Source organism: Candoia aspera, chromosome 16 (genome assembly GCF_035149785.1).
Source record: "Candoia aspera isolate rCanAsp1 chromosome 16, rCanAsp1.hap2, whole genome shotgun sequence".
NCBI classification, from domain to species: Eukaryota; Metazoa; Chordata; class Lepidosauria; order Squamata; family Boidae; genus Candoia; species Candoia aspera.
The window spans coordinates 6,746,061-6,989,853 of NC_086168.1; the positions used below are offsets into that span (position 1 = coordinate 6,746,061).

The 243,793-nt window shown below is 44.1% G+C and overlaps 2 protein-coding genes across 4 annotated transcripts; both read left to right on the forward strand.

Annotated features, from left to right (window-relative positions):
• Nucleotides 1-9,956: 9,956 nt before the first annotated feature.
• Nucleotides 9,957-73,909, forward strand: MVB12B (multivesicular body subunit 12B). 2 transcript variants are annotated; one of them, XM_063316103.1, is made up of 10 exons: nt 9,957-10,038; nt 16,691-16,813; nt 24,135-24,242; nt 26,604-26,700; nt 28,312-28,441; nt 28,894-29,016; nt 36,184-36,281; nt 60,937-60,992; nt 63,772-63,831; nt 69,334-73,909. In XM_063316103.1, exons 2-10 carry the CDS (start codon nt 16,703-16,705, stop codon nt 69,418-69,420), a joined length of 870 nt encoding a protein of 289 aa, XP_063172173.1. In that variant the 5' UTR covers nt 9,957-10,038; nt 16,691-16,702; the 3' UTR covers nt 69,421-73,909. The 2 variants fall into 2 exon arrangements, with proteins under 2 accessions (XP_063172173.1, XP_063172172.1); XM_063316102.1 differs by lacking the exon at nt 9,957-10,038 and adding an exon at nt 10,182-10,257.
• Nucleotides 73,910-118,714: 44,805 nt separating this feature from the next.
• On the forward strand, nt 118,715-243,195 carry LMX1B (LIM homeobox transcription factor 1 beta). Of its 2 annotated transcripts, none has more exons than XM_063316100.1 (8): nt 118,715-118,853; nt 121,244-121,430; nt 232,885-233,117; nt 235,011-235,189; nt 236,070-236,147; nt 236,245-236,311; nt 238,350-238,511; nt 242,307-243,195. In XM_063316100.1, the coding sequence occupies exons 1-8, from the start codon at nt 118,715-118,717 to the stop codon at nt 242,462-242,464; spliced, it is 1,203 nt and encodes a 400-aa protein (XP_063172170.1). In that variant the 3' UTR covers nt 242,465-243,195. The 2 variants fall into 2 exon arrangements, with proteins under 2 accessions (XP_063172170.1, XP_063172171.1); XM_063316101.1 differs by having other exon boundaries at nt 238,350-238,490.
• The last annotated feature ends 598 nt before the right edge of the window (nt 243,196-243,793 follow it).

The following is a 243,793-nucleotide window of genomic DNA, read 5'->3' on the forward strand; positions in this document are numbered from 1 at the left end:
ATAATATTGAGCCTATTGCACCACTCTGGCTCCAAAATTCAGAAAGAACTTTGGATTCAGAGGTCAGGAGCAGAAGACAGTACAGTATACGCAAAGCAGAAGCATGATAGAATATTTTTGCCTCTGTGCAAGACTCCATGGCTTTATTGCCTCCTCTAACCTGAAGAGACTGGTAGGGAATTAAGTGTGTTGTAGTCCAGCCCATCTGAAAGCTGCAAGGAGAAGATTCCTGCTGCAGTTTTGTGTTCAGATGCTGTGATGCGTCTATACCTACAAAGATCAAAATCTTGCAGGTGATGACCTCCCCTGAAACACTCTATGGAACTGAAAATTGACCTTTGAAGAAGCAGGACAGGAAGAGTATTGATGCTTTTGAAGTTTCGTGTTGGAGAAGACGCCTGAAAACCCCTTGGACAGCCAAGAAAACAAACTGATGGATCGTTGAACACATCAACACAGAGTTCTCACTCAAGACACAAATGACCAGGCTCAAATGGTTATATTCTGGACTTATAGAGCAGTCCATAATGCTGGAAAGGTAGAAGGAAATAGAAAAAGAGGACAGACAGCAGCAAGGAGGATGGGCTCAATGACAGCAGTGATGGGTGCACCATTGGAAGAGCTGAAGGACCAAGTTGAAAACAGACCATCTGGGAGAAGGTCTATCTATACGGTCACCACAAGCAACACTGACATGATGGCCCACAGTCAATCAATAGATCATATCCTTTTGTTCCTCCCTTTCTTCCCCTGCCTTTGCTTTATTTCCAGACCGATGGTGATGAAGGCTCCAGCTGCCAGTGCCTTGCTGCCCTTGTGCAGTTGCCTGCCAGTTGTGTGCTGCCGATTGCAACGAATGCCACCATCTGCTGTGCCACGTGGACATCATCATCTTTCCTTAATTACATTAGCCGTGCAATCAGTTACTGCATTACAAGGCCGGCGATGAGCTTTTAAATCTTGGTGGAAATCATAAATAATTGCAGTAAGTGCCAGGCGCCAGATGTGTGCGCCAACTCTGCTCATGTTAGATAAATAGTAACCTTACGACGCAGCGCAATAGTAACCTTACAATGCAGACCATGTGTACGGCCTCTTCTGAATTTGGTTGTCTTTCCCCCATTTCCCACTTCTGCTCTGAAGGGAAAAGGAGGCTAGATCTGGGAAGAGAATTCAAGATCAGCTTGGTGTCTGTTAAAACTGGAGGTGCCAGCTCTAAAATATGTTCCTTGTTTGGTATCAGCCGGCACCAGGCTGCAAAGGAAACGGGGAGCTCAGCATTTCTTTGTGTTAAAGTTGGCACCCTTTCCAGATTCTTGGGAATGGCAGAGCAGGCATGAAAACAGAGGTGTCCGGACTCAAAGCCATTGCTCACAAAGGAGGAGGGGAATCAAAATTGGCAATTAAATTCTAATTGATAGCCCAGCAGCAGTTAATGAACAGGCCTCTGTCATTAATCCAAGCTGCAAGGAGAGATTTTATGAACCAAACCCATATTCTCTTTTGTGGCTTTCTCATTATTACAGAATCATAGACTTGGACAGGCCCGTTTGGCCATCAAGTCCAAAGTGCTGCTGTTTTATTTAGGATGAGATTTCAGGCAATCTGGCCGTACTCTGTGGCTCTGTTCCCACAACACATTTTACCCAGCCAGCTACTAACCAGTCAAATCTGGTGTTGGCAGATGAAGTAAGTCAACTATCACCATTTGGGGAAAACAGAGTCCCATTTTCCCCAGGAAGTGCCTAATACATTGTGAATTCTTACACCAGGAGATATGGGCAAAACTTTGCAGCAGCTCTTTTCCCACTGATCAGCTATGAAATAAAAGGCGTGACTTGGCTGCTGCAGCCAAGCAATGTTTGGGAGAAATGATCTTCAATGAATGAATGAATGAATGAATGAATGAATGAATGAATGAATGAATAAAAGGTTTGAGAATAAGATTTATCCAAGCTCTGAACGCCTCTTCTAACTCCACTTCTGGGTTGGACTGAAGACTTTTATGTGCCCTTTTTTATTAGCAGATAAAGTTTCAAAATTTGTTTTCACAGCTTGTAAACACTCGTGTGTAGCTGACAGCCAAATGGTGCAGGCAGGTTTGTATACGTTTTTTTATCTTGGAGGCCTTGTTTTATTTCATATGTCCTGCTTGGTGGCTTTACACTGTAGGTTTTGCCTAGTAAGATTTATTTATCTATTTATCTATCTATTTATTTATTTATCTATCAAATTTGTCACCATCCATCTCCTCCCACTAGAGGGACTCTGGGTGCTTTACAACAATGATATTTAGTCTGGGTCGCTGGCCTGCCATAAAGAATGTGATTTGGAAAAAAGGTTTCATCTTTGGCATGAAAGCTACTGACAAAATCAGTAGCTGTTGTGCTGGAATGAAAAAAAAAAGGGGATTCAGTTTGCACCCCACCTTTCTACTCAAGCCAACATCAACCCCAGATACTTTTGCTGGTCACAAAAGAGGGGCCATTTGGGGAAGGAGTATTATGCAGAGCTGTTTCTACACTGATGGTCTCTAGGCAGGTAAAAAGAGGAATTCTGAATTCTCACCCAGCTAGGATGACCTTGTGTGAAAATCTGCTGTAATATTTTCCTTTAGGTATCCTTAAGCTTCATCTCTGTTTCTTTTCTTCAATCACAACATGTTCTACTCCAAAAGGAGAAGATGAGTGGAATGCATGGATCCTGGCTTTAAATGGCAAGGATCAGTTGGGGGAAAGCTTATTTTTAGATCTTGTTTCTGATTTACTCACATGTAATATGGGGCAAAGCCCTTCAGAAGAGCTGCATCCATCAACTTGGTCTTGATCTTATTCCCAAGACCAGGCTACATCCTACTGTAGGCATTAGATTTCGAGCATCTTATTTCTGTAACTCCCCCAGGGTGGACTCTTACCTTTGTACACAGAAAGGGACTATGCAGAAATTTTGCATGAAAAAATGGGATGTTGTTGAAAGGCAAACATAATTAGGTGGACCACCTGGAGAAGGAAGAAGGAAGTATTAGTTTTCGATTCTATTGGCAAACCAAATTAAAGATGAGGATGTACTCACAGCCATCTTACAATATCTCAGGCTGCCTCTGTAGAAAGAGGCTTCTGTTTATCTATCTCATTCTCAGGGTGCTTGAGAATTTCTTTCAAATTTCTTTGGTGTTCTGAAGCTTATGTTGTTGATTCAGAAGGGTCCAGAGTAGTGCTGCAGGGCCCCCCACCTCATTCACTTTCTTCCTGGCTGCCTTTACTTCTGGAGCTGTTAAAACAACAACAACTGGGATTCCTTCTTGCTGTCTTCCCTTAGAATTTTATGAAAAAATCAGGCTTTTCTAGGAGGATCTTGTAAAGAGCACGTGCCAGTAATTTGTTTGTTTGTTTATTTGACATCTCTTTATATTTAAGTACAGTGCAAGACCAGCCCAGAAATTGTGAGGGAATATCTTTAGATTTGTGGAACAGGCTAAATTCCATATAATTATGGGGAACAGTAGAAATTAGTCAGATTATGGTAATGACAAACTACTACACAATAAGGAGCTGTCCATTCCTGAAGGCTAGCTGTCTGACGATGTCAAAATCCGGTTTCCAATCTTTCTAAAGTTTTCGTCCCTTGTGCAATAGGCTTCTGTTTTTCAACCTTATTCTCAGGGTGCTTGAGAACACCTTTGAAATTTCTCTTTTGACCTGTCTTTGTGATTGGAGATACCTATTTGATTGTTTTTCTCTTCTTTCATATTAAAGCAGCCTTTCTCAACCTTTTGACCCTGGAGGTACCCTTGAAATATTTTCCAGGCTGGGGGAACCCCTGCACATTCAGACTCAAATATAGGCCAGAAGTTGCAAAATTGTTATGTTCGTTTCAAGTGCAGGTCTGTATATATGCATTAACAGTGTTCTTAAACTGAAAGTAAGGAATTAAACTTACTTCTTTGATGTGAAGTTGCCTGAATCTGAAATAATTTCTAAAATAAATCGTGATCTCCCAGGGTACCCCTAGTGACCTATCTCCCAGGGAACCTGAGGGTGCCACAGAACCCTGGCTGAGAAATCCTGGATTAAAGATAAGAATTTGAAAATCTTGCGGGAGTCAAGGTAATCTGGGGTTTTAGGTTGTTGACTCTTGATTTCACCAAGTGGAATGATCCTGACAGTAATGTCAGCATTCATCTAAAATTTTTCCCCCATTCCTCACCCACAAGTCTAAGGAAGAAAAGGATCTGAAAGAGAGCAGTATTTTTTTTTTCCTGTTTCTCACTTCCTCAAGATCCTCTGTGTTACAAATTGTACTCCTTGTAAGTAAATTGTAACAGATGTAGATAAAAAGAGCTAGCAGGCAGGTTGTGTCCTACTCCTGATGGAAACCTGAAATGCAGCTGTAAGATTTACAGGTAGTCCTCAACTTACGACCATTCATTTAGCGACCATTTGACGTAACAGCGGTGCTGAAAAAAGTGACAGGTGACTTACACTTATGGTCATCGCAGCATCCCTGCAGTCATGTGATCAAAATTCAGGCGCTTGGCAACTGGCATGTACTTATGACGGTTGCAGTGCCCTGGGGTCACATGATCGCCATTTGTGATCTTCCCAGCCAGCTTCTGACAAACAAAGTCGGGGGGGGGAGCCAGATTCGCTTAATGACGGTGGTGCTTTGCTTAATGACCATGGCCTGGGGAGCAATTTAGATTTGGGCAAGGCAGCAATTTTCTAACCTGCCCAAATTCTATCTTTTTGTTTTGTCAAGGCAGCGTGAAGATTTTCCTTTGATGGTTTAATTGACACAGTGCCCTATTCCTAATGAGGGAAACGTGCTGCCATTTGTTGGTTAAAAGGAATGTTTCCTTTCTCTCACCATCCCACAGATAAATGAAACCTTGTCCAACAGTTTCCCCATTACTATGTCAGATCAAGGAACTGTGAGTGTGTGCATTTGTGTGTGTTTAAATCCTTTTTTTGGTCCACATCATTATCACCAAAGTGGAACGTTCTGAATATTCCTGAAATCAGTGAAGCAAGCGAGAAGAAGATGAAGGAAAGGTCAATTTGATGTCCACCCTTACTCATGATTTTTTAAAAATCTCTCTTGAGTTGGGCTCAACTTCTGGCGATGTCCTGAACATGCCTGGATTGTCCTCTTGGCAACACTACAGAAGCAACATGCTATTTTCTCTGTCCAGGATGTTTCCAAATGTTGCCATCTAGCCTACAGTGATGGTGTTTTCCTAGTGGTCTCCCATCCAAATATGAACCAGGTCCGACTCTGCTACAGTCAGCCAGGTGCTGCCTGTTGAGTTGGGAGAACTAAACACTCCCTTGGATCAAGCTCAGCTCCTGAGGACTTACAGGGTTCATGGCGTCCTCTTGACCACGATAAGCAGCTGGTTTACCCTTGCTTTCTCCTGGCATCCCTGTCGACTTAGAAGGAAAACTGGCCAACTAGGGCTTATTCAAAAGACATGGTTAAGCAAAATATGTGAGCTTGCTGCATTCACACATTCAGCTAAGCCACAATGGGGCTGCTTTGTTGTTAGTTTAGCACTGTGAGTTTATTTATTTTACTCATTTATTTAAAACATTCACTCAACTTAAAGCAACTCTGGGTGGCTCGCAACCAATAAACCAATATAAAACAGTATAAAACCAACAGCCATAGGACTAAAAACAGAAAAACCTGAAACACCCGCATAAACCTCGTTGTGTGCTGCAAACCAGAATTTATACTTTAATCCAATGTCTATAAATCCACTGTGGTTTGTGTAAGCCCAGCTAACTATTTTCTTCAATAAGCTATAGTTTAGTGAGATGCACAAATTCTGACTCTGGCTGGATTCACAGATTTTGCTAAGCCACCATTTATTTATTCTTGGTTTAACAAGCTGTGTCCCACTGAATTTTGGGTTAGGGTGATGAGCTGATGTCAGGATGGATTCTGCCACTGATGATTATTTTTCTTTTAAAATGATTATGGATGGTTTGTATATGTTTGTATATTGGTTTTTTAACTTGTTTTCATTCGATTGTTGTTTTTATCTGTTGTGACCCGCCCAGGTTTGGTTTGCACATGTAGCTTAAGCATAAGTCTATTTTTAGGTCTACATATCAAAGGAATAAGCGTTGAAAAGCATCTGTTGATTTGGTTGTTTCTGATGTCAGATTGAGAGAATTGATGGAGCATACAAGGAGATGACATGACATGGTCTGCATGTAGGACAGCCTATTTTGGCAATGCCAAGAGTGGATCCTGGGGGAGAAGGTGGTTATGGAACACAAGAAAAGTGTGGGGGAAAAAAAGAACTAGGCTGAAAGTAGAATGACTGCACAAAGAAAAAATACAAGTGCTCTATTGAAAAATAATATAAGGTATCTTAATCTCCTAGTGGAATCACTAGAAAGGGGATGAAAGAGGATTTGTACACTGTTGGGGACAGAGAAAAGAATTGTGTTAGAAAGTGCCGGAGAAGTGTGTGGAGTTACACTAATGGGAAGTGTCCTAACAGCCAGGAACCACGCTGAGACAAGGAACAGGTCTCTAGTGTTTTATTGCTGCTACATAACAGGAAAGTCCTAACAAACTGAAGCAGCGTGGGAAAAACCCAGACATATCAACCCCAAAGGTTAAGGCGGGCCTGATCTGTGTCTCTTTGAATGGCTGCCCAATTCCTCAGTGCTATGCATGCGCTTTACAGCCTGGATGGGAGCCCCCTGCTCGCCATCCTTACTCATGACAGTATTTTTATGGATGATAAAAAAAGGGGGTATTCTAGGATGGAATTTGGACCAAATCACCCCCATTGTCCTAACAGCCAGGAACCACGCTGAGACGAGGAGTAGTTCTCTAGTGTTTATTACTGCTACATAAACAGAATCCTAACAAACTGAAGAAGCGTGGGAAAAATCCAGACAGATAAACCCCAAAGGCTAAGGTGGGCCCGATCTGTGTCTCTTTGAATGGCTACCTAATTCCTCAGTGCTACGCATGCGCTTTACAGCCTGGATGGGAGCCCCCCGCTCGCCATCCTTACTCATGACAGGAAGCGTGAGAAATGATTTGGGATGGAACTGGATGGATGGAAGGGATTGTTCTAAAGATTTGCCTGGGAACGATACCGCGATGTGTAGGTATTGAAACGAAGTGGTGACCAGGGAAAAGTGGGTGGAAATTAAGTCATATATTTATTTATGTTATTTTCATCCCGCCTTTATTATTTTTATAAATAACTCAAGGTGGAGAACATACCTCATACTCCTTCCTCCTCCTCTTTTCCCCACAACAACCACCCTGTGAGGTGGGTTGGGCTGCTGCAAAAATGTTTAAAAAGGTACACTGGCAGGAACAAATGGTGTAACTGGAGAAAGTTAAAATATGGATGTGGTTTGCTCTTGAAGGGGTTATGATGATTCGTTGAATTTATATGTACAGACGGCATCTGTGCCTGATCCTTGGAAATGTATGTTTTTCTTGGCCCTACTGTTTATACAAAGGGAAAAGGAGTAGAAATGAATAAAAGCATTCAATGGGCTGGTTTGTTAAGTGCTTGGGAAGATGTTTAACAGAAGACTGATTGAAAGGATGCGAAGAAGAGACAGTGAGCACAATCTTAAAAACTCTATGCAGCCAGGTATGTGGACTAAATTGTTGCTCTGCAGTTGGTCATGGAAAAATGCATGACAGGGTGGCAGATAAGATATAACAGAAATTAAGTCACGGTAAGAATGACTGGAATGCTTAGCGAATCATTCACAGGACAAGGAGATGGGATGTCCTCTTGATGTTTTAACTAGCCCAACGTGTAAGGAATGTTTGTGGTGGACACAAAGCTGTGTTGGCAGGAGATGGGAATGGGCCTGTGTGCAGTGATGCTGTGATGTTGGCAGAGAATCTGAGAGATTTGCAGTGAACGTTAGACAGACAGTATAATGCAACAAGGAATACATGGTGTATATACAGTAGCAGAAAATGAATATATCCATGGTAAAATAGTTGTATTTGGCAGGAAAAAAATGGAATGGTTACAAGTTATGCATAGATGGTGAAAAAACTGCGACCAACAGATTAATTTGTGTACCTTGGTTAGAGTATTTACCAGGGATGGGAAAATAGCAGAAATGTTACGACATGAAGATGCTGTTGGAAAGACAGCAGACTCGGTCAGTTGTGAGGAATGAATGTTTGTTGAAGAATGTAAAATGGCTGTAAATGTATGCTTCTACCCACATCCTTATGGAAATTCAGAATTCAATATGCCGGGAATAAGCAAAATTAAGCTGAATGCAAGGGGAGTGAAGTTCTTAAGAAGTGTGTGTGGTCACGGAAAGAGAGAGAGAAGGGGTCAAGAATGAGCTGGGGAATCGGTGAAGGGGGACTGAATATGAAAATATGCAATAGTAGGAAAGAAGTAGCGAAGATCGATGCTTTTGAACTGTGGTGGTGGAGGAAAATTCTGAGAGTGCCTTGGACTGCAAGAAGATCAAACCAGTCCATCCTCCAGGAAATAAAGCCAGACTGCTCACTTGAGGGAATGATATTAAAGGCAAAACTGAAATACTTTGGCCACATAATGAGAAGACAGGACACCCTGGAGAAGATGCTGATGCTAGGGAGAGTGGAGGGCAAAAGGAAGAGGGGCCGACCAAGGGCAAGATGGATGGATGATATTCTAGAGGTGACGGACTCGTCCCTGGGGGAGCTGGGGGTGTTGACGACCGACAGGAAGCTCTGGCGTGGGCTGGTCCATGAAGTCACGAAGAGTCGGAAGCGACTAAACGAATAAACAACAACAAGGAAAGAAGTCCTTTGAAGCAGTTTGGTCAGGTCAAGAGAATAAATGAGGATGGGACTCCCTGTATATGAAGGGAGAGTGGATGAAATGAATGAGAGGAGGGGAAAGACAGATAAAGATCTGGCTAAACGGAACTAACTAACTAACTTCAAAAGGAGGAAGAAATTTAAAAAGGCAGCATTTGCAGTTTTATAAGCCCACCGTTAGCAAAGGTAGAGAAATGAAGAGATACTGAATGGCCCAGTATAAACTGCATTAATTTATGTCTTCTTTATCTCATTTCCTTTAATTTCTTTGAGTTATTGTTTCACTATTTTTATGCACCCTGGATACTCCAAGGGGGAATAGCAAGATGTAGATAGATAGAAAGGATGGGTAGAGAGACAGACAGACAGACAGACAGGGTGGGTGGTAGGTGTGTAAATAGGTAGAGATAAATAGGAAGGATGGGTGGTAGATAGGTAGGGATAGATAGACAGAAAGGATAGGTAGTAGGTAGAGAAGGGAGGGAGGGAGGGACGGATAGACAGGCATATAGATACCACCTTGAGGCTTCAGTGTACAAAGGCCAAATAATAAAACTCCTTGCAAAGGGTGTGTGTATGTGAGAGAGATGCGGGGCTTCTGAAGAGGGAAAGAGAGGGGCCGCCCCAAGTCGATCACGAGCCGCCACTCGGGGATCAAAGCCTGGCGGAAAGGCAGGCGTAGGTTGGCGCGCGCGCCCCGGGCTCCGCACACCAAGCCCCACGCTCGGCAGGAGGGCAGCGCTTGGGGCTCCCTTGCGCGCTTCCGTCCCCCCCCGACCCCCACCGCCGCTCTCTCGCCCGGGGCCCGGCGGATGGGCCCGGGGGGTCGCCTTCCCTCGCGCAGCCCGCCCAGCCGCGGGTCGGCGGTGGGTTCTCGGCGCGCTTTGGAGCCGGGCGCCCTGGGCGCGCGGGAGGGCCAGCTAGGCCGGGGGCGCCCGCCGGAGCAGCTGCAGCCGCAGCCTCGTCGGCCGGCCGCGCTCCTTCTGCCTGGGGCCGGTGGGCGGCGAGGGGGAGGCCAAACAAGCCAGCGGCAGTGCGGGCTGCGGGAGGCAGGGGGCTCTGTGCTAACGCCGCGGCGGCGTCGGCTCGTCGGAGGCGGTGTCAGCTCGCCTCGGCCGCCGCTTTCCTCCGCCCTCGCTCGCCGGCGGCCTCTGCTGCTGACGGGCTGCTCCGCTGGGGATCTGCCTGGGGCTGGCGGGCCTCGGTCTTGCGCGCCCGGTAAGGATCGTCGCCTCCTGCGGGCCCCGCCAGGCCGCCGCCTTCTCCTCCTCCTCTTCCTCCTCCCCACCCGCCGCCGCTTCTTCTCTCCTCTTCCTCCTCCTCCTCTTCCTCCTCCTCCTGCCTCCGCTCCGGTCCCCGCCCCGCCGGGCGATGAAAAGCTGCTTCTGCCTGAAACGGGGGAGCCGCGACCAGCCGCCGCCAGCGCCCCGGGCAACAGTTAAGTGTCTCCCCCCAAGGCCTGGCTGCCCCCCGTTGCTCCCCCATCCCGGACTGGGCCCTGCGCCCTCTCCTCCCCGCGCCCCTCGTTCTCCCTTCCCTTCCACCAGACGCCCCTTCTTGGGCGCATTGCGGGAGCCCCCCTCTTCCCCCGACTCAACCCGGGGAGGAAGCGCGGCGGCCTGCAACAATGTACCCTCCGCTGCGCTCGGGCTTGCGCGGGGTGGGGGTGGGGGGCAACCTCTCCGCTTCTCTCCCCTTTCATTAAAGAGGGTCTCCCTCGTTCAGGGTCTGGAGAGCGGCCTGGGGGTGGGGGCGGGGGGAGATCCTGCCAAGATTCAGAACAACGGGCTGGCTTTGTCTCCTGCCCAAATCTCCCCCCACCCCGCCGCGCCGCCTTTTCAGTACAAGGCGAGAAAATATCTCCCAGCCAATCAACGACCACAACCCGGGGAGGCGCGCCTGCCCTTTGAATCACACAGCTCCAATCCGCGAGCTTCCTGGCGCTGTTTTGGGTTTCTGGGCCCCGTTGTTGGGGGAATGTGCGAAAGCCCCTTCTGTCTAGGGTCAGGCCACGGAGGTCAGCGCTGCCCGCTTTGTGCACTAGGCCCTGTCAAAGGCAGTGCGGCTGGGGGAGTTCAGTTGGACAGCTGGGCCTCTTATATGCTGAGCACCCTGTTCCCCCCAGAGTTGGGTGCCTTCCTGTTCGAACCTCCCTGGCAGCATTTCTCAACCTTGGCAGCTTGATGTGTGGACTTCAACTCCCATGGCCGGCTGGGGAATTCTGGGAGTTGAAGTCCACACATCTAAAAGCTGCCAAGGTTGAGAAACGCTGCTCCCTGGTAGTGTCTCTCTGCTTCCTTTGTTCCCACCCTGCCTGTCTGCACCGCTGGGTTTGAGTCCCTGTGCCAGTGGGATGGGACTGCCAGTTCAACAAAGCGGGTGTCCCCATGGGTTGAACAAGGGAGAGAGTTTAAATGCAAAAAAGTCAGCTTTTTCCCACCCCATCCCCTTGAAATTGCATTGCAGAGCTACAGTGTTGCACTTGGAGATCTGAAAACGTTTGTTTATCAACACACTCCTTCAGCAACAGCAACGGAGTATCTGTATTCGTTGTGTTTATTTTCTAAAAAGGCTAGAAGCGAGCTCTTCGCCAAAAACAGCTGAAGCAAAGCCAGGGAGGGCTGTACGGTAGTGCACCACTTACAGTTTGGTTATAAGTTGGCCATATATAAATCCTGGAAATAAATACGATGGTGGTAATTTGGTACTGGCCTCGTTCGGTCAACCTGCTAAGCCGTAATGTGGTTTCCTTGTTTGTGACAGAGGATGCTGTCTTTATAAACGGTAACATAGTATGTAGCAATGGAATGTAAACATTACAGAATCCCACTGTACCAAGTTGCGATGTATACATTTCAGCCAGTTATGTATGCAGTAAAAGAACGTTAAGCAAACTTGATGTCGACCCACTGGGTTATGTCTTGACCTCCAGCATATCTCAAAGCCACCTTTGACCTAGGTTTTAATGTAGCTGATTTTTTGGGGTGGGAGGGCTCAGCCTCTTGCGTGAGCTAAGTCGTCATACTTTTGTCCACTGTCATTTATGACTCTCCGTGATGTGAGAATCTAGCCAGCTGTGGCTCACTGAACAAGCCATGTTTCCCAGGCTTAATGCACAGTGGCTGAACCTCATCAAGGCACTGACTCGTGAAGAAAAGGAGAGGAGCTTGCCTTCCTTGGCAGAATCAGCACAATGACAACAGGCAGGGAGGAAAGCTGCAAAGCCTTTTGAGAGGGACGACAGAACAGTGCGCAGTCTTTTCAGTCTGGTGTAGCTCCACTTAAGCTTTCCCACCAGATGCAGGGGGCTTTGCTTTGCATTATCATAGCAATATTAAATATCCCGGCTGAGCTCCTTGATAGGTTTACAGTTGGACCTCTGAGGTCTTGACTGTATACAGAATATTTTGGGGATTCCTCCCCTCCTGCATACTTTGCAGATATGGAGAGTGTCAGGATTGGGATAACTTTGGGGAGGAAGCCCCAAGGCAAAATGCAGCCTTCTCCCATGGCAGGAAAAATAGCCCAAAGGAGTTGCAAAAAGTGGTCAAACTTGGCTGTGGTTTTTGTGGATGGCATCCTCAAAGGCCTGGGGCGTGAGACCCCCTTTCTAGGAATGCATGCATGCATTTTTGAGCATTTTTTTTTTTAACACAGAGGAGTTGGAGTAAGGTATGGGGAGCATGTATATACAGGCAGAGTTTGGCGTGAAATGCAGAATTAGTAGCTCGGTGAAGGCATAAGTATTTTAAACAGTCGAGGATCCTGAAACCACATTTCCTTCCTTCCTGCAGAAGGCTTAATGGGAGAGTTTGAAGCTGCTGTTTGTGTACCGCTGCTAAATGACATCTTTCCTGTTTGCTAACAATGCTGGTCCTGGGTGGGAAAGAAATGATTACTGTTCTCCCCACCCATCCCCTTCCCAGTCTAGGCCTCTTCAACCACTTAGCCTTCCACCTGGACCAGAATTAATTCAATTATAACTCTCGAAGATGGGCCATCTGGAAGCTCTTGATGGTTCTTTAGTTTTAGGCCTCACTTGATCCCCTGTTTTTCACATTTGGGTTCATCCTTCTGCAGTTGGACGGCTGTTTGCTTTTCCTGCTTGTTCCTCCTTGGTATTCCAGCCACACATTCTGAATGTGGGTCCCTGGATGTTATAGATCTTAGCTCCCATTATTTTGATCCAGCTGAGGCTGATAGGAGTTGGAGTCCTTACTGGAGGAAATCTCTTTTCACACCCCTCTGAAAACGTTGTGTGGCTTTCCTTTCTGCCTGTTGTCAGTGTGCTGATTCTGCCAAGGAAGGCAAGTTTTGCTCATTTTCTTTATGAGTACAGTAAGTGTCCAAAGGTACTGTGGCAGTCCATTGATGTGGCTCACAGGGGCCTCATGGCAGATGCAATCGTCAGTATTATGGGTGGCTGGATGTTCAGTGTTTGCACGATCATCTTAAGAAATTAAAAATCGCTTGCAATCCAGAGAGGGAAGGAGAAAGACTTTAAGAGGCCACGGAGATTGAACACAAACTGGGTTCCTGCAGCACGCGGGGTCAGAATGCAGTTTATACAGCATCCAAGGCGAACTCTGGCCAAAGCAGATTTTCTGAAAATAAGTTGCGGGGCATTGGCATCGGCAGATGTCTTAGTCTGAAAGCACGTCGTGCGTACAGAAGCGTGATTTTACACAGGCATCTGCGATAGCGTGCTTCAATAAAAGCAGGTGAAAACGGAGTGGTGAAGCTTTGGGGTCAGACGTGGGGAGACTGCTGAATCACAACAGAAGTTACACCTGCAGGATCAGAGCATTGTGACCATCCCATTCTCACACACAGGAGATTGAGGGTGGTAGGGATACCCATGCGTGAAACAGCCTTGGAGCAAATCCAGAGTTGGATGTTGAATACCTTCTCCCTGTCCATCAGAAGAGATGGTTTGTATTTTGGGCCACTTCAAGAATTCAAAGCAAGGTTGCTGGCACCAGGAAGGGGGGGGAGGGGGGACTTGTTTATCGTTCCTCTGATCTCCCCTGCCCCCCCATTATTCATCCCAATAGGCCAGCCTCTATTCATATCTTGTTTCTGCTCCTTCATCAGCCTTCTTTATAAAACAGGCCTTTGTGAGTCCTGCCATAAAGTCCGAGTTGATGTGAGTTTCCTGTGTGCACACACACACACACATGCACACATGCCTGCTCTGGGTCACCCCCCCCCCCCCCAGGAAAGCTTTTGTGCTTTTCCAGCTGAGAAAAGGTCTTGCTCTCTCTGCCATCCAGAACCCAAAGATAAGTGGGGCTTGGCAGTTTTTAGCCTTTCTCTCTGGGTGTGTAAAAAAAAAAATCACTTTCTGCCAAAGTACACCAGGGAATCCTCTCTCTCTCTCTCTCTCTCACACACACACACACACACACACAACTTAAGTCATTTGGGAGAATGTGGAAGGCAGCTTTCCCATTAGGTAACTCTGAACTGCCACTTCATAGGACGCTTCACAAGTGTGAAATACCATTTTAAACCTCATCTTGCTTTGAAGTGCAATGGTGATTTTTTAAAACTTGAAACCTACTTTAATAATAATAATAATAATAATAATAATAAATAAATAAATAAATAAATAAAAAACACATGTCTAACCTCTACCAGTTCTATGAGGATGATACTGGTGGGCTGTAGTGGGAGGGGAGAATCTCTGCAAATTCTGGGGCAATTGTTCTTTTTATTTTATTTAGTTGATTTTTTGTTTCTTTAATGCTTAGCTGAAAGGGTGGCCTGGTGGCTTAGAAATACAAGCAGCGGTACATGTTCTTTTTATTTGAGTCCATTTTTAAAAAGAAATTAGTTGAAACAGTTCTCTGGGTGGCTTAGGATGATAAGCACCGATGCAATCTTTCCCCTTGAATGTACACTTTAAAAAGCATGGCATGCAAGGAGAATGGGATGGGGAGGGAGGAGGAAAAAAACAGCAAGCACGGGCATCAGTTCTTCAAGCTTCAGTCCTTATCCTAGTGGCTGCTGGCAAAATCACTTTTGGGGAGATCTCAAAGCAGATGAGATTTCAGCAGAAGGGATAGGGTAGGTGCACTTTTCTTCTGAAGCTTTGCAGAAATGGGTCTCTGCATTAAAATATCAGGGAGCTGAAAGGCTGCCCAGATGCTTGGGAATCCTTTCAGTTCTGCTTTGGGGTTTTATTTTGTTCCCTTTGGGCTGTTAGCAATGGGGGAAGTCAGCAGGATTCCCATAGAGATGATGCCCTGTGCAGTCTATTGCCCTGCAAGGAAGCCTTTCCAAACGATTCTTAAAATGTTTTGCAAAGCAGAGACCAAAGGGATTTTCGGCATCTGCCATGCAGTAGAATTATGAGTGCATACTCCCCCCCCCCACTTCCTTCTTCTTTGCACACTTTAGAAAGGAACTTTGCACAAGGAATTGAAGGGAAATCAAGAGGGCCACTGAAAGAAACCATTCTTCTTCTTTTGCTACTGTGATGGGGTTGATCCTCCCCTTTTCTTTTGGAAATATCACAGCTGGGTCTTCTGGGGAAAAAAAATCACTGGCTATTTCTGGAGATTAGGGACCTGGTGGTGGGGGCATTCCAGGACCATGCACATGGCAGAAGGCAAAGCCAGCTTCCTTTTGTTTTTTCAGCAAGCCAGAGAATCATGGTTGTCCTTTGCGGGGATGCTGTGTGGATGCAAGGGGGAGTTGGGGAACAGGAAAGCATAGTCAGATCCCTCTCACAGTTGGGAAACTGGAAAGGAAGGAGCGCCAAGCCAGCTTTCCTTTCTCTGCAGTCTTCAAGAAAAGGGTGGCTTTGTTGCTCTGGATGAGAGGCCAGAGGCTGAGAAAATAAGAGGCATTGTCATCCAGGTAGCACACAGAGGAGGTATAATGGTACGTGGGAATGACTCTGGGAGACAGGAGGAAGAGCCACAGACTAAGCAGCAGTCAGATAAGTGGCAGATGAGCCCACAGAAGGAAAAGAGACGTGGGAAGCATCTCAGAAGGGACCCTCCCTAGTTTCTTGGGCTGTAAAGGTGAGGGGGAGAGATGTCCTTTCAGACTTGCAAGGTTCTGTTAATATCACCTTACAATAAAGTTAGAGCTGGTACTTCTGGGTGTGATTATTGTCTGGACTACCCTGCAAGGCTGACAGGAGGAAAAATAACATCTGCCTCTTTTAAAGCAGGGCTGGAGAGTGCTGGTGGGGGCAGAAGTGGGGTTCCCTCTCTGCTCAGAATTCAAGAATGAAATTCTGTGAATTTGAATCTGTGATCGTTTCCCCCGTAGATGCAATTCTTTGGGTTCCGACAAGAGCAGCCCCATCCCAACTAAATTGACCCATGACACCAAATCCCCCCCACCCCCGAGCCATCCATGGCTCTCTCAACCATCACGTGGCTTGGTTGCTTTGAGATCTGGATCAGCCACTGTGGTTTGCAAGCTGAAAGATGGTTGAGCAAGTAAAGGCAGCTAGCCTTTTTTTTTTTTTTTTGAACCTTGGTCTCCTGGGCCTAGGGACTAGAAACTTGGAAAAGACCAAAAATGAATGGAGGTGTTTCTTTCTGGAGGCCTTCCAGAGATAGGGCAGGTGTGAGCTGGGGTGCCATGGCTACATTGTCCTGAACAGCCTTTCACCCCTGAACTGTCTGTGTTCTCTGATATAATGCTTCCTGCTGAAACTTAGCCCTTATCTGATCAAAACTGCAGACTTCTCAGAATAGCAAGCCGGAACAAGTGACGCCTTATCAGCAGCAGAACATGTGGCAGGGTAAGGCCCAGCCCATATGTTGGTTCAGGCAGGTTTTTGTGAAGTTGCCAATCACTGGCTGGTGGGTTGCCTTATGTCTGCCTCTGATCCCTTGTCGTATTTCAGGATCAGTCCACAATGCCAGAGGTTAGAGAGCTCAGCGATGCTTTGCCCAATGTGCCCATGGACCCCATCACCGGTGTCGGCGTGGTCGCCTCTCGGAACCGAGCCCCTACCAATTACAACGTCGTAAGTATGAAGTCAACCCAGCCGTTGCCTGAATTCCTGCCTTGTTTCCTTTCTGCATTTTGAAACGTCCCTTTGTGTTTGTACAAGGTGAGCAAATTGCTTTCCCCTGGCACCGAGTGTGCGGTGCGGGTTTATTCTTAAAAAGGGCATGGAAGTCTGTGGAGCTGAATTCATCTGAGGCCCTAAACCTGGTTAGCTGAGCATCATAGCTGTGTTCACATGACATACGATGCCTGAGCAAATCAGCCATAATCTGATTCCATTGGATAGACTGTTCACCTACGCTAAAGTGGGGGTTGGGCCCCCCAAACAGGTAAAGACACGAATCACCTGTTTTAGCCCAGTGTGAGAACGCAGCCTAGCTGTTCCCCAACTGCTGTGCAGAAATTCATCCAAAATGTGTGTCGAATCTGTACCCAACTTTCTCTGCCTTGTACCTTCAGCCGTATTTAGCAATCGTTCTGGTAATTCCACACCAGTTGCTGCTTAGTTCTTTTTCCCTGCAGCAATTTTAAAATTAAACGCTACAATAAAAAAGGGGGATAGAATTTAAAAACAGTGCATGCGTTGCTGAGTTCAATAAGAAGTAAGTTGCACGATGGATTGAGCGGCATATGTAACAGCACATGAACGCCGATGTCAGCTGATCCTTTTCAAGCCCTCATGAGGACTAGCGGCTTAAAGAAAATCTAATTTATGTTTATGGCAACGTACTTCGACGGAGCTGTATTTTGTTTTCAATACTATCCCCGCTTTTTGCCACGGACTGTTTTCCAGCCTTGGGTGCCTCTATATATCTCGCTTAAATGTTTGTTTGTTCTTGCAACCCGTCACTCTGCAGTCAGCCCTATTGCTGAATTTGTGCCCTGAGCCTGAGCTGCATACCATGCAAAATATGCTCCAGGGGGCTTCTTGGGGGTTGCTGCTGTGATCTTACTCAAGCTGATGGTCATAGGTGCCGATAGCAATCTGCATCTCCGGCTGCAGCTTCTTAGCCAAACCAGCACCCTCTAGCCATGGTATTGTTTGGAGAGCTTGGGATTCTTTTTAGAGGAAGCAAAACCCCTAAAATGAGGAGAGGTTCAAAGAACTCATTGGAATTTCAGTGCCAGGGGGTAGAAGAAGACAGGATGGAAAAAAGAAAAAGGACTTTGCAGATCAGATGCCTGGAATCTCAGACAGGAGCCTTCTGTTCGAGGCTACTGTACTTCCTCATTCTTGTCGGTGGCTGATAAGGGGCCTCTGAGTTGGGCACTTCACGTTCCAGGCGCAAGTCTTTCTTTCTTTTTGTTTTCTTTTTTGTAAAAGGAGAACCAGAAACGGGCTGTTTAACTGCAGGGTAGCAAGAAGGAAGGGAAGAACTTGATCTATCAGGGTGTGTGGGTAAAAGGTGGACGTTGATGTTGCTGAACCGGATAGTGAAAGTGGTGGAAATCTCAGCTCTTAATCCCAGTTTGCTGGAAAGTCTTCTTGGGCCTCTAGAGATGTCTAAATAGTTATCTAGGTTTCTGGATGGGGGCTATAGAAGTTGAGTTCTACAGCCCCCTGCCTCCCCCCCCTCACAACCCACCCAACTCCTTGTAACTCCACTCTGAGCTGATCCAGTTAGGATATTTGCTTTCCCTTGGCATGTTAATGTAAACATTTTTTTTAATCCATTCAGTTGTGTCCGATTCTCGGAGACTGCCTGGAAAAGTTTTCCTGGCAAGGGTTTTCAGAAGTGGTTTGCCATTGCCTCCTTCCTAGGGCTGAGAGAGAGTGGCTGGCCCACAGTTGACCAGCTGGTTTTGTGCCTAAGGAGGGACTAGAACTCACCGTCTCCCAGTTTCTAGCCTGGTGCCTGAACCACTACACCAAACTGGCTCTCGATGTAAAATAATAATAATAATAATAATAATAATAATAATAATAATAATAATAATAATAATAATTTATATTGATAACTTTATTACATTTATATTCATTGGCTTATTAAATTTATATTAATTAATTTTTTAAATTTAATACACTGCCCAACTCCCAGTGTGACCTTTTTCATATGGTCAAATATTCCCAGGTTTGGAACTGGGCAATATGATTTGGGCAAGACTGGTTGGCTGACTGGAATCAAAGGGGCCAAGTTGCTAGAGCTCAGGGCTCCAACAAGAACCTTTCAAGGGCAAGGAGGATGGAAATGCCAGAGTCAAGCTGAGGATTTTTACCTGATAAGGGAGGATTGGTTGGTGCTTCCCCAACTCACCCACCGCTGTTCTAATGAGCACACGTTGAACCCTTTGCAAAAAGTTGGTAGATTTACCCAGCTGGCACAGGTTGGAGTGGTATATCTGAGCATAGACATAGCATGCCCATTTTTATTTTTACTTTCATTTTTTTTTCTGCATTGGGGCTGGGGTTAATTAACTGTGCCTTTGGCATTAAGCGGGGAAAGAGACTGAGAGCATTCTTGGATGCAAATAAGGACAGACGTATTTGAACATGTGCAGGCTGGTGGCTCAGAATTTCACACTTTTCCAGTTAGGACTGGAAGCAGACTTCGGAACAACAAGGAGGAGTATGTGCATTTTTTGAGGTTTTAGGATTATGTGGAAGGCTGTTGCTTTCAGGCCCTGATTTCTGATGTTCCAGAAAAGAGAGCCAGTTTGGTCTAGTGGTTAAGGCAATGGACTAGAAACCAGGAGCCTGTGAGTTCTAGTCCTGCCTTAGGCATGAAAGCCGGATGGGTGACCTTGGGCCAGTCCCTCTCTCCCAGCCCAACCCACCTCACAGGGATGTTGTGGGGAAAAGAGGAGGAGGAAGGAGTAGTAGGTATGTTTGCTGCCTTGAGTTATTTATAAAAATAATAAAGGCGGGATTTAAAAAAATCTAAATAGATGGGGGTGGGTGAGATGGATGGATGGATGATGGATGGATGGATGGTTGGTTGGTTGGATGGATGATAGGTAGGTGAGATGGATGGATGGATGATGGATGGATGGATGGTTGGTTGGATGGATGATAGGTAGGTGAGATGGATGGATGGATGATGGATGGATGGATGGCTGATAGGTAGGTAGGTTGGTAGGTGAGATGGATGACGGATGGATGGGCAGGCCACCTATTTCAGCAGGAACTAATGAAAAAGGTCAACAGAATTCATATGAACCCATCCAGTTTGTTTGCTTCATCCCTGACCACGCCATTTCTCTCCCACTAAGCCTTCTTCAGCCTCTGGGCCACCTGGCCACTTTTAGAAAAGCTCTTGGTATTTTCTTCCTGCGTCATTGTGGTGGTTTGCTAGAAAGCTAAATTCTCCGGGCTGTTTTTGTTGAACCACTGGGTGGCTGCTCAGGGTTTTGCAGAGCAGGGATGTTGGCCCGTGTGTGATGAAATGCACACTCAGCATCAGGTCTGGAACTCAGCTGGCTGAACCTGCAAGAGGTGGCTGCTCGTACAGCGTAGGGGATAAGTTGTTGGTGTAAAACAGGAGAAAAAGGATCAGGTTTATCAGCCATGGCACTCTTCTAGATGACTTTGGTCCAGTCCTCTCAGCTCAGCCTACCTCATAGGACAGTGAGGCCCCATTTAAGCCATGAAGGGAGGCCCCATTTAAGCCATCTTCAGCTGCTAGTGCAGTGTTTCTCAACCTCAGCAACTTGAAGATGTGTGGACTTCAACTCCCAGAATTCCCCAGCCAGCCTGGGGAATTCTAGGAGCTTTGTAGCCAGCATGCTGGGGGACTCTGGGAGTTGAAGTCCACACATCTTCAAGTTGCTGAGGTTGAGCAATGCTGTGCTAGAGGAAGGACAAGATAGCAAATCTTCTGTTTATTAGTTCACATAGATAAAAGTGCAACACGTGTTAACAATTCAGCCCACATCTTTCCTCTTTGCTTAATCTGCTAGGGAACAGATGTATTCAGTTCAAAGCCTAAAGGGGATCGCTTTTTTCCCGAACTCAAAAATGCTGCATTCTGTAATGGAAGGAAGGCAAAAACGATACATGAAGGAATTACTTGGCTCTGGAAGGCCAGCCCTGCTGCTTCTTCGGTTGCAAGTTTAAACTATTTTCCACTGTTTGTTGTTGGTGTTGTTAGTAGATTATCTCATGGTGGATTTCCCAGGCTTTGAGTCTGGCACTTTCTCTCTTCTGGCACACCCTCTCTCCCCAAGAAGGCTTTTGCATTGCCGACATTCCACTCACGCACACATTTTGTGGCAAACGTTTTTTTGTCAGGGTGGTTGGGGCGGGGAGGAAATTACCCTCCAATGAAATCACTGCTTGGAACTTTCTTCTTTTCACCTTTTTTTGTTTTTGTGTTTTTAAATGGAATGCTGGGTTTATTTGCTTACAATTATAAACAAAATCACAAAACAGTGATGCTTAAACGGACCCGTCTTTCTAAAACCACAAAACAGCATAAAATCTTACACCGCTGGCCCTCACTTAATGACCACAATTGGGACCGGAATTTCAGTTGCTAAGTGAAGTGGTTGTTAGGTGAATCCAATCAGATTTTACAACTTTTTTTGTGGCGGTCATTAAGCGAATCACGGGCATTTAAGTGAACCACATGGTTCTTAAGCAAATCATGTGGTTCCCCATTGGTTTTGCTTGCCAGAAGCCAGCCGGGAAGGTCGAAAATGGTGATCACGTAACCACATGACGCTGCAATGGTCATAAATGCGAACCGGTTGCCAAGCGCCCAAATCGTGATCATGTGACTATGAGGATGCTGCAGTGGCTGCAAGTGTGAGGACTGGTTGCAAGTCAGTTTTTTCAGCCCTGTCTTAAGTCCAAACCATCACTAAACGAATGATCATTAAGCGAGGACTACCTGTAACATGGGGTTTAATCTTTTTCATTGTTCTCCTCTTACCTTAACATGGGGGAAACATTATAAAGGAAAATAAAATTCATTGGCAAGAACGGATTTTATAGCTCTGGGAAGAGGGAGAGAGAAATAGTAGGAAACTAACTCGGGTGTGTGCTAACTCAGTCTGTTATGGATCTGTTGGGATGTAGCACCTATGTTGGGTAGGGATGATGGGAGTTGTGGTCCAGTACCTCTAGCAGGTACCTGGTGAGGAAAGGTTGGTCTGTACGACCTGTCGGGTGATGTCCAAGATTGGGGTATTTTTGTGGAGATAGTAGGAATTAGTACTCTGAAATGGGGGAAATGTTTAGATGTCAAGTGAGATCTTAAACCAGGGGTGGGGTGAGGGTGGGGACACCACTCAGTGCTAGGATTTTAGGCTCAGCTTTCCAAGGGGATGAGTGAGTGAGTGGGTAAGCAAGCAAGACATTCCTTGAAGGAACATTGCCGGCCCATCCAATCATTTCAAATAACGAGCCATGTTTTGAATAGGCCCAATTCCCCGGTACATCATGCGTGGGGATGGGCCTATTCAAAACATGGTTCATTATTTGAAATGATTGGATGGGCCGGCAATGTTCCTTCAAGCGGGTAAAACCCAGTTATGATGTAATTGCAAGATTATTTCAGTATCCTGTCTTGGTTGCTGGCTGCAGTGGACAAGGGAAAAAGAGGAATCATCATCAGATTCTGCTGCTGCAGGGTTTCAAAAAAGCGATGGGTGTGAATGTGTGACTGCGTTGCCCAACCTGCTAGGCTAGGCCCAAACAAAGGGTTTTCAGACTTTTCTGAGACAATCACAAGCCAGACAGCAAGTCCCAAGAGAGGTGGACATCCACAAATAGGAATTGCACTTCCATTGCAATACTGCCCCATCAGCTGTTCTGAGTGGGTAAGAAAGGTGGTACAAGAGGTCCTGCTTCAAATCTCTCAAAGAGAAGTCTCAACTGCTTTTCTTACAGGGCCAAATTTCATTTGCTGTCTTGCTGGAACAATTTTCTCCTGCTGAACTGAGGCTGTCCTGTCTCTAGCAAAGTCCTGATTGGATTAGCTGCTCTGGGTTCAAGAAGTTACAAGGATCCCGGTTGGATGAACCAGCCAGTCGATCCCATTGTGTTTGTGAACTCCTGTTCAGGGTTAGGTGTGTCACGCAAGCCCAGAATGTGTGTAAGGGAGAGGGAGAGGCAAGTAAGGAGAGACATGTAAAATGTCTTGCTGAAAGTAAGACTTTAGGCATCCTGAAAGCATATGCAAGTAATTAGAATGGGCTCTGAGCCCAAAATTCTGCACTGATCATTCCAGTAATGGCATGCCTTTCCTGAAAGCATTTGGATTCAAAGGAGAACAAAGTGCAAACGGAAATGATCGAGTCGCCTAAACATGCCTGTGGCTTTTCCAATGATTTTATGCATTGTGGAAGTTTGGAGATGGCCCTGCCGTGGTTGAACCAAGCGATGGACTCAATTTGGGGAGGTGTTGTGATCTCCTTGCGCATACCTGTCCACTCACCAACAGTTGTGTTGAAAGCACCCATTGCAGATCTTTGCTGTGAAGTAGCCCTTTGCTTGACTGTCTCCTTGGACTGCAGGTCCGTTTGTGTTATTTTAAATATGGGTTTGGCCTCCCTCACACCCAAGCTTGGGATCTCCACTTTGGATTGAGACTCTATTTCTTTACAGCATCTGTAGACTGGTTTGATACAACCCCTCAAGGTCACTTAGATACAGTGAAAGGGGAGGGAGCAGAATGTTCTATCACAGGAAGGCTTGGATAAGTACAAGATAGTCTTTTGGGCTTTCTGAAAAAGTGATGGTGGTAGGACTAGACTTGCTGGCTGGGAAATTCCGGGAGTTGAAGTCCACACATCTTCCAGTGCCCAAGGTTGAGATACACTGGACTAGACGATCCCCAGACAAGGTATTCTTTGTGGAAGCCACTCCAGAAAAGCCCCCGTCTCTTGGCATGACCATCACACTATACAAGGTCAGGTTCTATTTCAGTCATCTTGGGCATCTTATGGGCATCTTCTTGCATAGATGGTAGTGGCTGAGCCTCTTTCTTGCTCTGCACTGGGATGAAGCCACTACACTTGGATGCTCATGTTCTTGCGAGGTGGTTCCTATCACTGGTCTAAGACGTAGCAATGGTCTTCTTCAGTGCTCCCGTGTTCCACGTTTGTGACTCTCCCCCTTGTCTCAAAACCTTCTTGCAAACTGTGATCTGAGCTTGTGCTGTCTTTGATTTCATTGCAAGGGTTCTCTTTAATCATCTGACTCTCTGGGGGCATGATTATTAGGGCTAGCCTCCTTTGATCCCTCTCTCTAGGGCAGAGAAGCTTAATGAGATGACGAGAAGGCCTCCGATCCATGTTAATTAGGATAAGAGCTAAAGGTATCTCCACATAAGCTTTAACACGACTGACCTAGCTTCTACCCTTTCTCTTGTTCTTCCATTTCACCTTTTTCCCAGGTTGCACAGACAGCAGATGGCTTAGATGCTGACCTCTGGAAGGATGGCCTGTTCAAATCCAAGGTCACACGATACTTATGCTTCACACGGACTTTTTCCAAAGAGAACGTAAGTGGCTTACTTTTCTGGCCAGAATGCTTTCTTAACATCCAAACTTGGGGCAAGAGGTATTACAGTTGTCATCCGGGCCCCTGTAGAAAATAAATAAGGAAGTAATTACCACAGCCATGCATGTCTTTGCCAAGTTTCCTTTCCTGATGCCCTGGGGCTGACATTTACTTACCATAGGACAGCAGACAAGCCTGTTCGCTAGTCAGGGTGGTGTACCCATGAAGGTGTTGAACTAGGACCAAGGTTGGAGTTGTAGTTCCCCCTTGGTGATGAAGCTCTCAGTCCAACTACTTTATGGGGTTGTGGTTGTGGGGGAAAAATGGAGGGAGAGGGTGTTTTGTGCATCAAGTGTTAGCGCAGCTGGTTTTTAGAGAGCCGGTTTGGGTTAGTGATTAAGGCCCTGGATTAGAAGCCAGGAGACCGTGAGTTCTAGTCTTGCTGTAAGCGCAAAAGCCAGCTGGTGATCTTGGGCTGGTCCCTCTCTCTCAGCCCAAGGGCCCGTGTGGCATAGTGCTGAAGTTGCTGGACTAGGAACAGGAAGACCAAGTTCTAGTCCCTCTTCAGCCATGGAAACTCCCTGGGGGATGTAGGGCTAGTCCTTCCTTCTCAGCTCTAGAAAGCCCTTCCCAAAAATGTTGTCAAGGAAGCCGTACGGTCTTGTCCATGAGTTGCCAGATGTCACGTCTAACAAAGGCAGGCAGACACAAGTTGGTTGGTTCCTGGTCAGATTTGCTCCCCATTATCCAAAATCTCTTTTGTCTCCTGTGCTGAGATTCTTGGGAGAAACTGCATCTTGATGGAGAACAGGGTGCAAAATCCATTTCTTCCCTTCCTTCTTCCTCTCCTTCCATCTCCCAAAGTCAAAAATATTTCCAGAAGGCTTAGGTTGACACAGGACGATGGGCCTCCACTTGTACAGCTGTCAAAGCAAGGGAGATCCCAGATACTGTTTCCTATGAAATGCGAACATAAAAGCTTTCTTTTTGTACATTGTTTCATCTCCAGCCCCTAATTAATAAGGAACGACATTTGCTTGGATTCCAAGCATGGTTCCCTGTTCCAGCTGGCTTGGAGGAGCGACTCTTCTTTCATTTTGCTCTGTTTTCTGGACTTTTTGGGGCCAAGTTTCAAATATGCACATGCAGCTGATTAGCCAAATGCATATGACTCTTCTGCCAGATAAAGATCTTCCCTGTCTGTGTATATTTTTCTGCTCCTTTTTACGGCTGTGTTTTCATCAAACTGAGGCTGTTTCCATGCTTTGCAATTTTGGGAAGAGGCGCCAGCGTGGCTCTGGAAAGATGGTGTTTCCCAGTGCTCTTCCTGAAGATGTAAGAAAAGCGCTAGGGAAGGAACAATCCAAACTTGATTCCCATTGACTGGAGGACTAACCTGGTCCTTGAGATAGATGTCGGTCCCCTCCCTTGTTTAGAGCTTTGAGGAAGCCAGTCCCACCTTAGAAGAACTGCTGTAGACCCACATCTCCATTGTTCCAAAATTGAGAAGGCTTTTGGAGAACTGAGCTGCCAATGTCCACATGATGGCTAGATGGCCACTAAGAAATACAGAAAATTCACTCTGTGGGGCATTTGGCAGTCCTCCAGATCTACCTAGATCTGATAGCCATCTTTTCAGCATCATTCATTTTATTTCCTGTTTCGTTGGGTTCTTGATGTTCTCTGAGTTGTCTTGTAGACATCCCAGTACCAGGCTAAGTAACATCATCAGTGCCTGGGACAGTGAACTTCATAATGTTGATGTTGCCTAGTCTAGTAATGAAATGTCTGCAAGACAGCTCGGAGAACACACCAAGAACCCAACAGTTCAACCCTCAGACAGACAGAGAGACAGACAGCATGCTCTACAATTGGAGTTTTTCTTTTCTTTTTTTCAGTTGGGTAATCAAATCTGTTTAGTTTTACTAAATTTAATGGCTGCTGCTAGTGCTTTTGTAGAAGGGCATGTGCCACTGTCCAATTTGGCACCATGTCATCGGCACCCCCAAAATAAGGGCCTTTTAAGCAAATTTTGAGTTGCAGAATGTGCTGCCTGATGTCATGATTGTGATGTTTCAGATCATGCTAGTCTTTTTGCCAATAGGCCAAATAATTATTTTATCCAAGGTTTAATCTTCCAGAACCATGTGTCTTGATCCAGCACCCCAACCTGAGCTGAAGCTCAGATGAACAGGGGTTGTTTATGGGTTGTGTTTGTACAATAAGCTTGTTGAATGGATGAATTGAGTAACCAGATTAATGGTCTTGTGGGAATGTAGTTTCTGTACATTGGGGTGGGTTAGTTTTTGCCGAGTTCCTCACTATTTGTTAGTCATTTGGTGTTCTGTCTTTCTTCCAACAGAGTCACTTAGGAAATGTCTTGGTTGACATGAAACTCATAGACATAAAGGATACTTTGCCTGTTGGCTTCATTCCAATCCAGGAAACTATGGATACACGTAAGTGACGTTGGCAGCCTTCACTGTGACCAGATCCTCTCTAGATTCAGTCAGGGAGAGAATTTGATGGCATTCCAGCTATGGATTGAGTTGAATTTTATCTCCATCCCTACCGTTGGGTTGCAGTTTGAGATCAGCATGTCAAAATGCAGACTAGACAAGAGAAGGGGAGGGAGGAGGTTAAAAAGTGAGGTTCTGGGGGGTGGGTAATGCTAAAAAATGCTAAACTATAGAAACACCTTGGTCAACATCTAGCCATCAGGATCTAGTGCCTTCTGAGAAGTTTTGGACTGCAGTTCCCATCACACATAGTAAAGGACCATCCTAGCTGGAACCAGTGTGAGCTGTTGTCCAAACTAGTTGGATCCCCAAATGACATACTCCTCCCTGGCTCCCCAAGGAAGCATTTTTCTTTAGGGTGGACACAGTACACAAAGTACACAATTGGCATTTCCCTTCTGCAAAAGTTAAAGCAATTTTTAAAAGACCAGATATTCATGTCTCTGCAGGATCAAGGCACCAGGCTATAAATCAGGAGACTGAGAGTTCTAGTCCCACCTTAGGCATGAAATCCAGCTGGGTGACTTTGGGCCAGTCACTTTTTCTCAGCCCAAGAGCCAATCAGGCGTAGTAGGAGAGTTCTAGTCCCACCTTAAGCATGAAAGCCGGCTGGGTGACCTTGGGCCAGTCCCTCTCCCTCAGCCCAACCCACCTCACAGGGTTGCTGTTGTGGGGAAAACAGGAGGATGAAGGAGTATTAGGTATGTTCCCCACCTTGAGTTATTTGTAAAAATAATAAAGGTGGGATAGAAAATCTAAAAAAAAAAAAGGGAGTTCATTACAGGGGCAAAGATTACTGCAGACGCTGACTGAAGCCAGGAAATCAGAAGAGGTTTAATTCTTGGGAGGAGAGCAGTGACAAATCTCGATAAAATAGTTAAGAGCAGAGACATCACACTGGCAACAAAGGTCTGCATAGTTAAAGCAATGGTGTTCCCCGTAGTAACATATGGCTGTGAGAGCTGGACCATAAGGAAGGCTGAGCGAAGGAAGATCGATGCTTTTGGACTGTGGTGTTGGAGGAAAATTCTGAGAGTGCCTTGGACTGCAAGAAGATCAAACCAGTCTGTACTCCAGGAAATAAAGCCAGACTGCTCACTTGAGGGAATGATATTAAAGGCCAAACTGAAATACTTTGGCCACATAATGAGAAGACAGGACACCCTGGAGAAGATGCTGATGCTGGGGAGAGTGGAGGGCAAAAGGAAGAGGGGCCGACCAAGGGCAAGATGGATGGATGACCTTCTAGAGGTGACGGACTCATCCCTGGGGGAGCTGGGGGTGTTGACGACTGACAGGAAGCTCTGGCGTGGGCTGGTCCACGAAGTCACGAGTCGGAAGCGACTGAATGAATAAACAACAAACAAACAACAAACGGCTTGGTTGGAGTTTTGGAGATGGAAAGGCCCATGGGGATGGGAAGGAGAAACTGGAAAAAATATTTCTTAATTTTCTCTTCCTTTGTGTGTATGCGTGTTTCTCCTCTCCTCTAGGCTTTCAACTTCTTGTAAACAGAAGCGTAAGCTTTTAAACGCACACTGTGTTTTTCAGAAGAAACTGCTTTCCGGAAAAAGAGGTTGTGCATTAAATTTATTCCACGGGATTCTACGGAGGCCGCCATCTGTGATATCCGCATCCTGGGCCGAGGCAAACAGACTCCTCCGCAGTATACCTACATTGGGTATGGAGGTGTTTCATTTTTCCCTGAAATCAGGACTTTTCTAATTGTAGAAAAAATAGATAATAGAAAAAAGAGAGCTTTTCTTTTTGTTACCATGAGTAAAAGCTAATTTTGTAATACTGTGGTACTTAATATTTGCTGCAACGAAAATCAGAAGCAACTTCTTTCTTTTCCTTCTATTTGCAGTTTTTGTCTTTTTCTTTCTTTTCTCTTTTTTCCCTTTCTTCTCTTTATATGAGTTCTGGTTCGTTATTACCTTTCATTCAAAACTCTTTAATAAAAAATTATACCCAAAAAAATGAAATCAGGACTTTTCACTCAGCTTTTTTAGACAAGGCCAGGATTCCCCCTCCTGGGGGACCTCTGCCTCATTTCTAAACCAGTCCTAGGGGTCTTTGTGGTGTGTTCTACCAACTCAATGAATCTCACAGTTTTCTCTCTTTGCTGAAAAGGGAATTGAACAACATGGGTATCTGGTATCGGATGGGGAAGGTCCCTCGAAATCACGAATCATCTCAGCCTACCACGCCTTCTCCACAGGCACCAGCCACAACACCAGCTGCTAACCTTCCCAGGTGAGATGTTGGCTTTTCCTTGCCAGTAATAGTTTCCAGTTGAACCCGAGTCACCAGTCTCTTCAAGCAGGGAAAGTCTCAGCAGCCTTGGCAGCTGCCTGAACTGAAAAAGGTTTTTCTGAAGCATAATTCCTTGAGATGAAAGTGGAAGGAATGCAAGAATTCCAGTTAGTGAGCTCACTTTGATTTGCAACCGATATATCTCTGTGTACTTTAGAGCAGAGACTTTTTAAATCTTTCTCAAGAAGCTGCGTTATATCAGCAAGGATGTAGTTCTGTTCCCTGGAAGAAGGAAGCTCGCAGGTGATGGTTTCCATAACAAGGGCTCGAATCTTTTTCAGCCTGAGCACCAATTCTTGCAAGATGCACCAAAATAGTAGGGACCACCACCAGGAAGAGCTGATGTCTTTCATAATTGCCAATTCTCACAAGATTCCAGCAGCCTTGTACCTGAGATCTTTCGTGATCTCACCTGGTGGGGATGATGCGATCCCAGGAAGTTGCAGCATTCTCACCTGACATATTTCATGCAAGGACGCTGATAATCTCACAATGATTCCCTGCAAAATCAGCTTTTTTCTTTTTTTAATTACTTTTTCTGTTTTGGGTTGACTCCCGGTGAGCTCCCCTTTTTCTTAGCAGTCAGGAAACTGTTCAAAAGTAGCGGACTGACATGCTTGCATTCGTATGTTGGGCACGTTTAACTTTTTCTATATAGTGCTGAAAGTGCAGACAGGCAGATATGAAATAAGAACCCAGAAGGGTCCAACACTTGCAGGATAGGGGTAATACATCTGTTCTGGCCCACAGCAGATTCCAAGGACTTCTTGAAGGTCATGTAGCAAGAGTCCAGGCCAGATTAAACCAAAAGAAGAAAAAAAATGCGCCTGGTGCTAGATCTGACTTGGCGCCAGGCCTTATTTCTCCAGGAGCCCAGCAACTGTGGAGTTCTTGGTGCTCTCTGAGCTTGGTTGTTGGGTTGCATGATGTTACCCAGTTGGGTAATGAAGTGTCTGCAAGCCAACAACCACGCTCAGAGGGTACCAAGAACTCTACTGTTCAACCTTGACCTACAGAGAGTCTCTTCTGTTGGAAGCCCAGCAACTGTTTGGCTGCTGTCTATGGCCACCTTGAAGTTTCTGGAGCAAAGCGAGTTCCTGAGTTCAAAAACATCCAGTTTCAAGATCCCGCCACAAACATCTCACAGTCTTGTTCTGCATCTAGCCTAGTCATCATCCATCTGTGTCTGGACACATGTTCCTTTCTCAGCCCCAGTAGCAGGCGTGAAATTATGCTTAATTTTTTTGTGGGGGGGGGTATGGGCGGTATCAACCAATGACAGGCACATTGGAAAATGGAAGAGAGGAGATATGTTGTCCTACGTAACATGGAGGGAAATTTTCAGGCTCTGTTATTGTGGCAGCTTCTCCTCCTCCTCCCCTCCATCTCCTCCCCCTCTCCTTCCCCCTGACTCCATTACTGTGGCAGCTTCTTCCTCCTCCTCCCCCTCCTCCCCCACCCCCACCCCTGCCTCCACCCTCAGCTTCATTCTTCAACTCTTAAGCAGGAGAGGTGATGGTGAGTGATTTATTGATAGGGGAAGAGAAGAAGTTGGGCTCGCTCTGACATTTGTATTCAGATCACATTGAATTGTAGATGAGCAGTGGAACCAAAAGGTTTGGCAGCTTCCATTTTGTCTAGAAGTAACAAGAAAGTGTATTAGATCATTCATGTTTGTCATCTGTTTACCCTGGTCTCCGAGGCTATTTTTTCCAGTTTAAGGAGGGAGGAGAGAGGAGGAATACGTGTGTGTGTGTGTGTGTGTGTATTTCCCTTCCTTCTCTTAGATAAACCCCCTTCCCTTCCTGTCATTTTAATGCTGACGGGCAAGGGGACACATTGCTTGCTTTCTGCAGTGCTGGTGAGGAGAATTAATTGGCATTTGCTCACATTAATGAGCTCTCCTTGCCCCCCCCACCCTCATATTCCGGCATTAGAGATTCTCTCAAAGTCCTGGTAATTAATTGTTAATATCTTTCACTGGTAACTTTTCATACTAGCCTGAGTAACACAGTAGGGAACAGCGCGCCGCCGACCTGCCGCGCATTCAAATTGGCACGGGGCACTTGGTGATTCCTTTGCCCACCCCCGTCAGGCAGCGTACGGCGGGTGGAGTTGCGAATGTGTCATGCGTTGCTGGTGCATTCGGCAAGTGTGTCAAAACACAACTTCAATTAATTTCCCCTAATTATGGCTCCAGAGAGACTGGCAGTTTATTGTTCCTCATTAAAAGACATTGCCTTCCTTTTTCCTTTTTTTTTTTAATGTCCGCTTTTTTTTTTTTTGCTGCCTCTCCCCCAAATCCCCCATCCTCTTACGGATTACCGTGCCACAAATGCAGCAAGAAATCGAGAAATTTCTAAGAGGAGAAGTGAAGGAAGGGAGGAGACTTGGGGCTGGGCTTGGCTGATGATATGTCCAAGGGAGGGTTAAAAATAGCCAGCAAGGATGAAAAAAGTTTTGGAACTTTGTGTGTGTGCACATGTGTATGTATATGTGTGTGTACCGTTCACCCTAACCTTTGGTTTTTACAAAATTAAAACAATGAGTATTCAAACCACACGCTCCTGATCTTTTCAGAGTCGACTGGCCTTAAAAATCCAATAAATAAACAAATAATCATCCACTGGTCACCTGCTAGTAATACACCAATATCCTACTAGTGGCAAGATACTACCACTAAGCCATTGTTGCTAACCTTATTTATTTATTTATTATTCAAATTTAATTGCCGTCCATCTCCCCCAAAATATACAACTATTGTGCTGATAACGATAGCAGTAGAGCCATACAGGGAAAAAAAAATCCATGAGAATGAAAGGAGTATCTCTGATCCCTAAAATTCCTGCCACTAACTATGTGGTACAACTAATGTACTAATTGGACTGCAAGAAGATCCAACCAGTCCATCCTCCAGGAAATGAAGCCAGACTGCTCACTTGAGGGAACGATATTAAAGGCAAAACTGAAATACTTTGGCCACATAATGAGGAGACAGGACACCCTGGAGAAGGTGCTGATGCTGGGGAGAGTGGAGGGCAAAAGGAAGAGGGGCCGACCAAGGGCAAGGTGGATGGGTGACATTCTAGAGGTGACGGACTCGTCCCTGGGGGAGCTAGGGGTGTTGACGACCAACAGGAAGCTCTGGCGTGGGCTGGTCCACGAAGTCACGAAGAGTCGGAAGCGACTGAACGAATAAACAACAAAATGTACTAATCCTAATACAATTAATAATCTTCAACCAGATAAAAGCAAAATATTCAAAGTTTATGGATGCTTCAAAAGTAGCTATACATGTTGAAACTGAATAAAGTTCTTAATAATATTAAAAAAATAAGTGAGTTGGAATAAAACTCCCCCTGGTGTTGGAAATTCCTGTTAATATACTGATGGAACGAACAACAGATTACTCCTAGAGTACTAATTTAGTAAGCAATTCGGTAAGAATAAAGTATTAGTTATGTTCGCCACCTTGAGCTATATATATAGAGAGAGAGATGCTGATGCTGCTGTCCATTCAATTGTGTCTGATTCTCAGCAACTCTACGAGCCAGCCCTCTCCACTTTTTCTGATCTTGTATAGCTTCTTTTAGTTGTCTAATGCTCTGGCTGGTGTCAACTTTGATGGTGTCTAGCCAGTGTTTTTTGTATGTATGTATGTATGTATGTATGTATGTATGGATGGATGGATGGATGGATGGATGGATAGATCGATAGATACAAATGTAAATACAAGGTGGGACGAAACTATCATCATAATAAATCACCTAATTAAAAAATGCTTTCACGTGTCTAAAGATAGGGTGATGACACAGCGAACTCTCTTTGGTGCTGAAAAATTGATTTTAAAATGGTGTTACTAATAGTATACTACTACTACTGATGATGATGATAGAAAACCAGCAATTGAGAGCAGAGAGTTCAGAAGATTTTAAAGGACCTGAATATAATGAAAAGCTGAAAAAAAATCAACAGGGTTTTGCTTGGCAGTTTCAGGCAAACAATGTGTTTTCAGATTTAACAGACTCCAAGTGGTCTGTTAAATCAAGGTTTGGCTGTGTTACACATTCTACCATTACGTTGACTGTCATCAACCCAAGATTTAGGTGGTTTTCCCTAGCTTGGACTTGAATTCCCATGCAGTTGAGCAGGACTCAGGATCTTGACTTGTAAAACGATGCAGTTCATAGGTTTACTTGTCTTCATCTGCCCATTTTACTCCTCCACTTAAGTAGAGGACAGTTTCTGGTTCTGCATGGGTTGGAAATAACTCTTCCTCAGGATAGTGTTGCTAACCTTTTCACACCGCGCTGCATCAGAATTAGTCATAATGGGAGGCTGTTTAGTGACAGCTGAATTGGGGGAAATTTCTGGTTTCCAGTGGTGCCCTCCCCCCTCCAGCCCTTACACCAGCCCCTCCCTTACCCAGCTCTCTTTTTTGATATATAATTTGATGAAGAACTTCACCCTAATTACATATTCAAATGCAACGCCTGTGTCAATATGGCTCCCTGCTGCTTGAAATCATGATTAATTATATTCCGAACACCAGCAGCCTCCGTTCATCTTGGCTCTGTTACTGTTTCCCAATTGTTCCTGCATTTTGCTTTGTATTTTTCTCTCTTCCCCCTTCCCCACTTTTGTTCAGGGGCTGTTTTGTTTTGTTTTTTAATGCGCATGTGTGAATATGAGTTTCAGAATTGAAACTAGTAATTGATTTGCCATATGCTGCCAAGCTGTTTTTGTTTAACAGTATGCGTTTAGGAACTTGAAGTTATATTATTCCTTGCCTTCCCAATAAATTAGGTTGTTTTGGGTTCCTTAGTGGCACATTTATGTACATGTAAGTGTAACGGGGGGAGTTTAAAGTTTCCTTTTTAGAGTCTAAAATGACTATAAAATGTGGCTTTTTTATGTCCTATCAGGAAACCTAGTTCTAGTTTTGGCTGTCAGGGACAATGAGTTTAGTATCCATATCTGGCTGAATTGCTTACAATTGTATAAAGTCAATTCATGCCAGCAATTAGGGCAGACTAAATTTATGATAAAGTCAAATCATCTACTTGTTAAGCTCTTGATAACCATACAGGAATCACTTCGCCACTGCTATGCTTCACGCCAGGACGTGACCCGGGCATGCGCACCATGGACACACCCTGGGAAGGCACGTGGTAGAGGGAGGAGCAAAGGGAGGGGCGACAACTACTCCGGCGGGAATTTTGAAAAAAAAAAAAAAAAAAGTGCCGTTTTGACAGCTCCACCGGAAAAAAAAAACAAAAAAAAAACCCAGAAAACTGGGGGGGAGCACTATTCGGACAGGGGGCAGTATGTCATGAGTGCCGTTGAGCTGAAGTCATCAGCGCAATGGCACACATGACAATAGCAAGGAAACAGGGGAAGGGGCTCAAGATAAGTAGCCATCAACTCACAACGACTAACGGCCAACAGACAATAGCTAAACGGATCATGGAGCACACCCAAGCCATCAGCGCCAATACAACGGGGATCGCCCAGCTGACGGCCATCACCGGATGAATAGAAAACCCGATGATGGGCGATCCCGGAATGCCAGCGGGGCCTCGCAACCCCTCACCCACCGGCAGGGCAACGTATTGGACAAAGGGGGGTGACGTGACCGCGAGTGAGGGGGCGCTGACCGGCGCAGGGTATTTAAACCCCGCACCGGCGCGCTCCTGTCACTCTCAGCTTTTTTCTTCCGACGCTGTAACTGCGCTGTGAATAAACCAGAGCCTGATCCACCGAACCAGTGTCTGAGCCTTATTCAGAGGCAGGCAGCGCATGACACCATACAGGAATCACTTCGCCACTGCTATGCTTCAAAAGCGGTCCCAATCCAAATACTAAACAGATTGGACTCTGATTAGTTTTTGAGGGATCGGCCAAGATCAACTGTACATTGACGTTTGCCGTGGCAAGCACGGTGGGCCTGGGAAAAAGAAATTTTGGGTGCAAATCGATACAACGATGCAAAAGATATTGCAGATAAAACCAGAAGGGTTTTGTGGAGATGGAGTCAGCAAAGAAATACGGGAAATTGATATTGTGGAATTGTGTAAATTAATTCTGTAAATTAATATTGGCAACTGTGGCAAGATGATTGTATGAATAAGATGGAAGAATAATGAAAGTAAAAGATTGGATTATAAAGTTGACAGAGCTTGTGGAAATGGCAAAGCTGACCGACTTGGTCAGGGAAAGAATGATAATGACTTTTTTGAAAGATTGGAAACCTTATATGGACTTTTTGTTAAAAGAAGAAAAGACTGGAAGATTTATAGATTTGGGAATTAAGAAGGGTTGAAGAGGGAGGGGAAAGAATAAGATGACAACTACTTGATGGAATGAAGGGTGGAAGCCAGAATTCTATATTTCCTTTATTTTTTCACTTTTCTTTTTTTCTTTTCTTTTTTTCCTCTTATCTTTCTTTTAATTCTTTATACTTTTATTGTATTCAAAAATCCTAATAAACAATCCATCCATCCATCCATGCATACACCTGCCATGGCAGAAATGGCTGTGTAGTTTTCTTGGCACAGATATTTTGCACATGCCTCCTGATCATCAAGAGATCTTTCCTTTAAAATGATGTTGAAAAAGTTAAATGCTGCAGCTTGGTTGTTTTCTCTGAAATCTGAGAAGCTGTGGCTTTGAGAAACTCTTCCCTCCGTGGCTGATTCCAGGCAACAGCCACACGATTCTGGTGGTGGTCCAAAGCTTTCCAAAGAAAATCTTCTGGAATACTTCTGATTTTGAAGACTTTATTCTGAAAAGATTTTGGATGGTCCCATTAGCCTAGCCTGGGGGGGAAAAATAGAATGATCCGATGTCCCCTAGAATAGGACCAAGTCCTCCAGCCTGGATGGATCTGTTTACAAAACTTGGCCTAAATTCAGAAAATTAATGGATTCTGATGGATCTCTCCAAGAAGAGTGTTCCATCAAGAGAAGGCCAGCTCCTATATGCCCACCATGGGCAAGAAGATCTTTTGAAACCAATCTCAGGCATGAGAATCCCTGTCTCCCTAATTTTGGGCTGAACATCGTCATTCTTGAAGTTTAAGTGTGCTCTTTTGCCTCTTCTCTCTAGGCATATATCATTGACACTTCCTGCCAGCTTCCGAGGGAAAGGACATGGCACTCGGCCAGATTTTGAATATCAGCATTCCAATTTATATGCCATTTCAGGTAAGGGACAGATTTTTTTGCGTAGTAGAGATGTTCTTGGTCTGCTTTTTCACTTTGGGCCAGGAACAACTGAGCTTTCTTTTAACAACAATTCCATGAATTCTGCTGGGACAAAGGAGGAAAACAAACAAAAAATAGTCTTTTGGCCTGCCTGCCTGCCTCCCTTTTATTTATTTATTGTGAGTGACAAATCTAACCAAGGGACATGGTGTTAACTTGTATACCTTAATGTTAGGGTTATTTGAACAGTAATCCCTTCGCTAAGACTGTTGTTGGTTTCTGAGTTGATGGAGTATAGAATTGTGGCGTAGCAGTTGTGGATTCTTCTCCTTGCTCTTGGGAAAGGCTCATGGGTTTAAAAATGTGAAAAACGGAAATTTTGCCCTGTGAACTATAGGTTGGGAGAAAGATGGAAGACAGTTGCCACTTGTTTCTCTTTCTCATTACAACTTCTGTTGAGAGGGAATCTGACAATGTAGAAGAAGGTTATCATTTCCTTTGCTGGATCAGCCCATGAACAATTGAGTCCAGCTTTTTATGTTCAGTTGCATGCCGTAGAAAGCCTGCAAGTCAACATGTAGGACAGCTACATTATAGGATGGGGTTCAAGAATGGGGATAATACCATCTAACACTTCTCTTCCTTCCCCCCACCAATTTAATCCACATTGTGTTTCTCTACTCTGAAAACATGGGACTATCTTAGAACATACAGTACAAGACCCCTCTCTTTCTCCACCTCTTTGATAGCCATGTGAAGTTGGGGGTGGTGGCAGCCTTGTTTCATGTATATCCCAGTTATGTCATATTCAGTGGTAGACTGTCACTAAACAAAGTAATTCTGCTTAGCTGTGTGGCTGTTAGTATATCTCCTTCCTAGAGTTGCATGCATGCATGCATGCATGCATATGTGTGTGTGTGTGTGTGTGCGCGCGCTAAATAGTCTTCCTGTATCATTAACAACATGTCATGGCCATAATCCTGAATCTACATCATGAAGCTCTCCATCATGATGTCACCCAACTGAGTGATGGGTATTGTCTTTTCTGTTTGTTTGAAATATTTATATCAAGTTCATCAGACAATGCTTCGTTCGGCAACAAAAGTGCATCTTCAATACAATATACTCTTCAATGATTATAAAATAATATATTATATACATAAGTGTATTCAACAAGTGCCTGTCTGGCTGCTTTGGTGAGAAATGCAAAGACCCTTCTGTTGGCCAACTTGAACCAGAGGCCATGAAGTTCTAGTCTCCTGGAGGTAACTACTCCATCAGTAACCCTTCCCACTTGGCTGGAAGGAGAGGTGAGAAACCAAGACTCCTTCCATTGGCTTAGCCAGGATTCGCATTCTTTGCCATCTTGCTCAGAATTAGAAATGCACCTACTTTTTCTTGTTCTTTTCCCCTCTTGAGTTAAAATTGTAAAATTGACATGATGTTGCTTTAAGTGATGAACCATCTTGTAGGCCTTGGTGGAAAGATGGCACGTCCACATTGTAAAAGTCAGTTATGTCCATGTGGTCATGGCTCAGTAGAAACCCTGAGCCATATGTTACTGTACTGCTCCCTATATAAGGGCTCTAGAGAGACCCTTATATCTCCAATTTAGAAGAAATTTCCAGGTAGGGAGTGTCATTTCTATGTAATGCCACTTCTCTCGGATTTTCAAGGACTTGAAAATATCTGCCCAAGTTGCCCAGTCCTGTGCTAGCATCTGCATGATACACTACACCATTACTTAGGTTCAGAATTTCTTAAAATAGTATTTTATTTCAATTCATTTTAGTAGTTCTTAATTTTAGTTCCTATCATACTTACTCCTTTTCTGTTTCTCTGTTTTTCTGTTTGTGGATATACGATACTAGATATCTTGATATCTAGTAATAACATACATACATACATATGTTATTACTAGATACCTTGATTGTATCTTGCCTTAGGGCTGTAATAAACTTGATTTGATTTGATTTGATCTGATTTGATAAAGATGTGTGGTGCTTGTGTGGGCTCATGTTCTTGGCCAATTACATTCTAACTGGTTCTTCTCAACCTCACTCCACCTCAGGTAGGGTTCTTGGTCACACCAAGTTTGAGAGGACATTGAGAGAGTAGGGCAGAGCTATCGAGAAGAACCTTTGATCCTCTGACCTGGTGATCTTCGAATTAATGAGAAAGAACTGGTTAATCCACACATTTCATGACGTCTTGTGAAGCGTGGTGTGGGATCAGCGGGTTAGACCCACAAGGGAGAAGATCTGAGAGGGAGAATGTGTCAGAGGGCAGGGCAGGGCAGAGACAATTTTTACCCGAGGATAACAGACCTAAAGCACGGAAGGAGAGCAGGCTGCTGCATGAAGTTGAAGGAGGAGTAGGTTATTTATAATAAAGGAAGTCGGAGGGAGGAATAAGTCATTTTAAGGGGGCATAAATTTTTGACGATGGTGCATAAACAGCCATCAGTCGTTTCAAATCTCCTCCGTCTGTCCCTGCCAATAACTGGGGATGGTGCCGAAATAAAGGAGAATCTAATCAGGGAGAGGGAGGGGAAGGGATGGGGAAGATCTGGGGAATTGATCGGGGAGGAAGCTGGTATCTCGGATCCTGGTGTAAAAGGTTGGTGGCTGACAGGTGGCGAGGTTCTTCCACTGTATAAAGCCATGTGCAGGCTGTCAGAGCCACACAGTCTGGCTCATTGCAATTGATGAATTGCCTGTTTTCTTGATTAAACCTTCCATCACTTAAGGAACAATAGATGTCAAGATTGTGTGTGTGTGTGTGTGTGTCTGCTTTACGTTTTTGCAGATGTTGGGCGCAGCGCGCAGCATGTATTATTAAAACAAATGTGGCATTTATAGCATCTTTATTTCCTTCGCAGGAGAAATGACCCTTAAATTTTGCCCTAATAACAGGATGGGACAGAGCTGGCCCTTTCATCAGTATAATTGGTAGATTAATCAACTTAAACTTGAGTTGATTAATCCAAGAATTGTGATTTTTTTTTAAAAAAAATGTGTGTGTATATATATATATATATATATATATATATATATATATATATATTGCTTGGGGGGTGTTAATTATCTTTTGTCTTTGATACTTTCCATGATTTTCTCAAGGTGCAATAATACACACATATAAATATATATATATATATATTTCCCCGTTTTTTTTCTGGCACTTGTTACATGCTATCTTGCCCTTGTGTTAGTGTCCCAAACACATCTGGAGGTTTTGGAAATATGGAGATTGCTTTAAATTTGATGAATTAATTGTTGCTTAATTGCTGCTTGCTCCTTTGTGATTGTTTCTTTTATTGCTGTTTTACTAGCTTCGTTGTGAGCCTCCTAGTATTGTTGCATATAAGATAGGCAGCCATATAAGTTTTATAGATAAAATAAAATCATACGGTGAATTAACTGAAATGTTTCCCATTGCCCAATGGTCTTACTGGATTATAATATTAAACTTTCCATGATCCTAGAGCCCTCCGATTATCTCTTTGTGTCAATTCCTTCATTATCAACTTCAAGGCTTAGAATTCTCACCAATGGTTCTGTTGGTCAGAAAATTCTGAGAGCTGAGCTTCATATATCTTCTAAAACAGTTGGTGGGAGTGTGATTGTGTGTTGCCAGCCCCACAGGTAAGGAGATCTCACTGGGTTAAGGTATGATTAGTTTAGAATAAGGTAGACTCAGTTACAAATATTGGCAGCATGAGAGGAATAGGGGCCGGGATGCAGTGGCGCTGCGGGTTAAACCACTGAGCTGCCGAGCTTGCCGATCGGAAGGTCGGCGGTTCGAATCCGCATGACGGGGTGAGCTCCTGTGGCTAGTCCCAGCTCCTGCCAGCCTAGCAGTTTGAAAACATGCCAATGTGAGTAGATTAATAGGTACCGCTTCAGCGGGCAGGTAATGGCGTTCCGTTTAGTCATGCCGGCCACATGACCATGGAGGAAGTGTCTTTGGACAAACGCCGGCTCTTTGGCTTTGAAACGGAGATGAGCACCGCCCCCTAGAGTCGGACACGACTGGACTTAATGTCAAGGGAAACCTACCTACCTAAGCATACCAAAACAAAAAACAAAACTGCACCAACTTTTTGTCCTTAAGTGTGCGGGAGGAAGAATTTTATCATTTATTAGGCACAGACTAAGGGACGCGGTGGCGCTGCGGGTTAAACCGCTGAGCTGCTGAGCTTGCCGATCGGAAGGTCGGCGGTTCGAATCCGCGTGACGGGGTGAGCTCCCGTGGCTAGTCCCAGCTCCTGCCAACCTAGCAGTTCGAAAACGTGCCAATGTGAGTAGATTAATAGGTACCGCTTCAGCGGGCAGGTAACGGCGTTCCGTGTAGTCATGCCGGCCACATGACCATGGAGGAAGTGTCTTTGGAGAAACGTCGGCTCTTCGGCTTTGAAAAGGAGATGAGTTCCGCCCCCTAGAGTCGGACACGGCTGGACTTAATGTCAAGGGAAACCCTACCTAAGAGGAATAGGGATGGTTGAATTCGGACCACACCTTGCATGACAGAGTAAAGCTTCTTAAACTTCATCCCTAGCATTGGAACCTGGTCTGTTCTCAAAGCTTCAGCCCTTCCAGAATCCTACATTGTGGTCTAAATATTTGAATTCTATAGATCTTCCTCACCATTCAAGAATACTAGAACAATATTTCTTTTTTAAAAACTGTCTTTAAAAAACTTTTGTTTTTAATAATGGAGGTTTTTTCAAAAGAGCATTATACCCATTGAACTGGAAATAAAAAAATGGGATGTGCTGGTTGAAAGAGAACAGATTTCTTATCTGTGAGATTGATGGAGACAGAATTGTGTTCTCTCCATTCCTATTTATTATGAAAGGGGGATGGAGGACATCATAATGCGATTTATTATTATCAACAATAATTTATAAGCATGCTACATAATGGCCAAGATTTATTAAGAGTTAAATCAATGAAATTCCAGTTTATTTCACTGGGCAGGAATCTAGGCATGCGGTACCTTTTCCCTTTGATATCAGTAGGATGTAGAAAATGTCTAAATTCTTGAAACATGTTTAAGTTTACTTCTTCCTGCAATGTTTCTTTCACTGGGTCTTGCATTGTTATGCTACGAAATTCCAGACCTTACCCTTTATAGAAATGCCAGTTTGAGGAGTGCAGATATTCCATCAAAAGTTTGTGCTAAATGGATGAGCTTTTTAATATCTTGGCAGCTTTCTGGTGAAGTTAATAAACAGCATGTTCCAAGACAATATGTTAATGGCTCCCAGAGGGAGAAAAGTTGGTTTTGCTTCCAAAAAAGCAAAACAAAAGAGAAAATGCTCTGGCTTGAAATGCAAAACCTGCCTTGGCTGCAAGATGTTTCATCTCTGCACAAAAGATTTCGGTAAGTGTTACGGACAAACTGTATGTTACCAGGGCTTAGTCGAAACTATTCTTCGTTGCAAGTCGTTTTGGCAGTGCTGTCAAATTCATCTTTTCTTCTCCTCTTGTTGGCTTGGTCCTTTCCTTCATTGCTTGCCCCTCAAATTCCCCATGCAATTCAAATTTTAAATCATATGGGGAATCCACATTGTGCATAATCAACCTTTCTCCCCAACATATGATCCTCTTAAAAGACTCATAGGATCCCTGATTGGATGGATTCTTCTACTGCTAATTCAAGAAGGGAGCTGAGGTGGGTTGTAATTATAGTCATGGAGGGAAACTTCTGTCCACCAATATTGCAATGCTGACTGCGGTATTCAGGTCAGGAAAATTTACTGTCCTGATGTTGCATCTGTAGCAGCCATTGTAAAAACCGGCATAATAAAACTGTAGCAAGAGTTGGATTGTATCAGATAAGCAAGTTGAGGCTTGCATGTGATTTCCACAGCTTTTTTTTCTGATGAAAAGAAAGGGTGTCCCCATACATACTTACCGAGTTTTTGATGATTGACCAACCACATCAGCTGTCACATTGACCAACCACATCAGCTGTCACATTGACCAACCACATCAGCTGTCACATTGACCAACCACATCAAATTTGATAGGTACATATGGTGACACCCTTAATTGATACGGGTTATATTTTCTGGGTTTCTCAGTGCCAAAATTAGGAGCAAATAGAGTTTTTTTTAAAAAAAAATCTGAGGTGAGTCTGTTAGAAGTTTCATGATGATGGTGGGTGTGGATGGAATTAGCGGTGGTCACGCCTAGTGACAGGAGTTTGGTTTCTCTCTCCTCCCCATTTGGTTCTCTCTCCTCCTGTGTACAGTAAGATGCTCTTCAAGGATCAGACTGTTCTGGCCAAAGATCTGAATCTATAGGTTACAAGGCAGAGAGGGTGGCCTGTTCTCCATTCCAGATTCCCTTCTTTTTCCTCCTCTCCTTCTGCTTCATCCACTTCACTCCTCCTCCTCCCATTTTTCCTATGGCCATCCTTCAGTTGCCCCCCTGGTTCAGAATATATTTTGAGAGCCAACGTGCTGATGTAGAATGTTGGACTGCTACCAGACAGACCCAGCTTCATATTCCCATTCATCCATTAAGCTCTTGGGATGACTGGCTGTCATTGGTTGTGCCCACATCATGTGATTTAACTTGCTTATTAGATTTACTTATTTTGTGGATTTGTGCAGTTCTTTGCTCCATCACTCATCGAGTCAGCTGGGTTCACACGCCATGCTAAGCCACAAAAAGTTCACCACGCCAAGCTTAGCTGCTGAACTCCTCTCTGACCTGGCTAAGGATACAGCACAGACACAGCCAGTGAGTGTGTTCAGCTGTCACTTTGAGCGATCATGTGTTTGGGTTCAGTTGGGTTCAGTTTAGCACATCGTGAAAATCCAGCTGCTTGTAAACCATAACTTAGTGTGATATGTAAACCCAGCCAATTGTGGCTCATGAAGGAAACCCTGTTTATACCCAGAAGGGGGTTATGTGCACTAAATATGGTTGCAGACCTGATTCCCAGGTGGCTCAGTACCAGATCCTGATTTAGCATCTACCAGACATGGGTAGAACCTGGACAAAGGTTCCTTCCCTGGTGTCCCTCATCTACCAGTCACATGTCCCCAGAGGAGCTTTGCACTTCAGAAAGGAGAGGAACAGAAAGTCAAAGTTAATATGTAAGCTGCCTTGCCTATGAAGAACGCGAGGCCCCCATAGATTAACGCAGCAAAGAAAGAATCTGTCAGTTTGCTGGAAAGGAGCTAATTATTCTGGAGATTTGTCTCACTGTTGTCTATAAGACAATGAGCAATGCCAGGCTGAGCTCTTTTGTTAGCTACATGAGTTGCTTCTTGTTCCTTTCCCTTCTCTCGTCTTGCATGCCACCTTCTGATGTTTTATGGCATTAAGAACTTAGCTCTGTGCTGACAGCGTGGCATTCTCCGGAGGCCGTGGCAGTCTCACTCTTCCAGATCATCAAACTGCAAAATCAGAAGGGGTCTGTGAGGTCAGGTAGCCCAGCCCCCTCTTCAGTTCAGGAGCTGTGGACTTCAACTCTTCCTTGACCAATGCTGGTTGGAGATGCTGGAACTTCAGCAGCACCAAGCTGTGATTGTACAGCAAGCTTAACCAAGAAGGTTACAAGCTTGGCATTTGCATTCACCCTGTGTGGAAAACTTAGTTCATGTCAATCTTGGTTCCCACAGCCACATGACCCCCGACTTAGTTGCTCTGTGCAAACCTGGTCAGTTTGGTCAGATCAAGGTTCAGTGTATTCTCCAAACCCAGACAAAGGGTTAGTTCCTTAACCATGTAAAGAGTGAACACAACAAACCAGTATGGCCCTGAATAAGTGCCTATTGTTGACAAAAAGTACAGGTAATCCTCAACTTATGACCATTTGTTGAATGACCGTTCGAAGTTACTACGGTGTGGAAAAATTGACTTGTGACCAGTCCTCACGCTTACGACATTGCATTGTAGTGTCCCCCAAAACAGATGTAATGAAATAAATAAATTAATAAGAGTTATCTCTGGAGGATAGCAAATTGCCAATTTATGAATGTAAATGGTGTTATACCATTTTTGAATTTTGGGGTCAAACCAAGAGGGGGGTTAAGTGTGTTGTGTGAACACAATCCCAGTCTTGTGCTATGCTTTCTTGACCAATGGCTGATGAATTCCTGTAATGAGAATTCAGTCAGGTATCACCTCTTCCTTGTTGAGTGAACCCCAGATCCTAGTTGGTAATGTTTGGGCTGTGGAGTTTGTTCAACAAATGGTGATAAAAATAAACCATGAGTTAGGTCTTCATAGACTCCCAAGCTGTTATGATGTAATCAGAGGTAGCTGGCATTTTCATACGCCTTTATTTCATAATGAAAATGTGTGTGTGTGTGTGTGTGTGTGCAAATCAAACTCTGGAAAATAGTTTCCAAGCCAAAAATTAATCAAAAAGTAGGGTCCAAATTCCAAGATAGCAATTGGCATGGAAAATTCAACATCCAACTGATGTGTTGTGTAATAGCTTTTTCCAACCCCTGAGTCTATAGAAATACTTTGGCATTGATTAATGAGCTAAGGTAGCACTCTGAAGGGGGGGGGGATCACTTCCCTTGAAAAGAGGGAATGCCAAAATTCCCTATTCTCTTTCCACCCCTACTATGTAATTTTTTTTTCTCTTGTGTTTGCCTCCCCCACCCCCCACCCAAAAGCCATATGCTTCCTGCCAGGATATTATGTGGACTTCAATTGCCTTTGTTTTTTTTTTAAATAAATCTTTTATCTGCCTTCGATGAGGAAAGACAATTTAATCAAAGCTTAGTCATTTCTTTTCTCCCCAAAACTATTGTTTTGATTCATGATTCCCCCCCTTCCCCCACACACCATTCACCTTTCAAAGATAATTAAATAGTTCACATGGCACAGTAAACTACCTTTATTAACATCAGTAATTTTGGAGCTGAGGAGGAACACTATTGTTTTAACTTGCTGCAAAATAATTCCCTTTAGCATCAACGTGAAACATAGTGTCTGCCTCTTATTATACAGTAATGTTGCAATATTCAGGTGTTGGATTCCTTGCTTTCCCACATCCCTGCAGTTTTGTAATCCCATTCTACCCACATTTGAGAGCTGTGGGGTAATTTTCATGACGTCAAGCAAAAAACCGAGGTCTTTATTGACCTCAGGAGCCCATAGTGTTGATTGGTGATGTCTTCTCCTAGCAGAAGTCTTTTCAGTGGTCCAGTATCAGGGAAACACTGGAGGTAGACCGGAAAGGGGAGGCTGATTAAAGACTTCAAAATTTCTATTTAACAAAAATCAGAACAGAACAGAGAGCAGTGGGGAAAACTAGGACTTTTTAGAGAACCTGCTAAAAATTCTCTGAACCTTTGAGATTCTTCTGGATGGTATTCTTACCCTTCCCCACCCGCTTTAAACTTTCTCGTTCCTGCCATCTGTGATGGTAGAGTTCTTTACAGCAGCTGAATGTCTCAAGGCCACTTCCAACATCTCTCTGGAGCACCTCTATTGCAAACAACTAATATTGTTGATGTGGGGGAAAGCAAAGTGGATTCAGGAAAATGCCAGTTCAACCTTTTTCAAGCCAGATTGAGCTGCAGAGATTTTTCACAAGGAAGGCTGGGTACCTTAATTTGCTTTCCTAAATATCCCCTACCCACTTCTTCTCTGGCTGTATTGAGTTCTGCACCCGTGGCCATCAGTAACCCTGCCTCTATCAAGCCTTCTGTTTCTCCTGTCCTTCTAGCAAGGCCTGGTTGAGATTTGAAGATGGAAAGGGCTGGGCATGAAAATGTCATGGGCCCTTTTATGTAACTGGTGTACTCACAGAACGTGGGGAAGCTAGGATGAGTTTTCTTTCTGGATGCCTCATCCACGTGGGGAGTAAAATCTGGAAATCTGGTTTTCAGGTAAGAGCTAAGTAAGGAGAGCTTTTTGAGAAGGTAACCCAGTTCCTTCGACTCTGTGGGGCCTCTTGTTTATTACAGTTGCTATCTAATGTAGATATTTCATTTTAGGTACCTACACCTGACTCAGGAGCTCTAAGGGTCAGTTCCATGTTTTGAACGAAGAGATAGGATGTTTTATATGGAGCCTAAGAGTGAAAAAAAAAACAGCAACCAAAAATGCTGCACCGTTTGTTTGTGTAGGAGAAGGAAATGTTGCAACCTAACTAACCCATTCTGGAGCAGGATGCTTCATTCCTCCCCCACCCCCAATTCCATGCTCGGTTAATTATACCCGCTGGTGTGAATATCATGTCACCGAGGCAGCAGTCTTATTAAGAACGTGGCTTTGCTTCTACTCAGCTTGCTGTTTTCTTCCTCTTTTCTTTTATAAATAGGATGCTCCTGTGCCAGTTGGATATTTAAACGGTTATTAACAGTATGACAATTAACAGATTGCTGGGACAGGTTTCTTTTCGAAAGAAAGAAGGGGGGGGTGAGTGCACAACCTCCTTCAAAATGGAGTACAGTTTGCAGAAGTATTGCAATGCCATAATGGCAATGAATTTTGATTTCCCGGAACTGATATTAGACTCCTTATTAAACTATGTACATCTGCTTTTAATTTAGTCCAAATAATTAGAAAATGCAATGAAGCTTTCCAATTAAAACAGGGGCTTTATGCTGTTTAATAATACCCCCATAATATTATAGCTTATGAAATGACAGGTGAGTTGTGTGAATGGATGAATAAAACATAAATGCAGCAATAAGGACAGGAAAAACGGAGACAGTTGCTGGGGATTTTAAATGCTCAATGTAATTTGCATATATTAATCTCTTTTTCTCAGCCTTATCGTGCATTCTTCGGTATCTGAAGTTAAAACAGCGTTGACAGGCAAGAGCACATGTAGTTTTTTTGAGGATTTATTACTTGTATAATTTCTGATCTTTAATAAGCAGATATGACTGATCCTCATAGTTCTATAGAAATCGTTTAATTGTTCCAGATGGCATGTACTGATTATGCAAAATTACTTTTCACACAATTCCCCCCCCCCTCTTTTTTTTCAAGGCTTGTATATGATGTGCGTGATGGAGTTCAGAGTAAAATTAAAACAATTTTTATAGTGCCTTATTGCGCTGTTTTATGGTGTGTTAAAACACACACGTGTGCACACACACACGGTGAAGCTGAATTTAATCTATTCCATTACATTGACCAGCATTTAGCATAGCATAACGGAGAACTTGTATTTTCTTTCTTTCCTGTTTTTTCCTCCTTATATGAAGGTTTTGTTCATTACAGTGTCGCTAATACTTTAAAAAAAAAGGAGAAGGAGAGGAGGAGGAGGGATGATGATGATGAAGAAGAAGAAGAAGAAGAGAAGAGAGGGAGGAGGAGAAGGAGAAGAGAAGGAGAAGGAGGGATGATGATGATGATGGGGAAGAAGGAGAAGAGAAGAGGGGGAGGGGGAGAAGGAGAGGAGAAGGAGGGATGATGATGATGATGAAGAAGGAGAAGAGAAGAGGGGGAGGGGGAGAAGGAGAGGAGAAGGAGGGATGATGATGATGATGGAGAAGAAGGAGAAGGAGACGAAGAAAAAAAACCCTGGAGATTTGAAGGATTCTGCAACTGCTGAAAAACCTAGGGTGCCTAATTTGTACACTGAGTTAAAAAAAATGCAGAGGAAATATTCACACATCTTGAGCTGATACTGCTTGTGCAGCAAATGAAAACAAAGCTGCTGGTGATAGTTTTCCCCTTGTCAAGAAGGATTTTCTTTTAATGACTGGAGAGAGGCGTGAAGTTGTGTTTTAATGCGGCTTTATGTTTTTAGATCAGGAGTTCAGGCTGTTGACAGGTACAGCCCTTCTGCTGGGTTCCTGTGGAGTGGATATCTGGTCGCTCTGTTTTTGTAACCGAAAAGGCATTTTTGTATAGGCTAGTGGTTAGTTACCGGAGCTATCCAAAGTGCCATGTCTGCCAAGTGCCATGTTGCCCAGATGTGTCTGATTCAACCACTTGACCACTAATACAAGGATCTGGGATCTAATTATTCTCTAACCCTGGAGGCAGAGCATTAAATCCTTGCTATGTGGATCAGAGATAGGAAGGAGGAGGATATTGGCCAAGTGTTCAAGTTGGTTCAGGCTGCATTCCTAACTCTTGATTGTAATCGCTCTACCCTGCGTTGGTCTCCTAGTCCCCTGTACGGCTGTTCCTACTTTTAATCATTTGCAGGCTACAGAAAACTTACTTTGAAATCAAGCGTGGAGTGGTTTCTCTGACTCACCATCTTTGTTAGTGGTGTCTGGATAGCTTTGCAAATCAAGCTGTGGAGCAGCATAATGTCAGGGCTGTGATGATACACGGTAGGATGTTTCCACAGAGGCTTGGAAGGCTTCCCTGCCGGTTGAATATATCTTTAGCCTTCCAATGCTAATTGAATTGGGAAGAGATAAAAGTTCAGGACTAAAGGAGGTAAGGGATGAAGACCCATCGCAGTGGCAGAAGCACATGGAATTGCATGTGGGAAAGGTGAGCTGATGCAAACTGATCTTTTAGAGGACCTTGCCAAGTGCTGCCTGCTTAAGACTAGAAATCGCCCTCGCTGTCTTGGCTAAGTGACTTTCCCCTTCCCTGCCCCTCAGAGATACCATGCTTTCAGCTGGAGTCTTCCTATGAAAAGGCATGTGGTTTACTTTACTAAGCCCTGTCCCACCACCTTTGCCACTTCCCTTAAGTTCTGCCTTTCGTGTAACACTGATTCTGGTCCCCAGCAATGGGCTGGATTCAGCTGGAATCATGCTTAGAGCGAGCCCATGACAAACCTGTCTGATGGCTTTCTTTGACTCTCTAATATTCTAGGAACGGGACTAACTCAGACTTCAACCTGTGGTCTGGAAGGGGACATCCGTCCTGCCTTCCCATTTCAGAAATTTGCAAGGGTTCAGCATTTTCTAACACGGTTTCTGCTATTTATGCTGGGCCTCTGCTTCCATCGATCTCAGGGTAATGGCGCTTGAGGTCCACCATCCAACGAATGCCAGATTCAGGAAGGCTGCTCTGGATTTTATGATCAATGGAGCTTTGCTAATTTTTGGAACAACCTGTCTACTCTTTGTAGTTGTCCGTTGCCCTGAAAATGTTTGCGCTGGGCCTGCTCCTGTAAGACTGACCTGTTGTATTCATGCAGTAGGACCAGGTCCATTTATGTGTTTTAGCCATAGATCAAATACAACAAACCACAAAACGTATAATAAAACTAAGTAGTGAAAAGGGTAAAATATGTGGCGAATAGCCTTATCACGTGGAAAATAAATCCATCCCCAAATTCTCCTTACGTAGACCATGATTGATCAATATTTAGCAACCTTTTTAAAGAGCTCCTTAGGAAGCTAGGTTGACTTGACAAGATAGCTTGTGTGGAGAAGATCCACCTGATACAGCTCCTAATTTCTGAGAAAGAGTGGTTGGCCCGAGGTCATCCAGTGATGATCATGATGGAGGGCAGATCTGAATTTGGAACTTACTTTATTAGCGAAGACTATTGTGCCGTTTTTGGGATTGTGGGGAAAAATGCATAGAATCCAGTCTTGTTAAATGAACCTGTTTTAGTCTGGCCATTGTTCCCCCCTTAGGCAAAGTTCTTAGCTGCTGCTGGATCTTTTATTCCACATCCTTTGGTTCTGGAGATCTTTTGAAACACTCCGTTGGCCTATTAGCCGTAAACTATATCAGGGTTCCTTCTTCAGTAACAGGACATTTCTTCCCTCTGGGCTCACGTTTAATCTGTGAATTTGGGGAGAGAGGGATGAAAGACCCTTCCTCTTCCAGTCTTCTCTCCCCACCCCATTTGCCAGTAACTAGCTGATAAGTGTTGCATTGTCATTGAGAGAGTAATGATTTGCTGATTAGCATAATTAATGACAAATGCGGATGTGGAGCTGGTGGATTGGTTTAGGAAATGATGAATGCATCATGGCCTGACTTGATTCCTGCCAGGAGGACCTTACCTCCTTGTCTGGCCTTCTGTTACTGCACAGGAAGCCCCCATTAGTCAGCGGGCATGGATGCCAACTGAAATCTGCTATCATTGCCAGCACAATGAAAGTACAGCCCCCAATAATGCAGATGGCAGGTGATGCTTTTTGAAGACCACCGGATAGTTGCTGCCATTGGTGGTGGTGGCTTCTGTGTTTTTCTCAAAAGAACTATGGTCTGCTTAGTCCTAGTTGGGCCAGGAGTAAGTAGAATGATGGACAAGGTCTGGGGAAGCAGTCAGAAGCAGCAAAGAACAAAGAATAGAGGAATTGATGTGTTAGAATAAAAGCACTTTGGAGAACATCAAGAGAGAGCAGGAATTTGGATCCATGACTATTTTAGCACCTGAGTATTTTTCAGTACCTTGGAGAGCTCTCAGGCAGAGAGTGGTCCTGTTCATACAATGTGCTCAACATGCAGGTTCATAAAACATGCTTGAACCTTCCCACCTGCACAAATTTCCTGTTTCACTAACCTGAAGGGGGTTAGACTTTGGAGTTAAACAAGCTCCCCTCCACAGCAAAGTTCAGCTTTTCTAGAAACCCTAGCTGGTCATTTCCATGTCTGTTGTCTCTGATGTGACCATGCAGTAGAATAGAAGAGGGGGCAGAAAAGGGATGGGGGGTGGGGAATGATTAAAAAGACAGGAAGCAGGGAGGGAAGGGACAGCCTCCCAACCGTCTATGTGCCAGCCAAGAGATTTTATGAACAGGATGCTATATAACAGATATAGCTTTCCTGTGCCGTGTACTGCCAGTAGACACAAAGGAGGGTCTGTGGATGGGAAAAGAGGATTTTTGCCATACAGATACAGCTGTGGTATCTCTGTGCATGGAGCTTAGAAGCCTCTCATGCCTTGGAGAGCTCCCAATCACCCACCCCCAGACTCACAGGCTAATAGGTGGAGGCTCTTATAAGATGAAAGAACAGAGTGTGGTCAAAGGTAGAAAGTGGGAGGAGTAAAATGCCTTTTTCATAAACTTTGTCCACCTCCCTTCTCACAACACGTTTAACTAGATCAGTTGCGGCTCTATTAACTCAACGTGCAAAGCTTGATTAGGGTTCAGCTGGGTTGTGTGAATGCAGTCACTGGGCACCTAAGAAAGGCCAGGCAGAAAAACTGTGCCAGGAGCTTGGGAATGTGACGGGTAAGCCTGCCTAGTTTGACACATGAGTAATCACTACAGAAGAGAGCAGAGTGAGTGGGACAGCAGCTGTTGGAAATGGAAATCAGTCTGTCTGTCTGTCTGTCTGTCTGTCTGTCTGTCTATCTATCTATCTATCTATCTATCTATCTATCTATCTATCTATCTATTTTTCGAATTTCTATTACCGCCCATCTCCCCCCAAAGAGGTTGCAAAGTGGGTCTCCTGACATGATCACAGTCTTCTCTAGCCTTCTATTAGCTTTTGACTGCAACTCCCATCATCCCAGTTGCTTATCATCCTGTCTGGGACTAGTGAGAATTGCAGTCAGGAGCACCAGGCTGGGGCTTATGGCACCAAGATGTCATGGTTCTTGCAGTCGGGAGTAAATCCCGTTAAACTTAACCATCTTTTCAGGGAAGAGGAAAATAAACAGGCCGGGTGAGTGAGATACGCCACCCTACGCTCTTCGTTAGAAGGGCAAGGGGGTTAAAAAAAACCCTAATAATTTGATGTTGAAAAGTGGGGTGCTGCTCACTTGTTACCGCTGAGATCTTCAGTTAATTGAGACTAAATGGCTTGGGATGCATGCATTCATTTGGAACAGCAGCCGTTCACGAGCCCTGTTATTGCCACTCTTTCTCTGTAAGCAATGTTTCAGAAACCAAACCAAACACCAGACCATGAGCCAGCCTCCTTTCCCTTTTAGTGAAGAGGGTGAATAGCCTTAATTTTGCACTAGCAAAAGAAGGGGCTAATAATTACACAGTTAATTGGCATCTGGAAAACGAGGAGGCTCTTAATTATAAAGTGCTATTTCCCTAATAGCTACAAGAGTTGGGCATTTGATCTATATGGAAATTGCTGGCTATTATTAGCTAATTAGCAATTACGTTGATGGGGGCATCTTGTTTTGGGGGAATTTGCATGGGCAAATAAAACATACCTCATGGAAAATACACTGCTGTCCCAATGATTCTCAGCGCTTTCTTTTTCTGCCTTCCTCTTCTCTTCCCTATTTAAAAATAAATATTCACATACCACATTTAAAAGGATGTCCCCCCCCCCCATATGGCTTAAAAACACATTTTAAATCAAACTAAAAGCAACCTGGTTAGAGTTTAGGTGGTTTTAGATTAGGAAGATTTTAAAATAAAGAATTGGGTGAGGGTGATTTAGCCTTACCCCGAAAATTACGTAACAATACACGTAGTCCTCAATTTACAGCCATTCGTTTAACGGTAGTTCAAAGTTATGACAGCTTCGGGAAAAGTGCTTTGTGACCTGTACTTGAACTTATGACTGTTGTACCACCCCTGTGGTCACATGATTGCAGTTTGGGTGCTTGGCAACCAGCTCACATTTACGACCAGTTGCAGCGTCCTGTAGTCATATGACTGCAATTTGCGACCTTTGCTGGTTTCTGGCAAAAAAGCCCATTAGAGAAGCTGGATTCGCTTAACGACTATGGTGATTTGCTTAATAACCTGTGATTCGCTTAACAACTGTAGTAAAACTGATTGTAAAATTGGGTCCAGTCAAAAGGTGACTCGACTTACAACCGCAGCGACTTACGACGGAGATTCCGGTCCCAGTTGTCATAATTCGAGGACTACCTGTAAGGTTTCAAAGGAGGGTTAGAAACCACAGAACAGAAATTTGGAAGGTTGCCCAACTCTGTTTTAGAGGTTGTACAAAGTCCTATTTTGGTTTGCAGCAAAGGGGCATCCAGGGATAGAAAGGGTTCTGCTGTTTCTCTTCCAATAGATCTTTTGCTTGCTGCACCGGGCTGTGTGGGTGTTTCTTCATGGCAAATATTTGCCCTCTTCCACACCTTTCGCTCACATTCGTCTTTGCTCTCTCCCAAGATATCCACGCGTTCCTCTCCTTCAGCTTCTCCTGGTGGTTGGTCTGTGTGTGTTTATCAACATAAGGGCTCATCCGAGCTGCGTGAAGAATGACCGTCTGGATTTGAAGATTCCCAGGGCCAGGTTGACTTCGGCTAATCTGGTTGGAGCAGGCTGCCAAGGCAGGCTCCGTTGGTACACAGCAGATGGCAAGGGGCCCAGCCACAAAATAAACGGCAGTATATCTTTGCCATGTCTTCCAACAATCCATCAAAGAGCTCTCTCAGGCTTGGGAATTAAATCTTTGCTGCTCGCTTTTGCTACACTTTTATTTTCCCACCACCAGGTCATTATGTTTAGTCATCCCAAATTCCTACTAAAATGATGATAGTTTATGGCAGAGAGAGGAAGAGACAGAAGGATACGATAAGGGAAGAAGGGAATAGATCAAGCTTCCCTCACAGGTTCCTGTTGGAGGGCAACTTCCATAAGCTGCGGCCAGGATGGCTAAGGATTGTGGAGCTTGGAGTCCAATGCATTTGGAGAGTAATTGTTTTTTTTAAGGTATTTTTGCTTCTGCAAACTTGGGGCTTGGTCAAACTGGATTTTGCGGCCATCAGAGATGGGAATGGCCATCACTTGCATTGGTTTCAAAAAGGGATAGAGTCTTGGAGGACCTGGCTCTCCATGGCTACTGCTGCAGTAGTATATTACCTCTAGAATCCCACATAGCATTCCTTAAATACCAGCTGCTCAGGAACAATCTTGCAGATTGGCAGTCTTCCTGTCCACCTGTACATGATTCATGGATATAGCTGGTTCATCACCACCGCATACATAGAAGGCTGAACCAGATGGCTCCTTGGACCTGTCTACCTTCAGGGATCTTTTGGGATTCAAGTGGCTTCCCTGAAGGTGGTGATGGTGATCTTCTTTCTCATTTCCCAGCACCTTGCTTCTCAACTCCTGAGTTGGCTGTAAAATAGGAGGGAGAAGCAACTTCCATGTCAGAAGCACCTACCAAGGCACTTCTGTACTGAAAGGATTTGCTGGTGACATCACCGTTGCCCAGGGGACACCTGAGGGGGCTCTTTTCATGTCCCTCTTTTCATATTTTCCCACCAAAGTGGGACCTACTTGCATTTGCATGCTTTCAAACTGCTAGGTTAGCAGGAGCTGGGACAAGTTGATGGGAGCTCACTCCATTACACAGATCACGCTCTCAGGTTTCGAGCTGCCGACCTTAACGGTCCTCTGACTCATTGTCTTAACCACTGAGCCACCGCGGCCCCAGCAATCTGCTGGATCAGAAGAAATATTCCCTTAGAGGCATGTTGAGGGACTCCTCATATTGTCTGAGCCTGCAAGTGGGGTGATGCGAAGGAGTAAAACCAAGATCTGAACCAAAATCTGCAACCTACCAAGGCCCCTGAACCCAAATTAGTCTCTCCATTTCCTTGCTCAGATATCTATAGACAGCAGCTCACCAGTTATTTCCACACAGTACTTGTCTTTTTAGATGGGGAAATGAGAAGTAACTAACCACAAAAATAGACTCTTGCAGACCTCCACTTTGCTAACTGTATATTCTCACTGTAAGCATAACCCTAACACACATCATCAGAAATTAAGATGGTTGATATATCAATGTCATGAATAGTCAGTGTTTATTGTACTCCAGAGAGCCAGTTTGGTGCAGTGGTTAGGGCACCGGGCTAGAAACCGGGAGACCGTGAGTTCTAGTCCCGCCTTAGGCACAAAGCCAGCTGGGTGACCTTGGGCCAGTCATTCTGTCTCAACCCTAGGAAGCAGGCAGTGGCAAACCACTTCTGAAAACCTTGCCAAGAAAACCGCAGGGACTTGTCCAGGCAGTTTCCAAGAATTGGACACGATTGAATGGATTTTTAAAAAATTATACCCCTGTATAAAGGTTGTTTGTACCCTCCTTAAGTGGGCAGAACATCGTGGTCTGTCCCCTGCACACTTTAATAAGCTTGGCTCAGGCAGATCATGTGGTCCCCCCTTGTCAATTGGGTCGTGGGGAATTTCCCCCTTCAGATGGCAAGGCAAAGCAGCTCCCCAAATGGGTTCCGTGGTCCTGTTGGACCCTCTTTTTCTTTTAAAAATTGGCAGGACATCTTGCCCCTCTTGATTGGGAGGCCTAGTCTGCAAGAACAAGGGAAACCACAAAAAAGACATTTGTTTCCCATCCTTGAGGGCAGGGGGGGGGGAAAAAAACTTGCTTGGTTTCCTGGCCCAGATGTACGGTTTCTTCCTAATGTTGCCCTGAAGTCTCCCCGTGAAGTGCTGCCTCTGAGCGCCGATGTGGCCCTGCCAGAAGCTTAACTATAGCAACACTGGCATTTTTCATTTCCCTGACATTCCGATTAATAAAGCAATGATCCAAATGCGGCTTTGCCGAGTCTCTCTCCTCCATGCTTCCATCAGTCACGACGAGATAATTTCACACAGGATCGTTTTTAAATTAAACGACGATAAAGACGCGCGGGGATGTTTCGGTGTTTGCCAGTTCATGGGAAGTCTGTCAAGTCATTAATATGTCGTGACAAACCACTTGACAGGGACAGGAGTAATTAATTACTTGCCTAAATAATGGCTTGGCCAGGTTCTCCAGGTCTTGGCCTTCAGAGTTCTTGACGGAGGATGTTTAAAACAAACAAACAAACAAAAACAAAAACAGGATGGGAAAGAGCTGAGATTTGGCGCACTGGCCCCAAGTTATGATCTGGCATCAGAATTTTGCTCAATCATTGGGTTCATTGTGAATTATGGGAATTGTGATGCAGCCAATCTGGAGCGAAGGATGCTAGAAGGACGATGGATCGAGAACAGCTAAGGACTTTGTGTCCACCTTTGAGCCTGCAAGGGGCTTGATAGTGACCAGAGAGGACAAGGCCAAAATTTTCAGCCCTTTTAGAGGAATGTTTTTTTTGGGGGGGGGATGAGAGTAAAACCTTCCTTTTGCTTGATTTCTGTCCCCCAGCCCCCCCAGAAAGGATTATTCTGGCTTTGTCTAGCTGCATGAGTGATGGTTAGCCAAGACTGCCTTTAAGGAGGAATCTTTTTCCTTTCAATGGCACCAGACCTGTTGATCAGGATGAGGTGCCATGGTGAGGATTTCACCCAGAGGCTCAGGAGAGGCATTTTTCAGCTCCCTGAAAGCTGGCAGCAACTGTGTGGCAGGAACCCTGATGCTTCTTGACAGCCATATTTAAAATCTCTCTCTCTGTGCTCATTTGTTCAGTTGGAGGACTTGTCTTGAGCATGTCATGCTCTTTGCAATAGAAAGTTCTTTCTTTCTCTTACTGGCGTTGATTGGAAGACACCACCTGATATTTCAGTGAGTCAGAAAGAACAATAGGGCATGTTTCCCTAAGCACCGGGAGATGCTTTGTGAAGGGAGAGAATAACAGTAATTAGTACTTAGATTTCCACTTGTTTCTGACGCCCATTGTTTCATTCCTTAAAGGAAACAAGTAGTTATTATTCCGGGAGAATGTTTTTCTGCTCCATTTCAAATGCTCGGTCCTCCTGCAACTCGTTTCTATTTAGCCGACACCTCTGAGAGAATCCATCAGTGTGGTTAAATTTAGGACCCTATTCAGTAGCATTTGCTACGAAGAGAGCTGCCTGGAGAAAGTTGAGAAGCCCCTTCGGTTGTTGTGAGCTTAATGCAGGGGATCTGGCACCCAAGGAAGAAGGCTGTGCTCATCACCTATGCTGTTTTGCAGAGAAAGGTTGGCAAGGGAAGATTAAAGCTGGGTTCACACAACATGGTGGACCGCCAAGTCATCGTTGACTCTAAGCAACCACACAGATGGATCTTCTCCGAGATGATCTCTCCCCAACCTGGTCCTTCAGGTCTTCCAATGGTGCACTCATTGCCACTGTAACTGAATCCATCCACCTTGCTGCTGGTCCTCCTCCTCTTCTTTTTCCTTCCACCTTTCCCAGAATTAGAGCCTTCTCCTGAGAGTTAGGTCTTTGTACAACATGCTGAACCTAAATTAAACAAATCGTGTTATGGCGGAGTGTATTATAAATCAGCAATTGTGGCTTCTCATCCATGGTTTATAGCTGGATATGCCATGCAAAGAGCTTACTGCGGTGCATTCTATAAATACTGGTTAAACACGGCAAAGCTGATGTGGGCCTGCTGAGCATTTGTGTCAGGTTTGGTCCAGCCGTTCTAATAGTTGAAGAGTGTTCTGCATGTGGGCAGAAGCTGCTTCTGGCTTGTGGAATTGCTAGAGGAGATCTCGAAGCAAAGCAACTTCACCTCTTCAAAGAAGTGGGGAGGTGTGTGGCTTCGTAAAGCAGCAAACCTGTGTTGAAACAAAGGACCCCTTTGCAGCTTTGCATGCTCCTAATTCCTTAGAAGGTCCTGTGAACCAGGCCTAAAACATGAAAAGGCCAGAACTAAAAGATCAGACGTATCACCATGGTCTCGAGTGGTCCTGCAAGACAGCTTGGTGTCATGGCTCTGTTTCCTCAAATAGAGGAGAAGTAGGCAACAAAATTTGCTGAACTACAGTTCCCAGTAGCCCCAGCAATTATGATCAAGGATGAGGAATGCTGGGGGTCATCATCTGGCAACATCTGGAGTATCAATACCAGCCCTTTTCCAGAGACATTGTGTTTCTAGGATCTGACTACTTGGCTGACCTTAACAATATATCTTCTACCTGGTCACAGAGTTGGTTGGTATTGATTTTGACTTCAATCTAATTAGATGCGGTGTTTGCCTCACTTGTGGGTCTGATCCTCCAAGGACCAAGGTTGACTTATGGGGATATAAGCTCAACAAAAGGTTGAGCAGTTACCAAAAGGTACTGGCCTGTTGGTTGAGATTTGAGAAGCCGAAGAGCACTTGGAGAACAATTCAGCTGGATGTCTGTTCCGTGGAATGAGGAGCATGGCCATGATTGTCCTAGTAACTGAAATACCATCCTCCCACGGTGGAGAACAACTCCACATTTCCCACTTATGGCCCATGGTGCTAAGGAAAGGAGGGCACTGGAAATCCACAGCCCGAATCTAACTTTGGAGCAGAATGTGATGATGACATGTCCTGACATGCTGCTTACGTTGAGGGCACCTCTCTACCTTTTCCACTGAACTGAATCTGTCCATCCTTCCCTGCCTGATCTTCCTTTCTCCTGCCCACCCGCTTGGATGCTCCCCCACAAACTGGTTTTATAAATAATCTCGTGACAACAGCCCTTGATGGGGCCGAATCGTGCAGCCCGCGTGTTCACGTCTCATTGGCAGTGTGGCATTAATAACAGACTCCATTGTGCAGCTCTGCCATTTTTTAAGTGCAATCATTCTGAGAAAAGGGCATCTCCTTAATTACAGGTCTGCTTAATTACAGCTCTGTGGAAGCTCATTTGCTTGGAGGAGCCCACATGGCAGCTCTGAGGCATTTGGACAGATTGTTCCTTTTTCAGCTGCCTTGGTGGTTCCCCATTTTTGAGGACCAAGCTATTCCTTGCAGGAGCTTAGGACTTCATGACATAGCCCTTTCTCCATTTGATCTTCCTTAGAGCCCTGTTGAGTAGACAAGGCTGAGACCCAAGGAGAAAAAGTCATATAAAGATTTACAGGTAGTCCTCGCTTAACGACCACAATTGAGACCAGAATTTCAGTTGCTAAGTGAAGCGGTCATTAAGTGAATCCAACCTGATTTTACCACCTTTCTTTTTTGCAGCGGTCATTAAGTGAATCAACCACATGATTTGCTTAATGACCATGTGGTTCACTTAATCCCCACAGTGATTTGCTTAATGACCACTGCAAAAACAAGTTAGTAAAATCAGGTCAGATTTGCTTAATGACCTCTTCACTTAGCAACCAAAATTCCAGACTCAATTGCAGTCATTAAGCGAGGACTACCTGTACATATAACTCGAGGCAGTGAACATGCCTAATACTCCTGCCTGTTTTCCCCACAACAACCACCCTGTAAGGTGCCTTATTTGCTCCCATATTTTCCCTTGGAAATCCTGCTCCTTGTCGTCAGCCTAATGTCAGGGCGTTCTGGAGGATGGATTTAGAAATCATGCACAGCCCACAAGCTGCCCTCTCCTGTTTCAGATTTTTGCGCCAACTTTTATTGGCCAAGAAGTGTTCTCCTTGAATGCCCTACATAACCAAAAAAATTGGTGCAACTCTTTGATCCTTTGGGCTGTTCGTCTCGACCCCCTTTCCCATTTCTGGGAAGCCAGAATTACACACAACATTCAAATGTAGGCCGTGTCTTTCCTTCAAGGCTTTATATCCTTTTATTTTCTGTCCTTTTCTGATGCCTGCGTTGTCTTTTTCACAGGACTTGTGCATTGGACTGGTACCTCCCCAGGATAATTTATTGGGGTTCTGAGATTTCATTTCTGATCAGTTGCTTTTAGTGACAGGAGGCACAGGCTTAATGGATTTAGGGGTTTGAAGGCAATGGTATATAGGGGGAGGGTCCAGATTTTTGTGGGGAGTGGAAAAGGTTGATGTTTCATTTATTAATATTAGCTGCCGCCTCCTCCCCTCCCCCTCCTCTTCTTCCCCCTCCCCCTTCGTCTCCTCCCCCTCCTCCTCCCCTCCTTCTCCTTCTCCCCTCCTCCTCCTCCCCTCCTCCTCCTCCCCTCCTTCTCCTCCTCCCCTCCTCCCCTCCTTCTCCTCCTCCCCTCCTTCTCCTCCTCCCCTCCTCCTCCTCCCCTCCTTCTCCTCCTCCCCTCCTCCTCCTCCCCTCCTCCTCCTCCCCTCCTCCTCCTCCCCTCCTTCTCCTCCTCCCCTCCTTCTCCTCCTCCCCTCCTCCTCCTCCCCTCTTCCTCCTCCCCTCCTCCTCCTCCCCTCCTCCTCCTCCCCTCCTCCTCCTCCTTAGTCGCTGGCCAGCAAATCAAAAAGTCAACATCATAAAAGAATAAAAAACATGGGAAGCTATGACACAGGGAAGAATAGACATTACCTAGAAAGAACAATAAAACACCTTAAAGTCTGAAATAATATCTAAGACGTCAACAGGAACGCCTGTGACATCTGCCGCAGTACAATAAGCATGGATAGCAGGATCCTAAACGTAAAATAAAAACAAAATAACTATGCTAATTAACAAAAGTACCTTAAGAGTAAAATACGAGAATTCTCCTACTGAGTGAATCCATAATGGATGAGCTTGTGTATATGCAAGTGTGTATCGGTAAAACTTTACATCCGTCTGTGAGAAATAAGATATGACGGGGATGAGACCGAGAAACAGCGTAGGAAACATATTGAGAGCAAAGTAAAGTTCTGCATTAATAAAACTGTACTGGATTTATAGTCTCCTTTTCTGTTGGAAGAGAATACGCAGCCTACAAAACAACGTGCTCAAAGACAAATCCAAAGTCCCAAAAAGGAAAATCCATTAAAACGTGAATCGAATTATAAAATGCCTGCTTTTAAACTGAACTAAACCTGGTTTGGGTGTACAGTACAGTGCCGCTGTCCTTTGCTCTCATTTTTAAATGAGAGGAAATGGAAATTGGGCCCTGTAGGGAGGGCCAAAAAAATGAGGCGTGGTGGGTAGACTTCTGCCCAGCTGTGCAGCAAAGAAGACATGTGCATGGTTTGTATCATAATGCTTCTCTTTGGGGACCGAAGACCTGAGAAGCCATCACCTTGTCCCACCCTCCATTCTTTGTTATTTCTTTCTAGCAATGGAAGGCGTGCCGTTTATGATCTCAGAGAAGTTTGCCTGTGCTTCTGAAGGGGTGAGCTTCCCATATTTATTTGTTTATCTGTGTAGTGACCTCTGGAGTTACATACTTGACTCCTGGCAGTTAACCCTTGAGGAACATCGAACACTCCAGAGTCCATAGTCGCAAGAATGGTCTGATCCGTTGCATCGAGTCTCTGTCGCCTCCCATGCCCTCCGAAAGCTCTCCAGAAAATTTCACCTTGAAATTTTGGAAAGCCATTAAGTCCAACATCTTGGATGGGTCAGTTTGACTTGCCTTGGCTGCCATTTTTTAATCTCCATACCATCCTCATCCGCCTCGTTGCTTCCCCATCCACGGGAAAGCTGGGGTTTACTCACTGTTCTCTCTAATACAAAGGTTCCAGATATCAGGATGTGGTATAATAGTTTACTATATCTCCATCTTCAAAAGCACTTCAACTTGGGGTCCCCTGCCTTTTGCATGCCTCCCTGCAGCATCACCTTTGCCCCCGTTCCTGGGAGCTGCTTAGCTCTTGAAAAATGCTGGCCATCCCATGCGCCCAGCGCAAAGTAACTTGAGCTGACCCAACTCTGCTCCGTTGCTGTGGCAACACCAGCTGGCTACAGCTGCTAGGAAGAGGGAAGAGCCTCCCCAGCCCTGCTTACCAATTTCACTCTTGGAAATGCAGAATTCGCTATGGCCAAATGAGACAGCAGATGGACCTCTGTTGGAATCCAGGCAGAAGAAGAGAACGCTGGAACCCTTTTCCATCTTTCCTACATTCCCCAGCAACATTATTATTGGGTGCAACAATATACTTTGCAAATTAGGGGAGGCGGCAGCCCAGGATGCCTCAATTTGCCCGGGGTTCAATCTTTGCAATGCAAGAACATGCAGTTTGAGCTGCAGGCCATCACACAGGTCTCCTGAAGCTTCAACAAAAAACCCCAAGGTCCTTCAAAAGTTGTGCGATTGATCATGGCAGAAGAGGAATGTTACGAAATATGGGGCATCACTCTATTCTGCCCATTGTGATCTTGCCTTGCTCTTAAAATTGATCCCATTGAGTTTTCCTCTTGCCCCATTTTAGTCATCTAGCCCCATCTGCTTTGGCGCGTGCAACATCTCAAAGGCCAGAAACATTTGCACCCTCTTGTCGAAAACAAGCCTGCTTAAACTTCAGTGAAGTACCAGAGATCTCAGTATGGTTTATTGCATCTAGAAATAGGACAATGAAACAGTTTTAAACTGTTTTTAAAAACCCTAGAAGGAGCTTGACAAAAAAAGAAAGATGCTCACCGATAAGGAGAGAGAAATTGGCAGAAGCTTTCCTTCTTAACGTGCAGGGTCTTTCTGGTGGCAAAGAAGACTGGCCATGGACGGTTGTGGCATCTCATTTCCAAAATAATGTATGAGCATGAGGGGCGTTCATTTTTGTTTCTTTCCTTTTGTCTTATCCCTTCTTATTGTTGGATTATTTTTAGAACGTAACAGATCCATCTCAAAAAATGACTGCCCCAAAGAGCTTTTTTTTTTTGTAATAGATGGCCTTTCCTAAAACATCCATCTTAACAGTCATTTAGTTCATCTATAGCCTTGTTTATGTACAGATGCATTTTGTACTTCCCAGGAGTTTCCAAGATGAGGGAACTTAGTTTATGCAGGTAGTCCTCGACTTATGACTGCAATTGGGACTGAAGTTTCCGTAGCTAAGCGAGGTGGTGGTTAAGTTAGTCACACCTGATTTTATGACCTTTATTGCTGCAGTCGTTAAGTGAATCACATGGTCATTAAGCAAATCCGGCTTCCCCAATTGCTTGTTGGAAGGTGGCTGGGAAGGTCACAAATGGCAATCACATGACCCTGGGACGCTGCAACCATTGTAAATATATGCCGGGTGCCAAGTTTCTTAATTTTGATCACATGACCGAAGTGACATTGTGATGGTCGTAAGTGCAAGGACTGGTCATAACTTGGAATGGTCGCTAAACAAATGGTCGTAAGTCGAAGACTACCTGTACAAGTTTTTCCTCCATCTTGTCACAACCTTCCCATGGATTCATTTTCAGCCAGGTGGGAACTGCCATCCCAACACATTTAGAAGGCACCAGCCTTGTAGGGAGAATCAGAACCAGACCGTAACAGTTGGTAGTGGAAGGATGGGTGGAGTTGTGCTTCTTCTGTGGCTCTTTGACTGTGGCCAAGAAGTCAGGATTCTTCCACTAGTGGGTGAAAGTACTTGGTTGTCCTTGTTGGGACTGGGAAGCTAAGCAGGTTTAGGCCTGATTAGTGCCTGGATGGGGTACTTCCAGAAAAGGGTGCAGACTAGATTGGGAAATTGGAAAATATCCAGGAAGAAGGCATAGGCCAGCAACTTCTGTATTGCTGCCAAGAAATCTCCATGGAGAGGCCCATGGTGCCATCATGAGCTCCTTCAGCTCATTCTCTTAATCCACCCCGAGGTTCTTTCGGTGAGTCACTCACTCTGGGACCATAAGCACGCCAAAGTTTGAGTTAAGCAGCCCTTCTTGACTTATTTAATGTCAGCTGATCATCTGGATTTTTGGTGGGTGGTAGTTGCTCCCCTCCTTGTTCAGCAGAGCCCTCGTCCTATTTCCAAGCAGTCATTGAAGCCCTCGTCCTGTTTCCAACAGATCGCTTGGTCATTCCATGCCATACCGCCTCCTGGTATTGGACTACAGTTCCCATAATCTTGCTGACTTGGGGGAGGGAAGATGGGAGCATTAGTCCAGCCCAAGATCCCAAATGGGGAAAGGCTGGATTAAATCCTTAAGATCTGAACGGCATATTTCTGTCTTCCCCTGTTTAGATGCAGCCTGTTGACCTCCTGGGTATCACAATTAAATCTTTGGCTGAAATTGAAAAAGAGGTGAGTCTTTTTGGTGTGCTTTGTTTTTGCAGTTGGAGAAGAGTCCTCCCCCACCCCCGCGATCAACATTGCTTCTGTATTCCCCATCTATTAATCTATTATTATTATTACTAACATTCTACATCTTGTCCCCACTTTTACAAGCAGACTTGCGTTACGGGTAGGTTGCAGATTAGCATGTGTTTGAATAATGTGATATTCGATTTAGTGTGAATTGTAAATTGATACTGAATGCAACCCAAAATTCAGTTAATGTAAGGCCAGCACATGCACAATTGAGGTTTTAGACGCTGCTAATCTTCAAGCGTGCAAAATAGGGAAAATGAAGGAAAACAGTACAAGTTTAAAGAAGAGGCTTGTAATTACATTAGAGCAAAAATTTGACGTAATTGGATGAGATGGTCATAGCAATGCTAAAATAGGATGAGATGTTGGAATGCCTGAATCTACAGTAGAATTTTTTTGTTTTTATTTTGCTTTCTATAACTACTCCATGACTTTGTGAACCAGAAATTTCAAGTATAAGGATATTCTTTTTATCCTTTACTGTAATACAGCTAGTCCTCGCTTAATGACCACAACTGGGACCGGAATTTTGGTCGCTAAGCCGTGTGGTCATTAAATGAATGTGACCCGATTTTACAACCATTTTTGTGGCAGTCGTTAAGCAAACCACATGGTTGTTAAGCAAACCAAGCAGTTCCCCATTGATTTTGCTTGCCAGAAGCCGTCTGGGAAGGTCAAAAATGGTGATCATATGACTGCGGGACAGTGCAACGGTCATAAGTGCGAGGACCAGCCATAAAAATCTTGGATGAAAGAGCAGAATTGGGCAGAAAAGAGCCTGAATTAATTTGATTCAGATCTTCTAGGATGCTGTGCTGTGTTTCCACAATCCCTTCCTCCTTTGCTTTTCTCCCTTTTAGCAGCCAACCCTCTAGAGCGTAGTCATACGTAATGGTCTTTAAGTGAAACATATTTGCTAACTGGCAACATTTCAGAGTTGTTGTTTTTTTTTCTCTCTCTCTCTCTCCATATCTTTGAGTTGAGAGTTTGGGCTATCTCCCCCCACCCCCATTCCCGCCTTCCCCAATGACTGAAGAGATCAGTCTTGATTATAATTGCTCTTACCCACGCATATCTAATTTGTGTCTTTTTAAGTGTTAATTAGTAAACAGTTTGAGCTGACATCTTTATGCCTTGGCATGTTTGAAAAATAGCTCTTGGGATTTCTTTTGCTCTGGGCATTTGCCACGGCTTTGTGATGTTGGCATCAAATTAACTGAGACGTGGGTGCTCTGTAGATTTTTAAAAGGTCTTGCAAAGGCTTTCTTTCCTTGACAAACACTCCGGATTTTTATTTCTTTGGGAGAAGGGGCCGAGTGATGGGTGCCCATGTATTCCTCCCTCTACAGTATCTTTGCTAAGCATTTTGCAGTAAGAGCATCCCCGTTCCCCAGTTCAACTTAGCAGCAAGCCACCCCAGGTCTGGATGAAGCTTAAAAGATCGCATCTCTTCTCTTTTGCTGCCCTCTACCTTGATTTCTTTTCAGGAATAACCAGGTATGAGTCATAATTTTCTTAGGGGGCGGGTGGAATAAGAATCCTTACAAGTCATTTATGATCACACAGTGCCATCTAGTAGCCTTATCCGTGATTGCATCTGGAGGAGAGAAGAAATAACCGGGTGGGGAAAAAACAGTCTGCTTTTTTCTTTTTCCCAACTTTTTTTTAATTTCATCAAAGAGGGAAGAGTGCTTCTGGACAAGAACAAATCTTGTGGATGGGGTGCAGTTATGAGCCAGAATGTCCTATCTTTCATTGCACAATCCTCTTCCCAACCCTCTGGGTCTCCCTGTCTCCTGGTGGAGTTCCCACAATAGTGAAGGTGGTTTCCAAGGATCGAAAAATACATAATCTCCCTCACACACACACACCCCTAGAATATTAAGAATATTAAGTTATCCTCCCTATACTCTGCTAGTTTTTCTAAGCAGTCCCAACCAACACGCTTAGCAGCTGTGTGCTCCACAAGATGACCAGGCAGCTTAAATGCTCAGGTTGCAAGCGGGCAAAAAAGTTTTTTCTCTGAGAGGCAGTTTCCTTGCATTGGGAATGTGGGCATGGCTCAGCCCCACTGGATGGAGCAACTGCACAAGCCCCTTTTCCAAATGCCTGGGTCCATTTGGGGCTTTAAAAGCAATCAGATGTGGAAGAGGTGTGCTCCTTGCCCTGGAGAGCTGACAGGTCAAAGATTTGGTGATGGGGGAGGGAGGAGTGGGGCTCCCCATGTGATATAAGAGTAGGTTATTTTCTAGATGGAGTGCAAGTACAGAGTTCTGTCAGTCCTTGAAGAAGATAGGCAGGATGCTTAAGGGGACTGGAGAAGAGAAGCCGTTGGCTGTTGGCTGTTTTGAAAAGAGAAAGAGGGAAGGGAAGGGAAGGGAGGGCAAGAGAGGGAAGGGAGGGAAAAGAGAGGGAAGGGAAGGGAAGGAAGGGCAAGAGAGGGAATGGAGGGCAAGAGAGGGAAGGGAAGGGATGAGGGAAGGGAGGGCAAGAGAGGGAAGGGAGGGAAAAGAGAGGGAAGGGAAGGAAGGGCAAGAGAGGGAAGGGAAGGGATGAGAGAAGGGAGGGCAAGAGAGGGAAGGGAGGGAAAAGAGAGGGAAGGGAAGGAAGGGCAAGAGAGGGAAGGGAAGGGATGAGAGAAGGGAGGGCAAGAGAGGGAAGGGAGGGAAAAGAGAGGAGAGAAGATAGAAATAGGAAGAGAGGGGGGAGAAGGAAAGGGCAAGGGGAAGGGAAGAGAATCATTCTGTAATTAAGGATTTTGGAGGTATAGTAGCGTTTTTACTGTACCTCTGAGTAAATCAGAGACAGAATATAACAGCCCGCTACTCCACCCCGATGGTTAAGATATTAAGTTACAGGGGAAAAAAAAATAATCAGTGCTAGAATAGGTAACCTCAGTCAATCATTTCATCCTTTTGGGGCGATAGCTCTGAGACTTCAAATTATATTTATTGCATCCCCCAGAAAAGTCTTAGGAAAAAGTTTGTTTGGGGGAACCCACCTTGGCCAAATAAACCTGGTTTTCCCCTATCTATACTGACACTTAAACAAAGATGTTCCTGATACAGCCCCTGAACTTTGAACCTCCAAGAACTTGTTTTGATCCTAAAGGTGGTGGAGCTCCTGATTTCATTCCAGGAAAGACTGACATACATGAAGGCCAGACGTTCTGCCTACAAGATGAGTAAAACTGGAGATGTTCCTGCCTGAAACCCAAAGGGTTAATGAGAGGTCTTTTGTGCCAGTGGACACCTTAGTCTTCTCCATTTACAGCTCGTCCTCACTTAACAACCATTTGTTGAGTGATGGTTCAGACTTACAACAGTGTTGAAAAAAATGACCCACAACCAGTTCTCTCACTTAAGACCATCGTAGCATCCCTGCAGTCACGTGATCGTGATTTGGTCACTTGGCCACCAGTTTGCATTTATGACCGTCACAGTGTCCTGTGGTCACGTGATCGCCATTTTCGACGTTCCCAGCTGGCTTCTGGCAAGCAAAATCAATGGGGAACCACATGATTTGCTTAAGGACCATGTGGTTCACTTAACACCCGCGGGGATTTGCTTAGCAACTGCCGTAAAAGTCGTAAAATTGGGTCAGATTCATTTAATGACTGTTTTGCTTAGCAACCGAAACTTCCGGTCCCAATCGTGGTCATTAAGTGAGGACTACCTGTAATGCCATCCCATTGTACGGAGATGGATGCCTCACCCACTCATGGAGGGTGCCGGATTGGAGAAGCTACAGCAAGTAGCTGGCATCCATGATGGGTTAAGATTTGTGGTTGAAATAAAGTTTTGGAAAGAATAAAGCAGCTTAAAATATAAATGCAATTCTGAGTTATGTACCTCAAATGTGGAATTATCAGTATATGAAGAACAGGGGATCTATTAAGTATGGGAATTAGCAAAAAAACCCCAACACTTTTCATGATGCAAAGGCCCAGGTTTACCATCTTGGGCTGAGGATACATATTTACTCACTGCTTGCGAACTCTTTATTGCTATAATGGAAGCGGTAACCAATGTTAGACTGCATACTCAGTGTTTAATGCTGTGTTTACACATTGAACTGCTTTGTATGTATGTGGTGCGTTTGTCCTTTTTCTTTTCATTTCTCTGTTCGTCCTGTGCGGGAATGTTATTTTTGATTTCAGGACATTGCTGCAGTTTGGCCACGAGGTGGCAGCATTGCCATGTATATTTTGCACTGCCTTTTCACCTTTAATGAAAAAAGTTTGACAGGTGTGCAAATTGTGTCCCAGCCCCCATTCTTCCCTTCCCATGACACAGTGGGGATTTTACCTGATTGATTGATTGATTGATTGATTATGTGCCATCGAGCTGGAATTGGGCTGTAGATTATTGTGTTTATGTGCCATCAAGTTGGTGCCAACTCTTAGCAACCACATAGATGGATTTTCTCCATGATCCCCATGATGATCCTTAACCTTCAGGGCTTCCAACAATGCACCCATCACTGCTATAACTGAGTCCCTCCATCTTGCTGCTGGTCACCCTCTTCTTCTCTTTCCTCCCAGCTTTCCCAGCATTATAGGCTTCTCTGGGGATTGTATGACTTCCTAGATAGAAATGGATGGATGGATGGACGGACGGACGGAGTGTCAGAGTCAGCATCAGGTCTTAGCAACCACCTTCTCCAGGATCTCCAGGAGGATCTGTCCTCAGCCTGGTCCTTCAGGTCTTCCAACGTTACACCCATCACCACTATAACTGAGTGCATCCCCCTTGCTGCTGGTCACCCTCATCTTCTCTTTCCTTCTACCTTTCCCAGCATTATGGACTTCTGTAGGAATTGTATGGCTTGTCCAGATAGACATCGATGGATTGATTGATTGATTGTGTGCCATCAAGTCAAAGTCAGCTCTTAGCAACCACGTAGCTAGACCTTCTCCAGCAGGATCTCTCCTTAGCCTGGTCCTTCAGCTTTTCCAATGGTCCACCCATCACCACTGTAACTGAGTCCCTCCACCTTGCTGCTGGTCATCCTCTTCTGCTCTTTCCTTCCACCTTTCCCAACATTATGGGCTTCTCTGGGGATTATATGACTTTCCTAGATAGAAATTGATGGATGGATGGACGGACAGACTGATTGTGTGCCATCAAGTCAGAGTGAGCTCTTAGCAACCACGTAGCTAGACCTTCTCCAGGAGGGTCTGTCCTCAGCCTGGTCCTTCAGCTCTTCCAATGGTCCACCCATCACCACTGTAACTGAGTCCCTCCACCTTGCTGCTGGTCATCCTCTTCTGCTCTTTCCTTCCACCTTTCCCAGCACCAGAGTCTTCTCCAGAGAGCTGGGTCTTCACCTAATGTGTCCGAAGTAGGATCATTTGAGCCAGGTCATTTGAGAATGCTGATTGGTTTGTTTTCTTGGCTGTCCAATTGTTCACCTCTTGCTTTTTGTCTCCTGCAGTACGACTACAGCTTCCGGACGGAGCAGAGCGCTGCGGCCAGACTCCCTCCCAGCCCCACCAGATGCCAGCAGTATCCGCCCTCCTGAAACCTCTCAACTCTGCGGAGTATTACGCACACATACTACTGAGAAGCGAAAGGATTCTCCTCCTCGCTCTGTACCCTTTTCCCCAACCCCTCCTGCCCCCGACGAGCAGTATTAACGGAGGCCCTTCCAACAGAAGGGACCTGGAGCATTGGTTTATGTTCTTCCTCTCTCCCTTGGCCCCCGCCCCTTGTACAAAATTACTGGATAGTATTTCTTTTCCTCTTTTTTATACCACCTTGTCCTTGCTGGTTTGCAAGTTCTGACGAGCCCCCTCGTGACTGAAGAGACGCAGGCCTCCGTGGAGACTTCTGTCTGTCTACGTTTATTTATTGTGGTTTTTGTGGGTGTGGTTTGCATTCCTGATCGTTGGTTCCTTCTGAGGAGCTTCTCCGATGCAGCTGAAGTGTCTTCTACTAAACTGTCTAACAAAAACAAGAATGTGCTCCCTGGGTGGATGGAAATCCCAGCAGTGCCCAGCTCATTGGCACCGACGTGTTTTGGAGACGAGCTTCAGGGTGTCATCTTACATGGTCTGGTAGACTCCACGGTTAGATCTATCTCTAAACCAGAAGCATATCATCATTAGCTGTTACCTCCACAGCTGGCCAGCTTTCTCTGGTGTTCCCCAGCTGGCCAGAGGCAATCAAGGTCCATCCTGTACCTCATAACTGGTGTCAATTTTATTCAGCACTGGCTTTTAAAGGAGTGGGAATTCTTGGTGTTGCTTTCACCATCAAACTCACACCATCCTTTGTGGGTTGAACCAGCTTAAAGTGTACTGCCTGAACTGGACTTCTTTTTTTGGAATTCTCTTCTCCGAATCACTTGCCCAAGGTGACTATCAAAGTGATCTTACTCCAAAATGGGCAACTCCATTTCTGAGCCTTTTTTTAAAAAAATGACTTATTTCTTACCTTCCCCCCCCCCTTTTTTGCAAACGAGTTTTGTCCAGATACTTGTCTGGAAGGTCTAGAAATCTCCAGTGGCTCTCTCTACAAGCTTTGTGCATCCTGAATTATTTCTTCTGTTATAAATGTTTGAATTTAGCAACCGAAGGACCTCCCGATGTAGCTGGGCTGCTGAAGGTGAAACTGATCATTATGTTTTCTTCTGGAGATCTTGGAAGACACCAAGACATTGATTCATAATGAAGCCAGATCAAATATAATGTAAGCTCCAGTCCATGAGTAATGGCTCCAAAATATACACCCCGGTGCAACTTGTTACTGAAACTTAAGTTATTTTGGGAAACCTGTGTGAACTCCTGTGCTGCTTTTTTTTTTGTGATTTAGTGCCAGAGAACAAACACTACATTGCAGAGATGGAAGGAGGACATATCTGTCCCTCCCCATCTTTCATTAACTTCCTTTCTTTTTGATAAAAAAAACAGGTGGAAAGGTTCCAGCATGTTACGTGTAAATAAGTACTGGTTTGTCTAACTGTATTAAAACGCAGTTGCTGTGGTTGTAAACCTCAACTGCTCCTGGGGTTATTTTAACTTTTTCTGTAGTAGTTTATTCCTAGCAAAGAGGGCTGTTTTATATTGCATAAAGGGATGGGTCTTCTCTCTCCTGCCCCAGCAGTTTACAAATCGCATTGTTCAGGAAAGGCAGATCTGGGTTTTCGGAGGACCGATTTGACGATGGCTCTGCAGCACGATCCAACCAAGCTGTTCAACCCTCCTACCTTCCTTTTAGCAAGCAAGATCCATGTCTTGATTTTTTTACCACTTCTTTGGGTTTTGCCAAACTTTTTTGATGCTCAGAGTCCATTGCCAACAACCAATCTGCCTTTCTCTGCCCTCCCAAGCAGAGGACCTTTGTGGAGGAATTAAGGGCCACAACAGAGAAGTCCCTGGATTAGGCAGTTCCTAAAGGTGTTTTGGAAATCAACCCTGCATATGGTAAACTAGGACAATGCTTTCATCAGGGGTATGTCTCGAAGTGAGGTGTTAGGGAAACATCTCAAGCAGGGCAGATGGATCTAGGATGAAGGCATCATGGAAGATGTTTTTCAGTTAACCAAGTACAAAGGGAGTTAACACAACAACCAGGGTGTGTGAATTGAACCCGGCTGAGGAATTCGACTGAGTTTGGAAAGCCAGGTCAAATGACATTGCTTTGGAAAGCTGCTGTTCTTGATTTATGATTTAGATTGGTAAGCTGGCATACCTTTGGACCATCCAGATTGAGATGGATCCTCGAAGGTTGGTGGAATCCATTCAGTACAGCAGAGCTTTTTATCCCCTAATGAGGACTTCTTTCAGGTTAACCTTTGCTTCCTTCTGTGGCATTCAAAACTGCAATGTGGGGCCCACTTTGGGAGGCATTCTCCACCTGTGAGAACCTGTCTTTGGAGAGATGCAGATCGTATGCCGCTGCTGCAGTGTTACCTCCTCAACCACTGTGTGGAAAAGAGATCCCAGCCTGGTTGGACTTGTTTTTGCTGAATTACTCTGCCTTGCTAGATGGTTTCCTACCCAGGCCAGAAGGTAGCAAAGAGATTTCCCTGCCTCAAATTTTGGGGAAGTCCTGCTGGTTAAATCTCAATGAGCTAATTTAGATGAATTAAATTCTGTGACCTTGTGTTCAAAGCACCATCCCTGGTTCTTAGAACGCTGAAAGATAAAAAGGGCAGGAGGCAACCATCAGCTATTGTGTGGCCCTCAACTCCCAAGAGGAGAAAGGAAGCTAAGTGGCATGATTGCCAATGGTTGCTTCCTGCAAGAGAAAGAATTAAACACAACCGGGCCAATGCACCGGGGCAGAATATAATCCGGGGCATAAAATGAACCAAAGTGGCACTTTCTACCTTTCAGTGTTCTAAGAACCAAGGATGGTGCTTTGAAGTCAAGGTTGCAGATTGCACCAGAGTTGCACCTCAGGCAGCAGGGAGGCCTTGTTTGCAATTGATATCTTGCAACATTCTGGTGCAAATTTGGGGTTCTTCTTCCCACTTATCTGGTGAGAAGACAGTGACAGAATCCTGATGTATGTTCTGTCAAGTTCTAAAGTCATATTGGCTTTCCTCCAACTATTCCTGGGCACTGCTTCTCTCCTCCTACCCACCCAATGGATAGAATGCAATTTAACTTTTCTACAGAGGAATGTTTGAGTACATGATGCACCAGGGTTACCGTTGCAACCACTTTTTAAAAAAATATACAGACTCTGTCACAGGATTCTCAGAGGACTTTCTTGGTGTTACTTAATTTTTCTGTGACACTAGCCTTTTTACGTGGTATTTTGCCTCTCTCCAGTATTGACTGAATAGTATTTATTTCCATATTTGGATGCATACATGTAATTTAGGATGCTTCTATTTTATGCCGGTCTTAAGTCCTTGACATTGCTTCTTTCCTTTTTCCATATTTTCCCCCTTTGGGTCATGCATCTGTGATGCTCTCAGTGTATCACTTCAAGTTAGAGGTTTGTAGAATCAAACAAAACTGAAGCCAACTTCAAAAAATAAAAAAACGTTCTGCTCGTCCCACTTCGTACGAAGGGGAAGGTGATGGTTGTAAACAGCTGCCCAACTAAACTGGGCAAGGTTTTCTTCTGAGCTCATAGAAAAAGAGAAGTGGAATTTGAGAACTCATCCTTGTTCTCCCAATACTGAAAAGTTCATTCATAAAGGAGCCTACGTCTTTTTTTCCCCCCCTGAATGGCAGGTTGGTCCTCCCGCAACAAATATCAGTACTTTCTATTCTTATGGCCCACGTTGACTTTCATGCTCTGTCTCTCCATGTTGAGCCAACTCTCCTTATCCTTAGCCATTGACTAGAGATGAGGGGACACGAAGAAGTTGAAGGCCACCAATGGGTGGGAAGAAACAGGCAGGTTCCCTTCTACCTCCACCCAGTAAAGGCAGCTGGTGTAACTTAGTTTGTGCAATCCAACACTGAAGAGCTTTTTTCAAGCAGGGTAACCCATCTTTCATGGATAGCACTTTGTCCAGGACAAAGCAGTGGTGTGTATCTCATCACAGGTAACAATGTGGATTTTTTTGTCTAGTCCACACAAGCTGGCTTCCCATCATATCAATGGGTGCGATTGACTGCCTTGTATACTGTATTGTTCCAGTCACTGCCGCTAGGGGGAGACAAAGGATTTGTGGATTTTTCCTGGAAATCTAATTGCGGATTTCATTGGTTGTGAGTCTGAAGTTGCACAAATGAAAAGAGGTGCATTATTTTCTGTTCCCCCCCCCCAAAAAAAAATCAGAACAAAAATGCTGTTATGATTGGCAGTTGGTGGGGAAATCTGTGGGATTCTCAGAAATGGGATTGGGGTGCTTAGAGTGTGGTTTATAGGACTACACACAAACGCAAATTTAGGGCAGCCGATTGGTTCAAAATAGGTTAAATTTGTGGAGTATTTGTGTGTGTGAAGTGGATTAAATATTTGTTGTGTGAAATTACATTTTGAAAGAGGTGGCCAATCATCTTTTTGAGGTTAAATTGGCCCTGTAGGTCTTGGCTTTAAAAGAATAATAAATGTGGGGTTCCTTTGAGGTGAAGGAAGACAACATCAATGCAACATCCTGCAAAATGCATGGATTAAAACTTCCCATTTTGACCTATTCGATTCAAGAGGACAAAAAAAAAAATCGTTAAGCAGCTGGGCATTTTTTATTGTGTTTGTGTGTGTGTAGGTGTGAGTGATTTTTTTTCTTAAAGATGAAAATGGATTAAACATGTTCATTAATCCTATTAATACTACCCTTTCATATTTATTTTAAATTGCCTACTTTGTATTTTACAAAGGGAAGCTCCTGTCTGAGAATTTAGTCTGTATTCTTAATATAATTTGTTAAATAAAAAATTTAACCAGTTCCTTTTATTCTTTTCTTGAAAGGCAGTAGATAACATTTTTGCTCCCATCTCATTAGGAAGGAGAGTGTGTTGAATGTGTTGATGAAAACATTACATATTACAGGACTCTTGACACTTTAGCTGCTCCCTATGTGTGTCTGGACTGAGACGTCTTCTAACCCAGCAGCATTCTTCCTGAGATGCTGGCTTGTTCCTTTTGGTGGCCTCTGTTGACATGAGATTCTCCATCTATATCAGCCTTTCTCAGCCTTTTGACCCTGGAGGAACCCCTGCGCATTCAGGCTCCAGTATAGGCCAGAAGTTACAAAATTATTGTATTGGTTTCATGGGCAGGCCTGTATCTATGCATCAACAGTGTTCTTAAACTAAAAACAAAGAATGAAACCTCTCTCTTTAATGTGGAGTTGCCCAAATTTGAAATAATTTTTTAAACAAATCGTGATCTCCCAGGGAACCCCTAGTGACCTCTTGCAGAACCCTAGGGTGCCACAGAACTTTGGTTGAGAAACCCTGGTCTACATTCTCTGCTGCTCTGATGGCCATACTGTGAACATCTTCCAAATTGGAACCCATTCTCCAGTTCCTACTTTTTGGAGCTCATGGAAAATGTATACACAGTAGTCAATATCATTGTTTGGAAAGCCAGTTCCTCTAGCATCTAAAGAACCTTCCCCTGCTTTCTTTTCATCTCTGCCCATCATCTTGTTCCTTCTCCTCTTCACTTCCAGGTTTTTTCAGGCTGAAGGAGATTAATCCTTGTGGTTGTGACACTCTGTCCATTTGTATCCTCCAAAGGAACTTCTTGTCTCAAGAAGGGAGGGAAGGAGCTTGTAGGCATGCAAGTGTTCTGGGACTGGGCAGTGCCTGGTTCAACAGGTGAATAGGAAAAGGGGTGTCCTTCAAATGGGATGGTTTATGTGCATTTTGCAATTCAGGGCCTGGCTGAAAAGGCATACCTATATATTGCTTCTTTAAAAAAGGCAACTGTCCACTTCCAAACAAGAGGGCTGTTCAATTACCCCCACAAACATTAAGCAAAAAAAGGGGGAGATAGAGATGGAAATAATTGTGGGGGCAATTAAACCAGGTCCTGAATTACAAAAGGCATATAAATTGCACAGTTTGAGGGACACCCCTGTTGCTATTCACCTCCACTATTAGTCCAAGAAGGGGCAATTTGGATATTTCCCTTTTAAAAAATGGAGAATCAAGCAAATCCTTGAGCAAAAAGGCTAGCTGGCTGGTTTTCTGTTCTGGAAAATATTTTCTCTGATTTGCTGAATCAGTAGCTATCTCAACCTCACTGACCTAGCGAATCTGGCCTGTTTAGTGCCAGCATTGGCTTTCCAATGAGTACAGGGCCATTGGTGGTGGTGGTGGTGGCCTCAATGACATTCCTACATTCAACTCCAGATACTAAGGAGATAATAGATAAAGGTGACCACTCTTTGGTCTCGTTCCCAAAGACAGCTTCTCTTATCTCCTTTTGAAGAGAGTTCCAGATGTTTCCAGTTTTGTTCCCACTTCGTTGAAAGTTGTGAAAACTTTGGGCAACCACAAGGGAAAAAATGGCAACTGTTGCTTTGGAGTTGAGCAAGGGGGTTTTCTGATCACCCTCCCCTCACTCCCAAGAGGATTTTACAAATCTTACAAATGTGACAATATTAATTCAATTTACAAGCGCCTATGTTTGGTCGCCCGCCCAAGGAAACATCCATGATGATCAGGTTGAGAGGTTTCACAATTGGCTCTCTTGCCAATGCAAAGAAATTCTTCTTGGTGATGGCAAATTCATCTGCTTCTAATATTTATAAAGCATTTGTAAAGGCCATGAATGTTCGGAACGGTGAATAAAACCAGCTGGTTTCTCTGCACTTGAGGAGCTGAATTTGGCTTAGCTTAGGTTTCTCTGTATTTTCTTTTTTTAATATATTTTTTTCACAACTAGGGGGATAGATTGTGGGTGTGTGTGTGAAATAATCACACTTGGAGGCTTACAAAGGGAAGGAAAACTAGGAGGCATTGTCAGGGAACTCATTTCTCACCTTGCACCAGGAAAGAGAATCTCTGCCACCTTCAACACATTTACTGACAATTCCGCATGTTGTCCTAATACAAGGCATGACATGTTACAAGGCAAAAACAAGGCTTGTTTTGAAGTTCCCACCCCGCTTGGAAGAGGACAAGCTGATGTCAGCTGTCTAGATGCTACAGCTAACATAATCCATCTTGACATTTGAATTACAGTTTGGAAGAGTTTGGTGGTGTTGAGTTGTTGCTTTCCCCCCCCCCCTTTTAATTTACATGATGGGTTTCTTCAGAAGCGGAAAAAGGCACCGTTTGGGAAGCTCAGTGGGGCAAATGAAATAGCCAATACATCTAGGGAGGGAGAAAAGAATCTAATCCTACGTAATTCCCTTGAAAAAAAATAAAACCTTTAACCAAAACAAAATCCAACAGTAATCCAGGAGGATCCTCTGTGGGTGTCAGTGGGAGTTTATTTTCACTCTCACTGTTTCCAGCTGGAAGAAGCAAATAATTTCGGGGAGGGATGGGTGGGATTAAACGGGAGAGACCTTCAAGTTATTTAAATTAGCAAAAAAAATCCTTCAACAGTTGTCTGCAAGAAGAATTCTGCCTCGGTCCTCCTGTTTCCAACCTTTGAAGGAGGAATTCATGTAAGCAGAATGGCACCATCCATACAGGAAAGGGTATGACCTGCACACAGATGGGAAGCTTGAAAATTTGCCATATTCCCCCCCCCCAAATTGGTGGGGGGCTCTGGGGGCCCCCAAGAAAGGATCCTAGAAGGCATGAGACTAGAAAGAAAAAAGGAGAAAAGAGATTCAAGAGATCCCATGCTGCAATGCTTTGCAGCTGTCAGCCAAATTGGCTTTGCAGCTTCGTTGCGGAGTTGAAAGGGGAATTGCCCACCAACATCTACATGCACACCACACTTCTAAAATAAGTCTTTTGAATTTTTGGGATAGTTCTCTCTCCCTCTCTCTCTCTCTCTCTGTGTATGTATGTGTGTGATGTACACAACTAAGTTCTTGGCCAAAGCTTGAGGTTTCCCTTGGCAGTTCGACATCTTTCAGCACAGCCGTGGAATCCCTTCTCTGTATAATGCTGCAGCTGATTTATTTCAGCAAGGACGTATTTACAACAAGCCAATAAAAGTTGTGGTTACATTGGGCAGGGAGGTAGGAAGACAAGCCAGGAGAAATGGATCCTGAAAAAAATGAAATGTGTCTAACATTTGAGACTTCAGTGGCCGAGGTCTCCAAGTCCTTGGAGGAAGGCTGTTTACTTACGTCGCTGTAAAATTGTGGTCTTAGATGAAGTGGAGAAGAAGGCATAAGCGTACGAACAATTCTTGCAGATCTGGAGTCTGAGCCTTGCAAAGGTTTTCAGTCTTTTGTCAAAGACTCTGAAAGATCCGTGGGCAAGCTAGCTGGCATGCTCAGGGCTGTCCCTTTTTCCACCATCAGTGCAGAAATCCAGCTTCAACCAACCACATTGGCTCCTTGGTCCACAGAGCCTTCCTCTTATCAGCGCTGGCCCGGAGGGGTCTCCAGGCAAGAATTTGCCCAGGAGAAGCTGGAATCTGAACCTGGCATTTTCTGCAGGCAATTTTTTTTTTCTGGGATGGAAGAATACTCAAAAGTGCCCAGAACAGGCTGGGTTGTGTTTGAAACACTTACCCTCTTCTAATTTGTGTGTTTTATGTTTATGTCGTTTTGGAAGAAGGTGTCTCTATCAACCTCAGGATTCCCTCAATCCTGTTACAGCATTGAAAGTTAATATAGATGCCACCCTGGAGGAAAGTTACTTTTTCAGGGTTCCTGGGTATAAACAGAAATGATTTGAAATAAATCACAAGCGATTGAAGATCTGGTTTTATTTGCTTCAGCTGCAGAGAACCAAACCCCACTGGAATGCATACACAGTTTTGAAAGGATCTAGAGGTACAGGGATTGCAATGAATCAAAGCCAGACTGATAGTTGAGAAGTAGGATAGGAAGCAGAGTTTAGAATTTAAAAGAGGGATTCTACCAACTAGGTTTTTGAGAGATGATATTTTAGGGCAATCAAAGCATCAAGAGAAAGCTGGGCCAATTTTGGCCAAATTAGAAGCAGGTTAGGATATCGGCTTTTAAGCAGATCTTTTCTCCGGTTTATATTAATCTAGTCAAGCAATCAAAAAGGCTTAGTTCAAAATCTGGTAGTCACAATATACATGTCAGGGAACAAACCAAAATTCCCTGAAAAGGTGATTTTCAAAGCCGTTTGGGCCCAACTTTGCAAATTGCAGATTTAATTATGATGTCTGCTCTTCTGCTTCCCCTTTCTAATCTTTTGGCCAAATCCCTCAAGTCATATGCAGCCAGTTAAGATAATGAGACGAAGGTGGAATTAGGTGTGACTTGATTTTTCAAGAGAAGGATGGTCCTCTGTTCCCCCACAGCCCGCCTCTCAACTGCTACCACCTTTCTTTTCATGAAGTTGGTTATCCTCCCCCCTGCCCAAATACCTTAAGGGGTAGACTAAGGCTCTCTTCTCTATAAAGATCAAAGGTCTCTGGCCTTTTCCAAGATTCTTTCAGAATTCGTTTCCTAATTATCTCTCCCGTTCTCAGTTGTGTTTCATTATCTGGATGGAGTTGCCTTTGTACAAAATGACTGTGTAATTCACCACCTCTTTCTCTCCTTCAAATGGCTTTTTAAAAATTTCACATCCCTTTCATTCTTTGTACATTTTCCTTCCATATTAGATTATTCTTTCAGTTATACTGCAAGCCTTCCTTCTTGGTCTAAAATTGTGTTTTCAAATGGCCAATAGTCACTGGAAATCTGGACAGAGATGTTGTAATTGAAGCTTCTGATTCAATCGGGTGCTAATTATTCAATAATTCACAGTTGGCCGCAGATGACCAGTTAGTCTTAATGTTTATTTAGGAGTAGGGGACCACAGTCACTGTTGTTGTTTTATATTTTTGGATAAAACTGACATGACTGAGGAACTTATTTGTATAGATGGCGACCACTTCCAGGAGCACCCTAGCAGAACTCAAAAAGAGGAGCAAAGCATTTAGAAATCTCCATCTCTTAGACTATTTAGGATGTGTTTGTGCATAATGGTAACAAAATCAACTCGTGTTTTGAGTTGGCACAAGACATTGGACTGTAAAGTAAAAGATTGTCTCATCCCACCTCATCCATAAGAACTTAACCCAGGGTTGAAACTAGTCATAATTAATATGATCTCTGAATGCAGCCACTTGGTTTTCACCAGACGTGCTTAAGTCTGTTTGGCCAACTCGTCTTAAAGTTTTGTTTCTCTGGAGTGAAATTACAGGTAAGTTTTTCAACCATGTTTCCATTAAGATTTGATAAAACCAACTCAGGTGCCCAAACCAGATTATTCCATGGGTGGTCAAAGATGTGTTTAATTAAATACTGCTTAATTAAATACTGTAATTAATTTTGGGGGGGTGGGGGGATGCAAAAAATGTGAGAGTGATCTAGAATCTAGAAAACTGAAGCAATGGTCTTTTGCTGGCTTTCTTGTTCAAAAATTATCTTGCGTCACTGGATTTCCCACTGGATAAGTTTGTTTATTTATTTATTATGCAAATTTCTATTGCCCATCTCCCCCCAAAGTTCCTTGCTACCATTTACTCTAAACCATTATTTCGCCTGGAATAGTTAAGATTTGAATAATTTTCTATTTTGTCATTCTTTGGCTTGCCATGAAGCGTCTCTTGATTTTAGCTTCAGTAGAAGACTTCTATTTTTTTAAAAAATAACAATAATAAAGTCCTGACACTGTTTATATCTCTTTTATTGATTTATATTTTTAAAATCGGGGTTTTCCTTCTTATCTAGTAGGTTATATAGGATTGCTCATGAAAACTTCTTTGCCAAATGTACAACCAAGTGCATGTGATTTTGCATAGCCCCAAACCTATTAAAAACAGGTGGGGAGAAGGGAAGAGAAAAAACCCTCAGTATGAAACAATGTATTGCATTAACTTTTTAACTTATTTTTGAAATCTTTTTCTTTCCTTCTAGAGAATGCTTTGGACTTATTTAAGTCTTCAGGTGGTCCACCAGAAGAATGAGGTTGCCATCCTATATACACTGACTTGGAAATAAGCTGCACATGAATATGTCTTTCTTTTTGTTGGGGAGGGGGGTATCTTCAAAGCCTTTTCCTATAAAAGCCATTTAAGAGGAAGGAAGGGAGGGAGGGAGGGAGGGAGGGAGGGAGGAAGGATGGAAGGGATTATGAGAGTGAATGAGGAAGGAAGGAAGGAAGGAAGGAAGGAAGGAAGGAAGGAAGGAAGGAAGGAAGGAAGGAAGGAAGGAAGGAAGGAAGGAAGGGATTATGGGAGTGAATGAGAAGGAAGGAAGGAAGGGTTAATGTATTAGTCAACTAACTTGCCTCCAGCTTAACTTATATTTTATAAAAACAGTAATTGGAAAGCAGAAATATGTATCAAGGGGCTTACCTTGAAAGTTCAGCTAAATAATGCATCTCAGCAAAGCAGAATGTTGCCAGCTTGGAAAGTAATGCTGGGATTTGTTGAGGCACTAGACAGGTACCCCCCCCCCTTTTTTTTTTTATTTTGAAGGTCCTCCCTTTCCTTAACAAGGAACATTTATGATCTCTCTTGACCAGGAAAGATAAACAAACAAACCACCTGCCTGCTATTAAAAAGGGAAGAACCTATTCCACCGGTTTGGCCCGGAGGCAAGAAAACCTTCACCCTGGACAGACACCATTTCTTTAGATGTTTCCTCCAGAAGATAAAATCCTGCAGCAGGACATTAACAAGTTGTAAAGTGATAAAAGTGGTTGTATCATGGCGGTTGGGCTGTTTGATTTTTTTAAGAAAAAAGCTTGGTGCACATGGTGATATGCAAATGCTCTGGTTTATTTTGAAGTGGGATAAGGGTTTAAGAATATTTATCTGGATTGCTTTTAGGGCTTGGCTGATTCCATTTATCTTTTAATGATTTGGATTAAGATTATTAAGGTATAATAATAAAAAATAATAAATGTCTATTTGGATGGGTTGGGGCTTAATATGATTAAGATTATTAAAATTGTATTATCAACTAGAATGGCAGACAATGTATATGTTTTTCATTTTGATCTTTATTACAGTAGACAGGAATGTATAGAATAGTAGTAGGAAGGCAATAATTAAATGTCTTGGGGGAAGTTGATTAGGAGGTTTATATATATATTTTCTTTTAATATAAGGGGAGGGAGTAACTGTATTTAGTGATTTTTATGATGTGCCAATGGAGTGATTTATAGAAATAATGTGATTTTGGTTTAATATAGAGTAAGGGATTGATTCTTCAGCAAAGGATCGTTAGCTTGTCGTGGTGCTGGAGCTTGAGCACGTCAATGATGCCATGAGCTAAACCGTGAAGGGCCACCCAAGACGGGAAGGTCATGACAGAGAGGTCAGACTAAATGCGATCCCTGGGGAAGGTAAGGGCAACCCACCCCAGTATCCTTGCCGTGAAAACTAAATGGATCAGTACAACCAGAGATATGTCGGTATACCATCGGAAGATGAGACCCCCAGGTCAGAAGATGGTCAAAATGCTACTGGGGAGGAACAGAGGATGAGTTCAACTAGCCCCAGATGCGATGACGCAGCTAGCTCAAAGCCAAAAGGATGGCTAGCGGCCGACGGTGCTGGTGGTGAATGGCGAATCCGATGTTCTAAGGATCAACACACCATCGGAACCTGGAATGTAAGATCTATGACCCAGGGCAAATTGGATGTGGTTATTGGTGAGATGTCCAGATTAAAGATAGACATTTTGGGTGTCAGTGAACTGAAATGGCCTGGAATGGGCCACTTCACATCAAATGACCACCAGATCTACTACTGTGGACAAGAGGACCACAGAAGAAATGGAGTAGTCTTCATAATTAATAGTAAAGTGGCTAAAGCAGTGCTTGGATACAATCCAAAAAACGATAGAATGATCTCAATTCAAATTCAGGGCAAGCCATCTAATATCACAGTGATAGAAATATACGCCCCAACCACAGATGCTGAAGAAGCTGAAGTAGAGCAGTTCTATGAGGATCTGCAGCACCTCCTGGACAACACGCCTAAAAGAGATGTTATTTTCATCACAGGAGACTGGAATGCTAAGGTGGGCAGTCAAATGACACCTGGAATTACAGGTAAGCATGGCCTGGGAGAACAAAACGAAGCAGGACATAGGCTGATAGAATTTTGCCAAGACAACTCACTCTGCATAACAAACACTCTCTTCCAACAACCTAAGAGATGGCTTTATATATGGACTTCACCAGATGGACAACACTGAAATCAGATTGACTACATTCTTGCAGCCAAAGGTGGCGGACATCTATACAGTCGGTAAAAACAAGACCTGGAGCTGACTGTAGTTCTGATCACGAACTTCTTATTGGACAATTTAGGATCAGACTAAAGAGATTAGGGAAGACCCACAGATCAGCTAGATATGAGCTCACTAATATTCCTAAGGAATATGCAGTGGAGGTGAAGAATTGATTTAAGGGACTGGACTTAGTAGATAGGGTCCCGGAAGAACTATGGACAGACGTTCGCAACATTGTTCAGGAGGCGGCAACAAAATACATGCCAAAGAAAGAGAAAACCAAGAAGGCAAAATGGCTGTCTGCTGAGACACTAGAAGTAGCCCAAGAAAGAAGGAAAGCAAAAGGCAACAGTGATAGGGGGAGATATGCCCAATTAAATGCAAAATTCCAGAGGTTAGCCAGAAGAGATAAGGAATTATTTTTAAACAAGCAATGCGCAGAAGTGGAAGAAGGCAATAGAATAGGAAGGACAAGAGACCTCTTCCAGAAAATTAGAAACATTGGAGGTAAATTCCAGGCAAAAATGGGTATGATCAAAAACAAAGATGGCAAGGACCTAACAGAAGAAGAAGAGATCAAGAAAAGGTGGCAAGAATATACAGAAGACCTGTATAGGAAGGATAACAATATCGGGGATAGCTTTGACGGTGTGGTCAGGGAGCTAGAGCCAGACATCCTGAAGAGTGAGGTTGAATGGGCCTTAAGAAGTATTGCCAATAACAAGGCAGCAGGAGACGACGGCATCCCAGCTGAACTGTTCAAAATCTTGCGAGATGATGCTGTCAAGGTAATGCATGCTATATGCCAGCAAATTTGGAAAACACAAGAATGGCCATCAGACTGGAAAAAATCAACTTATATCCCCATACCAAAAAAGGGGAACACTAAAGAATGTTCAAACTATCAAACAGTGGCACTCATTTCACATGCCAGTAAGGTAATGCTCAAGATCCTGCAAGGTAGACTTCAGCAATTCATGGAGCGAGAATTGCCAGATGCACAAGCTGGGTTTAGAAAAGGCAGAGGAACTAGGGACCAAATTGCCAATATCCGCTGGATAATGGAAAAAGCCGGGGAGTTTCAGAAAAACATCTATTTCTGTTTTATTGACTATTCTAAAGCCTTTGACTGTGTGGACCATAACAAATTGTGGCAAGTTCTTAGCGGTATGGGGATACCAAGTCATCTTGTATGCCTCCTGAAGAATCTGTATAACGACCAAGTAGCAACAGTAAGAACAGACCATGGAACAACGGACTGGTTTAAGATTGGGAGAGGAGTACGGCAGGGCTGTATACTCTCACCCTACCTATTCAACTTGTACGCAGAACACATCATGAGACAAGCTGGGCTTGAGGAATCCAAGGCTGGAGTTAAAATCTCTGGAAGAAACATTAACAATCTCAGATATGCAGACGATACCACTTTGATGGCTGAAAGTGAAGAGGAACTGAGGAGCCTTATGATGAAGGTGAAAGAAGAAAGTGCAAAAGCTGGCTTGCAGCTAAACCTCAAAAAAACCACGATTATGGCAACCAGCTTGATTGATAACTGGCAAATAGAGGGAGAAAATGTCGAAGCAGTGACAGACTTTGTATTTCTAGGTGCGAAGATTACTGCAGATGCTGACTGCAGTCAGGAAATCAGAAGACGCTTAATCCTTGGGAGAAGAGCAATGACAAATCTCGATAAAATAGTTCAGAGCAGAGACATCACACTGACAACAAAGGTCCGCATAGTTAAAGCAATGGTGTTCCCTGTAGTTACATATGGCTGCAAGAGCTGGACCATAAGGAAGGCTGAGTGCAGGAAGATCGATGCTTTTGGACTGTGGTGTTGGAGGAAAATTCTGAGAGTGCCTTGGACTGCCAGAAGATCCAACCAGTCCATACTCCAGGAAAGAAAGCCAGACTGCTCACTTGAGGGAATGATACTAAAGGCAAAACTGAAGTACTTTGGCCACGTAATGAGAAGACAGGACACCCTGGAGAAGATGCTGATGCTGGGGAGAGTGGAAGGCAAAAAGAAGAGGGGCCAACCAAGGGCAAGGTGGACGGATGATATTCTAGAGGTGACGGACTCGTCCCTGGGGGAGCTGGGTGTGGTGATGACCGACAGGAAGCTCTGGCGTGGGCTGGTCCATGAAGTCACGAAGAGTCGGAAGCGACTGAACGAATAAACAAGGGATTGATTATGGAAAATTGTTGTATATCCTTGCTGTTAAAAGTCGGAAGTCACCTCCTTTTGTAATTTTGAAAATTTTTTCTCTTGTGTTTCTACATTTTTTAGTTTTTTCTCTTTTTTTCCTTTGTAGTTTTTTTTGTTTTTCTGTAGTTTTTATCTTTGCTTGAAACTTAATAAAATTCTTATTAAAAAAAAAGAGCAGTTGTATCAAGGGGAGCGGGGGGAGGCACCCGCGAAAGGAAAAATCTATCTGGAATCTCCTTCTCAACCTAATGAGGTTGTTTAAATCATTTATTAGGCTCAGAGGTTTCGGACTGACAATCTGTGCCTCCCATCCACCCCCCACCCCACCCCGTCACGCTTTCCAAATGAGTGTGAGGGTGATTTGAAGCTTTGTTGAACATATGGCATCAGAGTTACAAACAGAACTCATTAATTATGTAATTGGGAAGAAATCAGGAAGCAGATTATTTTAATCTTTTGTGGGGAGTGGGGTGGAATGGGATAGGGAAGAGGGAAAGTCAATGTTATTCTTCCCAGTTTGTCAATTTCTCCATTCTTTCCAAGATGTGGTATCGTGGTTCACAGGACTGGAGATGATTGGCAGGGGCGGTGGGAGGCAGAAGGCCGCGATGCATAAAAGCTTTTAAATGCTTTCCTTTGCTCTCACACCATATTAACAGTGGTTGTCTGTGCTTAATTACAGGAGATGAAAGCGCAGAAGCCCCACGCTTGTCCTTAAGAATGTGGCTTTCTAATTGAATTATATGAAGCTTTCGAAGCCGGGGGAAGCCTATTTCAGAAACTTCATCCACGCTTAACGGGCTAGTTAAACGGCCCAGTTGGACGGGGGAGCACAGGTGGGCTGCTTTAATAACTTGATTTAAGCCACTTCCCCCCTCCTTGATTGTGCCCAAGTCATCTAATCATTCATTAAGGGGAATGGCAAAGCCTGCTTTTCTTCTAATGACACTGTCCAGACTTGAAACCTGCCCCAACAATATGATCCAGCTGCCTTTGTGAGTACAGATTGCTTTGTTCCTTTCCTCACCTCCCCCCTATCCTGAATGTATCATGATTATTAGTTTTGGGGAAGTAGGACATCTCTTATTTTCCCATTTGTGGTCTACTTGTTTGAGTATGTCAAAAATCTGTTCCTACTTTTCCAAAGAGGAGCAAGGCATCCAAGCCTCACCCTTTGGATGAAAGAGGGCGAAGGCATCCAAGCATCACCTGGACCAGAGGACCATGGCATCCAAGAAGCATCCCCAGGTAAAGATCAACCGTATGTCCTTTGACTTGGATATCATTCCGAAGATGTTGCAATCAGCTTATCTTCCTCTGTCTCCCAAATCTCCTAAAAGCATAAGAGAAGTGATGTCTTTCAGTTGCAAAGAACCCACAATGGACCCAAATGACTCCAAGCCAGCTTTGCTCCATCTTTGTTGACCATGCCAACTGCAAAATGGGCATATATTGAATGAAGGATTCCCAAGTCGTCATCATCATCATCATCGTCGTCATCAATGCAGTTGCAGGTGTATTGTTCCCCAGATTTGGGGCGAAGATGCTTGGGCTTGACCAGAAAAAGATGGGCCTGGATGTGGACCAGAACAAACCAGTCCAATTACAAGAGAGAGGTTCTTGATTCAATGGTACTAAAAACTTCCCAGATGTATCAGTGGTTCAGCTCTGCCTTGAGTGTGAAATCCAGCAGAGACTGGAGGACCAAGAATTGTGGTTGCTATCAAAAGAATTTTTCTTCATTGGCAGGCTACCTGTGGCCCTTCGATTGTAAACAGGGTTGGCTTAATTTCAACTCCCTTATGCTGGATATCTGACCAAACCTTGCTGTTTCTTCTCTGCAACCTGTTGCTAGAGAGAAAAATAGGGGAAGAAGATACTCCAGGTCTATTTTTTCCTCCAGTTTTCCACCTGTTCTCCAAGAACTCTACTAATTGATGCTACTTCCCAGCATTTGCCATCTGAAGACTCCACCTAATTCTACCGGCTTTGATTCTGACCCAGAAGCTGTGGTTATCTGTGCTGCCTTGAGTAACCCAGCAGCAGAATCCAAGGGAGGAAAGGGACACAATCTATTCCCATCTTACATATGTATTTAGTTATTTCATGACTTATGGATTGCCCCCTTCAATATAAACTTTGAAACAACTTTTTAGATCATTCTAACGCTTCCAGGAGCTTCAGTCATGCTAATGCTGGGGAAGGTTCCACACCAGGCCAAGAGAGCGTAGGATCTTCTCATGTACTCTTTCACAAGTGGTTATTGTGAACAAGGCTATTCTTGATGTGTGAAATGTTTCTTTTGACTAATGGGGAACATATGGCAAAAACTGATCAAGGAAAACTGGCCGGCAGATGAGGTCTCTTAAAAAAAAAAATTAAGAAGAGGAAACAGCAAACAAGCTGGAAAGATATTTCAAAGCAGTCCTTAAATGAATAACAGATCCAGTTACTGGAAAGGACTAGTGTTTTTTTTTTTTTTTGTCTAGTGGGGCAGTGAAGTTATTTTCAAGAAAAACAAGCCTGCCATTTTTTTGTCCTGCTTCTTCTTCTTTTTACTGAGAAACCCACAGAGTCAGCAAACAAAACAAAACAGCCATCCCATAGGTAGCTAGACAGACATGACATGACATGACATAAGCTGGTGTACAGATGTACAAACCAAACCATCTAAGAAAATGCCATTCTGTTAACAGTTACTCTAAAATATCTGATGCCTGCAAGTAGATACTTGATCCTGGATCTCTCTCTCTCTCTCTCTCGCTGGATTGATTGATTATGTGCCATCAAGTTGGTGTTGACTCTTGGCAGCCACATAAATAGATTTTCTCCAGGAGGATCTGTCCCTAACCTGGTCTTTCAGGTCTTCCAACAGTGCCCTCATCACCACTCTAAGTCCACCCACCTTGCTGCTGGTCATCTTCTCTTTCCTTCCACCTTTCCCAGGATTATGGACTTCTCTGGGGATTGTACAGCTGGTCTATATAGAAATTGATTGATTGATTGATTGATTGCCATCAAGTCAGTGTCAACTCCTAGCCACATAGATAGATTTTCTCCTGGAGGATTTGTCTCCAACCTGGTCCTTCAGCTCTTCCAACCGTGCACCCATCACCACTAACTTAGCTCATCTCCCTTGCTGCTAGTCATCCTCTTCTTCCTTCCTCCTCTTTACATTCCAGATATTGACACATCCATACCATGTCCCCCTTGAATACGGATGGAAAAGAATGCTGCAGTGTTCCAAAGCTTGCACATTCCCCTTGGGTTAACTTACATGCTCTCCTTCCTAACCTTTGGCCATCTTAGGGAATGCAAGAGGAGGATGTAAACCTTCAGTGGGCAGCTTTGGTGCAGCCCCTGACAATTGCAACACTCTAAAATGCCCCATTCTTGTTCAATGACACAGGTGAGCAACTTGGGGTAGGTGGGACATGACTTAACCTTTGATTTAATTTCAGTGCAATTAAAGCCAGTTGATTAAAGGTCAATTAGTGCCCCTGGGCATTCTCCTGGTTATATCATGAACAAAGTTCAGTAGCAGATTTAAGAGGGGCACACCCAAGGCATTGGAAGGATGTGCACATCTCTGGAGCTTCCATTTGTGCACCCCAATCTATGACATTATTAGAAAGCAAAGCATCTATTTTTTAAAAAATGATGCTTACATCAGGAGGACTAGACTGGTTCAGAACAGAGGGGAGGGGGCAGACACAATGGGTTTTGTAATCCTATGGTGTCTGGTCTGCCACAGATTTCCCACTGCAGCTTTAAGGGAAGTATCTGCTCCATGTCTTTATGAATCCCCAGCTGTGGTCTCCTTATCATCACCTCTTCTGGAACCAAGGAGAGCTGGAGCATTTGATGATTTCCAAGGAATGCATTATGAAGTGGTGAGCATATCTCTGTGTGAATGGTATTTCAGTGGTTGTCACTGAGAGCAGGTGGTGGATCTGCCCATCTTTACAGAGAATGGGATGCAATCACTGAAAAATAATGATGAGCAGAAATGAAGGTTTGAGGTTCTCTAAAATATGGTTGGGGTGATTGTGCATAGGTTTAGAGGATGGATGACAATGGGTCAACCAAATTAATTATATAACTTTATAAGAGTGTTTATTAAGTTTCAGCCCTCAAGTGTATTGGGATTGGTGCTACTGCCCCAAAGTTTTGTGGTTTAAACGCTGAGGTAAACCCATCCTGCTTGACTTGTTCAAACCCAGAAGATGGAATAATTCAATAAGCAAGTTAAGTGTGTTTTTTGAACAGAGTTGTTGGATTAAACAACATCTCATACCATGTTCTGCCTAACCACTGTTAGCTGGGTTAGCATGGCATGATAAACTGTAAACCATGATTTGCACACACCACAGCAGTGGGCTTGACTCATTTCAAAACACGTTAACTTAATGCAATGAATGAACCCAACTTAATCTCTTGGTCTCCAAAGATGTTTCTTTTTCTACATCCTTCTCAGCCCTTCCCATATTTCCTTCCCATTGTGAGAGGGAAAGGTATCAGATATCTGATTTACTAACCCTCCTAAAGGAATATTTGCTTGTAAGTTTGCTGGTGTATTTCCAGATCTGAAATCAAGGAAAGGAACACTTCAAACATCAGTCTTTTGGAAAGCATTGGAGAAGACTCTACCAGTGAGAAAAATAGTAGTAGTTGCAGCAAGGAAAACTGGTTTTCTAGAGGAGAATCGAGTGACTTATTCAAACCCTATCCTCTTCCCCAATGAATGAAAATATTATTTCTCCCTTTAAATAATTTGGAGGAGGGGGAGAAGTCAAAACCAGTGTTTAATCCAGGTTCCCAAGAAAAACAAACAACAGAGAGGAAGGAGGAGAGTGGGAAGGGTGGTGGAAAGAGTTCATAAGGGCCATGTTTTAATGAATTGGATCAAATGATGGAAGGAAAGATATTTTAGTAGGCTGGTAAGAGGGGAAAATCTGTGCAGCTAGCTGAGAATTACAGGTGTGTCCCATGCTATCTGAGATGCTCAGAAGCATCTTGGCTGACCCCATTTCACCAATCCAGCCTATGTGTTTAGTCTGAGTCAGTGTGTTGAGTGGACCGTTAAATTGGGTTACTTCAGTTAACTGTCATTCAGTTAGCCATGGGAAAGCATGACAGGCAATCACAGGGTATTTGACAGTGATTTGGTTCACGCAGTGCTCTTCCTTTGGTTCCTTTTCTGCTCTTCCAGATGTTGTTAGACCTCCCAGACGATTGTGTTCCATAAACTGTGCTTAAACAAACCAAGTACAGGTCGTAACTGTGAGGTCCGGTCATAATTTGTTTTTTACAGCACTGTTGTATGCCTGAACTGTCATTGAATGCATGGTCATTAAGTGAGGACCACCTGTAAATCAATGAGGGCTGACAGTGGTTCAATGTGAAGTAGAGTGAGGTCATTTCAGATGAATGCAAGAGCCTTTGTGTTATTTCAAGAGGTATTCAAAAGGTAAACCGCCTAGAGTCCCCTTTTCGGGAGAGATGGGAGGTGATAGAAATTTGAAAAATAAATAAATAAATACAGTCTATTGCATTTCTGATCCCAGGTAGAACAGGACCTTGATTTCTGCCCTAGAGTTACAATATTGGTACCATTACTGCCCCTCCTTGCTCCATTCTGAATAGAGCCTTTGTTTAAGAGGATAGGGCACAACCCAAGATGAAAACACATCTTTCCCCCCTTTTTAATGGAAGCTGAACATTCAGGGAAGATTGCTGGAATATCTCTGGAGGAGGGAAGACCTCTCTAGTTGCTCTCCTGTGGCTGGGATCCAGCACCAGTAAAATTGCCGGAATGAATCTATCGATGCAGTGGGCTCATCCGTCTTCAGCAAGACCCCTGGAACAATTAAATGAATGATTAAGACTCGTTTTCTCCTGGTTCCGTCTCTGATAATTCCCACCCAGAACGCACATAAGTCCCTGCATTAATGGGGGTGCCGATGTGCAAATATTAATAATTAAAAAATAGAAGAGGGACAAGGAAGGAGAGAAGAGAGAGCATTAGGGAGAATATGCAGATCTGAGTAAATCAGAGGTAATTCACCTGTCTTCCAGTTCCCAAGATGACTCATAAGAGCTGGGTGTTTGGAGAAGGGGGGTCCCCTCGGGAGTATTAAATGATACCAGGTCTGCAATTAAAAAAACAAAACAAGTGGGATTTAATTTGGCATGGATTCATTTCAGGCCCAAGCCTAACCTGAGCTGCTTACGGTCTCCCTACCAAAAAAAAAAGAGAACTGCCCACTTATATATATACATACACATGCATGAATGTGCTCTCTCTCTCTCTCACACACACACACACGTAATGTATACGTCTTGCAGAGTGCACCATCCGTGTCCCCTATTTATTTTGCATTTATTTGTTTATTAAATTTACACACCACCCGTCTCACTATAAAAGTGACTGTGGGTGGCTTACAAATAAAAGTTATAAAAACCATTATAAAAATACAAAAATAAAAGAGGGAAACTAAAAGGCAGAGAGAGCATCTTTAAGCCACCAACCACCCCCAGGGCTGCGCACCACTCTTGGACCCCCAAGCTAGCTGGCCAAGCCAGGTCTTGATGCTCTTCCTGAAGGCCAGAAGTGTGGGGGCCAACCTCAGCTCAGGGGGCAAGATGTTCCACAGGGCGGGGGCAACAGCAGAAAAGGCTCTCCTCAACCCCACCAGTCAAAATTTTTTAGCCGATGGGGTTCGTAACATGCCCTTCCTGCTGGCCTGGGTGGGATGGGTCAATGTAAGGAAGGAAGAAACTGGATGTGGTCAAAGCAGGAAGTGTGTCGTGCTCCCCGATCAAATGTTCCCAGAACATCTGATTAGATTCACATGCATGAATGGAGTTAACACGTGTTGGGACTTGCAGGTCAGTAGAGTTGGGAGGAGGAACATGCCAGGAGTGTGAAAGCATCTTGCTTGGACTATCTCTGGCATCCAAGGTCAAGCTGCCGAGCCATTGGAGACATTGGCATGGAGCTGAACTGACTGGCACAAGGGTGGGGGGGCTGCATGCCGGAGAAACAGAGGGGCTTTGAACTCATTGGGTTGTTTAACTTGGGGAAAACACAGGAACTTTCATTCACAACTTTTCCACTGTTCTATATACTACTCTCCGTTAAAGGGATTTCTATTATAGTCACGTATGAATAGAATTTAATATCAGGTTAAGTGATACAGTCATTACAAAGTGGGTTCCTTGGGTGTAAAATCCATTTTTCTTATTGGTGACCCTCTTTTCCCCCTTCTTCCCTTACCCACCATCTCCCAACATAGAGACCACATCCATACAACATGCTTGATCCTGATTCCTGAATTGTTGTTGTTGTTGTTGTTGTTGTTATTATTATTATTATTATTTTGCTGGCTTTGTGCACTATATTGGACCAGGAATGGACCAAGTAGCCTGTGACGGTTATAAGTGTGAGGACAGGTCATAAGTCATTTTTTTCAGCACCATCATAAGTACAAACCATCACTAAACAAATGGTCATTAAGCAAGGACTACCTGTAATTGTAAACCCTACCTCCAGCCTAACTTTTAGACTCAGGTGAGAAAGCATATTTTGCTATCCAATCCAAAACTGGATTCTTCTGAAATGAGATCCATTAACGCAATGGTTTTGACTCTCAAATGCTTAGGCTTAAAGTCTCAGCATTTGGGAAGAAGTTGCTTTCAAATCCTTTATTTATTTCAGTGGGGCTTAGACCAAAAGGATTTCTAGTTTTTTTTTCCTACAAGTTCCACTGTCTCTTCTGTGTTTTCCAAACTCTGTCATTCCTGTCATTTTGCAGCTTGACAGCATAATTTGTTTTAATACCTTCTTTTCTCCCCTCCATTCTTTTCATATATGACATTTCAGCAGACAGTTCATCTTGGCTAATGATTTGAACCATTTCTTTCTGCTACTGCCACCTGCTGAATTTTGATGGATTTGTTGTTAAGTCCAAAAGAAACTGAACTGGTGACAGAAGTGGGAAGAAACCACTGTTTTACAAAACCATTGGATTTATTTCACATTTGCAGCTTTCTTGTGGTAGTATTTTTATACATGGACAGGAAGCCAAAATATCTTGCAAAATTCAATCAGCACTTTAACTTGCTGGCTTTGAAGGAAATGTGCCCTGCCACCTCCTTTCTCTCTATTGGCAGCTGAAATTTTTCTGGGAAGGGGAGATGCAAAATCCACAGGCATGCTTTCTGCAACCCAGTACTTAAAAGCCTGCAGCCCAATGCTTTTTCCCATTTTGAGCACTGGAGTATAAGTCCTAAAATGGGATTAACAGAGTTTTCTTTTTTTTAAAAAAACAAAGACCCTTCCTGCAAGAAAAATGTGCATTTATCTCTGCCTAGAGCCACTCTTAAATCCTCAGAAAAATGTCATTGCATCTCTCTCTAAATATATATTTATATTTATATATATTTGTTTATTCGTTTAGTCGCTTCCGACTCTTCGTGACTTCATGGATCAGCCCACACCAGAGCTTCATGTTGGTCGTCAATACCCCCAGCTCCCCCAGGGACGAGTCCGTCACCTCTAGAATGTCATCCATCCACCTTGCCCTTGGTCGGCCCCTCTATATATTCTATATCTATCTATCTTCTATATCTATTATCTATCTATCTCTATCATCTATCATCTACCCACCTACCTACCTACCTATCGTCTCTCCCTCTCTCTCCTTGCAAGGAAAATGGACAGTAGAGAAATAATAGGAATGAATGAAAAGTATCAGATGTGGCTGCTTTAAAGGTGGAGCCAAAGAGAGACCAGCAGAAGGGGTGGGGTCAGATGAGATCAGCTGACCTGCCCCAGTCAATGGGGATGAAGCGGCTTCCTGCCATTCTCTTATCTGGCCACACCCTAATCCCCATTTCATCTATATTGAAGTCCAGCCATATTTACCTCTATTCACCCGCTTCCTTCACCTACACCTACTTCCTTAGCAGGAACCAATAGACAGCCCAACTAGTGAAGCATAATTGTTCATCTCTTGGCACTCAATAACCTCTCTGGAGTGGATTCACACAACCTGTTAGGCCATAATGTGATTGGCTGTATGCCGGCGTATGATGCAAACCTAACCATGATGGATTATAAAATCTGGAGCACAGGATCTTGCGTGAACTATCATGGGATAGTCCATAAATCACAGCTTCCTGAGTTGGAAGAACACAGTCATTACTAATCCAGCTGCTTTTGTTATGTATGATGCCTCTTCTCCCTTTGCTACGTCCTCTTCGATCGATTTTGACATTTTAACTCCCTTGGAGCTGAAACCTCCATTTCCCCCCCTATAAAATAACATTGTGTGTGAGAAAGAGAAAGATAGCATCTCTTTCCATTTGTTATGGTTCACCCCCCTCCCCCAATTAGGAAGGTGTAATACCTTCCTTCTTCCAAATTTAGCTTTCCCAGGGAATAGAAATGTCCAAGCTGACAAGATCAACTGGTCAACTGCTCAGTGTTTTGTGAGATTTTCCTTTATCCTCAAATTAAAATTGGGAAGAACTTTGGCCTTGTCTTAAAACGGTCCTGGAACAAATGAATGGGGTTTTTTTCCCCCATGTAAATCGACTCTTCCACCATTCTAATACACACAAACAATTCCGAACCATTCTTCTGCGTTGGGTCTTGACCAGCTTAAGACAACAGCATGAGACGTGGGGGGTTGGTAATTATTCTCACCTGTCAATCAAGTCCTATCGGTAAAGTTTTCTTCATTAATCTGTGTTTTTCTAATGTTAAGCCACGTTCTAAACAGCCTTAACAGTTCACATCTGCCTTTTATAGAGGAATTGTAATTCATATTCAAGATGATTTTCTTTTTCTTTTCTTTTTCTTCCCGGGGTGATTATGTTTCAGAGAGGAACATTCCAGAGGGGGAAGATGAACCAGTAATTTCCTCCTGCTAGCCATATTAATGGCAGAAGAAACTCAGTTAAAACACGTTTTGGGCACAGGTCCGTACGCTATCGCCGAGAACTGCTGCTGTACGCCAGAAATTAGGGCAGTCCTGTGACTGAGTGGGCTCGCTTTGGATTCAAGGCACCAACTTTAGCTTTGTGTTAATTAATTGATTTGTTTAGCCAGAACCTCAAGATCAGCAAAGCTATGTGCAGAAGGATGCAGAGTGGATTCAAAGCATTGACCATGCACTGTTTTAGTTGTGAACTGAATTGGTTGTCCTTGCCCACAAATACCTCTCCCTGATTGTCTCAAGCATTTTATTTCAATCACCTACATGTATTTATATATTAATTCAGTCATAATTCAGTCAATTAATATACATGTCATACATGCACTTCTTTCAGCCAGAACAGAGGTGGGTTTTGCAACTGTTAGGTCAGAACGGCCCAGCTTCCAGGTCATCATCTAAACCGCTTTCATCCTGGATGAAACTCTTAGACCCACCCAGTTTCCGGTTCCAAAGAGGAGTCTTATTAAGCAACAAGTTTATTGCATCCCATAAAGCAAGAACCTTTTGAATCAGTTGCACGTCTAGACCAGCTTTCTGTTGGCCAACGCAGGAAGCTCAAAAGTAGATAGGTCTCCTTACAGACCACTGGAGGCATAGTTGTTGGAAAGGGTACTTATGTACACCTTGAGACCATCTCATAATGGAGATAGGTTCAAGGACTCGATCTACAAGGGTTTACCAATCCTTCTTCCCTTGGGGGGAAAAAGTCCTTGCTCCTAGTCAAAATGCAACCAAATGTAATGTGTGAATCCAGTTATGATGGGCAGGGAGTCACAGCCATAGTGGAGAGGAAGGGAGGGAGGCAGGCAGGCAGGCAGGCAACTAACTGATGGAGAAGGAAAAGATGTTGCAATGTCCAGAAAGCAAAGGTGAATGCTTATTCCATATTGGTTGTGTTCATGCATCCCACTTATCCAGGCCAGTTGCAACAAAACAGAATTTGCTTTTATGTAGCATGATATGTAAGTGTCAACCTTAATGAGTTGTTGGGGTTTTGCCTTTGTGTATGTGGAAGGGGGCAAGAGATTGCCCACACCTTCCAGGCCACACTGGAAACTCCCGGAAGCTCTTAATTCTTGTCTCATCCATCATCATTCTTCTTTCAGCCTAGATGATAGGGATTCCACTGCAGGAACTTGGACTGGGTGGGCCAACAGCAGACCTGACCAGCTCCCCCACCCCCAGTATAAAGACAGGTTGAAATTCAATTTCATACCACTTTGAAAGTATGACCTGCTTTGCCAGTGAGCAAAGAAATAAATGAAAATGCTAGGAATGATCATCTTCTAAGGGACAGAGGGGAGGAGTTAGCCAAGATGAGGTTAATTAATAGGTGTTACAAGCAGTATAATTAATAAGTTAGTAGTAGTACATGTTTATATACAGAAAGAGAAGGCAACAGCAATTATCTATAGTATCATGTAAAATGCATGTTTTATGTTCCTCATCTGAAATGTGATACAATATTGGAGATGTGTTACTTTTAACACATCTCCAATATTGTACCACATTTCAGGTGAGGGACATAAACCTATGCACCCAGCTATTCAAAACACCCAAAGCTGTTATAAATGAAGTTCTACAATCTAGCAAAAAGCTGGGCCTTTTCTGTCCCTCGCTTGTCTTTTTCAGCCGTCTGATGCAATTTCAAAAGTTTATGGCCGTGTTGTTCTTTTCTTCTCCTCATTATCTGAACCAGTTGGAAATAGACAGTTTAAAGATCATCTAGTTGGTATCCAGGTAAGAAAAATGTATGGCTCCAGTTCTCAGACACCTTCACTGCAGCTGCAGAAGACAAGAAGATCAAAATCCATTAGCATTAGGGTGATTGAGAACAAATACGGATAGTCCTTGACTTACAACCGTTTGTTTAACGATGGTCCGAAGTTACGACAGCCTTGGAATGGGTGCTTTACGGCCTGTAAAGCGCTTCTGAGTGTCACAGAATGTTGCAACACCACCCCCCACAGTCACATGATCGAATTTTGGGCGCTTGGCAACCAGCTTGCCTTTACAACTGGTTGCAGTGTCCCATTGTCCCGTGATTGCATTTTGTGACTTTTTTTGCCATTTTCCAGCAAAAAAAAATGCCCACTGGGGAAGCTGGATTCACTTAACAACAGTGGTGATTCAGTTAACAACCTGTGATTTGCATATAGACTGCCGTAAAAATGGTCGTAAAATCAGGTCCGGTCACATGGTAACTCAAGGTATGACTGCAATGACTTAGGGTGGAAATTCCAGTCCCAGTTGTGGTTATAAGTCGAGGACTGCCTGTATTTGGGAGAAAAAGCTTGAGCATCAAGTCTTCTTGAGTTCCACAGGGCTTATTCCCAAACACAGAAGCTGCTGGAAATGGGTGCAAAACACAGGCTAGTTCAGAGGCTTCAACCACTTAGAAACCAAGAAGACGTTTCTTTTTCTTTTTCTTTTTCTTACTTCCTGTTGCAGCCAGCCTGGCCAACACCGCTCTTTTTGTCCGGCCGGGAAAATGCCTAACAAATGTGTACAGACCTGCAGCTTAACTTGGTTGACTCAAGGAAGAATGAAGAAGGATCTGGGAAAAGCGTTTGGATACCAAACTCCCCATCCAGGGATAAAGCAAATGGAGATGATTAATGATTAGAACCGATTCTGATAGTCAGCAAATGCATCTTAGGGCAATTGCATTCTAACAGATACCATGCCAAACTATATTGGCTTCCTTCTTTCCAAAGTTCTTGAGATGCACACACACACGCGTCATCTAAATATCGTTTACAGTAAGTTACAGCATAGTTTAATGTAATAAATGCAGCATTATGCAAGTCGTAATGTATCTGCCTTGGTCGAATCAGTTCTTCTGTCAAAACCCCTTCCTTTGAGATTTTCTCCTCCAAATAAACATTTCAGGCCCTTCCGCAAGTCAAACAATCCAGGCTTGGCGCAGGAGAAACCAAAGTATTATTTTTGCAGATTTCCCTTCCAGATGTTGATTAGTACTCTTCTGTGATTGTGCTGATGACTCATTATTAACACTATTAATGCTGGATCATTCTCAGAAACCTCTTCAACAGGGCTTCTCCCTGACTTTACTTGGAAACAGTATGAATTTTGTGGAGGCCTTTCCTTGCCTGCGGTTCTCGGACAGGGCTGATTTAAAACCCACATTTAATCCTACCGAAGTGGCAATGTAATGCAATCTATGGGTCCCCCTCCAGAGAAAAGAATCCCAAATCAACGCCTAATACTGAAAAGAACCTCGAACTGGATTCGGTTGGACCTGAACCAATGTTAGGTTTGTCCCATTGAGTCGCAAGCCTGCTTGTTTTGCACTGTACTCCCCTAGTTCTTACGGGAAAATTATCAATGCATGATGCAATGATGGGGTGTGTTTTTCAGCCAGTTTGTCACAGAGCCTGGTGTTGATTTGAGCTGAGAAGGAGTGACTGGTCCCAGGTCACCCAGCTGACTTCTGTGCCTAGGGGAGAACTAGGATTTGGGACTCCCGGCTCCTAGTCCAGTGCCTGAACTACTATACCATATTGGCTCTCTAAATAATGAGGAGGAGGAGGAGGAAGAGAAGGAGAAAGAGGAGGAGGAGAAAGAGGAGGAGGAGGAAGAGAAGGAGGAAGAGAAGGAGAAAGGAGGAGGAGGAGAAAGAGAAGGAGAAGAGGAGGAGAAAGAGGAGGAGAAGAGAAAGAGAAGGAGAAAGGAGGAGGGAGGAGAGGAGGAGGAGGAAGAGGAGGAGAGGAGGAAGAGGAGGAGGAAGAGGAGGAGGAGGAGAAAGTAGAAAGAGAAGGAGGAAGAGAAGGAGAAAGTGAAGGAGGAGGAGAAGGAGATGAAGGAGAAGGAGCTTTGCATCTGCTCCCTATATAATGTGTAAGCTAGAATTGGAAATGCCTTTTATTTCCTTAAGGAAAAGATTAAAAAAAATTCTGAACCTTTGAGAGATCCCTTCACCGGAGACTTTGAAACTGGAATTATTGTGCTGGTCATGGAATCTACCCCTGAATGTGTTGACCCATGAGCAAAATAGTCACCTTTATCCCCAGGGACTTTGTTTATGTCCCAAACCTTCACGATAAATGGAGAAATCCACAGGAAAGATCTTGAAAATGGGATGTAAAAATGGTTCAGTTTGCAGTTGGGGTGGGGGGAGGGGGCAGGCTGGTTTCTAACTTTTGCTGAGCTTTGTTGAACTCCCCGCCCATCAACTTCTAGTCCACATCCAAATTGGATTAAGTTCCACAATACACCTGTGATTTTTTTTTTAACGTTTAAACAAGCTAGGATACCTTATTTATTTATTTTTTAAAATTTTATTTATTCGATTTGTCCCCGCCCATCTCCTCCGATCTTAAAAAGAGACGTTTCTTAAACAAGGTAAATGGGTTGCAAATCTGTGCAGAATCAGCCTCGCAGTGTTTAGTTATGAGTAAATGAGTTGAAGAGGGAGGAAGAGGAAGAATTAATAATCTCTAAATCTCTACTTTTATATCACATCTATTTCTGGGGAAAGCACTTATATCACGCTGAAACCCCGCTTCTCTAAAAATCAACCCCATATCTATTCCTGCAGAAAATATATTGGTGGAATATATTCCATCAATATATTCACAACAAGGGGCTGTATTTCCACCCGTCCTTCTGACAAAGGCAACTGAATCCAAACTCGGGATATAACAGATGAGAAGGGATTCCTTTTTTCTCTCTTTCTGTCTCTGGGCTGCTAATATATGAAGTGTTTTGTTTTTAAGTTGAGTTCATTCAAGTCTGTTCTGAAGGAAGATGCAGGTGGGCTGTGGGCAGTGAGAGTATGGCTCTGATCTTGGACACATACTTGATTTCGCAGATTTTTTTTCAAGACTTTTTATTAAAGATTTTAACAACAGTGAAATATAATACAAACTAAAATCAAAAGAAAAGTAGAAAGAAAACAAACAAAAAGTGCAAAAAGGAAGAGGAAGGAAAAAATAAGTAAAGAAGTGACTCCCAATCTTCTTTACAGCAAGTAGGAGCAAACTTGATATCTCTCCACCCCCTTTAAAGTTACATTATACAGTTCACATCTTCCCATATTCCAACCCTTAACCACCCATAAATCCAAAAACCATTAACGTTTCTGTCCCATATCAGCAAAAAGTCCATGAAGGGTTTCCAGAATTTTATAGAAATATTTTTATTTTAACCCTCTTGATTTTATAGATGCATCACTTTTTAGGGCTTGCTAGGTCATATGCTGAAGATCATGATGTTATTTTGTTGTTGTTGTTCTTGCTGAGTTATCTTCAAGGTTTAGAGTGAAGGTAGGGCTGGATTGATTTGATTGAGGCTGCAATCTGGATATGAATATTCCGTTTCTCCCACCCCACCCTTAACCATCTCAACACATCAAGACTATTTGGGACTTAATAGCTTGCCCTGATTTTGTGAACTTTGGTACTGATGAAAATTTGGCCCCTACAGATTTTGGACACACTTTTCTTCCCCTGACACCAATAACTGTATCCTGAAGCCAGTACTGCTGAGAGCTTCCTGGCATCTCATGGAGCAAGATATGTTGGCATCGTAAGTGCTTATAAAATAGAGAAATCAATTATTTTGACAGGGAAGGGCAATTTGAGATGACTTGGAATGTCAACCTCAGAAGGAGGGAGGGAAGGAAGGAAGGAAGGAAGGAAGGCAAATTTGATAGATTCAGGAATAATTTCTAAGACATGGAACTTATTTTTTAGATAAGTATGAGAGAATGAAGGTTACCTAGCAAAGTGTGGTATGTTTGCTTGTTTCCTTAAATCACCTGGAAGCTACTGATCAGGGCTCATGGCCATTAGCAAGCATCTGAGGATAGGATCCCTGTTCATTTCTGGAACTCTGCAAAGGGCATCTTTTCAAATGCTGAAGACTTTGGTGTGCCCCAGGGGAGAGGTGCCAAGAGAGGCACACCTTTTCTGGCAAGGATAGCCTTCATCCTCCCTTTTGACCCATGCAAATGTGGGGGACTGTTCCTGCTTAATATATGCTTCAGACAAGGCATGGAGAAATGAGGCCTGCTTAATGAAGGCAGCGCCATAAATTTCCCTGCAAGCCAATTGGCAAAGCTGTTCAAACAGGATGGCAAGTTTTAAAGGAATGGTTTAACACTCTTCCAAAATGAATCCTTTGAACAAAAGAGAAAAACTATTCTTACAGGTTAAAAAAAGTAAAATTTCAGAGAAGGTGATAAGTTACTGAAAATGTCTGTACTTGTCTTGTTGAAGGGGGAAGTCGTTTATATATCGTTATTCTTTATTATTTTTTCTCTGCATTTTCTTTTTTGTTTGGATTAGTTTTTTATCTTTGTATCTGTAAACTTCAGTAAAAAAATTATTCTATGGAAGTTTTAAAAAGTAAAAAAAAGAAGGGGGCTACCCCAACCTCCACCAAGTTTGAGAAATTAGGTTGCTGGGCTTTTTTGGAAGAAATAACAAGGAATTGAGGAGGGTGGAGAGAAAGATAAAATAGGCTCCCCACCCTTGGGAACTCAGGCTGATGAGATCAATGTGTTTTATTCCAACCTTGACTGGTTGCATCGTGAAGCACAGAGAGGTGATCGACATGACACCGGTAGAGAGGTTTTTCAAGATGTGATGGTCTTACAAAGGGGAACTGTTTAGTTAGGAAGACAGTCCAGGCCACAGGAATGTAATCTGGGCTGAATTGCAATGCTCAAGAGCTCCACGCAGATAATGCGGTTAATAGTCCAGGCATCCGGGGCACCAGCGTAATAGCAATAGGTACCACTTCATTTCTTCCAAACGATGGAAAACCAAGCCTGTTGTGTCTGCCTCCCCCTGCCCCCATCTTGCTGAGTAGATACCTAGATTTTTGCCCCCCCAACATTCCTGCCATAAGGGCACCCTTGCAAATTTATGGCTTGCCTTGAAGTGGAGGCCCTATATAAATGCTGTTGCTGTTAGTTGCCATTGAGTCGTTTAGGACTCATGGTGACCCTCTGTATAACGGAACGAAATGCTGTTTGGTCTTGCACCATATGCCTGGCTGTTCCAATGTTTGCATCCATTGTTGCTGTGATTGTATCAATCCATCGTGTGTGTGTGTGTGTGTGTGTGTATAATATATAAATATAAATTTATATAAATGGGATATGGCAATCCCACCAACCCAAAATAGGCAAGACAATTGCTGCAAGGCATTGACTTTTGCAAGAATTTTCCATCCCCCTTTCTTCCGAAGTTGCATTCACTTGGCCAACGATATTTCTCTGTTGGTCCAGGGAATAGCCGTGAGTAGGAACATGGGTGTAAAATGGAACAAGCACTGAGTAAACCTTGTGTAAGGGATGTGTAGATCTGACGTACATCCCAAGTATCTCTCCCGATCTTTTGAGGTGTCTGGGATCATCCTTCCCAGCTTGGGGTGGGAACCCAGGGAGGTCAGGAGAATGAGGGAAGGGACCAGTTTAGAAGAGGCGGACTCAGACATTAGGAGGCCCAGGTCTTACACTGAGAAAACTCTCAGTAAATTGCTTGCTCCAAGTACCTGGAAACTTATGGAATAATCATGTTATTTCTGGAGCTACTTAAACCGGCTGAACAGGTGCCTTGATCTTTTGGATGGCTTGCAACTTTTCAGAGCTTTGATCCTTATCTGAGAAAACAGGAGTTGATAATGCATTTCTTTCACTGCCTACTCAAAAGTAAACTTTGTTAAGCTCCAAGGGAATTTTTCTAGGGACGACTTTCTGGCAGATTCCTGATCTGAATCCTCGTTCCTCATTGTCGAGGCCCCACTTTATCACACTTTATAATGCTTCGGGTCAATACTATTCCTCCCCGTGCTCTGGGATTGGGCCCAGAGCAATAACAGCCGCAGATTTTGAGGCTCGCCTTTAAAATCTGGGCTCCTGCACAATATGGACACAAACGAAGCTGGTCTTTCCAGGAAAAGGGGATACTTTTTTTTTTTTTTTAAAGCAGAATAATTTCCACCCCCCCACCGCCCCCGGATTTTGATAACTGATTTCCAAGAGAGAAAATAGCTCACGGATATGATTTACTTATTCCCCTGTGACCAAGTTAAACAAACCTTGGACACTAATGTCAGAAATCAGGGTGGCTGGAGAGAAGAAATATTGGCCAGAGGGAGTATGCAGTGAAATAAACTTTTTCCGGGGGATGCATCTGAGAAACGGGTCGAAGAAGCCAGTCAACGGGTCCCTAAAATTGTAAAAAGAGCTGGTTGGAGTCGGCCTCATCAAAATCGAAATACTTAACAACAGCAGCCAGAACAGTGTCTCCATGAAAATTCTCAGTCGTCCAGGTGGAATTGTCTAGATTGAGTCATGACAACTGGATTTCTTTCTTTTTGGTGGAAACGTTTCGCTGCTTGTCCAAGAAGCGCTTCTACCAAAAAGCAAGAAATCCAGTTGCGTTGACTCAACCTACGCACAACAGTGCCTGTTTTGTCAATGGATCCTCACGAGCGAAATGTGTAGAAATTAAATCCGCTCTCCAAAAGCGACTTTGAAGAAGCAGGAGAGGAAGGGTACCGACGCTTTTGAACTTTGGTGTTGGAGAAGACTCCTGACAAGACCATGGACAGCCAACGAAACGCACCGGTGGGTCGTGGAACAAAACCCAAAGTTCTCACTCGAGGCACAAATGACCAGGCTTAAATTGTCGTATTTCGGACACATTTTGCAAAGATGCAGCTCTCTGGAGAAGGCTCTGAGGCTTGGAAAGGTAGAAGGGAAGAGAAGGGAAGAGAAGGGGAGAGGGGAGAGGGGAGGGGGGAGGGGGGAGGGGGACTCAGTTACAGCAGCGATGGGTGCAACGTCGGAAGATATGAAGGACGGGGTTAGGGATAGATCGTCCTGGAGAAATTCCATCTCTGTAGTCGCTAAGAGTCGACACCGATGTGCTGGCACGCAATCAACCGAAAGCGACTGTCGGCGGACGGTATGGAGGGGAGGGGGCGGTGGACGAGAAGTTGAGGCTTCCCTAAAGAAAAAAGCTGGACGGGATCCTCCCCGCTCGGTAATCCCCAGTTCTTGCGAAGGAAAACGCCGACTCCAGATCGGATTTTAGCAAGGAGAAAGGGGCTCTCGCGCCCGGGACGCGCGGCTCTCCAAAAGACGAGGAGGCGCAGGTTGTAACGGCGCCGGAAAAACCGGCGCACCACGATTAAGAGCAAGCCCAGGGAAGGCTGCAAGACTTCGAAACTCAGCCACCCACATTTGTTGTTCTTCCCCTTCTCCCTTCCGGAGCTCTAACTTGAGCCGGCCGATCTCCAGGTGAGAATTCGCGGCGAATCTGGTCAGCCGCCTTGACTTCCAGCGGTAAGAAGACGGCGCTTAGAGCCGCCTCGCGACAAGGACGCCGTGCGGAGGCAGGCAGAAACGGGACCCTAGAAAGGTAGCACAGAGCGATGAGATTTGGAAACTGGGCCGGGACCCAGTTTGGAGCGGAGTTCCGAAGTGCCCTCAGAGGCCGAATCCGCCCAGCGCTCGTCTAGGCTGAGACGCAAAATGAAATGAAAGGCAAATCCTGCAAATGCCCACCTGGTCCTTGGGGTGGACCCAGTACCATCTGGGTTAACGTGTTGTGTGAAGCCAGCTTGAAAGAGTTGATCAGCAAATCTTCAGCAAAATAAGAGGTTCCACAGCTGCACGAGTTGGCTCTTCCCGGGAGAGGAAGCATCTTCAAGTGAAGCTCGGCTCCTGCTGACTTCATATCGCTTTCTCAAGGAAGCTGTGGGCAATGGCTTCTTCTGGGGGATATTTTTCAAACATTTCCACTCTTCCTTAAAGCCCTGGAATTTTCTAGTGGCCCCTCATCCAACTTTTACACCCCTGGGAATTCCTAGTGGTCTCCCATCCAATTACTAACCACATCTGACCCCATTTAGTTTTTTGAGATTAACTATAGTCAGGCCAATGTTGCAACCTAGCTGGCTAGGCCTTTGAAGGAATAATCTTTATTCCCTATTTTTATATTTATTTTTGCCCAGGCATCCTGAGTCAACAAGAGCGGCATCAGCCTACCTTCTCCTTAAAAAGATAGGAGGGCCTCAACAGAAAATGAAAACACAAATCAGGTTACACCAATCCATACTGAGCAAAGCAGACCCATCTGCAGGAGCTCTGCTCCTGGATTTGGTCTTTCTTGGAAACCCAACAAAGATCCCAGGATCCAGTTCTGCATTTCCATCCAGTTGTCCAGGACGACTTCGGTTTTTTATTTTTCTAAAACCACTTTTGATCTCTTCTGCCTGCAGAGAGATGCTTAAACAGGGCCAATGTCTGTTGCAAAGTTCCAGCCCCCAAAGGATATTATTTTCCACCCCCATAGCTTACTTTCTCCTCCACCCTCTCTCTCTCTTTACATATACAGGTGAGCATCTTGTCCAACCAAGCACTGGGTTCTGGCCATCTGCCATTCGTTCTTTCTGAAGAACACCTTTGGGGTTTATATGGGGTCCAAAGACATTCTTGAGGATCAAGATGGTGCTAGAGGCACATAGCTTCGCAACAGGACATGTCTTGCTTGTTTGTTTTTCACATTGCTATCTTGCCACAATTTTTTTTTCTTAAACAGGTTAGGGAACGAAGTCTTGCAAGAGAAAGAAGTTTCTGAAAGCATCTTGTTGCTTAAAGCTGCAGCATATCTAGTACCTGCTCAGCAAAGTGACTTTTTAACAGGAATGGTGTGTGTGTGACTTTTGTGAGTTAAAAAGAGGGAATATAGGGCAGATTCATAGGAGCGGGAGAAGAACGGTCAAGGAATGGAAACCAAGTTTTGGGAGGACAGATCGATAGGACTGGGTGGACTTGCCCTGGGGAAAAAAAAGAGTGAGAAAGAATCTGGGGGCATTTCCAATTATCTAAAAGAAGGCCAAGAAGGCCTCTCCTTCAACTGTCCCCTTGCAGAAGCCATGCTGTTTGATTGCAGGGGAGAGAAAGAGAAATGAGATTTATTTAGGATGACTGAAAGCACAGGACATCTGGCGTCTCACTTGACAGGAGGAACAAGGGCATGCCCCAAGCACGGCAAAGCTACCTTCCCCCAACTGGAAGAATGAAGGAGGAATCATTCCTACCTAAAGACCCTTGCCCATTTGTCTGTGGACTCCAGTTATCTGCTCCCTCCATCAAGGAAGGCCACTCCCACAATTGAAGAGCTGAGTGTGGCTTTTTTTCCCCCCTACGGAGAAGAATTTAAATAACTGGGTGTTTCAAAGAAAACCAAGTGGAAGGAGGTGAATGAAAATATTTTAATATAGAAGAACCTGGGTGGAGATGAGACAATCATGCCAGGATGCAACGACCATCTTGTTTTTAATCCCTTTAATTCTGCCTGAGTTAACCTGCGTGTTCTCCAACACTTCTCATGTGCCCTGCCACAGATAGGAAATGTAGTGGCCAAGCTGACATCCCACCCATCACTGAGAACAGAAGCCATCATTCCAGGAACAGACAGCAGGGAGATCCACCTGTAACTCTCCCCTGTCCCTCAATTTAATTTTGCTATGTTGGCCTCTTTATGAAGTGACTTCCTTCCTTAGCACTTCATGAATAAACTGCCAGGCCATGGCCCTTGCCCGGCCACCCGCCACCCCACCCAAGATTCATAGTGTGGAATGGAGAGAGAGTGGATTTTCTTGCAACATCAAAGAAAGGCCAACTACTGTCATAATATAGTCATTCCCTCCTCATTTCCCCCCCATCACATATGCTTCTTTCTATGCAAACTATCGGCAAAGTGAGGACAGTTCTGAGGAATTGTTGCACGCTGTACTCCAGCACATTAAAAAAAAAAAAGGATTTAGAAAAATAATTCCATCCATGAGATTCTTCTCTTTGCCTTTCGTTCTTTTCCTTCCTTTTACTCTTCTGCTTTTCTATCCTGTTTTTCTTCCTATTCTTTTCTCTCTTTCATTCCCTTTCTTCCCTTCCCTTCTTTTCCTTTCAAAGCCTGTAATGGTGTATTAAGGCCAAAACAACAAGGCAGTTTTTGCTTATCCTTAAAACCAGGAAAATTACGGACTTAAAGTAACGCAAGATCGTTGAGGCTACACACTTACCCTGTGGGCTTGTGTCACTTTGGTGTGTGCACAGATAGCCCTTGTGATTCCTAAATCACAGAGTGGGGCTTACCACAATTGTTAACGCTTTTTCAGTGACCCTGATTAAACAAACTATGGTTTAGCTTGATCTGAGAAGCCTGTAATGTAACTTAAATTTGTGCCACAGTCAATTGCAAAGAATTTAAAGTGCCAAAATATTAAAAACAAGAGCAACCACTTGCTGCTGGTATACATTTGAGAGCAACAGAATTTCCACAAAATATTGTGCATAGTAAGTGCAAACTTTCAAGTTACATTAGATTCTTAGTCTGGATAAGGGATATTTCTTCTCTGGGATAGGATACAGCTGCAAGAATGATGTTTTATCTAATAGTACAGAAAACAAGTCATTTAAGATTAAGGGAAATCCCTTCCCTGCACTTCAAAGTTAATTTTATTTCGTAATTTCATAATAAATCAGTTGTACTTGTTTTCCAATAAAATAACTTCAAGCTTGGCAGAAGGCAATTGGAAGATAATGGATAGATACAGCTTTTTCCAGTGGATTCTATGCAGAAACCTTTTCTACCTTAGGGAATTACCTCCAAAATTTCAAATTCTTCACTCCATTTCACCAGATGACTTCATGTGTCCAAAATCTAATGTTTTCTATGTCTTCTTCCTCTTTTCCCCCTCCTTTTTAAAAAAAAGTGTTGAGAAAAATGCCTCTCACTGTTCATGCATTTCAGTCTTCAGTGTGTGGCATCTCTAAGTGAGAAAAGGGAGGGGGGGGAAAGACTGGACTATCAAATGAGGAAGAATGTGGAGGAATTTTCATTAAAAAAAATCATTTGTATACTGGTATTAATTATTTGGAATAATTCAGCTTTGTAGTTTTTTGGGGGGAAAACCCTATTTCTGGATAAGGAATTAATGCTGTGAGGCTCAGTTCCCGAAAGCTGAGTTGAATTATTTTCTCTTTTCCATCAGTAAATTGCTCTTAACAAACTTAGCCTGGACGTGTGAATAAAGAACTTTTCCAAATTAGCAGAAGGAACTGGAAAGCAAAAAAGTGCTCCTTAAGGCAGGAGATTTGGGCAAATGAAGGAACAAAATAAAATAATTCTTTGGGGCTTATGTCTGAGCAGACAACCTAAAATCGACTGTTCTACAGATTTCCTATTTCTCTTTTTTGTGAAGCTCTGTATTGCCTTAATTCACCCCACCACTTGAAATAAGTGGAACATTAAAGGTCTTAATGTGATTGGATCAGCCACGTCACACCCCTATAATTTATATTTTGATTTTTAAAAGACTTGCTTTCTGTTAGGAACTAAGCTTTGACTTATCTTTAAACACTTGGAGGTTTTCTGATTTTATTTGTATCTGGAGGTGGAATTAACATCAAATCAAGTTTTAGGGGACATGATCCGGTCAAGTTAAGAGCACCTTTTAGGAGGGAAGAAAGGAAACCAATGGGATCCTTGAGTGTATGAAAAGAGTCTTCTTTCTTTTTTTTTTTTAAGAGTTTATATTTAGATAGGTCCAAATCTTTGCCTTTTCCTCTTGGCTTGCTGGCCTTGCAATAATAATTCTTTTAGCGATGTGTATAATAGCCATATTTTATTTCTGGACTTCTTAGCTGCTTTGAATTGTCCTCGAAGTGGAATATAAATTGAAACAAACCAGAAGGTACAATATTTGCTGGGAGAAAAGAATCTAAAATACATTTTTTTGAATAGGTTTCGGTTTCTTTCCAGCTATAAAAACAGTCTGGGGCCCGCTCCAGCATCGATCACGTTCATAGAATGCGTGCCCACAATAGATGTTTTTTCCCCCTTGTGAAATGGCTCTCGGGAGCTTAAATCTCTGGCGGAGAAGCCCGGAACGATTTCTAAGAACACGGAACTTGCTCGAGGGCCAGGAAGAGCTTGGGAGAAAGCAAGGCCGTCGGTTTTGATCCCGCGCAACGTTACCGCGTGGAAAAGGACCCCGACCCCGGGATACGAAGCCCCCCGAAAGCGGAGGAGGGCGCCTGGAGGCGAAGGGGCACCCGCGCCAAGCAGCGCTTCAGTCCGCCCTTGGGCTGGAACGTCGCGGCGGCGGCCCCCCGCCGTTCGGTTGGCTGAGGGAGCTTTGCTTTTTTACTACTACTACTTCTTCTTCTTCCCGTCCCCTGAAATTAATGTTTTCCCTAAAAGCCTTGGCGGAGGGAAACGGATGAGCTTTGCAAAGAGAAATTAAGCGAGGCCTTTCCTTCCTTTTCCTTTCGGTGAAGAAACACTCTCTGGATATATAGAGGAAAGAAATAAACAGAGCAGCCATCGAACTGTTGGCTCTGTTAAAATGTGTTATATTTTCAAGGGTCGTTTCTTCCTTCTTTTCTCCTTTTCCTCCTCACTCAGTCTCTCCTTCCTTCCTTCCTTCCTTCCCCCTTATCCCTTCTCCTTCCTCCCTCCCTTTTCCCCTTTCCCCTTTCCCCTTTCCCCATCCCTCTCCTTCCTTCCTTCCTTCCTTCCTTCCTTCCTTCTTTCTTTTCTTTCTCTCAGTTTTTCCTTCCTTCCTTCCTTCCTTCCTTCCTTCCTTCCTTCCTTCCTTCCTTCCTTCCTTCCTTCCTTCCTTCCTTCCTTCCGGGAGACAGAAGCCCTCTGCCCAGAGTTCCCCAATTGACGCGTGAAGCGGAGCCGCTCGCCAACTTTTTACCCCAACTCGCGGTGCAACAGCCCTCCAAAGGTCCCCGTTCGCTTCTCCTAACCAGACAGTATCTGACTCCTGTCCCCGGAGGTCAGCCACTACAAGTCTCATCGTCCCAAACCATCACCTGACCCCCACCTCCCAGTAACGCTGTACTAATTGTCTGAGCCGAGATAAAGCGAGATAAAGCGGTTGGTTAGACAACCAACCGTAGACAACCCCATGGCATTTTTTTTCCCTAGCCCCGAGAAGAATAGCGAGGTGTCAGCGGGTTGTCTGAATGCTGGCATTTAAAGGAAGGAAAAGAAACAGGGAAGGGCGAGAATTGCGTGCCGGGCAAAGAGTCCAAGTGCAGGCGTCCCTTCTTTCATGCGGTGGCCGTTACTTCCAAGAAAACAGATACTCCAGTCAGAACCAAAACGATCCCACCACATTTACTAGGGAGGAAATCCCACCGAAGACCCTTGGACTTACTTCTGAACAAATGCCAGGCGTCGTCCTAACCGCGCTACCACCTTTTGATATTTGACCATTTTGGTGGTGGTGTTTTTTAATAGTTATATAGGAAAGAACTTTTTTGTTTTGTTTTACAGAAAGAGAAATCGTTTAATGTCGTCTTCTTTGAGAAAGGAATATGAAAAACGTCGCTGGTGCGATTAAGCCGCTCCATCTGGTTTTGACCCAGCCCGCAAGAAAGAAAACGGCCCCGCCCAAATCTCTCCTGAAATATATCCCGAAATAACACAAACATCGGCGCCAAAGCCTTTGCTACGGCTGATACCCCAGTTGCCGGGGTGCCAGCCCGGAAAATGTGCGGCTGATCGCAACCTTGGAAGAAAAAAAAAGGATTTTCCTGAGCGATCTTGCCCCCCACACGTGGCAAAGTCGCAATCGGTTTAAGCAGGTCGGGGACCAGCAGCATGCGCTTCTGCCTTCGCAAGCTAGGTTTTGTTAACCCTGGTTCGTTCGCAGCTTAACTGGTTCTGCGGAGAAGCCTACCTCGAACTGGGGTTGCAGAGATCCGGGCGGCCGCTAGAGGGCCGCCACCTAGTGGTCGAGCGGGGTAGTGCAACCCCGATCTGGGGTTTCGTTTCCACGAATTGTTTGAACTCATAACTAACCCGCCACTTGAAGAAGGCGAAGAATGCTGGGATCGCTCAGCATTTCTGGACTTTTAATTTTGGTTTTGTTTTCGGGGGGATAAATAGGCTTCTAAAGGGTAGGAGACACGGAGTGGACCTGTCTGGGTCTAGACTGGGTGTTGAAAACCCAGTGCTCTGGGTCTGCGAAGAGGACAGCATTGGCTGTGATTCTCCCAGACCGATGGAGAGAAAGATCTGAATTCTTATTCGTCCTGGTGATTTCTCCCCTTCTATTCCATAACAACGAGGCTTGCCGTCTCGGCGTCGACCGGATTAGCACGCATCCCAAGAAAGCCGCGGGTTTATTTTTATCTAGGTTTGGCTGACTAAAGCATAATCGCTCCACTCCTCGAAACGCTTTTAGTTGCCACATATTCCTGTTTTCTGCCGTTTCTTCGGCCGGAAACAAATTCTGGCTTGCTGTCTAGCCCTTAGAAATGACAACGCCAGCCGAGGAATGTGAGATGGGCCTTTTTTTTAAAAAAAAAGATTTAATCTCTCCCTCCTTTGAAGGCGTTGGGAGCACCGCTTGAATTCGTTTTCCCCCTTTTCCTTCCCACAACGGCCCTGTAAGGAAGGCTTAAAAGGTGGATAAAGAGGGCTGATCCAAGGGGAGAAGCTGAAGGGATCTTCCCCTCCACCCCGCCCCAGACTACTGTGAATCCCCAGGGCTCCAAATCAGGCAGATATTCTGAAGCCTCGCAAAATCGCCTCTAGGCAGAGATCCTTGGAAAATGGGCGGCATACAAACTAGATGGGAGATAGATAGATAGATAGATAGATAGATAGATAGATAGATAGATAGATAGATAGATAGATAGTCGATCGTCCGTGGAAGAAAATACAAGATAGGTACTGTGCATTCTGCACATTGACCACTAGGGGGCAGAGTGAGCGCGAGGCAAGGCCTTGAACAATCAATCCGAGATTCCGTGGCTTGTTGCGCACGCCTTGATCCCTAACCCTGGTTTATGGAAGTGCCCCAAGGTTCTGAAGTTGCACCACACCCTGAGCTACACACCAGCCCACCCCACTTAATCCTGGCGTGTTGTACCTTTCATTTAGGATTCAGTTATAACTCGGTAACTGGATTAACCTACTTCCTGTGTTTGCTATAGAGATGGAAGCACAAACAAACAGTAGCGGCTGGATTTGCACCACAGATTAAGCCCCATGGCAAAAAACAAACCACGAATGAAATGAACTAAAATACATTGCATGCTGTCTGTAGGTCTTCAAGCCAGCTGCTTACAGGGTGGTGAGACAGTTAATTCAGTAAACCATAGTTCTGTTCATCTTGGGTTAGTGTGTTGTTGCACAACCGCAACCCAGCCTGTTCACCCACAGCTGAAGCCTCAACTTCTTTAATTCCTGAGTAAACAAGGGATGAAGGTGTATGCAATTTTTTTTTTCAGCCGGGCGCTCTGGTGCAAACTGCCACTCCCATCATGCACGGCCAACATAGCCTTAGGGTCTGGGGATGATGGTCCGTTAAGGGAGGTCGCTCTCGTTAGGCCGGTCCGCTTTGAAAGAGAGGCCTGCTGCACGATGCAGTGCATAGGACTGGAAGACTCCTTGACTGGGTAATTTTGAGAGAGAGAGAGACAGAGAGAAGGAGAAAAAGGAAAGATGAAACACTGAAACGTGAGGATTTTTTTTCTTGCAGAATTTTTGGCTCCAGACCCAGGACTACAGAGACCAGTTTTCAGAGAGCAGATTCAAGGAAGTAAACGACCACACGCTCCGGTTGAGGTTGATAGCAATCTCCGTATTTTGGTGTTTACACCCAAACCCTGCGCCGATGTGAGAAAATCGAATTTGAAACGGGAGATTAAAAACCAGAAACAGAAGGAAGCTCCGCATCATTTAAGAACTGGCGATGAATCGAAAGATCCTTTTGCCCAAGTCAACAGTGTCTCTTCCACCCTTCCCTTCCAGATGTTTCAGAAGGTATTGAAAGACAGGACATCTAGAAAACAGACAGGTTAACAAACCTTTCCTCTTCTTTCCACACAACGCATCCTAAACCTATTGTGGGGAATGTACATGAAGAACATGAGTCGTGTTTTCTTTTCAGGCAAATCTAATCAGGGGATCTTGCTTAATATCTTTTTTTTTCCTGTTTGGATACAACTAAGACTTCTAAGCGTTCACCTGAGAGCAAGCACACTTTCTAGTAGCCTTTCACTATATATAACAGAACAGATAGCATTTACAGCACAATGGGGCACCTTCAGATTTACTAGCTGTTTCCCTGCCTTCTCTGGAGATGTTTTAACCTGGCTGATGCAGGTTAAACCAGAGCTTTAGATAAGCCACACCTGATTAGAGTTGCAAATCTCTCATTCTGTGAAATGCTGCTGCGGAGAAAAACCACAAGTTTCCACTCGTTGCCTGACCTAGCCAACTAACTTTGGTTAAGCAAGCTATGGATTAATGCAAAGCCTTTTAAAAAAAATGTTCTAAGCAAGCATCATCCCCTTGAAGTTGAGAGAGACACAATTAGGATTTTACTAAGCTAAAAGAAGTTTTAAAGCAAGATGGCTTTTAAAAAATAAATAAATCTCGGAACGTTTTGAAACTTCTACAGCTTCCAGGACACTTTATAATCTCCACTTTGCCTAATACAGATGGACTCTTGATTGCGCCTCTCCCATTCCACAGGCTGGGATCACACCGGAAACTAAGCTACTATTTGGCTTGGACACAATGCCTTGCATCTTGATTATACTAGCCATCCTCCTTTACAAATGGTAGTTTATTCAAGAAACCATTGTGAACGATTGATGGCTTCACGTGCTAAATACAATCCCCATCTCTGCCCAAACGGTCTATTATGATAATTCCCCGGGAGAAAGTCCTTCGGAGGCGGTATGAATTGGGACAGCGGTGGAAGAGAGATCTAGATGGGTCAAATGGCAGCGCGTCCGGCTTTTCCTGGAATCCGTGGGTGGGCCGGTGGTGGATGGGGGACCATCAGGAAACCCAGGTTGGACTCGAATGGGGAATCAAAACCATCGCTAGGGAGGGTCCAGGGTCACACAAGCAGCCAAGCACTGAAGGGAGTGCTGGGGAAGTGGGGTCAAAGTCCCATCTAGAGCCAACCTAGGTCTAATCTTCAGTTCACCCAGGATAAATGGAGGTCAAATTTACTACAACGGCTACAGATACTAGCGAGCCCTGCCCTGTGCATTTGGGTAAGCTGGCCATAGACTTCTGCGTCCATCTCTGGGCCGAGCCCCTGGTCTGCTTTTATCGTTAAGTCTCCTCGAGAGTAAGCTTCCTTGAATTAAAGGGCGACTTTGTTCCACCTGGCGAGCAGGCGCGCTTCGGACCGGAGTGACCCTCTTAATTCCCGCGCCGGTCTTGAAAAGGAGAGAAAGCCGATTCCCACTTTAGAGCGCAACACGGTTCTGCGGCTCTGGGCTGAAGGAGCGCTGTCCTCGCCCCAAAGGAGGAATTTAGCCTTCCCCCTCCATCTCTGGAGTGAGAGGTCGGGGGAGACTCCGAGGCCCTAAATCCAGGTTTGGCTCTGGACGGAAGCAAGCCTGTGGATGGGTGAATTTCGTTGGCCCTGCGCCGAGCGAGGAACGAAGGCCAGGTAAGTGGAGTCTCGGATTAATTTTCCTCATACTGGGAATTTTCTTTTCTCGGTTTCTTTCCTTGGGCTTATACCTCTCGGTCTGAAAAATCCTTCTCGGTCACTCCGCACTCCTTGGTTGCTTTCACGCGTCTCCTTGAAGCCGGGTCGCTTGGTTGCTCCGCCAGCGTTAATCATGGCTAGAGTGCTGGTTTGGGGTGTTTGGTAAAACCCCGCCCGCTGCTTAAACTGTAGTTCAGCGTGTTTGGATTAGCAGAGAAAGTAAGTGGAGCCGGGGACTTGGGACAGCATTTTGTAGGAACCCAACCGCTGGGTGTATGTCTGGATTCCATTTAACACAGTTTGAAAGGGTCGAGTTTTAGCGGAAGGGTTAAAGACTGGAGCTCTATTGTCCGAGTCTGTCCCCCCCGTTTATTTGTTTTATTTTATATTTCTTTCTGCCTGCCTGTTTTAAGAATTGGTTCCGCTTCACACAGGGAACTGGCTCGCCCGTTTGCGGCGACTCCAGATTGGAGCAGGATTGCAAGAACGGGCAAGCGGATCGCAAGCTGGCCTAGCTTTTCAGGTGTTAAGGTCCTTGGAGAAATATATTATACCAGATCAAAGTGGTAACGGAGGCCTAATAATACGATGAAACCCAGCGTTGCGTTCATTTTACCCGTGTCAGTCGGCTCCCTCGCCGGTTCCCAATCCGCCGGGCTGCAAGAAAGCGGATTTCTAGTTTCTGGGTGTTCAGTGTTAGTTTTCAGACGGACCCCTCCCCATTCTCTTGCACCCACATATTCACGCGTGTTTGGAATTTGTTCCAAAGGAAAAAGACGCGATTTTTAAATGTGATGTGTAATGAGGGCCAAAAGGAACCGACATTTAAGGCGTGGGGAGGACGAGGCCGTCGAGTTGGTTCCCTGTAGAGGCTGGGGGAATGAGGGGTTTATGCGCGCCCGGTGGAAGCGTATTTCTCCGACTAAACGCTCCGCCAGTTTCTCGGCCACTCGGAGCTTTGCGCAGATTATTTGGCGTCTTGGCGGTGGGCTGAGAAGCTCTTTTCAATTCCTCGAATTGATTAACTCTCGGTCGGGAATTCTTTTCGGTGTTAGGAGCGCGGGATGAGCTGCAGAAAGAAAAAACGCCTGTCCCAGGGGAAATCCTGAGTTGGGTTGGCGACCCTGGATTTTGGTTTCGAGCCGAACCTTTTCCCAATCCACTCAGCTTTGGTGGGCTCGAAGTACTAGGTAGATCTGATCCCAAATTTAAAGCATTTTAGCGTTATTGGTCGTCCTGTTCCTGATTTTCTTCCCCTACCGAATGCAGGAATAGCATGTTTACTGTCCGAGGGGGAAAACGCTCAGATAAGGATCTCTAAACTGAAAAAAAGGGGGAATATGAAAGAAAAGTTACCGAAGTGAGAGATTTTTGGATCACAGGGGATGAAAGTTGGGAGAGGTAGGGAGATTCGAGAAAAGTAATCAGTGAGGGTTGACACGCGTGTGTATATGTGTTCTCTTTTGCTGGACAAAAAACACATGTGAGAGATTTTTCTTCCGCCGTCCAGGATATGATTTGCATTTTAGGAAAACGAAAACGCCTACCCGTCTTTTCCAAAACATAACTGAAAATGTAGGAAATAAAGCTTAAGGAACCATAGCGATGGGTTTCTAATTTTATTCCGTCTGGTTGTAGAATCCCTTTTAAGAAGCCAGGGCCGCGGAAGGGATGACCCGTTAAACGCTGAAGACCAAGGGCAAAAGTCTTTAAAAAAACATCAAGGTGAAATTGCAAGCTAAAAATAAGTTTCTGCTGCTGAAGCCAGTGGCACCAGATGCTAGGAAGCTGTCAGAGTTGTAGGAATACCCTCTAATGAAGTGTGTAGACTCAGCATAGATTGGATGAAGATTTAATCTAGCCCTCTGGTTTACATTAAATCCATAGCAGCCAAGAAGGATCAAAGCCAGCTTCTTTCTTTCCATTGATCTCCAGTGGGCCTACTCGAAGCTGGGATGAATCTGGATCTAGCCCATCCTGGCGAGCAGTTCAAAATAAGAGCTTGTCGTTTCTTAATCTGCCCCACCCAACACTAACAGAGAGAGCCACCAATTTAAATCTGTCCCTCGTTGAGAACCAAAGAGCTGAAATATCTAAGATTCCACCCGCGGTCAAGTAAATGCTTTAGACAATGTTGAAAGTATGGACATAAAGCTAAAGGCCAGTCCGAGTTAACGTTGGGGGAAAGGGGAGGCGCCGACAGCAGCACCTTTTAGAGGCCTGTCGGCTCTGGCTGGGCGTTTTTGGCTCTACCTGCAGTCCAGAAGCCGGAGGCACCGCGTGGACAAAGCAGGCCCAGAAGCAGGAAGCAACGAAAATTAATCTTATATATGCGTCTCTGTAAAAAGTCCCATTTCCCGAAGACCAAACGTGGCTTGCGTTTTTGTGCGCGCCAGGAGCAGACTTAGAATCAAAAGTTGGGGCAATCGCGCTGGGAATGGCCTTCTTTTTCTCCCCCATCCCACCCAAAAAGTAACCCCCTTTTTTTTGAACGTCAGGCACCCCCTCTCCTCTCTCACCCCAAACCGCACGGTCCACGCTGTGGCCCTCTAAGCATCGCAGAGCGCCTCAATCGGGGGAGGAAAGACTCCGGGAAGTTGGAACGAGGGCGCTGCTAGGTGCAGTCTCCCGTCAGGAATAGGGGCTCGTCCTCACGGCCTGAGCGCTTGAGCCTGGATCGCTCAAATGGTTGGGAATCAGAGACGGGGATCTGCGAGGCGGGTTTAAACTTGTGGGAGATTTCAGACGTTCCTCGCTCCTAAACCCAGAGAGGCAACTCGGGCGCAGAACTTGGTTTCGCGTTTTTGGGAGGCTGACTCGCCCGAACGGGAGTCGCAGCCGAGAATGACCGAGCTCGGGCGACTGCGCGCCTTCCCAAGGGTTATTCTTCGCCAGGTGCCAAGCCAGACAGCCTCCGCTTTGGGCGCCTAGATAACGTAAGAGGATTGCGGGAGGGGAGGAGGACGAGATGGGCTAGCTGCCCCCCCTCGCCGCCTCCGTTTTCTCTACTCCAGTCCCTGAGGGAGGGATCGCCAGTCCGGGTGCGCGTTTAGCAACTCTCCAGGTGCTTTCACACGCCCCCCCCCCCAACAAGCAGAGACCCCCTCTTTCTCTCTGCCCGGACACAACTTCCAGGTGACGGCATCGAGAAGGAAGGGGACGCATCCCCCACAAGGGAAGAGAAGCAGAGGTGCCTACCTGCCACGCGAGGTGAACCGGCCGTTCCTTGCGGGTATAGGCGAATACTCTTTTGACAGGAGAGGCGGGAGACCCACACAGTCTTTTCTTCTTTCTTGCCTCCTCTGCAACCCCCCCCCCCGCCTTTTTCAGCTCGTGACTGGTCCTAAATCGTTGTTCCTAACTAGCCCCCCACCCCTTTGCAAATCTCCCCCGTTGACTTATCTAACCATTAAATTTAAGCAGCCAGACTGTAAATGTCTCTCTCTTCCAGCTTCCCTGTCCTACTGTCCTACACTATTTCTCCGGTTCCCACTCCCTCCGCAGCGCCTATTCTTATTTTTCTTCTCCGGACGGGCTACCTGCCGAAATTCTGCTTCTGTCCTCCACCTGGCTGTTGGTTCTTTTTGTGACGACTCCCCCTCGAGGAGTGGGTTTGCCTCGTCTGCCCTCCCCCCTTTCTCTCCTCCTTGCTTTATTTATCTATCTCTTTTGCTCCGTTTTTCTTTCTTTCTGTCGTTCACTTTTTTGCTGCCCCCCTTTTTTTTTGCGTGTAAGCGGAGGGCACTATTTGACAGGCGAGAGACCGCCTCACTGCGGCGTAGGGATATTAGGCACACCAATTGGGAGTTCAAATGTCAGCAAGTTTTTTTTTTCTTTCCCCTCCTCTTCCTCTACATACACGCTCTCTCTTTCTCTCTCTCCCCCCCCCCCGCCTTTTTGGGAAAAGGAGGGAGGCGGAGGTGAGGCGAGCGGCGGGGTGGATGTATTCCTCCGCCGCAGCTTTCCGCCGCTTGTAAACGGAGCGCCTCCCGGCTCGGGACTTTTGGATGGCACTTGGGCCGAGGAGAGCTCCAAAGGAGACAGCTGGCGCTCGCGGGTGCATGCCGTGCCGGGCGTCTCCCTGCTTCGGGCAGGGCCTGGCCGCCCCCTCCGCCCCGAGAGGGGCCCCGGAGGCGCCTTTCAGCCAGCAGGTGACCTCCCCGGCCGCCCCGCCGATGGACGTCCGGCTCGTTCGGCCTCTAGGCTGCGCCCCGCTCGCCTTTTCCGTCGGCAACGTCCCGCTGCTCCGAGGCCCAGATCCCCGCTGGGACGGCCACTAACCGCCGCTCCCTTCCCCACCGTAGCCCGCCTTCGCCCCATGGACGTGGCCGCGGGACCGGAGGCGCTGGAAAACTGTTTGAACCGCGGCTCTGTCAATTGCGCCAAGATGCTGGACGGGATTAAAATGGAGGATCGCCCTCTGCGCTCGGGCCCCGCAACTTTGGGAGTCCTGCTGGGTGAGTGAGTCTGGCTTTTCCTCGCATCCTCTTTGCTTTTTTGCACCCCCCCTTCCTCTCACCTTCCTGCAGGTTAAAAAGATGTCTCTCCCCCCCCACCCCACCCCCAGAATACAAGGCTGGTCCCCTTGGTCCCGATCCTGGGCGCGGTGTAGCGTGAGCGCCCTCCTTTTCTCGTTTCTTTCCGGTCTCCAGCGCTGAAAAATTGCCCTTGGAGATGCTCGGGAGTTTGGCGAGGGAGGGGCGCGCTGTCCTCGCTGGGAATCTCCATGTAAAAGGCCGGGTAGGCGGGTAGGAACCGCTTTCACGCCAATTTGCACCAGAACTTGGCTTACATTCCGGACTGAGCGATAAAGAAGCGTTTTTCTTTCCGTTCCCGTTGTGATCCAAGGGCCCAAGTGGAGCCCTTCGCAATTAATTCTTTTATCAGTTTGCCAGTTTCCAGCCCGTCCCTGTTGACGTTTTCCCCCCTCAATCCGGAATCCAGACCTCCCCAATTTTGGAGGGGTATGCCCTCTCCCCCTCCCCAGGTTCCCTCTTGCCGGGCGCGTTTTAAAAACTGCTATTGATATCCAGGCTGCGTTGCGCATTGTTCAAACTTTCAACCCGAGTCGCTGCGGTTGCCCCGCATTGGCGACAAAGGTTAAAAATAAGCCGCGTTTCAAGGTTGCTTACCTCACCTTCCTCTCCGGAGCTTTCCCAGATGGACAGCGGGAAGCTTCTGGCGAAGCACGTCAGAAGGGGCGCCCGTGTTGACACCCCCACCCCAAATTCCAAGAGAGTTTGGTTGTTTGGCACGCTTGTTAAACTCTGTGGCTTCATGACCTATAGAAGTAAAGCCTGTGGAAGGGAGTTGAAACACGCAACTCAGGCATATCTCGAATTGGAGCCCTGAATGCGAAGGGACAAGCATGGGTATGTGTGCAACTCCCCGATACTCCCCGCAGTGAATTCCTGAATTCTCTGAAGTGGAGTCTGAACCGTCCTTCCTGAAAGGCGAGATGCGCTGGCCTTTTGCAAGCCTCCTTTAACAGCCTCCCTGAGTTACTGTTTTTTCCTGACAGCCTTGCTTCAATCGGGCCTCTCCCCACTGCAACGCCCCCCCCCCATTAGTTCCGTCCCCCGTGTGGATCCTAAGCATGGCCGAGTTAAATCTCCAAGCCGCCGTCAACTAACATGGGCGCCCCTTAAGACAACTTTCCCTTAACATTCTGCTGGGATTTTCACCAAGGTCGCCAATAGCAACCATATGCCAAATTCCTAGAAACCTCTCCAAAGACACTTTTGCAGGCTGTCGACCCAGCCAACTCATCCTGAGCTCCTTCGTTTCTTCTAGATTGAAAGGCTTGGCCTTCCTCTGTTACACGTAGCCGTTCCACAAGGTGGTGGTGGTATTAATGGGATTCTTCATCATCGTCACCAAAATGCAGTTGTTAATAAGATCTGGGATCAGACGATGTTCACATCTAATGATGTAACGATCTAGAGGGATATGGACAGTTTAGGACTGCTGAAAAGGAAAGGCATTAAAACACTGTTTTTAACTTGGTGGCCATTCGAGCAAACGCTTCAAGGGCAAATATAGGTGTATAAATGTGATTAGTTTATTTTTTCCTCGGCCAGTATCTTATAGTTTATTTTAAGAGCCAGGCCAAATTAAATAGTAATAGTAATAGTAACAACTGCTACAGTAATGCTATTACTACCAAAATATTATAATAATGATAACTGCTGTCCTCCAGTAATTGTGTTTGGGGGGATTTTTGGATGATTCCGGTGAAGGAACCCAGGGACATAAATTGCTAAAGATGACTCTTCCCATACCGCTGGCTGGCCAGAATCCCAGGCATGCTTTCTTGGAAGTAAGCCTTGTGGATCTTGGAGTGCTTCCTTCTGAGTAGACCCGCTATTGAAGGAGAGAGATCCTCTCGATATTAGTCTTCAAGAACAGGGAAGAGGAAAGAAAATATCTGGAGACCTTTCAGAAGCTCACGCCTGTCTCCTTTCATCTGGTTTCTCGTTCCCTGGTGCTGAGGGTCTTTGAAAAGCTCGGTGAAGCTCTGAGAAGAATCTTAATTTCTAGATGTTTGGCTTCCCTTTTGTCCACTGAAGTCGATGGCACATAATAAATGGGTGATTGTGGGACGGAAGTCTGATATGACAAAATGACTCGCGCAATTCTAGCTGAGCAGAAGTAAGACCATTCCCATTGTCTTGAATGGGAATTAAGAGCGAGTGGTCCCTACAGCCACTCTTTCAAAGCCGGAATTTGCCCCCTTTTCTTCCCGCTGGATGACGCGTTGTACTGTTTTTGTGAGACGTATTTTCTCGCGTTCTCCCCTTTCTCACTCTCTCTCTCTCCCCCCCGCTGCCTGCCTTCCCTCCTCCAGGGTCCGATTGCCAGCACCAGGCGGTTTGCGAGGGCTGCCAACGGCCCATCTCTGACCGCTTCCTGATGCGTGTCAACGAATCTTCATGGCACGAAGAATGCTTGCAGTGCGCCGTCTGCCAACAGGCGCTGACTACCAGCTGCTATTTCCGAGACCGCAAACTTTACTGCAAACAAGACTACCAACAGTGAGATGTTTACACTTATTTTTACCCTTTTCCTTGACCCCAAACCCTTCCTTTTTAGCCACCGGAACTCCTCAGCACTGCCTTTGCACTCGAGCCCAAGTTGATCTCATTTATAACTGTATACTGGCGGGGTGGGGGGGGGAGAGAGGCATAAAGCAATTAAGTCGAGGAGGTTTTCCAAGAGAATAAACCGAGCATTGCAGATCAAAGGGCTCTCGCTCCACCCCCTTGCGTTCGACGCTTTAGAACCCATTGTTGCGTCATCGGGCGAACGTTGCATTGTTGCTTTAGAGGGAGCTGGATGGGTTCCCCACCTGCCAATCTTCTTTACTCTCCCCTCCCCTTTGAACTACTCTGCCGGCGGGTTGTGTGCCATTCGAAAAAACGGCGGCTTAGTGTATTCGGGGCAGGGGTTGGAGGTGGGATTTGTGAAACGGTTTGACTTCGAAATGAATTGAATTGTGAGAGATGGCTTGTTGGATTGAACCCGAATCAAACAGGGGCGACGCTTCACCAGTGACATATATTCTTGCGTTGATTCGAGTATGCGTAAACGAGTGGAGGCTGGATGTCTCTGCCCTTTCTTCGCACTGTCTCTTATCCAGCTTGGATCGTTTTTCTGCTGCATTTCTCATCAGATTTTGGACACTTCCTCGGCCCACTAAAACCCTCTCTGAGCTTCTAGCACCCACCCCAGTTGGTTCATATTATTTCTCAAGGGAATTATCTGTAGCAATGCCATCCACTTCTCTGCCTTTTTGTTCCTATTTGATATTTCCGAGATCTCCTCCCTTCAATTTTCTTTAAATGGGAATATTTTAAAACCAATCTCTGCTTACCTCTGTGAAGCAATCAAAATATATTCCTTTTTTTGATGAGAGATTTTATTTTTGAAAGCAGGGCATGTAAACACTTTTTTTCTTGTATGTTTTAAATATACCTGTGGGGAATTGTATATCTGCAGTTTAAACCCCTCCCCAAATATTGTTATGGCCCTTCCTTTAAAAGGTAGGGCTACTTTCGGAAGGAAGGGTAGAGAGACATTTTTCAGGCTGTTCTTAGGTTGGTGTCTTGATCCCTGCAATCTTGGCTGAATAACTCTGGTAAGAGCAACTAAAAGCTGTAAAGTGCTGGAGAGAATCCGCACAAGCACTCCCCTCGAAGGAGTAATTAATAATAATTTTAGACCACAGGCAAATGACAGGTAGAATGCATTTGGGGGAAAGGGGTGTTACATATCTGCATGGAAAGTTGGGCTATAGAAGAAACACTTCAGTGGTTTTTAAAAATAAAATTTAAAAAAAAAACCTCCTGCCTGAATATGGTACTGAAACTAAATAAATAAATAGAGGGTGGGGGGGGGGGTGTAAAGGAAGATTTTTCCGATTTTGAGGGTGGAGGCTGCCCTTCCCCAAGTAAATGCAAGCTGCTTGTGACTAAAGTTACTCGAAGTGCTTTTTCTCTTAAACTAAAAGGTTTGGCAGTCGAGACAGAATGGGGGGAGGCATAAATAAAAACAACACATCCATGTTTCATTTTTGTGTGTTTGCTAGTAACTTATATTTTTAAGCGCTGTACTTTCCCTCTTCCTTCTGTTTAAACGGCGCCTCTTTTTCCTATCAGCCCAATCGGGACTCATCCTCACAAGGATTAAACGCATTTTTAAAAAAAGAACCGGCGGGCCAGGCCTGATTCACAAGTCGCCCCTTGACCTGAAAGGCCTCCCGCTTTAATAAACGGGGTTGGGGAAGGCACCTCCCTCCGTTCTGGTTCGACTGAGCCTCCGAGCGTGGCTTTCAGTACGACCGATCCGGTTTTGACGTCTTTTGGAAATTTATTCCTAAACTCCTAAACTCCGAGCCGGGAGCTGGAAAGGGGAGGCGGTTGTTAAAAGTCTCCACCCTGGTGTAAAACCGGCGGCGTATTTTATTAGGGGGAAAAATAATCTGGGTTTGCGAAGACGCCGGCTTAGCTCGGGAAGGAACCGCCCGCCGCGTGGCTTCTTCGGGGAAGCGGAGTTGCTGCGCGGCCCGGCCCGGCCCGGCCCGGCCCGGCCCCTAGCAGGCGCGGCCTCCGATTTCGAGCTGCCTCGTTATCGCTGCGGGCTGGAGAAGCGGCGCGGTAGCTGCTTCGCACGCTCGAGAGAAGGGAAGACTCGGCGCTTCACAGCCGAGAGGCGACCCCGGTCGCCAGGCCTGTGGCTATTTTGGGGGGAGGGGAGGAAAGAGATAGCCTTCTCTTCCCCCTAAAAAGTCCCCCCCCAGCTTCCTCCCATCCTCTCTCCTTCCTTCCTTCCTTCCTTCCTTCCTTCCTTCCTTCCTTCTCTTTTCCCCCTTTCTCGTCTCCCTCCCTTCTCTTTTTTCCCTTTCTCATCTTCCTTCCCTTCCCTTTCTCCTTTTTTCCTTCCTTCCTTCCTTCCTTCCTCTTTCTCCTCTTTCTCTTTCTCGCCTTCCTTCCCTCCCTTTCTCCTCTTCTTTCCCTTTCTCATTTTCCTTCCTCCCTCCCTCCCTCCCTTCCCATTTTTCTTTTCCCCCTCCTCTTTACCTCTTTTACAGGAATCACCCTTCATTTCCCATCTTATGGGTCTGTTCGGACGACCCCCTGACAACTAGCCAGCCGTAGCGAAACCGAGCCTGTTGTGCGCTACTAGCCCAGATGCTGAATTCGCGCCTGAGCGTGCCAGGCGAACGCGGAAGGCAGCTTTCATTCCAGAAGACCCGTTAAGTTAATCGCCCGCAAATCTGGGTCAGGTCTCTCCTTTGTTTTTGATTCCTATCTCGACCTTCTTTATCAAAAGGGGTGGGGGGATGATTCCATTGTAACCCAGGTATCCACCCCAAATCCAGGCTGTTGCCACCTCCAGACATCCCGGGATTGTGGCTCGTCGATAGGCCTCTCCCATTAAGCCACCCGAAAAAAGAAGAGACACCACCGGGGGAAAATCTGAACATTTTTCCTTGGCAGAGGAACGCCTTCCAAGGGTGCCAGATTGGGGAGCGCCATTCTCCCGCTCCCGACTTAAATTGGAAACCTGGCTGTCGGTGCAAGGTTGGAAGCCGAGAAGGTATTCCTCCGAAGAGGCGTCCGCCGCTTTCAGGTGGCGGCGAGCAGGGAAGCGCGATCACGCACCTGCCGCGCCTGGCCTCGGCCGTCCCCACCGTCCGGCGTAAGCCGAGCACAAAAGCGGAAGAGCGCACTGGAGAGCCGTCCGGCTCTCAAGGTCCGTCCTTTCGGGGGAGAGCCCGTGCGCCCCCCTGGGTCAAGAACTGGATAGGGCGCTGAGCATAAGGCGCCCTTTCCGGTTGCGCCTCCGAGCTTCCTGACATAGCGGAGCCAGTTTCAACGGCGGAGATGCCTGCCGCCTTCGTAGGCTCTAGGCGAGTTTCTGGGCCCTTTCCTCAAGCAGAAAGAAGGTGGACCTGTCTAGCCCAGGGGTGTTGCCTCCGGGGAACCCACGGCGAAGGCCGCCGCGACGCCTTTGCCGCCCGCGGTTTCTTCGCACTGGCGCCCGGCCTTTTGGCTGGGAAGGGCAGGCTTGGTTAGTTGGAGGATCCCTAGGGTGGGAACCAAGGGGCCGAGGTGGCAGCGGACAAGCGCAGGGAGGGTCGTCTGAACGGTGGCGGCGGCTGTTCCGTGGTCCAGACGTTTGAAACAACAGTAGGGGCTGCCCGCACCATTAGGATAGGCAAAGCGATGTGCCCTTAGCGCTTCCCGTTAGGATGGCTCTTTTCCCTAGAGATCGCGCCCCCCCACCCCCCCAAAAAAACCTGTCCAAAGTTGGGTGGCTGAGAACAAGCTGGTGTCTCTCCATGCGGATATGGCATCCGGTACTCACCTTGCCTGCCTTGGAAAAAACCCTGGTGAAGTCGCTTCATTTTGTCAGCAAAGAAACCAAACCAGCCTGAATTAGGAGCTTGGAGCCACTTTTGGCTCCAAGAGGGAGGGCCAGTTATCCAAGGGCAGTCCTGTTTCGTGTCTAACCGTTACAAGATGCTAGTCCTCAGGATGGCAAGAGGAGGAAGAACAAACGAGAAAGCTCCATTTTGGGGTTCTCATCCTTCCCCGGGATTATGGCAAACAGTCCTTTCAATTCAGTCTGCTAGTTTTAGACATTTGTTCACTCCTGGTGCACTCTTGATTCTTCAGATTGGCCAATTTCTCAACCAAGCTAGTAAAAAACAAACAAACCATGAAGCAGGTTTATGGTTCAGAAATTGTGCATGTTTGCCAACATAAGGGCATTCATCTACTGCATCCATCTTACTTGCTCTCCTTGGTTCAGGATTGCATCGGCTAAAATTCTCTAGCTGGTTACACGGGAATAAATCTCACTGAATTTCACAAGCCTTTACTCTGAATATAATTAAACTGTTACTTGAATTTGCAAATGGAACAGAAGCCTCCAGATGAAGAGTTAATAATATACTTCCTTGTAAAACATGACCAGGGTTTCAGTGCAGGCCTTCTGAAGTTTATGATGCATGATCAGCAATGCCTGAAAGCTTGTCTACAGAGTCTAAACTGAATTCCCAAACTGTCTCTTGATGGGGTGGGGGGGATGGGATCTCCATAATGTTGTACGATGTTAGGTAGTTTTGGCTTTGAAATAAGGCACTAAAATCATTTGTAGTTGGTCTGGACAGCTGCCCCTCACTCAATGGGGTGAAGCCAATTTGCTGGAGAGGCAGAGAGGTTGCTATTTCAGAGCATAAAATTGATGCAGCTTGGGAAGGGTGGTAAAGAGACCCTTGGTTGTCCCCCCCCCCCCCACGCTAATGCCATGCTCAGAAACAGGCTGTTCCTTTCTGTGCCAAGGAATTTAACTCAACTCAGAGGTGCTGGTGTTTGGGGTGGGGGCACTGGAATTATAACTAGGAAATGTGATTCTTCCTTTTCTTAGCACAACAAAAAATATCCCTTTGAAACACACGGACTTCAGTTCTCAGGCCTCCATACTTTTTCATATGCTGCCCTCCTCATCTCCTTTATTGTGCCTCCCCCTCCCCTCCCCACCAACACCCCCCCCCTACTTTTGTAAGCTTTCTGGACAGAGTTTTTATTGTGGTCTCACATGCCTTGTTGAGTGCAAAGTGGTAATGCCAATTGCAATTCCATATTAGTTCTGTGGTTAATCTAGGTGTGGGGCCACAGAGATTTCAAAAATTTATTTAATCTTTTCTTTCTAAAATTTCTCCTCTGCCTTTCTGACTTCAGGCTGCTTCTAATCTTGGCCCCTTTTCTTTTCTCCCTTTCTTTTCCACTTCATGCTTGTCACTAAAATTTAGGGCTGCCTTTGTGCCCAGAGTGGGGTAAAACATGGTCACTTCAATCGCCACGACATAATATGACTTTGCAAGTGGTCTGATGATGGACAAAAGACAACATCTCTGGTCGTCCATTACCTTTTGTCTAACATTCAGAAGGTTTCCCCAAAGATCCACAAAGCTTGGGGGGGGGGGTTAAGAGAGAAACTATGTGCATTTCATAGCAACAACTCCAAAATCCTTTGCCATGGAAACCGGGTGGTAAGAGACATACCAAGTATAAATTTGCCAGAGTTCTGGAAGTCCTGGCTGAATAGTTGAAGTCATGAATGCTTTTCCTCTCGCTAGCCCCCCCACCCACCCCAAATAATGTTCTTTCCAAAGGGGGCGTCTGTCTTCAGCGTGTCCATTTAGGAAAGCTTATGCTGCAGTTGAAAGATTGGCCTTTAAAAAGACATTTTATCTGGAGTAGACCCTAATGATTTGCATGGAAGCCGGGTCCTGGGGTTGAATATCAACAACAAATGTGTCCCTGTTCAACTGGGGAGAAGTACACGTGCCACCAGAAAAGTCCCCGACCCAACCACTGATTGAAACTCTTCAACAAAATAAATACCTTTTGGTATCATGCATGCGGAATACCTCCATGTGGCCACCAAGAAGCATGTTAGGTCTTCCTCTTATGTCATGTTTCTAATAGTTAAATGATCTGATGCATTTGTCCTTTTGATTCTTCTTTCTCTTGTGAGCTTTCCTAGGCTGAAGCTGCAGATACTTCCCTCACTGAACAATTGCACCATTGGCATCTTTTGCTATGAAGGGTCACCATTCTTGCAGGATTTCTGGGGAAGAACTGGCTTAAAAAAAAAAAAAAATTGTCCCAATCTTGTTTTCTTAATTTTAGTTACAAAAAGTACACCAAAATGTCAAACTGGGGCACCCTTTTCTGGAAATCAGCTCTTTTGAATTTAAGTGGTGCTTCTGAGTACCTACACAAAGTCTTTATGGCCAATTAGTTTTCTTACCCATTGTTTTCCTCTGGCTGTTTATTTTTATTTTATTTTTACTTCTCTGTTGTCCTCATTCCATGGCATCAGATGATTGTTTCACTGGAAGATTTGTGGACTGTTAATAAACGCTGAATATTTCATCCCAATGCTTTGTTTGAATGCCAGGGTGAGAGGAGAGGAAAGTTTTAATTTATAATGCTCTGCGGGGAAAGGCTAGGGCATAAAAGGTTTGGCCTGTTTCAAAATTAAAATATTAGATGTAAAAGTTGCTTTAAGAGGTAGGGGGAGGGGGCGAAGTGGGGGAGAGAGAGAGAGAGAAGGAAGGATTGTTGGAAGCTAAAAGCTAAATGAAGAAACCAGCAACCAAGATTGGCATTTCTGCAGGGGAAATTGCTGAAAGTTATGTGCTTTGATCTCCTGCGTAATAATCTATAACTTTTAAGCAATTGGTTGTGTAGGTACTAGGTGGAGTAAGTGAATGTTCTTGTTTGGCTTAGAAGTTCAATTGTGTGTGGGATTTTGTAACGGCTCTTTTGATTCTACAGGCGTAACTATAAGAAGGAACGAACAAAGAAAAGATCACTGCCTGCCTTTTGTTATCAACGTGAGCTAGTTTTTCCGAGCTTTGGAACAAATATCTTTAATTACTGTAAAGAGACGTCCTATTAACTACTGCGGAGTTATTGTGTACCGAAGTCAAGATCATGCAAATTTATTTGCATAGTTTAGATACATTTTGTTTCTTTATTAGCCATAGGCTACATTGAAATGCAGGCTAGCGTGCAGAAAATTATTTGATAATGAAGTCCATATCTTATAGGTTGTTACAATGGTAGCGAGGAGGCCAACACTGAAACAACAACTGGCTTTTTTTTAAAAGCCAGTACTAATGTTTTAATGGAGAGTCTTGTCCAGTAAGGATGTGTGCATGAGCGTGTTCAAATGTGATTACTGACATCTGCCAAACGTTTGCAATATTGCAATGATCTGAATTAACAAATGTAAGGCAGCTGAGAAATATCAGTAAAGACACATGTAAGAAAATTTGGACAGGCCAACAATGCTATCCAGTTTGCATTTACTTGCAAGGAAGCCCAGCAGTGTTAAAAAGATTTTCTTCCTCTGTGTTTTTTTCTTTTTTAATGCAACCTAGATCTAAAAAATGCCCGCGTTTCCCCGGTGAGAATTGCCTAGCTGTGGTTGTTCATATTTGCTGGCGTATATATAAAAAGTAGGGCGATAGCGTGGGCATTTACAAATCTCATCAAGCTCTGAGCACTAAGCATCCTTTAGATGGCATCTATCCGTATCTTGGAGGTTTGTGGAATAATTTAGTGCACCAGAGATCCAATGCAAGCAGGAAAATGCCTGGGTGTCTAAAAACTGTGTATATGGAATTGCTTGGCATGTAATAATCTTAAAATTAAGATCGTTACAAAAAATGGGCTTCCATTTTATAATGCCAACGCTACATGCAAAATGCCTAGGCAGGAGCAACCCTCTCAAGGCTCTTTGGCTATTCTTAAAGCTATTCATGGGCTGAGCAAAAATAAAAAGATATCAACTTGTTGGCCTTTTGTTAGATCACAGCGCCTTGTCTGACAGGACAAGCTAGCCCGCTGAGTTTGTTTCTTCTGTTGGACAGGCAGAAGGACCAGCAGGAGGGGAGGGGAATAAAAACAGGGAAAGGAATAGCACAGTAAATCAATTCTCCCTCCAAGGTTATTCATTTGAAAAATGTAACTCTGTACAATTATACATCCACTCTTCTAAAACCCCTCTCTGTTGCCCTCCCACATTTTTGTCCAGCTGCTTGGTGGTGGGGCTTATTTTGCTCACATTGTCTCATCCAGAGACGGGTTTTGCTTTGAAAACGGTGCCCTGAATCTTTTCCTTTACAATGGTCCTAGAAATTTGAGGTCTACTTTGGAGAAGGACATTCTGTAGAGACCACATGTTCTAAGCAGAGCTCCCTGTAATTGTCCTCTGGACTTCCTACAATCTTGTGCATGTTCCCTCCTTGGGACAATCTGATCTCTCCGCAGCACCCTGATGTCTACGTATGGTGCTAAATCTGGAAGTCAGATCCAAGTCTGACAAAAGTCAAATCTGGAAGTCAGAGCCACGTATTTTGGAAGCCTGACTTGAATCATTCAGGTGGTGGCCTCTGTGGTTAAATTCTTGCCTTAAGCCCTTCCATGATTTCCGATGATGATGCAGAGTGAGGAATGCTGTGGGGTTAACACCATGACTGTAGGCTTAAGTGGAGAGATCCAGTTAAAGTGGAGGCTGATTCATTGATTATGATGGCTGGCCTGAAGTGGCGAAAACAAGTTTCCACTGAAATCAAGGGGATTTGCTTTTTCTTGTGGTGCACTGAGGATGGGAAGGTGAGGAAAGAGAGGACACAAAAGTTTTTCTCAAAGCCATAGGACTTCCCACCCAATGCTAAACAAATTGCAAGGGTGTTTGTATACTATAGAAACTGAGTTAACATGGTTCAGTCTCATTTCATCTAAGTGTGATAAAGCTGCATGTAGTCTATGATATATTTGCAGCAATCACATTAAAAGAATGCTCAGTTGACATGGTCATATTACCATGACCGCTCAGAGTCCCTCTTTGGTGGGAGACGGGCGGTAGCACAAATCTGAGAAATAAAATAAAATAAAAAATAAATGTTACAAAGACTATGCTGATATCATTAAAATAAGTTAGATGCTAAAATGGTGTTTAAATCTTATTTGCACTGAAGCCAAGAGGGGGAAACTGCAAGTTTTTTAAGCACGGTCTTCCTCCCACAGTTTTTAATAAAAAAAAGATAATGTGGGTTTCCCCCGCGAATTTTCTTGTGTAGTAAAGCAAATATATAGTAGATTGCCTCAAATATCTGGGTTGTAATTACAAAATGCAGCCCTGTGCTTGTTTACTTGGGAACACAGGAAGGAATGTGTTTAGGATCACAGTAAATGTAAGACGTTTTCCAGCTAGGGAAATGCATTAGCTACAATTGCTGGAATCCAGGACATTTTCTGTGGGACTTCCGTACTAGGATAATTTTAAGGGAAGTGAGGGTGGAAGGGATTCCTTTTTTTTTAAAGGGGGGTATGAAAATAATGTCTGAGACTGGCATTCTTTTTACAAAACTGTTAAACAGATCATTAGGAGCTCTCTGGAATGTTGGTAAATGGAATGCAGTGAGTTCAAAGAGACTTAGAAAACAGAATTTATTACCAAATTTATTTCACTCCCACATATGTGGGATTCTTTGACTGTATCAAGCATGGATCAGGAGCTTCTTGCGTGATGCTTATGATCCAGTGGCAAATGCCTGCAAGCAAAACTTGGATGCTTTCTTTCGACTGTGACGTATCTTTTGTTTGTCCTGAGTAAAGGACCTGGAATATGCCTCGAGATGGTGCATATTATGATTTTGCTGCTGGACTGAGACACCAAATGCGCGCTTGATTCCTAGAAGCAATGTTGAGCTAAAGATCTAATAAGAGGGAATTTAGCTAGATGGAGTTGACCAGGAACCCACCTAGATTCCCAAAACTGAGTTACAAGGGTTTGGGAGCTTACACAAACACTGTTGTGCATAGTCTAGGGTGTTTGGAAAAGGGTGCACACTGATGATGTTTGAATCCTAATGAAAGGCATGAGACTTTTTTCAAGTGGCCATTTTTTACCATCATTGCTAATTTTTAGTTTTAGACTAGTTTTTAGACTGCTTTGAGATGGCCAAAGCAAGCCCTGCTAGGATGTGTCAAGAGTGGATGGGGCATGTTCTCCGTCCCAACAGAAGAACTGATCTGATATTTTTGAGGGGGAGTTCAAAGTTTTGAAAAGCTGAAGGGGATGCCTGAAGCCTCTGTATGGCTTGCCATGGATTTCTTCCCATAATTCCAGATGTGTTTTTTTTTAAAGACTTTGCTCTCCTCTTAGAGGGGTGGCTGTTGAGACCAGAAACAGAGGATCATTTTAGCTCTTTTCCTTAAAAAGGTTTTGCAAAATAAAATGCATCGGATCATCTTCCCCGATCTTCAGCTGTTCCTCTCTCCTTATCATTTTCACCACCAGCCTACAAACCAGTTAAATGCAACTCTTCAAACTAGGTCTTACCAGAAGCTAGTTGATGCTAGTTTGGAGCATTGCCACATGATAATCTTTAGCATTGTGTCCAACCTGACATCTTCCAGTTGTAGTCCCAATACATCTGGAATACTGCATCAAGCCAGGATGTGCTCTAATAATGTCTTCTGAGATGATTACAATAGTCTAATAAGCCAATGGAAGAGAAAGCAATAGTGCTGATGAGCTGGTTGCATGCTAATAATAAAACCCTGATGATTATCTGGCAGAAATTACTTTAAGATGAGATTATCCTTCTAGGAAGTGGGTAATGTTTGATACAAAGCGATGATGCAATCAGGGTGCTGTTATGGTTGAAGTTGGGGAATGTATGTTCTGCTTTACTTCCCTCCAACCTCTTGGTGCCCCTGTGCATTTTTGCTAGCCCAGCAAAATGTTCTACCTTCTGTCATCTACTAATAAACTCCTCTTTTAAGTAAGTACTTGGGTAGATCAGACAGATTTTATGTCACTCTCCTTTTAACAGATTCATATCTACAAATTACTTATAAGGTGGCAACATTACTTTCTTGGACATGTTTACTAGGAAATAAATGGAACTGAAGGTGGTGTAAATGTTCATCAAAGTAGGTTTGACCCCAGTTCTGTGGTTCCTTCCTTCCTTCCTTCCCCAGTTTTCTGCTCTTCAGTTTGGCTCTCCTGATTACACACACCCTCTTTCATAAACACACATGGGATGTATTCACACAATATATTTAAGTCAGGTGGTGATCTAGCATTTGCATAAAACTTGAGGAGCATTAATCTTGGCTAGGCTTTTGGTGGCTTAGTCTATTTTGCAAAATCAACCTAACTGGTTAATGTAGGGTTCAATGGATTGTTCAGCAACCAGTTTCAATGCATAATGTGATTGCAACCCTTCTTTTCCCCAGTTTTGTAAGACTTGAAGTCTGGTACCTCTGGAGGAAAAGTGCCTTGTGTGGCGCAGATTGGTAGGGGGCACTATTGCCACTGAAACTCTCCCCACAACCTGAGTTTGATCCTAGCAGAAGCTGGATTCTTGGGTAGCCAGCTCAGGTCGACCCATCCTTCCATCCTTCCAAGGTCAGTAAAATGAGGACCCAGCTTGCTGGGGAAGGTGACGACTGGGGAAGGCAATGGCAAACCACCCCGCTCTATAGTCTGCCAAGAAAACGTCATGAAAGCGGCATCCATCTAAAGGGTCAGACCTGATTTGGTGCTTGCACAGAGGACCTTTCACCTTCACCTTCACCTCTGGAGGACACCAAGTTAAGAAGAAACATCTATATAAATAACATCTAAGCAAATGGAGCCCTGAGAGTGGGTGGGAAGTAGGTAGAGAGGAGGTCCTGGTTCTTCGATGGTGTTATCTGAAATGACCGTTGAGTGACCAATGCTTGTGTAGATTTGGGCCTTCTCTACACAGAAGGTCACATGGTTTGGATGAGTTGGCATCCAGGCAAATCTTTCTGTTTCACAACAAGGCCACATCCTTAGTGTTCTCCTAGATGGCCATCCATAGCTGCACGTGATTGAAAATAGCATGATGAAAACATTATATCTCTCTGAATGTTTTCTCCCAACAATCCTGTGCTTTAGGAACAGCTGAAAAAAAAGAACAACAACCTTGGTTTGAGATCCTCCAGGTGCTTAGTGGTCCAAATGAAGTTAATCCACCATAATATGACCCATGCTGATTTCTCCTGCAGCTGAAAACTTAGCGATATCCCTTAAAGGAAAGATTAATGAAGGATTTGTTTTCATGGTGGAATTTGGTCGCTGTGTTTGTGAAATAACTGCAGAAATAAATGCATCCAGTGAAACACCAATGACAGCTTTTTTTCATTCCTAAGTGTTGTTCTACAGATCTCTGTAGAGTGAGTTCTAAAGATATTCTCATAGCACATGAGCATATTTCTCTGAAGTTGTAATAGATGCTTTGAAAATCCAAGCAAAATTATCAGTGGCAGGCCTAGAAAATATGAATGAATGAGTTTGTAGGTAATTGTTTATGACTGTTACATTCTTTAATGTTAGCTGTTCCTTTTCCTCCATCCTGTTGATGTCCCCCCCCCCCTTCTTTCTTGGTGTGGTTGCAAAGGTCCAGTTGACATAAACTTGATGGGTTTTTTTCCCCTTTCTATTTCCAAATGCAAACATTTGGTATGTGGTTTTGCAACCAGAAAAGTAAAACAAAAATACCGTACAGTTTCTTGGAACAAGACGATGGGAGAGATAGAAACTGACGTGGCCAAGTCATTTAGGAGGCCGTGAGAGATACTGTTCAATGTGCATGAGGACCAGTGTGGTGTAAATGTTGAAGATATTGGACAGGAAGTAAGAAGACTTAGGCTCAAGCCTACCCTTAGCTATGGAGACTCATAGGTGACCTGGACCAGTCCCTCTCTCTCAGCATTACCTGCCTTGCAGGATAGCTGTTGTGGTCATAAAAATGAAGGGAGATGTTAATATAAGCTGTCTTGAGCTTTTAAGAGGAAAGGCAAACTGTAAGTCTAACAAATGAATAAATGTTTATATACCCAAGCATATATTCCAATTGATAATGAGGCCCATGTTGAACAGTTGGAAATAGCAAACAATCAGCTGCTTCTCTATGAACATTTGCTGATATGTGTATTTGTGTTGGTGCCATGGTGACATTACCATTATTTTATTATCCTTTTAATATTATTACTCACTGTTTTATGGAATTTATGTCTGAATTGGATTTTAGAGTAGTGTGGGTTTTATTTATGCTGTAAAACACCAAGAGTTGGTTCCGTTTGGCAGTTTATAAATATAGCAAAAAAATCAATAACTTGGCCCTATTTCCAGAGTTTGGCATCACACTCCATTTTTTTCCCCTTTAAACTCTTTGCTTGATGGAGAGTATCATTTTTTAAATGTATCATTTGGCCAAGAGCCCAAATGGAAAAGTGGTCAATGGGATTACTTTTCTTAATTTGTTTCCTTCCCCCCCCCCCCCCAAAATCATGCATTTGCAATGAGCCCTACTCCCTGTGAAAACTCAAAATACAGGAAAGGAAAAAGATTGCTTCTAATGCTGCACTACTAAGGAGATAGGAATCATGGATGCTTGAATGTCTTCTCTAACGTGCATTATTTTTCCACCCTCTCCCCATCAAAGCTGGGATCTAAAGAACCATTTATAAGGTGCTTTAGTTAGAAAGGTCATTTAGTACAATTGTCTGGGTGGCAGAGAGAGCTTGCATTAGCCCTGTTGGATCAGACCAAACAATAGGGGGACAAAGAATTTTAGGAGGGAAACTTCTCCCATTTTCACTCTTCAGTTTCCCTAACCCACAAAAAAAAAGCCTGAGATCATGCTGTTGAAATTTGGCAGCAAAATGACTGCTAAATTTTGGCAGGGTAATTTTGAACAATTTTGGAGAATGTTGGGGTTAAGACTGGAAATGAAAGCTCTTTGCCTTCCTGAGGCTTCTTACCATTTTGGGAGGGGTAAGGAGAAGAGGGCTTATAAAAGATGACTATTTTGCTGCTAAATTTTGGCAGTGTGATCTCAGGAGACTGCATATGGGAATCCTGGTAGGCCATATCTAGCTTGTGAATTGCCTACTCCTGTTTTAAGAATCAACCAAATGCCACAAAACAGTGCAAATGCTTTGATGCTCTCCAGAAGTCTTCTCCTGGTAAGGTGCTATAGAAGTTGAGGATGTGGAGAAAGGAAGAAACAGAAGTCCACCCTTTACACCACAGGGGTGTCTGTAGGCTTGGCAGTTTGACTAGATACATCGAGAATGAGATCAAGATAGAAATTAATGATTAAATGCTTTAGGCTGGTGGTGGGTAACAAGATGTCTATGGGTTTGTAGTGCTCAAGCTTTTTGTTTTACACCTCCTCACAAGATGGACATTTCAGTTCAGAGCCTTGTCTGGAAGTGCGATACCCCCCCACTCCAGAAAAAGGTAACAGGAAAGGTGGGATGATACAGGTCACCCACACCACTTAGCCTTCTAGTAAATTGGTGGTTTGATTGGCAATGCCTTGCCTAACAGCTTTTAATCAATTGGCATCAGCCATTTTTTGAGAGTGCCTGCAATGTACTTTGAAGCTCCAATGATGACGAAGACCATGTGCCATCGTTGCCGACTCTTAGAGACCACATGAGGAGCAAAGGTCAAATAGCAAGTAATTAGGCTGAATATCGTGGTATACCAAATGTGGTGATTGAATATTAAGAATATAATCTGCAAATAAAGAATGTAATTGATTGATTGATTGATTATATTAACTTCCCATCCCATTTACTGTGCATTTAAGGTCCTTGTATCTGTACAGGAAGATAGTTCAGATGTTGGTAGAAAGGGAAATTATTTTATATCTGTGGCCTAGTTATATTGAAGCTTATGCTTTCAGTATCAACTCCAGGTATGTATGGAGCATGCTATTCAGAGAGTGGAAAAAACTATTTCATGGCAAAAAAAAATATATGACTGATAGAGCTCAGATGCTTTGCTCAGGATTCTGAGAAGCTCTGAAAGATGACATGGTTTGCCTCGACTTGTTTAACAACCTATAAGCATTAGATGGAGGGGTTGGGAATCGTTCCATGAGTCCTTTTATGTCCAAGCCTCAGGGGCTGTCTGAGCAAAGTTCTCAGCTGACAAATCTTGGTTTGGGAGTTTAAAATCTATGCGGGACTTTACTCCAAAATCTCCTTGCAGCGCAGCAGCGGGGGTGTATTTTTAATAGCAGAAAGCATCATTCTAATGTGTTGCCTCCCTCCCTTCAACCCAACCGAAGTGGTAGATTCAGAAGCTCCATGTGATGTTGCTGATCACGAAGCTTAGCCATACCACCATATAGCAACAAAAGCATAGGGTTTTAAGTTGAACCGTGTTTTCTATTGCAGCTACAGAGAAAGTTGGCTTGAATGTCCTGAAGAATTGAAATGTCCCCCGTTGGGTTTTGAGCATGATAATTCCAAGGTCTGACTTGTTTCTTCTTTCTTTTATTCTTTGCACAGCTAATGGTTGGTTTCTCCAGTGTCCAATGTAATGGGGCATTGGTGTCCGTGATAAAGTAGATGACAGTTGACAATGAGCAATATTATTATTTTCATCAGTGTTGTCCCTTCCTAATATTATATCTGGATGTAAGGAGGTCAGGATTCCGCTCCTCATTTTAATCCTCATTGTAACAGTCTTGTTCAGCTGGGAAAAAGGGACTGGTCCAAAATTACCCTGATTAAAGGGTTAGATTGACTGGAGACTTAAAAGTGGGGTTTTTGGGTCAAAGTACAACTCCCTAACCATTAGCCCACACCGGCTCCCTGCATGAGTCCTGACATTGTAGATTGGGTTGTTAAACCCTGTAATAATACTGCCAGAAGACAGAGGTGGAAAATGCAGCACAGTCCATTTTGGATGCTCTTTTAGAGGACCTTTTTTTTTAAAAAATGCAATTCTCCAGCCTCACCATCAAATAGTTTAACAGGATAGCATCACATTACAAACCAAATGAGAAATAATGCCCATAAGGGCCAAGACCCACCAGAGATACTAAAAGGTTTTAAATGCATGCTTTAAATGATATTTAGAACCCATTAAAGCACTGAATTCAAGCCAGATTCCAATTCTCTGTATGGGCTGCTGAAATGTACTGTTGTGTAGTAGTATAGCATAGTATTCTGGCTGTGTCAGTGTTTGCTTAAAACTATACTTTTATCAGTCATTATTACAGTGTTCTATTGTTCTGATGACCTACTGTTGGCTTGCTGCAGATGACTCAAATTCCAGATGCATGTGGAAATTTTCATTTTTTGGGAAATGGAGCATAGGACCCATTGACAGCTGTCCATTGATATGTTGCTTGTCTCCTTTTCAATTTTCACTGGATATGAAACAGGGAAGTCCTAATTTGCCCAGGATGACATATGAAGTAGAACAATGTGATATTTCATATGTCATCATGGACAAATTAGAATCTTCTAATTTAGATCAAAGGAGCCACTGTCAAATAGCAAGTAATTAGGCTGGATATCACAGTATACCAAATGTCATTACTGAATATTAAGAATATAATCTGCATATAAAGAATATCATTGATTGACTGATTATGTGCCATCAGATCGGTGTCGACTCTTAGCGACCACATAGATTTTCTCTGTGACAATCTATCCCTAACCTGTTCTTTCAAGTTTCCCAACAGTGCCCCCATCATCCCTGTAAGTGAGTCTATCCACCCGGCTGCTGGTCATCCTCTTCTTCTCTTTCCTTCCATCTTTCCCAGCATTATGGACTTCTGTAGGAATTGTATGGCTTGTCCAGATAGACATCGATGGATTGATTGATTGTGGGCCATCAAGTCAAAGTCAGCTCTTAGCAACCACGTAGCTAGACCTTCTCCAGCAGGATCTCTCCTTAGCCTGGTCCTTCAGGTCTTCCAATGGTCCACCCATCACCACTGTAACTGAGTCCCTCCACCTTGCTGCTGGTCATCCTCTTCTTCTCTTTCCTTCCACCTTTCCCAGCATTAGAGCCTTTTCCAAAGAGCTGGGTCTTTGCATCATGTGTCCAAAGTAGCATAAGAATATCATACATTCCCAACAATGTGACTTAGTTATGATTTTGGTACCCATCTGGTAGTGGAGCAATGCCTTTGCGTTGTGGAAACTGGACATCATGGCATAGCTCCTGCAGTGTTTCTCATGGGTGCAATGGAATAAAGGAGGATTTCTTTCATATTATGGTTGAAAGTTGCGTTGGTCGTCTTCATGAACAGGACAAGGGGAATCAGCTGGTAATTGTGCATTGGGCCACACTGACCCTGGAGACAGCAGAACATTCTGCCACGTGTTACGTCACTGCAAAGCAGGGATGCAAAAGTGATGCCCCGGTTTTGTTGTCCTCCTTCAGGCAACATGGTTTGATTCACCAAACCTGAACCCTGTAACGCTGTTGGTGTGCATGGGCAGCTTGTTCAAGCTGAGACAAACATTTCTTGGCTCGTGTTTAAAAGCCTGTGTATTTGGGAAACAATTGCAGATTTAAGGTGGGTGAAGTAGAGTGGTATTGAGGGTCACACTCCTTTAGGGATAATCTGCTAAATCTATTTGATAAGTGGAGCTGAAGGAAGCAGTGCATGGAGCCGTAAGTGGAGCTACCAATTCTGTCTCTGAGATCTTTTCTGTCTCTCAGACAACAGAGAAGGCTCAGATAGCCTTAGTGGACTTATTATTTAGAGGAGAAATTTGACATGAGGCCAAGGATGCAGTGGCCGATTGCTTGAGTAAAGGGCCCCAAAAGCAGGAAGCAACAAGGGGCTTTGAATTCACTCTCCCTAGTGACTCCTGAACTGCAGAACTGGTGCGCAGCTCACCTTGTCAAATAATAATAATAATAATAAAAAACCAGTTCTTTTTCAATTGATTCAATTCAGTCAATTCAATTCGAAAACCAATTACCAAAATCAGACAGGATGCCTTGGGGTTGCCTTGGCTGACCTTGCAAGCTAACCACCGTTGGACCTGGTTGATGCTTGGGTGGGAAACCACCGGAGAATCCCAGGACTAATTTGCGAGGTAAAAAAAAAACATCTTGGGAGAAGGCAGTGACCACTTCTTTTTGCCAATGAAACAACACGTGCAACTCAAGGGAAACTTAACCTATTTATTTCCCAGCTTCTGGAAGCATTTTCAAATATTATGCTATATATCTCCTCTTTTGTTGCCTCCCTTGATGGCACGTCTCCCTTTCTTTTGGAGAGACACCACCCGCCAATAATGCACCAAGGGTTTTCCTGTTGCTACACACTTCATGCAAAGTACCTTTGAAAAGCTGACCCTCCTTTCCAAGGGAACTTCTTTTCTCATCCCTGGTCTTTTCATCACCTTTTCAAGAAAATGTTGGCTTGTTCCCTGAAGCCAGCTTGACTCTATCTCTTTGCAAAAGAAGGCAGTTTTCTACACGCACCAGTGAGTGGGAAGAGGCAAGCAGGGTACGTGGATCTGTGGGTGAACAGCCCAGAGCAGACTCTTTCAAATAACAATTCTGGAACAGTTGTGAAAACATGAACTCTTTTTCTAGTGCAATTCTCTTGAGCTGTTGATTTTTTTTTTAAGTGGTTTCAGGCTGAAACTTTTCATACAGTTGCAATTACTGATCTTGCTGACATGTTGTAACACTAAGCATCTGTTTAGGTCTGGGTGATTCATAGTCTCAGATATTTCAGTGTTTCTATTACATAACCCTCCTTGTGTTATTTAATGCTTCTGTATCGCTTGTCAAGGCGACAGGCAGCCTTACGGTTCTTTTGATAAGACAGAAGCATGCATTTATTTTAGGCTGTGGCTGTCCTTCACTTTTGAGGGGTTGTACCCATAAATGGGAGGAGATTCAAGACTGGATTAAGGCCAGGAGGACAGCTAATTTTTACTATATTTAGAGGAGAAGGAGAAGGAGAAGGAGAAGATAGATAAGGAGAAGAAGGGGAAGAAAGAAGGAGTAGATAGAGAAGGAGAAGGAGAAGGAGGGGAAGGAGAAGTTAGAGAAGGAGGAGAAGGGGAAGAAAGGAGAAGGAGAAGAAGATGGATGAGAAGGTGGAGAAGGAGAAGGTGGAGAAGGAGAAGGTGGAGAAGGAGAAGGAGAAGGAGAAGGGGAAGAAAGGAGGAGAAGGAGAAGATAGATAAGGAGAAGAAGGGGAAGAAAGAAGGAGTAGATAGAGAAGGAGAAGGAGAAGGAGGAGAAGGAGAAGTTAGAGAAGGAGGAGAAGGGGAAGAAAGGAGAAGGAGAAGAAGATGGATGAGAAGGTGGAGAAGGAGAAGGAGAAGGTGGAGAAGGTGGAGAAGGAGAAGGAGAAGGAGAAGGGGAAGAAAGGAGGAGAAGGAGAAGATAGATAAGGAGAAGAAGGGGAAGAAAGAAGGAGTAGATAGAGAAGGAGAAGGAGAAGGAGGAGAAGGAGAAGTTAGAGAAGGAGGAGAAGGGGAAGAAAGGAGAAGGAGAAGAAGATGGATGAGAAGGTAGAGAAGGAGAAGGAGAAGGTGGAGAAAGAGAAGGTGGAGAAGGAGAAGGAGAAGGGGAAGAAAGGAGAAGGAGAAGATAGATAAGGAGAAGGAGGAGAAGGAGAAGATAGAGATGGAGAAGGAGAAGAAGGTAGAGGAGGAGGAGGAGGAGATTATTGAAGGCAATTATTAGGATGAATAAATAAAGCTACTTGTCAGAAGTTATTATGTACCTGTTTAATTGGTTCTAGTCCAGCCTGCTGGGATTAGCCTTACACTAGTCCATGGTCACTCTTTTGTTAGCTGGGTTGGCCTTTCTGTTGGATGAGATGTAGGAACTGCTTTAAGTAACTGATTTGGCCAAGTTGGTACAGCTGCACTTCTGACTTGACACCCAGGGCAGGAGTTTCATTGTACCTAAGGTAGCCAGCTGTGCAGAACAATTAGCTTCCTAGCTGATGTCGTTCTGGGGGGGTGCCCAGGTTGGTGTTCCACATGGTGGTCACAGCAGCTTCCTGCCCAGGTAGTGTCTACAGCCACCTCATAGTATGCTGCTTTAAGGATGCCTCTAAAGGGGGCATCTGTAGAATAGCCACTATTGATATCAGAGAAAGAACATGCATGAATAATTCCCAGTCATCTAGTGGACACTGCTTTCTTGTGGAGGAATATGTGAGAATTGTCACCAAGTGAGTTTCTTTTAAACTTAGGCCATCCTCAGTAAGTGGAGACAGATATCTGTGTTAGGGCTGTGTGATGCTTTGGATTGGATTCCAAAAAGGCCTTTAGAACAGGGATGGGCATGAGCATAGCATCTGTATGCAACCCTTGACAGCACGTGCCCCTTTTCTTAGCTGTGTGATCCTGAGAAAAGACACAGGAGCTTTAAAGAGCTGCGGATAGGAGTCACATCTGCTTGCAAAGATCTATTTTGGAGTCCCTGTCTTGGAACTCAGTTCAAAGCATCCTAATTTGTGATTTCCATGTGTCTCTAGCATGGTGTTATATTTGGAACCAAAGGCCAAAAGTTTGTATCGGCACAACCCTCGAATTTCCATCCCCATCAATCCCTTTAACAGTCTGTTCTGTGCTCTGTCAAGCAGAAAAGAAACACAAACACGAGCCACTTCCCAACTTTTTAACTCCAATTTTCAACACCCCTCCCCTCTGCCTCCTTTCCCTTGGCCCATCTTTAGGGATTCTTCAGACTGGAAGTACCTTTCAATGCTTTGTATTTATAGATTTTGCAAAAAGGGGAGCTGGTGGGGGGGCTGAGCAGGGAACCTAAAGACGTTTTTGTTCATGGCTGTTGGGATAACATTGGCGAGGGAAGGGATGAAAGATCGTATGAAGAGGGAGTTTTGTTCCGGATGTTGAGCGGGGTTCAACTGCCATAGCATCAATCTGGTGGTGAGCAAGGGCCTTGTCCTGTAAGATGGGTGTCATCTGATGCCAAAAATAACACTCCCTATTGCTCAGAAGGCCGATTGAATTCCCCCCTTCTTTGCTTTGTTTATTTGTTAATAATAGACCCCTTTATAATAAAAATAAAATTAGAGCCCAGTCTTGACCTTAAGTGTACAAAATAATTTATCTTCTTGCTTCCCTGCCCCGGAAAAGAAGAAAAAGAAAGAATGTCAGATCACATTTGTGTAATTTTTCAAGGGTAATCAATAGAACGTTGAAAAATTTCACGGCCAGGTTAGAATTTCTTTCTTTATTTGATTTATATAGCTGCCCATCTCACCTAAGTGACTCTCTCACATGAGGTTTTGCATATAAAACAAGCACTCAGTCTTTGGCAGAGACTTCCTTAAACTTTCCAATGCAAATCTAAGGGTTTGTTTAAAGCTCCTCGTTAAATTTGTCAAAGTAGGGGATTCTGTTAAACCGTTATCACAACTTTAGATGTACTTCAGCCACATGGGTTCCTTCAAATAATGTGACTTGAAAAGGGGGAAAAAAGAGGGAAGAAAATAGCAATCTTAAAGGTACAGGATGCTAAAATTAGACTGAATGTTTTCTGCAGGTTTTATGCCTCTCACGTAGAATTAATCTCTTTACAGTCTAGATTTGTATCATGTTTACAAAAATTACCAGGGAGGGAGATAAAGTTTTCTTTTTTCTTTTACGTTCCTTATTATGTCCTTGACTTTTCTCCCCCTTTCCTCCTAAGTTGTTATTGTCGTCTTCTCCTCCTCCTCCTCCTCCTCCATCCATGAATAGCAATCATGTACATTGGAGGAATCTTAAAAACAAAAACCAATACAAGCAGCTTGCATAGTTTGGTGGCAATGTTTTGTGTGCATGTGTGTGAATCTAACCACAGTCTTCAACTGTGGCAGGAACAAAGAAAACTTTTTACCCCTAATCTCATTCTTTGTCCAGCCCTGTTTTCCAGATTTTCTGTTCTGGATTAATAGCTGAAGTCTAGAGAATGTGTCCTCAACTTGGTATCGTTCCAATGTCTGAGAAATTCCAAATTCCCATCCTGTGTGGGCCAAGGGTATTTATTTGTCTCCTGCTTTTCAGCTAGTTGTAACTGAAAATGCTTTAATTGTCTGACTTCCTGATTAATCTCACTATCAACTTAGAAAGAAAGAAAGAAAGAAATCCAGCTCTATTTAAGATTATAGATTTGAAGCATCCATCCCTGGATTGGTGCCTTCGAGCTGTTTGGAATTATGACTGCCCAAATCCGCAGCCAGTCTTGATAGGAACAGTGATGGGGTGGAGTGGGGGGTGGAAATGCCAAAGGAATTTGTCTCCCTCCCTTCCCAGAGGCCTGCTCTGGGGGGCAACTAAATACAAAGCTCACGATGTTGCTTGAGAGGATGGGGGGTGATATTGTCGTCCGGGACCATCTTAAGCTGGCCTCCTTTTTGTACCGGACATGAATAAGGGGATTAAGATTGGCAAATTTCCGCTGGTTCACTCTACCGGACAAAAGACGTAAAGGTTTTAGTGTCACAGTGCCTGATAAAAGTACAGGAGCTTGTCACTCAAAGAGGTTCTGAAACACTTGTGTTTGTGACATAATCTTATTAGAAGATAAACCAGCAAAATCCCTTTCACCAGGAAAAGTTACATTTAATTACTTCAACCCCCTTTTTCTCCTCTCCGCCCCCCTTCCCCAATGACCTTTTCTTTTCAGGTCCTCCATTTGCGCCCAACCAGCTGATGTTTTACTTCCAGCGCTGGTTTCAACAGGAAGTAAGCAGGGAGTATACCAGCTGGAGTGGGGACATGGACATGAAAAGAGCATCAATGTTTCCCCGGACTGAATTCTGAAAGCAGGATAGTCTTCACATGTTGCATTAATCCATGGTTGGGTGATTAAACTGCCATTGGCTGGGTTCACACAGCACGTCAAGCCACCAAGAAATGAGGGGTTGATGGCTTGGGCTGTGTTCATAAATGTTTAAGTGGAACTGCACAAAATTTACACAAGCTGTTGTGTAGGTATGAATGGCACTTTCTAACTTGAGTGCAAATACAAAGAAATATGCTTCTCCTCTGCTTTTTGAGGACCCCTTAAGTTGAAATTCATTGGAAAACTCTTGAAACAGAGGGTGCTCTTAAACACAACTGTCCTCTGACACTTGACAAAAAGAGGACTCTCCTTAATAGAAGATACTTAGCCACCCATTAAAAGCTCAAAATACACAAGCAGAAAACTTCCAGGATGGTCAATCATTACAATGTTTAAAATTCCGTCTTAGAACTGAATATCCTTTTTGTGAGTACAGAGAGAAACCCAATTTGTCCTTAACTGAATCCAAACTCCTCATTTTACTACACCAGTAAATATTCCCCAGATCCATAACTGGACCTGGTTACTTTGCCAATAATTAATTTTCTCTACCCAATGTTGTTTCTATCTGCCAATTTGGTTCATTAACCTGATAGATCTGGCTTCTCTTTCTCAGTGTATTGAAACAGGTAGTTAGTCTCAAAGAGCCTCTCTGGACTGGATGGGCAGACTCAGACCAGCTTATATATTCTGGCACTAACTAAGGGTTTGGGACTGCAACTTTCAGCTCTTGAACCTTGATGGAGCTGGTAGGACCTGTGGTGTCCAGACGGCAGAAGATGTGTTAATAGGGGAAGCGTTACTAAGGATGAATGTAAATAATAGTAGAAAGCAGCACACAACAGCACCTTGTACAGGTAGTCCTTGCTTAATGACCACAATTGGCACCAGAATTTTGGTTGCTAAGCAAAGCGGTCATTAAGCAAATCCAACCTGATTTTATGACCTTTTTGTGGAGGTCATTAAGTGAATCACCATGGCTGTCAAATGAACCATGTGGTTGTTAAGTGAATCACGCATTCCCCCATTGATTTTGCTTGCCAGAAGCCGACCAAGAGGGTTGAAAATGGTGATCACGTGACCATGTGACACTGCAACAGTCATAAATGTGAAGTGGTTGCCAAACACCCAAACCATGATCATGTGACTGCAGGGATGCTGCGACGGTTGTCAGTGTGAGGACCAGTCATAAGTCAGTTTTTTCAGCACTGTCTTAAGTCTGAACCATCACTAAAAAAATGGTTGTTAAGTGAGGACTATCTGTAGCAAGTTTTTTTATTTTGAAACTCCTCCTTTTTCAAATAAGTTTCATATGGTTATCTCCTCTCCTTCCCACACAGCCAGGGTATTGCCAATTGTTTGGAAGTCTAGTAGACTGAAGAATGGAGCCCAAGTTGAACTTCCTACTTTAACTGAGTCTTCTCCATTGTCTTCTCTTCTGCTACTGCAAATACAGCAGGAGACTATTAAATTCCATGCCCCTTCCCTGTTTTTCCTTCCTTCTCCTCCCTGATACTTTTATCCTGGCTTTTAGCTGTAAGTATTTACAGATATGGTGGCAATGATCATTCCCAGAAATTCTCAGGTACGTGCAAGATTTTGCATCTAGCAGCCCTTGAAGTGTGATTGTTTTTTTTTAGTTCTTTTCCTGTACCTTTTCATGGCTCTGCTTCTCCTCCAAAGTATCAAATTAGAGCCAAGAGCTGTGCAGCCCACTTTGCAAACCATACTTCCTTACATGCTGGCCATAACCAGTGCTGGAAGTTAGAGGCAAGTTGGGCTTGACCAAGGTCACACGGTACTGAACTAAAATAAACCTTCCATGTTTCTTCCTTAAATCAGCATTTTTCTCCTCCCAAATATTAGAAAAAGAGTGCTTTTCTTCCTGCCCTGGCAAATCATGTAATTAGAGGAACTGAGAACCTGAAGCTCCATCGTGTCTTCACCTTTGATAATGAAGCCAGATAGCTTGAGAACTTCAAAGCCTTTTGAAAGTTACAAGAAACTGAAGCTGCTTGTGGTACTGATGGCCACCAGCTTGGGTGGTGTCTGTAGAAGGGGATTAGAAAGAATGCCTTCCCCACAAATTGACCAGTAGACAGGCTAGCTCTGCAGAAGGAGTTCCGCTAAGCAATCTGCAATCTACCTTTAAGGAGTAAAGGCTGGGAATGAACTACCTGGGCTTCTCTAGGTGGCCATGGTTGGAGAAACAAAGATGGTGCAAGCCTGCTCTGATCCAGAAGATTTGTTTGAAACTGGAGATCTGGTTATCAGCCCCACTGAACTCAGCAGGACATTTAATAGTAGGCATGTATAGACTTGCTTTGTTAAATTAGCTATTTCCTCCTCATAGTTTTATTCTGTTTCTCCTACTCTGACACTTAGCAGCTGTGCATGGAGCCTTGCACATGCTCAGAGGCATTGGGATTTCTGTGTGTTGCCTTTAAGGAGTCCTTTCTCCTTGAGAAGAAAGTTGCTCTGCACATGCTTGCAACAAGCCAATTCTTGGAGTCTTGTTATGATACATTTGAAGTACCGTTAACTCTTAACATTATCTAGAGCCATCTTTCTGGGATAAGGATAAAAAATGTGGGGGGCGGGAATATGACCCTCTCACTGCCCATGAACTCCCAAAGTTAACTTGTTGAGGTTTCTTCTTCTTTTTCAAAAGAGAACTCCCCACCCTCAGAGAGAAAGAAATGAGCTGTAGAAATCTTTCGGAGATTGAGTTTCAGAGCCTCCCAGACTCCACCCCTACCCCCCACCTAAAGCCAGAATGATTTGTACTCTGAGGTCTCTGACCTAGAGGAGCATCAAACAGCTTGGCAGAGAAGCACCGGGGTTCACCGAGATGGTGGATAGAGATGACCAAGGGAAAGACAATGCAGATGGTTCAAATCAAGAGCTCCTAAGAGTGGTAACAGAAAAGTGTTGATGGCACTTTGGCTTTGCAGCTAGATGCATTAAAACCAGAACTAACTTAAGCTTCTTGGGAATCAGGATTTAGAAAAGAGTAGGGAGATGAGATGCATGAATCCTTGGCCTTCCAGATGTTGCAGTACTACAATTCCCAGCTGCCCCAGCTTGCCTGCTCAGTGGCCAGGGCTGCTGAGTTAAAATTCAGCAATGTCTGGAAGACCACAGGTTCTGCACCCTTGATATGCATTCATGGTGATCTCTGAGCCAAAATGGCTCCACCCAGGCTGGACGGGGTCTTGGAAAGCAGAAAGGAATGCCAAGATTTGCAGAAAAATAGGAAAATGTTCAGCAGTGTTTCCAAGCTCCCAATTGTTCAGTGAGGACTGAGCAGAATGACCATAGAATGGTGTTCATTTGGGGGAAGAGAATGAAATGGAGAATTTAGGGAAGGGAAGTGTGGCAGGCAGGCTGAAACTATGTACAGAGGGACTTCATCCTGACCCATTTTGAGAGTTCTTGCTGACATACCCAAGAGCAGCCTCAGTGATCTGACTGCTAGTCCTTATGCAGCCTAAATGGAATTGTGGCGATGATGATGATGGTGATGGATCAAGAATTTTGTAGAAGTTAAAAAAAGACAAAAAGAAACCATTTTGGTGGTGAGGGGTTGAAGGTGTTATGGAGAAGGGAATGAATAGCTGTTGGGATGGTAGACTGGAACAGAAGGACATAGATGGCTGTAACGTAGACTTACAGGCATGCCACACTGCAACATTTTATTATAATTCCTACTCATATATTTTCAATTGTCTACTTGTTTTTGTTTTAAATCCTCTGGCTTTCTCAGTCTGCTAAAAGGCCTGGGAAATGATAGAAAGGGGAGCTTTGGGACATAAACTAGCCAAGGACTATTAAAGGAGACACGGAAAGCCTAAAACTTTTAAATAGTATGTTGTTGACATTTTTAAACACAGTGGGCTTCAAGAAACGAATAGGCAAAGGGGGAAAAAAATCAAATGTTTCCATCCAAAGCGGGGGGGGGGGGCTTTGATGTATTTGAAATCCCTGTTCCAGTGCTGCTAAACAGCTTTTGAAAGTCCTGATGTTGACAAGCGAGCGTGCTTAACTTTATAAAGCCAAGGGGCTCCCCTTCTGTCACTGTGCTCTGCAATGCCTGCCTGCCTGCGCATTCCTGGGCTCAAATGCCGCTTCTGGGAATCAGCTGACATCGCTTGGTCATCTCCAAAGCAAGATCTCCATCTGCTTCCCATATGCCTTCCAAGGCTTTGCCTTTCAAAGATGCGTTACCTTCGTATTTATTGAAGACAGGAGTGTGCTTAACTCTAAGGCCTGGTGCAGACATTATTTGTGTGTCCTTCCCTATCTGCACGTGGGTCCATGCACGCACCATTACCCTGTGCATCATATTCCCCATTTACTGGAGGGCAGCACACTGCAAAGATTTCGTTGGCTTGATGAAATCCTAAACCCAGTAGTAATTATGAATGAACTGTTAATCCTATTTGATAGCCTTCCGCAGATGATATAGGCAGATGATACAGATGATATAGGGATATTTATATTGGATGCTTATTTGAGTTCCTCCTAGTTGGTCCCTGTCAGAGCGGGCAGCAAGACAGCATGAAATCTAACTACCTAAGTGTTCCCTGATAGGTCAGTTATGCCTAATACTTCCTTGTATGTTCCCTGATAGGCCGACTGTGCATACGTGTTTCCTGTGGCTGGTCATGGAGACTTTGGTGAAGATCAGCAGGTGGGGGTGAATCTTTGAAGCTTAGTGATGACAGACATGTCTCCCTTCTGCTGGAGACTTCTGTCACTGAATTAAAGAGACATGCTGTGGGTAATGTAGGATGATGATGATGATGATGATGATGATGTAGGGATGGGGAAGCTGCTCCATCCATCCCAAATGTCCAGCTTGTGAGAAGATGAAAAACACAGCATGAAGAAATCGTTCTACCCCAGGTTTCTTCAAGCATTCCAAGAGGTCCTTCTCTTGTAAGGACGGATTCGTGTCCTCTAGCGTGCCAAATATTTATATACATTATATAGAAGGTGTCCAAAATTTAATTTATGAATGCTTCAGCTATAGATTTGAAAAAGTGCAATCTGAAATCTCGGGGAATTTGTTCCAAGCTATGGAGCGAGTTGCATCAATTCTCCAATTCAGTAAGCAGCTCCTTCTCTCTGAACTTCCCGTATTTGCCGAATCCTGCAAACCCCTTTGCCTTTTAAGGTTTCTGTTGCAGATGTTTGACTCGTCCTATGAATCTCCTTTCCTCAGGTGACCTTGTGTTCTAGCAATATAGCGGAGGACCAAAAAAAAAAATTATCTCCTTTTTTTTTTGTAGAATTCATAACATTCTGGCATGCCCTCCTCCTGTCATCTTCTCCCGCCTTGCCCCAAACCAGACTGACCTGAGATCTAAAGAAGAAAAATTAATTACACAGCCCTGACTGATTGTAACTCAGGAGAAGTATGGTTGCAATCTTTATTAGCATTCTCCAAAGTCATGCATAAAATATGACTTTGGTACCACGCTTCAGACCATATGTTTTCTCTTTCCCAATGCATTTTTCAAGCTATCTTCAGCTCTCACTGTGTTCGACATTTGAAGATGGGTTAGAACAGCTTCCAAATAGATCCACTGCAAAGGATTTGGTGGGGGTGGCAGCAATTTTGGGTGGGGGGGGGGAGAAAGGGAGAAGGGGAGGAAAGCTTATGGGCACAAATTGCATCTGACTATTTAGCTTTGGATGTTCCCCACATGCTGCATTTATTTATTCTCATTTTTAAGTGTATTTATTCTTGATAGTGTCTTCAATTAAATTGAAAAAGGGTCTCTGGTACAAAATATGTTCTTTTTGAAACTGGGGAGAGGGTCGGGGAGGGAAATAGCTCTCACAACCACAACATTTACCGTAAAAACCTGTTTCTAGTCAAGTCTTGCTTAACCACAGCACAAAGTTTTGCTGTTTTCTTGGACGTGGTCCAGGTCTTTCGATAAACAAGCCCTGTGTATCATTCTTGCAAGGCAAAGATGGGCTTTCTGCTTGTCATTATGGTACCATTCCATTTTCTGCCTGATGCTCTGAAAAAATGAAGATGTCATTTTGTTCTTTGCTAGGCTGACCCACTTCTTCCTTCAGCTTTAGCTGGTGCCCCTAAATCCTGAGGTTGGCAACCTGCTGATCCTCCAATGAAATTCCTGTGGTTGTCTGTCTGGGCTCAGGACCCTTCTGTAAGAAGCTAGTTTGGGCCTCTAACAAGAGAAAGTGAACCTCCTTGAACTTGGGTTGAGGACAAAGGAATGAGGCAATAGGCTAGGCTGGCAATATTGACTAACCAAGGTCACCCCTGACCAAACCCTAAAATGAGGTTCTTCCTAGTTGGATAGTCTGATCATTGCTTTGCCTAGCCCCCCCTAGTAGTAATGATGGCCTATTGACATAGGTTGCTATGCAGCCCACAAGTTACCTCTTCATCAAACCACAGCTGTCACCATTTTTGGTATTAATTGGATTGACCAGTCTCATTCTGCAAAATCAACCTTCTGGTTTTACTTAAAAAAACACACCGTCAACATTACTTTGGAAGAGAAAGGATGCTCTATGAAGGCTTCTAAGTGGCTTCCCTTTAGATCTTAGGGGTCCAAGTATTTCAGATATTTCTCTCCCTCCCCTTCCCATCTCCTCTTTCATGCTGTTTTTTCCAAGGTCGTCTTGCTTCCATCAATCTCAGTGGTGAGTTTATGAGATCGTAACGTTTTGCTGCATCTCTAGGAGTTCATTTAACACTGAGAAAAAAACACAGTGGTATGCAAATAGGGGCCAAATAACTTGCTGGACGCCTCATTTCCTGCCACTGTTCCCTTGACGGTGTTTTCTAGTTTGGTGTTAGGTCTGCTAAACCAGCCTTTTTTTTGTTCTGGAGGACTAGCTGGCTATGAGTTAATTTTTTCCCCTTGCAACTCCCTTTTCCCTCTCTTCCTAACACTTCTTATCCTCTCCCTCTTTTGCCCTGGCATCCAGCAGGTTGCTAGTGGAAAGATTTATTGTGCTTGTCTAGAAATTCCCCGTTCTTTCCTTTTTCCTCTGCTCAGGAATTCTAGCTAGCTAATTTGGTCCAGTTTGTGGTTGTGAATTTTTTTGGGTTCTGCTTGGACTGAAAGGTGTCACTCAGAGGCCTGATGTTAAACCCATATGCTTGTTCCAGGCAGCCTGAATGTCCTGTATTTTCTTCTTTCAGGATGATGTTGCCTTGCAATTATGCCTGAGCAACTTGGCTTATTCATATTTTTATTGTGGTCTTTCGGTATCATTATAGTTAACTGGGGAACAAAGGGACTAAGTCAACATTGATGCTGGTTCTCTCTTCTTGGAGATGAGAAGAAGAAAGAAAACAGGCCTGGATGGATGGATGGATGGATTATTGTTGGAACTGACTGTAGCCTGCTTTTGGGGTGTTATCTGCCCCATATGAAATTAGAAAATTGGCTAGGGACCCAGTTTGCCTATCTCCTTTGGCCTAATGAGATCAGAAATAGTGTCCTTCTGCATGCTTTCATCTATGGATCCCCAACTCTTCATCCAAGATGGACATGACCATGAGACAGAATCCAAGCTGTGACTACATCAATAGCAGCCAGTTTCATGTTCAGCATTGGCATCAGGAACTGAAAGCAGGATTGATCCTCACCTCAGCAAAGCTTGTATTAATTCTCCTTTTACCCTCATGGTTAAAAGCTAAGCCTTGGAGTCCAATAGATGATGCCCCAAAAGGTTAAATGAATGAAAAGACGTGGCTTTAATGCTCTGAATCCTTAAGTTCTCACTGTCACCTAGTTATGTGAGAAGAAAATAAGACCAAGTTTTGTGTGTTTTTTTTAAATCCATCCTATTCTTGATTTTAAATTCCATTCCATTTGTATTCCAACCTTTTCCTACCAAGCTCGGGGAGATGGATAAAATCCATACCGTATTTGTTTTATCCTAATCACAGCTCTGCAAGGCAAGTTAGAGTTGAGTGACTGGATCAAAGTCAACCCATGAGCTTCAGATAGAGGTGAGGTCTTAAGTGATACTCTACTGCCACACTGGTGATCTGTCATTGGGTTGTGGAACCCTCTCAAGGGATCCAGCAATTCTCTGTGCCCACTACTCCTTCCTCCTCAGACTTTTTAATATTAAAAAAAAAACCACCTTTACCTACTCCTGTCCAGCCTTTCATAGCAATGGACCTTTCCTTGAGCTCCAATAGAGGCCAGGTTGAAGTTTCCAAAAGACACCATCACAGTCAGAGGTGGCTTTTGGAACAGCTGTTTCTACCAAGCTCTCAGAAGACCCGTAACCATTTGTTAACTCCCAAAGAAGACTTGCTGGGACCCGTTCCAGAGGGACAACCTCCAGAGATGGAAAGTTGCACTGATAGGAGAACCAGACAGCGGACTAGCCCATTCAGATCTTTGTAAGCAAATTCTCTGATCCGAGTCCTTGAGCAATTGGCACATACATGTTTAGGCACCAGCTTTCTTATTACTTTGATTGCCCTGTGGCTGAACCCTGGTATCAGCTTTGTAGAGACTTGAAACAGATTGTGCCCCAATCTTGATTTTCTATTCTCTGAAGAAGAATTTTCAGAGGAGACACAGCTTTCTCATACTGGCATGGAGACTGGTTGCACTGCCCAAGAGTTGAATCCAGTTGGCAAATGAAGCAAATGTGTATCAGTTTCATTCATCACAGGAAAGGAGATTTATGGAGCCTCTGCTTTCAAACCCTTTCTGGCATCTTCTCTGTCCTTTCAGAGCTACCTTCTAGTCTTGAGGACTTGGCACTTAAAAGCACACCAAGAGAGAAAGAGACGTAGGATTATGAATAACTTGGTTTTTGCCCAAGACAGGCCTAGATTCACATTGCGCAATTATAGCAACGTGAACCTAGAACGGATTTCTCCTGCATGAAATCAGTTTGAAAACGGAAATCTGCCTTCTGGCACTATCTGCCAATTTAACCCTTGGGTAAAGTTGCTAAAATCACAGCGAACCTGAAGAGTTCTCCCACCCCACCTCACCCCACCCCACCCCACCCCACCCCCAAAAGATCAGTGTTCTAGTTTTCAGCAGAGATGCTGCCGAGGCATTTTTATGCTTCCCAATAAATGTGGAATTATTAACAGTAAGTGTAGCGCAGGTTTTAAAAGCTGCAATGAAAAGTGTGGGATGATTTTAAAAGCAGAAGAACTTTCAGACTACTCTGGTCAGTATTTTGTGCGGGGGAGAGAAACAGAAAGAGAGCTCATGGTCTAAATCAGGCATGCCCTGTGTTCTCCAGGCTTCATTCCTTCCCTGATACAGTAGTCGAGTTCTTATGGCTTGGAGATGAAATGGACCCAGGTTTGGAAAAGGAGGGACAAAAATGGGGTGTGGATGGTGAATCAGGAGAAGGGTTACCAGAGAGGGCTCTGTTGTGTTGCAGTAGACCATCAGTGATTTCTGCCTCTCAACTTCTTCACCTGGAGCATCCATCCAAAAGAGTCTTCTCACATTAAATCAAGCTGGTTTAACATGAAGGAAACGTAGTGGGAAAACCAGGTGTGGATTAAAGCATGGAAGAACTTGTCTTCATCCTAAGCACGTCCTGTTTTTTTTATTCCAAGGAATGATTGGTCTCGGGCTGGTGGATTTTAGGGTTCTCGTGAAAAAGAATGGAAGTTGAAGCTGACTAAGGCAGCTTTACCAACACAATGGCCCAGGAGCCAAGGTGCCTGTCTCCTGAAGGTCCCAAATGATTGCTTTTAATTTAAAAGTGAAATCTTGCAAGATCACCAACTCTTGTAAGATGTAGCATGAGAACATCACATTTTCATGAGTTTCCAGAAGAAGATAAAATAGGCATTTGGCCAGTTTAGTCTAGTGGTGAAGGCAACAGGCTAGAAACCAGGAGACTGAGAGTTCTAGTCCCGCCTTAGGCATGAAAGCCGGCTGGGTGACCTTGGGCCAGTCCCTCTCTCTCAGCCCAAGAGCCAATCAGGCGTGGTATGAGAGTTCTAGTCCCGCCTTAGGCATGAAAGCTGGCTGGGTGACCTTGGGCCAGTCACACACACACAGCCCAACCCACCTCACTGGGTGGTGGTTGTGGGGAAAATACAAGAAGGAAGGAGTATTAGGTATGTTTGCCGCCTTGAGTTATTTATAAAAATAATAAAGGGAAAATAAATAAATAAATATTTGGCCCCATCTTTTACATTCCCTCTTTAAGGATCTGAACATTTTCCCTTGAGATTACTTCCTCTGAAAGTTTTGTCCTGGATGATTGGATGGAGGGATGGATGGATGGATGGAGAGGTATGTCAAACAGGTATTCTTAAGAGACTCATAAATCAAGGAAAGCTGTTGAAATACCTGATCCTTCTTGGAAATTGTTTTTCACACTGATCTCCAGCAGTAAATTTATGCTTTGAGGAAGGTTGGACACTATCTGTAAGGTAATTGCAGCCCATCAGAAGTTTTCAAAGCACACAGCTCTCTCTTATTTGTGGCCAAAGGTACTCAGTCCAAAGGATGGCCTGCTTCTTTTCCATTCGAGGAAGCAGGAATTCCTCTCCCTGACAGGTTTGGCATGATAAGCCCATCCGTGGGATGACATAAATCTTGGGGAGAATATGGTATGCATTCCTAGAGCACCACTGACTGCAGTCGGGCTGTTGAGCAAAATTTTTCTTGGACCTTCCAAGCCACCCATTAATCCACAGCATGCATCTTCATTGCCAGCCTCGTTGGTATGGTGAACATGGGTTCCCTTGTTACCAACCTCACATGCTAGAGCTGAAAAATACCTTCCAAGGATAACATGCCATGGCGTATGAATGTTGCAGACAGTTTTTCAAAAACATCTGTGTCTGTGGGTATCTGTGCATTCATATCCCTACCACCACTCAAAGACATTTGGTTTTGCTTCCTCACCGAATCGCCTTTCCCCAAACTCAGTAGCCTTGCACCTTGGTGGGGGCAAAAGTATTGTTTTGTGCTGCAGGCCTTCAAAATACTTTGGGTTTCCCACAATCCAGCAAATGAATGTTTCCACTGGCCAGGAGCCCTGAATCATTGGCTTGTTCTACCATTTCTTTTTTGCACCAGAGCACTTGAACATCACTTGCGATGGGGCTGCTGTGGGAATTCTCTGAGACTGGCTGCTGTAGCATTAATTAATTCATATGTAGATATGCATACACACATGCTCATTCAGAATTGGCCACCTAGATATGTGCCTGTCTTCCTCCCTCCCTCTCTTTGTAGCTAAGTTCTTCAGAACCTAGAAATAAACCAGGAACGTGTTTTTGAATGTGGCAGGTTGCCCTGTGAAGCACCATCCCCAATACGTACAGGAGTCTTGAGTTCCATGCAGAGTTGCACCCCAATTTTCTCCCTTGGCTGCGTATCTCCAGCTGGCTGGTAATGCCAAAGCTGCCTCTTTGTCATCTGCAACTGCTGCCCTCCTTATGCCAGCTGGCACCCATCGAGCCCTGGAAGGAGTTACAGCCTCTCCTTTCTGGGCTGCAGCTGTGCTCGTGAACAATTGAGACCATGGTGGCATCTGGTAGGAAGAGCTGGGTGTTACAGCACCATGCAGAAAGGGCCCAGGGGAGCTGCTAAGTAGATGCAGCCATGGTACTGAGTAAAGATCAGGCACTAGGACTTATTCCAAGAATTGCAGCTATGTATGTACAGTCCAGTGCTAACTATCTAGGCAGGATGGACGTTATGTTTGGTAGCAGCTGGAACAATCCACTAAACAGGAGAAGCTGGAGACGCCAGTCCCAAAAAGGCAGTCAGCTTTGAGCTGCAAGAAAGCAGACGTCTAGTCTTCTGGGATTTCAAAATATGCTTGGAAGTCTCACGGACAATATCTAGGGACATCTCAGGAGCTGGAGAAGTATCTGAATAAGGTTTGCTGGTGATCAGAGGACACCGCTCTGCTACCTGAGCAAACACAGACTATTTATGCAGAATTTGGATCTTCATGAGGTGGAATGTTGAGCCTTCCTTCCTTCCTTCCTTCCTTCCTTCCTTCCTTCCTTCCTTCCTTCCTTCCTTCCTTCCTTCCTTCCTTCGATTTCTATAGCTGTCCATCTCAGCAAGTGACTCTGGGCAGCTTACAACAATAAAACTATAAAACAGTTAAAACAATTACAATTAAAACAATTAAAATACAAAACAAATATACATGGCTACCAAGTAAGCAATGTAGGGATGTTAATACAACCAAGCAACAGGACCATCCACATGCTTGGTGTGAATTATATTGTTGTTATCCCTCTGTATGCAGGAGAGAAGATCAACCTAGCAATAATTTTTCAGAAGTAATAAGTAGCTAGACCTTCTTAGTCCTTTGAAGGAGTCAGGTGGGTTAAGACGTTAGGCAATCTGGAAATCTGTACTTAAGAGTCTGCAGCACCATCATGCAGAGTTATTTCATCAGCTTCATTCCAACCCACTGGATGGGAATCTGTCTGCCCGTTTCCTCACCCTTTCAGCATCACAAAGTCAGAAAACTGACCGTTTGTTGAAGCTACCTCCCCACAGTGCTTTCCCTTCCACGCAAGTTGGTCAGGGGGAAGGAGGGGAGGAACTACAACCATTTGTGAGAGATGGGTTTCATCTGCAGTGTCAGAAGCATGCTTTGCTTTAGCTGTGGCTCTTCCCAAACCTTGAGGGCATTCAGCACGTGTGGAACATAAAAATAGCTCAGTCCAGTTTAGGCAAGCTTGTGCCCACAACCCAGATCTTTGGGGTGATGATTCCCACAAGTCCTTAAACCCCAACCATGTAGAGTGAAGCTGATGGAGCTTGATTTCCCCAACATCTAGAGAGGGGCTTGGCCCCCACCACCTGGCTGCACCATTGGCCACTGGTGAATCACTGGGTGCTCATCACTCAAATCCATGGGGCACTTTGGATTTCATTATGTGAGCCTTGGCTTGATTACTGCTCACCCAGTTCATTTTACATCCGCCTGGGGAGCACCCTCAGGAAAACGCCACTCTGATTATTTTGCCCCTCTTCCCAACACAACACCCGTTAAATAGTCCATACATAATTAAAGGCACTGGAGCTTTAACGTGTCAGAAAGGCAGTTGGTATAATTTTATACTTAGTGCTTAAAGGTCTTCTTTTATTAACTCTTATGAATATAGCTTTTGCTTACTAAGCTTCTTTTACAACACATAGACAAAAAGTGTTTTCATTTGGCTCTTGGGCCTTGCAGTGCTGAGCTATTCAGATTGAGCTTTCGAGGAAAGGTCGGCAACTAGCAGCCCTTGAGTGAAATCTGGCCCCAGAAGAGGCAAGCCTCCCCCCAATCCAGCATGCCCCCAAATATTTTACATCCAGCAACACAATTCACATGTCAAAGAGCACTTCCTGGCTTTGACATCACTCTCAACAGCTCCAGCCTTTCCTGAAAAGAATTCAAGCCGTGACATACAGCAGTATTTCTCAACCTTGGCCACTTTAAATGTGTGGACTTCAGCTCCCAGAATTCCAAAAACAAAAGCTGGCTGGGGAATTCTGGGAGTTGAAGTCCACGTGCCTTAAAGTGGCCAAGGTTGATAAACACTGGTATACAGCGTTCATTTCTTTTGCAGAACTTTTTTGCTCTAAAACAAGCTGTACTGTTTAAAAAAAAATCTAGAAGGGAGGCTTCCCTTGGATTCAAGATACATCTAGAAAAACATAATCAGCTGATGTTGAGATGCCGTGTGAGAAATGCCAATGGCAGAGTATCATATAATTCACTGATGGCCAGTGCAGCGATTCAGAGATTTCTGATGTAATTATTCTCTCCAGATGTTGCTGAACTACCACTCCCACTGTTCTCCACGCTGGTTGTGGCTGCTGAATGTTGTCGTTTAGCAAAAGCTGAAGGGCAGAGTCTCCAGCTCTGATAAATGCCAATGGGCCAATATGCAAAGCTCCCCAGCATGATCCTGCCAATGTTACAGAGGAGAAGGTTTGAATGTCACTAAGAGAACCAGTTTATTTCATAATCTGGTTAAAAAAAGGGGGCAGCAAGCAAGCAAAAATATGGGATTTCACATTCTGAGAATCTCAGCATTGCAACTGTAGCAATGAGGGATCTGCTGTCGATACTGTGCTAAAGAATTATGTTGTCTGGCCATTATGGTTTGTGACCTACAGTGGATGGTTTAGCATGTCTTGCATTCTCTGCCCTCATCTGGCCAATGGCCTGAGGATACAGTCTTTTATGACGTGAAAAAAAATAACAATATGAAATAAGGGATGCTTGAGCAAATGAGGCAATGTTTGAAGAGCAGATATCCATCCTGTCCATCCATCCATCCATCCATCCATCCATCCATCCATCCTGTCTACCTACCTACCTTATATATAAACTCCGTGAGTAACTTAGCTGTTCTCTTCCTGCCTATTTTATTAGCAAAAGGAAATGCAGTGAGGCAGAATAAGAACTAAAAAAAGTGATTTTACCAAATCCCTCCATGGGGGAGGGGGGAATCTGATTTTCCAGGTCCAGCGTTTCAGTGTATTACAGAACCCATCCTTGCACAAGCACGTTGCAAAGCACTGTGGAAGAATCACTTGATGACTCTTTTGAATTGTTCCTGCAGCCAGGAGGAAGGAAAGCAAATCAGGAAAAGCATGCTTGGCCCCCACTGTCTCTCTTTCCAAAATGAATCCGTTTGTTCTCTCTCTGTTATTCCACCTCCCAAGTCTGGAGCAGTAATTTCTCAATGGCATGGGAGCATCTCGGAGGCAGTGCATCATGGGCCATGAGCCGTCACCATCCCATTACCCACATTTTTTCAACCTGTTCACCTGCTTGAGATCTGTGGGTTTTTTCCCCCTGTAGAAGAAACTCAGAGATAACCTTTTCCCAAACCATCCTTGCTCCCTGTCCCAGGATGGATGTGAACCTGCATTGTTCTTCATCCTTGGGGGGTTCTTTTGATGTAACCTTCTGCAAGGGGGCTGGACTACTTTTAGAGGCTGAAGAGTCAGTCTTATCCTCCTTAGGGCAAAGTTATCTGTGCATTCATGTGTCACGCTAGGCATTGTTTTGTGTTAGATATTAACAGGCACACAATTGTACACCCTACTTGTTCCTCATTCTGGTGCCCTGGGATACCACAGATTATAGCTTCTATTATCCAGATGTCTTGGTTGCATTATCTGAGGATGGGGGGTGTTATAGTTAGGAATGGGGGAAACATGCATGGCTGTTGATTTTGGAAAGGGACCCATGAGCAGAAACTTCACTGGAAAGTTGTTCTCTTAATTTTGCCATGCGGTATGCTGATTTTGAACCAATGTATGACGTGGTGGCGCTGCGGGTTAAACCGCTGAGCTGCCGATCGGAAGGTCGGCGGTTCGAAACCGCGCGGCGGGGTGAGCTCCCGCTGCTCGTCCCAGCTCCTGCTCACCTAGCAGTTCGAAAACATGCAAATGTGAGTAGATCAATAGGTACCGCTTCGGCGGGAAGGTAACGGCGTTCCGAGTCGTCATGCTGGCCACATGACCCGGAAATGTCTATGACAACGCCGGCTCCAAGGCTTAGAAACGGAGATGAGCACCGCCCCCTAGAGTCGGACACGACTGGACTTTACGTCAAGGGAAACCTTTACCTTTACCTATATATGGAAAAACCCTGTACAAAACTGGAAATGTTGGTGAAACTGATATTTAAAAAAGAGGGCGTGGCAAGGATTGCAGCTAAACATTATAGGTGGCATCTTTGAGGACTGTGATGCAAAATACTCAAGTCATTGGGCTTTGAAATCCAACTATTTTCAAAAAGGGCCAATCCAGGTACTTTCAAAGCACCCAGAATATCATGAACCACTTGTAGTCTGGACGATCCATTTGCAAAAATTCACGAGCTGTCCCCAGCTTACTCCAGGGAGAAAATGGGAGGTTTTGTTCTGACATGAAATGTCACTCTTGTTCTTCCATGTCTTGTCTTTATTCACACGGGATTTCTTACTGTATATCCCTTGTGTGACAAATCTGCACACCTGTGCATCAATTTCTTAGCCTGCCCTGAATGCCTGCAGAATTTGGTGTGGGAGGTGAGGGAAGAGCGATGGAAGTTCTAACTGTAGTTCCTGTGCACCACAGCACATGGGAACCTTGGCTGGGTTTTGCGATCACATCTGGACCAGTCCCAGGGACCAGTTTCTAAGACAGGCATGCTTATTGCAAGAACATGACTATATAAGCAATGTGACTCATTGCGTGGACATTTGAAATAGAAGGAATAACAGTGAAGTGGATGAAGTAAAAATCTGGATCATCTCCTCCTGCATAAGTCTATTTATCAGCTGAGGTATCTTTTGAAAAGTGGCAATTTTTCCACTGCTGGTTCTTCTCTGGGATTGTTATGGGCATCATGGAAGATGATCTCGGTTTCCCTAGGCATTTAAAGACTACAAGATCCATTCACTATTTCAAACTTCAAACAGCTCTTCTCCCATTACTCTTGGGTTAATTTGCATGACTGACTTTAATGCTTTTAATTGCATGTCTTATTTTAATTTATCCCTGTGTTTAATTTATTATTGTCATATTGTGCAGCTTCACTAGTCTCCCTGGGAAGATGCTCTTTTGGGTTGAAGGCAAAGGATGTAAATAATGTAAAAAACAAGCAAACTGGTAAAAAACAAATCGATTAATAACACTCCAGACATAAATAATATGAGCTGAGTTTTGGAAAAACTGCTTTTTCAAACAACATGAGTTATTTTAGCATGCTAGAAACATGGTAACGCTCCTTTTCGAAATGCTGCTTAGAAAGGCAGCTTGCATGGAGGAGCAGAACGTGCAGTGGTCTTTATTATTATATATTATTTTATTTTATATTGATTGTATGAAATGTGATGGAGCTCATATATCTTTTACTTTGTTTGGCTGTCTAAAGCAAAGCAATGAATTGTTGACACTGGTTGGTGACCCTAATAAAGCTTATTGACTGATTTAGAAGGGTTTTACATATACTCAGTTTGATCTGAAGGTGAATTGATTAAACTAGAAAGTCGATTCAGTTTGTCAAATCAATTCAGATGTCTCTGACTCAATTTGGATGCTTCTGTGTATGCCCAGGAACAGCCTTCCCCAGATGGACTCAACCCAATTTGATAATTTAGATAGAACATCCAATGTATTGCATCCAATCAGTTTTCTGAATTAAAGCAATGATTTTCTGAATTGAAATCATGATTTGAAAGAATTCTGCTTGACTTGCACCAGCCCACTGTTTTGCCTTCTCAATATCCTTACAAATATGGCTCAGAACTTAGAAAAATAAATAAAATATTCTTGGCCTTGTGCAACCTACTCATTTCCCCAGCTTTAAGTCATTTGGGTTGTAGTTAATGCCACCAATGCAAATAAGCCACCCTAAGTCCTTCCAGGGCTATGAAATAATTGAATAAAGTTACTCCATGTGAAATACCTGGTTTCTACCAGGCATTCTTAACAACTTTTTAATAAGTGAGAAAGGGAAATAAATCCTCTAAGTGTGTCAATTAGAGTTTTCTTTTTGCTGTTCTGAGTCTCAATTTTTTGCTTGCTTTCCTGAGCGCTAAATACTTGGTTATTGTCCCAATTAATGTATAGCAAAGTCCAGCAGACAGAAAAGTTATGGACATTAAATTGTATGGAATATCTTCATTATAAGGATAGGAGGACACCTTTGAAAAACAAAACAGGCATCTGGAAATAAAGTGGAAAAATAATTCCCTCCCTCCCTCCCTCCCTAATCTATTTTCCTTCCTTCCTCCCTCCCCCCTCCCCCCCCTCTGGACAACATTTCTCTGGGAGTGTAATGAGATATAAACAGGCCTGATTTTACTCACACTTGCCTGGAAATAAAATTTCCAAGCGGACTTTTCCAATATTTGCTCATATTTGATGGCTGATTGTGCAGAAGCTGTCACAACTTGAATTGGTCAATATTTGGCATGGCACCTCAAGTCTATGACACAACTGGGTACAGCCAACTCAGGAGACAATATGCAGTGAAATGAAGTTGGGACTTCCTTCATTTCTTCAGCATGGCTACTGAATCTGGAGGGTGAATCTCAAGTTTGTTATTTGGAAGTGGGGTATGGCTCCCAAAGTGGCTTGTGCATGCAGAAAGTTGAACACTTGTTCTTGTGATAAGTAGTGAGGGTTTTTCTGTCAGCAAGAGCTGGACATGCGGCTGTATTCTTCAGGAAAATGGCCTCTGTGGGTGTGATGCATGCAACGGCATAGCAGTTAGATCTGACATCTTCCATTTGTGTTGGAACTTGTTTTATAATCCACAGTCATTAGTCATTAGGGCAAATGTTTGCTCTCTATATGCAAGGTCATTGTGCTTCCAAGATATGTGGATGGGATAGAGTTTTAGACCAAGGCTGTGTTCAAGGTGAAGATGGATCTCTGCTTGGTAGGACCTGCAGGCATCTCAGACTTGGAACAGAGACCCTAGGGTCCTCCAGCTTTGGCTGAACTACAACTTCCAGCAGACCAAACTGTCTCCTGCACAGATGTCTTTTTAAGGAAGGATGAGATAAAAAGGAGCATGGTTGGGAAACAGACACAAGTACAGGATCGAAAGAGTTTGGGGAGCAGTTGGTAGCAAGAGGTGAGAGGAGAATATTAAGGAAATCTGTCAGCCAACTAGGAAAACTAGCTGGCTGGTGTGGTTATTTTGCCCTTTTCTCATTGGTTCTCAAAAGAGGGCAGAACCAACGCCCTTCTCTTCATCCTTTTCTTCTTTTCAAAACTCAGTGCCATAGGTCAGCCTTCTCCAACTTGTTGCCCTCCATGCTGGTTGGGCTTCATTTCCCAGAATTCCCCTGGCTTTTGCCACAGCTGCAGGGGGATTCTGGGAGATGGCATGGAACACTTTGGGAGAGCAAGGCAGGGAAGATGGCCTGACGTGAAATTGCAGGTTCTTCAACAGGGTCTCTGCCCTTGTAGAAAACTGGTGGGGTCCCAATTTCTGAACTAGAAAGGTCCACCCATCAAGCAGAGCTTTGAATGCAAACTATCAGTAACCCTAACAATAATCCGGCATCCACAATACTAATTCATTACTGTTACTTCAGTAAGGTCTTGTGCATCCTTCCTTCAGTATAATTACAATAAAGAACAATGGTGACCTTGTACAAAGGTTGTAAAATGTCCTCAGTATAATAATACTTATTAGTAATAATAATATGATTTGATTTATATGCTGTCTGCATCCTGGCAGGGGTGGGAGGAGCTCAAGGCAGTTTACAGTTGAGATAAACTGGAATAATAGGAATAATTCCATTCTGGATTATCAAACAGCTCCTGTGTAGATAATGTGCACAAACAACTTTCGGGTGGCTGATTGGCAAGATTTTTGGGATGTTTGGAGCTGTCTGGGATGCTCCATCTGTCTGTCCAGAGTGGTGGTGTTTTTTTTGTGCACCATCCCACCAGCTCATCATGGAGGGGGGGCATGAAGGAGAGGAGCCGAGGGGGGGACACAGAGTTGCTGAGATTTATCTTGTCTTTTGGCTGACAGTCAAGTCGAGTGATTGCCAAGGCAATCTGGCAGTTTTTAATCATTTTATCTTTCTTCTTTTCCTCTCCGGGGAGACAGGCAGCGTTTAGCAGTCTGCTCAGAACACCTTGGGCGATTTTTCGCAGCAGGAGCTCTGGGGCCACCAGTTATTAGCTCTGCTCTTAGGAGCACGCTTGGATCTTTCCCGGGGGACCTGGTGTGAAAAATTAACACCAGCTCAGCAGTGAATCGGCTGCAGCAGGGGCGATGTTACTGTAATTACTCCATTGATATTCCTCGTACAATAACGCTGTCATTGGTCATTTGCATAAACTTTGTTCTTCCCCCACTACCTATCCATGTGCACATGTGTGTGCTGGCACACACACACACACACACACACACACACGGCTGCTTTTAGACCCAAGAGGGCTTCCCCACCTTCTTCTTCCTGCTGGTTTTATTTGCTGTCTGATTCTAGCATCTCTAAAAGGAGGAGGAGGAGGAGGACCACCACCACCACCACCAGCACCACCACCAGGAGGCAGTCAGGAGAAGTGGTGGGAGACTAGAACCTGTGGTGGCACCAGCAGACAGGATTTATGATAAAACATTTAGAGCCCTGTCAGCAGGAGGCAAGTCCCTCAAGATGACAGACCTAAATTGCTACATTTTTATGTAGGAGAACGATTATGTATATGGCCACAAAATAAAGTTGGGCAGGGCTTCCATAAGCCTGTAAGTAAAAACAAATAAAAATCTGAATGTGTGCTCAGGAAGTAGAGTTTGCTTCTTGAGCAAGATACCTGTTCTAAAGATGGTCATGATCCAAAATTTGAGATTGGACTTCTTCAGGCACTGGACTCCATGGAGCTAATCCCATGCCCCTGCTGTTGAAGATTAATTTTTGGTGATTATTATTATTTTGGAGAAGGGAGTCACATCTCTAGGCCAGTCCCTCCTATAGACCAAGTTTGGGAGCAGCTGAATCTCCATCTTTCCCGTCTTCCAAGATGGATTTGGTGTAGGCAGAAAGCTAAGCAAACTGGAATGTCACCTGCTACCACCGCCTATGGAAAGTCCCCTTTTGGCCTTCTCTCAGAAGTAGCCCCACCATGGCTAGCAGTCCTTGATTCCTGCAGGTAAAGGGGTACAGGGAGAAACCGTGGGTCACGAGCGAAAATTTGTGGTCTTCTTGACATCATCCAACTCCACACTTCCAAGAGCCACAGCTGGCATGGACAATAGTGAGGGATGGGGGATTAGTCATTCAACAACTGGACTCCACATCTTCCCTGTTCATCTTTAGAGATGAAAAGGTAGGAGCAGTATTGCTAAAAAATCTTGAAAGATGGCTTTGTGGGAGTGGTTAAAATGTTCTCAGAACTGATGGCCGCTACAATCAACTAGAGACTTCTAGTGCTGTAGAGGCTTGTTGGATGTAATCTAGGCCAACACCTAGCACTTTTTGACTTCTGATAGTTATGGCACACAGATGAATAGATGTCACTGCTCTCCACATCTCTCAGACTCTGATGCCAACTTCACCCTGACAGATCAGTTAAGATCTAATTGGTCCTTCATTTCTTGCCAATAGGACTTGAAGCAAAAAGGAGTGTTGTCATGTTCCTTTTCTGTAGAATTTAGGCTCGTCTGTTATTTTTTCCTACCCATGCTGTACCAAAGAAACAATGGTGATGGTTTACAACAAGTTATCGCTGGTGTGGGATCACCATTTGAAATAGCAATATGTTTGTACGGGGAAGACAGAGGAAAAAGATCTGAAAGTTAGGCTGTAATCATCTAATTAAAGACTTCGGGGTGTCCAATCTTCCTGGGCGCCATACATAAACCATCCTGTACTCCATGTGCCATTTACTGGGGGACCAAAGTGGTTCATAAGAGAAGTGGGCACCATTTACTTGCCTCCCTTCTCTTTTCTCTTCTGCCCCTATGCCCTGGATAAACACTCTAGGGCAAAGCACTGTTATTGATGTCATTGCCGAAACCCACAGCACTGCAGTGTGGGGGGCACATTAAGAAGGGAGGCATTGATGGAAGGTGTTTCTCATCCCCCTCCCCCTCAAATTCCACATTCTGAATATTTAATGAAGCCCCTATCCTGTGTTTATTTGGTTAGCGTGTCGATTTTTATTGTTCCGTCAATAGCTTCTCATCCAGAACGCGATGATCTTAAGCAGCTGCTCCACTGGGAGACCTTGGCGTTAAATGCAATTATGGATTTTGGAGACCCCCGCAATGTGTTTGATATTTTCTTGCTGATCTAATTTGCAGGCTGGTCGTTTATTGTCTGGCATTTTAATGGCGTCAGGATGCCACTGGAAAATTTGATTTCTCTTGATAATTTCTCTCTTTCTCCCCACCCCACCTAATGATATTAATGCTGATCATGAAGCGGCATGGATTTTTAAAAGAGGCAATATATCAGGATTTTTTGAAACAAAAATTAAGACAAAGAGGGGAAGAGGGAAAAAAACCCCATGGTTTTTAACAAATCAGAATATAGGATCACTTTGCCCTTCAACGCATTTTCTTACAATTTTCATTTTGAAAGTGGGGAAAAGAAATGAGTGTTTCAAAATATCCTGCTCCGCTAGTGTTTGATGTAGACTTTGTGTGAAATTGGGATACTGTAAATTTTCCTTTTCTCAAATTATGCTTTGGGTTACTGGTATGAATGTATGAATTCAAAGTATGGATTACTCCTTGCATCTTCTGGATGTCATAGAACTCTGCCAAAGAACTGGTTTGTCCCAGTTTAAAATCAAGTTGATCTATACTTATTAACTTTGTTACAATCATTTTAGGCTGGCAGGGAATAGAGTTCCTGCCCTCATTTGGGTGGACATCTTTCTCTGCCTTGCTTACGTATATTTGCACAAGTGTTCCTCATGTGAACAGAGATGAAGGCATATCATGTTCTTGGACTGTTCTGACATAGTCTTGCATGTATATATGTAAATAATTGCTGGATGATTTGGATCTCTCCCCTGCTACTTCTCATTGACCTATTTTAAAACTTGAACTATAGAATTACTGCTTGAACATGTGCAGTTGAAAGGTCCCCTGTGCAAGCACCGAGTCTTGCCTGACCCTTTGGGGGAACGCTGCTTTTGCGACGTTTTCCTGGCAGACTATAGAGCGGGGTGGTTTGCCATTGCCTTCCCCAGTCGTCCCCTTCCCCAGCAAGCCGGGTGCTCCTTTTACCAACCTTGGAAGGATGGAAGGCTGAGTTGACCTGAGCCGTCTACCCAAGAATCCAGCTTCCACTGGGACCAAACTCGGGTCATGGGTCATGACTCGGGTCATGAACATACAAAGTCCAAAATTCAAATGTTTTGTTTTTAATGTTCGGAGGAGATGGTATCAAAGTTCAATGCCTTATTTAAAAAATGAATGAGTGAATGGATTTGATCTTTGAACGATGGTAGAATGAGGTGTCCAGCATTCCTTGCAATTGTTGTTTATTTGTTTAGTCGCTTCCAACTCTTCGTGACTTCATGGACCAGCCCACGCCAGAGCTTCCTGTCGGTCATCACCACACCCAGCTCCCCCAGGGACGAGTCCGTCACCTCTAGAATGTCATCCGTCCGTCTTGCCCTTGGTCGGCCCCTCTTCCTTTTGCCCTCCACTCTCCCCAGCATCAGCATCTTCTCCAGGGTGTCCTGTCTTCTCATTACATGGCCAAAGTATTTCAGTTTTGCCTTTAATATCATTCCCTCAAGTGAGCAGTCTGGCTTGATTTCCTGGAGGATGGACTGGTTTGATCTTCTTGCAGTCCAAGGCACTCTCAGAATTTTCCTCCAACACCACAGTTCAAAAGCATCTATCTTCCTTCTCTCAGCCTTCCTTATGGTCCAGCTCTTGCAGCCATATGTTACTATGGGGAACACCATTGCTTTAACTATGCGGACCTTTGTTGTCAGTGTGATGTCTCTGCTCTTAACTATTTTATCAAGATTTGTCATTGCTCTTCTCCCAAGGATTAAGCGTCTTCTGATTTCCTGACTGCAGTCAGCATCTGCAGTAATCTTCGCACCTAGAAATGCAAAGTCTTTCACTGCTTCTACATTTTCTCCCTCTATTTGCCAGTTATCAATCAGGCTGGTTGCCATAATCGTGGTTTTTTTGAGGTTTAGCTGCAAGCCAGCTTTTGCACTTTCTTCTTTCACCTTCATCATAAGGCTCCTCAGTTCCCCTTCACTTTCAGCCATCAAAGTGGTATCATCTGCATATCTGAGATTGTTAATGTTTCTTCCAGCGATTTTAACTCCAGCCATGGATTCCTCAAGCCCGGCACATCGCATGATGTGTTCTGCGTACAAGTTGAATAGGTAGGGTGAGAGTATACGGCCCTGCCATACTCCTTTCCCAATCTTAAACCAGTCCGTTGTTCCGTAGTCTGTTCTTACTGTTGCTACTTGGTCATTATACAGATTCTTCAGGAGGCATACAAGATGACTTGGTATCTCCATACCACTAAGAACTTGCCACAATTTGTTATGGTCCACACAGTCAAAGGCTTTAGAATAGTCAATAAAACAGAAATAGATGTTTTTCTGAAACTCCCTGGCCTTTTCCATTATCCAGCGGATATTGGCAATTTGGTCCCTAGTTCCTCTGCGTTTTCTAAACCCAGCTTGTGCATCTGGCAATTCTCGCTCCATGAATTGCTGAAGTCTACCATGCAGGATCTTGAGCATTACCTTACTGGCATGTGAAATGAGTGTCACTGTTCGATAGTTTGAACATTCTTTAGTGTTTCCCTTTTTTGGTATGGGGATATAAGTTGATGTTTTCCAATCTGATGGCCATTCTTGTGTTTTCCAAATTTGCTGGCATATAGCATGCATTACCTTGACAGCATCATCTTGCAAGATTTTGAACAGTTCAGCTGGGATGCCGTCGTCTCCTGCTGCCTTGTTATTAGCAATGCTTCTTAAGGCCCATTCAACCTCACTCTTCAGGATGTCTAGCTCTAGCTCCCTGACCACACCGTCAAAGCTATCCCTGATATTGTTATCCTTCCTATACAGGTCTTCTGTATATTCTTGCCACCTTTTCTTGATCTCTTCTTCTGTTAGGTCTTTGCCATCTTTGTTTTTGATCATGCCCATTTTTGCCTGGAATTTACCTCCAATGTTTCTAATTTTCTGGAAGAGGTCTCTTGTCCTTCCTATTCTATTGTCTTCTTCCACTTCTGTGCATTGCTTGTTTAAAAATAATTCCTCATCTCTTCTGGCTAACTTCTGGAATTTTGCATTTAATTGGGCATATCTCCCCCTATCACTGTTGCCTTTTGCTTTCCTTCCTTCTTGGGCTACTTCTAGTGTCTCAGCAGACAGCCATTTTGCCTTCTTGGTTTTCTCTTTCTTTGGGATGTATTTTGTTGCCGCCTCCTGAACAATGTTGCGAACTTCTGTCCAGAGTTCTTCCGGGACCCTATCTACTAAGTCCAGTCCCTTAAATCTATTCTTCACCTCCACTGCATATTCCTTAGGAATATTAGTGAGCTCATATCTAGCTGATCTGTGGGTCTTCCCTAATCTCTTTAATCTGATCCTAAATTGTCCAATAAGAAGTTCGTGATCTGAACTACAGTCAGCTCCAGGTCTTGTTTTTACTGACTGTATAGATGTCCACCACCTTTGGCTGCAAAGGATGTAGTCAACCTGATTTCGGTGTTGTCCATCTGGTGAAGTCCATGTATAAAGCCATCTCTTAGGTTGGTGGAAGAGAGTGTTTGTTATGCAGAGTGAGTTGTCTTGGCAAAATTCTATCAGCCTATGTCCTGCTTCCTTTTGTTCTCCCAGGCCATGCTTACCTGTAATTCCAGGTGTCATTTGACTTGCAATTACATGGCACAACTTAGAAAGCATACTTTGTTGATAAAGGTGAAAGATGGGAAGCTCCAGAATATATTTAGATTTATTTTGTTCCATTATCCCAAATCAACTTCATTACAAAGCTTTTTTGGGACGTGATGTAATTACGGAATTTTCAGCTCTGGATTTAATTGACATGAGTTTCTTTTCTTTGGAGTCCTTGGTGCTCTCTGAGCCTGGTTGTTTTCTTGCAGACATTTCATTGTCTGACTAGGCAACATCTTTGCAAGGACTCCACAATTCCACCCTGAGCTACAGATATTCGTTTCTTTTCTTTGTATGACAAATGGATACAGTATTGCTCCTGTTCCTAATCTCTTGCTCGTCATTAAGAGTGGGATCCTAGTGTCCTGCCTCAAATCTCTTGGTCAAGCTAGCCAGTGACAAAAACTTTCCTGATATTTTCTAAGAAAGATATGCTATTAATTTTTTGCACAGTATTTCAGGGAGAACTCAATCTCTTTTTTTATAACTCTGATGTGAGAATTCATGACATTTGGGGGCGGGAGGGCAAGAGGCCTGAAATCTTGTAAAATTTCAATCTTGGATGGTCCTAGCAGTCTTTGAAGGTTGTGTGATGGAGGTCAGATGACTCATCTAAGTCCAGCTTGCTGTTCCAAAAGTGACCAATTCTGGGAAGTCCTGAAGTAGAAAATTACCCCAGTGGCATTCTTCCGTTGGTTAGCCAACAACTGGTGTTATTAGGTATTATGTCTTTGTGCTGGAATTGCTATATAACCATCTCAAAGATGAGCTTGCTCTTCCTTTTCACCTTTTTGGAGGCATCCATGTTTGGTTGAGATTCAAAACATTATTCTGATTCCACCCTACCCCCACCCCCCAATTCTCAGTAATGTTAAAGTAAAGGAAATTGCTTTCATTTATTTTCTTCAGAGTGAGGTTCTAGAGAGAAGGGTGCAGTATCCTTGCAAGTCCCTGAATTTTGCTAAGACTGCATGGGTGTTTGAGTGCCTCTGTGTGTGTGTGTGTGTGTGTGTGTGTGAGAGAGAGAGAGAGAGAGAGAGATTCAATTCTTACCCTGATGGCAACACTTCCCTACATTCCCAATGGAAGTTGACAGGTGAGAACTTTTCCAAGTTGGAAAGTGGGAGTATTTGGGAAGTTGCAGGGCCACAAGACAAATATGGAACAGAAAGAAAATAACACCAACACTCTATGTGTTCCCTCTCAAAATCAAGGGAGGAGGACAGCTTTTAGTATAGTATTGAAACCAAATTTGTGCATGTGATTGCACTTTGTGGAACTGAACTGCAGAGGTTAACATTGTGCGAAGAAGTTCTTACTTAGAACTTGCCCAAATGGCACATTACTTCATGGATGACTGCGGATTCTAGTACCATGGAGAAAATGTCACTTTCTCTATACCATGGATTATCATTTACCTCCATCACATCCCCCACTTCAACTGGTCTTCTCCACTCCAGAGGCTAAAAGAACTTGCAGTTTATTTATTGCCATTCCAAAATAAAACCAAAGGGGCTGCTGGTTGGCTAAACTAAAGTCATGAAGCTGTAAAAATCTGCACACGTGCAGTGACAGCAGTTGGTGTGAAAGGCAGCTGTTGACTTGCATTTTCTGCTTTTCCCTCTGGGATGAATGGTTATTCTCAAACAAAATTGTCTACAGATTCTCTTCCAGCTCTCCTTCTGGACAGTATGAAGGTTTCACAGTGAGGAAAAGGCACCACTGAAGGGGAAATCCCATTCCCTTTGTAAGCCTTGTCAAAAATCAAAGCATGTCAGATACCTTCTTGAAAGCCAGAGAGAAGGTTTCGTTTTTGTCTTTCAACTGAAGTGTGAAGTTTAGGCCAGCTAAAGTAATAAATCTTTCTGAATGCAAGTACTGGGATTTTTTTTTTTTTTTTTGGTTGTGGTGGGGAGAGGGGTGGCTTATATTGTGGGTTTTGCAAAAACTTGGGTATCTCTTTTCTGCTCTTCTGTTTGGAGTAGAGAAGCCGAGAAGAAAAATAAAAAATCTCTGATAACAGGAGACTTTCTGTTTTGGAACAACAGAGTGAAAACTTCATTCTGTTAGATCAGGCTGATGCACAAATTGTTCTGCTTTCCCTTGACCTGCCAACATTCGACAGCCAACACAAATCTACATGCAGCCCTCAACTGAACAGCATTGCTTATCCATGCTCAGTTTGGAGACATCTTCAGGGCTAAATCTCTCATTAGGCAGAGGGAGGAAATGACTGACTTGGGCAATGGATGGTAGCAAGATGGCAGCATCAAATTATGGTAGAAAGCAAAGCTGAAGGTGTCCTGTTGGCCTGTTGGTACCCAGGTACCAGAGGTTGCCAGTTTAATGAGCAACACTTCACATTGCCACAATGGCTTTCTTTCCATACCTTAGGCTACAAACAGTCTTGGGCCACTCCTGGCTATCTTCTATTTGAAGAACTGTCCCTAAGCAGGGAGATTGCAGAAGCTGAAGATGTCCATCAGCGCTTTAATGTTTAGGCTGAGACCTCAGCAATAGCTCACTGCTCAGACTCCATCCATCCATCCATCCATCCATCCATCCATCCATGTCTTCTAGCTCTCCATCCATCCATCCGTCCATCCATACTATCTGTCCATCCACCTATGTATGCCATCTTCCTTCCTTCCTTCCTTCCTTCCTTCCTTCCTTCCTTCCTTCCTTCCTTCCTTCCTTCCTTCCTTCCTTCCTTCCTTCCTTCCTTCCTCTTCATTAGATTTATATGCTGCTTTTCTGTTTCAGCTTTCAGGCAGCCTACAGTAGGAATTAGTAACATATGGCTGTGAGAGCTGGACCATAAGGAAGGCTGAGGAAAGGAAGATAGATGCTTTTGAACTGTGGTGTTGGAGGAGAATCCTGAGAGTGCCTTGGACTGCAAGAAGATCCAACCAGTCCATCCTCCAGGAAATAAAGCCAGACTGCTCACTTGAGGGAATGATATTAAAGGCAAAACTGAAACACTTTGGCCACATAATGAGAAGACAGGACACCCTGGAGAAGATGCTGATGCTAGGAAGAGTGGAGGGCAAAAGGAAGAGGGGCCGACCAAGGGCAAGGCGGATGGATGATATTCTAGAGGTGACGGACTCGTCCCTGGGGGAGCTGGGGGTGGTGACGACTGGCAGGAAGCTCTGGCGGGGGCTGGTCCATGAAGTCACAAAGAGTCAGAAGCGACTAAACGAATAAACAGCAAACAGTAGGAACAATATATGTAGTCATAAAAATAAATGCAGAGTGTACATAGATGAAGATGTGAACATAAATATTCATGTATTTATTGACCGCAGTTACTTCTGTTCCACTTTTGGGGACAAAGTTTTCCATCATGGCTTGCAAGCAATATGAACAATTGCAAACAAAAATACCATAAATAGTCATTACATTTTTTAAAAGTTCTAGTCTTCGTCCCACAGGGCAGCTGATGGTAATGGCTCCGAGGAGTTGTATAATATGTGCAACCAAGCGTATTTGGAAAATTGCATTTCTGTTTAAATTAGGAGCGAGCTACCAGTGGCTTCCAAGTTCCTTTTTAGCACCCTCTAGAGCCCTTCTTTGACCCCTGTTTCTGGAAATCAAGAGTAGTTTCCTGACATTCCAATGCAGGAAAAAAAACATTGTCATACAAGTGCCAAGACAGGCTTAACTTATCTTGAAGAACCAAAATTATCCCTAAACTCCCCTTCTGAATGTTGCAATTAACAGGTCTACCCATATCTGATATGGCCTCACCTGCTTTCCATTGTTGTCCCCCCGCTCCCCAAAATGGAAAGGAGGTGACCAATATACTAACAAGGTTGTCAGATACGCTAATAATGGAGCTATCTTGTGTTGCTGATGGAGATTATAGGCATTATTTCTATATTTGCTTCTAAAATTTTAAATCACTATTTGCAGGTGTGCTGTGTGGATCTACCTCGTCTTTTCTGGGGGTGGGGGGAATCTGTTTGTGGTTTTATCTGTTCTTTTCTGCCATTCCTGCCTGGGGAATCTGATTTCTTTTTCTTTGTGCTGTGGCAGCCTTGTGTAAAATGCATCTTTTTGTTTCATTCTCTTATCCCAGTCCTGCTCATACTCCTGGGTGGATGGTCCCAAGCCTTGTTTATGTCAGAGTTAGGAAAATGAGCAAGGTCTGATGGGAAGTTGCCTTTGTAACATTGAACCCTCCCAGTGTTCTGTTAGCGGATGACAGATGAAGACTGCTTTTCACTCAGCGATGCCACTTGGCTTGCAGCATTTGCTTGAAATATCTGTCCAGATGTTTAGTGGATGGCGGCCGTTTGCAGTGAAATAAGACTTGTCTAATCTGGTGTTCCACTTAAGAAAGAAAACAGGAATGTGTCTTATTCTCCACCTAGAGGTCATAAATAAGACACAGTGCCTGATCATCTTAGTGACCTGTTAGCATTTGCAATCAGGTGGGAGGTGTGGCACACTGGGTTTTTTCATGTTCCATCCTTTCCCCACCCCGTGGATCCCTCTGAATTGAATCCAAATGTGGCATCATATTCTGTTTTTCTAACACCCACCCACCCTGGAACCACTTGTGGGTCAATTTTATGTGATGAGCCTGCTCCTGTCTCAACTCAGGAAGTATTCCAAGGCTTGGCTCAGTCCAAGTGTGCAAAGCATCTATCCTGTGAATTGTTGAGTCCCTTTGTGTGGCTTGTAGGGATGGATGGCTCCCTCCATTTTCTATGGCCCTACCTTCTCATTTTTCCAACTGTAGGGATATATCAGTTTGAGGGTTTTACAAATTCCACAGAAAGGTATGCATATTTTCATAGACCTTTTCCCTCCAAGTCAGCAGGCATTTGCCTACCATTCCCCCCTAAATCCCTTGTGATTTATTTTGCCAAGCCTTTCTTTCATGGAGGCCAAGCATGGTCTGCCAAACGTTGCTGGACTCTGGGCATCCTTTATCATTGGCCAGGGTGATGGCTACTCTTAATTCAGCAGCATCTAGAAGGTCAGAGGTTCCCCACTTCTGAATTAGCTCATTTTTTAAGCTGATGGTTAATACTTGGGTGAGACACAACCAGGAAATCCCAGAGCGAAGGCTAGACTGTGCAACTGAACAAGCCTCAGAAGAAGTCAGTGACAAACCAGTTCCACCCTGCTGCCAAGACAATTGGATAGATGTGTTCCTGAAGTCACCAGGAATCAAGCTTGACTTGATGTTACCACACCTGAAGCTAGCCTTTGCGATTTGGTGCACTTTAGATAACTTAAGATGAAAATCTCTAAAATTCCATCCAGCTTGTCCATATGCATCTAGAGAACACTAGGTTGGGGTTCTGGATATTTATTCTATATACCCTTTTCATATACAGCCTTCTTACTGCAAGACCTACATGTAGCAGGAAGTAGGTTTCTCTTGAAGGTCAGGTGGATTTGGCCCAGTGATTGCCTCTTGCTATCTATTTAATGCTCCCATTTTATCCTCCTTATTTTCTATCCGTCTCATTCTTGGCCAACTGGCAGGGGAAAGTGGAGTGAAAAGGAGAATCAAATTGAGTTTGATCTGTGTAATTTAATTGTATGCAGCAGACTACAATTTCCATGCAGGCATAAGATTCATTATTTTGTCAACATGAGCTGTTCATACAGGTCCTGCTTTGTCACCTGCCCTTCACTTCTTCCTCATCCCCTTTTGAAAAACAGTGTTCTGACCCTTTCCCATCCCTTTCTGGTCCTTTCAACCAACTCTGGTGTTTTGATTCTAACGATAAATATGGAAGCGAAGAGGAAAGATGGGAAGGGAGAGAATGAATGTCAGACATCTGTGTCTGGTCTTGTTCAACCGCGTGACAAGGCCAACAAGAATTTGTCAGCAAACCACACTGGCCTAGTGCACACTTTATGCTAAGCCATAATGTTGCTAGTGTGGTTTTGACTGCTCATCTTCTGCAAACCCAGCCACTGTAATGTGCAAACTGAAGTGTATGTTTTAACCTGTTGTGTGTTCCCTGTTAATTGTGGCTTGTTCAACAAAGCATGGTGAAACAAACTAGAGCTTACTGTAACTTCTCTTTTTACTGGAAAGACAAGGAAAGAAAAGAAGGATGGTAGAAATATTTTTAAGACTTCTGGAGGGTCCTTGAGACAATTGGATCATCTTTTCAACTGCACCTTTTCCTTCTTTTCGAAGTCCATGATGGCAAAATACATTGCATATTTATTAATCCCCCCATATATATTCAGAGATCTCTTTCAGTCTGAGATAGATAGATCTTATTTTAAAGGGAAAATATACTGAACAATGTTAACAAAAGTGTATGGTTGTGGAACTCCTGGGCAGAAAATGTGATGGCCGTTAAAGCAGATGGCTTAAGTAGATGTCACACAGAGTCCTGGAGAAAGAGGGAGAAAATTGATAGAGTCATGATATTTGGGTGAAGTTCAGAAAGGGCATGTTCTGACCTTCAGCCATGGTTGAACCATTGGTGGTAGTAGGATGCGTCCTTCTGTTGTCAGCTTCTTGAAGGCCTCTTGTTAGCCCATGTGGAAAGCAAAATGTTGGGTGTTATGGAGCCTTGATCCAGATGCCTAAGTATCTCCATGAATTCAACAAGGCTGTAAAGTTCTTTCTGAGACTCTACCATTCCAGAAGATCTCTGTTTTCTTGACCTTGCGCAAAAGGGTAAGGTTAATATGCCTTCCTAAGAGGGAGGGTGACAAGAAGAATCCAAGAACAGACACTTTGAAACACAGCAGAACTCATGTGACCTTACACACACACACACACACACACACACACACCTCCTTCCTAGTTAGAGCACTTTGCAGCCACCAAACTCAAAACAGATGTGAGCCGCACTGCAACTGTGGTGGCTGTTGCCAGCAGCTTACAGGTTGTTGTTGTGTAACTTGGAATAAAAAGAGGATTGTGCCAGGGACAAAACTGGTGGGATACAGAGATAAAAGGGCCACATGGGTGAAAGCTTTGGAAGGAACTGGATCTGGGAGGCACTGCAGCCCAAAGCTGGACACAGAGCATGCCATTTCTGTCTCTGGATGTTTGAAGGACAGTTGCTAGAACAGGGACCATGCTCTTAGGCTGGAGCAATTTTCAGGTTGAATGAGATGGCATCTTCAGTCTTTCAAACTGGAACTTCTGCCAGGTTGACTTGATTTGTGATGCAAATAAATATCCAATTGAGCTGACACTAATGTTGCTGATGAGCTGTAAACTTGAGAGGCTGATCTCAGCCACCCCAGCTCCCTTCAGAGCCTAAAGTGGGTGCAGTGAAGCTTAAGAAGAAATTGACCCTCATAATTCACTAAGCTTGGGATTGCTTGGACTTCAAGCGAAAACAATTGCAGAGAGAAATCTGTGGCATATTTCACACCACATTTCAAGAGACTGCCTGTATGTATTTATGAGCAATGTTAAATAAATGCATTTATTATCAGCTTCACAGGTAGGGTGTGGTCTGCCATCTCTATTGGCTTCAAGTCAGGTACACCTTCAGAATTCCCTTCCCAAGGAAATGCACAGCACTTTCTCATAAGTGATTTGGTTGCTTGCACTTGTGGTATCTAAAAAGCAGGCACTTCTGTTTTGTTGAGCTTCCGATGAAATTTCTGAGTTTGTAACTCAGAATTTGTTCTTTTATACGAGGGTTTGTTGTTTGTTAAGGATCTATACATACATTTTCATCTAAAAGAAGATAATGCAGGGAAAGCCACATTTTTAAAAAATCTACTATGCAGCATTGAAAGCAAAATTTGAAAGCAAGTGGTATGATAAAATTTTAAACTGTATCTCTTCAACCCAGTTCAAAATACTACAATTAAAAAGACACGGGGAAATAAACCTAGAATAAAATTATCCTGGCACCAAGTTGGATACAAATTCTAGGGCAGAATGGGCAACCTGTTTGGGCTACAGTTCCCACAAAAATCCTTGGAATACAATTTCCATAATCCTTTGCTCTTGGTTGGGACTGAATTAAAATCCAAAAGATGTGGAAGGCACCAGATTTCCTATCTCTGGAGACTCAGGGAACACAATGGCTTTTTCAAGAATGACAAAGCAACTGAACAGGGAAGTTGATTTTAATCCATTTATTTTTATGAAAATCATTTTCTGTACAATGCGTTAAAATATTGGGAATAACAGAAATGTTTGGAAGGCATTCCCTCCCCCTACTAGACAGAAATACGGAAGAACAGGAGAATATTTTTTTTGCCATGGAAAATGCCCCCCCAAATTAGGGAGTATTTTTGGGTGTTTCAATCTTTGCTCTCTTCCTCTCAGTTCATACTACTAGGATAGTGAAATAATGCTCTGAGCAAAAAGAAAAAGTCAGTCTTTTCTAGACGAGTAATCTGACCTTGGGATCATAGCTGTTTATTTTATTAACACACTCTTTTTGCTAATGTGAAAGCAAAACCTCTTTTTCCACCCCCTCTTTGATGCCTCCTCTCCCCATTCCCGCTGTTCATAACAGGCGGCTGAAGACGAAGTAGCATGTAACTGCCTAACGCAGTAGAAAATTGCTAATACAATAACCCAAAGCTTCTTGAAAAATTACTTAGAGCTGTCTTATGTGACGCTTCTAGGCCAGATCCAGAGAGAATGAATGTCCCGTGGAGAGGGAGGGGGGGATACAATAATAGGGTAATCAATGGAATGGGTTGGAATTTATTTTTAATTGGGGTGCATGCTTGGTATGGAGGAAATAAAAATGGCTATTCAACAGATGTCAGAATTGATAGCAGAATGATCTGTCAGATGCCTACCTGGCATGCTTTTTCCAATCTTGATGAGATGATTCAAGGGTGCTAGATTTCAACCCATCTGGAAGACACCTTTAAGGGCAGAATTGACTTATTTATTTTTAATCTGTTCCATCGTGTCTGATTCTCAGAGACTGCCTGGACAAGTCCCTTGTCCTGATTACCAGGAAACACACTGAGACAATGACTTGGTCTCTAATATTTATTAGTAGTACTTAACAAGAATCCTAACAAACTGAGGAAGCATGGGAAAAAACCAGCCATATAAACCCCAAAGGTTAAGGCAGTCCCGATCTGTGTCTCTTTGAATGGCCGAACAGTTCCTCAGTGCTACGCATGCGCTTGACAGTCTGTGTGGGAGCCCCCTGCTCGCCATCCTTACTCATGACATCCCTGCAGTTTTCTTGGCAGGTTTTTCAGAAGTGGTTTGCCATTGCCTCCTTCCTAGGGCTGAGAGGGAGGGACTGGCCCAAGGTCACCCAGCTGGCTTCATGCCTAAGGCGGGACTAGAACTCCCAGTCTCCCGGTTTCTAGCCTGGTGCCTGAACCACTACACCAAACTGGCTCTCCAAGTTGACGTATGATCAAAGATTAAAAAGGATGTTGACTCCTTTAAAAAAAAGAAAGACAACTTTAGATGATTTACTTAGGTTGAGTTGATTATCTGATGAGCAGAGCAATTCAGTCGAAGGGTGGTTTCCTCCACTAATTATTTTCTGGCTTCATGCAGTAGACTGCTAACCCAAAAGGCCAGATTTCCACAACATGCTAGTCACAATGGCAATCTGGACCAAGATTAAACAGAATCAAGCCTAGCATGTTATGCAAATGCAGCCTCTCCATTTGCAACTGTCCTAGTCGAGTGTGTAGTGTGAACCTGGCCCCCTTGCATGGATCCCATGGTGGAAGGCCTGTCTTTTCCTGTGCCTGAATGGGCTACTATTTTCAGGGAAGAATAGAGTACAGGGATAGGCACCTCAGTGCCTCCTGGGATGGGCTGACCTTTGACTCTGTACAACCCTAGCCAGAATGAACAAAGGATTGTGAGGGTTGGGGCTCCCCAGATTGCATGGACACCAGATTATCTGTTTCTAGGGTAGAAAAATGAGCGGTGGTCAATGTTTGCTGGGACAAGGACATTAAAAGTTTCTTTAGGTAAAGCAAATGGGAAAAGCACAGAATTCTGAGCCCTCCCTCCCTCCCTCTTTCTTTCTTTCTTTCTTTCTCACCTCAAATATTATGGCTCAGGGGTTTAGGTCTGGTGTCCTCCATGGATGGCACCCATGGAATCGTGAGTTCAGCTCTATTGCTTTCCTGATTGGCAGTCATGCTCATGGCACCTCCAAGAAGCAGGGAGACTGTAGAACAAATTTTGAGTAGCTGGGGCACCATTGTTTATAATTTCTGTCAAGTCTAGGCAGATGACACAGTAAGTGGGGCTGTGATGCAAAGTCGGTGGGAACATGTCACAAACAGGAGGGGGAGGCAGAGATTTCTGCATTTCTTAGCCGGATGGGAGATGGATTTTTTTTCTTTTTTAAAATTGTGTTAAATTTATTTTGGGTTTCCTGCCTCAACATGGCAGGAAACCATTCACCATGATTTGGCAGCTGTCGTTAGTGAGGAGTAATTCACATAAAATAGAGGGTGGGGCGAGTGCTAGCATTGTTATCTAAGATGTGGAGCAGTGCTCCAGTTGTTCTCTTGAACTTCAGATTGTGGTGGTTGGGGCTTTCAAGAGCGGTGGATAAATCCATGGAGAACAGATCTGTCAAGAGCTATTAGTCATGTAGATTCCATGTTACTTCTGAGCTGGGGAGCAGCATGCCTCCAAGCATTGGCTGGAGAGGGTATGTCTCCATCTCCTGCTTGTCAGCATCCCAATGGCATCTGCTTGGCTTCTGGGAGTAAGATGAGCCTTGGCCTGCTCCAGGAGCAGATTACGGGAGTTGAAGTCCAACATAGTTGGATGGCTCCAAGTTGGGGAACCAGGCTGGTTGGGTGGGACCATGTCCTTGGCTTGACAGACTCATGGTATAACACAAGACAGCTTTCTTTCTTGAACTGAGCAAGAAGAAGCTGGCATTCTTCCAGAACTTGTGAGCAAAATGCCAAGTTCCCCCTGCTCCTCAGGAGCATAACCTGAAGCTGTCTCTTCTCTTGCTGGCAGGATCAAAGCCCTTCCAAGGAGTGGGCTGTGAACTTAATACAGCTCTGCAAGGCCTGATAGTCACAGATAATATACATTTGGGTAACTGAAACCCTCTTTTTTCTCCCTCTGGGTATTTCTTTTTTCTTTCTCCTTGTTCTTGGTGTAACCCAATCCCCTTGTCTCTCTTCCCCCCCACCTCGTCCCTTACTCTCTGGCAGCCCTGCTGACCCCTTCGCAGCCAAGGAACCGGACAGTAGGAAAACATGTCAGGCATGAAAAGTGGCAAGTCACCCCTCCAACTCCCAGTTAGCGATCTTCTGAGAGAGCGTCGAGTCAGCTCAAAAGAAAAGGGCGGGGGGCGAGTGAACATCTTGCAGCATGCAAGATAGGAGCCCGGGCCTCTTGCTCTCTGAGAAACCCAAGTGTTTTGTTTTAATCACAGGGAGCTGGTCTGGCGCGGCACTGTGTGAGCCAGGCTTTACAATCCTGGGTAAGGAGGGCTTTCTCAAAACAGCTAGGAAAAACAGAAGTCAGCAAAGGATAAGAACCAGGCCAGCAAGTTTTTGGGTGTTTGATAACAGGAAACACGGAGAATCCCAAGAAGAGAAAATTAACTGAGCCGGGAGTGGATGGAGCTTTAACTGTTTGGCTTGATGCGGCATCATTTTTGGAAAGTGACGTCTGTACAAAGTTTACCTTCTTGGCTCAGCAATACATCCCATGCATTCCAGCCTCTTCATTTACCAGCATCCTTCTCCCCCCCACAACTCAGTCATGTAAAATCATGTTTTCTCTCCTCTCCCAACTTTATGGAGGACGACAGGTCAAAACCTTGCTAGTTGCTTGAGTGAATTGCCAGAACATTCTTTGCTCTGGGCCCCAAGGATTATTAACTCTTTGAATGCAGAGGGCATGGATGGGTGCCATTTTGTTTTTTCAAGACTGGCAGGAAAAAGTACTTCAAATGACCTTTTATGCTTAAAAGTCCCTGGCACATTGTCTCACCCTACCGGCCTGGTTCACCCAACAAGGCCTTTTGTGGTTTAATTACAACTTAGTTGTGTCAACTTCAGCAAAGGATCGTTACCTTGTCGTGGTGCTGGAGCTTGAGCATCTCAGTGATGCCATGAGCTAAACCGTGAAGGGCCACCCAAGACGGGAAGGTCATGACAGAGTGGTCAGACTAAATGCGATCCCTGGGGAAGGTAAGGGCAACCCACCCCAGTATTCTTGCCGTGAAAACTCAATGGATCAGTACAGCCAGAGATATGTCGGTATCCCATCGGAAGATGAGACCCCCAGGTCGGAAGGTGGTCAAAATGCTACTGGGGAGGAACAGAGGAGGAGTTCAACTAGCCCCAGAGGTGATGACGCAGCTAGCTCAAAGCCGAAAGGACGGCTAGCGGCCGACGGTGCTGGTGCTGAACGGCGAATCCGATGTTCTAAGGATCAACACACCATTGGAACCTGGAATGTAAGATCTATGAGCCAGGGCAAACTGGATGTGGTTGTTGGTGAGATGTCCAGATTAAAGATAGACATTTTGGGTGTCCGTGAACTGAAATGGACTGGAATGGGCCACTTCACATCAAATGACCACCAGATCTACTACTGTGGACAAGAGGACCACAGAAGAAATGGAGTAGCCTTCATAATTAATAGTAAAGTGGCTAAAGCAGTGCTTGGATACAATCCAAAAAACAATAGAATGATCTCAATTTGAATTCAGGGCAAGCCATCTAACATCACAGTGATCCAAATATACGCCCCAACCACAGATGCTGAAGAAGCTGAAGTAGAGCAGTTCTATGAGGATCTGCAGCACCTACTGGACAACACGCCTAAAAGAGATGTTATTTTCATCACAGGAGACTGGAATGCTAAGGTGGGCAGTCAAATGATACCTGGAATTACAGGTAAGCCTGGCCTGGGTGAACAAAACGAAGCAGGACATAGGCTGATAGAATTTTGCCAAGACAACTCACTCTGCATAACAAACACTCTCTTCCAACAACCTAAGAGACAGCTTTGTCCATGGACTTCACCAGATGGACAACACCGAAATCAGATTGACTACATCCTTTGCAGCCAAAGGTGGCGGACATCTATACAGTCGGTAAAAACAAGACCTGGAGCTGACTGTAGTTCAGATCACGAACTTCTTATTGCACAATCAGACTAAAGAGATTAGGGAAGACCCACAGATCAGCTAGATATGAGCTCACTAATATTCCTAAGGAATATGCAGTGGAGGTGAAGAATAGATTTAAGGGACTGGACTTAGTAGATAGGGTCCCGGAAGAACTATGGACAGAAGTTCACAACATTGTTCAGGAGGCGGCAACAAAATACATCCCAAAGAAAGAGAAAACCAAGTAGGCAAAATGGCTGTCTGCTGAGACACTAGAAGTAGCCCAAGGAAGAAGGAAAGCAAAAGGCAACAGTGATAGGGAGAGATATGCCCAATTAAATGCAAAATTCCAGAGGTTAGCCAGAAGAGATAAGGAATTATTTTTAAACAAGCAATGCATGGAAGTGGAAGAAGACAATAGAATAGGAAGGACAAGAGACCTCTTCCAGAAAATTAGAAACATCGGAGGTAAATTCCAGGCAAAAACGGGTATGATCAAAAACAAAGATGGCAAGGACCTAACAGAAGAAGAAGAGATCAAGAAAAGGTGGCAAGAAGGTGGCATAGTTAAAGCAATGGTGTTCCCCATAGTAACATATGGCTGCAAGAGCTGGACCATAAGGAAGGCTGAGGAAAGGAAGATAGATGCTTTTGAACTGTGGTGTTGGAGGAAAATTCTGAGAGTGCCTTGGACTGCAAGAAGATCAAACCAGTCCATCCTCCAGGAAATAAAGCCAGACTGCTCTCTTGAGGGAATGATATTAAAGGCAAAACTGAAATACTTTGGCCACATAATGAGAAGACAGGACACCCTGGAGAAGATGCTGATGCTAGGGAGAGTGGAAGGCAAAAGGAAGAGGGGCTGACCAAGGGCAAGGTGGATGGATGATATTCTAGAGGTGACAGACTCGTCCCTGGGGGAGCTGGGGTTGTTGATGACTGACAGGAAGCTCTGGCGTGGGCTGGTCCATGAAGTCACGAAGAGTCGGAAGTGACTAAATGAATAAACAACAAAGTTGTGTCAACCCAGCTGTTGTGTCTTTGTAAGTTGTGGTGCATGTTTTAGCCTGTTGTGAGCACCCTAGCCAGTGTTGTTTTACTCGCTAAACCTAGTTAACCTATGGGTTTGGTGCAGCATGTAAAGCCATCTTCTCTTTTCTGTTAGCCTTGAATCTTCTACGACCCTACTTAGGATTCTGAATTTCTGAGGGATCAGTGCTATAATGGGAGGAAAAATAATTGTCTCACGGTTGCTGAGGTAATTTCCCTGTGGGATGTCTACCTCATACATACACGGTACTGCAAAGGAACCGAATTGTGTGTGAGGAAAAGAAGGAGGAGGAGGAGGAGGAGAGGAGGAGAGGAGGAGAGGAGGAGGAGGAAATTATGAAACAAGATGGTTCCTTTTGGGTTCCCGTCAAATCAACTGCCTTGAGAAAGGAATACACAAACATTTAGGTCTCAGTTGCATCTATTGCATTTCTTCATTCCTCCCCCACAATCCTTTTCTCTTTTCTGGGTTTCTGTGTGGCAGAAGCAATGAGCATATACCTATTTTAAACACAAGTGTAATGGTTTATGGCCCATGGAGGGATAATTACAAAGTACAGAATCGCAGATTTTTATCGCAGGCTTTATCCCAAGGGCGCCGTTAAGGAAACCGTATGTGTCTTGTAGCCAATTTAGGTAATGATTCTGATAAAGATAAACGGAATTGTTTATTATAAGTAATTGGGTCAGCCACGGACCCTGTGACGCAGGAGCTCAGTGAGATCTTTCAAGTCTTTCCCCCCCCATCCTTTCAAAAATTAAATAAATTCTTGGAATGATAGCTCTATTTCATGAATTGGGAAGGTATATTTTAGGGGGAAAAGAAACCCACATTCCTTCTAAGTCCTTTCCTCCCCTGTTTTTATTTTTTTATTTTTTATTGTGGCTTCATCTGGAGTAGGGTAAGTTTCTGCAAGGTCAGTGATACCACTTATACAGTAGCTAACCCAAAGGAGATTGCAGTTCAGTTCTTGGCATCTGGGGAGAACTCATGTTTGAGATTGATAGTCAGTTCAGCTGAGATAACTGATGGGGTGAAAATGCACTGCTCCCTTAAGATGGTCATTGTGGAGCATAAAAGGCCATTTGAAGTACTTTTTCTTGCCAGTCTTGAAAAAACAAAATGGCACCCATCCATGCCCTCTGCATTCAAGGAGTTAATAATCCTTGGGACCCAGAGTAAAGAATGTTCTGGCAATTCACCCAAGCAACTAGCAAGGTTTTGACCTGTTGTCCTCCAGAATAAAATAGCAAGACCTATACAAAGGTGCAGAGGTAGCTAGTTTCTTTACCTCTCTCCATTAGGACTTCCCATGTTCAACATCTGATAAAATAACTCTGCTGAAGCATAATGGACAATCACCTAGATAGGCAGGTAATTGATTGCATTGGCTGTTTTCTTCTGGTGACGTTGAATGGACTTGGTCTGTAGGACCAGCCCTTGATAATTTTTACTGTGTGATCACAGAGAAAAGTGTGCTACTTCAAAAATGTGTATTCCACTCTTAAAAACAATGGCCCTCCAGGTCAACATGTAATACCCATTCCCTTTTTCTGCAATCACCCAATGTTTTTGATGGAGACAATGGAAGAATTTAGCTAAATCTCTGAATGCAGTCCTTTAGCCCTGGGCTGATTTAGAAAGCAGGTCCTGATTAGGACTTGGATGGAAGACAATCTGAGAAGTCTAGACCAGGAAATCAGAAAAGCATCTGGCATCCTACCCAAACCACTGCATAGACAGGTCCATGTAAGTCACCAGTAGCCAATTGGAAGATAGCTATTCTTTTCATGTCAAAAAGTTACTGCCCACATCAGAGGGGAGTTTAACTGCAGGGAAGCATTCACTAGGCTAAAGCAGGCTCCAATGTAGAAAATACTGTAGAAGGTAAACAGAACAAGTCCAGGAAGGACTATGTGAAGCTGGATTTGGTGGAGTTTGTAGCTTAGTCACTGCTGGTTGAAAGCTTCCCTTCCCTTCCCTTCATTCTCCTCTGCTCTGCTCTGCTCTGCTCTCCTCTATTTCACTGAAATAGCCTACTCAGTGTTGAATATAAAATTGGGGGGAGGTGGACACCATTTTTATTTTATTTTCCTATAAACCTTACATAATGCTTCATGCTTCAAGGCAAGAAGAAGGAGTGTTGTCACTGAGAAATCTTGACCTTTCTGTTTCTTATCTCTCTTCAGATTAGATGCAATCCTTCATTCTTGAGTGGGGCATCTTGTCTAACTATTAGCATATGACAAGTTTCTGTTTTCTTCTCCTGTCCCTCTATCAATCACCAAGGGATAACCCTAATTATCCCATAATTGCTACTGCTTGACTGAGCTGGCCTTCTCCAGACTGTATTCCCACAAGTACGAAAGGTTTTGGCCTAAAACTTGAGGATGTTTGCTGAAAGGGCGATGCATCCTCTGTGTGAACAAACTAATGGCAGACTTGCTCCACTCCTGCAGTTGACAGAGCAAGTGGGTGGAAATCCACTCCCCAAGAAGACAACTTGCTGTGATTCACACTTTGCACTATGCTATTTGTGGATTTTTTTTTGTTTGGGCTTAGTATATCATGTAAACAAAATCATTGTGGATTTTAAGTTATTGTGGCTTACAGTTTAGCACAACGTTCCCCGAGCTGGGACTCTTCCAATGAGTTGGAGTCTAACTCCCATCAGCTTCAGTTGCCATGCTGTTGAGAGAGAAGATGACTGGTGTTCTAGTCCAGCTCATTAAGAGGGTTCCAGATCAAGGGAGGGTGGTTTAGTATGTAAGTCAACCCATTATACCTTATTCAATCTTGGCTTGCTGCAGTTGGTTAATCTACTCATTTGCCTATAGTGGGATCCATTGAAGGTGACTGCTCAGTGTAAATGATGACTCACCCATCTTTACCCACCCAGTGGCATGGCCTTGGCAGACGATGGCTGAGCATCTACAGTCATCTTGTGCTTAGGTAGAAAATCTCTATACTTGCCAATGTGTGTGAACTTTGCCAATGTTATAATTTGCTACTGTTCTCTTCCTCCCCTCCTCCAAGGAGTTCAGGATAGGGTGGAAGATGTTTTCCTCCAACCCACCCTGCTCCTTACCAGAAATCTTGTCCTAGTAGGCAAAGCCAAACAAGACAGAGAGTGTCTCATTTTGCTTTAAGTTGTAACACGGATGAGTTGGGTCTGTTTTCTAAACTGGGAATGAGGGCTTAGCATGGGGATGCACCCACCCAAGCTGACAGCATGGTTTGAGGTGAAAAATATAGCACGTTAATTTTTCAAAAGTAGAAAACATCCAGAACCTCTCTTTAAACCCAGCTCTGCCCATGGCCCCAACCATGTTATAGCTCTCATTGTGCCCCCTCCCTCCATGTTAAGCACAAATCTTAGACAAAATCTGGTTCATCCTGATATGGCATACTGGGGGAAGCCAACTGATGTCAGCTGATTTTATAAGCCACGATTAAACAGCCTGTAGCTTGGAGCCATGGACAAACCAGGCCAAGGAATGAGAAGGCAGAACAGTAATGTCATGATTTTCCTATTCTATTCTTTTTTAGGGAATACTGGGGTTCACCTTATTTATGGGAGAACTAATTCCCATGTGTTCCCAGAGAGAGCTATGATCTCTTTCTTCTCCTTTCCTTGTGTCCAATTTTACACCAATTAAAATGCCAGGTTTTGAGAAGCAAAAAGGACCTTCTGGGCAAAGGATAAGTGTGTCGGGGGGAGAGGAAAATGTGTTTGTGTCAGGTTGCAGAATTTCTCCATGTCAAATATATGTATTAAGTTAAGTGCACTAGCAAAAAAGCTGTTTTTTATGAGAAAGGTAGCTACCAACTGCTGAAACCTACCATTCATGTCTGCAGAGTTGCACACACACTAAATACCAACATACAAGGCAGGGAGGGGACAGCAATGCTGAGATAATTATGAGCCCATTAAGGCCTACTGGAGATTGTTGTATTGATAGTGCCTGGATACTGCTTTAAAAATGTATGGATAACTTTAGACAGACAGCTTTGGCATCTCCCTTCTTTTTTCCATCAGAGTGGTTGGGGGGAAGAAAATTAAAATACAGAGATAAATATGAATGGTTTGGTTTTAAGCAGCCAAATCCTGAAAGTTTCTTTGTCAAAAGAGCAAAAGGCCAGATGCAATTAGAAGGAAACTGGCTGAGGTTTAAGTCACTTGCTTCTATCAAACTCAGAATAAATCTCCGTGTTTTGTTCCTTTGTGTGGGCTGGTGGTTTATGGTGGCAAAACATAGTATCTGAGGCTGATTCCTTTTTTCTGGATATAAATGTCCAGCTGGAATTCTTTCATAGTCCTGAGTGAGTTTTGCTTGTTCATTTGTGTACAGGAGCAGTAAGACACACAGGCAGTAAAAAAAAATCCCCCTCTGAGCAGTGGAAACCCATGCCATGCTGAGGCATTTGTCATATGCAGTGAAGCATATCCTCTACATAAAGGCTAGAAACTTGGCTTTTTATATATATATAGATCTTTGAGCAAGCAACCTTTGGCAACATTGGTAGAATTTATGAAGCTATAAGGCATTCCTTGGCAATTGCACTAATAGCTCAAACACACGGATCTCTAACTAAACATTTATGTAGCTGGGTTCTCACAACACACTTTGCCTTGCTTACTGAATTGAGCTATTTTCTAGGCATGCACAAAACATTGCGCTAACTGGAGCAGGTGTTTCTAGCTCACTCCACATACTAAGCCACAACAATCTACCCAAGATTGGCTAGTTGTGCAATGCAGTCGCTGGGTTGGTAAATGACCTGGTTACTGGGTTGTGCAAACACAGCTAACATTTAACAAATGGGCTTTGTAAAATAAGCGGATACTGCAGAATAGCACATTCAGTCAACTGACTTTTCAGAATAATATTAATGGATTTATTTGTTGTTTATTCGTTCAGTCGCTTCCGACTCTTCGTGACTTCATGGACCAGCCCACGCCAGAGCTTCCTGTTGGTCATCGCCACCCCCAGCTCCCCCAGGGACGAGTCCGTCACCTCTAGAATATCATCCATCCACCTTGCCCTTGGTTGGCCCCTCTTCCTTTTGCCCTCCACTCTCCCTAGCATCAGCATCTTCTCCAGGGTGTCCTGTCTTCTCATTACGTGGCCAAAGTATTTCAGTTTTGCCTTTAGTATCATTCCTTCCAGTGAGCAGTCTGGCTTTATTTCCTGGAGGATGGACTGGTTTGACCTTCTTGCAGTCCAAGGCACTCTCAGGATTTTCCTCCAACACCACAGTTCAAAAGCATCTATCTTCCTTTGCTCAGCCTTCCTTATGGTCCAGCTCTCGCAGCCATATGTTACTACGGGGAACACCATTGCTTTAACTGTGCGGACCTTTGTTGTCAGTGTGATGTCTCTGCTCTTAACTATTTTATCGAGATTTGTCATTGCTCTTCTGCCAAGGATTAAACGTCTTCTGATTTCCTGGCTGCAGTCAGCATCTGCAGTAATCTTTGTGCCTAGAAATACAAAGTCTTTAACTGCCTCTACGTTTTCTCCTTCTATTTGCCAGTTATCAATCAAGCTGATCTATGGATCTATACTAGTTTTAAGATTAGACTGGATTTCAGGCTAGGGTTAAAATGCAAAGTAGCAGGTATATGTATTTGCACGAGAGGGCATTTGATGGGGATACATCAGATTCATAAACATAACAACAAAGAACAGCCAAAACCATCCTTGGCTGCTAGGACACTCAGCATCTAACCAGCTCTCCTGACTTCTGCAACATCACAGCAGCCTACGCAGCAGCGATAAAATCTTACAACGATTTGTTTTTTCTTCACTGCATATTGAGTGTTCCCTCTCAAATAGCTTTAACTGGAATAACACCTCCACAACAAGGGCATAAAATAAATGGTACAGAAAGGACCAAGCCCAAGATATCTGCATCGCAAAGGTCAGAAAATACTCTAAAGCAAAGAAAATATTTATAGCTGTAAGGCTGAGTGTTGTCCTTACATTTACTATTTGGAGACAAAATCCATTTTGCAATAAATGGATCTTACTTAATCTCAGTGTTTAAGAGCTCACAAGGATGCTTCTCCATCGATCTCTCCCTGGCATAGTAAAACACAGAAGACCGCAAATTAATTTAGAATCAACTTAATGCAGGAGATCAGTGGGAGGGGATGTACAACTGGGCATATTTTTTTGGTCAATGGGACTAAAATAGCCAATAAAATGGATGCTCGCAATGTTTTGGCTGCCATACTTCCTAGTGAATAAAACCGTGATGGGTGGCAGAATGCAAGATACTTCTCTGAATTTTTCTCAAAGTACATTGCATAAATGTTAGGATCAGCTGCCCCATTGAGTATCCAAAGCCAGAGGCAATTTGAGCCTAAAGAAGCTTGGATCGGCTTGAGTGATTTGTAACAGATAGAAGTCCATGATGGATGAGCTGTGGTAATGTTAGATCCAGAGGATAACCCTGATGAAAGAGGGTGGTTTTTTCAGCATTGCCTAAGGCACTTGCCCATTATAGGAAAGGAAGAGAAAGAGAGAGAGAGACAGCTTTCTTTTTTTAAAGCCATAGTTTAGTTACAGTTTGACTAAGAATCTGTTGTCATTTAGGCCTCTTATGGTAATAGGTTGGCTGGTTCCATGTCACTAAAAATAATAAAAGTGAGGAAAATCATCACACACACACACACAGCCCTCAAAGTGGCACTGATCTTCATTTAGTGTATGGTGAAAGATCAAGGTGTTGTGTTGGAAATGCCTGATGCTTAAAGGCTGTGAGAAGAGGGCTTTTGGGGAGGGAGATGAAGGCCTGTAGAAGGAAAGTAGAAGAAAATGCTGTGGGATGTCTCTATTCAGACTTGCAATCCACACACACACACACACACACACACACCTTTCAAAGAAGCCTGGCTCACTTCCTGGGAAGAGAATGAACCCTTCCCTCTAGCAGGAATGCCAGGTGAGCAGAAAGGAAGATGGCCGTATAGGGAAATAACGGCTGAAATTCCTCCAGCTGGAGGTGGCATTCCAAACTTGTCTGCTGCAGAGAATAGAAGGTATGCAGTTGCCCAGAGATGTGGGTTTTCTGGCAATGTTTAAATGGGAAATGTTCCTGTGCAACTAGATATGATTTCAATGTGCAAACTCAACTCAATATCTACCCACCGGTTGCACAAGGAGTCGGGCTGCAGTATTCAATACGGGGCGGAAAATAATTAGATCTAGCCTGTTTTGTGAGGTTGGAATATTCCATCCCAAGAAACTTAAGGCTTTGATATGTGGAGTGGACTTGTTTTTGCCGGAATGTTGGAAACAGTGTTGGGCAATGAACTTTTAGCTTCTCCATCTTTTACAACAGTCTCCTGAAAAGCAAACATCTTAGAACTTTGAAACTGCCAAATTCGACTGGAGTGAAAAACTTTCCATAGAAAATGTTTGACCCTGGAAGAATTTTCATTCTGGAAATTTTTCCAGCTGGCACTGGTTTGCATTAATCTCAGATAGCGAGAGGCGGGAGCAGATTGTGTCTATAGTCGTCACCTGCCCCTGAAAATTTTCTTGGCACCAGTTTGTGGCCCTGTTGCACCTGAGTTTGTTATTTTCTTTTTAAGATGCTTTTAATTTAAAAGGTTGAATGATCCCTGCAGGAAGTGCTGCCAACTTGAAGCAGATTTTGTCAAGACTCTGCTGTTGTATTTTGAGTTTGCTTTGCTGTGAAACAGTCACAACAGCCACCCTCTTTATTTTCATAACTAAACTTTTTTTCCCCCCTTTGAGATCCATTACAAAAGCACAAAAAAACCAGCTCCAGTTTGAGTGGGATCCATGGTGAAATTTTCTGACATCCTTAAGCATAAGAATATGCATGGAACCTTTAATTTCCAATTGGCAGGGTTAACAGTCATATGCTCCCAGCACATTTGAAAGGTAGAAAATAGGGAAATGTTGAGATGCAGACATTGGCCCCTCACGTATAAATGCAGGAGCATGCCATGCTTTGCTAGCTGGCTGGTCTTCTCTATCTGCATATGCTGTCTGGAGAATTCTGGGAGTTGGAGTCCACTCATCTTAAAGTTGCCAAGGTTGAGAAACCCTGGTTGAGAAGACCTTCAGGTTTTTATTAGGAGGAAGTGCACTTCCATAGTCATAAAATGACAACATCCAATCTGACTAACCTTGGCTTGAAAAATAATGACAAGCCAAAAGAACTGCATAGGTGTGTCCATATAATTACCAGAGGCTGACCTTGATTCAAGAAGACTTTTATCTACCACTTTCATTTTTGCCCTGGAAGTGAAACATCAAAGGGCTGCATAGATGCATCAAAGAGCTTGAGAGCTGTGATTCTGTGCAACTAATATTGGATTCTAATTTCTTCTTCTCCACTCACTTGATGTTTCCCAAGGTTCAGCATCTCTGATCATGGAAAGTCTCTAAAGAGAGAATCAAACTGGTGGACTCAAAACATTTATACTCAGAAACACTTGGATTTTTCCACCCTATTTTCTCCTGGATGAATTTGGTGAAAGAGACCCTCTGTTTTTTCACCCTGACAATTGGGTAAAACATTTGGAAAGGCTGAAGATAGTTGTAGCTGCTAGGATCTTTGGAGACAAACCTTGGGAAATTTTAAAAAAAATGTTTGTGGTCTCAGAAAAGGGTAGCAGTACCCATTCGTCTGTGACTGGCAACAGACTCATATCATCATACCATAGCTGACCACCGGCCAAGGAATGCTCACCAGTAGAATCAAGATGCCTTTGTTGTTGTTTATTCGTTTAGTCGCTTCCGACTCTTCGTGACTTCATGGACCAGCCCACGCCAGAGCTTCCTGTCGGTCGTCAACACCCCCAGCTCCCTCAGGGACGATTCCGTCACCTCTAGAATATCATCCATCCACCTTGCCCTTGGTCGGCCCCTCTTCCTTTTGCCTTCCACTCTCCCTAGCATCAGCATCTTCTCCAGGGTGTCCTGTCTTCTCATTACGTGGCCAAAGTATTTCGGTTTTGCCTTCAATATCATTCCCTCCAGTGAGCAGTCTGGCTTTATTTCCTGGAGGATGGACTGGTTTGATCTTCTTGCAGTCCAAGGCACTCTCAGAATTTTCCTCCAACACCACAGTTCAAAAGCATCAATCTTCCTTCTCTCAGCCTTCCTTATGGTCCAGCTCTCGCAGCCATATGTTACTACGGGGAACATAGATGCCTTTATTTACCACCTTATTCTGCTTCCACTGTATGCTGGAAGGCTGGTAGTTTTCATATCAGAAAGTCTCTCTGAGTTGATTTTTCATTGTTTCATTGTTTTGGATGACCAGGGCGAGGGGCCCAGCAGCATTTCCTTATAGTCTGATTTGATTCCAGCGACAGCATAATAATGGCCCATATTTTTGTGAGAAAAATAATAAATACAGCATAATGGTGAGTAGAGAGTTTACATTCCCAGTGGAAAGAATACATCTGTTAAGATGAGTTTCATTAAAATTTTAACTGAAACAGGCAGGCAAATTGTCAAATTGATTCCATCTTAAAGCTGATCACTGGGGGCTGTCTTGGAGACGGACACCACAAACTTTATTATCATTTCTTTTTTTGGCCAAAATAAACAAAAGAAAAAAAAAATGAGTCCCGTTCCCCAAATAAGACTCATCCTTTCCACAGGTCACCACTTCAACCTCTCAATTAGATTTGGGATCTGCTAATTAGATATAATTCATTAGCTGTGAAAATGAGATCGAAAATCAAGAGTGGCTCTTTGGAATATAAAGAGGCTTTTCATCCTCATCCATCATTGTTTTAAGTAACCAATTTAAAGGCAGACAAATGCATAACTGGCATTATTACCTTGTCATAACTAGTTAGGGAAAAAGAGCTGGAAAGAGCTGGCGTTATAAATGGTTTTTATCACATTACTTTACAGTTATCTGTCAGCCCCTTTGCGTAAGATGAATGCAGGGCAAATAATCAAATTATGAAGCTAAGATGCAGAAAAGCCGGTGGTAGATGGGTGGCTGCAATGCCTTAATTGCTGTTTGGGGCAAGGGGAGAGAATATTTGCCATTTCTGGGTGCTGTCGGGATGTTATAGATGTGCTTGGGGAAGATGGAAACAATTGAGCATTCAAAAGTGGTGTGGGATGATCAGCTTTTGAAAAGCTAATGGAGCTGATGATGCTCCCGCAGAGCTGCTTAAATCCAGGCCAGCTCAGTACCATCTCCCCAAATGAATACCTGGTTCTGACACCCCAAGGTAGAAAATGATGCAAATGTTTCTCTCTCACCCTGCTTCGTTTGGAAAGAAAGAACTAATGGTGCACATCAGCCTGTATTGCTGGTGTTGGCTGGTGGCTCTTCTTTTGAGATGGACCTTTTAGAACTCTTTCTAGATAGAACTCAAGTTCTCTCTGTGAACTTTGGGCTTGGCCCCACATTTGTTGTTGTTGTTTATTTGTTCAGTCGCTTCCGACTCTTCATGACTTCATGAACCAGCCCACGCCACAGCTTTCTGTCGGTCGTCAACACCCCCAGCTTCCCCAGGGACGAGTCCGTCACCTCTAGAATATCATCCATCCATCTTGCCCTTGGTCGGCCCCTCTTCCTTTTGCCTTCTACTCTCCCTAGCATCAGCATCTTCTCCAGGGTGTCCTGTCTTCTCATTATGTGGCCAAAATAGTTCAGTTTTGCCTTTAGTATCATTCCCTCAAGTGAGCAGTCTGGCTTTATTTCCTGGAGGATGGACTGGTTTGATCTTCTTGCAGTCCAAGGCACTCTCAGAACTTTCCTCCAGCACCACAGGCCCAAGGCATCCATCTTCCTTCTCTCAGCCTTATCCTTTCCCTTTTTAAATGAGCAAGCTGCTGCCCTTTGCCTGTTGCTTTACCAGCTAGCTTTGGCTATCTCAGTTTGCGTAGTAATAGGGTGGACCTTGCTCCATTCTTGAATAGTCTGTTCCTACTTCACAGGGCATCCTTGTTCTTGAAAGTGATAAAGGAACACTTCTCTTTTGTGTATGTTGCTTTAAATACGTATCTGTGTTACTGGGGTTCCTGATTCCCCATTGCTTCTCCTTCATTCTACCAGGCCTGTAGGAGAAAAAGCATTGAGTGAAAGGAATTGAGGGATCTAGTCTCTTAGAGGGATAAATGCAAGCATGAACTGATGCATAATGCACAGCTGGTCTTTTCGTTCCCCCTTTTGGTTGTAGCAGAAAGTTTTAGTAGGTACGTGAGAGATGGCATGACTCCATGCTCGCGTTAAGTCTCCTTCCTTAAATTAGTAAAGGTTCTGCCTGTGTTGGTTGAACTCTTGTAGCTCTTTGTAAAATGCTGGCAATTACCCCAAGTTTCATCATGGAATTGTGAGCACAGGGACGTTTGAGCATGTCCTCAATGGTCCGACCTGTGCTTTCTATGGAGAAGGTCCCATATCCAGTCCTTAGTATCTCCAGATAAAATTCCTGCTTGAAATCTTGAAGACCCTCTGCCAGTTACTGTTGACAGTTTTGGGATAGATGCAACACAGTGGTTGAAGTTGCTAGGTTTAGCCAAGGCATAACCCATGATGTTAATTTTGACTTGGAGTGCGGAGTTGTGGAAACTTTGTTGTGGGTATGTAAACCAGAGCAATAATGCTTTGTTTAAAGTGGTTTAGCATTGCATGTGAACCTATTTGCTGCAAAGCAGCTTCCTACCTTCCACTAAGCTGGAGTGGATCCAAAGTAATGGGCAATGGGATGCTACCCGCTCCTTGTGATTTTGTGGATTCATTTGCTAGTAAAGCATGTAAGAAATGGCTTTCAGAAGTGGGTCAACTTACATTCAGATTGTCAGCCAAGATGGCAATCTCCAGAAAAAGGATTTCTGGCTGTTTGGGAAGGTTGTGGAGAGAGGCCAATCTTACCCTGCTGTGTTGGCTGGTTGCTGGACATGGTGGAAAATTTACTAAGCGTAGCTCTGGAAAGCAGATTTTGAGAGAGCTGTCCACCCTGAAGAAGAAGGGAACATTTAAAGCCCTTGAATTCTTTCCCATCTCAGATGTTCAGGCCACCTCCTCTTATGGAAGCTGCCTCCTAGGAAGGTGGAACATTTATACATCCAAGCAAGTGTTGCCCATTCTCATTGGCGAGATGAGAGATGCCTCCAGGTTCTTTTCTCCTGCTGTTCTAAATGGAAATACCAGGGGCTGTTGTTGTTAGCCTTCCCCAACTTGGAGTCCTCTGAACGATCTTCGACAGGCACAGTTACAGGGGTCGTTGTCCAACACATGAAGAAGGCATTGGCTTGAAGAAGGCTGGAAACACACACATTCTTTGCCAGACATAATTATAACCCAAATTCCTCCCTTCCCTTCCCTTCCCTTCCCTTCCCTTCCCTTCCTTCCTTCCTTCCTGTTTCCTGTTTCTGATTTTCCTATCTGTCTCTTTTCTGACATCATATTAAAAATTCCATCTATCAGCAGGTGGGTACCAGTTCCCTAATGATCCATTTGTCCCTTTGACCCTCTTCCAGGAGCCAATACTGTTAATTATCTGCTACTTCCTACTGCCCTCAATTCCTTCCCCAAACTAAAGAAGGAGAAAAAGAAGATATTGCTGGATACTTTCTCATTCCACCCTTGGTAAAATTCAATTAGGCATTGCAAACAAGCCAACCCTCTCCTTTCTCCAGTGTTGCCGTTAGTGTTATTCTTTCTCCTCCTCCTTTTTAGATGCATAACTTTGACAAATGGTTAGCATTCATTTCCAGAACCTAATGAATGTCAACCAAATACCACATGGCACTTGTCTGCTGTATTGGGCTGTGGTTGTTGTTGTCCCCCCCCCCCCCCCCGCTTTCCTTTTTCCTTCAAACATGCTTTAATTGTAGTGTTACTTATGTGATGGAAATGTTCCTCTCAGAGGGATTGTTTGAATGAGAAATGATATCTTGGGGAAGGGGAGAAAGCCAAGTCTTGCTGCACTACATTACAGGCTTAATAATGATTTTTCTCCATTGAACTGGTGGAAAGAAAAGAGGGGACCCTTCTGGAATATTGGATTCCCAAAAAATTTGGCCAGGAGCACAGCTGATGGGGATCTCTTCCTTTTGTGTTTCATAGTTTCAGGTTGTTCGGGGGTGGGGGGGGAGTAAGCAAAACACCTGGGGATTCAGCCGACTGGGAGGGGAAACCCACAGCCCATCAGGGAAATAAAAGATGAGAAGTCGCCCTAGGCTGGCCTGCAGACGGGTCACACAGGGAAACTTTGGATTCTATTGTAGTTATTAGCCAGGAACCTGTCCTCATAGCCCATTTGACACCTGGGAGGCTCTTGGTTAGAAAAGGGAGCTGGGGAGACCTCCTGCCCCCTTGATGCTGAGCTGGTGCCTTAGGCGGTTGGATGGGGGTTGGGGGCGTGATCCACTCCCCTTGTTTGCCGGTGGCGGCTGCAGCACTGAATATCATCTCCATTATTCATCCGGCGGTGCTCAAAAACAGCTGGTCTTCAAGGGAAATTACCTAATGAATCAACAATAAAGCTATTGTGGAGGCGTGACATTGCTGATAATAAATTCAGGTCTCTGAGAGGTTGGCCACCCTCGTGTTTTAATGTCTTCAGCTGCTGCTGCTTTACTTAAGCGCAGAAGAGGAAGAGCTGAAAATGGGGACACCAAGACTACTCACCAGCCCTCCGACTCCCTTTTTCTAAATTTGCCCTTCCTTTCTCTTCCCTCTGCTCCAGCCTCGTCTGATTTGCTTTGGCCTGTTTGATCCACACAGCACTGCTGGAGGATGTCGGCCAGTGAAGGCAGTGGGCAGGATGGCTTCCTTTCTGTTGCATTTGCAAGGACCTCTTTGTTATGTCAGATTTATCTTTGAATTCAAAGTGCAATTTGAATCTTTTTCAAAGGGGGAAATGTAAACAGGGTGGTGGTGGCTTGAGAGCATTTGAAGGGGGGGCTGCTTCACTCTCTTCTTTTCTCTTTATTTGCTGCGTTTCAATCGTTTCATCTTTGTTTCACTTCTCTGTAGCTGTCTGTCTCACACATGCCAGCGTGCCGTGGATTTCTTTTCTCAGAAAGTTTTCCAGCAGCCCAGGAGAATGACATGAAGATAATCCATTCCGCACTTTCCCCAAATTATCTGGATATGCTTTCTATATTTAAGAATGTCTTGGCTCATGTGAAGCATACTTCCCAGATTACCATTTGAAAACAAGCTTTTTGTTTGCATTTTTCCGCTGTAGCATTTCTTATTATTCTGAAAAGAGAGGCATTAATTAGATAGCGATTAAATCTTTCTTTCTTTCTTTCTTTCTTTCTTTCTTTCTTTCTTTCTTTCTTTCTTCCTTCCTTCCTTCCTTCCTTCCTTCCTTCCTTCCTTCCTTCCTTCATTGATGGTTCCATACTTCCATGCCTTGTTTAGAGAGAAAGCTGAATATGATCATTGTTTCTGCTAAAGGCATTTATATTTTTGTCTTTATCAAATATTGTGGAACCAGTTTCTTAAGGGTGAATCAGATGAGTCTTTTCATAACCATCTCTAATAAGTCTTTCCAAAAAAAAGAGGGGGGGGAGTGTTGACTCTTTCTTTGCCAGATTTCTTGGGGGCAAAATGCATACTTTGATTCACATTCTCAGGGAGCAGAATGTGACAAGTAGGAAGTCTGTATTCTTGGGCAATGGGAAGCAAACTTGAGATCTAAGGCAGAACAAGCATGTTGGAGCAGGTATACCCATTTTCAGTTTGCTGGAACCATCATTCCATAAGCTCATTCCTTCCTCAGTGGTGGTAGTTCTTTTCACAGAGCATTAATAACATATAATGCTCTTGTTTCCCTGTTCAACAATGATTTAAGCTACACCAATGAATGTGTTTGAAAGCTAGTTCCGGGGATCCTCTAAGACTCCTTTTACAACCCTACATTTCTTGACTTTAACTTCACTCTGGTAGGACAATCTGTTGCAGTCTTTGCTAGAACTAGATCGGAGGAAGGAAGCAGAGCCCTGATTTTGCATCCTACAGAAAATGCTAAACTACAATCAGTTCCTCTAGATATCTTGGGCAACAGGGATCTGTGTCAGTGCCAACTCTATGAATCTTAAGCTCAGTATTGCAAATCAACCCTATATAGAGATGTCACGAATCTCTATTGGCTGCTATTCCAAAGGGTAAGGGCTGAAACTCTGGAACATACTACTGCTAGAATGTATGATATGAAACAATATCTTTTTAATCAGTCGCCCATGTTCTCTTATGATGAATAATTCAGTTGGGATTGTTTGGATACTTTGTTTGAAGTCAAAGCTCAGAATGAAAATTGGAAGTACGGGGACCAACCTTAATGGTGAATTTCCTGATGGTGTCACTTGGGATCCCAACGGTGTCAATGTGCAGATACAGTGAAGGCATGGGGGGAATGCTGGGAAGGGCTGAGAGGAGAATACAGATTGGTCCATTCTAGTTGTTGTATTTTTGGAAAGTGACATTAAGAAATTAAACATGATCAGCTACCAAAGCTGGAAAACGCAGGAGGTGCAAGTCATTGCTGTAGCTTTGGATTCAGAAAGTTCGGAATGCAATATCCAGAGGGAAGAACCTTTAATCTGGAACTCTGGTGAGCTCCCCCAGTCAATGCAAATGATACTGAACTAAGATCATTGATCTATCGCACGATAATGCAGCTCCTTCTGCTTTTAAGTCATTATTTATTTATTTAATTTTTACCCCACCTTCATTATTTTTTTATAAATAACTCAAGGCAGCCAACATGCCTAATACTCCTTCTTCCTTCTATTTTCCCCACAACAACAACCCTGTGAGGTGGGTTGGGCTGAGAGAGAGGGACTGGCCCAAGGTCACCCAGCTGGCTTTCATGCCTAAGGCGGGACTAGAACTCACAGACTCCTGGTTTCTAGCCCAGCACCTTAACCACTAGACCAAACTGGCTCTTTTAAGTCCTTATGCTCATAAAGTGGAGAAGGGTTGCTTTAATGCACAGGGAAGGAGATTTGAGCTAGTAGTTTTAGACCAATTCTTTCTACCACTATAGTCTTCAGGAGATGTTCAGGTTCCTTTTCAAAGACAAAGAAGAGTCAACCCCAAACTTTAAAATGAGTGACACAGCAGCAGTTAAAAGCAGGTGGGCCTTTGTGCTTGTGAACCACCTGGGAGAGCATGATGGGCTACCTTGATACCTCCCATCACTGGAAGGGTTGCTGAAGTTATGTAAAAAGGAACTTAGGATAGAGCTGTTACAAAAGCACCAAGGGGAAAAACATGACTTCAGTCCAAAACAGAAAGAAGGCATGTGCCAAAAACTCAGACAGACACCTCCCTAATTCACATGAGTATAAAAGGCGGGGCGGGGGGGAGAGAGAGTAAAGCACAGTTTGACTTGCAAGATTCGGTTACTGTAGCCAATATTAATGAATGTAGTTTGATCCTTTGTGTGGAGTTGATTTCTTGGTTTGGTCTACATAGTGGGGCTGAAAAGTTATCCATATTGTGATAGCTACACTTACAGTGTTAATGATGGTCATGATGCTAAATGCCACTGTTCAGTAGGAAGAGATGGCAATTACAGCTATCTCCTTTATACCCCTGCAAGGTTGGCCTTTCAAATAAGCAGGCAGGAAAGGGAGGGTGAAGGAGGGTGGCTTATACAAATATAGCCACCTGGTGTTATGACGACTAAGAAAAGGCTGGAATTCTACTCTCCCAAAATAATAAGTGGCCCTGTGTCATGTATTGAACTGTCTATGCTTTCTGGATGCTTACCCACCTTGCCCTAATTGCTCCCAATAATATAATGAATGCATACTGTAGGTTGAAAGGGAATCTGGACAAGGTTCCCATTTCATTAGTAAGAAAAATAATTTTAAGAAGAACTTAATTAGTAAGGGGTAGAAACTGTCCAGTGGCTCAAGCCAACCTATAGCAAATGTGGACAAGTGCAAGAGCGTTAACAAGCTTGCTCGAACAACTGCTAGAGACTGAGTCTATTCTGTTTAGAAGTGCCTACTTAGGACCAATCATGGTTTCTCTAGGATCTCAGATGAGTTCCTTCTCCCAGTTTTACTATTTTCCTTTAAAACAACAACATCAACTAGTAAGGATCAAACCTGTGACATCCTGCATGGTCTCTGCTATTGAGATGTTGAGAGCTAAGGTGGTCTTGTGAATAGAAAAAAGGATTGGGCTAGGGCTTAAAGATACTTAGGTTAAATCATCATTCAGCTAGAAAGCCCTCTTGGTGACTTTAGGACATTTCCCATTCTCAGCCTAACTCACAGAGTTTCTGCATTGATAAAATAACAAGAAAAACATGTACACCACTTTTTCAGCTCCTTGGAGAAATGATATATTCTTGCAGACAGTCCACCAAGAATGGAGTATTCTCAAGTCTACCAAATAGAAAATAAAACAGAATTGGGAATTTCCATATTGGCAATTCCGCCCATTTGGGAGCAGGAATCCACTTGCCTGGTCCTACTTTTGGAGTGTTTCACTGATGAGAATGTTACTGTAGCAGGGCTTGGCCTATCTGCTGAATAGCTTCTAGGAGTTATTGTCTGCACATTTTTTTTAAACAAAAGAAGGATGTCCAAGAGTTGACTGGAAGCTCCTGTTAATTTCAGTAGCCTGGATTCAGCCCTTATGGTAGAAAGACTGTGTGTAAACCATCTTGCCAGCCATTGTAGAAACAGCGGTCCATCTTGTCGCTGGGATCACAGTGTGATGCTCCAGATATCTCTTGCATTACTAGCATTCTTTTCCTGAATTACTTTTGGAAACAACAGTCTTCTCTGGCATTGTTTGCTCAAGGCTTTAAATGTTTCCTTCTGGTCAAAATCTGGCCTTTTAAGCTCCATGTTTTATAACAGAAAGAGAGAGAGTCAAACGCACTAAACATTGTTCTCATTGCCCAGGGCTGAGATTCATGCAAAGGAGGGGACAAGAAACAGCAGCTATAAGCCCCTTTTAGTCTTCAACCCTACACTCCAGAGGTGCGAGGCCTAGCGGGTTGCCATAGCAATGGTGGCAAATTCCTCCCAACTTCTTCAAAGTGAAAGGCATATTTGTTTTTCTGGCACAACTTTAGGCCACAAAAGTACACTCTGTTGGTCCTCCTCTTTTCTGAGGGGATGGTGGCAGAGAAGGGAGAGTTCCTAACACCTGCCAATCTCTACTTTGTCCCTTTCCAAACCTCCTGCTGATCAGAAATTCAAATATTTTTTTTCCTTCACTAATCTCCGTTGTAATCTGGAGAACGATGGGTCTTTCATGCTCTCGGGTTAAATAGTTTTTCCTTTGGCCATGATGCTGAAGGGAGACTCAGCCAACCTCCATTTTCTATTCCCTTTCCCTGCCTCTCTGCATTTGTCATTATATCTTTCATGGAGCAAAGAGGGCAGGGAGGAGAAATGAAATGATTCAGCTTGGGAAAGTAAACCATTGCTTCGTGAGTCACTTGCATAAATTCATGTTCTCTCTGGAGCAGGATAGTTGACCTTGTTAAGAGTATTGGTCTTCAGGTGTGAGGAAGTAAGTTCAAATGATTTATTAGTGGACCAGGTTTGCTAAAGACCACAACCTGCATTCTCAGCCTAGCTAACTTCACAGAGTTTGCATAAGGTGAAAAATCAGGGCTGTTCAAACAAATGGTAGGTGTAGCTGAGGCCACTTGGCTTCAAAATATAAATGAAACATTGCACTTGAGCATCTCTAGGCATGATCCAGCAAAGGTTAAGCACATTTCTGATGGAGCATTCTAGGCAGCCATAAAAAAAGCTTAGAATCCAGCTTGGTTTCTGATTTTACATTGTATTCAAAAACTGCCATTAGGGCACGTTATTGCAATTTACTTTCAAACTCTTCTTTTAAAAGAGAACATGATAGAATACTTTTTGCCTGGTAACCCAATAAGCAATCCATCTAAAAGCACTATAAGATGCTTTTCTTGATTTGGTCTCCCAAGGCGGCTGATGAAAAGTTGGCATCAGAATTATGCAAATGAAATAGAAACACAAGATCCACACAAAATCAAACAGCAGCTTAAAAGCAGCTGGTAAAGCCACATAATACCAACATATTGAAGAAAAGTTCAAGAAATTGATACGTGCCAGGAACTGAAGTGATTTCAAGATAGCCATTGAGAATTCTAAACACAGCCAGCATCAAGGGCTACATATTTAGCAAACCATTATAGTTCAGAAAGATCTGCTGGGAAGTTTTTTATGTAGAACAGAAGAAGTGGTCCATGGGGTATCTTGTCCTGAAGCTCTACATCTTCATATTCCTGACAACTGTGGAAAAAAGAGGAAATTGTATACTATTCAAGCCTTTCTCATAGGTGATTCTCCCAATTTCCAAGAGAATTTCCTGCTTTCCACTGAAGTTAATCGAGTAGTCTACTTTGTGGAGGTCAGTCATTTACTTGAAGGCCATTTTGTTTACAGAGGTGGCCAGGCCAAGTCAGGATTCAGTCCAAACCTGCACAACATCCCTCCTTTTGTGCCACAATCTAAGGATCATTGAATCTAACTTCTACAGCATCAGAAGTTATAATATGTTAAATTGATCCTTGATTCAGAAAAAAAAAACGTTATCTTGAAAGCACTCAATGCTGAAAACATTGTTTGTCTCTAAAATAAAGCAAAACAAGCTGAACATTTGGTTCCCCAGCACTGGCAAGAAGGAAGCAGGGAATATAATGCGCATGTGTTAAACATGGTCTTTCCTGTTTGTTTTCTGTGTTAGTCCACCAGGTAGCGCTTACACAACTGACAGTTTGACAGCAGTCACATAGCAACAAGCGTCTCCAGGAACATTTCTACCGTCATTCAGCAAAGCAGTACATAGTAACGCTCATAAAAAGCAACGATACGGCACAGGGAAAATCCTGGTGGGCAATTACTCATCTTTGCGGCTGACAGGCTGAATACATCGCCCTTATGTTCCTTCGGCTTACTTGCAGCATGGCACGGCCGTGAAGAAGGTTAATCTCTCTGCATTCTGACTGCTGTTGCTTTTTAAAGAAAAATTGCTTTCCATTCTGCACCAAGAAGACCACTTTCGATAAGGTGGCCTGCTCATCTTGATTCAAAATAAAAATTGTGGAGAAGCTCTGCCTGGTACTCACTGGGATCACAAGGGGGTTTCAGCAAGCCACCAGGGGCCCACCCAGACCCAATATGAAAGTCCTCTGATGAGAACTTCCAGCTTCTTTAAGTTTCAAGTTCACAGCACCCCAGGGTCATAAACAATGTTCTGCTCAGACTCACTAGTACTTATCTTCTCCCAACCCACCCATCCCACATCTACTATAAACAAAGTCATTTTCCCCACCTCTAACCATTCCAAATCCAGAAGGTTCTCATCAGGCTTGGAGGGCAGTAAGTTCCCTTTCATAAGATCACTCTCCCGAGGGTCCTCATAAGAACAAAGCTAGTTCCTTCCTTCATTTTCTTATTCAGACCCGTTTTGAACAGCCCCCATCTCAGACGTGGAGCTTTGCTGTGTAAATAACTTGGATAGTAATCCTGTGCTTGAATTCAGCTAATTAAATCCTGTCAAAACATCCTTCTCTGGGCCAATAACTCCAAAGACAAGCAAAGGGAGGAGGAGGAGGAGGAGGAGAAGGAGAGATATGGGAAGAAGAAGGAGAAGATCATCATTGCTTGGACTGGACATGGGGCCTTTGGATACAGATTTAGATGAGTAAGCAGCTCTTGAATCTTTTGTGGGGGGAGGACCCTTACGAGGACCCTTCTGGGGGGGAGGAGAAACAGCTTTTCTTAAAAATATATGTGGGTCAGGCTAGAGGTTCTTCCCAGCACCCGGATGTAGAATTCTTCTTTAAATAGCAGCCTGGCTCGTCTGTTGCCCTACCAAAAGTGTTAAAATAATCTGCAAGAACAAGAAACAGCGAGTGCAGGGGAGAAAGCCCGAGAGAGAAAGAATAAAAAAGGCGCAAAGGCGTGCCCAAGAATGCTCAAGAAGGTCATGTCGCAAAGAATGGACAGTCCTTTTTGATTAAGCGGAGTCCACTTCAGCTGCTGGGCTGACCCCATCTTTTCTCCAGCTTTCTGAAGGTGGGATTATCCTCTGCGTCTGTTTAATTACACCTCAGAGGGAAGGCACAACAGGGAGGGGGTAGAAGGCTTTGATTCCATCTTTAGAGGCACAGTTAAGTCAAATAACATCGCTGGGAGGCTGAACTTTTCATTGAGATAAAGAGGTCTTGGCTGGGCAGAGCACTGCGCTGTCCCCAGTTAATATCCGCGTTCGATTGATGCTTTTAAGCTCCAGATCTGTATTCTCAGCCAGGCTGGAGATTCTTGTCCCAGCCTTTAAAGAAACAGATGCGATATATTTATTTATGGGAGGAGGTGGGGAACAAAAATGAAGAAAAGAGGGAAGCTGATTTTTATTCATCTTTTAAAAAAGGGAAAATCCTAATTCCTCCCCTTTTTGTTTCATTGCTGGCCTTCCATTTCGGTTAACCTATCTCAAATACCAACTAATAATAATAATAACAACAACAACAACAGCAAATGTTCTGAGATGTGGAAATATGAATGTGAGGTCCCTGGTTTGAAGCTGTTTAGCATCGTTGTGGCCCATCTGACAGTGATTAAACGAAGCAAGCTATTGGATTTTTTCTGAAGGAAACAATAGTTAAAATCTTTCCACAAGTATGTAGCAATTGATCATCCTGTCTCTGGTCTGCCTCATTTTAAATTGAGTTGGATGGGGCAGACGCACTAAATCAAATCAGTACGTTACTACCTGGTCACCCGGATTTACAATGTTATATGTGGGAGGTATCCTTGCATCTGAACCCTTTCCCTCTTCCAGCTCTTCCAGATTTCCTTACATCCATGGGACATACGCCAGAAAGATAATATTTTTGTAGCAGAAGCAAATTTAGGATGGTTGGGTTTTGACATTCTGGTTTTGAACGAGCCTGTTCCTGGGGTGGCAATGGGAATTTTCTTTTTTCCTTACCTATAACACAATTGTAAATCAAGATTACGCAAGAAGGCTATGAAATCTAGAGCTCCAGAATCATTTGCATAAGGACAATAACAACAATAATTATGTTTGTTTATTCATTTGAATAAATTTGTATGGCTACCCATCACACGACAGTGACCATGGGCAGCTAACAGAAGGTTAAAAACACAATGCAACAAGCAGTAATAATACATATAAATAACTGCCCAGAGTCACTGAGAGTTGGGTGGTACTGTATATAAATGTAATTCATTATTATCATCATCGTCATTATTATTAAGACATAACGGCATCTAAGGACAACAACAGTCACCATAAATAAACATCCATCTCATGGGCTCAATGATCATTTTAAATTATTAATAAGTATAATAAATAGGACGTGGTGGCACTGCGGGTTAAACCGCTGAGCTGCTGAGCTTGCCGATCGGAAGGTCGGCGGTTCGAATCCGCGTGATGGGGTGAGCTCCCGTTGCTAGTCCCAGCTCCTGCCAACCTAGCAGTTCAAAAACATGCAAATGTGAGTAGATTAATAGGCACTGCTTCGGCAGGCAGGTAATGGCGTTCCATTTAGTCATGCCAGCCACATGACCACGGAGGAAGTGTCTTTGGACAAACGCCGACTCTTCAGCTTTGAAACAGAGATGAGCACTGCCCCCTAGAGTCAGACACGACTGGACTTAATGTCAAGGGAAACCTTTACCTTTATAATAAATAGCCCACTTTCTAATTGCCAATTGATTTTTGACAGTGTGATTTTTTAAAAATCTATAGCATAGTTTCCTGAGCTGGGTAATTCACAAAAACTGGATTAACAAAATAGAGCGGCAGAGTTTGCATCATATGCTGTGACCTCCTAATAGCAGGTTACACTAAATATAATGGTTTAATGTGATGGCCTGGAACCCACAATATGCTCAGATGATTGCCATGTTCCAACAGCACACTAAACGCTAAACCAGGTTAAGAGAACAGAATTATATTCACATAATACACTGCAATCCAACAAATGATACAGAAAGACCTAAATTTTACTGACCAGCTGGAGGGGTGAAGTGTCTGTCAAAGCCAAATATCAGTTAAATCCAAGATTAAATAACTTATGTATATTTTATGTAGTTTACATAAATGTTAGTCTAATCAATGTAAAATGTGTAATTTATGCAAACATCACATAACACGCACATACATTATATAATTTTACATGCTTTACATAATTTAAATAACATGAACAAACATTGTCTGGACTGATTTGCCAAACAGTGGATTTATTGAAAATCCAAAGTAGCCCAAATTCAGCTTTTGTCCGTGGCATCTGAAATCCATTGAATGCAGAACACAAATAATTATTTTGGGGTTGAATGTGATGGCTCAGCATAACTTGCTAAGAAGATGGCTGGATTTCCCACAACATACTGAATCACAGATCACCCAGTCTCCATTTGGCCAAGGGTAGCATATTGTGAGAATCTAGCCATGCTCTTGGAAAACCCCAGGAAAGCTTGATGGATAAGTAGATTTCCCAGAACTATTTTGGAAGAGCTGGGTTTGAAATTAATGGAACCACAGAACAAATAAGGGGACTTAGATATGTATAATTGGACCTGCCCTGGGAAAGTAACTTTTGCAAGATCTTCACCACACAGGGAAGTCTACATGCATAAAATAAATCTATTACCATCTTTCCCAGTCTGATAGCCTCTTGATATGTTGTGTTTTGACATATATCCGGTTAGTCTCTCATGTATTTTGGGCTCTGAATTCCTGTCATCCCAAACTAGCACAACAGAAGCTGTAATCCAACCATCTGTAGGGCACCACCAGGATGGGGAAAGTTAAGTATTGGACAACCAATCTGAAGTCTGTTGAAGGGCAAGAGACAGGATTCATGGAGACTGATATTACTGTGGACAACCTCCTGAGTCAAAGCCTGTATGAACAACAATATTGGAGAATTAGTGCTTACATCTTCCGCTCATGGATTGCTGGTTCACCATTCCTGGGGAACAAAGGTTGGACAAAATTGGCCTTTGGTCTACATGGGCAAGCTCTTCCGGTAGCCTAGGGTTCTTAGGACCTTGAACAGTGGTGATGGAGATTGTGTTATTCTGGCATCACTGGAGGAGCAGAAGAAGTGAGTTTTTTCCATCTACTTCATTTCATCTTCTGCCCCAAATCAGCACAACCTCAGGGAGCTCAGGAAGCCCAAAATGTACTCCCCTCAGCCAGAGGGGCTTTCAGGTCCAGAGTTTTTCTTCTGGTATAACAAGCCAGGTTTGAACTCACCAGAGATTTTCAACTGATGAATTCTCTAACCAAATAAAACTGGGGAGAGTGAAGGTGCATGGATGAAAAGACGAAGGGGAAAAAAATAAACCCCCAGCCTACCATTTGCTGTTTGAGAAGTTCTTGTCAAGAAATAAAAGGCCTCCAGAAAATTATTTTGATGAGCTGATGAACAGGCTAAAGAAGAAAGAAAGAAAAATTGGGAGCAGGGGGGGGGAGGAGAAAAGAAATCTCTTTCTTCATTGCATTCCACCCACTTTGCCAATATGTTTTACATTAAAGCTATCATGCTTTTAATACTGGTGGTTAGCCAAAAAAAAAAAGCAACCCAAAGATAAATCTAGCTTGAAAGTCTGTGATAGTTGCATATTTAAAAGCTTTTGTATGTGTTGGGGAAGTGTATATTTGTTTAGCAGGACAGTTGTAGTTAGTACTTGGCATTGAACCACAAGTGGTCAAACTGGTTCTTTCTTGGTGTTGGGATGAATCCACAGACAATTCCATGGCATGGTTCTCCTTCATTCCTAAGCAGGCAAGGAGTAATGGGGAGTAAAGCCTAGAGCGAGATTTGCTGCTCAGCCTTTCAATGCAACTTTAATTACCATTCCTCCTGTTGTTTGGGCAGAGGCATGGGTGAGGATCTGAATGACATGATCAGCTTTGAGGCATGCAACTGAATTGATATGACTTTGATGTAGGCTGACCATATTCCCTTGAGACAAAAACAGGACATTGGGATGGCAAAATGGGGCAGGGCTGGGTCGGCAGGCAGGAATGTCTCCGGTTTTCTCAGGCTGGGAATCTTCGGATTCTTTCGTTTGTGAGAGGCAAGGCTGGGCTGGAGAGTCCAGCGAACGGTTGTCCCTAACAAGCCATTCCTCCTCTGGCTGTGCTTTTACGTTCTTTTCCTCCTGCTGTTTCAAGGCAGGAGCCAATTGGCTCACCCTTTGCTCACCGCCTATCAGCCAATCCTGTTTTTTTCCTTTTAGGTTTCCTGCCGGGTTGAGCTCTGCGGCTTTTTCCCCACCATTTCTGCTGAGCTCCCCCTCCTTCCACCCAAAGTCAGACTGCCTTCTGACAGGTTTGCGGGAACTTTCAAATTTTTAAGTAAGGTTTTTAAGAAAACGGGACAAAATGGACATTTATATTAAAACAACGGGACGATCTGGAAATGTTAAAAAGACGGGACTGTCCCGTTCAGAATGGGACATATGGTCAGCCTACTTTGATGAAACCCATGAAGGTTTTGTTATACTGGGGCTGGTCCTACTGTGAGGTAGGGTGAGATGGCTGCCTCAAGTAACAGGTCTTGGTTGTCAACTAGCTTGCTGCTTGCTCTATTGCTATCACTGGGAGTTTCCTGCACAGGATGGGGAAAATGCTTGTGTGGTACTTTGCTTCCTGGGACCAAATCATTGGGCTGGGTTTGGGACCGTGCACCGGGACCTGGAGTGCTGTTCTCTGTTTCACACAGGCATCAAAGCTTCCTAATGTGGCCCTGAGTCAGCCCCTGATTTCCGTATTGTCCAAGTCTTGGGCTGGTGACAGTTCTTTCTGAGTTTCAGGAAGCAGAAGTTCTTTGTCATTTGACCTTTTAACTGGAGACAGCCAGAATCAGCTCTGAGAGCTTCAGAAGATGAGGTTGGGGTTCAACCATTCGTTAATGGTCAGGAGGAGAGGTTCCCCACTAAGGTGGCCTGCCGTAGAGAAGCTTTCGTGGAGCATCAGAATTGGCCATACGACAAAGTCCTAGCTTTAAGAAATGAGTAGTGCTATGAGCATGCAGAGAGTTCACATACATCTTAATCGGATCTGTGGAAATGAAGTGTGTGCTTGTGTATTTTATCTAATTTCCGAGTGGACATTTGGTTGTTGTGCTATTCATTTTTTCATAGTCCTTTTTAAAGGAAAACCTCTTAGACTGGGGCAACCTGTAAGCCCTTGAGCCAAATGTAGCCCATAGCCAAATTCTACATGGTCTTCTCTAAGAGAGAGTGTAGCTCTCTCTGGATTTTCAACTACAGTTCCCATCAGCCCTCCCTAGTAGAGCAAATCATCTGAGATGAGGGGAGTCCAAGGGGTTTTGCAACCAGGAGCAAAGAAGTCAACAGTGTCCTTTTCCAAAACCCATGTATAAGAGCTTTATGGTGTTGGCAGTTGAGCCTGGAGAGGGATTGGGCAAGGGAAATGGGAAAGGGGACGTTGTCCCAGCTGTAGCTGATGCAACAGGTGAGCTAAGGAGGCTGGGAGGAAGCTGTATGGCATACACAGAAGCAATAGCTTAAGAGGTCTGCCACTGCTGTCCCTTGGAATTTGCTATCTAAGATGAGTTGTCTCACTCTTGATTTATGATAGGGCTGGCCTTGGCAATAGGACACAGGAGCAATCCCCAGCATCTCCAGGTAGGTCTAGAAAAGTTTGGAGATTTGTTGCTATCACTTCCAACATACATGTGTTTCCTTAACTTCCCTGACTCAGGAGGAGAAACTCAACATTCACATTTCTCACCCTCTCTTTCCACAAAATTCTTGTTCTGACACGACCAGCAGCTCTGGGGGTTGATCCTAGTGAATGGATGGTCCTGTGTGGCTCTAACCAATGTGTGCAGATTAATAGGCATCTTTTCCAGAAGGAAGGCTGTTAGACCTCCACTGACACGTGACATATTTTATTGCATTGCTGAGAATAATGGCATGAAACACGCCGGCACATTCATCAGCCATGCTGCCAAATTGGACAGAGAGAGCCCAGAGTGATGCTAAAGCAGGGCAGACATTGCTAGGAAGATTTCTCTACCCAGAGGACCAAGAATCATTTTTTGCTGCTTCCATATTGATGTGATCCCAGATATCAGCACAAGAATTCAATTTTATTGTTGTCTCCCAAAGCTCTTCTATTTCTCCTACCAACCTGACCTGATTCATGATGATTCTCCTAGGACAAATGGTTCTGAAATGAAGTATTACCTGTTGACTTGCTCTCCCCTAAGCTTTCCCACCCTTCCTGCAGTAGATTGTTTGCCTACTGAGCATGCTCAGTCTAGGAGGAAAGGAAAGCTCATTCCTGAGATCTTAAAAAAAAATCAAGATGTTTTGCACTTGTGCAAAACCATACGTACATCTGCCTCTTGTGCGTGGCTGATTTTAGATACAAAAGGATCAACCTCTGGAGAGTTCCTTGTAATGTAGAACAGGCTTCCCAAGTACCTTGGGATTCCAAGAATTCCCAGGCCATGTGGCTGTTGGAAATCCTGAAAGTTGACCAACCTCTGTCTTACATCACACATGTGGCTTAGCTAGCATTGAATTGAGAACCACTGAGCTGAGTTGTATAACCTTCTGCAGGGGTTTTGCAGGAAACTTACAACACATCTACACATTCTGGGAAGTGTGACAAGACCTGACAAGGGACCAGGGGCCTGTTGGTCCAACCACTCCAAACCAATTTAACAAAGCTATTGTGACTGTTGCCACTTGGATTCCCATAGCCATGGGATATGGCAATGACAGTGACATATGCCCAGAGATGGAGATGGATGAGAGGCAAATACCCAGGTGGAACCTGTCTTTGATAGTTAGCTGACAGCTTATGCTTTTTGGAGAACAATGCTTTTCCACAGCTCCCTTGGGATTTTCAAGGGGGCTGAATGTGCCAGCCCAGGCGATGAAATCAGGAAGAATCGGCATTGTATCTTCTGTTAGATTGGAGTAAACAAGGAGGCCTCTCCCACCTCAGGTACACAGATACTGTTTGGACAGCTGCAGTGTCCATTTTGAAGGATGCCATCTCTTGGCAGTCAGCAGGCTAGTTACAAGGTTGTGAATGTTGCCATAGAGATGGCAAATGCTCAGCTGAATGCTCTCCTCTCAAGGCCTCTACATCCAATCAGAAAAAAACAACTTAGCCCTGAGAGGAGACACAAGGAAGGCATCCTTAGACACAAAAGCTGGGTTCACACAACTGTGAAACCTTAAACCCGGATGAAATAAGCACAATGGCTACGTTCCTACCACATTCAACTTGTGGCTCAGTGCTATTGCTTGGTTCTAATTTCAGACTTTTGTGTATGTGTGTCTTTGAGTCCCTCTTGACTCCTGGAGACTACATAGACAAGTCCATGTGGCTTTCTTGGCAAGATTTTTGGGAAGTGTTTTGTCCTGGCCTTCTGCTTCCTGGGGCTGAGCTAGAAGGACTGGCCCAAGGTCACCCAGCTGGCTTTGTGACCAGGCATGACTACAACTCACAGTCTCCCAGTGTCTACCCTGGTGCCTTTAACCACTATCCCAAACTGGGCCTCAATTTCCAACTACCCAACCCTCTTTTCACTTAGTTTGATGATGTCATGGCTGCTCCATAGCAGAAATTTTCATCAGAAACTAACGAAAACTGTGTACAAGAGGAATTGGACACAGTGAGGAAACGTCTCTACGTAACATCAGATTGCTGCTTCTCCTTGCTCAGTTTTGCCTCCCAGTGCAATGTTTTTGCATCAAAGATCCTATTTAGACCAAACAAAATTTGCTGGGAGCTAGGTTTCAAAAAGTGGGCAAAATAATTTGGAAATTTGGAACCTTTGGAGAGGTTCGTGCAATGCTGCAAAGTAGCACATCCCTTGGGTTCTGAGTGTGGCACCTCATTAGTGTCACTGATGGGAATCATTCCAGGAGCTTCCAAGATGTGGGAATGTAACTTGAGAGTTTTTTGCACGCAAAACATTTGGTCTTCCTGTGAGCTAGAGAACTTCCCATTAAAGAATTGCCTGTCTCCGAATGAGGTTATCCATTGCATCTCTGCCTGATTTCTTGTTCTTTGCATTGTGCATTATATTGGAGTTAAGAAATCGCAGGTTTCCATCCAGTCAAGGATCTGAACACATGAGATTGCCTTGTACAGGGCAGAGTCAATCTAGCTAAGCAGATGTCCAAGTTTTTGGACAGGAGTCCTTCATCCCCTTATGCACAGATGGGATTTGAATATAGTACAGCTCCTGTAGAACTCTAACTCTTTTTTTCTCCTGAAGTATGTATCTGGCTTTGATAAAAATGGGACTGTCTTTACTAATCTTCTCACGGAGAAATCCTTGGTCAGCTTCCAATGAATTCCCTGGTTCTCTAAAACACCACTTGAAAATCATTGATGTCATAGATGGTTGGGCTGGATCCAATTTTGCCTCTCTTAAATCCAAAGAGTTGAGGAGCAAGTTCTTTGGAAAACCATTGAAAGTTTTCCCTCTAGCATTTCCTTCTATGTGAAGCTTAGTACAGCTACTATGCTGCATCGCATCCCTCCACATAGTGCTGATCCATGGCCATCTGTGGCCAGCACTGAGAAACCATGGGAGCTGTAATCCAAAAGTGATGTAGGTCGTTAACCTCTGGACCATGAATAGGACTCACAACTCTTCAGATGTTTCTGAACCGTACTGTTGTGAGATGCTAGTAGTCACCCTTCACCAACCTCTGCAGGAGCACAGGTTGACCACTCTGCAGGCTAACCATTAGCTCAGCCAGATTCCTTTCCACATACATTGGATGATGATACCCATAATTCTCAATCAGCATACCCAATAGCAGTGCTGGCAGGAGCTGATGGAAGTTGTAGTCCAGTCTATCTTGACAGTGCACATCCTCTGGCTTTGCTTTGTGGGGAGGAGAGTGGGAAGGGGGCTTGGTTTGGCAAATGGTGGTCTAGACAACGAATGCTATTTGCTTTCTTTGCACCCACACCTCACCTCTTTCACACCTCCTCTGTTTGGCAACCACTGCTTGGAATCTCTGCTACATTTTGTACAAACCCCCAGCCGGACAACAGTGGAATGCCAAGAGTCAGCAAGCTGAAAGGAACATCCTGGCCCAGGGACACTTAATTTGAAGTATCTGCCAGGCCAGCTTGAATGCAGTTTGGAGAGTCCCAAGCATAGCTGAAGGCTAGTTAGCTTTTTTCCCTAGCAACCTCAGGCTGACCCCCAAGGCAAAGGTAAATCTCGTGGAGAACTAAGAGGGTTTAAGGAAGACTCCCTCTTGAAATTTGGGAGAGATTTCTTGCTTGCCAGCAATTGTCTGTTGAGGGGAAGAATAATCTTACTTGAAAATCCATGGATCAGTGGTTTGACTGATTTTAACAGGAAAGGAAGGCACTCAGTAAAATCCTTTCCTTTTCCTTTTCCTTTTCCTTTTCCTTTTCCTTTTCCTTTTCCTTTTCCTTTCCTTTTCCTTTTCCTTTTCCTTTTCCTTTCCTTTCCTTTCCTCACAACCTAATTAGGCAGGCATGAGCTTTGTGTGGAAATAGATATGCACGTGATGAAAGCCAGACTGATAGTAGGTTGTTTATTTATTTATTTATCAAATTTGGCCACCACCCATCTCCCCACAAAGGTTTCTGGTTGCAAGGAATGAAGATTTCTTGCTTTATTTTACCAGAAGCCTTCTTCAGTCTGGAAGGTTCCCAGAACAACTGATAGAATAGGAAAAGTAGAAAGGCCCTGCTCCTTTGGGTTTCCAGTGGAAAAAAACTTGACACGGGAGGTAAAGGAGGGAGAGGAAAACAGCCCTGAGACCTTATTTATAGTATTTTGCTCCTCTAGTGGACTTCATATGCTCCTAAGGGGCAGATGCTTCCATCGCTGCTAAAATTCGTAGGGCAATTGGTCCCAATGGTCTTTATAAAGAGGAAGACGAGGCCTTCAGCTTTGCTGTTCAAAGCTGAGTAGATGCAGCGGCTGCTAGGATAAGAGTGTGGTGGACTGGGTAGCTAGGTTTGGATAATTTAGGCCTACATGCCAATTCCCCATTCAGCCCCCCAAATCACTACACGTATTTGGACTAATTGTTCTCAGCTCAGCCTGCCTCACAGGGGCTCTTGTGAAGATAAGTGAGGTGGGATAGAGGCCCATCAGAAAGGCTGGATGAAGCTGGCCTTAAGATGGTAATAAGGAAAGCAAAACTGTTCTGAAGGGACTTTAGATGGAATGGTGGTTGGTCTCTTCCTAACAGAAAAAGTACTGTGTGCTTATCGTAGGGCACCTTGATCTATATTTTCAGATCTGGGCTTGGAAATGAATGTAGCGAAAGGGACAGGAAAAGGAGAAGCAAAATAGGGTGGCTAACACGGATTTCCCAGGCAGGCAGTGCTCACAGATATTAGCAGAAAGAAACTCCCTTCTTTCATTTTTGCTGGAACCACAAAAGGAATGGAAGATTTGGCATGTGGGTAAAAAAAGGCAGGCATGTTTGCAGGCTGGCCTGCCTTATTCTCCAGCTCCTGCTGCTTAGTAAAAAGGGGTGGCAGAGATGTGCGTTCTTTTGCATTCAAAGCTCTAAGATTTATGACGACAATGCATGCTCAGAAACAGCCAAATTGGGGCTTTTTGGAGGGGGGGTGTGGTGTTAATTACCCTGGTGGCCAAGCATGCAGGACAAAAATAATAAAGGTGGGGTTAAATAAATAAAAATAAACTCAGCCAAACTCTGGTGCCATGTTTGAAATGAGCAAATGGTTGGATACTGTACGCTAAGGTCAATCAAAGCATCGTCCCAAGATCTGTTGGGTCCCTTGACCAATTCATATCCCAGCCCACTGGCTTCATTGGGTAAAAAAAGAAGGGGGAGGCAAAATATTGAGAGAGGAAGCAATGAGGAGAAGGAACACTCCATCTCTGGGCCTTTCAGATTCTTAAAAAAGTTGTCAAATCTAGTTCCAGTCTTTAATCTGTCTGCAGCTCCTAACAATTCAGTGACAATAATTATCAATGTGATGTCGCTTGCCAAAATTGCCAGGAGCAGTACCAATCACTAGCAGATTCTTGGCCCTTGAATGTAAATGTAAAAAGAAAGACTGAGCTCTTTCTCTGGAGGACACATGGGTGGGACATACAGGATGGTCTGCATGTTGCTGACCCCATGAACAATTCTGAGTTTTGCAGGAGCGCAGCCGATGAACATGGCTAATGATCGCAGTGTCTTCTCTTCTTCAAAGGGTTAACCGTGAGATCTTTTTAATTGTCAGAAGAGCTCCAGGCTATTAGGGTTGGCAGATTCTTCAATAATCTGTTTTATTTTTACCTGCTGGGAGCTTAATTAAAAAACAAAGAGGCTCAATTTAAAGCTGATTACTATGCTAATTTTGTAGGAACTGGGCTGCGATTAAGAAGCTTTAAAAGGGGGAATTTAGTTTGCCCTGGGGAAATAGGTTGGAGGCCGTTTTTGATTCCGTTTCATTAGTTAGCTACAATTATTTATAAACTAAATGGAAATCATGATATTAAAGAGTAATAAAAAACACTAGTGTCTATGTATTATTGAGCAGCTGAAGTTTCTTCCTCCCTCTCCCTCCCCTTTTCGCTCCCTCATTTTTTAATTTAGCGCCGAAACGTGCCGGGACTTTATTACTGTGACTTGCAGTTAACACAGCTAAATGCAGTTGTTAAATATAAGACGCCTTTTATATGGGCCCATAAATTGGGTCCTGTCTGTTCTGCTTTCCCCAATAGATCACGTGAATAAGTTTATAAAGACATCAGACTGACAACAAAGATGAAGTGTGTGTTGTTTGGGCAAAGAGTTTTATGAGATGAGAGGCAAGGAAGTCTCTTTAAGTGGGAATAAATTATCTCAGATGCGTGGTTAAGACTCCTGGGAATCTGGGGCTGAGCGCGGAAGAGGCAAGTCTGCAATCCCAACAGAGCCTTGTTTATCCGAAGAGCTCAGCAGGTATCTGGAGGAGCAGATATCAGCTAATTCTGGAGAGCTCATGCAGTTTAATGGTTAGAGTGTCAAAGTAGGGCAAGTTCAAATCCCTGAGCCCATTCCTTCCTTTTTCTGCCTAAAGTACTCTTTACATTGTTGTGAGCGTGAAAGGAACAGTTGGGGACATTTATGTTGCCTTAAACTCTGTGGATGAAGGGCAGGAATAATGAGTAAGAAATAAACAGGGAAGCCATACAGTAATGACAAAGAATGAAGTATCAGGGAGATTGTTTACATGCAGCAGGAAAACAGGAATCATCTCATGAAATTGTTGTCGATAGTTCTACTGATACTCAATTCTTCCTTGTAAGGCAGAACTACACACTGTACTGTCAACAGCATGTGTAATAAGCATGTGCAACATTTCCCTGTCGATCCTTAAGCAAATGTAGGTGAACTAGATGGCAAGCAAGGTGGCAGATTTGCATCAAGTTTGCGTGTGCTTATTTATAGGGCTTGGTGAAAAGGTGGAAGGAGTGGTGATGATCGAAGCAGGGATCAAATGCATCTCAGTGAGTTGGGGAAGACTAACCAGGAGAACTGTTTGCTTAAAGAGTAGATGGGCAACTCTAAAGACCTCGTTGCTTTCTTTATCAGGATTCTTCAGCCTGTAAGTCTAGGCAGATTGGGCAGCCTTACCAAGAAGGACCATTTGCTGACATTCCTTCACAGAAGGCATTGTCCTTGAAAATGTAGAGGTGCACCCCTACCAGTAGTTATCAAATACGAGTAAATCATGATGTTGGTAACTCTTATATACACTGAAACTGAAGACCCCATGTCTGTGCAATAAGTGAGGAGTTGCCTTCATAATCCTGGTCCAATGTTGGTTGTCCTTCTTGAAATGTGGGTAGAAATTCAGGTGGTTCCCCCCAGTCTCCTCTTGATGACTGTCCAACTTCCCCCCTAAAAAAGCACAGGATCAACCCAAGAATTGCAGTGTAAAACATTTTACAGGATTCCCTAGGCTGCCATCTTGCAGAACCGTGGTCTACAACTCCTGGGATGCTCAAGCAGCATACCTGGGAGTTATGGACAGGGACATGTGGTAAGAGGGTGGCTAGTTCTACTCTCTCTTGGAAGTCTGTTTTTTGTCTTCTCTCCATTTTTTAAAAAATGTGAGATGTCATATTTAAAACAAGTGTCTGTCCATTTCCCAAGTAGCTGTTCTTCAAAGTAACAACTCTCCTTCTCTCCTACAACTCCCCAACTCTGCTCCCTCTTGCACCCATGAGAAGATGGATTAGTGTGGTGAAACTTGTTTTTGCTACAGTGGGTTGGTTTACTTTCCAGCAAAGGGACAGGGACAGGACTAGTAGCAATAAGTAGCAGTGGGGAAAAAAGAAAATTGTTTTCTAGCTATTAGGAGAATTTTTCTAACAGCAAAAGCTGTTCACTGCAGAACAGGCAGCCTTGAAAAATGGTGGGATCCTTCATCTCTTGCTGCAGGAGACTTCCACTCCCCAAAAAGAGCTTGAACAAAGGTTCCCTTGGGTGTGAAAGGTCACATAGTGGAAAATGTTTTTAAAAATGCATTCGGCTGGACAATTGTTTGAAAATTGTAAGTGGGAAGCCTGAGGTCTTTCAGATGCCCCCTCCCTCTCTTTCTGATCTGTCTCCTGACCCAGCATACACCTTACATTCTTCCTTTCATGACCAACACAGTGGGTATGTGCCCCAAGGCAGCCCCTAAATTTCTCCCCAAGTCCTTCATCAAAGTGACTGTTTACAGATGGTTTGCGTTGGATGCCCCCATAAACAGTATTCTTTTTGTCTCCAAAGGGGGGGAAAAAAGCAGCTTAAGCCTTTAATGATAAGGATTTGGTGGTGAAGGAGACACTTTGTCAAAGCGAGCAAGATTGCTGGCCGTCAGCTTAGCAAGTTGGAAGACGGGGCACAATCCTCACGAAACGCCTTTGTTTCCTTCTCTTTGGGGATGCTGGTTCTTGTGGGCAGCTCAGAGATGGGAAGGAAGAGCTTTTGCAGGGCGCCTCTGACGGCATGTGGCGAAAAGCTTAAGATGTTTGTCACACTTGAATAAGGCCACGATGCTGTTCAAAGAAGGTCCACAGGGCTTTTTGGCGGGGAGCTAAAAATAACGGTGTGGGAGTCCTGCTGCATGGAATTTGGCCCAACTCAAAAAAAAAAAGGAAGGTAGAAAGAAAGGGAGGGAGGGAGGGAGGGAGGGAGGGGAAAGGAAAGGAAAGGAAGTGGGAAAATTTAAGACATGTTAAGTCAAATACTGGAATGGTGGGGGCATCTTTCTGGTGATTGTTTCAGACATTCAAAAGGGGACAGTGCAGAAGTCTTAGAGAAAGTGGAGATGAAGGGTTTCTCTTCCCCATTTCCCAAAAGATTTAAGATTGGGGATTCCAAGTTCCTGGTTCTGTTCTGGTCACCTATAAGGCAAAGTCTCTGGAGAACTGGAAAAATGCAAAAGAAAGGAAAACTTGAGCGATTAGAAGGCTAGAGAGCTCTCTTATAAATGGCAACACAGTGTTTAAGGCTCTTTCTTTTTAAAGTTTAGAACAAAGGAGATCGAGAGGACTCACATATAAAATATGAGTATATAAATTCATGCGTGATATGGAAAAGATGGATAAGGGAAAGTTTCGCGGTGTTAGAACTTGGGGTTCTTCATAGCAGTTCAATGCAGGGAGCTTCATGAGTGAGCAACAAACCCCTTTTTCATGCAATACAAAGGTAAATGTTACTACTACTACCACCACCACTACTATTAGTTCTTAAATTTATAAGGTTCCCCCACTCCATCACAACTCTGGACTATGGAATTAGTTGCCCCCATATGTAAGGATAGACAGCCAGTTTGGTGCAGTGGTGAAGGCACCAGGATAGAAACCAGGAGGCTGGGAGTTCTAGTTCTTAGGCACGAAGCCAGCTGGGTGACCTTGGGCCAGTCGCTCTTTCTCAGCCCTAGGAAGGAGGCAAGGGCAAACCACTTCTGAAAATCCTTGCCAACAAAAATGCAGGAACTTGTCCAGGCAGTCTCCAAGAATTGGACACAAATAGATTAAATATAAATATAAATATATGCAAGGATGGCCACCCATTTAGGTAGCTTTGAAAGTTACCAAAGATTGGGTTATCAGTAGCTACTAGTCTGTTGCTATTTCCTGAATTCCAAGCACCATCTCTTCCATACCAGCTGCTAGGGAGGGATCTCCAGTCCATGTCTGTGAGCTTCTGGAATGCATCTGATCAACCACAGTGAGAGAGTGGGGAACTATGTAGGCCAAGCCCAACAGAGCTGGTCTTACGTTCTTATCCAAGCTAGCACAGCACATACACACCAACAGATATAAGGACATGGTGCATCAGTGTGTTATTAATGGTGCCATTGCTAGTAAGCTTCCATCAGGAGTAAATTTCACTGTGTTAAATGTAGCTGTCTTCCCGGCAGTGTTGGTCAATGATAGTCTATCAACTGATGGGAAATCACTGCTACAAGATATTATTATAGTTTATGCTTTTGCTAAAGAGAAAATTCCTAGTCAAATGCAGTATAATTGGGCATCCTAGTTTGCTGGGACAGGCAACAGAGCTATGCTTATATAAGTTTAAGAGAAGTGGGTGATTTTCAAGCAGGTCTGCTTTGGAGTAAGAAAGATGAGCCTTTTTTAAAAACAAATGAGAAACATTGATTTTAAAGTAGCTGCAACAGCGTTGGATTGCCGTTCTGTCCATATTCTGTGGCTCTTTCTTAGAGTGTGATCAACCGATGGATGGGGGGTGCTCTAAGCCAATATTGATGTTTTACGAGAAAGGTGCACTGGCTGACTTTACAATCTTCTGGCTTATCGGTAAATCTGCAAATACAGGTGCAGAGTGTCCAATTCGCTAAATCTCCAGAGCAAACACAGATGCTGGGAGGAGGAAAACGCCTGGCCATTCTTGGTCCTTTGCTGTTGATTAGTACAAGTCTAATACTTGAAGCATGATCTGCTTGGACTTTCATTTGCAGGACATGGTCCCAATTTCCTGATCTCTGATGTGGCCTTGCTTTTTCTGTTTTTTACCTCTACGGGGTGCTTTGTTCAAATAGAGCAAGCAGGCACTCTCAGCTGCTTACGGTTGTCTCCTTTCTCATCCCAATTTTCTGCAAGGGGGGGAGGGACTAGTTGCATCTTGGATCTATTGGATCTAATACATATGCATACAAATGTATAGTGCATGCAGGAACGATAGAGCTGGAAAAGGCTTCAAGAGATTTTTATCAAGCCAGTTGATGAACGAAATGTACCGAGACACTACTTTGCATCAAAGGTTTTTCAGCCTCTGTTTAAAAACCTCAAATGAGGGGAACTCACTCCACTGTCTTCTGTAGCAGGCCATGCCAATCAGTCCAGAAAAGCTCCCCTAATTTTTTTTTTTTAAATAAACCAGATCTCACGTGATTTGATGATGGACAATTTGCACTGGGAGTTTGTTCTGAAGGAGAGCAGCACTTTTGCCTTTATTGAATTAGGACATGATCGCAGAATGTGCTGAGTGATGGGTCGTTTATTGTAAAGCTCTCTCTTCAAGGGTCTGCAGCCATCCTGGCTTCCCACACTCCTGCTCAATCCAAAAGGAAGAGAGGGTGAACGAACTTCTCCTAGGAAGCTTCTTCAGTTTGGGAAGGGTGAGCAGCCAGGGAGGCTGCAGAGGGATAGAGAGATGAGGACCAGGCAATTAACTCTCCATCCATCTGCAGCCTCCCCAGCTTCCCATCCCACCATTCCATCCAAGGGGAGACCTCAGGAGGGAAGTCCTCCAGCTGATTTTTCAAATGGGGAAGTAAAGGCAGCCAGGGAGGCTGCAGAGGGTTACAGAGATGGGGAGCAGCCAATCCTCTGCCTGGTAGTTTGCAGCCTCCCTGGCTGCCCACCCTTCCATTCAATCCCAAGGGGAGACCACATAAGGGAGCCTGCAGGAGCTTTTTCAGAAGGGGAAGAATGAACAAGTCAGGGAGGCTGCAGAGGGATGACAGATGAGGAGGAGTTATTTTCTCTCCAGCATCTGCAGCCTTCTTGGCTTCTCATACTTCCTTTCCAGCCCAAGGAAAGATGTAATGGGGAAGCTTCTCCCATGGGGCTCTTTCAGATCAGGAGATCAGCCAGGGAGGCTGCAGAGGGATAGGGAGATGGATAGATTCTCAATATCCCAATAGTTGTTTTTTAAGCTATGCTTTTAGCTCACCATCAATGCAGCACTTTTTCTAGAAAATCTACAATACAAACGCTTATCAGAAATATTCTACTCTACTCTTATATACCGCTACCAGTATATAATTTGGGAGGGCAGAAATGGTAATAATTATGTTTGTAACTGCTGTAAGAAGATCGCTTAGAGCAAAGAAGTCGCTTCTTTCGGTATTTTCTTTTCTTTTTCTTCTCTTCTTTTGACTTTTACTGCTTTTCACTTTTCTTTTATCTTTTTATTTTTTCTAATTCTTTCTTAGGACAAGTAAGGAAATCCAGGTGGTATTCTTGATGGCTGAATCTACCTTGATCATAGCCTAGAGTCAGTTATATAACTGAGAAGCAAAGAGGTGTGGGCTGTTTTGCTAGAGATATACTCAAGAAAAGCATATATATATATCCAACCCAAAACCTAATCTTAATCTTGCAGCCAGATCAATTACTTTAGGCTATCCCCCATCTCTTTGGCCACCATGAACCATAGCAGAAGAAAGTGGCCTGGCTGAGCTGGCATCAAATGCTCTGATGTAGCATCACTTTGGGGCATTGTGGGAGATTTGAGTGATTTCTGGACCCATCCATTTGTCATTAACCAAAACATCATGTCAAAGAGGGAAATAGCAGTGGGCCATAAGGGGAACTCTAGCAGATGCCCAAGTAGAGCCATTGGTCCTGTCTGATGACAATGGGATGAAGTAACCAGAACTAAAGAGGACTTGTTTGGGTCCAGTGCCCATGAACACCTCAGCTTAATGGAAAAGGGACACGGTTCAGATGCACAGCTGGTCTTGCAGCTGTGATGAAAGATATGGCACCAACAGTGAAAAGCTGTTGCAGGGAACTGTTGAGCCCAATGAAGGAAAATTGTATTTAACTAACAACTTGGAAGAAGTCAGTAGAGCCACTTGGAACTGTGGGAGGAAAGTTTCTTGGCATCTAGAAAACCTTTTGCTTTCTGCTGCTGCTGTTATTGCTGTTATTTTTCTCATCATGCAATGAACCGTACAGAGGTAACACCTGTTAATTGGTCTTTCATCAGTCTTGTCAGCTTTATGCATCACCTTAAAAGAAGAAACACCTCTTCAAAGAAATGGCTGAAAGAGAGCAAGAGATACACTTTAAAGTGGCATAGGTTCCTTAATATGCACAGATATAAGTCATGGGTGCCCAACTCTTTTCAGATGACGGGATGGGCTCTGAGTGGCAAGCTGGGTGGGGCCAGGAGGAAAACTCCATCTGATTTAATTAAATGCAAATATAGATCAACATTTAAATTAAAATCTGAATCAAATTCATTAAGGACTGCACACAACAGTATTCCTCACACTCTAACAGGGAGCAGGCGAGCTGTTTAAGGCTGCCAAGTCCATGGTTTTTCTATTTTCCAAATTAGGTTTAGGGCAGAGGGGAGATACTTTTCAAGGGAAGGTTATCCTCTTTAAAATGGGGCCCATCATCCTAAACCTGGTACACAACTGGAGAGGGGTCATAGTTATCTGTGATCTGGGGGGCAGAAATGGAAAGAATCAGTTGAGGTGCTCCTTCAAAAGGAAGGGAAGGATATAAGATGTTGTTAGATGAAGCATAACAAAAACAGTAACTTCAGCAACGGGGCGATAACAAGAAGAAACCAACAGTTAAGAGTGTTAAGACACGTGTACACAAGATCCTCCAATCTAGCCCACGGTTCCCAAGTCAACAGTTGCAGTCATGATCCAAAGGTAGATTCCCACCCCACAATCAAAAATGTCCTGTCCCATCTTCTGAAATGCCCCCCAGGTGAGCCCAGGTAGATGGTTGAAAGCTGAAGCTTGTTGGGGAGCTAAGAAATGGGGAGGGGGGGATGGTTCTTTCTCCCTCGACAGCAAATCAAAGGCGGGGAGGGCAGCCTTCCACTGCCAACAGTACATCTCCACCAGTGTTTTCTTCCTGCGCCCCACTGTTTCATACAGAGGGGGAGGCAAGGAGCTGTAACACATGAAACATTTTGTTTATAAAATGTCTATGTGTTTGTTTTATCTCTCCCTGCTTTCCTCCCCCTGCCCCTGCAATCTAGATAATGGATGTCACCACTGAGCTTTCCATGTCTTCTGCAATAATGCCACTGCAGAAGCTTTTCAAAGGGTTATTAATAAAAGATTGCGTTGATGAGTTTGGAATTTGGCAATAGACCCCCCACTGGAAAAAAAAACCATTAACACCACAGGACAGTGGAATCTCTCCCTTGCAAATCAGCAACTAAACAGCTTTCTTGATGGACTCCAAGCACGAGGGTCTCTTCTATGGTGTCTCAGCAAGGCCATGTAGGAAGTTATTTTTTTGTTTTATGCCAGCTTCTAGCTGGATCTGCTACCCCTCCTCTCTTTTTAATGTTTCCCTTTTGAGAAGAAAAGGGCTATCATCAGTGCACCCTCTAAGTCATTCTTCCCAGCCAACCTCCACCTCACCACCCTTCAAGATATAGCAGAATTTTTTTGGGGGGGGGAAATGTGATCAGGAATTATGAATGCTATCGGAATGACACGGAAGCTAGTCCCATAACTGTTAAAATAGCAACTGTAGTTGGTGAATGCTGGCAGCTAGGTTTCATATGTCACACTTCCCTGCGTGAATGACAGCTTTCAGAAGGATGTTTATCCCGCAGGTAGGTCACCCAGTGGAGTGTTTGTGTGATTGCTAAGCTGTAGGAAAACGTAACTAAAAACATGCCTGCTGCCAACATCTTTCTCCCCCATTGCAGGGAGATCATTAACCAGACTTACTCTGTTGCAAGGTTGGGATGACCAGTTTGGAGAAATCCCTGGTTTAGTTTATGTTGTTTGTTGTTCCTACAGGCAGGATGGCACCATGCATGTAGATTGAGTCTGTTCTGTGATATATTTTTTGTTGTCTGTAGTAAAATAGAAGTAACAAATGAAGCCTATTGGGATGAGGAATGAGGTATTAGCCATGATAGCCCTGGATTCTGCTAAAATGAGAGTCTCCTATTTGAAGAGCTGTCTAGTCCAAAGGCATTTTCATACAGCCACCCAAGACATTTTCCAAGTCTTTGCTGCAGCTATTATGAGAAGGAACACAGCCAATTAACCAGGGAGGACAGAAATAGACCCCAGCCAGCACTCTGCCTCACCCCCAGTCCCCTATCCTTGCCTTGTCATGTTTGCTTTGCCAGTAAGGAAGTGACAAAAGCTGGATTCTCTACAAAATACCCCGAGATGCATGCAAGGACGCCATGGCATTCTGCAGGATTTCCAGCTGCAGGGAAGGGAGAAAGCTATGGAGCCGGAAGGCAAGAATTGGCATGAGTTCCTGCCAATGGGGAATGAGTTTACCCTCCCCAAACTCTGCCTGGCTCCAGAATCTCAAATTGCAAAACAAATTTTGCAGCATGAGTGGGCTGCAGCTGAGCCAGAAGAAAATTGGCTGAGGTACCCTTGGAGGACAATGGCTCCCATCACTATTGATCCAGGAGTGGTGCCAAGGCCCTGTGTGGAAGAACCCCAAGGCAAGAGGCTTCCTAGCTCTGCTTGGAGATGTTGGCAGGTGAATCTGGAGACTTCTATATGGAAAGCATGTGATCTATCACTCAGCTATTGCTCTTGTGTAATATCTACATTTCCCACCCATGTCCCTTCCAGAGGCATGGACTTCAACTGCTCTGCCACGGCTGTGCTGCCAGGTGAATTCTGGGAGTTGAAGTCTACATATCTGGAAGTTGCCCAGAGTAGGAGACTCTTAGCTGCCTAGTGGAACAGCCAAACTGGAAGAAGAAAAAAGCACCTAATTTAACTCCCTCTCCCCCAAAGAAAAGAATTCATCGCCAAACCAAGACGATAAAAGACAGCAAGGATGGTCATGCTTATCCACTGGTGGACCTCTCTAAATATCATCCCCTTCCTTTTTAAAGGTTACGTAGAGGACTGTCCGTGAATATTCCTTCAGACCTTCAGTGAAGGCAAAAGCACACAACCCATGGCTTGTCTCCCTATGACTAGAACCCCCTCCCCAAAGTTGATGCTGAATGTCAGCATGTGACAATAAATGCTGGCCATGGGAACAAATGGAACAACTGATCTAAATGTAGGCTCCCTTTCACAGAGCAAAAGGAAGGAGGAGACAAACAGGGTTGAAAAGCATGTACTTCCTAAACATAGGGCTGAGGATCAAGAGGGTGATGCCACCAGCTTGGCCAAAGGGCCATTGTTGAGCAAAGTATAGTGAAAACAGCACCATGACATCATGTCCATGTTTAGAAAGAAAAGAAGAGACAATGATGGGAGAAACAGAGAAAGAACAGGGACATGTTTTGTCTTCTCGAAGTATCAGGTTGATGTTCTTCAATCTCAGATGTTTTCTTCCATCATGAAAAAGGCTCATGGTTGTTGTATTTTTCTGGATCTCCAGGATGCTTGAGAAGGTCTTCCAAATTTCTCAAGCTTATTTTGTTGCAGGATTGTGGGTTTTGAAGGTACATCCCTACCTTTCTGCACCCTCCCTAGCTGCCCCTAATTCCCAATCTAAAAAAAGTAATAATAATGGAATTTCTTCTCAACTTCCTCCCTTGGGTTTGAAGTGAAGGGTGGAGAGCCTCAGAGGCTGCAGGTTGCTGGAGAGATTCTTGTCTTGTCAAAGAGAGGACATTCACAAATGCCCCCTGGCCATCTTGTAGCTCAATCAATGCAAATGCTTCACTGGCCACCTACGAAAATGTGCCTAAAATGCTTTCCTCCCTTAAAAGCAATTTCAAAAGCAAATTCTCTTTTGTCGAACTAAATGAGCCCTGGTAGGAAGAACAAATGCAAGCAAATTGTTCTATGTGGCACTAATTATAGCAGCTTTTATATCCCTCCTGCCTCATGGATGGGGAAACTGGCCAGCATATATTATACTAATATATCTCATGGTCCCAAGGCAGAGATTGCAATCCAAAGAGTTTTGCTTTCTGAATCATCCAGGCCCTACTTTGGAGCTGCTCTGGAGGTTTATGTTGGGAAAAATCCTGGCAAGTGTTCCTGGTCTAGACCTCAGCAGGGGTTTTGAAAAAAACCAGAAGTTCTTGTCCAAGGAGGCTGGGTTGGACATTGACTGACCCTCAGCTTAATTTCCAACTTCAAAATGATGGCGGTTTCTTCCGGCCCTGTCACTGTCACATTTACAGAGCAGCGTTGTTCCCCTCCTGGCGCTTTGATGGCAGGATTTACGAGGACTCAAAACAGTTTGCCGGGAGAAGTGAATTAAAGCGATCCTTCATTTGCAGAGCCCCGAAGATTGGCTCGCTGGGCTCAGGCGTTGGAGAGTCCAAGCATGCCTCATCCTTTTCCCCCAACACCCACTGCTCTTTACAAGCTTAGCAATCACACCCCACAGTTTATACTGCAATTTTCTTCTAATCTGCTTGGAGCTGGGAAACTATCATACAGGGATTTATTAAAAAAAAAAAAATTCAGGGAACCAATTGAATTCATTAAAAAAAAAATCTGCAACAGCAATTAAGAAAAAAACAGAGATTAAGGTGTGGGAATAATTTAGTCTCCATCTACACTTTAGAGCAGTGTTTCTCAACCTTGGCAGCTTTAAGACGTGTGGACTTCAACTCCCAGAATTCCCCAGCCAGCTGCTTTAGAAGCAGATGTGGACAACATTGGATAGGTAAGATTAGCTTTTGTTTCCATGACCATGAGAAGGTCAACTGGGCCAAGATGCTTGTATAATTTGTCCCCATCTGTAGAAGCTTTGCATACTTAATTGGGATGCTTAAATCTATTGACTGCGATCTTTCACCTTTATTTTCACTCTTGCTTGGATTTTGGTGGCATGTTAGTTGGTCTGATGAAAACCAGGGACTACACTGTGTGAGAATTTCAGGCCCCCTGTTTTCTTCTCAATTTTTAAGTGCATGTTACCAGTCCTCATGATTGGTGGAAATACATACAAATCAAATGTGATATGGATGGAGCAGAATTCAGAGGACTGGCCCACTGCCCATTGAGTCAATATGGCAGTAGATGTAGAATAGAAGGGGATTTTAAATGGGAGGGGATTTTATGGCAAGGAGGGGGTTCAGGAACTGATGCACTAAGGTTATAATGGTTTAGAGACAAGCCAATGTAAGAGAAAGAGGACTGTGGTTGTTGAGTATTTCAGAAAGAGTGGGAAACCTCCAGTCTTGGTTTTGGTGTAGCATCCGTATGTTTTCATATCAGTTTATCTAAGGATTCTATCTGTGTCTGGATAACAACATGTGGGGACAAATGATCAAGAAGAGAAAACGTGATTTAGTATCCCCCAGTGGCATTGATCAATTATTATTGATGCCACCAGGGTATGGATGGCCCAAAGTCATCATGTACGAGATGGGTGGCAGAGATATTTGATAAATAAATAAATTATCCCCAATTGATTACTATGTCCTGCGATATGGGCCTGTCCAATAACTGGAAGGAAATCCAAGTTGTCCTGCCTTTATGACTTCGTCCTATTTAGCCAGCTTCCTGAACCTTGCTTAATGCAGACAGCAAACCCAGCGCGGCACCGTGCTTATCTCGCCCGGCGCACTACGCAAGTTATAAGACAACCATTACAATCTATTTGCCCCACAAACAGGAGGAAATTAAAGACCAGGGCGAGGTGATTGAAAAGGTAAAGGTTACTTGTTAAGGGATGATTATAAGAGTAAACAGTGCGGAACAGGGATCGGAGGGAGGCAGAGCAGGGATGGATTTAAAAGCAAGATAACGAACCAGAAGGCAATAAATCAGAGGCATGATATAATATGGCCAGATGGCTTGAGTCCTAGCACAGGGAAGCAGTGGCAACAACGCAAAGGCCACTCGGTGCTGTTGGGGGTGTTTCTGACACCCGCCATGTGGGTCATTTTGTAACAGCGCGAAGCAAGCCCGCTTTTTTCCAAGACTTAGACAAAGCTGCTTTTTAATACTTCTCTTTTTCCCCCAGCTTCCAAGGACAGCAAGGGCAGAGAGGCAGCATTCTCAGCCAGAAAGGGAAGGAGCAATATTTGGGGTCCCCTTTTTGGAGTTAGGGGCAGGTTGGGGGCTGTAAAGCTATCACAGACCGTGGAGTGTTGCTGGATCAAATCAGGAATCCTGGCTGCATTCACACAGGAGCCTTAACCAGATCTACACCTTATTTAGAAATGATCTGGTTTTTCTTCTTTTTTGTGCCTTCAAGTCAGTCTTATCTCCTGGCAACTGCCTGGAGAGTCCCTGCAGTTTTCTTGGCAAGGTTTTTCAGAAGTGGTTTGCCATTGCCTGCTTCCTGGGGCTGAGAGAGAGTGACTGGCCCACAGTCACCCAAACTGGCTTGCTCTATCTATCTATCTATCTATCTATCTATCTATCCCTCACATTTCTTCGCCACCCATCTCGGCAAATTACTCTGGGAAGTTTGCAAGCAAATTAAGAGAATAAAAATTAAAATATTGTTAAAACAGATTCATTATAAAAATGTAAATATACATGAATATAAAAATGTAAAATAATATAAAATATAAACTCTGAGATTTTGTGCTCAAGGCAGGACTAGAACTCATGGTCTCCCAATTTCTAGCCTGATCCTTAATCACTACACCAAACTGGATCTCAATCTGGTCTTAGCAGGCTGAAATGATCGAAGTTGAGACCCCACAGTGGCATTTCCTTTGTGCGTTAAGTTTGGTTAGAGTTAACCTTAATTTCTTTTGGGAGGGGCTGAAGACACTATGAAGACAGTAAGTTGTCATGCCTTGATGAAGGTTGACCTGCTTTGTACATGGAGGTTTTAGTTAGCTGCCTTGATTCATTCTTCATCCCTCTCTTTTCTTCTGTTATCTCAAGAAAAATCTTGGCTTCTTTTGTGGACAGGCGCTATGTGACAACCCTCCTGCCCTCTGAAGCACTGCCCTATGCTCCGTTCCCAATCAGTGCATGCTCCTGATACCCACCCGAGCTTGTGGTTTCCCATGTGCCTTTGATGGCATTCGCCTCACACATTAACTCCATGTTGAGTAAAGAGAATTCCTAAGGAATGCAAGCTAAGTTGCAGCATCCTTTCAGTCGGGAGGGATCTCATACTGTGTCTAAGCATCTGTAGAAAGGAAGCAAGGTCCAGAAACACCATGTCATGCAGCCTTTGAGAGCCAGTTTGGTCTAGTGGTTAAGGTGCTGGGCTAGAAACCAGGAGTCTGTGAGTTCTAGTCCCGCCTTAGGCATGAAAGCCGGCTGGGTGACCTTGGGCCGGCCCCTCTCTCTCAGCCCAAGGGCCAATCAGGTGTAGTAGGAGAGTTCTAGTCCCGCCTTAGGCCTGAAAGCCAGCTGGATGACCTTGGGCCAGTCACTCCCTCTCAGCCCAACTCAGTGCAATGCAGACTAGCCTCCTCATGGTGCACCCCGGGCAATGTGACTTGTAACAGCTATTTATTTATTTATTTATCATATTTTTATCACTGCCCATCTCCCCCACACAGGGGATGTGCTCACTTCAGCAGCACATACACCATATACCATAAATAGTCTACACATCTGGCTGCTGGACCTCACAAGGGTTTCCCAGCAAGAAAAGTAGCATGAACACCAAACTGCTATGCCATATGATTTTAAAAAAAAAATGCATGCAGCCTTTTACAACTGGACCATTTCAGAAGGTGGTGGTGGGGAGGAGAGCTTAACTCAACATTCCCCCTTGCCTGAATAAAACTCCCCACCACTAGTTTGCTTCTTGTTTTCTTCCTGACTGGTTAGATTTTGCAGTGAAATAAGTGGTTCATTTTGCTTCTTACCTTAATCAGCTGCCCAACGCCATCCCAACTTGGGGTGGCCCATAAAATAAATAACTTGTTTCAATCAGTAACTGATTCAGTATGCAACTGCAAAGAAGCGTGTGAAAAAGCAGCTTTACCATTACTTAGAATGGTTCCAATTCCCGAAAAAGAATTTATTTTCAAACATTTTGCTGTGAGCGTTTTTCCTGACCTGTTCAGGCAATTTTTCTGCCTCATGGATGGGAAAGTGACCCCAAAAAAAAAAGGGGGGGATGGACTTTTGCATCTGGCCAAGCCATTTGTTTGCCCCTCCTCAAATTTAGTATGGGGTATGTGCTGCTGAAGTGAACGTATCTCTTCAAATTTATTGCTGGGATGAGCGGGGAAAAACATGCAGGGGTGCTCTGCTAAACCTCAGTGCTGAATCCTGAACAGGTTTACTACCCTGCGTTTATATGCTAGACGTCTTACAAGCTATGTTTTTAATCAAGAGATGTACAAGTCAGGTCATTTGTCGAGTTGGGTTTCCTGCTGTGAGTTGCAGCCTTGTTTCCTTTTAAAGAGAGAGCAAGCAAGCCGGAAGCAGGCAGAAAAATAATCTTCCAGTAGCTCGTCTGAAGTCGATCTTCTCTTTCTGGTGGGGATGGCAGTTCCCTTGTTTTCCCCAAGGCCCAAAGAATGGGTGGGCCAAGCACTGATTGTCTCCTCTGCTTAGTGAGATGAGAGAATCTTCCCCAGAATCTCATTTTTGCCCCCAAAATGTAAGGTTCAAGCCAATATTCTTTGCACAAGCTTTTTTTTTTTTTTTTTTGCAACCATGTGACCTTGAAGGACTTTGGAAGTTCTCCGTTCTCCATTCTGGAGGTTTTTAAGAAGAAGCTGGAGAGTCACCTCTCATTGATGGTTCCCTCCTGCCCCTTGAACAGTACTTAAGGATGATTGGTTTGTAATGGCCTGAATGGAAGTCCATCTGCGGATGCTTTCACACCAACGCTGGTCCTGTTGAAGCTCCTTCAGGGCGCCCTGTCTCAGCCACACCTCTTTCAAGTTCAAGAAGCATTAAATTGAGCCCTCCGCTGGGGTTAAGGAGCAGAAGCTGGAGCAGCAGCCAGAGAAATGTACCCTTACTTTTAATCCCTTTAAAGCGATTCTGGTGGGCTTTCCCTAAGGATGCAAAGGTCTAAATTACAGGAGAAGCACCTAGGAATAGGTGAAGATAAGGAATTTATTTCATTTGGATTTATATGCTGTTCTGCTGATTTCCGATTTGATGCCAAATAGATGGGAAAATCCAGGGCATGTGCCCATGCCCCAATTCTTACGTTTCAGAACATTGTGGCACACTTCAAACTTAAAAACTGCATACAACAGTAGTGTCTGTTCATATTATTTGTATTAAAGGGTGGGAAAGTGTCCAAACGTGCTTGACCTCCAGGACTAAAAGCAGCTTGGAAAGAGAACGTTGTCCATTAGGAGAAGTGCATGTCAAAATAAATGTTTTGGATGCCCAAATTGCAGAATTTATTGGAAGTCATTGTTTAGATGAGAAATGGAGTTAAAGCCCAAACTGGATGAGATCGTTGCTGCTTCTGATAGAATCAGATTGGCACCTTATCCTGCTCTTTCTTCCTGGTTGGAAAGAATCTTTGCAGCACCAAGGAACCCATCATTGCTTGCTGGGGGGAGGGGGGACGAATAAAAAGAAAAGATTGGGAAAAAGAGGAAGTGGTGTTGAGCCTTCTCCTCCCTTCCTTCCTTGGTGCCATCAAGAAGTTGAGTATTGCCATTGGAGCTGGCCTGAGTATAAACCCCTCTGTATCCCATGAAGCTTACTCAGATGGTTGGCAGCTTTAATAAACCAAGAGTGTTTCCCTCTAATTAGCAGAGATATTTCTGTATGTGCTTTTAATTGTTTGGGGAACATATTTGCATAGGACCATCTTAGAAGAGCTGCCTTCTCCCCCACCAAAGAAGGTGGCATGGGTTGAGAGAAATATATGTGCCATCAAAAATTGGAAAGGTATGTTCTTCTAAACCTTGGAAAGGTATGTTCTTCTAAACCAGTTTTAGCATCAGCTCAGTGAACATGCAGGTCATTGATCAGACAGTGGCAACCCCTAGAATTGTGGCTAGCAAGTTCATGCCCAAAGGATTTGCCCACCAGAGAAGGTGGCACAGGTTGAAATGGGTTGAAATCAAGTCCTCCATTAGTTGATTTCAGCTCTAGAAATGGCAAGAATGGGGTGCAGTTTGTCTCCCGTGCAGAAGGACCTGACAAGTGTCTCTTTGGTTGGTTCTCCCTTTTCCAATAGATTGTTTGCTGCCAAATGCAGTGGGTGCATGGAGAAGATCGCCCCGACGGAATTCGTCATGCGGGCGCTGGAATGCGTTTACCACTTGAGCTGCTTCTGTTGCTGCGTTTGTGAGCGTCAACTGCGAAAAGGGGACGAGTTTGTCTTGAAGGAAGGGCAACTTCTCTGCAAAAGCGATTACGAGAAGGAGAAAGATCTGCTCAGCTCTGTCAGTCCGGATGACTCCGATTCAGGTAAGGATCCCTCCCGGAAAGGACAATCCTTGCAAGGGCCTGGCTTGGTGGACTTCCAAAATGTATCTGGTTGGCTTCTCGGTGATGCAGGATGCTGGACCAGATGGGCCTTTGGCTGGATTCAAGCTCAGGGCTCTTCTTAAATCTGCCTTATAACATTTCTCATAATCAAAGGTTTCAATAGAAGAGACTATCTGTAGCTTGGGGTTGAATTGTGAAGTTCTTGGTGCTCTCTGAACTTAGAGAGCACCAAGTTCAGAGAACATAAAAAACTCCACAATCAAAGGTTTGTTCAAGATTCCTGATCCCTCACATATGCCTGTCTCTCACGGAGTTGTCATCCCTTCTGTTATCCTTCAATAGGGTGGGGAAAACTGATGGGCACCCTACTGTAGTTAACAGCTATTTCCCCTCCCTTGAATTTGCAGACCTCAGGATATACAGCTTGTTAGTGGAAGGTAAAAGAACAACGCACATCTCACCAAATAAAGGATGACACCTGTAGCTGGAATCACAAGGGCTCTTTTGCAGTGATTAGAAAACTGAAACCTGGCATATGATAGAAATATGAGAAAATCTGATCAATAGAAGTGTTCTGTCTCATTTTTTTTTAGTGAATCCTTTAAAAAAAAAGTTTTGTGCCCTAAATCCAAAGTTGCTATTTTATGGATTTTGTATACACTTCCCCACATTTTATGTGTTTTTCTGCTTATATAAGTGCCCCAGTGCAATCTTTTCTAACATATCCTGCCGTAAGATGTACTTTTGCTATACAACCTAGACGAATAATGTGAATTTCCCTAATTTAAGATTAAAGCCCTAACATGAAAGCTTTATACACTGATTCTTATGTAACATTACAAATGTATGCTGACATTTCCAAACTTTGACGGTCAGAGCAATGAACATTCTTCCGTGATGCCCTCTGCTAATACAGCAGAATTTCTGATTTTTTAAACATATTTCTAACCTGTATAGTCCAAGGTACCCCAAGACTTGAAAACTGTCTTTCTTTTGCTAATGCAGTATTAACCATAATAATAGCTGCGTAGTTTGATTCACAGAACACTACAGTCTTGTACCTAAATCAAAAGAGTCATTAGGCTTCATAAAGCAAAAATCAACAATTTATGCTCAGTTTAATACAACCTTCAACCTAGAAAATACAGGATAATGACTGACATAAAGTGAGATTTGGGAGCAGAGGACTAATTCTGCAAGGGCAAAATGTACATATAAGTGCCACTGATTGGCCAGAGTGCATGCCATAATTATGACACCATCACCCTAATTCCTGGGGTAATTTTGAACCAATCTAATTTTTTAAAAAACAGGATGGATAAATCCCGCTATTTTGGTTTATAAATATGGTGTAATGTTATGTGTAAACCAGGCCATTATACAGGTAATCCTCAACTTAGGACCATTTGTTTAGCAACCGTTCGAAGTTACGATGGTGCTGAAAAAAAGACTTACGACTGGTCCTCACGCTTACAACCATCACAGCATCCCTGCGGTTACAGGATCAAAATTCAGGCACTTGACAACCGGCATGCACTTACAATGGCTGCAGCATCCCAGGGTCATGTGATGGCCATTTGCGACCTTGCTAGCCAGCTTCCGACAAGCAAAGCCAAGGGCAGAAGCCAGATTGGCTTAATGACCACATGATTCACTTAATGGCTTTGGCGATTTGCTTAATGACCGCAGTGAAAAAGGTTGTAAAATTGGGCATGACTCTCTTAACGACTGCCTTGCTTAGCAATGAAAGCTCTGGTCCCAATTGTGGCCATAAGTCGAGGGCTACCTGTTTTTAACAAAGCAAAGCATGGCTTAGTGCAATGTGTGAATCCAGCCTCTGAGTTCTTCTATATTTGCATGCTATATCAACAGTGAAAAGTGATGACGAGGATGGGGACATCAAACCGACTAAAGGGCAAGTGAACCCAGGGAAGGGTGGTGATGATGGAAAAGACCCAAGGAGGCCAAAACGGCCACGGACAATCCTCACGACCCAGCAGAGAAGAGCGTTCAAAGCCTCCTTTGAAGTATCTTCCAAGCCTTGTAGGAAGGTATGTCTCTGAGGGGGAAGACCCTTCTTCATCACTCCAACATTTGCCACTCGTCATCAGTACCGTTATACTTCTTTTTGCATACAGAAGATTCTCACCTCCAGCCCAGGCAAAATTGGGATAACTCAGGCTTATTGCTTATTTGTGGGGCCTGAATGCCCCCAGAAAGACCTTCCTTATCCCTGAAATCCATTGATCTGGAGCTGGCAGGATTAAAACACCGAGCAGGCCACATGGTACACTTTTGTTTTCTCTTCTGTCACCACCCAGCATCTGCTGCCCAAGGCAACTGATTCATTCTGTGTCAGGGCAGGGCAGGGCCTTGTTTCTCAGCCTGCAGCACGATCCCAGATAGAGGGTCCTGATAGAGTTTTGGATCCTAGCTAAATGGACAGCTGTCCCTTTTCTCCCAGTAGCCAAATGGCAAGCTTCAGGACGATCTTTCCTTCCACATTCCCTGAGTAGATGGAATCTTCTTGCACAGCCCACCAGCTCACTCAGTGAGTGCCATAAGACTCACCAAGACAAGCACAGTCAAGTCTAAACTTTCATAGCTACATGAGTATGCAGGAGAAGCTAGTGTTAGCAAGACCTAAGCCAGGATATCTGGTTCATGAGTTTGCAAACACGCTGAAAAGTAAAATAACCCTTGCAGCCTTTGAATGTTTCAGTTTCAGTTTCCAGATATATATTTTTATACCCTGGGAAATTAAGATAACGTAAACGCTTGCTGTAACACCAACGTCTGCATGCCACTATAATTTCTCGGAAACCAGGGCCCAAACCTTGCCAGGTGTTGCCCCTGAATGGATTACAGATGATCCAGGAGTTTCTTTGGATTGTGGCAAGCTTGACTTTCTCCATTGGGCCTTTCTTGCAGGTGAGGGAGACTCTGGCAGCTGAAACAGGTCTCAGCGTTCGAGTCGTGCAGGTCTGGTTTCAGAATCAAAGAGCAAAGGTAAGGCTCTCCCTCAAAAGGGCCACCAAGGCACGCCGCACCGACAAGGCAAGGACAAGGGAAACCAGGTTGATTCTGACTCTCTTTCCTTTCTCAGATGAAGAAACTGGCTCGGCGGCATCAGCAGCAGCAGGAGCAGCAAAACTCACAACGGCTTGGCCAAGGTGAAGCCACCGCTGCAACCGGGTTGGAGTGCTTAGGATGGCCAATTTAATAGTGAAGTGGCCATCCTGGCTTCCTGCTTGATACTGTACCGTTTGGTTCTAAGGGGAGGGTCGGCACAACGCCAAATATTCAAGATTCGGCTCCAGGATATGGCCACGAAGGAGATTGGATTGCAGCTGGATTGGCCAGGGAGGGATTTAAAGCGGGTGGGCAAACTTAAGAGGCTCTGAGCTGCTGCACTTGGAGCTGGGGGAGGGTGGTGATGTAGAGCAGAAAGGGCCTTATACGTTGAGCTTTTAGATGGGAAGGTTAGAAAGTGTCAGCACTTCGACTAGTCCAGGCAGGAAATCAAAACCATTCGTGTCAGTACTTCCTTTATTGTAAGGTTACAGTAACAGAATCTGGCAAGTCTGAAAGTTCATCTCCCCCGCCCCCGCATTTTCTTTCCAGAGAACTAGGGAGGGTCCTTTCTGAGATACTTTCCAGCTCCCCATTCCTTCTGCGGGCTCGGCTGGCTCTTATCTGCCTCTTATCGGCCTCTTGTTCTAGCTGCGGCTCTTCCTCCTGTCTCCCAAGGTCATCCCCACAGCCCACTGCAGGAAGTTAACAGTGTGAAGCACATTTTAGGATCCTGTGCATTTCCCATCTCAGAATAACAGGAAGCCGTGCTGCCAATTTTGGGCAATTGTGTATTAAATTTGGCAGTGTGGTTGGGGGAACTATAGACACCCCCCCCCCAAATGGATATCAGAGGTGCAAATGCCCAGGGTTTGCAAGTTGCCCACCTCTCTTTGCAAAGCAATATCATTGTCCACATTCTGTATGTTCCACAGGAATAAATGTGGGTCTGGATAGATAGGCTTCTGACAGTATGTCCTGGCATTTTGGCAGCCCTTGTTCCCTGATCATAATTAGCATTGAGTTCATCCTGTCTGTTTTGGGCCACACTGGCACCACAAGGCGCCAGTCGGGGTTGGCAAAGTGCTGCAGCAGGGACTGGACAAACCCGGGCCTCTGCCCCGCCCAGCTTGCAAAATCCTTCAAGTGAGGACGCAACACCAATCCCTGCATATGGATGAGAGATGCAGCCATCCTCAGACAGGCATTGCTCAACATCGGAGCCAGCAGCCGGGATTGTGAGAGTGGATTTCAAAGAACAGTTGGCAAATTCTCCTCCCATTCTAGCAGAAATGATTCACCGTTTTCAGGAACTCTTGGATAGGGGTTACTGGAAGACTGGGGGCTTTGGGAGGGAAGTGGGAAGTCAGGAAAGGTCTTCAGCAGAATCAGATCAAATCCAGATTCCAGATCTGAGCGTTTCATTCAAGTGGAGGAGATAAAATTTGCTTAGGGACTTTCTTTCTAAGGAGAAGAGAGTTTTGCTGGATTCACAGGTGTGGAATAAGTTGTCTTGCCCTTATTTAGTGACAAGTTGACCAAGGGGATCCATGTGCAAACATTCTATACAGTCCTCTCTCCAGATCTGCTGGCTCTCACTGGCTTCCCACCCTCAGTCATCTTCTCCTCTCTGCCTCACCACCTTACACTGTAGAAGGAAAGGAGTCCGCTAGGAAGAAAAGAAATAACAAAATGTTCCATCCATTTCATCCTTTTCATTATCATTTGTTTCCTCTGCCTGGTTTGCAACCAAGCCCCTGTCTGTTCTTTTGAACTCTGTTCCTCATTTTGAGGGTGCTCTGAGCCAATCAGGGATCACAGAGTTCATATGATGAAATAATGTCTCTGTGAGGCCAGATGGGGTTGTGGAATGACATCACTGCCTGCATAGTTTGCTTAGTTTTTCATAGTTAATTCAAGAATCCCATCAAGATGATATGGAGTTGGTGGGAGTTTCCTGAAAATGGGAACCATTTCAGTTCTTGGGCATTTCTCATTTTTCCAAAGAAGATGCTTATGAATATCACCAGGCCTTCTGAGTCCTAACCAATATGGCTATTATATTTAAGGCTGGATGCATTCTGGTAGGTTCACTGCACGCCAAGCATGAGATGAAGCTGGTTTTGTTTTTCCTTACAGAAGTAATGTCTAACCGAATGGAAGGGATCATGACGTCCTACACACCACTCGCGCCACCGCAACAACAGATTGTAGCAATGGACCAGAGCACCTATGCCACTGATCCTTTCCAGCAAGGTCTCACCCCACCACAAATGCCAGGTGACCACATGAATCCTTATGGTAAGACTCTCTGGGAACCAACTGCCATTGTCATGTGCAACTGAGACCTCCAGAACATCTGTTTGAACTCTGAGGTCTCCTGTTCAAGTCTGGAAGAGCATAGAGGTGATAAGAGATCCTGTAGAGCACAGTGGCTAAGGATGGACAGAAGAAACACCTGTTCATCCACCCTTGGCCATGGAACCTTACTGGGTGATTTTAGACTGGTCGCTTTCTTTCAGCCCAAACTCACAAGCTGGTTGTGTGGGGGAAATGGAGAAGGTGCCTTTATCTCCTAAAGGAAAGCAGGATAGAAATCTAAGAAATAACATTTGGATATCAAATATATCTTAGGGGTTTTTTTCCCCCTTGCTTGCTTGGAAATTGGGCAGAAGATAGCAGAGCTGCTGGGAATGGAGAGACCAATCCCATCCCATTTCCATATTCATCTGCAATTTAGTTTTAATCCCACGAACCCCCAAAAGGATCTGAACACACATCAGTGTACTCAGTGCCAGTGAGAGTGTTATAGGATATGAAAGCTTCCTCTGTTGTTCCCCCCGCCTTCCCTCCACCTGATCTCCGCACCCAGTTGGCAAATGTAGGGATTTGCTTCTCTCTCATTTCCTGGAGCAATGATAGCTGTCAGAGATTTCAAGAAATGCCATTGCCTTCAGGGCAAATGACATTTCCTAAGGCTGCTTTTGCTTGGATTGCCACCATTCTCAACCCACATGCCAAGGAAGAAGAGAAGAGGAGACATAAATAAATGAATCAGTGGGGCCAAGAGGGTGTGTGGAAGAGTTGCTTCTCTACCTTGGGGTACTGATGGCGAATATGACCTATTTAAGAAATCTCTTGCATTTCTGCAGTGTAGATGTTGACCCTGGTCTAGCAGATCTCAGATGGGTTCCATAGCTGACCAGTTGCCCAGGCTTGGCCATTGTTCTCTTTTGCATCTGATTATGGTGCCCCACTTTGAGCCAGGATAAGAAAAAGCCATAAAGAGTTAAAAAGTATTATTCTAGCTATGTGCTTCTTATTTTAAGGAGGCATGGAAATGGAGAAAGTGGGGGGAACAAGACCTGTCTTTTCATTACCACATCAGTGAGAAGGCTGTATCAGATGTGGTTTGGCAGAAAGCTGGTTTATCCTCTTGCATCCAGAACTCTTTAGCATGCAAATTGATAACAGCTCTTATCTCGCTCACAAGAACAGTATGTGGGGCAGAATGTCTTGATTCCCAAACCCGGGGTGCAGGATTGGTGGCATGGAAATCGAAAAGGACATCCCAGTTCATCTCTGGGGCTGAGCAAGGATCTGCTACCCATATTTCACACTTCACCCCTCAAGTTGCATCCCATATGAGATCCTGCTGCATGCCTGGTTTGAATAATTCAGAGGTACAATATTCAGTCTTGTTTTCTCTATCAAGCCATAATGTTCATGGAGCAGGGCAAAGAACTAGGTCCTTCTCTTGAGCAAGATGATGTTGGGAGTCCCACATGTCCTGGGAAATCTAGTTACTATTGCCCACTTGAATGTCATCTGACATCACTGCCTCATTCACCTCTGACATCATTCGCCTGGATGGGTTTCCCCAAAGCTGCCCTTGTCTGCAAAAAAAATGATCAGTTTTGCCCATCGAAATGTTCATCATTTATTCCAGGCCCTTTCCTCCCCATCACAAAAAGATCTTCCATATTTTGTAGCTGCTCAACAACTGGAATCCTGTCTGGACTTGTTGATAGTTGCAGACGAGGTTCCAGAAAGAAATGGAAAGTCAATATCATTGACCTAAGAATTGCACAGTCAGGGAGCCAGGTTTCTTCTGCAGTTTTACAGCAGCTGCAGTTTTCAGAGGCAGCCCACAGGGCCTGTTGCAACAGTGTAAACTTATCAAGGGATCTAGTCCTCATGATTTATAGCTTTACATCAGAAAGCTACGCAGTGTTTTCTAAGAATGGAAGAACTTATTGCCTCAAACTAGACGTGAAGCTTGCCACCCTTGGTTCCCCATAGAGGCCAAATGGGTTTGTGGAGCAGGTTACGATTGGTGGTGGGAATGCATGTAAAAGAAATAACACATAAGGAAACAGCAGTGGTAAGGAGAAGGAAAAAAACAAACTCATTCTTCAGTATCAAGCTCTTGCAACAAATATGAAGAAGAAAAATCATTATGGTAGATGGAGCTGAAAGCAAGGACTTGTAGCCTCTCAGCAGAGCTGATGAAATATTTCTGCTTTTCTCTATGCTGCTTCCTTTTCAAATTATTGCAAGAGGTGATTATGGTGAATAGACCTCCAAGACGTGTGTGCACTGGCAAAACTCCTTTTTTGCCTAATTGCAATTCACTCCATCAGCTTCTTTTGCATGCCTGCATGAATAATGGACCTTACCTAACTATGTCTAGGGATGATGGAACTTGGAGTCCACCGCATCCAGTGGGCACCCTGTCTAGGAAGGCAGAGAGACATCACCTGGGGCTATTTAGCTTTTGGGCCTGTCCTTGTCTGCTTCCAAGTCAGCATCCATGGTGATCATCAGGACTTGCTTCTGGAGTCTAGCCAAGTTTGCATTGAAAAATGGACACCCCCCCCCCTTTTCAAAGCTGGGTCTCTCCCTCCCCTCTTGCTACCCCTTTCCATTTTCAGTGGCAAGTTTTATTGGCATTGACACGATTTGATCCTGCAATTCCTGAGAGCCGCAGTTTCCTCTGATGGAATGCAGGATCTTTTCTCTTTTGCCAACCTCCTTCCCACAGATAGTTTGCTCATGTCAGTTAAAAAAGGATCCCTCCCAGCCTTTCTCTCTCTCTCTTTTCAAACTCTTCTGAAATGCTGTAGACTGCAATGCAAACAAGTTCCTGGCAGAGGGCCAAACCATTCCTTGCTTCTCACTTGATGATCTACCATTAGAAGCTCTAGGAAATAGAAGGGTCTGCTTTTTCTCTTCATCTTATTCTTCAAGTGCAAATAGTTCTGATTTTTGAGCAGGGAAAGAGAACACAATGATGCAGCTGAAGAAAAGGTGACAGCTCAAAATGCACACAGGGCATCTGAGTATTATTATTGTTACTGTTGCCATTATTATTCCCAGAGATGGAACACACCAGAGATTAAGATAGGCTTCTTAAAAAAATTCTTTATTTTGCTATTAGCAGTCATTCTTTGGAACAGAAGTGTACCCAGATGTGTGAATAGTGTGCAGAAATTCCTGTTGGGTCTAGAAATCCTAAGATGCAGCTTAATCAAATGTTGGCTAAGTCAATCCAGGTTTGCGGTGATGCAAACATTGAAGCATGAATATTTCCAGCTCCCCAGATATTACTAGACTTCTGATGTTGCCAAAATCCTACAGTATGAACTGTGTTGGCCTGGAGTGTGCCATTTGCAGGTTCCATGTTAGAATCCTTCCCGGCAGATGGAGAAGGAAAGGCGTTTGCTGTTCGCAAGCAAAGTTAGGACAAGAAGGAGACCTGGTCTCATTAACTCTCTCCTTGATGTGCTGGCCTTTCCAGGCTAACATTTGTTGGAGGGCAAAATTTCAATCTCCTTTGGAGGCCACCCCCAACCTTCCAGAAAGAACCGGATCATGACGCATTCCTGTTGCACAGGAAGGATTTCAAGCTGACGTTTCCCTTGCCCGAGCCAGAGATGGGATGCTCTGGTAACACGCTAGTCATGTGAATTCTCTGTGTGGGTGATCCACATGTGGATCACCTTCTCAGAAGATTGTAGCACGCTTTGACCAATCAACCCAGCCTGTTAACATGCCTGTGTTCCGTTTGTCTCTTTTCTCTCCCCTGCCCCTCAGGAAACGACTCCATTTTTCACGACATCGACAGTGATACGTCCTTAACGAGTTTGAGTGACTGTTTCCTGGCTTCCTCAGAAGTAAACTCCATGCAGGCAAGGGTAGGAAATCCCATCGATAGGCTCTATTCTATGCAGAGTTCCTATTTTGCCTCATGAAAGTCCGTGGAAACTCAACCGGGCAAGCCGGCCCAACTCTTCTGAACAGAGTGCCAACATTGCGAGGGACTCCTTCCTGTTTCCCAGCTCAAAAAGACTCATACAGCCATATTTTCTTCTTTTCCTCCACACTGACATTGGACACCGCGATGACAGGAGCATCAAGTTAAGCGTCTGTCTGGCCCCGACAGGCAGACCGACAAAGGGTCCTCATTCAGAATGACAAAATGGCCACCCATCGCTCTCAAAAACGAGGTCACCAGGGTTGGACCAAGGAACGCCCTGGCTCCGTGGTTGGTTTCTTCTTGAACTCCATCATGGCAGACGCAAACACTTCTTGTAAGCCTTGCTTCGGGATCTCTTTCTACGGTGCAGTGTTTCTCCAGGCTGCCTTTTGCGAGGTTGGCCAAGCTGAAGAAACAAACTGGAGAGAACTGCCCCTCTTCTGTTCTGCTTGTTTCACCTCCCGCCACAGACTGGCAACCCTCAGGATTGTGAGACATTTTGACAGAGCTGTGATTCCTGTAGGAACGTTCCCATTTCCCCTCACTTCTCCCTTTTCTTTCTTTTCCTCTCCATCAAACCAAACCAAACCAAACCAAACCAAAAACAGCCACATCTGTGGCCATTAACTTACACAGGTAGTCCTCACTTAATGATCACAATTGGGACTGGAATTTTGGTTGCTAAGCAACGCAGTCATTAAGCGACCCTGACCCAATTTTATGACCTTTTTTTGCAGTGGCTGTTAAGTGAATTACTGCAAGCATTAAGCAAACCACATGGCCGTTAAGCAAACCACAAGGTTCCCCGTTGATTTTGCTTGCTAGAAGCCAGCCAGGAAGGTCGAAAATGGAGATCACATGACCACCGGACACTGCAACAGTCATAAATGTGAACTGGTTGCCAAGCGCCCAAATTGTGATCATGTGATTGCAGGGATGCTGTGATGGTCGTAAGTGTGAGGACCGTTCATAAGTTGCTTTTTTCAGCACCCTTGTAATTCCAAACCATCACTAAACAAATGGTCATTGAGTGAGGACTACCTGTAGTCTTTGTGCTGCCTGGAACTGGGGGGAATGGAGGGGAGGAAAAAGTGGAAAACAATAAGATTAGTGCAAGGAAAAATCAGGCCATGTCATAATAATTCTTATTATATTTACTGGAGGGGAAGAGAAAGAGCCCAAAAGATGATGAGACGGGGAGGCAAATTTAGATTAGCTGTAACCTATGAAATTGAAAGCTGTTTTATAAAAGGTAGATCGAGAGAGATTCTGGAGCACCCGATTTTATTTCACGTTGTTTGCCATCCTGGGTGTGTTAAACCTT

Bases quoted from the DNA above. Each gene is read 5' to 3' on its own strand.
- MVB12B (XM_063316102.1), top strand. From the start codon at position 10,192: ATGAAAAGCTGCTTCTGCCTGAAACGGGGGAGCCGCGACCAGCCGCCG. The intron at 29,017-36,183 runs GTGAGATGTTGG...TCTTCTCTCTAG, and splicing joins CCAGCTGCTAACCTTCCCAG to GCATATATCATTGACACTTC. The intron at 36,282-60,936 runs GTAAGGGACAGA...ATTTCTTTCTAG, and splicing joins CAATTTATATGCCATTTCAG to CAATGGAAGGCGTGCCGTTT.
- LMX1B (XM_063316100.1), top strand. From the start codon at position 118,715: ATGGACGTGGCCGCGGGACCGGAGGCGCTGGAAAACTGTTTGAACCGC. The intron at 233,118-235,010 runs GTAAGGATCCCT...CTATATCAACAG, and splicing joins TCCGGATGACTCCGATTCAG to TGAAAAGTGATGACGAGGAT. The intron at 235,190-236,069 runs GTATGTCTCTGA...CCTTTCTTGCAG, and splicing joins CTTCCAAGCCTTGTAGGAAG to GTGAGGGAGACTCTGGCAGC.